The sequence below is a fragment of the Pleurodeles waltl genome, chromosome 1_2, assembly GCF_031143425.1.
Source record: "Pleurodeles waltl isolate 20211129_DDA chromosome 1_2, aPleWal1.hap1.20221129, whole genome shotgun sequence".
Lineage (NCBI taxonomy): Eukaryota > Metazoa > Chordata > Amphibia > Caudata > Salamandridae > Pleurodeles > Pleurodeles waltl.
In genome coordinates, this window is record NC_090437.1 from 476,705,859 (window position 1) to 476,994,216 (window position 288,358).

The window sequence follows — 288,358 nt, forward strand, 5'->3', positions numbered from 1 at the left end:
GAAAAGGAAAAGGATACCAAACAGGAGATATTCCGGTCCAGAATGGGCATATGTAGTCAATGAAGATTGGACCGACGAATTTGTATCTCTTAGCCTCGAGAACGAAGAAGAAGAGATACCAATAGAAAAGAAAAGCTTTATGGACACTGTTGATTGAAAGGGTGATAAATGACATTGCTTGCTATAATCTAACGTGATACAACCAGCTGAGACATTGCTAAACCGGATGAGACATTTGCTAACTTGATAAGACTTTGATAACCTGATTGACTCTTAAAACCCGATTTGAGACAACGTTGCTAACTGAAAAAAAAAAAAAAGGACTGAGTTATTGCCGAATTGAGACAAATGCTGCTAACCGATAAGTGACTGGGCTGCTGAAGAAAACTGTGTGAACATTGCGCTCGTTCAGCTTTGTAACTAATTGCTAAATCGTTTCTTTATAGGTGCTTCTAGCTCTCTGATTCTATACAGATCATGACTACACAAAACAGTAGAGTGAAATATTGTAAATATGCGTGTATAGGCTTGATAACTGCATGTGTACTAATAATAATGGCAATAGTGCTTGCTACACGTGGAAAGGGTGAGAATGAGAAAATTGATGCTTCTACTTCTGCTCCTGTTACTGTCACTGAACTAACCGCATTGAAAAGATTAGAATTAGATGAGAGACACTTGCATGATAAGAAGGAACTTTCGTATAATGTTTTCTATCGCCTACTAACAGAATATGTTGAGACTATGGATGCGAAAGATTGTTATGTGTGTACACAGATACCGACATCGGTAACGGAAGGGGTGACTTATCACCACATGCCTCTTACATATGGGATTACATGTAGTATAGTAACTTCTAGATTTTATGGTCAAACTAACATACAGTATTTTTACTCAAATTATGATGTTACCTTTGCATATGTTCCTATAATAACGCAACTAAGCCAGATTGCTAAAGATTGGGATGCTAAAATAATGAGGGAATTTTTCGAGCCAATGCAACCTTTTGAAACAGCTCACGCACATAGGGAAAACCTTACCTGCTCGCTCTCTGCAGTAGAAATAAGCTTTTTAGATCGCACAGATGATAGAAGGGCACAAATGAATGCGAAATTAGAAAAAGAGCTAAGTAAGAGGACTTCAGTAGATAATTATGCTTTTGCCGCAATAAAAACACAAGGGAGAATAGCTTTAGACGCTTGGCATGTAGGGAAATTTTGTATATATCGTGGTGAATCTTATTATGATAACATTTTCGTGGGAGCGAGTGAATGTAAACATACGTTTATCTTTAAGGCCAAATGGACATTCATGCTGAACGGACTTGACCCTGTCATACCTGGTGTATATTACATTTGTGGGCATAATGCCTATTATCGTCTTCCAAAAGGGTGGTGGGGGAGATGTTATTTGGGTATAGTGTTCCCAAAGGTTTATCAACTGGATGACCTATCGGTGATTCCAAAGACGTCTGGATCTCATCGTATCCAGAAAAGAGAGACCGCAGCTGCTGTGGTAGGAGATATATTTGGAGCCATGATTCCTTCATTGGGAGTTGTGTTGAATTCCATCAAAATAAGAAAGTTGTCTACTATAGTGGATAACATGTTGACAAAGTTTTCAGGTGCTATAATCCTGATGGATGCTGAACTTGCAGCAGAAAGAGCTATGACTCTTCAAAACAGGCTTGCCCTAGACATTCTTTTAGCAAAGGATGGCGGCGTTTGCAAAATGCTTGGTGCGCGTCACTGTTGCACATATATACCAGACAACAGTGTGAAGATTAAAACAATGCTTGCAAATCTAACAAAAGAAAGTGCAGACTTGAAGGAATTGAAAGAACCAGGAGTTTGGGAGAAGGTTGGAAAGGGAATTGCTTCAGTGGGAAATTGGCTTGGTGGCATTTGGAATGGAATATTACTAAAAATAATACAGGGAATACTAATAGTACTAATTTGCATCTTTGGGATTTGGGGAATAAAGAGGGGAATACTAATGATAATGGCAAGAATTAAGAGAAGGAAGGAAGAGAAAATGATGAAAAGAATGGCAGAAGAATACAAGGCAAGAACAAGGGGAACCAAAAGGGGAAGAGAACTGACAGAATTTTAATGGAATAAAATTTGTGGGAATAGTTTTGTGTGATGGCAAGTAGTCATCAGAGGAGGGATTGATGACGCAGAAACGAAGGTTTTACATTTATTAGCGCATAATCGTAGTGCCGCAATAATCAAGTGTGACTTTAACCGTACTAATAAAGATTGTACGGGGACAAATGTGCCCTCAGAGTAGTTTGTCAACATTTATAAGCGTGCTTTATATAACGTGATGTATTAGAATTGTACTAATCTGACATAACCGTAAACGTGTGCCATGATTTGCTTGTTCGAAATGTTTTAACTTAGCATAACTTTAGTGGAGGCTTCGGCCTAGTTGCCTTGTCTCACGGTTTAGATGCTCGTGTTTTTCTAATGTGCTAATAAAACGTGTATTCTTGCTTGAAGCTGTACTTTTCCAGTGAGATCGGTTCACATGCTTATCTTTAAGGTTTCGTGCCAGCCTGGCATCTTCTTCTTTGCTCCAAGGTCAATCTGCAGGTGCAGACAATGGAAGCTCTGAAAGTGAGTTAATTGGTAAAATATGTTGCAACTTACGTTCCCGACTCCAAGGATAATGTATGCCTAGGTAGAAGCTTGTGAATTGTTGTTTTTGATTGGACAATTTGAAGCCAACCTATGAACCCTCCAATGGAAGACCCTACTGGATTTGAACTGTTGTTTATTTAAACCTGGGGCACAAGAAGAAAGCGGCCATTACCCACTGCACCCATGGAGGACATTATTGCCATTGCAGCCATTCTAGCCATTGCAGCCATTTTAGCCATTACCCATTGTACCCATTGAGGACATTAGACATTGCAGGACATTGCAGCCATTATGGCCCATCTTGCCGACTTCGTCATTTTGCCATCTTCTACGATGCCAATTGATGTTCGACGCCATTTTGAATGAGACTTTGATGCTTTCTCTAATCGAGAGAAAGAGACTTTAAGTAATTTCTCGCCCTAGAGACTTTAACTTTGATCTGCCCCTTTGCATGAAGTAGTAGTTTTGTCCTTTTATCTTGCCGCTGTGAGGCAATTGCCCTGTCCACCCCGCCCCTTTGCCCCATCCCATGCTGATCGGGAAACCGGTACCTGTGAGACGAAGACTTCCTTGAATGCTGATTGAATTTGGTAAATATGAAAGGAAATTGTACAATTGCATTGTGTTTCTTTTAGGTAACCAACTGCTGATTTTTGATAAGAGCCCTAGTTAGGAGTTTTTCCAAATCAATGTTGCTAAATTGTTTTTGCATGAAGTCCCACATGCAGATGCTAATTTGAGGTTAGATGAGGATTCATTTGTTGCACGATGCAATTTGAGACCTTGTTATGCTGACTAATGTATGCAATTAGCTCATTACAGATTATAGTTTTAGTGGTTTGCGTTGCTATTATCGAATGCATTGTTATTCAAATGCTGCATAGATTGCATCTTTTCCGCCGTTATGGACAGCTATTAATGTTCATTTACATATATCATTTGGTGTTGAGACACATTTATATTGTGCTAGCTTTGTTAATATAGGGAAATAAATTCATTAACTTTGAATAAACTGGTGTGGTTATTCATGGCCGAAAGGTCATGGTTCGCCGAAATGTTTTCTGGATTAATTGTGAAGTGTTATGTTGATCAGGGTATTGCTTATGTTCGTTATTGATTATTGATTAGATTAAATTGATTGATCTCGGGTGAAGAGAGCCCCACTTGGTCAAAAGATTCATCGACCTAAGAGCGTCCAAATACAGGTAATTTATTAGGAAGGAACGCTCTATCACTGGCAATTTGAGACTGAGCTGCATTTCCACACTGGAGTTCAACTTGAGAGATGCCTTGCAGGGCCTTGCTATCATTAATGCAGGCGGCATAGTGTCAAGGGAGCCTGTGGTGTAAGCAGCCATTTCACGCCAATTATAGGAGTCTTTAGCTACCCAAACGCAGCGGCCGCATAACGCAAGGGTGGGAGGGGGCGGGGGAAACAAAGACAGGGTAAAAACTAAAAACAAAATAAAAATAATTTACCTTGCCTGTGTCCCTGCCGCCTCGCGCTCCTCTTCTTCTCGTGTCCTAGCATTCACAGCTGGGACACCAGCACAGACTCCCCTGCAGTCCTGTTGCTGCTTTCATGCAAAATCTTGCATAAAAACAAACACCAGGGTTGGTCAGAGCGGCAGTGACTTCCGCTCAGTCATAGCCCTGGGGTCTGTGTAGTTTCTCCACCCCGGCTTTGTACACAGCCGGGCTGGAGAAACCTAAGTGTGCATGTGTGTTTGGCCGGCCTCAGACAACAGACCAAACACACGTGCACTTAGGTGCACTCTCCCCTGATCCCCTGTCCCACCTCCCATGAACCAGCCCCGCCCCTCCCTGCACTGCTGGCTGTGCCAGATGCAGACAAATAAAACAACATATTGTTTTATTTTTCTGTTTCTGGCACAGCCAGTGGGGTGACGCTCCTTCACCATAGCAAAGGAGCTGCCCTGGTCTTGACCCTGCTCCAATGGGAACAGTCCAACCCCAAGTGAATTGGAACGCAAGCAACCTAGGATTGGCTTCACTTTCACATGATTAGAGCTCATCAGGCAGCTTTAGCTTGATTCCTCTGGTACAGGGAGCACGGGACCCATGTCTGGGCAAATCCTTCACACTTAGGGCAGCAACTACAACAATAAGGTGATGGACAGAATTTTGAATCAATCTCAGCCACTGGCAATCACTAAGACCACATCCCAGTCCATTGTTATTTGCTCACCATGCCACCTTCATTTGGACCAAGCCATTTACAAATCAGTCTTGACCTTGCTCGAATGGAAACAGTGCAGCCCAAACTGCAAGGCCAGGTCCTCTCTGAATTGGAACACAAGCAAGGTGTAGCTTCACTCCAGTGGCACAGGGAGCATGGGACCATGTCCTGGCCAAATGCCAGATCACTACAACCTAACCTTGAGCCAGTTAGTTTTTCCCAGAAAGTGGTGTTAAGTGACTTAATCAATTTGGCATGCCAGTCATGTTATATACAGACCACTGAAAGACCAAAATCATGTAAATGCACCACGCTGTGACAGCAGGAGCACTCAATGCCCTGAAACAGTCACATGGGTAGTGTTGGTGCTAATGAGGCACAGAAGGAGCAATAAGCAATTTTTAAATTTGGAAGGATTTTAGAGCACGTGTTCACAACATTCTACTGGCACTAGGGGCACGTCAGGCCTTCGTACTATATTGTATGGTTGCATGACTTGGCAAAAACAATAATGGGGGAAAGATAGCTTTTCTCCATAAGAAGACATAGCGATTAGTCAGGGCTTTCAGTTGCATTAGCAGATCATGCACTCTCACCCACTTTTAGCTTTCTTTCTCTCAGTACTTTCAGCAATTCTGTCTAGGATGTGTGTAGGCAGCATATGAGACATATTTGTTCCTTTGCAGAAGTAGGGAACTGATGATGTACCGTACAGAACATCTTACCCTTGATACATTGCTTCATAGACAAACAAGAGAGTCTTTCCTCTTCAGTCTAAAAATCACACAAACTGCTGCATTCTGAATATGTTGCAGATGTTGCAGCAGATATATTTGAAGGCCATGATAGCTTTTGCCTCCACTGTCAGTCTCCAATGCAAGGAGGTAGCAAGCACTGCCTGGACATTTGGTAGAAAAGAGAGAACGGGAAAATTGTCTTCAAGAGTTTCCACTGGAAAAAAGGACAGCACACTGCTAATTTGAGGAATCGGGCTGAGACAAGCATCATAAACCCTCATAGGATTGGCATAGGTGAAACTGGATGTATATTACCCATGTAGTGACAGAGCGTAGCTTAGCCAGTGAGATTCAAGGGATGTGAATCTCAAATTTCCCAACTAAGAAAGCATTGGGTCATAGGATGAATATGTGAGGTGACAGAGGTTTGAATTGAGGTGCAGGATCAATACTTATTTGCAATAATTGGGCATTGGGGCTGATTTAGAATTTGGTGGACAGGTACCTTGTTACTGTGGTGACTGAGTGCCCTGCCTGCCAAACGTTATGCCTGTCCACCTTTTTTTAAGTCAGATGGACCACAAGTTTTATTCTGATAGAGTGTACTTTACCCTGGCAACTAAAACTTCCTTTGACAGCCCAATGGAGTAGATGTCATCTGAAGAAAGCCAAGTAAATATCCTGCGGGTGCGGGACAGTAAAAAAAAGAAAACTCCTGCTTTGGGAATTTGTTTTTGAAAAATAAAAAACTTTGGAAAAGTCATGTTTAATGGAGGCATCCATTACATTTTTCCTGCATTAACAGGAATCTGCCATTGTATAGATATGTCTGCCAGACAGGAGGACTTCTCTAAATTGGCAGATTAAAAGCAGTCAAAAGTCATCTGCCACCCTGACTGCCTTTACTTCATCTCCTAAATCAGGCCCTCTGTCTAGAATGGAACAGTGACTGGAAAACAATGGTTTGGAATGCTACCCCATAGTTAGACAGTTTGCAAGCATTTGGCCCATCACCTTGGGATCCCTGATCACTAGTAGTATGCCTAGGAAGCTGAGACTGGCAGAGTAGCTTTCTAAGGCTACAACTCCCAGTGTTTGTGAATTTTAAAAAGTAGTACATGTGTTTCCATTTATGGAGTACTTCTATGTGTTTTTTGTTAAACCAGCCAGGAGTATACTTATAGCGACACAACGCAGCACATCAAGGAAAGTTGCTGGCCTGATTTGCATCACCAGAAGAGATATCTTCAAAGAGGTGCACGGTTCTGCACTCTTCATGTGCTGGCGCACTTTGAGCTGCCAAACGCCAACACAGGCACCCTTGCGCTATAGTGCAAGGGTGTTACGTTATAGTTTGTGTCCAAGAATGGCAATCTTCCTCTACACAAACCATCCTTGGAGTCTTCTTCCTCTTTATATGTGTGCTGCAGAATGCAGCACAGATGCAAAGACAAAATAAAGAGGTGAAATTAAGATATTTCGCCTTCACAGACCAGCCCCAAGCAGGCACACCATTTTGGCGCAAACCCATTTTACCGTTCTTTGTAAATATGGCTTTGCGTTAGAATCCATGGATGGATGCACTAGAACACCCATGCACCACCCGTGGAATGCCTATCAGGAACAATGTAATGCAAGGCATCACTTACAAAGCCACGCAAATTCACATTTGCATGGCTTTGGAAATACCAAAAAGGATTTTACATCAGGATGTGTCAAAAATGTGACACAAAAATCTTTTTAAATGTGGGCCAACATATATTTAGGTCCCTGATCGAAAAATTAACAAGTTAAAACCAATTAGTGAAATCAGGACGACAAGAAAAAATGACACAGACATAGCAGATGTGACTCTGGGCCTCAGACCCAAATATCAGGCCATTAATTTAAACACCCCATGAAGCTACTTCCTGTAGAGAGATCTTCCCTTGAATGAAAATCTTTGTTTTATAGTTGTTGAGCTAAGAATGTTTGAAGTTAGTCAGTCTCAAAGGTCTGCAAGCATAGTTGAAAGTTACATCTGGAATTTGGACATGGAGTATGCAATGAAACCTACTTGATGAGCTATGTGCCAAATAATTGTAAAACTAACACCTTGTGGCATAGTCATGTGGACCAATTGAGGAAGGTACACACTGAATAGCGAAGGCGATTATGAAGACTCTTGACAATTTCACATTCCACTTGATTAAAGTACAAATAGATAGATAATAAGCAATACAAATCCTTGTGCTTTACCCTCCAGGATTGAACAAACCAAGGCATGGTTTAAGTTGCTGATGCCCACAAATTGAAGTCTTGCCAATAGAAAAATGTAAATAATCATCTTGAAAGTTGCCAACAGGTCTAAAAGCATTAGGGCTTTGACAATCTAGATCAAGTCTAAGATCAACACACAGGCCCAATTAACCAACTCCATAGTCTTGTAAGTCATACATAAGGATTCTAGGAAACTATAACAAGCAAGAAACTTGAACTTCAAGAGAACTAGAGACTGCAAAAGAATCACAGAGAAGAGAACGGAAACTAGGGCAGAATCTAAGACACAAAGGTGAAATTACAGGAGTTAGGAAAGAAGCAAGGGGAATAAGTAAATGGAAAATAGAAGCAGCGACAGAGGGAATAAACTAAGAACTATTAGAAAGGGAGCAGCTCAAGCTCTACACCAAGAGCACATAAAGCCAACCAAAAGAAAAAGCAAAAGGAAGTAGGGATGGGGAAATCTGTAGGAGACTGCACAGGAACAGGGCACAGTGAACAGGGCTGAAGCAAGCAAGCAGGGACGGGGGAATCTGTAGCAGGTTGCACAGGAACAGGGCAAAGCGAACAGGGCTGGAATAAGCAAGAAGGGCTGGGGAAATCTGTAGCAGGCTGCAAAGGAACAGGGCACAGCAAACAGGGCTGAAGAAAGCAGCAACAGGACCGGAAAAAACAAACAAAGGATCCAGTACCCAAAGGAGCAAAACTCTAAAGCACGTACACAGAGCCTCAGTAAATGGCAGCTTATAAGCAGTTCTAGGCAGCAGCAAGCCCAGGGGAGAGTCACATGGCTGGGCTACACAAGACTGATCACAGGTGTGTGTGATTCCAGACACAAGTCCTGGAGGAGAGAATACAGTACAGAGGAGCAGCAGGACTATTCCTATAGAAAGCAATGGACTGGAGATTCTAGGTCTTACTGACTACTATGCAATGCATTATGGGTCTTGAAGTCCATGGAAACGAATGTACATTTTCAGTAGCAAACAATACTGAAATGGGAAGCAAGTAGGAGTTTGGAAGGAACTCTGGATGAGTTGTAATGATGATTCCCGGGCTGCAGATGATCCTTGTACAATGTTTCCCAGAGGTGGAACGACAGAGTCATAACAGCTGCAGCATTGATTGCTGCTCTTAGAGGGGCTAGGTGAATTATTGGTGTTTCAATCAGCAATCCATTCCCATAGTAGAGTTTTGAAAGGACTAGTGATTACACAATAGTTTTGAAATCTTCAGCTGAAATACAGGGTTTGATTTTCTGAAGGAGACTGATTTAGTGATTTGCACATCTTGCTAAGGCATTAATGTGGGTGTGAAGTGTCCTCTGGTAAGGACACTTTCAAATAGAATTGTGTGTTGCCTGCATTAAATGGAATAAGAGCTAAGGGTATATTTCTGACATTCTGGTGTCCTTGGAGACTCCCAAGTAGGTGCCATAGGCTGAGTGATATTGGATGCCCCATCTGCTACATTGTGGCACCTTTCTTTAATACCTTTAGTCTGACCTTCTTGAAGAACTTAGGAGAGCCAAACGTATGTAGAAACCCGTTAGTACTGTTCAAACTATGGGTCATTGCCAAGAACAGCTGTCACACTGTGACATTTGGGGTACCAAAGAGCATTCGAAAGAGTTTCAGCTGGAAGACCCAACAATATAGTTGTATGTCTGATAGCTTTAATCCACACATCTCCAACTTTGGTCTCAGATATTTTCCAGGATATTCTCATCCCTTTTCTGGTCCAGATAAAACTATTGATTTCACTTTGAATCTTTTGGAGGGTGCCTGAGTCAAAATGCAGAGGAATCCAATTGAATAAGAAAGTCAGTTTAGGGAGAAAACACATCTTTACCAAATTGATTCTTCCGAAAATAGTCAAAAGAAGATTCAACCACTCCTTTAAATCACTTTTAATGTCCAATGAAAAAGTATGCAAATTTTGCCTTCAGCCTTCTCCTTAAGCTGTCTAAATGTGAAAGGTGTGTTAACGCAAATATGTTAGGTAGAAATTATTATTGAATGTTCGTAATGAATTATGAAGTAAAATGATTAACATAGTAAAATAATGTGCACGTTTGAAATTGTGACCTCGAAGAGCGATCACCAAGATTCACAAATTATACTAAAGGAGCAACTAACACATGTGAAATATTGAAAATGTATTAGATTAATGTAGTAATATGTCATATTGAGAGACATATCCTATGTTTTGCAGTATATTGTAGGCTTAACTTGACTAAAGTCTTGGCCTAGTTTTGCCAGGCCTCGTGTAGAAGCTGTATTTCTAGTGTGCAATGAAAATGCTGATGAGCTGAACTAACCGTGAACTGCTCATTGTTTAATAAATTTTGCTTAGCTGAAACCTTTGCATGAACCGACGGACAGGAGATGATGGAACAGAAATGTAGCAAATAGTGTGTAAAGTGCTCAGAGTGTACTTTCCCAGGACTTGAACAATGAAGACACTGACTGGAGAAGAAGATGCAACATTTTTGATACCTGACGAGCCGGATGATGAGAACATCATACAGTGAACCAATCAACAACCTGAGAACTGTGTAATATTAGAATTCATAGATTTGAGTTACGAAAATTATTGGTTAGAGTAAAATCGTGTGATTAATTGACCAATTAGGATTTGGGGAGTAGTCTGGGTGACTGATATAAAAACGAGACAAAGGGAGAAAACTTCAGATGGAGATAAGTGTTAGGTGCAGCTGTTAGGGGAGAGACTGCGAGATAGAAGAAAATTTGAGATTCTGTCTTCGGGCTCATGCTCTTGAGAGCCTGATGTGATGCCGATCGTCTGATGACCTGAAGACAAAGTCTGACTTTGTTGCCGATCCATACCGAGGATAGGTAGATATGACAATGTGACTGAATTACCTTTTGTGCCTTTTCTTTCTAGGTAACACCTACGCTGTCTAATAGTTTTTCTCTTATCTAGATGTTTTCCAAATTCATGTTCTAAACTGTTTTCACATGACGTCCCACATGCTGATTCTAATTTGGGTTAGGTGAGGTATCCTACTCTGTGACTCTGACAGAATTTTGAAGACAAATGATTGATGGACTGATTTGCTGAACTCTGCTACTTATGTTGGCACATTTGCCTTTGATTCTATTGATAATTTATGCTAATGCTCTAGAATATATCATGATGCAAGTTTTGACTAGGTTATGCTTTTGGCATTACTAATGAATTAATGAGAGAATTGTTTTGAATTGAATAAAGTTTGAAATAAATTCATGACTTATTGTAACAAATAGGGAAATAAAATTATGAAACATATACTGAGTTGTGGGTATTCGTGGCTGAAAGGTCATGTTGTGAGGATTATTAATTGTTGATTAATGACTAGATTAATGATTGTTGAATTCTGTGTATTGATTAATGAGAAACATTGGTCACATCATAGCTAGGGTACTCCATGCGAATCAAAAGGTTCATCGACCTATGCGTGTCTTCTTGTAAGTTTACTGATTAAGGACTAGGCGCGCAAACAGTTTTTGGTAGCAGCTTGATGGTTAGTCTCCTTGGAGAACTAGTTATGTGGTGATCAAAGGTTATGGTGGTAGTTTGAGTTAAGTTAGTTGTTCATTATTATTATGATTTGGATTTTGTTTTTCAGATGGCAATTGTAGCAAGAATGATGTCCCCTTAAGCCCAGAAATTACTTTCTCAGATCCTGGATCCTGCTAGTAGAGTTGGGTATGTTCTCGGCATTCTAGTGATAGTGTGAGAGTGATAGGTTGCGCTTGCAAAGCTTATGCAAACCGCAGGTGAATTGAGACGTATGTGAGGGAAAGTAGGAAGTCTGCGTATTCCAGATGAGGTTTTAGTAGGAGTGTGCGTACTCCACAGTATGAGAGTAGGGAAGTCATCGAACTTCATACGTGTGTGGCGCTTTGTGCTCAAAAATTGTCCACGTGGTTGTTGTTGATGTACAGACCCTGTGTGATCTAAGACTCCGGAGTATATTGACACGTGTAGGAGACACTTGGTTATATGTTGTAATCTGTCTGGTTTAAGTAGGTTGATCGGGCGTGGTCAACAAGTTGGTGTGCAAATTAAATGAGTAGGAGAAAAAGTTAGACCGAGATTTGGCGAGTCCTATGTGCACCAGGACAGACCCATTGATCAGTTGAGAGTAAAATTTGTGGGTCGAATTTTGCTTGCAAATGTGGGAGACTAAGAAAGAGGAATAGCGAAAGGGCCATCAGTGAAAATCCGTAAGGTCTCTGAAGGAATTGTGTTAGCTTCCTATAGTAAACCAGCAGATTTGTTTTGGTTGTTTGTTTGATTAGTGCTCGCAATAATTTACATTACTTCTGTCTGAATTGGAATTTAGGAGGACGAGCTGCAAGACTTTGTCAGCTGCAGTGTGTGTGAGTGTGACGTCATTTGAGCCGTGCTGTGATAGGTTGGTTAGAGAGAAAATTGGCAGCCATCTGTGAGAGGCAATTGGTTGAGCAAGCAGGTGAAGGCAATCTTGGGAGTAAAAGTAATTTACTGATTTGATTTGAATACACAAAAGATAGAAAAGATGAAGTTTTTCAAAGCATTTAAGAGTGCCTTGAAGGGTGATATATTAAGGCGACAGTGGGGGAGCCTACCCCAACGGAACAATCTCCGGCTTATATTCTGATGGAGAAGCGAGGTGTTGCACCATGTCTTTGGTTAAAGCAGTGGTGCAAATTGACAGAGAAACAGGGAGTTTTCGAGTTTCCAGAACATGGAACGTTTAATTTGAGAATTTTGGATCAGTTGCGGATGGCGCTGTATGATGCAAGGCCCCTTCTGAGACCAGCCTGGTTTGAGGCTTTAGCGGTTTGGGAGCTCATAGCAAGACAGCAGCAAGAGATAAAGTTTCAAAGGAGAATAAGAAAGGTGGAGAAGTCTTTAGCAGAAGTGAGATGGAATCGGGAGCAAAAGAAGTGGAGAACAGTGACATTGCAGGGCATTAAGTTGTTTCCTGCTATCACAGAAGAAAATGAGGCAGAAGGGAAAGAGGAGACTAGCAAAAGTGATAAGAGTTTGTCAGGGAGTACAAAGAAGAAAAAGGCCTACATAGAAGAAGAAGATTCAGATATTGAGGATCTTATTACTCAGGTACTGAGGGACCGACCTCCACTATATGCGGCGCAAGACGGGGGTCCCAGTACTAGTTCTGCTCCAACTGCCCCAGCACAAGTATCGGGGACAGCGGGACCAGCACAAGCAGCTAATGGACAGGTACAAGGGGTAGTGCAGAGTACTCCTAATGCGTTGACTACTTCAGTAGTCCAAGCACAGATGCATCCACCACCAGTACAGAGAATGTATCCAGAAATACCAATTCTTGAGACAACTTTGAAGTTAGTGGTTCCTACGAAGCAAGTGGTTCCGAGACCATTGTTAGTCCAGACAGAGCCGACTCCGATGTTGATGCCTCAGGCACAGCCACAGGGTTTGCCGAAGTTTACACCAATGACAGGGACATAGTCAGATGTGACTCCAGTGATGAATCAGAGCATGGGAGTAGCCCTTCCACAGAATGCGGGTGCCAGAGCAGCTCCAGATGCAATATCGCTGCTGATAACTGTTGGTCCAGGCGTATCATAATTTGCGCAAAAGAAGCCGATCACAGGAGAGCAGGGTGAAATGTCACAGAGCCTCGTGAGGAGGGGGGTAAAATAACATGTTCAAGTAGTTTCGTCCATGGGTCAGACCTATGATGGATCTAGGTCATTAATGGATCTTAGTCCACTTGTTGCACTTCCATATGCCGCAAATGGTCTGAGTGTAAGCTTTTGACACTGCAGACTCCAGGTGCAGTGGTACAACAGGTGCCATTGCCAAATGCAAGTAATATTACATTACAGGGGTTGACAGCACAGCAGCTGAATGAATGGCTAGCCTGTCTGAATAGGCCACAGAATGTATCCAAGGGTGAAAAGCAGATTGATTGCGTAAGGCTGGCTACAGAAATAACTGACCTAGTTGAGGGAGCAATGGGAGTGAATAGGTTAGAATCCTATACTGAGGAAGAGCTGAGATACTTATGGCCGAGAATCACGAGAGAGGTGGGTAAGATACATCAAAGACTGGCAGACTTGGCAGAAAAACATGATACAGAAATTGGGAAAACAAAGCATCTGAAAAGGAGTTACAGGTTAGGTTTTGAGGCGAAGGATTTTGAACACATGAGATCAGCTGGGATGAAGGCACATCTTAAAGAACTATTGCAGAGTGCTCAGATTTGGGGAGCATAAGAGAAGTGGGAAGGCAGATGGGCGAAGAAGAAGGATAAACGAAAACGAGATTTACAAGAAGGGTCTGAAAGCGTTCAGAAAGAGAAAGATCCGGTAAACATTTTACCTATGAGGGAAATTCCAGGAGGGCAGTTTGTTCATGTTCCTTGGCACAGGAGTGATATTCTGTCATTCACAAATGATTATCCGAAGCTGAGGGAGAAACTCGTTGAATGGTATCAGCAAACAGACAGATTTGTAAAGCTTTCAAAATGTCTGTGGAAAGACTTGAATATTCTGTTGGAGTTAGAGGTTCCAGCTGATTTGTGGGTTGAGTGCAAGAGAGCAGTAGATTGCCCATCAAGTGAACCAGAAAGGGATAGAGTTACAGGTGCACCATCACCTGAAGTAATGAAACATTATTAAAAGGTGATTGAGTTCCTGAAGACGAGAATTTCGCCTAAAAATATTGATTGGCAGAGAATTGACAGGACAGTGCAGGAGGTCAAAGAGTCAATACATGCGTACTATGAGAGATTGTTGAAAGCGTTCAAAGAGGTAAGGAAGTGATTGAGCCAAAAGACGTTGCATTTTGTGTTCAGATTCGTGGAAGGACTGAGATCTGAAATAGGTCAGATGATTAAGAGTCATTTGATTTATTGGCATGCGAAGCCGATTGATGAGGTGTTGCAGTATGCGAAAAACTGTAGTGACGAAATCGAGTTGAAGCAGAAGAAGTTGAAGGAGAAGACGATGGTGATGCCAATTAAGCTCAAACAGGAGTGCAGGGAACTTTTGTGCAGCAGATACCTCAGCAGCAGGGAACTGTTATGTTCCAGCCTCAGGTGAGAGGTAGGGGACTTGGAGTCAGTATGATTTGCGGACTGGGTTTGGGTACTGTAGTAGTTCAGAATGATGTGCAAGGGATGAAGAAGATGTTAACGTGTCACATTTGTGGAGCCGTGGGACATTGGAAGCGGGAGTGTCCGACGATGATGCAGGAAGGTATTGTTCAGCAAAGTGGTGACGTCAATATATTTCAAAATGTGAAAGTCCCAAGAATGAGAGGTCTTAATCCAAATTTTCAGAATAACATGGCTCAGGTGCAGAATGTTCAGCCCATGCAGCAGGTGCAAATGCCCTGTACACAAATGTCATTTGCAACCAATGCAGCAGCAGGTTCCTATGGTACCTAGACAGCAAACGCAGATAACTCAAGCCCCAATGGAACAGGAACAGATGATGCTTACTCAGCAGGTCACGGGCCAGAGACAAGATAGAAGTAGTGACACAGTGCACCAATTCCCATTACATAGAGAGAATGAAATAAATGGTGAATGGATGAGTGATAGTTTGGATGAGGAGCCATGTATGCTTGCAGCCTCATTAGAGGTAGATCAGCTAGGACCTTTTGTGAGAGGGAAGGTGATAGGACACAAGGTCTCATTTCTAGTGGACACGGGCGCTACATGCTCTACAGTGAGGAGTGCAGAAGTTCCGAACTTACGTCTTTCTGGAAGAACAGTTCAGGTTGTGGGGGTAGCGAATAAGCATTTGACAAATCCGATTACAGATCCAGTACAGGATGAAATTGGCAACTTTCAGGGACTGCATAAATTTGTAGTCTGTGATTTGAGTCCAGTATCCCCACTGGGAAGGGACTTGTTGTGCAAGACCAAATGCTTGATTACTTGTTCAACTACAGGAATAGAGATTCAGATGAATAGTGATGATGAGGAAGAACTAACTCCAGAAATTGAAAATGAGACTACTAAAGAGGAGTACCCGTTGATTGGGTTTTTCCCGATGTTTACAGTAAAAGAGGTTCATGCAAATTTGCAGGGAACAGTACAGGAAAATATGTGGGACCTGACAGGTAAAAAAGTAGGTCTGATCAAGGAAGTGGAGCCGATTAAGGTTACTTTGAAACCAAATGTAGTGTTTCTGCAGCTTCAACAGTATAACATGGCACAAGATGTTCTAATAAAAGTAGCTCAGATTATTGGAGATTTCATAAAACAAGGGGCTTTGAAAGAAGTGCTGAGTAGCCCATGTAATTCACTGATAATGGGCCTGTAGAAACATTGTGGGAAAGTACGAATTGTACAGGATTTGCGAAAGGTGAATGACATGGTGGTCAAGTGTTGCCCTGTGGTGCCAAATCCAGCAGTAATAATGTTCCAAATTCCATGCTATGCAGAATGGTTCACAGTGGTTGATTTGTCACAAGCTTTCTTTCTGTGCCTCTTCATGAGGATAGTCAGTTTCTCTTTAGTTTAAAATTCCTAGACAGAGTCTACAGCTGGTGCAGGCTTCCTCAAGGGTACACTGAGTCTCCGTCATTGTTTAATCAGATTTTGAAAAATAATTTGGAGTCATTGGAACTACCGTACCAATCGACTCTGGTGCAATACATTGATGACTTACTGATTGCATCCAAAACAAAGGACCAGTGTAAGTACGACTCGATTGCCCTAATGAATCACTTGGGAAAGTTTGGTCATAAAGTGTCACCTTTAAAATTGCAGTATTGTCAAAAGACAGTGAAATATTTGGGACACCAAATTGAGACGGGGTCAAGGAAGATTTCCAGAGAAAGAATTACAATGATATTGCAAAGAAGTCCCCCGACTTTTTAGAGAGATGTCAGAATGTTCCTGGGAATGGTAGGTTATTGTCGTCAGTGGATTCCAAATGTTGCTGAGATTGCCAAACCATTGCAGCAGCAGACACATAAGGATGTTACAGATCCCATTACATTAGACCAGGACCAGATGAAAGCGTTTACTGAGTTGAGAGAGAGTTTGTGCAGAGCTCCAGCATTGGGAATGCCTGATTACACAAAGCCATTCACATTGTTTTGTCATGAACGTGATGTTTGTTCTTTGTCTGTCTTGATACAGGTCCATGGAGGTGCTTATCGCCCAGTAGCCTATTTTTCAGCTACCTTGGACCCAGTTGCAGCAGCCTTACCAAGTTGTTTGCGTGCAGTTGCCACAGTTGGTCAAAGCCTTTCACAGTGTGAGGGAGTAGTGATGGGATACCCTCCGAGGTAATGGTACCTCACTCGGTTGAGTTTTTATTACAAGGACGAAAGCACAATATTTGACTGGTGCCAGACTGACAAGGTATGAGACGAGCATTTTGGGTGCTCCAAAAGTAACATTGAAAAGATGTACAGTGCTAAACCCGGCAACATTACTTCCAAGTGATATGGTTGAAATTGAAAAAGAGGAAGACATTGAGCATGATTGTCTTGAGGTAACAGAGTTGTGCACAAAATCAAGACCTGACATCAGAGGTACACGATTGGAAGAAAATGACCAAATTGTCTTTGTTGATGGTTCATGTCTCAGAGATGGTACAGGAACATTAAGAGCAGGCTATGCCTTGTGCACAATTACATGTACATTAGAAGCTTCTTGGCTTCGAGGTGTATATTCTGTACAAGTAGCAGAATTGGTAGCTCTTACTAGAGCATGCCATGTATCTGCTAGACTGAGAGTCACTATCTACACAGATAGCCAATATGGATTTGGAATTGTTCATGATTTTGGTCAATTGTGGTCACAAAGAGGTTTCCTGACCTCTACTAGTTCACCAGTAAGGAATGGCGACAGGATGAAGGAATTACTGTATGCAATACAATTGCCAGAAGAAATTGCCGTGGTAAAATGCAGTGCACATCTAAAATCACAGGACTACATGTCACTGGGAAATGGATATGCAGATCAAGTTGCAAGGTTTTGCACATTGAACTGTATATCGTTCAAAGACAAGTGGGAGTTGATGTCTGAAGAAGACACTACATGTACAAGTTTTGCATTACAGGGGATTGACAGCATGGAAGAATTGAAAACCTTGCAAAGCAATGTTGACAAGGAAGAAAAGAGATGGTGGTTAAGGATGAAGTGTGTTCAGAGACAGGATGAGCTATGGGTATCAGAAGAGGGTCAGATGGTTTGGCAAAATAGTTTGCTGTCACAAATGGCAAGATACTATCTTGGTCAGGCACACATTGGGAGGGATGCCATGGTTCGTTTGTTCAAAATTGATTGGTTTAATCCCAAGTTTAGACAGGCGGCAGAAGCAGTATGCCATCGCTGCATTATTTGTCAACAACTGAATGCAGGGAAAGGGACAGTGGTGAATTTGAGCCACATTGAAAGAGCAGGAGGTTCATTCAGCAGAATGCAATTGGATTTCATTGAAATGCCTACATGTGGAGGTTTGAAATATGTGGTGATTGTGTGCATTTTCAGTCACTGGATAGAAGCGTACCTCCCAAGAAGAAATGATAGCCTCACAGTAGCAAAGTTGTTACTTAGAGAGTTGATACCACATTTCGGATTTCTGATCTCTTTAGAATCAGATAGGAGAATGCACTTCAATAATGAGGAGATCAAACTTTTGTGTGCAGCACTAAACATTGAGCAGAAGTTGCATTGTAGCTACCGCCCTGAAGCTTCAGGACTAGTGGAGCAGATGAATGAGACCTTGAAATCAAGAATTGCTAAGATGTGTGAAGCTACGAATCTGAAATGGCTAGATGCATTGCCTTTGGTATTGATGTCAATGAGAAATACACCTGACAAGAAGACAGGACTGTCACCCCACGAGATTCTTATGGGCAGAGCAAGGAGATTGCTAGCAGTTCCAGCCAATGCACTTGTAAATATTACAGATGATATGGTGTTGGACTACTGCAAGGGCCTGGCTGATGTGGTTCGCTCTTTCTCTCAGCAGGTGGAAGCCACCACACTGCCACCAATTCACGATCCAGGGCACAACCTGGGAGCCAGCAACTGGGTCCTTGTCTGAAAACATGTTTGCAAGACGTGTTTGGAGCCACGTTGGAGAGGGCCTCACCAGGTGATTCTAACCAATACGACAGCTGTGAAATGTGCAGGACTCCCGAACTGTATTCACGCAAGTCACACAAAGAAAGTGGCATGTCCACTGGATCATGAAGGAGCGTTGTTGAGAGCACCAACAATGGTGAAACAGGTTGCCGTTGAACAAGAGCTTGTGGAAGATGGTTCAATCACCCCTGTAACAGACAAAAGTGAATAATTACAGGAGGGTGCAGAAGAATCAATCTTGACGGATACAGCAGGAGAGCCCAGCACAGTGGGGGTTCTCCCAGAAGCAGACGGTGCTGAGACACAAACAGAGCAAGTGCCAGACCAAGAAGGGGAGGGAGTTGAGACGGATCAAACTCAAAGGGATCCGACTCCTCCTGAGCCTGTTGCAGGTCCATCAAGAGAAAACACCACAGAGAAAGAGAAGGAGAAGAGTCCGATCTTGAAAAGAATATTGACAGAAGGATCGAGAAAAGAAGATGATTGGCCTGAATCGCAAGTGGAGAAAATAAAGGAAGTGGTCATAAATGAAACAATAGAGGAAGAGGTAGATACTACAAGAAAGGAAGAATTAAGTGGTGGTGAATTAAGTGGCGATCGAAAGTTGAAGAGGAAGAGAATAGCAAGTCAAAGATACGCAGGTCCTGAATTGGGCGTATGCAACTGCTAATGAATGCAGCACGAGTTTATGTCCTTTTGTTTTGATAGGGAAATTCTGAGTCAGTATTTTGATGTAACCTGAAGGTGATTTAGGAACTGAACTGTTGAACCAATTTGAAAATATTTTGAGAAAAGAGACTATTGAAAATAAACTGGAAGAGGCATTGATAACCTGATTTGACATTGAAAACCGGATGTGACAAGCTGCTAATCGATTTTGACAAAGGAAAAGGAGTTCCTGGATGTGAAACTGAACTGTTAAAAGAAGAATTTTCAATTTTTGATTTTTTGCTGCACTTTTCTAAAGTTACTTCTGCTTCATGATTCTTTACAGATCATGGCTGAGTTAAATAATCAAGTCAGGGATGCTAGGCGCTGTAAATATATGAGTATTGGATTGGCAATTATGTGTGGAATTTTGTTTATAGTGGTGATTCTGGGAATGTTTGTTCTTGATGTGAAAGGAGCCAATCATACTTCTGCTTCTGAAACTACTACACTAACGGTTTTGGAGAAGTTTAAGCTAGATGAGATATATTTGCATGATTATACTAATGCTCAAGGAGACCTTTCTTCTAACGTCTTCTATTGTTTGTTGAGTGAGTATGTTGAGACAATGGATGCAGGGGATTGTCTTGTGTGTACACAAATTCCTTCGTCAGTTGAGGAAGGAGTTACGTACCATAGTCTTCCACTAACCTACGGAATAAGTTGCAGTCTGCTACTAACGAGGTTCTATGATAAGGAGTACGTCCAGTATTTTTATTATAACCATGATGTGTCAACATCAGGACAGTGCGCGCTCTACGGGTGATGTAATGCAAAAAGCCAATCCTTATGTAATGTAATAATTCATGCATTATGTGTTAATGCACTATGTTAACCTTTTGCATTGCAGAGATTCATCTTGAAACGTCATTAATGCTGTTTGCAATGTATTGCTCATTTTCAAGACTTTGCTGCAGGATTACAGGGTGTGGTCAGGGTGTGGTCCCTATTCTGAACCTTTCTAGAATCCTTTCCTGCAGCCTGGCTAGGTGTGGCATGTGGGTGGGCCTGGGTCTATTTAAAGGACCCAGCCCTGCTCCACGTGCTCACTATTCAGAGGTCCCAGTGCAGAGCAGCAGCATTTTCCTGAGCTCCTGTTCCGGAGGCATACCTAGGATTGCCAGGCCCTGTCCTCATTTCCTTGGTGATCGTCAAGCAGGGCGGTAAGGAGGAGGTCGGGTTAGGCCCCGACTCCGTTTTCAGAAGTACGAGTTTTGGGCCTTTTGGTTAAATCGCGTGTGCGGTGGTTTTCTTGGCATTTAACTCTTGCAGTTCAGATCAGCAGAGTGCGCGATCGTATCTTGGCATTTAAACCTTGATGGTTGAATCGGCAGCAGTGGGCACGATTCATTCTTGGCATTTAACTCTTGCAGATCAGATCGGCAGTGTGCGCGATCGTATCTTGGCATTTAAACCTTGATGTTTGATGGTTGAATCAGCAGCAGTGTGCGCGATTCATTCTTGGCAATTATACCTTGCAGCTCAGATCGGCAGAGTGAGCGATCGTATCTTGACATTTAAATCCTGATGGTTGAATCAGCAGCAGAGTGTGTGATTCATTCTTGGCATTTAACTCTTGTGTTTCAGATCGGCAGAGTTTGCGACCATTTCTAGGCATTGAAATCTTGATGCACAGTTTGATATTAAAGTGTATAATAATTTCTAAGCAATTGAATCTTGAAAGTCAAGACAGAGTGTGTCCTTGCAGTATCATTCATGATAGACGACCACTGTCTGGTGTAGGAGAAAAATAGCGTCCATAAATCTCTGAAAGATGGAGGGACCATTGGTTAGTCCAAAGGGCATCACCCGATATTCATAATGGCCGAAAGGTGTTCTAAAGGCGGTCTTCCATTCATCACCTTCTTTTATCCTTAAAAGATGGTTTGCGCCCCTAAGATCTAACTTGGAGAATTTCTTAGCCCCTCTGACGGCTTTCCTTAATAAGATGCAGAGGGTAGCGGTCCTTAGTAGGGATTTTATTCAATCTGCGAAAGTCTATACAAGGATGTAAGTCTTTTGTCTTCTTTGGTACGAAAAAGAGGGGAGCCCCTGCAGGTGAAGAGAAAGGGGCAATCAGACCACTTTGTACATTTTCCTCTAGATATTCCTTGAGGATCTTTTTCTCAGGCTCGGTTAGAGAATACATTCGCCCAAAAGGAACGACGGCGTCTGATTTCAGAGGAATGGCGCAATCGTATTCCCTATGAGGTTGCAGTACTGGCCTTTCTGGTTTCTGGAATACATCGGCATATTCCAGATAATGTCTGGGTACTCCTTGTAGAACGTTGATGGAACATCCCACTTTAGGTGGTGTTAGTAAGATACTCTTCGGGGACCAATAGGTTCCTGCTAAATAACAATTATGTTGGCAAAAGTGGGAGGAAAGAGAAATGGTTCTAGTTTCCCAATTAATGTAGGGATTATGCCGGGTTAGCCATGGAATCCCCAGAATCATTACGTGATGCGGTGAGGATATCAAGTTGAAGGAAATGTTTTCTTGATGTTTCCCGAAATGCAGACACAACGTAGGAGTGGTATGCCTGACAGGTCCCGAGGCTAGGAGGGAACCATCCACCATGTGGACTTGCTCTGGTACGTCCTTGGGTATCCGAGGAATCTGTCTTTCCATGGCCCATGTTTAGTCTAGATAGATACCACTGTCTCCACAATCCAACAAGGCCAGTGCTCTTTCTTCATGGCCATCTGTTAATTGCAAAGTGACGGGTAAGAGGAAAAGAGCGGTTATTTCTTCTCTGGAGGAACAGATGGAAGGTATCTCGGAATATCCCATCCTCACCCTTCTCACAGAGGACGGGAGCTGGCATTTCCCAAGGGCTTGGCTGGGCGGATGGGACAGGTACGGAGTAGATGACCAGAAGCACCACAGTAAAGGCAAAGTCCTTTTCGTCGCCTGTTTTCATGCTCACTAGTTGATAATGGCCCACGCGCCATATCGATTTGCATAGGCTCCTCATCAGTAGGCCCTTTAGGTTCAGAACGAGTCTCCTCGGAACGATGAGGAATGGCGCGGGAGGTCATTGAGTGTGATGGTATACGATTCTTTTTCTTCCCCACTCTTCGCTCATTTAGACGATATTCTATTGCAAGTGTCAAATCCATTAAACCCTTGAGATTCTCCACTCTGGCGGAGTGCACTAGTTCATCTTTGATGTCATCCCGAAGACCCCTTTGAAACAGGGTCACCAAGGTACGCTCCACCCAAGAAGTCTCAGCTGCCAATTGTCTAAACCGCGTGATGTATTGTAGAACATCCTGACTTCCTTGTTGAATATCGCATAGAGCTTCTTCTGCCGAAGATTCAAGTTCAGGACGCTCAAAAATTTGTTTAAAGGCAGCGATAAAGGCTTAATAGTTAGACAGGCTGGGATCATTGCCTGTCACCAAGGGGGTTGCCCAGGCTAAGGCCGGACCAGATAGAGCGCTGATCAAATATCCGACCTTAGTTTTATCTTGCATGAACTATGAAGGACGGAATGCGAAATAGACTGTCAAGGCATCTAGGAATTCTCGCAATTTGTTAGGATCCCCAGAGAAGCGAGGTGTGGTTGCAGAGATAGTAGGGACATCAGTGGCTCTAGCGGCTAGGGCTTGTCGGAAAGCCGTATTTTCGGTTTGTAGCTGTTGGAGTTCTTGGGCTTGTTGTTGGATAGTCAGGAGCAATGTTTGACTTGTTGGTTCCGTACTCATCACGGGATTCTCCATGGTTTTGGTCAGCGACTGAAGTTTTGGGTGTTGCAATCTGTCACGATTCACCCTGGGCTTACCGTCTGTATCGGAGAGGGATGGTGTGCGGCCCCGGTTCCTGCAAGTCCTGCTCTGACCGAGGTAGGGGCGACCCCTTCCGGTAGCCACGGTGCTGTTGACAATAGTACGCCACCACACTCCGTGCGCTCCAGAAGGAGTCCCAGAGGAAAAACCCAAAGGGGAAAAAACCTCCAACGGGAACTCCCTGGAACAGAAGGAGGACACAAGGAATTAGCACTCAGGAGCCTTGAAATACTGGAAGGCAGAAGAAAAAAAAGCAGGAACAACTGGCGTCCAAGCGTAGACCAGCTGGAGCGTGACCACCACAGCAGAAGTGTTGCAACGAAATGAGAAGACGAAATTATTCCCCTTATATATCCCTACACAGGAAGGGATGGACAGGAAGAAGTAACACCACCATTTTGGATTGGGAAGGGCTATAGCAATAGATAGGAAAATACACCATAGTAAAAAAGGGAACAGATGCATGCAGGGAAAAGGGAGGTGCAAGGTATGCTGGGAAGGAGAAGGCATGGCTCAAGAACCATGCAGGAGGAAAAGGAAGGCCCTGAAAATGGGTACCCGGTAAGTGTGATGCTGGGGGGGGGGGCGCAGACACCCCACGACAACATTCGCGCCACTCGCTGTGCGGGACGAGGACCGATGCCAAATTCTGGGCCTCCGGCCTCGCCGCATCAAGAAAGCAGCGCGCGGCTGGAGAAAAGAGCAGCCGCGGACCCCGCGACCTTTAACACAGCCTGCGGCTTTCACCCGTGGCCCGGCCGGGAAGCGCCGCGGGCCGCCGCGGCGCAACATGGACGTTTTCAGAAGCTCCATATCTACCTTGCCAGCCTTATGATATTGTGCATGAAGGGCTCCTAATTGGTAATTCAGTTTTAAGGTGATGAGGAATTTAACAAACAAATAAGTGGAATAAGATGTTTGACTTACCTGCCAGGTCAGGGGTTCCATATATAAGCTGAATCGTGCAGATCTGCAAACTCACACGGTGTCACTGTGTGACACACGATATTGGCTCCCGTCACACAATCTCCCAGTGAGAAGCCAATAGCACACTGTGGAATGGAAAACGGGGTGAAAAACACTGTATACAGAGGTTTTCAGCTCGTTTTCTGAGGCTTGTAACTGCTGATGTCCATTAATGGATGTGAAAACATCCCAGGACATTGACAACAGCCTCAGCAAGCTTGTTTGTTTTTTTTGAGGAAGGGGATTGGGGCTGGGTGGTGGCAAAAGTGCCTCTTAGGTGTTTCTCAGCACGAGGCCACGCCCCCTCCATGGCTCCGCCCTCTCCTCACACTGAGATTTTTGGTGGAGTTGGCAGGTCTGAGAATGGAGTGCTGTGGGGCTTCAGATAGAATTTGACAGTTTTATGTTTTGTGAATGGTTGATAAGATATGATTCAAACTTTCGAACTGTGCCTGGAAGAGCTACCCATTCTTCCAGGATTCTTTACTAGGAGGCATGGCTGAGTGTGTCAAATGACAACTCAAGAAGTACCAGGAGGCACAATTTGCCTTTGTCTAAAATGCTAAGTGCAACATCGTGTGTGTGATGAAATACCGCTTTTACACAATTATCTGTCCCTCCCCTAGTCTCTGAGAGGGAACTAACGATTGGCCTCCCTTTTTCTGGGTGCACACTGTAGTTCTGACATTTTATTTTTCTTCGAGATATCATGACCCCAAGCATCACCTTATTCCGCTTTTGTGTGTCACAGCAATATTTCATAATTTACTCATTACACCTGAATTCTTCTTCTGGTGCTGTTGTTCAAGGCTTTGATAGTGTTTTTCTTTCCAATAAATAAACATAAAGCATTTTCTCCTACCGTGATTCCAGTGAGCCTGAAAATCTTTCAACTCTTACCTCTGTTTTCTCCTTACCGCAAGGATTCAGCGGTATCCGTCTCTGAGTGCTACAAGATGCTGTTCTCCCTCATGAATCGGCTTCCAGGATGAACTAGGCTCTTGTTCAAGCTCCCCCTCAGGAAACAATAGCCGCCCTCCTCACCACTCAGTAATAACCAGTATCAGGAGGGCTTGGTTTCTTCAATGCTTGAGGTTTTCAAGACGGCAGACGTGATGTGCCTACACTCTTGCAATACTTGTTTTAATCAGGGCGTGATCAAGCCGGTCTGCACAATACAGCTACTCACATTAAAAGGCAATGATTTGTATACAGTTTCTCTGTTCACAAGGCAGTGCTATTCTACAAAATAGGAGGCCTGGAAGCAATGTCTGTTGCACACAGTGCCCTTTCCCTGATGCAAAACATCCTCCTGTATGCTCCCAGGCTATTGCATAGAATAAGCGACTTACCCTACAGTCTTGTCCCATGAGAGCCGCATGCTAAAATGAGAACAAGGTGAACTTTCAACAGATGATCTCTGATAAGGGGTGGGCTTGACGTTGTTCAGATCTTCAGGCTCTACATTATATTTTTTTAGAATAGAGGATCTGCCCAATTTTGAGACAGACAGGTACTATTTCTTGTGACAGAGAGGCGTTGATTTCATTTGTCAAATGGGGGTAATGCGGGAGAAACTTATTTTTTCGTCTTTGACGATTTGGGCCCAGAAAGGTCAGTAACATGTTCAGATGGCTTGAGGCCATCAAATCTAACTACTACATCAGACTGAGTTATTTCTTTAAAAGAGGAGCATTTTACTGTGGTTTGAATGTCAGCGGTTCGGTTAGTAGATTATCAGATTTTTTTAGAGAAAGCTTGACCATTTTAATTTTGTTGTTAAAGAATTTAAAGAATTTTCCGAACGAGTCCTTGTTCTTTGGGATGTCTGGGGCAGCCCATTGGCTGGTTAGATGTTTGGCAAAGCCAAAAAGCATTCTTGAGCAGTTCTTTGTTGAGTCAGTTTCTGATCTGATGAAGGTCGCTTTGGTTTCCATGTTATGTCTTTTGTGCTCTTTATGTTTGTCATGTATACTCAGTGGATCCTGTTTTGAGGATTTTGTTTCTCAATAAGAGGTTAGTTCGTTACAGTTTTTTCAGTTTTTGCAAAGGTTTTTTGTAGAACTACTTTGTAGACTTGCTCTTCATAAGCTTTTTGTGGATTTTTAAGGGTGTGAGTTCATCGCAACCTTCATCATGACTGTGTTCAGGGAGGCCAACAAGGAGTTTCAGGGAGGCCAAGAATGGATAGATCCTCAGCAGTTTGGGGGAAATCTAGTTTTCCAGGATAGAGAATATGATGTTATTAAAATAGCTGAACCATACCTTTGGTTGTTTTGTTTCGCCCAAGACAATGATTTAGGACGAAGGGCATTGGGGAGTGGTCTGATTTCTCGAAGGAATGAGACAGGCAGTCTCCACTAGTCCTTTTTTTGAGATCATGAGGTCAAGTGTATTGCTTTTCATTTGTGCAGGGATTAAAGAGGATTGTTCTAGGTCACAGTCAAGTAGGAAGGCTGCCAGTTGTGAGGCTGCAGCATTCTGATTATCTCCTCAGTGGAGACTGAAGTCACTCTGGAAAATGTTGGTTGCAGTGGAGCTGCTTTTTCCACAATTAATTCTATAATTTGGTTGTTTTTTTACCGACGGCTGGTAGATGATGTGAAGTACTTTCAAATTAATTTCGAATATCTTTACTTTCCCAGGTAAGAATTGGATTGTAGATGATTAGTTGTTTTTAGTCTTTTACATTGTTTGGAAGATCTGTGAATAACTGCCCTCGTCTCCTCGTTTTCCTTCTTTGTCAACAGGAGCAGGTTCTCAACCAGACAAGGCGAGGAGATCTTGAACAGGTTGGAGTGCCTTGTTTAGCCACATTTCAGTGAGGGGCATTACATCCTGATAATGTGATTTTATCACATCTGCAAGTCGAGGCAGCTGACCTGTAGTTGTGAAGCAAGCATTTGAGATAGGGGTTCTCAGTCTTTGTGAAGGTGGTCGTTTGAGTAGCAATCAAAAGAAAGTTCTTAGGGTCGACAGTATTTTTGTTAAATAAGGGGCATATTGTTTATCCCTAATGCCTATCCCTTACATCAAGCAATTAGATCGTTCTTTACTTAGCAGACACAGCACCCGAGGCTTTCAGTGACTGTGCATCCAACTGTAACAGAAAGTGAAAGTGAATGTGACAGAAAATGAAAGTGTTTTTGCTGTACTATGTAAGCATTCCACCCACAATATAATGTGAAAGGGTGTAGGCTGGAAAGCAAACCGCCCACGGCCACCAGTCATAAAATACACACTGCTTGAGAATGCAAAATATGGCGGCTGGGTTTATTAACAAATGGAGGTTGGGGCCGGCGCATCTTTCACCTGTCACACGTTAAAAAGCGCCACAGGCAAACAGTAACTCTTTGAAGTTAATCAGTCAGGTCGGGGGAATTTCCTCGCGCTGTTTATTTTGCAGTCCCGGAAATGCGTGGACAGAAAGCTGCAATCACAGCATACTTTCGTTCCCGGACGTTGTGGCCTATAACACTAACCAGTACGTTTCTCACCAGTCAAATGGGTAGGGCACCGTGACTGTTTTATAGGGAGGAAATGTCTGGTGCTCCAGGGAGAGATACGCAGCTTATTTCTCCCCTTTATCCCTACCTGTCGGATGTAACTCAGTGCTTAATTTGTGCTCGTTGTTTCCGGGGCGGGGCAGCAGCATTTATTTTTGGTGGGCGGGGCTTCTTTTTGTGCCTCAAGCATTTACTGCGAGCAGAAGACACGTGAGAAAAATGGTGGAAGGGAAAAACGAAACAGCGTCACAAGGGGAGAAAGCAGAAAGCTGCAAGAGTGAGTTGAAGGGACAGGGAGTGGAAGTAAATGCATAAAAGATACCCGAGATGGCTTCAGGATTAAGCTGCCTCAGTATTCTGTGCTCTCACATTTAATTGCAGCAGCTGCGTGTTTAAGAGGAGTTCTTTGGGCACGGCACGTTTTTATTTACAAATTAAACACTGATGTAACTCTACATGACACTAAGTGGCTTTTCACCATTTTAATGTGAATTGCAGTTAAGTGGCCACTCTATTGTGTGCTTGTGGTTTACAGTACATCTGATGGATACTGAGTTTATCAGTTGGTCTTCACAAAACATATTATGTACGTGGAACAACGCCTGGTACATCAGAACCAAACTGTCTAGCTCTAATAGGGGCCCAGAAAGCAGCAGTCACTTGACACTTTAAGGGTTGCAGAATGCCTTGTGCTGTAAGGTAACAGGTATTCTGTTAAATGTACTGAGGGATTATTTTTGTCAACGCCTGTATATACTAGTCATTCTATACTCTTCTGTTTAGTAGGCACACCACTTTCCCAGTGATAAATGAACGATAATGTGTCATACATGTACTAAACCCTGTAGTGTTGATTTTCAAGCAAACATATCGACTTTACATGGGGAAAATTTCATTTTACAATAGTTCAAGGCAAAATCTATGCACTTTTTGAAAAACGAAAGAACACAAATCATGCCAGTGGTTGTGCAGATGGACAGACACAAGAGCACAAATTACCCATTTTCTGCATTTACATAAAGAAATGTATTTCTGTGAGAATGATCTGCCTCATGTGCAGTCCATTTCTTATTCTCAATGGCATTAGCTGCTATTACTCACCTCCGCGGGTCACATTCAGTTACACCAAGCCAGATGTGGCACAGCACAAAGGTCATGGTCTTCTCTAGTGTAACATAGCTGCCCTCTTAACTGCATAATATTTATGCTGATCACCTTTAAAGGTAGGGAAATAAATATCCAAAAGACATTCAAATTTTCAAGTTTTGAGATGTGCACTTTTATAAATTCAGTTTCACTCACAGGATATTTCAAATCTCTCACAGTGCTGCAACTATGAGGACCTATTGATAAGCTTGAACCTGTGTGCATGTGGCCCCGGCATATTCATTAGGTGAGTATAGTACAGAGATCATATTCACCAAAACTGGAAAATTGATGGTGGATTAGTCTAGTCTAGTCGTTTTTAGGTCTCACCTGAGACAGTGCCTGCGTGTTGCTTGCAAGACATTTTGTTAACTAAATGGGCTTGGAGCCCGCCCATTACTTACCATTGGTTGGTCTAATTGTCATTCTCATTTTCCTGCTTCTCATTGGTAAGTGTGAGCCGGATTTAGTTTCTCTTTGTATGTTTGCCCTTCCCTGGAGCATGGCCCAATTACTGATGAATTGCTTTATTTTTGTCCTCTGCTGCTTGCGCTCAGATTGAGGTACATTTTTCGCTTCCACAATCATCATTGCTTCCTTGTTGTCTTTGCTTACAGCGTCTTGCATTGTTGCTTGCACCATGCCGTGTCTCATTGTTGTTGTTTGCCCTACTCCCATTATTGTTGCTTGCCTTACTTCCCTGTCCATTGTTGTTGTTTGCCCTCCCACCCTTGTTGCTTGCCTAGCCTCCCTCTCCCCTTGTGTTGTTGTTGCTCGCCCCTCCTCTCAAATCATTTGTGTTTGCTCTCCTCCCTCAATGCAGAAAAAACAGAGCTAAGGCACAGCCAGTGCTGGTCACGTCATAATGCTTATTTTTCATATTCTTAACCATGTTGCACTGCGGCCGTGCTGCTGTACAACATAGCTAAGATACATTGACAGAGCTAAGGACTCTCATATATGGAAGATCTATTGGCTTTGCCAGTGCTTGTTCAGCTACCCTCGTGTACTGCCTTCAGTTGCATTTGTAACACACAGTTTCTAGACTCCCAAAGGAGCTTTGATGGACCCAGTCCGCTAGTCTCTCTGCATTTAGAGAAACCTGCCTGGCTGCCAAGTTTAGTTGATTCTGCACTTTATGAAATAGGGTATACAATGGAACCCTAACGCTGTAGCTGCCGCCTCTCTTTTCGCTTTCAAGACCTGTTCCTTTCACCTTCCACTGCTCTTCCTACTCCTTATGTCACAACTCTCACGCTGCCCTTATCACATTACCCACATTCCTCCCAGTCTTGACTTTTCGCCTTCCTTGACTCTTACTTTCTTCTGGTCAGCTGCCTCCCGTTTCATAGAATCTTCCACTTTGTAGGACAAGCCTAAACCATCTGACATGTTACTTGGTTTGGAGATTTTAAAATAGAAATCTAAATCCATGAATAATGGTAAAAATATTGTCTGCTTAACTCAGAGCGTTGGTAAGCCTTCCTGCACAAAAACAAACAAAAGAGCCCTTTTCCTCTTCCTGTGTGCCGCAGAATGCTGGCCAGAAAGCATGGTGTTATGTAGAGGGAAAATGAAGTGTTTGCACTCTGTGATAAAGGTTTGTTCCGGGTTTTCGGGAGTATAAGGACAATGGCGAGAAGCGTGTACCAGATGAAATGATCCCACTAATCACCACCCCCAAAATACACTGCTATCGCCACAGCAGAATGTGAACGGGTTTTCAGACATATGAACAACACATTAACTCCTATTAGGAACCACTTTACACCACAAGAGTAAGCAACTTGGTGGTCGTGCGGCAATGGCCATTTCCTAACTAAATTCAAACCAGAAAATTACTCCAGGGAGGGCATGGTGCTAATTACATAGCTGGCAAGGCACTGGAACATAAAGATCACAATGATAAGAAATGTAATGTTTGGGATTTCCTGTAAAAAGTCTAATTCGTTTGTTCCATCAACATTCTTGATTTCGTTTCCAACAGATTTTTTTTTTTTTTTTGTTAAGTGAAGTGATGAGGTTTGTAAAATGTGGTAAAGACGAGACAAAATATGCTAGTACAGCTTTAATATTGTCTTTCTAATTGTCAATTTCTTTTGACGCAGAGATTATAATAATCCATATATACTTGCAGACATTAGACGTTAAACTGGCTGCACTGAAAGCACACCTTCTGACTCTGCCTTACCTGACTCCGCCCCCTTGCTGCCTTGCTCCCTGGACCGCCCCCTTTAACGCCACCTACTCAGTTTCCCTATTTGAGGGTTCCCGGAGTTATTGTTTTCCAGTTCCAGCACAGCCCCAGCCATGGCAGAACACGCACAGAATCGGTTATCCGAAGGTAAGTGCGAACCGAGGGCTTATAGTGTTGTCAGCGCTCAGGATTTGATCCCTGTCACCCCCACCAATCTTTGGATCATCCTGAGTAAAGTAAGGTTTTGGAATGTAGCTGTTGGTTAACTTCTGTAAGAAGTGCACCTATCCTCGCTTTACACTTGGTGAGCAACAGCCTGTTGTACGTGGTTGCACAATCTGTGCACAGCACTGTGTGCACGAGTTTATACTGTGAGCCCAAATGCACAGTTTGTCATTTATCAGATATGAAAGCATCCGGGGATCTGAAGAAAGCAGGCCAAGCTTCATACTCAATGGCCAAGATCACACAGTATTGTCAAAAAGTGAAACTAGGATTGTCTCTGGCAGGCAAGGGCGGAGCATGCAGGGAGTCTTTGGGTAAAGGCATGTTTGAGCCTTTTTTTCAAGTGTTTTTCCCTCCTGTCATATTTTAAGCATTCTCCGTTACAAAAGGAGGCAGCATGTTTATTCCTTTAATCTAATTTGTTTGTACTGCAGGCGACTTTGTAGCGCTATGTCAACTATTTTGCAGTGAAAAGTAGTTATTATTTTATCAGTGCTGGAAGAGGGTGTATGACCACCTAGAATTTCGTATGCTGTTTTGTCCATTGCATTTGTATAGCAGTGTCAGCCATTATTAACCCATAGAGGTGGACCATCCGATATATTAAAATGGAGCTGAGCCAAGGGTTTGGCTTGGCTCTTAAGAGCCTGTGCACAAGCCGAGCCATGAAAATGCACTGCATACAAAATAATGCAACAAACATCATGTAATAATAAGATCTCTTCAAAATTCAAAAAGGTAAATTTCTTTAACACATGGAAGCGTCTCCCCTTAGTACACTTGATGGTACCACTGCATTAGAGGCGTTTATTGAAAGTGAAAGTTTTTAAACATTCATGACCCCTCGCTCCGACAACAGTGCCATTAGCGAAGTAAGAGGCAGGTCTCTTGTCCGGTGCATCCTAGGTATGGGCTAGATTCTTATTACATATGAAGCAACATTACAGCCTATTAAATCAACACAAGAGATGTTTTTGTACAGCTCACGTAGCAAATTCACCTACTCTCAAGATGCTCTCATGCGCAGTTATGAAGAAATAGATGGCATGGTAAAATGAGAAAAATGACTTTGATCACAAACCACACACTTTGGTCAAGTGAGGAAGCTGGGATCAATGCCCAGGTTTTCTGGCTTCACAATGTGTAATTCTACCACTAGATAGCTATCACTTTGTTTTACATCAAATATTAATGTTTAACTTTAATTCTTGGCACAGGAGGTTAGAGTGTGGGTGGCAGGCAGAAGCCTCGTGAAAGCTCTCCTAGTTCCAGGGACCTAGAGCTGAGTCAAACCCAGGCATCTGGCATGAGCCTGCAATAGCTCGCCCTGCTTTGTCACTTAGTTGCCTCGTCACCTTACCCTGAAATACACCTCAAAATGGTTATTGTGAGAAAATACTGTTTGCAGTTGTATGACTTACTACTTATGCCAGTATCTTGTTTCTATTGTACTGTTTTGTGCTGAATGTTTATATACACGCACAGCAAACAGAAATGAGTGATCACATTTGGAAGAAGCGTAGCAAGGGACAATACATCCAGTTTTTTGTTCAGGTGGCAATAATTAGGCAATTTTTTGTGTGTTGCCCCCAGCTGTCCTAGAAAGAAAACCCCATGAAAAAACATCTTGGGCCGCACCACTATGGAAGCTGGGCACAGAGTCGTTTTGCTGAATAGAATACTTACAAGAGTTAAGTCACTCAAAGAGGAGTGTTATTAAAATGAGTCAAAAGACTACTTTGTGTTGTAAGTGGTGATCTTAAGAGATACACAGCATATTGTTTCCTGGGAAATACTTTTGATAATGAGCTGGTATTTTCTTTGCCTTTTCAAGAAACACTATGTACACGTCCTTACGTTACAAACAAAAAAAGCTGCAGGTTTAACAACATGTTCTCATGTAAAACAAGTCAATGTGCAAGGGTAATTAGTTACTAGGACAGTTTCTTTTTGATAGGCTAAGGCACCCAAGCAGCAAGCACTTTCCAAAGAAAAAAACACAATAAATCAGCACTTAAAGTGCCACATTAGCAACGGAACTCATCAAAGAACACACACACTGGGTCTTAGAATCTATGAGTCAGGTCAGATCTGCAGTCTAATAAAATGGCTACTTGATGGCCCATTATCAAAACCTAGAGGGAACACAAATGGGATTTTCAAACCATCATTGAAACACCATTGTCTTGGTGGACTCCCCACCCAAGCAATCAAAGCAGGAAAAACGTATTCAAGCCAACAGCTGAAGAGCACAGAGTCAACGCAAACTCTGTAGTTTCTTCTTGTTGTACTCTTTTAAAGAATTGAGAACATGCAGTAGACCTAAAAACATGATATGAGACACCTCTGATGAGAGGTTTATAGTTTTGCACCTGCACAAAGCCTATGTTGCACAAACAGCTCTTGCCTAATGGCAGGGCAGTTTTTCACATGTCTCATTTTGGAAGAGAGAATGAGAGAACCCTTCCCCCTTTAAAGTAGAATGTGGCCATAGTTATGATCAGAACCACAGCTAGGATTGGTGCTGCTGTTGTTAAAGGGACATTTATGACTCCACACTCCACCAGGGAACCCTTTACTACTTGTAGGACTGTTTAGGTGGTCAGGGTCAGGTTTATGATGTTCCCACTATCGTAAAATAGACAGTTTTTTGGCTGCCCTCTCTGGCAATGGGGCCACATTTGCCACTTGGAAGAGTGATGCAATGGCTCCTGTTGGAACACCTGGTCTAGCTTTGCCATGCCCTACAGCCTTTTTAGGTGGCTGTTTGGTCTTGCCTCACCACTGACTCAAACCACCTTGTACCTTTGTTTACCCTGGAGGATAGGAAAAAGGTGGGTGGTCTTCTGATGGGATGGCGGAGATGTTGGCCTCCACTAACCCCGTGGATTGCCTGCCATACTGTAAGTTTAGATCCTCCTCTCAGGGATCTGTTTTATTCAATTAATTTCCATACTTGGGATTCAGCATTTAACTGATCAGAGTGTTCACGGATATCCATCCATATCCACTTTGAATCATTCCTTTTATTCAGCCTGTCCAGCAGTTTATCAGGCTTGTTACTAACCTTACAAATTTCTCTAAAGTTGTATAAATAATTTGAATACTGTTTTATTATCAATATTCATTGTTAACAGTATTTGCTTGTGTCAAGAGAACAGGATCCAATAGGATAAGGAGCCTTTGCGCAGGTGCCAGTAGCCTTCAGTTGCTCTTGGATGCTTCTTCTGCAGGTTTTTAACTTGAATTTAATGAGGGATATTGCATGCCCTGGAACCAACCTTTTAGGCTTCTCACGGCATTTCACTGGCAAACACTGAATGTTCATTCAGTTAAATGTATGCCTTCTTCACCGTACTTTCTTTTTATTGAACCCTGTTAGCTATAATTTAAGAACCCATGTGGCATTATTTTACCAATCCAGCATAGTTTTGTGTGACAAAGTTGGCATTATAATGAAATGCTTGTTAGACTCATGTTAGGAATTGTCCTCCAACACAATATTTGAAACATGCTTGCATCTTTTTGAAACGGATGTTGTCCCCTTTATGGGTGGGAGCTTGGGCCGCAGTAAAGCTCTAGAGATGGGACACATCACTAACAAGTAACGTGATCACCCCCTGTTACCAAGTGGATAGAATGTGCCAAGGACAATGAAACTAAAAATCAGTTTAATCAGTGTCCAACCCCAAAGCATGTGAAATGCAGGATTAAATTAAGCTACTTTAAACATGAGAATACATCACAATCACCTTGAGAGACTTTCCATGGTTAAACACTGTTTCCAAAATACAACTTAAAACTGGTCCTATCATCTACTGAGCTGTAAATGGCCAAGCTACATCAGCTCAATAAAAGCAAATCCTATGAAAAGCTCAATCATTTTATTTCAGCCACTCTCCCTATACTTAATAAGAAACTTAGGAGGACACAGAAAGGCAGACACTGCCAGTAGGCCTGAGTGAAATGTATTTATGCACAGTGAAACTCGCTAAATTCTAAAATTTTGCGTTACATGAAATTTGAAAAAAATGTCAACATTTTGCATTATGAGATTTTACATAATGTTTTGGTAGAGGCAGTTCTGCTCAAACCAGTCTGTTGCTGGTATTGTGCATGTTTTTAAGTGAGGTATGAACTAGATTGAAAAAGTCATAGGACAGACAAGCAAACTAAATTTTGTGCTAAAGCATAATTATGACAAATTATTATGAAATTTTGCAACGTTGCGTGAAAAAAGGCACACTTTCTCACACACCAGGTTCTCAGTGAGCCAATTCTGTAAGAATTTTTGCAGTTTTGCCTTTCTTATATAACACTTTGTACTGCACACCAAAGGATCTTGAGCACTGTAATAAATAGGATTTTATTGCACAATTTCAGAGTACTGAGTTTTGGAAGGGTGAAAGGCTAACTTAGCAGTGGCAGGATTCAAACAAGTGACCTGCAGAGCAGATGTTGGTAGCAAAAGTTAACTTCTTGTGCCATCTTGCTCTAACAAATTGTTGCAATTCTGAAAAATATAGAAAACATGATTTTATTTTCTTTCTTAAAAAATTCACGGTAAGTAGTGCAGTCGCGTTACAGGGGACTTACCTGTATGTCGCACTGCTGCTCCTCTGTCTCCTCAGCAGCAGACAGGCACAGGCTCCCAGCCTGCCCTGTGACCAATCCTGATGCTGCTCAGAGCAGTGCCAGGATTACCTGGGAGCGCCCAGCCAGGGTGCTCCCAGCCAGACTGGGAGCCTGTGCCTGCTCTCTCCAACCCAGCAACACAGTGCCGGGCTGGAGAGAGCACAGTGCCATGTGTGTTTGGCCGGCCCCAGAAGGCTGGCCAAACACACATGCACACTGAGGAAAGTGCACAGTGCACTCCCATCAGTACTCATCATCCCCAATGCCCCGCCCCTTTAACAACAAAAGGATAATAAGCATTGTTTATTATCCTTTCATTGTTAAAGGATTTTCTGTGCTTGCTGCTGTCAGGGGCGACGCTCCTTCCCATAGCAGAGGAGCCGCCACTGCTGGTGTATGTAATGTACTGTGTGATGTTAATATTATTGTTCGTGTTATAATTTCAAAACACTCCTGTAAGTCAAAGTGCATGTGTAGTATATAAAACCACTAAATACATTATAAAAAACAATAAAGGCACTGCCGGTAAACCTGCTGTAAACCTTTAATACAGATGTGTTCTGCTGCCTGAACTACAGTAACACATTTTACTTAGATCTTCCCAAGGGCATGATCTCTACATTCAAGCTGATCAAAATTCTATTTTCTGCTTAACTCAGTTTCAGCTGCCCTATGGCTGAGATATAAAAGTGCCTAGAACCATTCTAACGACACATTAGCAGCATTTTGACGCAACTGTAGCATTAGGTACCCAAAAACGCTGCACCATCTTTACATTGCACCAATTTGTAACCCCTTGCGCCACATTATGGCTGTGCCAGGCATAACGGTATGCAAGGGGGGCATTCCAGCAATACGGAGGCAGAAAAAATGGCACAGAGAAATCGAAGAGATTTCTTTGTGTCATTTTTATCCGCATTTTTAACGCCTGCTAAAAGCAGGCTTTAAAGGGAGGCTCCCATTATTCTCAATGGGCCTCTGGGTGCTTTGCATGATTAGCATCAACATTTTTTACATTAATCCTGCAAAGGACCGGACTGACGTAAAAAAATAATGACACTAGTACCCCTGACTACCGCCATGGTATGCCTTATTTTAAATATAGTGCACACATGCTGGTGTTAAGGGGATGCTAAGGGGCGCAAGAAAAGTGGCGCTGCACTAATGACCTTTCTAATGACCTTGTTAACCTCCATTGACTACAACATGGGCCATGGTTTCTGTAATCTAGTGTTTTATTTAGATATAGCACTACAGGCCATCGCCATTCAGTCTGGCACACACTGCCACTAAACCTGCCTTTTCTTCCCTGGCCACAGGATATGGAATATCCTGATGGAGCATTTACCAGTTATGCTCTAAACGAGCTTGACAAATTTATAAGTACCTTCAAAGGGCTTAACTAGAGGATGAGAACAAACCATTCAACATCAAAAGTTACACAGTGTAACCATCTGGGCCACACATTGAAAACCCAAGTCGGAAATAAAGTTAAACAGTTTTAAATACTCAGGTTACTATAGACAAATCTCAAAATCATACTGTAAAGATACAGATATCAATTGGATGCCTGAAACGCCTGAAGTATTGAAAACAAACTAACATGAGACAGAAAGGGAAATTCAGATATAGCAGTACAAAACATTAATACAAGAAGCTGGTGCTCAGAAAACAAATGGTGCAATCTATTACACATTTGTACTATCTACTGTCATTGTACTAAATAAAGCTGTGGGCAGTCAGGACTCTCCAAAAGAAACCAAGGAATGCATAAGTCCCAATTTAAAGAACAAGAAGGCAAAGAGCAAAAAGCTGAAACAGGGCAAAAATAATTTAGAAAAATGTAATTCGGGGCAAAAGGAAAAAAAACAAATGAAGGTAAAAACTGAGAAAAAAGTGACGTGTGGGCATATCAGAGGTTCAGTCAAGAGGCTTCTCAGTGAACCACATGTTAGCCTAAGCCACACTTAGCAAGCATGGGGAAAGGGAAGCTAAAGGTCTGAACCCCTCAAAGTCCAAGGGAAACTGTCTTAACATTAATTAGTGAAAGTCCTAATTAAAACTGCAAATTCGATTTGGTAATGTCTCCTCTGATAGGACCATACTGGTGTAATCTTCTACCATCTCACAGTGGAACTTTCAAAAAGTCTCTTACTTTCCGAAGTTCATCCTGGGAAGGTAGCCATCCATCGTCTCCTGTACAACTATTGCAACGAGTATGAATAGCGACATTTATATCTTCTCTCGATCTCTCCATGTACATTTTCAAGGTTGCATTCACAGGCTCTCTATGAATAAAACATTACCATATCTGTTTCCAAACTAACATTTCTCCGAACGACATACCTAAAATGAAATAACACATTAGCAGAAAATGGAAAGTAGCTTCTCACGTTTATGAAAAAATATGATTCAGGCCCGGTTCAACTACATTAGAGAAATACATTTATAGCACATTTCATTCATATTATATTAATTTGTGCATGTTAACGTTTCAAATATACTACATTATAGTGAATGCACTCTATTATATGATCCAAATGCACAACTTTACAGTTAACACACTATTAGTTGATTCAGTTAATTTCATAATATGTTCACATATAGGTCATAATTGTGAAGTCAGGATTTATATCAATCTACACTATTCTAGTCCTTTGTCCTAATCTTAGGTGGAAGTAGAATCTTCTCTTTTGACAAGGGACTCGAGGATTGGCTGTTCACTTTTCCAATTTAATTTCCTGTATCCTGTTGTCTCTTTCTAGCTTCAGGATACCTCTTGGGGTTGTTGTTTGCACTTTGCAAATCTATTTTCATTCATTTAGACAACATATATGATGAATGACCTAATGCAGTTAGATTTACACATTAAAAAAAATTCCATACCTACCGCTGGGTAATGGGCTAAGAGATTGAAGATTTCACTTAATACATTTGTGCGGTTAACAGTTATTTGGCACTCTTTTTAATGTTAAGCCATAGGTGGTCCTATTTTATATCTGTAAAAGGGACGAAGAAAGGTCTAAAAGGGGAATTATCTTTCCTATGCTTCTAATAGCAATCTACCAAATAACTAATGTTTAGCCTAGAAGGAAATGGATTTTATGTATAAGAATTACTCTCTAAGGGCACCGAGGAAAGGCATTAATTTTGTGTTTTCTTTACATTTCAGGATCAGTGCAAACCGATAGTCAACGAATTCCAGTGTTAGAAGGTGCAGTATTCAATGTTTGCTAGATTAGGCTACATAACTATGGGGATGATGATCCCTAAAGCCTGAATATATGTATTGTTCTTAAATAATGAACTAATTTGACCCAAAAAATTACCAAATGAGGTGAAAGCATGATTGTCCTGCAAACATTGGTCGGAGTGCTGACTTCAAGGTGGCGCAAACAGTGCCACTGGACTGGGCACCAAGCTTGGGAACTATGGGGCATATTTATAGTGTCCTTGCGCCGCCTTGCGCCACATTAACATCATTGTTTTTTACGTTAATGTGGCCCAACGAGGCCGAAATCCACGCGCCTTATTTACAGGGTGGCGCAATGCACGCATTGCGCCACCCTGTAACCCTTTGCGGTACATTATGCCTGCGCCAGGCATAATGCGTGCAAAGGGGGCGTTCCCCTGTTATGGGAGCCAGAAAAATGGCCTAAGGAAATCTATGAGATTTTGTTACGCGATCTTTTATGGTACTTTTAACGCGTGCTCAAGAGCAGGCGTTAAACAGGGGCTTTCATTCCTTAGAATGGGGCCCTATGTACTCTGCAGTAGTGGCACCAATATTTTGGTGCCACTCCTGCAGCGTACATCACTAGCGTCATAAAAAATTACACTATTGCCCCTACCCTGAGCCATGGTGCACTGTATTTTAAATACGGCGCGCACATGGTGGTAGTAGGGGGGGTACTAAGAGGTGCAGGGAAAGTGGTGCTGCACTCGGTGCAGCGCCACTTTCCATAAATCTGCCCCTATATTTTGAAATATTTTGAGAGCTTAAAAGCACCTGTTGCAGTGTTCCTTGTGTGCCTAGCATACAAAATGGTCAAGATTACTCTGGTGGTTAATCTGCATGGTGGAGGGAGCTAGGATTTGTCCAGTTGCGGTTTTGAGGCATCATAAAGTAGCAAAAAGGGTTAATGGGCCTGCTGCTAAGCATGTGTAACATGCTGAGTACAGAATTGTATTTTAGATAGATAACTCAAGTTTCCTATTGTTTTTGTCACAGAGATCTTTTTATTGCTTTCTGTTCATAAGTTAGAATCCTATTATTGCACAATGATCTCTGGGCCATCCTCATCATACATACTGCAAGGCATACGTTTAGAATAATCTTATATTTTTTCCTGTGTCTTTCGTAATCCCAAGATTGCTAAAACAAGGCTAGTTTTGGGAGAAATACATTCTTAATAGTAACGCCAAACCCAAACCACTTTGCTAAATTTTAACTCCTGACTTTAAGCTCTTCCAGAACAGTAATCTTAAAAAACAATTTCTACCAGTATAGATGACAGGCGACTCCCCATATAGTATTCGTGTAACATTTCCTTTTCCTATACATTTATTTACACAGTTTTATGGTTCATTGTCTCTGTATATGTGTGTAATGTGAAGTGTTCTGGCTTCCTACATTGGTTTGAATAGAGCTCCAAAAGAAATGAAATAAAAGTGAGAGGTGCTAAGAAGAGATTATGGAAACTGTTTGAGGATGGCTGTGTGTATCTGTCGTTAAGCAGCTCATTGTCTTCAGAGAACAATAATTTGGGATTGGTGCTCCCTAGGCCTTATCCCCCAGTTTATTGAAAATTCTGAAATGTCTGGTCTGTGACTGCACTGAAAAGGTTTTTAGGCCCATATTTATACTTTTTTAGCGCTGCATTTGCATCATTTTTTGACGCAAAAGCAGCGCAAACGTACAAAATACAATTGTATTTTGTAAGTTTGCGCCGTTTTGGTGTCAAAAAACGACGCAAATGTGCCGCTAAAAAAGTATAAATATGTGCCTTAGTGTCACCTCTCACAATATCCTGTTTCAGTCAGTCTTTGGACTCTTCACAGAGGCGACTCTTACAAACACCTTCAATGATCACCTCACTGTCAGATCTAAGTTCTTGTAGTATATCTACATTTTGCTGATCCTTTTCTTGGGCTGTTCACATAGGCAACTTCATGGACCTCTTGTCTTTGTGCTGTGGAAATGTACTCTTATGCCACCCCTGCACCTCCTTTGACCAATTTTGTTGAATTCTCAAGATCAATGTTGTACCCTCTCCATTGTCCCATCCATCACATAGAAACAGAGGTCCTCATTTATGAGTTATTTTTGTGTCGAAAGGAAAGGGCATGAATATACATATCTATGAGATACGCACATTCCTGTCCTTTCCCCCTGCACTGTCTCACAGTGGGCTACCATGCACCAATGCAGGCACACTTGCACCGTGGTGCAAGGTTGTCTGCATTGTAGGGAAGATTGTTTTTGTGCAGGAAGGGGCACCTTCCTGCACAAAAACAATCAATCAGAATGGCTCACACATTTAAAGAGGAAAATTAGGAGAAATAAAGTTATTTCTCCGCATTACGTCTCCCCTGGGGAGGCGTTGGCTTTTGACACATCTCTAGGTTTACGAAATCTCAGAATGTGTCAAATGCCATGGGTGTTACCTGGGAACACCCACTGTAAACCCTATGTCACGCCCCCCCCATCAATGTGTGAGGCAAAGCAGCAACTTGCACTGCATTCTCTCACTCCATATCTACAAGGACATGTAAAGCCATGCACCGTGGCTGTACGTGGCCTTGTAGATATGGATTTGCAGTGTGCACCGCTGGACCGTCATAAAAGTGACATTCCGAAGGCACAGAGGCGCTTATAAATAAGCTCCTGAATTTGTTATTGGATGATGATCTCCACAATGTGCAGTAATAATATTACACAGTACTCGTGTCCTGATTTCTCAACCAAAGACCGATTCCCAAAACGCACCTGAGCCTTGTTCTCGTTAATGCTGCCATGTCCCTCTTGCTGCTTCTTCACCTTCTCGCCAGAGCGCTCTGATGGAGAGTCCAGGAGCCCTCTGCATAAGGAATTCAGAGTAAATAGACCGGTGGGTGCCTGTTATGAGTGCATCATAAATAAAGCTGTGATTCACCAATAGTGATTTTGTGGACCCTGAGTCTACTCGCTGCAGTAAAGACACTCTTGTACAATAGAATAAATGCTATTGGATGTCAGTCCTCGGTTTGATGTATGTCACCGCATGGTGCTGAATTTTGTCATGAAAGTTTTGGACCATCAGACTACAGCGCTATAAACTTCTTTATTTTTCATGGTTTCAGGTGGCTGCTTTACTGGAACAGGGCAAGTTGATGCTAGGTAAGAGGCGTATTTGGTAAACTCGAATGCTGGCAATATTTTGTCCAAGTAGTTTGGATTATTGTTAATTATGTAGCTACAAAGTTAGACTTATTAAAAGAATTATAAGGGTCTCATTGCGGATTTAAGTTCTGCATCAGCAGTTCTTAACTTGGTGTCCACTCAGGGACCGCACCTGAAAACAAAATAACGTTAGCAAATTAATAAAGGATGTCTATGTAAAAAGCTGAATTTTAACCTTTGAAACACTCTTTATGTTAAGAGATTGGGAAAAAACTAAGCAGATATCCTTATCTCAGTTCGTGCGAGCGGTGCAACTACAGAAAACAGAATCTGGTAGGAACCGTTGGTGCCTCAATTGAAGCCCTTCCTTCTGTGCCCCGACAAAAACACAAAATGCATTCCGAACAAAAAAGTGATACACAAGAAGTTAGCATATCTCTTTGTCTTTTGGAAATAAACTAAACTTTCAAAACCTCCAAATTTCCCATTGAAATGCTAATGTTTGCACATTTTTTCTTTGTAAATAAAATACAATATTTCGTAATTGGTGCATCTGTTTGATGACTTAATACCTATATCTGTATTTTTGTGTATTGTTTTAAGATTAAAACCATAGAAGTGGGACACTGACTCGTTATAAGTCAGGCCCTTATGTTTATGCAAATTGTAATAGAATGAATGTAATTTTTTTACATCTTTCAATTATTTTCCTCCCAAGATGTGACCGCTTTAATCCTGCAGAAGAGTACAAAATGAACAATAAGAGAAGAGGGGTGGCACTGATCTTCAACCACGAGTGGTTCGATTGGGGCCTACAGTTGCCTGAGAGGCGAGGCACCAATGCTGACAGGGACAACCTCCTGGAAAGGTAAGGCTGAGAAATAAACAAAGAACACAATGAAACCTGTTTGTAAACAGCACTTGTCATCATCTTAATCTGACTTTACAGGGGTGAAAATAAAAGTTGTTCATACAACTGAACTCAGCAAGACTAATTTTATGGCCCTCTGTAAGATGAGAGGATAAAAAGGGCCCTGCTAGAATATATATATGTAACTTGTTAGCCCTTTTTTTAGCATGCCCACTAACCCACTGAGCTACCTCACCAGCTGAAAAAGGAGAACCAAAGAAACAATCGGTCGCTGTCTATATGGCATTTCGTTTCTTAATCGAACATCTACAGGTCGCTATAGGACAAAGGACTCCCTACTCAAGATTCAGAATGAATCGCTGAAGGGTTAAGTGTCCTGCATGGTGCAGAGCACACTGTGCTGAAGTACACATGTTTAGTTGCAGAATTGGAGTGGGGGCAGGTGCGCCCAGCTCCTTGTTTATTGACAAGGTCACCTGACTGGTGACGTCTGTAAGGGATGGGTGTGGGCATAGAGTGGGGCCAACCCTGTTGGAGAAGGGATGTATTGGTTGTGGACAGTACAGATAACATGTCTGAAAGTGGAGAATGTGCAAGGGTTGCCTTATTGAAATTCGAATATATTTGTTCGTTTTGTGAGTCACACACCAGTGATTCTCCAAGTGGTTTAACCCAGTAGTACTATGCCATCAAAGCAACCCCAAAAGTAGGTTCTACCCTTGTGTTACATATGGCCCGAGACGATTGAGGAAAAGTCTAGACAAGGGACTTTATCCCATTAGAAAGGAGTTTCTCCATCCATCTTGGTCGTCAGTCTGGTGAGCTTGTTTTTTTTTCTTTTTTCTCTGAAGTGATGAAAACTCGTACACCGCCCCCAATATCAATAATGGTAAGGTGGGATTCAGGCCCATTTTAATACTTTTTTTGCTCTGCATTTGCATCATTTTTTGACACACACACGGTGCAAACTTACAAAATATAATTGTATTTTGTAAGTTTGCGCCACTTTTGCGTCAAAAAGTGATGCAAATGCGGCACAAAAAAGTATAAATATGGGCCTCAGTTTCATAAATACTCTATCTCAGACTTAGGGGCATATTTTCAAGAAAGTGGTGCATCGATCTCAATGCGCCACTGCTCTTCCGTCGACTCTGCCCCACCTAACAACACCATGGTTGCGCTGTATTTACAATATGGTGCACCATGGCGGTCATTAGGTCAAGAGCGTCAACCTTTTTTACACTACTGTGGTGCTTTGCTGCACTAGCATAAAATATTTTCACGCTAGTGCAGCAAAGCACAGGGAGGCCCATTGATTAAAATGGGTGCGTCATTTTAATGCCTGCTCTCAGCAGGCATAAAAAATGACAGAAAAAATGGCGCAGTGAAATATTGGAAAATTAACTGCGCCATTTTTTCAGACCTCTCTGTGGTGCAACACTCCCTTGCATACATTATGCCTGGCACAGACACAATGTGGCACACTTTGTAAATACAGTGTGGGAGAAAGGTCTCCTTAACACTGGTTTACCCAAATGTTACATTACTAGGATGGAACTTGCTCATACCAGAGTCGAAGAATGTTTTGCAATTATCTCCTTGAGAGGCAAAAGAGGTGGGATTCTCACCAGAGTGCGACAGTCCCCTCCGCGTGCCCTCAATGCCCTGCACTGGAGATCTAGGCATGTAAAACATGCAGACAAGTTGAGGAAGAGGTAACTTCTGTGGAGACAGCCTTCAACAAGGCAACTAAATACTGGGGATGGGGTGCTAGTCAGGTGAGAGAGAGAAATGCCACCTCCAGCACAAAAGCAATTGCACCTTTCAGGGGTTTGAGGCTGAATTTACTAAGATTGGCCATCATAATTGATGGGGAATGACAACAGGAGAGGGGTAGCTGACCAGTCCCTGGGCAGAGGTTACAAAGTGCCAAAGTGCCAGAGCAGCAGCCTGCTGAACAGAGAGGAGTATGGGACATGTTACATAGCATAATTCGTTTGAGTCTAGTTTGTTTCTTGCACGTACGCATATTTTGTAAATTAGCAGCCGGGTGGCCAAGATCACCAGACTGCTCCAAAGTGTCAATAAGGCAGCAGTATTATTCTGTTTTTTCCCAATCTTTTTATTGATTTGAGGTTAAATACAATACAAGAAACATTCAAGTTAAAAAAGCTGTATTATTCTCCACTTCTTATTGCAAACAAATGTGTGCACCATTACCCCATCACAACCTTAGGAATTATTTTAAAAATCTATTTTTACACTAAACCTTTAAGCACAGAAGAATTCAATAAAACTCTCTAAGAGTATTAGGAACTATAATGAAGGGATGCTTCCGCCTTTATCTTATCATACAAAAGGAAAATCACACACAAATGAAATATTCACCCAAATATGTGATGGCATAAAGTTTAAATATGTAGTATGCAAGCCCCTAATGCCATTTTCTCAGACTTCTTACTCTGTTAAAACTGAAAATAACTGACAACAAAACTCCAAAGACTGTTATAAAAACAGGAATCATTTCTTTCATATGCTCTTTTTAGATGAATGCTTTCTTGTTAGACCTGCCAGCCTTAGGATGGTCTACCTCCACAGGTTTTGCCTACTTTCCCCATGTTTTTGCTGATTCTTTTTATTGGCCTTAGGACTCTGAGCACTTTACCACTCCTGACCAGTGGCTAAAGTTGGCTAAAGTGCACGTGCTTCTCCCCTAAACATAGTAACATTGGTGTATATACAATTGGCACATTTAATTTGCTTGTAAGTCCCTTGTAAAGTGGTATACCATATACCTAGGATCTGTAAATTAAATGCTACTAGTGGGCCTGCAACACTGTTTGTGCCACCCACACAAGTAGGACTTTAAACATGTCTCAGGCCTTCCACTGCAGAGCCCGTGGGTGCAGTTTTACTGCCACTTCAAGTTGGCATTTAAAACCCTTTGCCAAGCCTTATACTCCCCTTTCATTACACATAAGTCACACCTAAGGTAGGCCTTAGGTAGGCCATAGGGCAGGGTGCTGTGTAAGTAAAAGGTAGGGCATGTATGTTTAAGTTTTGCATGTCCTAGTAGGGAAAAACGCCTTAATCCATTTTTCACTACTCTGAGGCCTATTTCTCTCATAAGTTAACACTGATAATTCCTTATTACACCTTTAAGCTACAATTATTGCTTGAGAATGAGTGGCTGTATCATATTTCATACAATTGGAATGGTAATAATAAATCCTCTTTACTGGTAAAGTCAGATGTAACATTACTATTTTAAAAGTGCCACTTTTAGAAAGTGGGCAGTTCTCTGTTCTTACAGCTCTGTGTGCCTACAGCCTGTCTCCAATATATGTCTGGAGTGGGTGACAGCTTCACTTTGTGAATTCCCTTTAGACAGCAACAAACACAGGATAGTTAGGTGTGTCTGAGCACTCATCTGCATTCTGGCCCTTCCAGGGCAGGAAGGGAGGAGGGGGGCTGACACTTACACCTGAATAGCCAGTGCATGTCTCCTCATAAATGGCTGATTACCCCCTACTGATAGTCTGGAGCCAGGGCTGGGAAGAAAGGGCCTCAATGCACCTCAAAGTCCCTTCTTTGAAGCCCCCACTTCAAAGGCACAACTGGGTATGAGTACTGGGTCTCTGACCCCACCAGATCAGATACTTATGGACCTAAAACTGGACTCTGTCAGAAGAACTGCTGTCCTGCATCAAGGACTGGTACTCTGCTGGACTGCTGATCTGGAAGGATTACTTTTATGTTGTGCTGTCCTGATGCCTGCTGCTCTCTGATCCCACTGAGGAAGAGTTGGACTCTGCCTTGCACCCCAAGTGATTTCCAAGAGCTTGTTGACTTGCCTCTTGTTGCGTGAAACTCAAGAATATCAAAGTATCTTGTGCCTGGTTCACTGGAAGGGGGCCCAGATACTTGCACTAGAAAAATCAGTGCATCTCCAGCCTGCTTGGAGCAGAACTGATGCATCGACCCTGTTGCAGGAGTAGGACCAGTGTATCGCTCTTGGAACCAACACCTAACCATCAAGAGCCCAACACTTGGAGCTGCAAATCGTCACTGCAGCTGCTCAGAGAGATCGACACATCCCCTCGACTGCACGGAGAAACCTGGCGCATTGCCTTTGGAACCAGCACCTCTCGGCTTAGCGCCTATGTATTGTCCCCACTGTATGAAGAAAATGCACTATTTACCTGGACCTCAGCCCTGGCATTGACTCATCACTCACCCGTGCCCCGCATCTTGCTGTTGCGACGAGGATCAATGTAGTCTTTTCACTGGGCCTGCGTGGCTCTTGTCCCCAACCTGTTATCCATCGTGGTCAGCCTGAACTGTTGACTTTGCCCTGGTCCAGCGCGACCAGATAATCCCCATTGGTGCTTATTGCTTCTCAGCAGTAGAACTCTTTTTATTCTTTAAAAATTCATAACTTGACCTCTACTAATTAGATGTTTGTCGTTCTGGTCTTTAATTATTTATAAAAAATATTGTCTATTTTTCTAACCTGGTATGGGGTCTTTTTCCGGTATTTTCATTGTGTTACAGTGTGTGTGTGTGTGTGTGTGTGTGTGTGTGTGTGTGTGAGTGTGTTGCACAAATACTGTACACATTGTCTCTTTAGATAAGCCTGACTGTTCCGTGCAATGCTACTAGAGAGTGAGCACAAGTATCTCTGTGCATGTATATGACTTACCCTGGCTAGGACTGTGGATCCCACTTGTACAGGGTACCTACTCTCACAACCAGAAACTCAATTTCTAACTTAAGTAAAGTATAATGCAAAACATTAACCTGCCTTGTGGCTCTAAGGTAAGACATCTGGGATAAAGGAAAATAGCTGACTTGTCCAGGATTACATCTTACAGTAAAAAAAGACCATTGATTCAAACCACCCCTATGTTAAACTTTGCATCTTGGCCACTGCATGACATCTCTGCTTCTCATCTCGATCACTTTCCTGTACCTGATTAAATCAAATGGTAGAAGAAATTCCGGTGCATGTTGATTAAACTGGTAGTGAGCAGTTGATCTATGTATAATATACATTAAGCACAGTGCTCTGAGCCCCGTGGTTTTCCTTCCACCACGTTAATATAAAGGACATTTTTAATATGTATTCGTTTTGTTCTTTTGGCCAATTAATATCTCTAACTTGATCATGTAAATGAATCAAATCAAAAAGAGGAGGGACTGTGTACAGTCTCCCAACATAACCTAAATAAATCGTGAAGTACACCGTTCCTATAGAGACAAACCTACATAAAAGACACAGGGGGATCTACTATCAGGAGCAGAGAAAGCCCTCACACATCCATTCGGATGTAAAGCATCATCATTGGGCAAGCTCCTCGTCAGACCGGCGCTGCAATGTCTGATGGGCTCCCCTCCAGATGAAGGGGGGCTCTTAACTGGAGATCTTTAATTCAAATGATGCCGGAGCTGAGTGCAAACAATAATAATAGTGAGGAGAGAAAGAAATACAGGATAAAAATAGCTCTAAACCCAAACCATCATGATTTAATGTGTCTGAAACGGGTTTAGGCTATGATTAAAAGCCGACGGAGTGACTAAAGGAGTAATGTTCCCAAGCACTCCTACTCAAATGTGGTTAGGGGGAGGAAAAGGAACATTGTCCTAACCCCTCTACTCACCGGTCAACATGTTTCGCGTCTTGTTGGTCCTAAAAAGGATCCAGTGACTCTTCCTCAGGACCAAAGTGTAGATATAATTTCTCCTCTAAGTATGTTATGAACCCCTGTAGGGTACAGGTAAGTCAACAATTTTTGGTCACTTACGTCGTTGTCCACTGCACGTCTGGTCATTTTATAGAAAAAAGTCGCCCTGCAAAAAATGTAAGAAGAAGCAGAAACATATGCTATATATGGAGGAACTCCTCAATGGATAAACAACATTGTAGTCCACGTGCTTCAAAAGACAATGGCGGTCATTCTGACCGCGGCGGGCGGCGGTCCCCGCCCGCCATTCGGTTACCGCCGAATGACCGCACCGTGGTCAAAAGACCGTGGCGGCCATTCCAACTTTCCCGCTGGGCCGGCGGGCACCTCCAAAAGAGCGCCCGCCGGCCCAGCGGGAAAGCTCCTGCAACAATGAAGCCGGCTCCGAATGGAGCCGGCGGAGTTGCAGGGGTGCGACGGGCCCAGTGGCACCCGTCGCGATTTACAGTGGTATACAATGTGTGTTAATGACGCGGCTGGTGTAACACTTGATATTAGCCTGAGCTTGCGGTGTGTGTTGTATGTTTTCTACCTACGTGCCAAGTAACCTCTCAAGCCCAGCCTGGTTATGAGGACCTAGGAAGGCCGCACCACAGGATGATAACTCCCAAGTTCTGTTCCATTGCATTCGCGAGACACAGAGGTTTGTTACTTCCCTTTCAAGGTCTGTCTTTTTCTTTCTCATTGGAAGCCAGTTTTAACATCACAAATCGTAATTGTAATTGTATGTGTATAGCGCTTACTACCCCAGACGAGGCGCTGAAGAGCTTTTCGGTGAGTAGCACTCTGCTCCATAGCCCAAAGGATTAGTGGTGGATTAGTATAGGGAAATATAAATTGTCTATTTGAGAGGGGAACATGTGAGTCTGTTGGTTTGATTGAATAGGATAAAGCGGGGAATATAGGAGTGAAGAGTCTAAATAGCATTATTTGGGAGCTCATATTAGTTGGATGAGGTTTGGGGTGAGTCAAAGGAGGGATAAATAAGGGAAGAGTCAAGAAAGTGTTATTAGGGAGATCATAGCAGTAAAATGAGGGAGAGATACAGGAGGGAAGAGTCTAGAAAGTGTTATTTCCGAAATCATGGTAGTAAAATAAGGTATGGGGTGAGTGAAGGAGGGATAGAGGAGGGAAGAGTCAAGAAAGGATCGCAAGAAGAACAAAGTAGAATGAGTCAAATTTTGGAGGTAGAGGATATATTGAGAGAGATATATAGTATGAGACAAAAGAGAGCATTGGAGGAAGTTGGAGGCTTTTTTTTATTTCTACAGTAGGAATAAAGTAATAAATATAGAGATAAATAATTACATAGAAAGGGTAGACATTTATAAGGAAAATTATAAAGAGATATAACATTGTATTGCATAAAGTTCCATATGTGCAAGTATGGATAGATAGTTTAAAATATAGACTTTCTGGTGTTATTGTAAGTAAAAGCTAATTTATTTGTGTGTTTTTATATTTTTTCTAAATAATTTTTTTATTTGTATGTTTTCCTCAATAATTCAATAGTGAAGCTCTTATCGATACAATTGTTATGATCTTATTAACATATTGTGATAGATGAAAGAAATATACAGAGATCCATAAGCATCTAATCAAATAACATATGAAAACTATGCAGTGACCTATTTACATGTTAAGCATTAAATAATGTATAAGTATATATTTATATATTTTTTAACCATAAGTAATATATACATTTGTTAAACAGCCTAAATAATATTTATATATTTCTAAACCATAAGTAGTATTCATATATTTGTACAAAGAAATGCACATATCTAAATTCAAACATATAGTCAAATTAAACATATTTACATGCACAGGCTTACGCCGTACATTTGTGTTTGAGTGAGGTGGTCATGGAGAAAAGAGCCACCTCTTGATTAGTCTTCTGAAACTAAGATAGATAGCTGTGGCTCTTATGTTTGGGGTAACAAATTCTATAGTTTGGTTGTTTGAACAGAGAAAGATGTTCCACTCATGGTTTTTTCCTTGTATCCTGGGGATATGATGCAAGGTGCCAATCTGTATGTGTTTGCTGTATGTGTTTGGTGTTTTAGCCCTGATAAAAACCAGCCCTGTTCCATATATTGCTTTGTGGGTGATGTAAAGCAGCTTGAAAATGGATCTTCTGTCAACCGGTAATCAATGTAGGGCCTCAAGGCAGGGGAAATGTTTGCGGTAGATTGGGGTGGGGTAAAATGGGGTATAGTGGAGAGGGGTATATTGGGATAGAGTGGAGTGGTGTAGATTGGGGTATAGTGGGGTAGATTAGAATGGGGTATATCAGTATAGATTGTAGTGGAGCAAAGTGGGGTAGAAAGGTGTGGGGTAGACTGGGCTAGATTCTATAGGGATAGATTGGTATAGAGTCGAGTGAGGTAGAGTGATGGGTAGAGTGAGGTGGTGTAGATTAGGTACAGAGTGGGTAGATTGTAGTTGATTGGAGTGGCTTAGGTTGGAGTGGCATTGATTTGTGTGGATAGATTGGTGTGGTGTGGGGTCAATTGAGATTGAGTGGAGTGAAGTAGATTGTAGTGGAGTTGGGGTAGCTTGGAGGTGGGGTAGGTTGGGATAGAGTGGAGTGGGGTAGATTAGAGTGGGGTACGTTGAGACAGAGTGGAGTTGGGTTGAGTGAGGTTGATTGGAGTGGGGTAGATTGAGGTGGGGGTAGATTAGGGTAGATTGTGGTGGAGTGGGGTAGATGGGGATGACTGGAGTGGTGTAAATTTGGGTAGGTAGAGTGGGTCAGATCACTTGTAGTCTGCAGGAGGAGGAACCCTGTGAGAAGCTATTACTTCCTTGTCCATTCATTAATAAGCAGCTGCTTATTTGGCTCTGCCTTCGCTTCCAATATGTACCGAGGCATATACGTTTTATTTTCCCCTTAGTCAGAGTGTAACAATGCTAGTAAGCCAGCTAACCCTATAGCTCCTGTACCTTTGCTTGTGTCTAGGAGACTCTGCTGCCATGAGCTGGTCTGTCCCTCCCTCAGCATGTAGCAGTTTTCTCTGCCAGATGACTATTCCAAGTTCCTGCTGTATTCCTCGACGTTTGACAGAGGGTTTAGCACATAAAGCTGCAGGATTCCTGCCTTTCTGCAGCATGACCATTTATGCCACTACTTTACACATACTGGTAGGCGGCCTTGACAGCTTATTTAGGTTTTGCAGTTGGAATTTCCATCCATCAGTTGGGCGCATGTATGTCTTCTGCCTTACTCATTTTTACCTTTTTAACCTCTTAGCTGCTGGGCCTTCTCCCACCCCCCCAGTGCTGAGCCCTTTTTTGTCTATTTGGGGTGATTCACGCTTAGGCCTTTATAACTTTTTGTCCACATAAGCTATCCACGCCAAATTTGCGTCCTTTTTTTCCAACATCCTAGGGATTCTAATGGTACCCAGAGTTTGTGGTTTCCCCTGGAGGAGACAAAGAAATTTGCCAAAATACAGTGAACATTTCGTTTTTTCCCAAAAAATTGGAAAAAATGGCTGCAGAAGAAGGCTTCTGGTTTTTTACCTGAAAATGCCATCAACAAAGGGTTTCTGGTGCTAAAATCACCATCTTCCCACCTTTCAGGAACGGGCAGACTTGAATCAGAAAACCACATTTTTCAACACAAATTTGGCATTTTACTGGGACATACCCCATTTTTTACTATTTTTGGTGCTTTCATCCTCCTTCCAGTTAGTGACAGGAATGGGTGTGAAACCAATGCTGGATCAGGGAAAGCTAAACATTTCTGAAAACTAGACAAAATTCTGAATTCAGCAAGGGGTCATTTGTGTAGATCCGACAAGGTTTTCCTACAGAAAATAACAGCTGAAATACAAAAATATTGAAATTGAGCTGAAAACAACAGCCATTTTTCTTTATGTTTTACTCTGTAACTTTTTCCTGCAATGTCAGATTTTTTAAAGCAATATACCGTTGTGTCTGCTGGACTCTTCTGGTTGCGGGATATAAAGGGCTTGTTCGGTTCATCAAGAACCCTAGGTACCCAGAGCCAATAAATGAGCTGCACCCTGCAGTTGGTTTTCATTCTATACTGGGTATACAGCAATTAATTTGCTGAAATATGAAGAGTGAAAAATAGGTATCAAGAAAACATTTGCATTTCCAAAATGGGCTCAAGATAAGGTTTTGAGGAGCAGTGGTTATTTGCACATCTCTGAATTCCGGGGTGCCCATACTAGCATGTGAATTACAGGGCATTCCTCAAATAGATGTCTTTTTTACACACTCTCTTATATTTGGAAGGAAAAAATGTAGAGAAAGATAAGGGGCAATAACACTTATTTTGCTATTCTATATTCCCCCAAGTTTCCCGATAAAAATGATACCTCTCTTGTGTGGGTAGGCCTAGCGCCCGCGACAGGAAATGCCCCAAAACACAACGTGGACACATCCCATTTTTTGACAGAAAACAGAGCTGTTTTTTGCAAAGTGCCTACCTGTAGATTTTGGCTTCTAGCTCAGCCGGCACATAGGGAAACCTACCAAACCTGTGCATTTCTGACAACTAGAGACCTAGGGGAATCCAGGATGGGGTGACTTGTGGGGCTATGACCAGGTTCTGTTACCCAGAATCCTTTGCAAACCTCAAAACGTGGCTAAAAAAACACGTTTTCCTCACATTTCAGTGACAGAAAGTTCTGGAATCTGAGAGGAGCCACAAATTTCTTTCCACCCAGCGTTCCCCCAAGTCTTCTGATAAAAATGATACCTCACTTGTGTGGGTAGGCCTAGCGCCCGCGACAGGCAATGCCCCAAAACACAACGTGGACACATCCCATTTTTTGACAGAAAACAGAGCTGTTTTTTGCAAAGTGCCTACCTGTAGATTTTGGCTTCTAGCTCAGGGAAACCTACCAAACCTGTGCATTTTTGAAAACTAGAGACCTAGGGGAATCCAAGATGGGGTGACTTGTGGGGCTCTGACCAGGTTCTGTTACCCAGAATCCTTTGCAAACCTCAAAATGTGGCTAAAAAAACACATTTTCCTATCATTTCGGTGACAGAAAGTTCTGGAATCTGAGAAGAGCCACAAATTTCCTTCCACCCAGTGTTCCCCCAAGTCTCCCGATAAAAATGATACCTCACTTGTGTGGGTAGGCCTAGCGCCCGCGACAGGAAATGTCCCAAAACACAACGTGGACACATCACATTTTTTCATAGAAAACAGTGCCTACCTGTGGATTTTGGCCTCTAGCTCAGCCGGCACCTGGGGAAACCTAGCAAACCAGTGCATTTTTGAAAACTAGAATCCCAGGGGAATCCAAGATGGGGTGACTTGCGGGGCTCTGACCAGGTTCTGTTACCCAGAATTCTTTGCAAACATCACAATTTGGCCAAAAAAACACTTTTTCCTCTCATTTCCGTGACAGAAAGTTCTGGAATCTGAGAGGAGCCACAAATTTCCTTCCACCCAGCATTCCAACAAGTCTCCCGATAAAAATTGTACCTCACTTGTGTGGGTAGGCCTGGTGCCTGCGACAGGAATAGATCACACAACGGTCAATGTTGTTCCTTACATGAGGCAGCTGTTGACCCTCGGGTGATCCATTCCTGACGCAGGCACTAGATGTAGGCACTCAAGTGGGGTAGTGTTTTTATCAGGACAGGTGAGGAATCACTGGGTGGTAGGAATTTTGTGGATCCCAGCATATTCCTGTAGTTTGTGTGACAGAAATGTGAGAAAAATAGAGTTTTTATTCAACATTTCAGCTTTGCAGGGTATTCTGGGTAAGAAAACTTTGGGGAATCCACACAAGTCACACCTCTGTGGACTCCCCCGAATGTCTAGTTTCCAGACATGTTTGGGTTTAGTGTGTTTCTCTATATGGCAGCCGAAGCCAGGACCAAAAACACAGGTGCCTGCATTACAAAACCAGTTTGTTTTGCGATAGATAATTTTGATGTCTCCACAATACGATTTGGGCGGTAGAATTTGGGGCTGAACTAAATTGGGGAGCTCCCAAGAGAGCACTCTCTCTCTCTGCTTGCCGCCGCATTCACCTGCTCTCTGGGTTGGGCTAACCCACTATTACCCAGTTGCACAGACTGCTTGCGGAGGGACAGCAGGACTGTCCTCATCACCTCCCTCATAATGTACTGGAAGAGGAGTTATCGAATGGGACTCCTCCGACTGAAAAATCACTCCCAGAGTCTGCGCCATTGTCCTATCCCTCAGATGCTGTCTCAGTATCTGATGTCTCAGTCTCTGATCCTATGTCAGAGCTGTCCTCTATAACCTAAGTGCCGGCAGCAGTCATCCATCAAGATGCCATCTCTGCTATTGGCTAAATTGTTGCTCTAAAACACTAGCCTACGTAGACAGTCACAAAATCGATGATGTGTGTGAGATACGTGCAACAGTAGAGGCCACCTTACCTGCGCTTCTTCCCTCAATCAGCACGTTCTTTCAAGACACTCAAAAAATACCTTGTCACACACCATTCGTCACAGTCTTTAGCACCTCCTGCGCCCAGTCCAACAATCATTATTGGTGATCCCACTCCCTCCTCCTCGGATTCCCTCATTACCACCCAGCAAAAGTGCCATTCATCTCTCCATTGCTGCCCTCCACCCCGCACATACATTTCATTTGTATTATAGCATAGGTAATGGCTGACTTTACTAATGTACTGAGCTATTTACATAAAATACAGATTTGCTCTTTGCAGTAGGCATATAAACCTTCTGCGCTTCTTTATGGCACTAAAACTGCCACTAGACAAGTCTGACCCTTTTGTAGCAGAAACATAATCACAATACTTACTTGACTTTTTTATTGCTGCCTAAAAGCTACAGTTGAAAAGCGTCAGTTGACGTATGTGCATTGCTTTGAAGACGCAAGCTGCAACTGCAAGACAACTGGTGGCAAATCTATATATATATATATATATATATATATATATATATATATATATATACATATATATTTATATATATATATATATATATATATATCACTTTTATATGTGGCCGATCGCAGCCCCCAGGGAAACCACACACATATTGACAAAAGTGATATATATATATATATATATCTACATAGATATATCTATAGATAGATCTATATATATATATATATATATATATATATATATATATATATATACATATATCTATATATATCTATAGATCTATCTATAGATATATCCATGTACATAGATATATCTACATAGATATATCTATATATATATATATAGATCTATATATATATATATATATATATATATATATATATATATATATATATATATATATTTTTTTTTTTAGTTGTTGTAGGGTTTCCTTGGGGGCCAAAATGGCCCCCAGGGAAACCCTACAACAACTAAGAAAAATAGTGCCCCCACAGGGGGTCGCCCTGCCCACGGGCGACCCCCTGTCCATTTTTTTTTTTTATTTATTTAAAAAAAAAGTTGCCCCAGGGGGTACCTACCTTTTTTTTTAAACAAAAATATGCGGCCGGGGGGGGGGGGGGTGTCCCGTTTTCTGAGGGGGCCGACCCCACCAAGTGAAATCCCTGGCATCTAGTGGTGTATCCTGGCCCCCGATCGCAGCACAGCCCTTTCTTACGATGCCTTCCTGAAACTGTTTCCTGGCCCCCGATCGCAGCACAGCTGGAGACTCTCCCCTTTCTTACGAGGCCTTCTGAAACTGTTTCCTGCCCCCCCCGAGGGCCAGGAAACACTTTCGGGAAGGCCTTGTAAGAAAGGGGAAAGTCTCCCCTTTCTTACGAGGCCTTCCTGAAAGTTTTTCCTGGCCCCCGATCACAGCACAGCCCTTTCTTACGAGGCCTTCCCGAACGTGGGGAAGGCCGTTTTCCCCATCGTAGCAGGAAGCGGCCGATTGGGAAATCAACATTGTTACGTCAGCACGCCTCGCGGCGCGCTGATGTCACAAAGGGGCGGGTGGGGGGCAGGGGGAGACACGGAAGAGCTTCCGTGTCTCCCTGGGAGCAAAAAAAATAATAATAAATCCTATTTATTAACACCTCCCTGGTGTCGGCCACTGGTCGTGAACCGCACCAGGGCGGTAGTGTGGGCGTCGGCATTGAAGGGGTTAAGTTCTCCACCAAGGTTTCAGAAATAAACGGACTATCTCCACTATGGAAATAGCCACTTCGCTGGTGAAAATCCCAGGGAAATTCCAACAAATTCAATGGAGGATGTTGTAATTTCCATTACCATATTTGGGAGCTGGGAATGTGCCACTGAATTGAGAGTATTTTTGGAACATCCACATATCCAGTATTCACAATATGCTGCAGGGTGGATTTCCCAGCATATTATAAACTCCATAACACCACTGGATGAACTTTCAAGTCCCCCACAGATAGCATAGTTGCTCTGCCACCGTTTATAGTGGACCTGCCGCTGCACATTGTAGCCAGAAGTGCTCTGCGACTATAAGTCCGCCTTCAGAGCAACACCAAATAGAGCATTTCTGGCACTGACTATGTAGACAGCGGTTCTCTCAATGTTCCGTGGAATAATTGTTACTGCTCTCTCTCACTGCTCTCTCTCAAATCTGGACATTATACTCACTGAAGCAGCTGTCAAGAGCCAAGGACGAAAGAGCCACGGGGAGAAGACTGGGCCCTTGAGGAAACCTCGCCTATTTTCAGAGGGTTAATGCAGTGCTCACTCTCATCATTCACATTTGGCAGCCCCTACATCTCAGCAGCTCACTTCTTAGGGCCATCCCTGGCGTTTGTAGTGGCCCTTCACTCTGCAGCTCTGCTACTTCACGTGTCCTAGGGCCATGCCACATCCATGCCAGCCTCTCGCACTTCCTGGCTGTACCTAGGCTTTTTCTATGTCACACTTCATGGGTCTGGTCTCACAATAAACCTGGGATCTCTCCTGTATCGACATTATTGTACTTGAGGAGTGAGGATAAGAACTAAATCATGCAATTAAGTCACCGTTCCCTTTGGCTGTGTGCAAAGAAGGCAATGAGAGCTCTACGTGGTATCAGTGGCTCGTTCCACTTTTACTCACATACTGATAGCTACCACCTTGCAATTGATCCTGAAATGTGTCCTTTATTCTGTCGGGATTGACTTTGTGTCTTCAAGTCGTATTTTTTTTAAAATCCTTTAAATTATGCATGAAGTGGGATTTGGCTCCACCTAGACTGGTAGTACTTTATCATCTCATACTTTTGGCTGCTTTGTGTATCATTCCACATTCAAGGAAGTGCTTTTTCAGGAATGCATGAGGCACTGTTTTACTTTTGAAAAGTGCACTCGATCGTCATGCTGCTTGTCACATTCAGAGGCAGATTTAATCAGGACTTTCGATGTCCTTGTGTGACACAAATCGCTATAAGGGGATGCAAGTCCTTAAGTGAGATTTACTAAGCCACGCATAGCCACTTTGTGTGGCTTTTGTGTAGTTTATTTAATACATGCAAAGTAGCACAACGCAAAGCACTGCCTTGGGGTACTTTGCATCAGGTAAGCATTACATGGGTGGAGCTTGGGTGTTCCCATGCATCCACTCATGTATTTCGATACAAATCCAGATTTACAAAGACCTGTAATCCTGAGTTTTCGCCAAAATGGTGCGACCACCCGACAGAAGTGTGTAGAGAGAAGGGGTTCCTTCCTGCACAAAAACAATATGGCCCATAACCCAGACACCCATGCACCATGGTGCAAGTGTGCCCACACTGGCTCTGGGCAGCACACAGTGCACCAGTGCAAGTAGAGAGAAGAAATGCTCCATATCTTTGTAAATATGGAGCATTTCTGCAATCTCCCTTTCATGCAACGTTGCGCAGCAGCTTGCCATGCTGCGTTGTGTTGCGTGAAAGAAGGCACATCTGCCCCACAGTTCTTTCACTTCCATGTGTTACATTTTTCCAGCAGTGACAAGCCACTTGGCAGGTGTAATCTCTTTAACTGCATTTGTGGATGTGAAAAACATTTATGAATGGTGTTGGCACAATAAAATCAGATCTGTTGGCTTTGTCCGTGTTTGTTTGTGTTCCCTTATGTCACATTTTTTCAGACAGGCAAAAAAATGTGAAAGGAAAAACTGTAAAAGATATGTCTATGCTCGGGAGAGTGTGTTAGTTCGCGGCTTAGAGTGTCTGAATACAGGCTACCAAACTGGAGAAACTTTTAAAATGCTGCTACCATAGCTTGTGAATGGCTTTGTTAATGAAAACTCTCTCTTGTAAACATTGCTGTAAATGCTGCATAGAGTCACCGCTCTTGTTCATCCCATTGCTCTTTCTCTTCCTTACTTCTTTTTTTATTCAAATCATTTTTGAGTTTTTTTATTTTTGAAAGTGAGAGCAATAGGAAAGGGATAACAAATTAGTGTAACCTATCCAACTATGTTAATTGTTCTACATCTTTTGAGGTGCATCCTAAAGGAGAGACAATTCTGGCCTATCAGGTACCATGGGTTACCAATAACATGATGTTCCTCATGTGCAACTGCGTGAATTTGCAATGGGTGATATGAATCAGCCAGCATCAACAAAATATATTAGTGCCACGTACATCCAATATGCAACAGCATCTTAAGTGAGAAATATTAGGGAGGAAGAGGACAAGCATTGGCCCAACCATCAAGCTGTGAGTTGATGTTAAGTCTGAGAAACAGAAGAGAAGAAAGAGGAGTTAGAAGCAGAGGAAACAGGGCAAAGGGCAAAGTGGCATAGCATACAGACCTATGCTCCTAATCAATATGGATGCTAAATGCATACAAAGGTTCTAGCAAGTCAATTAGAGAAAATAAAGAGCGACCTCATCCATTAATCACATTCAGGTTTTCTCAAGGGCAGACTAGCCAATGACAATATCCACACATTTTGTCATACATTGAGAAGGCTCGCCTCTCCCAATCTCCAGTTGTGGCTATTGAACTGGACACAGAGGCTTTCGACAAATTGGCCTGGTCTTCCCTGGAAGCTGTCCTGCACCACCACTGCACTCTAGGCCTTTGCACTCTGTGCTATACATTACTACAAAAACATGGAGTGGCCTCCCACAACGCATTAGAACCTCCTCCTCACTTGTTGATCTCCACAAGAAGCTGAAGACCTGGCTCTTCGAATTACTCTGAGAGGACATTCATCTACACACCTGCTCAAATCCCTAGATACCCTTATGGGTGATTAGTGTGCTATACAAATAAACATACCATACCACTCTGCACCACTATACTCTATACCGATGCACTCTACACCACAATACTCTACTCCACTGCATTCTGTACCACTCCAGTCTATACCACTACTTAACCCCACTCCACTTTATGCCACTGCACTCTGCTACTCATTTCTACTGTGCATCACTGTAATCTATGCCACTGTACTCTACACCCACTCTACCCTACTCTGCATCCGTCTACTCTACGCATGTACTCTATGCCACTCTACTCTAGGCCACTGTACTCTTTGCCACTCTGTTGTACACCCATCTACTCTACGCCACTGTGCTCTATTCTGCACTGCTCCACTCCACACCATTGCACTCTAAGCCACTCTACTCTGCACCACTCTAGGCTACTGCACTTTACCCCACTCTACTCTATTCTGCACTATTCTACTCCAAGCCACTGCATGCTATGCACCATTCTGCTCTGTGCCACTCTCCTCTTCACCACTCTTCTCCACTAGCTCCCTATTAACAAATGCAGCCAATTCAAACTCTACTCCCCTCTGCACCACTGTAGTCTATGCCACTCTACTCTACTGTGCACCATTCTAATCTACACCACTGCACTCTGTTCCACTCTACTCTACTCTGCACCATTCTACTCTATGCCATGCCCTCTATGCAACTCTAATCTATGCTGCTTCACTCTGTGCCACTCTAATCTGCACCCATTTACATTTTGCCACTGTACTCTTCTTTGCACTACTTTACTCTACTGCGCTCTACTCCACTTCACTCTACACCTTTCTATTTTAGTGTGCACCATTCTACTTGAAGCCATTGCGCTCATACTATACTCTATGGAATTCTGCTCTCTGTAACAGCACTCTACACCACTGCATTGTACACCACAGTACTCTTCACCTCTGCACTCTATGCCACTGCACTCTACACCACTGCACTCTCCACCATCGTACTTTATGCCAGTCTACTCTACTGTCATCACTCTCATCTACACCAGTGCACTGTAAACCACTCTACCATATTCTACACCACTCTAATCTAAGCCATGCACTCTGTGTCCCACTACTCTAAACCACTGCACTCTGTATCACTATACTCTGCACCCATCTACTCTACCCCACTGCACTCTGCTCTGCACCACTCCACTCAATACCAATGGAGTCTACACCACTCTACTCTTCACCACTCTACTGCACTGTATGCCACTCTACTACCCACTCTGCACCACTCTACTGCACTCTACGCCACTCTACTTTACTCAGCACCATTCTACTATAAGCCACTGCCCTCTGTGACACTCTACTCCATTCTACTGCACTCCACACCACTCTACTCTGCACCACTATATTTCCCATTGGCTCTCCATTCACAAAAGAATCCAATTGAAACTCCACACACACATACAAAGTCTTCAACAACACTGGTCCACCATACCTCAACAACCGCATACACTTTCACCAGCCTGACACGCACCTACATTCAACCTCACTCTCACTTGTACACACATGCTCTCTCACACCATAATCACAAGAGCACTACAGGAGGTTGTTAGTTCTCATACACTGCACCAAAAACATGGAACAGCCTCCCACAACACATCAGAGTCTCCTCCTCACTTCTTGAGTTTCACAAGATGCTGAAGACCTGGCTCTTCTAATTACTTGAGAGGACACTCAGCTACGCACTGTCCAAGCACCTGGATACCCTCGCAGATGATTAGCGAGCTATACAAATAAACATAACATGTATCATAACATAAAAATGTTACCGGCCTGACAGACACCCACGCTCCGCCTCGCTCTAACTCACACACACTCCCTACAATGTAAAACAAGCATTTGCATTGCAGTAGGTCTTGCATTTGGGAGAGTTAGACCTATTGGCGATGTAAATGCATAATTGGACTTATACTGCCACATAATGTTGTCCTCTCCTGCCACAGAGTTCCAGTGGCCCTGCATTTAAGTAAAGCACTTCAATTTACCTTCTTCCTCTATCTGCAGCAAAAAACATAAACATTTAACTTAGCATTTGTCATGCTAATTCCAATACAATACCACTTTCACCACCCCACCATCCAAGTTGCTGGCTAACACAAATAAAAAATAAAAAAACTTAGAAAACACCTACACCGTGATGTACACTGGTAAACACAACGAGACATGAGGCATGAAATATGGATAATGAGTGGTGTCAATGGGGTTACACATCCATATAAGTAGCAAGGAAAGGCACAGATATGCAATCCAAGTGCTGTGAAGCCTGTTTGTTCCACAATGGCAGCTCGGCAAAGCAGACCCTAACCTTTTGTGACAGTCAGTAGTAGGGTGTGAGTGGGTAGGTAGCATAAAAGTTGCAGAAAAGCAGAAGGGCCGGAATGTATTCTGAAGAGAAAGATGAATATTGTGATGATGCATGTTGTAAGCTTTTTTCCTCAGAAACATAAGATAGTTTGTTGTCATAAAAAGTGACAAATGCACCTTTCCAAGATGGGTTCTCTCACTTTAAATTCCTTTTTAGAAAGTAAAGCCAAGTAGCAAACAGAGCGAGCAAGTTTACAAACACCATTGCCGATGTTTTGCGATTATATATACATGGGACCGATTGCTATTTAGTTTAAGACAGTTTATTTTTGCTTAAGCGTCAGAGCCACCACAGTTACAGCAAATGTTGCTTGAAATGTACATCAAATAATTTGGGAGGTTGCCAACTCTGTTCCAGTCTCTATGTGAAGTTTTAAAGCCGATGATTCAGGGCAATTCATGCCATGTTTACACAGCAACAAAAAACACATTTGCAAGTGTGAGGAGTGCTACAGATCTTTACAGCTAGGCTCATTTTCTCTTTCATGTAGGGTAGATATGGGCTTTCTAAACAGTTGTGAGTGCAAGGGTATTGGTTTTCATTGTAAAGGTAGCCTAAAGGTATAAAAAAAGAACACATTTGACCTTTAAAGCCATCTGCTGAAAGTTTGTTTTTTTACCCTGAACAACAGTAAATTAGCAACAAGTAGTCTGGCGGGGCGGGAGAGGGTTAAATAGTTTTTAGGGTACCAAAAAATAGAGTGTATTTGAAAGAAAAGGCATCTACACTATTTAACACACCATACAAAGCTTTCCATTTTGTAAAGTTTAAATAAAGAATGCCTCTGTTGTGCTCCTCATGTACGGAGTGCTTAATTTGTCAATAAAAATGTGCTGGTGCCCAAAGCCCTCCTCTTAAACACACGGCTGCTGCAATTAAATGTGTGAACAGGGAATACTGAGGCAGCGTAATCCTGAAGCCATCTCGGGCCTCTTCAATCCATTTAAAGCCACTCCCTGCCCCTTCAGCTCACTCTTGAAGCTCTCTGCTTTCTCCCATTGTGATGCTTTTTCGTTTTTCTTTTTCTTCGTCTTTCCCATGTGTGTCTTTTGCAGTAAATGCTTGAGGCAAAAAAATAAGTGCCAGTGCTCCGCACTGGAAACAACATTAAGCACTGCATATACTAAACAGTATTTTATGTCTTTTGGTTGTTATTCAGTATCGCAGCTAGTATGCTCTGTAATGTATTTTATGAAAGCGGCAATTTTGAAACCCAGCAAAAGGCTGAGGACAACAAAAATAACGGGAAGACACAGAGTAAAGAAACATATCCCCACAAAAAGTGCTATCTAGGCTCGACCTTGAAAATAACGTGGGGTTGCACCTCTAGATGGGAGAAGCAAGATCATCAGAGCCGGAAGACTCCTGAAAGCGTCAGAAAAGTAGAAGTGACCGTATGCCCATAGAAGCGAAAACAATGTACTTTAATGAGAGGCGTTGATGGTTCCTATGTCCAAACCTGAAAAGTAAATTGCGCTCCTTTCCACTCAAAACACGACGCTGTAGTTTGTGACTGTTATTGTTTTAATATGTTGATTCCTTTTCCGAACATGAAAGCACTTTCCAAAACAGCCACAATGCTAAAAGATAAAAGGCTATTCCTGTGAAGCGTTCACCTAGTTTGTGAGATTTCCTTTCTATAGGAAAAAACAACAACGATTTGAAATAACACGGAAAAAAATAAAGGTGAAAATTGAAGTGCTGAAAAGCAATTTATCTAAGCGAAAGCGACTAGTAAAATGTCCTCCCAAAACTGCAATAATACTGCAAGTTGAAATGAAATTAAATGGAAAATAAATGAAGCAACTGCTATGTACGAACCTCAAAAATAAATGTCGCTCCTTTCCACAAGGGACATGATACTGTTTGAGAGTAAGAACACCTCACAAAACTGCCACAATGCTGCCAGGTAAAGAGTGGCGATCGTGAAGCGCGCACCGCATTGACGATGAAAACAAAACACAACCAATTTTTAAAAAATGAAAAGATAAACAGTTTCACATAAGTGGGCCGCGAAGCAAACACACAAAAGGAAACAGAAGTTTGCTTACAGTGAAATGTATCAGCAAAGTGCAATTATCCATGTTACCGGGAAAAGTGCAATTATCCATGTAACTGGCAAAAGTGCAATTATCTATGGAACTGGATTGATGTCATGCAAGCGCGCAACTACTGCCCAGCGAGATCGTGCTACCTACGAAACAAAGAGACAAAGTAGTCCAGAAACCATAGGGAAAACTTGGAGCCTTGTATGTTTTTCAGTAGTTGGCCGGTGCGCTCGAGGAGGGCTAAACACCGGAAAAGGCTTGACGCATACATGCCTTTCACTAATCAAATCAGGTGAATTTTAAAAGGCAAGCCCACGAACTAACCAAAATGATGGGCGTGGTTACAAGCCTGTAAAGAGATAACAACAGGGACAGAGCACATTGCGCGCTGGACCCTAAAAAATGGCTAAAAGTTAAACATGTGTTGCTTTCTAAAAGTCCACAATGGAATAGTAGGCCTTTTGTACCGAAGGGAGCTACTATATGTGTAGATGAGCTACTTGTGAAAGGGTAGAATTGGTCACTCAGTGAAGGTAGGTAGTGACTGAAGTGGGTTTAGCCATTATCCCATGCTGCTTTCTGTACAATGGCCGAAAACCCCTGTAAGTAAGAATAATATTATTATATATAGTTAGTAAAATCGAAAGGTCATGGCTAATGAGAGATCTAATCTCTCTGTCATGTCGCCATTGAAAACCAGATTAGGCAATTGGATGATGAACGTCACGATGCTGCCATAAACTGAAGATGGAGTAATTGTTATTTTTCGTCTGTGTGCGAGTGAAATTGCCCTTAAAATTAATTAAACTGCCTAACTTACTTAGCATACATGTAAAGGCGAAATGGAATGCTCATTTCAAGATGTAAAGCAGTAGTAATAAATTGTGAGCTCTTGTAAACCGTAGTTCTTACCCATGTCCACTTGGACAATGCAGCTGCCATGCATGTCTGAGATATGTGATTTAAAAAAAAGGGAATATGTCATTTTATGACCAGCAGACTCTTTGATGAACCATTTGGGAGGCAGTTGAAGTGTGCAGAAATTTTTTGGGTTAAAGTAAAATGATGAGGAGGCTCAAGGAAAGCAGGAAAAATTGAGATTATGAAATTAGCTCCCCCAATTTAAAAAATGTTCCACTATTTGCTACGTGGACGGCTTTTGGTGGCTTTTCTTTAATTCTGGGAATGAGTGAGAGGGTTTTCCCATAAAGAAGTGAATGCCTGTGCAGCGGATCTCCAAATAGCCGGTGATATCTTTCCTATTGTCATGGAAGAGAACAATCTTTAATCAGCCATTCCTATTTAAAAACTCCAGGTGGTAGAAGTTGTAAGGAAAATGTTTTCACTAGCAAGGGACGTCCATTGCTTTACATTGTGAGGAACCTATGAAAAGCTCTATTAGGGACTTGAAAAAGAGATATTCGAAGATGCTCAATTAATAAAAGTCACCCAGCCGCACTCAGGACTCCTATGCTGCTCTTCTACAGCCTTCAGCAAAGTCTGCTTCTCTTAATGCTGATGCTGGGTGGTTTGCATGCCTTACAGATCACTGGTGAAACTTTGGCCCTTTATTGATTTCCTCCATTTTAAAGAGAAAACTACATGTGCGTGTATTCTTTCCTTTCAGTTGGCATCAGCTGCTGAGATAGAAGGAACCCCAAAAAACACCATTTACCCTTCCCACATGAGCTCAAGGAAAGGCTGTACAACCCAGGCCTAGCACTTAAACTGCGGCTATAAATAAGTAGAAAATTCACACTATCAGAGCATGTCTGTGGTGGCTTAAACTTTTTGTACATCTGTTTTTATAAAAGACAGGGTCATGTGTAACGAGTGTTACTATGTCAGTCATTTTGTTTTTTTGTATATTGAAGAGGTATTCGGAAGATCTTATCTGTAGACTTCACATGTACCTATCTGTGAATGTGAGGAGCGCAAGTTGTTAAGAGGCGCACTGGGTGCGAGGTAGAAAGGGAGTGTGCAGGGTGCACGGGACAGCACAAGGTGCATGGCAGAGCACAGTTTGCATGGGGATTGCACAGGGTGCATAGGGGACACACACGATGCAAAGGGGGAATGGAAGGTACAAAGAACGCAGTGCAGAATACAAATGTGGACAGAGTTCAACAGGGGACTAGAAGGTGCATGGTGGAACACTGGGTGCACGGGGAGTGGGAGGGTAGAATTCAAATCAGCAGGGCGCAAGGAGAGATGGTAAAGTGGTGGCAGGACGGTCAGGGTTGAAAGGAGAGTCATTATTCTCTTGTACATATATTACAGGTACAACACGGGCATCAGCGGTAAAAGCTGTAACACACAATAGCTACCACATGGCCAACTGCAGCGTAAGTTACCCTTACGTCACACCAGCAGCATCCACCAAATTGGTATCAGTAGCACAAGTTAAAATAACACTTTTACCAGCCTTTCACCAGAACATATACAACAGCGGGTGCGAAGCAAGTGTCCTAACTCCACAAATCAGTGGATATCCACTCAACAGGACAGAGTAGCATCCACCAGCACTACTCAATCCATAGGCTGTAAGAACAGAAGGACACTCACCAGGTCAGGTGCTGCAGAGGTGTTCCTGAGCCATCTACCCATAAACCACTGCAGTGGTGGCAAAAGTGGAGACCAGGGCCGGCAGGAAGCAGCAGTGCTTTGGAGCACCTTCAAAAAGAACAGGGACCACAGATGATGGCGCACAGTAATAAGAAGATGGTTGTCACTGAGCCCACCTCCAATAGAAACTGTTCACCTGTTCCAATCACATCCTTTGCCGCAGACCTCGTATTGGCTCTCTGACCCAGATAGACTGAGGTAGGTACACCGGCATGAGAGAACATATCTTGTGCTTTATTCACTGGAGCCTGGATATGATGCAGAGATGGGAGGGTTAGAGGGGAAACAAAGTATAGCCCTCTGAGGGATTGCCTAAGCACGGTCATCAGGAGGGGACCAAGCACAAGGGTTTTGGAAAGGTGCCAATAGCAGGCATCTCTTTCCATTATGGTGATGGGCACCTGTACAGAGACGTTCTAAGGAATGGGCAAAGTGGGCAATTGCTCATAAAGGATAGCTTTTTTCCTAATTTGACATTCAAGCAGGATTACTGAAACTTAGGGCCACATTTACAAAGGGTTTGCTCTAGCACACGAGGCAAAGGAGCACAAACTCTTGCAAGGGTATTTACATTCCAGTGCAAAAGTTATTTTGCGCTGGAAAGATGCAATTTTCTCTATTCAAATAGCTCCTTGTTGCACTTTGCATCAAGAGAGCATTACTTAGGTGTAACCTAGGCAAATTATCACAAGGAAAGTAGCCATAGCCAGACATTGCTTTGCCTCACACATATTGACTCCTAGAAGCAGGTGCTAACGTGAGGAAATGTATTCATCTCTGCCAACATTCCACACATTACATGTGTGCTGTACTGTGAAGCACAGATACTATGTGTGGAATGTTTAAGAATGTGTCTAAGCATAGGAGTTTGTACTGCTACAGTATGCTTCCAGGACAAATCGTATATTAGATAGCACATACACCTCTCCGCCAGGGTGCAAAGATTGTGCATGGAGCTAGGCAGCCTATATGTGTACTAGCTCAGGGGTATTAAGTTAGCAGCAGGCCAGTTTTAATACATATCACTCCGTACTGCTTTCTCCCCCTTCCACAACTCAGCACAGCAACTTTGGTTGCTGAGCTTTGTGCATTATGCTAAAAACATAAATCTGCCCCTTAATGTGCATTCCAGGCTGCCCAGGCTTAACCCTCACATCCCCAGGCAGTTGGTGGCAATTACATAAAAAAAAAAAATCTTTCTGTGTCATTTCTCCGTCCTTAGCCCCCTTATCTCGTCTACCTTAACCCACACTCTTAATCGTTCTGTCTCACGACTTCATGGCCCTGTCCCTTTATCTCTCACTCTGTGACTACGCCTGTTTCCATCACTCTCAAGCCCATCTCTACCTCAGCTTTCTGTCTCATACCTCTCACTGTACCTCGCTGCACGGTTGCATCTGACCTCCCTGTTTGTCTCCTCCATCTACTTTAATTCCCACACAACCTCATCTCTGTTCAGAGTGACAGCGACAGAGAGTGCCTGAGGTGAAACCCAAGCCCAAGCCGACCACTTTTATATACAAAAAACAAATTAACAAGAATATGATGCATTTGCATACAATTTAAAATACATTATTGCCAACAGTCTCAATCTGTGTACAGGAGAGGTGGTGCACACATTAGTCTAGATCGTGGCTCCAAACGTTCAAGTTCACTGGGCCAGGCATTTTAAGCGTGTTCAGAAACCATTTTAATGATTTGGGTACTGTGGCATTCTTAAAAAATAGAGAAGAACTCCCCTCGCTACTTCCTCCGGTGGCACTATATACTGTAAAAAAAAAAAACATACCACGTCTCCTGGTAGAGCATGCCTGCCATGAACGGAAACAGCATTTCTCAAACGTTTCATTGCCGAGCAAGAGATGGAAATTCTGCTGTTTTCGTACATGACAATCACATTTATCACAGTGCGGAGTGACAATACTATCCTCATTATGAGTTTGCCGCAATACTCTGGGGTATTTACCACACTTGGGCCCTGATATGAGTGGCTCGTAATGAGTTGCATGCTATTTAACTCACCCAATAATCCTGGGTGCATGAAACATCTCCCCGTTGGTTACATTTTGACAGACCTAACCTGCTGGAATTTACTAGTAGAAAAGTAAACTTTATTTACTGTACAATGCACATGTGAAACACTATTGTAATTGCATGCTATGTGTGAGAGCTTTGGCTGATTAAACATATGATCGAACAAGTAGGTGACTGCGAAAATGCTGTGTGTGCATGAGGGTTGTGCATGGACAAGTAAGTGGACGGGCAGGTGCAAAGGATGAGACAGTGAGTGAATAAATGAATAAACAAGTATTTTTTTTCTTAAAGCTTACATTGCAATCTGAATTCGGATAGCTGTGGAATCGTTCCATTGTGATAACACAGGTAGTTCCTATATGAATGGTTTCTACGCTACAGGAAGTACTGTCAGAGCATAGTGCACAGGCACTGAGCACATGACTCAAGCAGTACGCCTAACAAGTGAGATCTAGAGCGCATGAATGACATGCATAACCCCATCCCCAAGGAACGGGGTTTGATTTATCAGAGGTCTAAAACTCTTGACAAACACATTTCTACTAATTTATACTTCTCCCTCTTCCTGATGCCACACTGTTCGTTATTTATTGGATATGATAAATGACGCCTAGCACAAGTTTTTGGGGAATAACATGGGGATTGTGGTGCTTACTGCACCAAAATCTGCACCTTCTCTCAATTCTTCATACTTCCTCCATAGATCACCCTTCCCCCTTCTCCACCCACACAACCTCTCCTGTCTTTCCACTTGTGCTCCTTATGCATTTTCCCCATCATTTCCCTCTACCATAATATTCAGATTCTACATCCTCCTTCCAATGTTGTTACGTGCATGTCAAATTATCCCGTCTTAAGCCTTAATATTGACATCTGCCATCTGTCTCTTTCCTGGGCTCACACATCCTTTCTCCCAGTTCTTATTCTGCTCCCGCTCCCTTTCTCTACTGCCAGGATTATACTATAATGTTCCATTGCATTCTTACTTCCATCTTTTTCCTTTCCTCCACATCACATTTCCTTTGATAACCTCAGATTCTACACTTAATTCATATCACGTTTAATGCTCTGTCATCGGCCCCTCTTTATTTCCCCGTTATCCTTGCTCTTCCTACCTTTTATCCCTTTGCTTGCTTCCATCCCTTGCCTCTCTTTTTCCTCATCTCCTCTATCCTATATTCCTTCTCAACCTACCTTTTACTCCCTTTTTCTTTCTACCCATTTCCCTGTTTAATTCTTTCTGTTCTTTTTCTTTCTGATTACTGGCACAAACAAATGACAATAGAGCTTATGTACAAGGGTGAAGTTGCAAATTATCTAGAGTTTGAGAGTAATGAAAAGACTGAAGGGGGTACACGAAATGGGCCATGAACATCAGGTAGAAATAGTATAGGAAAAAAGAATTGTTAAGGCTTGTAAATAAACAAAAAGCAAAAAGCGAGACTGGATGGCGCTTGCATCCTCATCTGCTACTTTGTTTCCATTGTGCACAATGAAATAAATTAATTTTCTCAGGGAGTTTAGCCTAGCCCTCAAATCAAAACTCTTAGTAATGTACTGTTCTCAGAATCAAAGAAAACACCGTTCAAGTTATGTGAAGTATTGTAATCTCCTGTGATCTCATAGTCATGTTAAAGGTCCTGTGATGTCATTGTTATACAAATTAGCATGTTTGAAATCTATAAAATCTATCTCTTTTGGTAATAGAATGTTGCCAAATACACTATTGTCGCATTATGGGCTACTTGATGGTGCTCCATGGTGTGCTTTTTGTGAATCAAAAGAGTCCAAGGCCAGATCAAGAAAAGGAGGGATATTAAAGGGTATAGGTGAGAGTGTGCAGATTTTCTATAAGTAATTGTCTTTCATTTGTCTTCTTTATTTTACGGCTTCTGAAAATTTAATGTACAAATCAATGGGCTTAAATAGGTGAAAATAAAATAGAATTTCAAAGTAGGTGGACACAGGGGCCCCAAAATTTAGTTTGGCCTGAGGCCCCCAAAATCCTTAAGGTGTCCCTGCATGTACACCCAAGGGTATCTTGGTGCTGTGACACACAGGACAGAAAGAAGAGAGGGCTCAGGCTAATCAAAAGCTTCCTTAAACAGCCAGGTCTTCAAAAGCTACCTGCTCAAGAAGTTAGTGTCTTGACTGAGGATAAGAGGGCGTTCTGTAAGATGGGGACCAGGACGGAGAAGCCCATGCTCCTGTTCTCTGTCGTTTGAAAGGTGGGATCTTCAACTGGTTGGTATGGGAGGATCTGGGAGCTCGTGTAGGAATATATCTCCTAATTTAGCTTGCTACAAAGACTGGATCCTTGTCAGGAATAGATTTGTAAATACTAATCATTTTAAAAAGAAACTCTCTGTTTGATGGGGAGCCAGTGAATCTCGATTAATGCAGGAGAGCTATGCCCATTTCTATGCAATTTAGAGATTATCCTTGCTGCTGTATTTTGAATGATTTGTAGGTTGTATAAAGAATCTGTAAGGAGACCCAAATACAGGGAGTTTGCATAGTCTAAGAGTGACACAATTACTGCTGCATTAGCTACTTTTAAAGACTTGGGTGACAGAAGAGGAGTGACCTTCCTAATGGATTTCAATAGGCCAAAGCACTTCGCAATGACTCCAACGATCTGGGGATCATGGACAGTTGATTGTCAACCACAACACCCGATTCTTGGCAGAGGCCTCTGGGATACAAGGGGCACAGAGTTCAGAGGGCCAGTAGGTATTGGCCCAACGGTCCATCCTGTGTTTGAGAATACCCAGCACAGTCTTATCCGTGTTTAGCTTGAGGGAGTTAGTGCTTATCCGGTTCCAAATGAGCTTCGGGGTAGATTCAAATTCCTGATGGGATTGGGCAGTACACTCAAGCTGGAAGATGAACTGAGAGTCGTCAGCATAATCGTAGAATATACAACCATGACTAACCTTGACTAAGATCAATGGGCAGAAGTAAACATTAAACAGTAAAGGAGATAATGCTGAGGCCTGGGAACTCCACAGATGACAAAGGTCTTGGAAGAAGATAACTGGCCTAATTGCACTTCTTGTGTTCGGCCTCTGATAAAAGAAGATATCCAACTCAGAGCCAGACCTGATATACCGGCCACCTTCAGACAATTCAGCAGAATTGAGTAAACAGTATCGAAGGCAGCCAATAGACCTAGGAGAACTAGCATAGACACATTCCGAATCCAGCTCTCGTTGTAGACCATCTAGGACAGAAAGCATCACTGCTTCTCTACAGTGGGAGGGGCGGAAACCAGTCTACAATGGATGAAGAAAGTTGGGTAAATAAAGAAATCTTCCTAACTCTTGAGTAAAAAACCTTACTAAAAAGTTGGCTGCATGGGGGAGAATTGAAATGGGAGATATTTTTTCAGTAGCTTAATATTGTCGGCTAGCTTCTTCAGTAAGGGAATTATCACTGCAGCTTTACACCTGTCAGAGACGATGCCCTGGGCGACTGACCTATTCAAAAGGTGTAACAGAGGGTTGGCCAATAAGAGAGACAGGGATCACATAGTGGTAGGGGGCAAGGAACCAATGGAGAGCAAGATTTCACATTATGTATGAGAAAAATAAGGGCGCCATGCTGGAGCTGGAGCTGGTGAAGCTGAACCTAGGAGTGAGGATTAATGGTGCCACAGTCCACATTCTCCCAGGTGGCAGAAAAGTTGTCCTATTGCTACTCTTAATTGATTGAATTTTCATATGGAAAAATATGGTGTGTGTGTATCTGACTCTGTCCGGTTTCTCTTACTCACCAGGGTTACAGTTAACTATCTAGCCAGGGAAGTGCACACATATAAAGAAGATAAGAGGTGCGAGCAGTGAACTAGTGAAAATCCTCAGAGCATTTCTTTGATTTTCAGCATTGTTTCAACATCTAATTCAATATTGGTTAGGATCATGAGGGCTTGAATGAGCCTAAAAGGGATAATAAATTCGAAGTTTCTCCAAACTGGGACTCCCCAAATATATCTTGCCCAGGGCCACACTGATCTTAACCATATCACAATATTTGCGTAGAGCTGCATTATGTTTCTTAACAATGGTAGGACTAATTTGGAAAGGATGGGCAGGCTAGAGGATAGGAAGTGATTGCAGAAGGATACAGAGATTTGGTTCACTTCCGTGCTTACGACTCCTCACTCGTGGAACAGTTCATCTGTTGACTGTGCTGCGAGAATAAACGAATTTGAGCTAAGAAACTATAACCAGTGCCATTGCAAGGAGCTCTGGCGCCCATGCAAATTCACATTTAATCACCCTCCCTCACTCTGAAATAAGGTTACATTTGACACTGGTACAGCCAGTATGACATTGATCTGCTTTGGTGGCATTCTAGAATTATATTAACATAGGAGTGGCCCTGAAATAAACAAACTGCTCCGGAACTTCACACTTAAATTGTGGGATAGGATCCACAGGGTTCAAACCGTAAAGGTTTGATAGAAAAATATTTAAGGAGACGTTTTCCTTTTATTCTTCTTTCTCCCATTTACAGAGAGCTTTTGCTACAGAAACTACATTCAATAAGAAAGTTTTGCATACATTGCTTCTTAATATTCCACTCCTCATCTCCCCTGCCTTTGATGGTTTCTCTCATCCATTATTCTTGCTGTGTCTGTCTTTTGGTGTGATTATGTTAATTTCTAGGGGTGAAAGGAATGTTTCATTCCGCCGTCAGAATTGGTGGTATTTGTAATGCAGAGTTCCAACCGAGTTTCACCAATCACTGTGTGGTGGATTTTTTTCCCACAATGCTCCAGAAATGGAGCTGGCGAGTGGAAGAGAGCGAGCTTTGGTGTCCCCTAGCTTGATTTTCTAATGCGGGCAGTCGCGAGTGATCGCAGTCAGTGGGCTGCTTCTTGAGTAGATTTGCTGATGCTCAAGTAGATTTTCTACTAAAGCAGCAGCAAAATCAACTTGAATGGCCACATGCTCTTATGCACTGCAAAGTGGCGTTCGTGCTGATTTTTCAATGCTGCTGATGCTACCGATGCTAAATTGCAGTATGAGCAGCACAACATGCATATATTCTGCCCGTTGGTAGAACTCTGCAAAATCTCATGAAGTTTTTATGTAATTCCAAGGAATTCGGCGGAGTGAAACTGCACCCACCTCTATTAATTTCCACCCAGGGAAATGCTGTGAAGCAGTTAAGACTGAGTTTGGACAGATAGAAAAGCAAGTACTTTAATGGCAAATGCGACATGCCTTTATAAGCCGGGATGCAGCTTTTCTAAAATTGCCCCAAAACAAATTTGTGCGCAAGCATAATTGCATTTTACTTTCTTCTTGTAATGGAAATTGCCACTGAAAATCAAATTACATTTGCCATGACCAATCCACCCCCACAACAAGACTGCTTTGAAGTTTTTAAAAATGATTTTATTTCTATTTTCCCATTACAAATAAGGTTGTATCTCGGAACAACGAGTGCTTCAACCACCCATGCCTGAACAACGAGGTTGGAACAACGACCTCATTGTTATCACTAATGCCTTTACCACAAATGCCTTAACAACGATTTTTCGTTGTAAAGACATTCCTGGTAAAGGCATTACTGATCGGCATGCATGGTTCCAGCATGCGTCCCCCAAGCCCCCCACCCTTAAAAATTACTGGGACCCCGCCACCCCCGCAACCACCCAACCCCCGCCCCCAAAATTACCACAACCCCAAACCCCTCCCCTAAAACCTAAAGCACCCCAACCCCCATCCCACCCCTAAAACTTAAACCCGACTCCCCTCCCCTGCCCCTAAACCCCAATCACCCCGAGCCCCCACCCCACCCCCAAAATCTAAAAATACCCGACTCCCCACCCTACCCCTAAAACCTAAACACCCCACCCCTAAAACCTAAACCCTAAACCTTAGTCACCCCAAGCCCCCACCCCCCAAAAAACAGCCCCAGTCCCAGCCCAACTTACCTCTTCCTTGACTGCGTCCACTACCTTCTTCTGTGCCTTAACCACGCATGTACGTTGTTCACACATGCGTGGTTAAAGCCCTGAACAAGGAAGTCATGGAAAACGAAAGCGTTGTTTCACTTTCGTTGTTCAAGACTCGTTGTTCGGGATGCTTCCCTACAAATAAGCCTATCATATGGAGAGTGTCTTATGGAGGGAATAATTTGCTTGGTCAACCCGAAGACACCTTCTTTATCTTTTGGGATTTACAAAAATACATTGATTCTGTTTCACAGAAAGAGTCGGACATTTACTCCCTTGACTCATGAAATTCACAAATGCTTCCAGGAGAACACCTAGAAAGTTTGTTTCAAAAGTAGGCAGCTCTTTAGAATACTCCTGGAATACTTTAGTGAATTTGTAGTATGACCATGCAGTAGCAGTGTAAATGTAGCACAACAGCCTAGTGGTGCCATTGGACTTCAAACACTTTTTTTTCTTTTGTCTCCACAAGGAAAGAAATGTCTTCTCTTACACCCATGCTAATTTTTGGGTGACCCCTATTCCTTCCCCAGGTCATTGACTTATGTCATGCCTGCCCTTCACAAGAGCAAATATCCAGAAGTGCCCAGGTTGCAAAAAGGTTTTTTAGGATATAACAACATTAAGGGACAAATTTATTAAAGGGTTGAGTTGCTTTTGCATCACAATGGGGAAAAAGCAGAAATCCGCAAGAGTGAGCTGAAGGGGCAGGGAGTGCCTGTAAATGGATTGAAGAGGCCTGAGATGGCTTCAGGATTACACTGCCTCTCTATTACGTGTTCACACATTTAATTGCAGCAGCCGCGTGTCTAAGAGGCACCCGCACCTTTTTATTTACAAATTAAGCACTGCCCTATGGGGCATATTTGAAAAAAGTGGTGCTGCAGAGAGTGCTCCGCCACTTTTCCTACACCCCTTTGGCCCCCCCCCTAACACCACCATGTGTGTGTCATATTTAAAATGCAGCGCACCATGGTGTTTTTAGAGGACTAGCTTCAGAATTTTATATGCTAGTCCGGCGCTTTTCAGGATTAGCGTAAAAAATGTTGATGCTAATCCTGCAAAACACCCAGAGGCCCATTGTAACCAACAGACGCCTCCTTTTAACGCCTGCTCTGAGCAGGTGTTAAAAGTGCCAGAAAAAATGACGCAAAGAAATCTGTCAGATTTCTTTGCGCCATTTTTTGGTCCCCCATAACGGGGGAATGCCACCTTTGCATAAATTATGCCTGGCGCAGGCATAATGTAGCGTAAAGGGATACAAAGTGGCGCAATGCGCAACTTTGTAAATATGGCAAGGCGCTTTTGGCCTTATAACGCAACATTAGCGTAAAACAAAATGTCACTAGTGTAGCGTTAGAATGGCGCTAGGGGCTCTTAAATATGCCCCTATATTGTATGTGGCTAGCTCAGTGAAGCCAGTCTTTACAACTGCTTTAAAACGCATGAATGTATGAAAAAGGGGAGCGATGGAGAGATGAGGGGCAGATTTGCCAGTGGTACTGATTGAAACCCCAGAGGAGGTCATGGGGTGGGGGGTGCCACAATAAACTGTCGCACAGGGCGCCACCAGTCCTAAAGCCGCCCCTGCTCGGAGCAATAGCATCTGTTCCTCTGGCATGTCAGCCTTTTAATGCTTTCCCTGTTACCACTGCTTGCTTTTAGCGTCCAGGATCCCATAGTGGTGGCATGCATCGAGATCTGTCCAATTCACTGGCAGCCTGAGCATGCTCCCAGATTTCACATTTTTGTTCATAAAATGCTCTACGCAGAGCTCAAGTTTGTCAGCTCACACTTGTTTAGAAAATCCCAAGCACTGGGGCCCCATGCAGCGTATGTCTGTGTTACCTTCCAGATGAAAAAAGCCATCCTGTTGTGCATACCTTAATATTTAGAAATTATGTTTGCACTCCCGCTTGCAAAATGGTGCGATGAATTGGGAGCACAGATGTCACCTTCATTCAGAAAGAGGTGGGCCTGATGGAAAGAAAACTATGTTTTCTGGCAGTTTCTAAGATGTCATAGCTAGATGTCACCCTGGGAACCGTAAAAGCCTTTAACAAAGTCCCAGCAGGAGTAAGTGGTTGTTTTATTTTTCAATTTCGCTTCAGCTATTTTTGACATATGTGTCAGCTCTGGACAGCACGTTAAAACATCCTCAGTTTCATAAAATCATCTCCAAGTTATCCTTTAATCGCAGCATTTGCTGCACTCATATTTGTTGTGGTTTCGAAGCCATATTTCTTACTTTTCTCCTCTCATTAGCTGGAAGAGCTTGTGCCCCATTCTTGCCATCTTACATTGACCCCATCTATGGTTCACGTTGGCTTGAAATAACGGGGTGTCATCTCTTTCTCCATGCTCTTGGCATGATATCAGCTGGCTTCAACAGTGTCACTCCTCTCGTCACAATTACGCTGCAAAATGTCCCTAGTATCAGAACGCTCCGACTGGATGTCTGCTGTATGTCCCTGCACCCAGAGCACTTCAAACATGTGTATGTCCCCACTGCACCCTGGGAGCAGCGAAGAATGAGTTGCTTGCTTCCAGGCAACTTTACCTACTAAAACCTCCCTCTGATTGGCTTTTGGGAAACACTTGCCTGTTACCTCATAGTAAAAACTGGGAGCCTCTCTATTTCTACCATATCATTCATTGAATGCTTTTCTTCTCGCTGAAAGTCATAGCCCAGTAATCCGAGTGGTCTCTTGTGGCACACTCATTTTAGGTCTGGTGTCCGCTCAAGCCACCATGCTGATTGTCTCAATTCGAAAGCTTCGACCAAGATACCACACCAGGAGTCCCTGAGCAGTAGATCTGCACTTTATTAGTGAATCAGTATTTCACCTGCTGAGGTTCCTCAAACGTATCAGCACTTGCCTGTGCCATGGGCTACTGTATTTGACCTTCAAGAGAAGCTTACAAGCTGAGAATGAGATATCAGCAGCCATCTTGGCTCCCCACCCTTCCATTTTTCTCAGGTTTTTGTTGTCTCTGGGAGAAAATGCACATTTATTATTTCTTTTGGCCAAATAGGGCACAACCCACTTTCTTTTCTTCCTTATGCTCCCATTCGAGGGGGAATTTGAGGAACTCCCTTCACTGCCTAGCCTCACATGCAAAGGCTACAGATCTCCCCTTCAACCAGCAAGAGGTGGGGCTGATGGAAAGAAGATGGAGGGTTGCAATCTTAATGAAGAGAAGATGGAGGTTTCCAACTAGATTTTCTGGCAGTTTCTAAGATATCATAGTTATGTCATCCTGGGGACCTTAAAAACCCGTACCAAAGTCCCAGCAGGAGTAAGTGGTTGTTTTATTTTTAAATTCAGTTCAGCACAACTATTGAGGCAATCATTATTTTCCCATTGGCCTTTAAATCCAAGAGAGATAGGAATTGAATGCAGAAATATCTTCCTCGGTGCTTACTGTTATCTACCCGCAGACCAATTGACTGCCTAGCAAAAATGTCTATAGGGTGGGGACAGTGTAGTGTCTGCCTAGAGCGGGTTTCTTTAAACCCATGATTCTAGATAGGATGGGGTCACCAGGAGCTTCCCTACTCTCGGGAGGACTCACTAGAAGACTCACCATTCTTTATCCTTGTCACTGCCTTATTCTGGGAGGTTTTATCCCTTCCGCCGCCCGGATTGCTATAACAAAAGCTATTACACTGTACATGATGGAAGGGCGTGGACCTGTTTTGTATGTGGAGTGCTCTTATGTACATGAGGTCTCCTAAGGGAGTAGAAATCCCGCCGAGTTGTCTAGCCGCTGAGATTCACCAGCAGCAGAGCAATCTGCCAGAAACCATTGCTTTTAGGTAATGGCTAGCAGCATACCATATGGTGGCAACCATGAATCCAGCCGGATGGTATCCTGCTGCTTTTAGTATAGTGAGCACTGCAACCCATCAAGCAAGTGTGACCTTGGATCTGACACCACTGTAAACGTTTACATTCCTTGAAAAACCGATCAGTTGCTGTGTAAAACCTTTTACAAACCTCTTGCCTGCTGTGTGATGTCTTCCTAGGGACTTACAATGATTGTGCAGTTTTGAAGAATTGTAAATTCACAGGACTATTTTTTGCCCACAGGCTTTCGGAGCTGGGCTTTGAAGTGTCATGCTATTTCAACCTCAAGACTGAAGATATTGATAAGACAATTCTAGATGGTATGTCCTATTTCCTTTTCATCATACATCTCTCCAGTAAGAACTTGCCATGTTCATTGCACACTGTCACTCTACAATGTTTGTTTTTAAAGCTACTCCCTTCATATGCCAACAATGCAAACCTAGTTGAACTAAGGTTACCTTTCAAATTTCCTCCAAAATACCTCTACCTGTTCCATGTACATTTACATTCTAAAAATTGCACTATATTCTTCTCTCAGAAATCACAAATTCAGAATATGACTTGCAACTGGGTTCTGAGCATTGACAGAAGCAATGAATCATAGACACGTTTTCAACTGAAACCAAGGCATGTCCCCTACTCATTTGTTGGGTACTTTGTATTGGGAAATGGAATCAGAAAAGGTTTATGAGCATTTAAAGGCTTACCATGTTCTCATCTATATATTACTTTCACCTTAATGATCAAGGCATGTGCGGTCTGTGCTTCTGGTATGCCATGGTGAGCCCTCTAGTAGAAGAAGCCATTTTACAACTGCATGTGTTCGGGCTGGGTTATGGTAGCACATTTGATCTGGGTGGTCCGGTGCATAGCTAAACACACAACACTATGTTCTTACTCCTTAGCCTCAACTGCTGATCATTCGGATGCTGACTGCTTCCTGTGTGTTTTCCTGAGCCATGGTGAGAAGGACCATGTATTTTCCTATGATGGAAAAATCGAAATTCAGGGCCTGACCAAAATGTTCAAAGGAGACAAATGTCCGAGCCTGGTGGGAAAACCTAAGATATTTATAGTCCAGGTAAGGAAGGAAAGTCTTTTTAATATAAGTATTGCAGCTGATTAGAAGAATGCATTTGTAAATGGACATACTGCACCAAACGCAAACTGATTACCAAAAAGCTTTTGTTACCTAAATACATTAAAAGAAAAGAATGCCAAGGCAGGAGTCCACAGGTTCGAAAGAGCCAGAGGGGCATGCTTAACCAAGTACATAATCCTTAATTTAAATTAGCAACCCCCTATAAGTATTTATTGTACAGATATTAAAATCCATTATAATAAAAAATTCAGAAGTATGGCTTTGACTTTAACATCCAAAACACACAGTCCATAATCAAGCGCAAATCATTAAAACCATTATGACAACTAAAAACAAACAAATCACAAATGCCAGGCAATGTAGTTGACAATTAAAACTTGTATGAATTACTACACAAATTACTTGCTAGTAATAGCAGCATTATTTCCAAAAGTGCTAGTGTGCATAATGCAACAACAGCGATAAACGATGTACGCTTTTGACATTATACAGGGCATCTATGCCTTAGCGTTGCAACCCAACTTTTAGTGCAGTCATATAAACATTACTATGCAAGCTGGTTGCTAACAGGGGCAGCGTTATTCCCTAAAGTGCTGGTGTGCTTGATGTAGCAAATACACCTTAATGTTGCAATCAAGCTTTCAGTGCAATCATTTGCCTCACAAGGTACATCGCGCCGAAGACAATTGTTATTGTTTAGAGAGAGAAAAAGCCATGGAGCAAGAGCAGAAGAGGCCTAATCAGTCAGTCAGCAATTGCAGTGCTCATAGGCGTCAATCAGACAAAGCAAGGTTAAGGAAAGACACAATTATATTTCACAGATTGTAGAGTAAGTCAACCTTTTATATCCAAGGGCACACAGCCAGGGCCCACTATGGGGCCGCCAGGCTGTTAAACCTATTTTATGCAGTAATGAAACATTTTGTCAACAGGACAATAAAAGTTGTGTTACCGGGATTTAGAGACGCAATAATGGCTTGTCGACATGTATGACCTCCCAACTTATTCCACTCTCCCCACAGCCTGGATCTGCCTTCCTTCAGTAAGGCTGGGCAGAGACACACACAACATGTTTGAGGGATTCTTCCCAACAACCGCAGCCCTTGCAGATTGATCCAGCCGTGGGCTGTTGCCAGCTGGGTTGATGTTTCAAAAAACAAACAATCTCCTAGCCTAGGGCCATTGGAATTGCCTTCAGGTGAACTCATGTAAGTACACGCATAACGCGTTGGGGAGGCTGGCTGATACACATTGAGGACTGCCCAGGCGTGCTTCCACTTAGCCAGGAGGGCTCTCTCTGAATGATATGACCGTAAATGAACACTCTTCCTGATGCCTGCTTTGAATGTTGAATGGCTTAGTTTACTGGTCCAAAGTTCTTGCACATTCAATAGCTGTTGGCAGTCTTCGAGTTATTGATAGTGTGATCGCCTAGTCCCACTGGAACTAATTACAGTCCATAATATTGCCTCCAGGTAGCCAGCTTGGGCCCTCCATAGCTTATGGCACAGTTTAAGATAAGCACCAGCTCCTGCTGCCAGCTGATCGGGGAGAGCCAATTCCAGAATAATCTGGGCCGGAGATGAAGTGTTAGTAAATCTTGATGACTAAATTATTCAAAATACAGCTGTCCCTGCCCATCTGAGTTTCCCGGCCATAGGTCAATGAACAAGCAATCTTGACTTTCATATCTTCCAGCAGAGGAGAGAGGTTTGGCCCCCACAGTGACTTACATAATTTCGATAAGTTCACTTAAAGGGCCAAGACTTTTGCTTTGACCTCTTTTTGCAGAATCGCAAAACAGGCCCTGGTGTCAATGTAACCCCTAGGTACTTGTACATTTGATCTTGGGTGATTTTATTGCTATTGTAATACCATCCACTTCCCAAATGCTTTTTCCTACCAAAGGTAACAACTTTTGTTTTCTTCAGGTTAACCACTAAGTTATTAGAGGTCGTATAGGTGAATAGCCGATTGAGTAGTCACTGAAGATCTACTCTGTAAACCTCCAATCCTTGGGGGGGTGACAGTAGGCGACATCAAGTTGCATTTAGAGGTCCTCAATGAACAGGTTACAAAGCAAAGGTGCTAACACACAACGCTGCTTCACACCACAGGATGTAGGAAGTCCACATAGCAGCAGAGCACTATGGAGTGCAATGTTGTTACCTTATCAATCAAAATTGATAGTGCCATTACATTGGTTAGCGTTCCGGACTCCGCAACAAACCCAGTCTGGTGCGTTGGAATTAGCCTCTTCTGCTCAACCCACTACTGCAGGTCCTCTAGAAGCAAGCTAGAATAATATTTGTCTTCATTATGGAGGAGCGCTATTAACCTGTAATTAGTAATCCTCAATTTAAATTAGCTACCCTAATCAAGCAATTGCTAAAATTTTGCCTAAACCCTACAGAATTAGTGTTGAGTATAGATGTTGTGATACATGATTTTTTTTGTTGTGCCCAGTGTTCTGCACTTGATTGTTCCTGACAGCAATCCAACCTGTACCATACGAGATAATATTCAGAAGCAGAAACAGGCATCGCTTAGAAGCCAAACATTTTTCACTTTCAATGCCACATAACTTCGCCAAGGCTCGCCAATGCTTACTGAAACTCACCCATCCTACATCTTTACTGACATGCCTACATCTTTCCTGGGAGTCATCTGTTTTTACTAGGCCTCCTTGATCCTGTATGATCTACCTTCTATCCTTTCTGAGACTACTCGCATCCTAGCTGAGACTACACATTTTTTCTGTATCGCACACACCATCGCTGTTAATCCATTTTTCTCACTGACAATCTCCACCCTCCCTGTGAACTCCAATTTCCATGCTAAGACTCCCTTCATACTGTCACCCACACATTTGGTGTGACTTTCCAAACTACAAGCAGACTCCCTTATCTTCATCAACACCATTTTATTCTCAATATTACTTCTCCATTCTTACTAAGGCTCCCTTAGTATAGATAAGATAGCATTCATTCTCGCTGAGGTAAACCACAACCATTCCAAAACTCCTCTCATCCTCGCTGACAGAACTTACTTCCTAACTGAGAATCCTTGTACCCTCGCTGACAGTCCCCATATCTTAACTGAGAATTCCGACATCATCACTAAGTCTACCCACATCGTCATGGAGACTGCTCACATCCTTGCTGTAACCACCTCCCCTGGATGACACTCCAATCATCATACTAGCAGTCACAATCCCCCCTGGGTCTCAACTATTCATTCTAAGAGTCCTGTATGCCTCATGTGAGTCGCCCATCCAGTAAGACTTGCCTGTGATTGCACACTCATTGACATTTCCTCACTCTCTAAGCAATGCACCTGTTCTTGCTACGACTTCTGCATCCCCAAAGAGACACTCCAGTGCTTCATTGAGAGTCTTCAATTCCCTGTTGTACACCCATGTACTTGCCAGGACTCCTGCATCCACACTGTGACTCCCTACAATGAATGTAGTTCTTGCTGTAACTCGGTCATCTGGAATGACTTGCCACAGACTCCACCATCTTCACTGACACCAATTCTTGATGGAATTCATCTATTGTTGTTATTGTATTGTATTGTATTGTAATCGTATTTATATAGCGCTTACTACCCCTGACGAGGCGTTGAAGCGCTTTTCGGTGAGTAGCACGCTACTCTGGAACCCAACAAGAATTAGTGATGGATTAGTATCGGGAAATAATGAGTACATTTTTAGTATTATTATGAGTTAATTTGAGCCGCGGATATGAGAGTTTGTTAGTTAGATTGACTGGAGTAATGGAGGGGTGTATGAGGAGAGAAATCCAGAAGTGTCAATTGGGAGTATATCCTTCATTTACTCAACCCAAAGGCTTAGGATGAGTAAAGGGGGATGGAGGAGGAAAGTGTACATGAAGGGTTAGGCAGAGCATAGTAGCAGGGTGAGATAAATGCGGGAGAATTTAGTAGGGTTGTGTGGGAGGTCACGGTAGTAGAGTGAGGTTTGGTGAGTTAGATGTGGAAGCAGAGGGAAGAGCTTAGGCAGAGTTATTTATGAGATGAAAGTAGTAGAAAAGATTTGGGATGAGTCAGAGTGGGAATGGAGGATAGTTTGATAGAGACATGACATATGATGTTGGGTAGATAAGTGTGATAAGATGAGAGCAGGAATTCATAGATATCTAGTATAACAACCCACCCAGCAGCCATGCAATGACCCACGAACATGCCAAGCACAGAAACAACATATACACATACATACAAACATATATATATATACATACACACACACACACATATGCATATACAATACATAATTAGAACCATGGGTAAAATATACTTAGTCAAACAGGTTTAAAGAGTGTGTGTGTATTTTATTGTTATAACATAGTAGTGATACATATTTTCTAAAGAACTATACATAACTGGAAATATACACATAATCTGAAAAAATATTTATCAACATAGGCATCTGCAGTCCATAGCTGTTTGAATATGGCGGTTATGAAGGAAAGACCCAACACTTGAGTAGTTTTCTGTAGACAAGAAAGTTATCTGTTACTTACCATTGTTTTTCTTTTCTGTCACTCCCGTTTGCACGCTTCTTATTCGATGGTTGCCTTGTCCATACTATGGGGCTCATTCTGAGCCCGGCGGGCGGCGGGAGCCGCCCGCCTGGAGGGAGCCGCCAAATGACCGCACCGCGGTCAAAAGACCGCGGCGGCCATTCAGACATTTCCTCTGGGCCGGCGGGCGCTCTCCAAAAGAGGAGGAATGGCGAACAGGATGGCGGTAGGGGGTGTCAGAATCCCCCATGGCGGCGCAGGGATTCCAAGGGCAGCGGAAAACCGGCGGGAGACCGCCGGTTTTCCTTGTCTGACCGCGGCCGAACCGCCGCGGTCAGAATGCCCTGCGGGGCACCGCCGGTCTGTCGGCGGTGCTCCCGCCGACCCTGGCCCCGGCGGTCTGAGACCGCCGGGGTCAGAATGAGCCCCTATGTCTGCCCCTACCCTGGAGCATTATCCCTTTATTTGAGTCCTTCCACTGCTGACTTTTAGGGACTTACATTGTTTTCTTTTGCACAAGAGTCAAGCACTTCTCTTATTCCACTTTGTGCAGAGTTGTGCTCTCTCACCATGTGTATCTCCCCTCCCCCCTGTGATGTGCTTGAATGCTTAATGTTTTTATTTTACATTACTGAACGGGTAATGAAAGCTCCGATGTCCCAATGGAAGCTGCAGAAAACAAATCATGCTTATAAAAACACAGTTTACATTTAGTATTGCCAGTTTTGCCACCTCTGAGAGTTACAGAGCAATGCCAGAGGTCTGAAAGGATAATCCAGGAAGGCAGAAGCGATATTTACATTTCTTTATATTGAACAGTTTAAGGGAACAACGCCCACAGCGACCTATGAATTGTTTTGTATCTGCTTTGAGGTGTGTAGCCGTCTTTACAGGCTCAAACCAACATATGTATCAATCTCTTATATTTAGGATCAATTAACTTATTGTTTGTGTGTTTTTGGGCAAGAGAGGTGGTGGTATGTGTCAGACTAGCAACTGGACGACGTCAGAAAATAAGAGTACCTGCAATATACATGTTCCTTTATCCTTCTTGGCCTTCTCTCCTGTCTCTTTATCTTTCTCCCCTTCGCGTGTCTTTGTTAATCTCTCTCCCTTCTCTATCCTTAACCCCTGCTTTCTTATTTCGCCCTCCCTCTTATCTCTCACTGGCACCCCTTGCACTTTATGATCCCTTGGCAGAGGAAAAAGGAGCAAATGAGGAGGGAATCATACCCCACCAGCAGATCTCTCAAAGTGGTGGGGAGCAGGGGCAAAAGGACAGTCTCTTACCCCTTCTCCACATCCTCCGTCTCAGTCTGACTTTATGCTAATCTATCACCTCTCTACTATTCCTGTTTTTTTTTTATTCTTTGAATCTATCTTGGCATTCTCTTAACCCCAGCTTGTTATTTCCTTGTCTTTCCCTCTCTCCAACTCTCCTGCCTCCTTATCAATTCCTCTACTTCTGTCTCTCTAGGCCTAACATTTATCTTAAGTTTATTTTCCTTCTCCTCCCATCTCTTTCTCCTCTGTTTTCTCATCTGTGTCCTTCTTATCATGCATTCTCTCACCCGATGGTCCCTGTCTCTGCTCCCTCAAACTGTCCCTTTGTTACCATTTTTGTGCATTTATATTTGTGTGCATCATGAATAGGGCTGTGCGGAGCACATGGTGGTAAAAAACTCTGTGAAATGCTGCAGGGTTCCGTGTGTGGTGTAGTGCCGCCTGCCTGGCCAAATATGCGCCCGACCTCGGAAGCGCTAAGCGGGGTCGGGCGGCCTGACCCGATCTCGGAAACGCTAAGCAGGGTCGGTGGCCTGACCCTTCTTAGCGCCTCCAAGATCGGGTTCAAGTAAGTACGTGCACACTTCCCTTCACCAACTGCCCATTGCTCACCTGGTCTCCAGTTCTCCCTGCTGGCCTCCACATTTAACTCCCGGGTCTCTGGGGAGACAGGTTCCACTCCATGGAGCTCTGACTGCACGCTTCCCCTTTTCAAGCACAGGCCCCCACTTTGTCACATATGCAACTAATGTCAAGACCCAGTGCCCCTGGGGCTAATGTCCAGTCCCAGTGCCTGGACATTATTGCATATGTTGCAGGGGGTCTCTGTCTGGAAAAAAGAAAACTTTCAATCAGAGCTCCACGGCAAAGAACCTACCTCCCCAGAGTCCCCGAGAAAGTTCAGGGACTCTGGGGAGACAGACTCCCCTCCGTGGAGCTCCGACCACAAGCTTCCTTCTTTTAGTTTTTTCCAAGCACACCCCCCCCTCATATCTAAACAATGTACTGGCCCAGTGCCCTTGTGGCACATAGACACACCGCGACGAGGGTGAAATGCTGCTGTGTCCAGGGTCCCCATCTGCCTCCTTCTGCCCCCCGCTCCCTGGCTGCTGAGGGCAGTAAAAAGGATAGCGGCCTGGAACTGGAGTTTGTGCCAGTGCAGCCCTCAGCAGCTTTCAGCAGCAGCTTGATGCTGACTGGCAGAGAACAAAGCCAGTTAGGCTCTCCACTTTCCGGTGAGCTCCGCTGGAGGGCTAGCTGAGTTTTTTGTCTAACTCCACGCTTCGGCAGAGCGCGGTGTGCGAAAAACTCCATAAACTCCACCAGTGGAGCGGAGCTCACGGGCCACCCCTAATCATGAACAACGTGAAGAATGTAGTTTTACACTAGATTGTACATGTATACACTGATATAGTGCTATTGCCTTTGAAATGAACTTTCTATGACTTATAAAAGTGTGTTTTCCTATCCTTGTTAACTAGGCCTCATTTTAGGTCCTGTCACCATCTTTTTCAAAAAGGATGTTTCCCCTTGCACATTCTACTGTTCATTATTTCTGCAGCACATAGTCAAGCAGAGTCATGTTTGTTTATTTTCACTGACGTTCTTCTTGCTGTTCTGGATTAAATCTTTCAACTTGGTCACAAATAAGGAAAGGTTTCAAGGACCTTTTGGTGCTCACTATTCTCTATTCATATGTTTGGCTTTTGTTCATGTAACTAGTTTCTCCTGCCATCTCCAGTTGACATCAGTAGAGAGTGGGCAGAATTAATATTCATATAATGGGATAATGTTTAGGTGCTAAGATGATATGACGTTTTGCTGGGAATGTAACTCTTTGGATAATACCAGCGTGATTTTTGCAGTTCTAATAATTTAATGTGTAAAAAATAATGTATATATACCCTTCATTTTGGGGGTAAGCCAGAAGACTTTCCTGAATTTTTCAATGCTGAGAGGGATGCTGTCAGTTTTTCAAATTGATTTTGCTAATGACTTGGGAATATTTGTTTGATTTGCACTACTCTGTAAAGCATTATCTGTAGAAAGCATTCATGGTAATTAGTTTATATTAACTCTAAAGTGCATCTAATGAATTTTTTTAATAAATCCGTTAAATGTTTTCTGTGGATCTAGGCCTTAATGGTTGAATGGGCCCTTAGTAAATTGACTGCATTTTTTGTGTGTTAGGAGGTGCTCTCTCTCTATAATGCCCCTCCCTCGCTATCTAGGCTCTCCCTTCTCACCTTTTACTTTTAAGTATATCCCTCTTTCACTCTCTTCTCTCTTTCTCCTCTATCTCATTGCATCCTGCCAATCTTCTCTCCACTCCCCATCCATATCCACTCTCTTTCTCCATATCTTCTCTACGTCCCCATGTCCTATCTTATTATTTTCCTAGTGCTGTGACTGCTTTAAGAATACTTAGTAGGGAAAATGCCTGCAGGAGAGATCCATGTTCACAACCGGGGCTGGATGTTAAGGGTGGCAAAGCCCTGCCCCTCCACCTTTTTCCAATGCATGAAGAGTGTCTCTCAGGCTGACCTTTAGTCCTTGTGTTTGGGTCTGACAGCCAGGGTCTGTACATGCACTAAATGCACAGGTCCTGGCTGTCTAAGCTGGTCTTTGCCAGACTGAATATTTCACATCCTGGGGGGTGTGACCTCATCCAATCAATGTCTTCTGTGAGCCTCCCCTTTCTGACGATGGGAAGCATCACTGATAAACCTGGACCTGGATGCTTCACTTTTAAGCCCCAGAGTACCCAGGGCTGACTGTCCATCAGTGACACTCATCACAAAGTGAGGTGGGGTCAGCAACTCTCACTGACCCCCAACCCTCTTTATGATGAGGTAAGGAACGCCCTCTTGTCATTGGCTGACCCATGATAAAGTCAACCAATGAGAAGAAGTGACAAAATCTTCCATCTACCCCTTCCTTACGCGAAGCCTCCAGGAAACTGATGTGTCTACTTCTCCCTCCCCCCACCTGATGTCACCCCTGTGGCAAGTAAGTCGTTAATGAATGCTGAATGCTGTGTGTTTGCATTAATGTATGTTTATGTGTGCTGGCAATGTGTGTGTGTGTGTGTGTATGTGCTTGTGAGTGGTGGGTGTATGTGTGCGCACTTGTGAATGGTTGTGAGCGTGCATGTGGGTAGGTGTGAGTATGTGTGCATCCACAGTGCTAGAAATGGAAAAATAGAAGTGCAGGTACTCTGTACCAGAGTACCTGCTTAATTCTGAGAAGTGCGGGTATTCTCCATTTAAAAGTATTGTTTATTTCTTGAGAAGTGCAGGTACTCTCCCTCTAAAAATAAAAAAGTGCCGGAGCCGCGTACTGGGTAGTACCGGCCGATTAAAAGCACTGCCTGTGGAAGAGAGTGTGCGTGACTGTGCCTGGCCCACCACTGCTGCACATTACGAGCCACCGCCGCACGTTCAGCTTCGAGGTCTGAGGCTCGAAAACTTGCACGACCCCGGAGTTTTTTCATCCTTGTAAAGTTAATAAAAAGAGTACCTTTCCTAGAGCAATGATAACATGTGAGGCGTATAACCTGTTAATATTATACTTTTCTGGCTCTTTTCTCTCATTGTTTATAGTTCTTTTTTAAATTCCTTTTCTATTTGTTCTGCTACACCATTCTTTATCTCTCTCTATCATCTCTTTCTTGCTTCTGTCCTCTCCTCTTCTGTTTTTATCTTGCTCCTGTTATCGCTATCATTTTTTTCTTTATTTCCCACTCTCTTCTTTCATCCTTGCCTTAATTTCCTTTCGTCCTTTCTCCCCTTTCTTATTTCTTCCTCCTTTACCATGCTTTCATCATCTCTTCTGCTTGTCTCTCCTTCTTCTTCTGCTCTCCCTCACTCTCTTCCTCTTCCGTTTTTTTAAATTTCTCCACTCGTTCTTCCTATACGGTTTTTCAAATTTTGGCTTATTTTTCTTCCTTTCTTGACTTATCATGTATTTATTTTAGGTTTTCTATTGTCCTGTCTATGTCATCAAACATACACAAAAAAACAGTCTTCAATATGTAGAAATATAGAACATTTACTGTACAGTATAATTTCAATATTTGGTATACCTCGGAGTATTTTGTGTCATCATGATTATTGTGAGGGAAGGAGGACTCCCTTTCTTCCCGTCGCTTTGTTCCTTTATTCTCACCTATTTTTTTTAACTCAGTCTTCTTTCTCTCCTCCCTGCATATCCCTAATCTACCCTGATGCTTTCCCTTCTATCCTTTTATCCCCTTTTGTATAAGTCATAACCTTCTTCCATGTATGTCTCATTTTCTTTTTCACGTCTTTAACCTCCTCTCCTGTCAATTATTCTCTTTCTTTCATCTCCCCTCACTCTTCCCATCCATTTTACTCCCCTCCCCTCCTCTTCTCGCCCTCCCTCCCCTCTCTCCTGGCCTCCTCTCCCGGGCTCCTCGTAAGCATTAAAAGGGTTGATAGTGCACCCACCATACACACAAGAGGTGATGACCACGCAGTAACACCTTGCTGATGGTAGGTGAAACCCCCACTGCCCTCTGCTCTGAGGCTCTTCAGAGGGTTTGATGAGCGGGGAAAAATACACGTCTATTCTAATACATGTACAATTTTAGATGGGGTGTCAGGACTAGTCTTCCAACCCTTCGCATATCTATCTGTTCATCCTCCCCAGCTGCCCAGCTTATCCGAGTGTCAGGCGGAGGCTATGTCTACGACAAGCGGGACAAGGCGTCCTGCCTCCGACTCGAGGAGCGCCCCCCGTTAGTACAGTATTCTGAAGTGTTCATTGGGACCCTGGAACCTGCAGACGTGGCTTGTAATCTAGCTTTCAGAGCCTTAAGGTTTCTCAGGGTTTCTGCGAAGCGCTTTCCTGGCTAATTGTACTCATTGCACTCTGCGCAACCTGGTACTGACAGTTTTAATTACCACAATGTGAAGTAAAACCCTGACCGGATGAGCTACTGAATTATTAAACATGGAAACAAAGGGTCCCAATGTATGGGCACGTCACCCAAGCCCAGTGCTTAATTTGAGCCAGTGGGGGCCACCGACACTCATTTTTAGGGGATCGGCACTTATTTTTCTTATCAGACACTTTGGGGGAGCAAGAGAGGGACAAAACACTGAGGGGAAGAAGAAGGAATAGGAGGGCTGAAAACCTTTCACAAACGAAGGAAGCAGGAACCTGACGGGTTGATATAAAGGTGCCGGGGAATCAAGTAGAGGATTTACGAGGCTTGAGGTGGATTTAAAGAGAGCGACCTTGGTATTCGGAGCGCCGACATGCGCGCCGCATGCGGACTTTTCGTTAGAGCTTTGGGACACCGCACTCAGGCCCATATTTATACTTTTTGACGCACAACTGCGCCAATGCAGTTGTGCGTCAACATTTTTACCGCCGGCTAACGCCATTCCAAAGCGCCATGCGGGCGCCTTATTTATTGAATGACGTTAGCCGGCGCTGCGGACTGTTGTGCATCAAAAAAAATGACTCACACCAGGCAGCGCCGGCGTAGGGGAAAATGGAGGTTGGGCGTAAAAAAATGGGGCAAGTCAGGTCTGAGGCAAAATTCAGGCCTCAACCCGATTTGCGTCATTTTTTTTTACGCCCAACCCCCATTGAAATGACTCCTGTCTTAGCAAAGACAGGAGTCATGCCCCCTTGCCCAATGGCCATGCCCAGGGGACTTATGTCCCCTGGGCATGGTCATTGGGCATAGTGGCATGTAGGGGGGGCCCAAATCAGGCCCCCCTATGCCACAAAAAAAATACGAAAAAAATACTTACCCCAACTTACCTCTACTTCCCTGGGATGGGTCCCTCCATCCTTGGGTGTCCTCCTGGGGTGGGCAAGGGTGGCAGGGGGTGTCCCTGAGGGCATGGGAGGGCACCTCTGGGCTCCTTCTGAGCCCACAGGTCCCTTAACGCCTGCCCTGACCCAGGCGTTAAAAAACGGTGCCCATCAGGCTGGGCGCCGTTTTTTAAGGCCTGCTCCCTCCTGTGCGTCAAAATGACGTCACAGTATAAATATGGGGCACAGGCCTTAAAGTCATTTTTTGGAAGGGAACGCCTACCTTGCATATAATTAACGCAAGGCTGGTTCCCCCTTCCAAAAAATGACGCACATGGTGGAACTTTGACGCCCGCGGGGTCGGACGTCAAAGTATAAATATGGAGCAGGGTTTGCGCCGATTGTGCGTAAAAAAAATTGACGCACATTCGGCGCAAACAGAGTATAAATATGCCCCTCATTCTTTTACAAATTAAGCACCGCCAAAACTCGTGTGATTAAAGTTGCATCTCTTCCTGTGCTTCAAAAATATAAGAATGTGTAATGAAACAAAAGGTTAAAATGAAAACTAACCACCTCCCCGGCATTCATGTTGCCAAGAAAGTGGCGTACCTTTCAAAATATGCCCCCAAACCCCCCTTCCCCAACTGACACACCATTCCCAAACAGTCTCCAACCGTCTTTCTGCTAATCTCACCCGCCGACCAGGCAAACTCCCTCCCGCCATTGACTGCATATTTGTAATGGGATGCGCTGAGTAAGACTCGTGCACTCAGCGCTCCCTAACTTAAGGTCTCCCCTGGTATCCACCTCACTCTCCTTTTTAGCTTTATTTTCACCCTCTTGTCTTCTCTCAGCCATTCTGCTCTCCTCTAGCTCTTAATCTTTCTTAGTAGCCTTTGTTTGTTTCGTTCTTTCTCGTCTTTTTTTTATTTCTTCCATGTTTTCGTTCTTTTTCACTTCTTTCATTCCCTCGAACTCTGTTTTTCCTTCCTCTTCTTTTCTCTTTCTCCCTCTCATTTTTTTACTTTCCTCTTTTGTTTTGTTAGCCTGACTTTTCCTGGCCCCTCCTTGTTATGCTTTCTTATTACCCGGTTTGTATCTCTTCTGTCTTCTCGCGCTTCTTACTCTGCCCATTCTCATTTCTCACTTCTCTTCCACACTTTACTCTATCTTCCTACCATATTCTCTCTTCTATCGTATTCTTTCCTGTCTGCTTAGCCCGTCTTTATTGCTACCTTCCTTTAACTGTCTTCTTCCACACTCTTTCTCATTAATCTGCCTTTCTTTCTCCTGCCGTGCACTCTCTTGGCGTCTCTTGCCATCAACTCTCTTCCGCACTCGCTTGTCCCTTTTCCTCGTTTTTCCTTTTTCTCTCTCTCACCTCTCTCTCTCTTCTTCTTTGTTGGCTTGCCTTTTTGTACCTCCCCTGCTTTAGTTTCACCTCGCTGCAGCCGTCGGGCGCTCCCTGAGTGCCCGGACCTACCAGACAAAGTAGAGGAGGATGAGCAGCAGCTGTACGAGCCTGTAGATGGTCCCCAGATTCCGGTTCTTCACCACAATGGCTAAATTGGCCCCAATAAGACTCTTGGGCCCTCATTACAACCCTGGCGGTCAGTGGTAAAGCAGTGGTAATACCGCCAACAGGCCGTTGGTAAAAAAAAAATGGAATCACGACCATGGTGGAAACCGCCAACAGATACAGCCACTTTAACACTCCAACCGCCACGGCGGTAGCAACAAACACCGCAGGGGTAACCGCCAACAGCCAGGCGGAACACAATGTACCGCCCACCCCATTACAACCCACCCATCCATCAGCTTTTCCGGGGCGGTACCAACGGCATCAAAAGCACGGCAGAAAAAGTACTTGAAAAGGAAACCACTCACCTCTCGACACTCAAGGAAGAACCAGGACGCCATGGAGCCCGAGCTGCATGTGCTTTCCATGCTGGTGTATCTTCTCATATATCAGGAGTACCAACGGCGGTGACGACGACCACAGGGAGTACAGCACCTAGTAGACAGGGAGGGAGAGGAAAAAGAGAGTGATGCACACACACAACACCCAACATCCCCACCCGCACCCTCACCCTCAACACCATACACGCAAACACATGCAACAACATTACATATACACCCCGTAACCCTCAGGAATAACGCAAGGACAAAAGGAATGGAGTAAAATTAGTGTAATATGAGAAATACTCAGACATACGTTAATATGTCAAAAACTGATTTTACAAAATATACAATATGTACAAAAAGCGGGACAGTGTCCACCAAAAATATCTGTGGCACACTGGGCCAAAACACATAGTCCAAGCCCACACTTTACTCCTGCCTCAGTACGGAGAGAACACTGCAGGGGCATCAGGTCGAAAACACTCAGGCACCTCTGGGGGACGGGGAAGGAGAGGGTACCTCACCCGGAAGATGGGACAATGCCACTGCTCCTGGAGGGGGCTCCATGCCCACTGCTTAGTCCTGGGGAGTGCAAGGCCACAGTATCTCAAGTGGGTGGTTTGCCCACTGCTTGGTCCTGGGGAGTGCAAAGCCACAGTCTCTCAAGTGGGTGGTTTGCCCACTGCTTGGTCCTGGTGAGTGCAGGGCCACAGTCTCTCAAGTGGGTGGTTTGCCCACTGCTTGGTCCTGGGGAGTGCAAGGCCACAGTCTCTCAAGTGGGTGGCTTCTCCACTGGTTCTGGAGGGGGCTTTGTGCCCAGTCTGCTTCATCCTGCCAAGGATAGGGTGAGTGGATGCCATTCTCCACTGGTTCTGGAGGAGGCTTTGTACCTAGTCTGCTTCATCCTGGCAAGGATAGGGTGAGTGGATGCCTTTCTCTACTGGTTCTGGAGGGGGCTTTGTGCCCAGTCTGCTTCATCCTGCCAAGGATAGGGTGAGTGGATACCTTTCTCCACTGGTTCTGGAGGGGGCTTTGTGCCCAGTGATGAAGCGCTTGAGGGGTGCCAGGTCACAGAACCTCACTGTGGTGTCAGAGCCACGAGATTTGCAGTGGTCAGGATACATAATAGTCCATGGAGGCAGGGCTACAGTCCAACCGCCAACGGCTATGGCTGCACAGTGGTGGTAGTGCCGGTGGTGGGGGTGCTGCCAGTGGTGGGGGGAGGCTCCAGCCCTTCTCCTGCAGCCTCAGACAGCTGCCCACTGGGGCTGCTGCTTCTGGCAGTGGTGCCACTGTCAGCGGTGCAGGTGGCGGTACAGGGGGCAGTGGTGGCAGCGGTGCTTGTGGCAGTGCAGGTGGCAGTGCTGGCCGCAGTGCAGGTGCCGGTGCTGCCAGTAGGGGGGAGGCTCCAGCCCTTCTCCTGTTGCGTCGGACGGCTGCCCACTGGTGCTACTGGCAGCAGTGCAGGTGGCGGTGCCTGTGGTGGTGCATGTGGTAGTGCTGGCCGCAGGGCAGGTGGCGGTTCTGGCCGCGGTGCAGGTGCTGTCGGTTATACTGGTAGCCACCAGGCCTTCAACTGCAGGCTTGGACGGCTGAAGTGCCCTGGCTGGTGTTTTGTTCCCCTTCCTGCCCTTGGCAGATGGTGGTGTCACCTTGGATCTGGCAGCTGGAGTCTTTTAGGTGGCCTTGCTGGGTGGTTGTGCATCCTTCCCCTTGCTGGATTCTGGCCCCCTCTTCACCTTGGCAGGTGGCGGAATGTTCGTTGCCTTGACTGGAGTTGGTAGCACACTGGCTAGGCTGACGGGTGCCCCCTTTGAGCTGCTGCCAGCTGCAGGAACCACAGCAGACGTGGACTTGGTGGCTGAGGTGCTGGGCTGGGTTTTGGCCACCCTGGCCTGAGGGGAAGGACAGGGGAGGGGGAGGGGACATGTCAATGTTGGCTAGGAAAAGCTTCTTAGGGACATTGGGGTGGGAAGAGGATGAAGGTTTGGGAGTGGAGGAAGAGGGAGTGCTTGAAGGAGCTGTCAGTCTGCTGTGTTTGGGTGCAGGTGCATGAGTTGTATGCTGTTGTGAGGTGGATAGCTGTTGGCTGGGTGTGTGCTTGTGTTTGTGTACTTTGGGAGGAGGGGTCACAGACACAGTGGGAGAGGACACAGGGGACGTGTGCATGGATGTGGGGGTGGTACTGCCAGTGAGGGGCGTGTAGTGATAGGTGTGCTGGTGATGGAGGAAGTGGATGAGGATGTAGTGCATGCAGGTGTGAGTGGAGACACTACTGGGAGGGAGGTGGACAATGAGAAGGAGGGGGACACAGTGGAGGCATTGGATGTTGGTGTGTCTGCATGGTGCTTGTGTGAGTGCCTGTGAGATGAAGTGTGGTGCTTGTGTTTGCCTGAGCCACTTCTGTGTGTTGATTTGGGTGAATGCTGGTCTGAAGGTGTGCTTGCGATAGGCTGGGGTTGAGGGGATTGGGACTGGGTAGAGGAAGTTGGAGGGGGAGGCTAGAGGCAGGGACAATGGCTGCCATCAGTGCGGAGGCCAGAACCTGAAATGCTCTCTGTTGGGCCGCCACGCCAGAGTGAATGCCCTCCAGGTATGCATTTGTTTGTTGCAAATGCTTCTCGACACCCTGGATGGCATTCAGAATGGTTGACTGCCCAAACAGTGAGGGCTCTCAGGAGCTCAATAACCTCCTCACTGAGGCTATCCTGACTGGGGCAGAGCCTGAGGTACCTGGGGTGAAGGAGATGCCAACCCTCCTGTGTGAGCGGGCACGGGAAACACGCTGAGGGGCTGCTGGGAGGGTGGTGCTGGTAGGGGTGGTGACGGCTGTACCTGTTGTTGGGGTGGGCACAGAGGTGTCCGCCACCACCAGGGAGCTTCCATCGGAGGAGGAGTCGCTGTCTGTAGTGTCCCCTCCTGTCTTCGTCGTGGTGCTCCCCTCACCCTCCGTCCCACTGGTGCCCTCACCCTCGTGGATTCGGCCTCTGGGCCCATGTGGGATGCTGCTCCCTCCGTCGCCTGTGCCTCTGCTCCTCCGCCAGATTATGCTAATGCACACAACGAGAGGGTGACAAAACAAAAAGGGGGGGGAGAGACAGGGGACACACTTGGTCAATGGCAGCAACAACACTACAGTTGGCGTACACAACACACAGGGAGCTGTCCTATGCACTAGGCCACGCACTACCAGTTACAATGCTAGTCACCAGCCCATAGGGGACATGGCAGAACACCATCAGCTGCATACCTGAAACCCACAGGACCCTGGATGTCCATCAACGCCATTGAGATTGGAGTGCTTCAGAGCCTGCCCAACAATGGACCTACTCTTCCATGTTCCCTCTGGCCTAAGGACACCCACAGCCCACATCACACACCCAGGTAAAACCTTAACGAATGCCATCTCATGAATCTGAATTTGTACTCACCCCCTTGTGGCTGCTGTGATGCCTTTAAGCACCCATCCAACTCCGGATAGGCCACCATCAGGATGCAGAATACCGTCCCCGCTGGTGTACATGGCCATTGGCTCCTGGAACCCATAGGGCCCAATGATAACCAATGCGAAGTGGCACGGTGGTCATCGACCGCCTACCACAACGGTGCACAACCCCAGCGGAATTACCTCTTTTCCACTTGTCCCTCTTCACAGGTCAGGCAGCCCATTTCAGGGGGCACAGACAATGGCACCTAACTGCATCACAGCATACATTAGCACATCAACTGACTCTTGGATTCACATACTGGTTCTGTAAATGAAGAGATGCATCATTATTGCTATAGATGTGTGAATATGATCCTCTGCTCACCGTTTTCCTCCCTAGGCATCAACCGCTGAGAATATTTAGGATATGGAGACATTCTCCAGTGTACAGACCCCTGGTGGACCTTGCGACAATGGAGGACAGACATATTATCCTAACATACAGACATGATCGGGCCACAATCAAAGAACTCTGTGCCCAATTGGAGCCAGATCTGATGTCAGCCATATGCCAGCCCACAGGTATCCCCCCTCTAGTGCCGGTCCTGTCAGTGCTCCATTTTCTGGCAAGTGGTTCCTTTGAAACACCAGTGGCCATGGCATCAGGGATGTCTCAGCCAATGTTCTCCAACGTGCTGACCAGAGTGTTGTCTGCCCTGCTGAAACACATGCGCAGCTACATCGTATTCCCACAGGTGGAGGATTTGGCCACAGTGAACGCTGACCTTTATGCCCCGGGACATATCCCCAACATCATTGGTGCCAGTGATGGTACACATGTAGCATTTGTTCTCCCCCCGGAGAAATGAACAGGTGTTCAGGAATAGAAAAAGCTATCACTCTATGAATGTGCAGATGGTGTGTTTGGCTGACCAGTAAATCTCCCATGTGAATGCCAAGTATCCTGGCTCTCTGCATGACACCTTTATCCTGAGGAATAGCAGCATCCCATATGTGATGGCTCAACTCCAGAGGCACCGGGTGTGGCTAGTAGGTGAGCCCAAGTTCCCCATCCAGTCTATGTTGGACAGTGAGGATGAGGAGGAAGAGGAAGAAGATGTGGGCAACAGAAGTAATATCATACAGCAGTACTTCCAGTGAAACACAGGTAAGACACTAACTTCACTTTACTTTTCAGTTTTCTGTTGGACATTGTACATGCCAGCCTGATTTCCCTATGTCTATGGCCACTTACTGTACCCTTTGGCATCTCTATTTTCAGATCTCTGTGCCCCACTCTGGCTCCTGGTGTGTTTACTGCTGCCCACTACAGGTCATACCAATGGATAAATTTCTGTACATAGGAATTGCAATGTTTTCAGAATGTTGTACTAATGCATCATTCTATCAATGGACAGACTACAGACTTGTATTTGTTCCAAGGGTGTTTATTTAAGTGCTAATAAGTAGAGGGGGATGTGCAATGGGCTGGAGTGATGGTGGAGGAATGTCCAGTTAGAGTCCAGTCTCTTGGTATCTTAGGTGCTTTGTCCAATGGGGCATATGAAGGGGTGCAATGGCAGTTGAAGGTGGACAGGGTGACAGAGTGGGACAGAAGGGTGACAATCAGGAGAGTCTTATTTCCTGGCGGGGGTCTTGGCAATGTTCTCTGGCTTCTGCCTGAATCGCAGGGACTGTTTGCGGGGTGGTTCTCCTTCTTCAGGGGGTGGGGTGCTGGTGCCCTGTTGTTCCAGTGGCGGGGCCTCCTGTCCACTTGTGCCGGCGGAGGTGGAGGGCTGTTCTTCAGTGTGCCTAGTGTCAGGGGCCCGTTGGTGTTGGCCATGTCAGCCAGTACCCCTGCAATGGTGACCAGGATGGTGTGGATGTGTTTGAGGTCCTCCCTGATCCCCAGGTACTGTCCCTCCTGCAGCCGCTGGGTCTCCTGCAACTTGGCCAGTATCTGGCCCATGGTCTCCTGGGAATGGTGGTATGCCCCCAGGATCCCTGCAAGTGCCTCGTGGAGAGTGGGTTCCCTGGGCCTGCCCCCCCTGTCGCACAGCAGTCCTCCCAGCTTCCCTGTTGTCCTGTGCCTCTGTCCCCTAAGCCGTGTGCCCACTGCCACTGACCCCGGGTCCCTGGTTGTCTTGGGTTTGTGGGGTTGCCTGGGGTCCCTGTAGTGGTGGACACATGGCTGATTGATGTGTTCTGGGGACAGTGGTATCGGCTGGCTGGGTGGGTGCTGTGGTGGTGTTTCCTGAGGGGGGAGGCTCTGTGGTGGTATGGGACTGTGACAGGGTAACCGACTGTCCAGAGGCCCCTGATGGGCCAGGTTGGTCATTGTGATCCAGGCGTGCAGAGCTGCTGTCATCAATGTGGGCCTCTTCTGTGGGGGGACTGGATGTGGCTGACACCTCCTCTCCGGTGACAATGAGTGGGGGGGTCCTGTGCTGATGAAAATGCAGTGTTATTGTATCTGCATGTGCTATCTTGTGCATGGGTGTGTTTCCCTGCATGGTTGTGATTGCCCTGTCAGCTTTGCCTTGTGTGCGTGGTGATTTTGTGGGCTAGGTGATTATCTTTACTGGGCATGCTGTGGTGATGGGTGTCCATGCAGGTCTGTGATGGGGGTCCATGCATTGGTGTGGCATACAGGGCTTCATATTGGGATGGGTGGGTTGTGATAGTGGGGTATATGTGAGGTGGTGGAGTGATGGGGGTAAGGGTAGGAGTTTGTGATGGCATGCAGGTAGGGGGTTGAAAGTAGTAAAGATTTAACGTACCAGAGTCCAGTCCTCCTGCTACTCCTGCGAGGCCCTCAGGATGCATGATCGCCAAGGCTTGCTCCTCCGATGTTGTTAGTTGTGGGGGAGGAGGTGGGGGTCCACCGCCAGTCCTCTGTACAGCTATCTGGTGTCTGGATACCACAGAACACACCTTCCCCCGTAGGTCGTTCCACCTCTTCTTGATGTCATCCCTTGTTCTTGGGTTCTGTCCCACGGCATTGACCCTGTCCAGGACGCTTCGCCATAGCTCCATCTTCCTGGCAATGAAAGTCTGCTGCACCTGTGATCCGAATACCTGTGGCTCTACCCAGATGATTTCTTCCACCATGACCCTTAGCTCCTACTCTGAAAACCTGGGGTGTCTATGGGGTGCCATAGATGTGGTGTGAGTGGTAGGTGTGAGGGTGTGGGGGGTGATGTGTGGTGGTGTATGCTGTGAGGTGCGTGGATGGTGTATGAGTGATGGTGTTCTGTGGCTCAGATTGAGTGGGTGCTCCTGGCTTGTCTCTCTCTCTCTTCGCAATCTTTTGTTCATTGAAAGGGTTGCGGGTAAGGTGGGTGTGTATTTTATATTGGGTTGGGTGTGTGGGGGTGGTGTGTGTATGTGTGTCAGGTGTGTGTAGTTTGAATTGTCCAATGTGGTGTAGTTTTGTAAGTATGTGTGTATTTTGAGCGTGGCGGTGTGTACCGCCAATAGTTTACCGCGGTTGAAAGACCATGGCGGTGATTCATGGGTCCTGATACTGTGGGTGTATTTCTATTGGCCTAACGGTGTGGGTTTTGGTACTGCCAGTTTATCACTGATCTTTGGGCTGGCGGACTTGTGTGGGTGTCTATATAATGGCGGATTTCTCTGTGTGGGTCATAATACCCGTAGTGTGTACCGCCGCGGTCACGGTATGTTGGCGGCCATCAGCACTGCGGTAGGTGGCATTTACCGCCAGGGTTGTAATGAGGGCCTTGATCTTTCTTTCTTTCTCCCCATTCTCACTCACAGCCACCCAACCTTGCTGAGTAAGACTTCATTGCTTTTTCTTCTAGTGAGGATATTACAGAACTGTGGATTGAGCTCTTTCTGCCTACATTTAGTCACTCTTGCCTAATGATAAAGGTGTTTCATGCTTAATAGTAGTGTAGTTTAGACGTGAAAAGTCACCTGTAGGTTGAAAACCTTGCAATAGAGGCACCTGTGGTTAAGCCAAGTCAAATATAACTTAATTTTGACACAAGCCATGAGATTGTACAATCCATGAGATAAAATGCAACAGCAAATAAAACCATTAAAAAGATCACAGTTAGAAGTGTAACATTTGCTAAAAAGAATTTCCTTCTGCAGTATTATCTCGCATAAATGTTTCAGCAAATAAAAGGAATTTTTATAAGCCCAAATGACCACCTGTAGCATTACAGCTGACTTTTCTTGTTGCCCACATTAATCCCAAATACTTTGCAACCGCACAAGCATAAAAAGGGCAAGAATCAGTCCTTAGAATCCGCAGGGCGGCACCATGACTGGAGGTACCTAATTGTCTACAAGTGGATCCTAGCCATATAGATCAAAACTGTGCATATTCAGGACATAGAAATAAAACATGCAGGATGCTCTCATTCTAGCCAGTACAAAAACGGGGGATAAGGAAGCTGAACCCGCCCATTTTGCTGTAAATTATTTCAAGGTTAGCGGCCCCACTCTAAAATGATAATATAACTTTCTGTCTAACAGAAGAGTGATCAGGTCCCAATAGCACTCTAAGCCATGGGTGGACTTGAAATCCAGAAATTCCCCATTCAGGGTGGCACCAACAACTTTATGTTCCTCCCATTGTAGAATATACAGCCAGTACTTTTTCTTCAATACTTCCTTAGGAGGAATCTGGGCTGTGAATGGATACATCCAGAGATCATTTAAGCCCAAGGAAATCAAGAGCTTTTTAATTGAAAACAACCATGGAATTTTATTAAAACTATCAACCTTAGTGTTGTCTTTAAGGGCTGCAGCATAATGCACAAACTCAGGAGTAGCCCAAATTCTTCTCCAAAATAACAATGGACCCAGGGTTACTTTGTAGGTTATCTTTTATAAACCCAGAGGCACCTGTATCTTCAACGAGAAATAATCCTTGCAAGTTTCATGTAAATACAAATCCCACACAATTGAAACTGAAGCCCATATTTATACTTTTTTTAGTGCTGCTTTTTGATGCAAAAACGGCGCAAACATACAAAATGCAGTTGTATTTTGCAAGTTTGCACCACTTTTGCGTCAAAAAATGACGCAAATGTGGCACTAAAAAAGTATAAATATGGGCCTGAATGTTTTAAGGCGATCTCTGAACTCACGCTCCTATCCAGGCAAGTTGCCAATCAACAGTCACAATGACCTCTTATATGGGTCCGGCACCCTGTTACCTGATCTTTTACACCTTAATTATTCAACTTCTCCCCTGTCCCATCACCCATTCCCATGTTGCCAAGTAATGGATATTTTTCAACAAAGGGCTTCTTATTTACTTTTGTTTATATTGCAGTGCCAATCTGACAAGACAGCATTTTATTTTCTTCTCTTTTACTGAAAAACATAAGATTAGGATAATAGTTTAAATGATTTAACACAGAAAATACTATGATAAGATATGTTATCCTTATATTGGGATTGTAATCCTATGCCCTGTGTAGTACACAATAGAATGTTTTCCCTATTATGCGATTTTGTAGTATAGCTTTATATCACGCTGCCAAGGACTATACCCGTTGTAAAGACCCAGAATCTATGCTATAGGTCTGACCTGCAGACAAGGGCTTTTAACAATCTGTAAAGCCCGAGGCAGAAGGACTATAAGGCTGTTGGAACATTACACCCACTAAGGGTAAATTGTTCTATATTAAGAAATGAGAAACAGAAAGACAAACATTGGAATGTTGGAGCTCCGGACTTATACCAGCCATTATCAGTCCAGAGCCACTCATTGTCTTCAATGGATCTCTCAACATTCTATTGTTCTAATACTTGTTATATACTTGTTTATTCTCTGTTAAAACGTAATCCATTCACTGCTAGACATATTCCCTAATACTCGTCCTGGTCCAGCTGCCAAATGTAAAGTTTCACATGACTTTTAACCATTGTCATTTCAAATACTATCACCAAACCAGGTGATATTCTCCTTTTACTGTTTGTGTACTAGTCCTAACATTATAATATTTTAGTAATATTTTGATGTCTATAAGAAAAGTATCATGCTTGGCTGGAAGCTCTTTCTAAATTGACTCACTTTCAAATTTATGCGCACAACCATAGTTGAGTGTTGTTTTGCTGATTCTTGATTGTTTGCCAGACTTACAACTACCTATCTATTGGTGTAATCCAAACACCTTCCTTGAAAAATGCTATAATCAAATCTTCTCCCTGCTGGTCCATGTAGGACTCCAGTACTTGGGCAAGTTGTTGAATAGGCATCTCTGGCATCCTCACACTGGCCATCAGGGCCTCTAAATGTAGTTATCGCACATGGCTGTGCCATTAGACACTCGCAACTGGGTGGCAGAAAAAAACATGCTTTTGTGCTCGGATTTATGTTTGAGTCTGGCACATTGCTTGTTTGCTGCTCAGTATGGTAAGCCCAGATTTTGTATCCCATTTCTGGCCTGTTTGAAACCCATTTGATGGATTATCCTTAAAAACTTGAACTTGTAAAGCACTCATTATCAGAGGCGATCCTGAGTCAGCATTTCAGCCTTCTTTGTAGCCATAGGTTCATGTTTTTGTGATAGAGGGCAGTTAGGGCTCCATCCCCATCTGTGTCCTGATCATTTCATGAAAATGGCAGCAGTCTAGCTCTCCTAACCCCAGATGGGCCATCCTGATGATATTCTACTTTTTTTAAAAAGACCACCTTATTCGTATGTATCGAATTACAATGACCCTCACAGTGGAGACAGAGGAGGGGAGGCTCCCCCACCTTGCTAGGTTTAGATGGGGATCTGTACCACCGCCAAGGGCATACCTAGCTGGACCAGGAGTGCTACAGCTAGTTGTTGTAACTGAGCCTCTCTCTGCTTCACTCTACCCTCTGTTGCATTCCCCTTGGGCTAATGACAACCTTATGACCAAGATTAACCAGCCCAATCAGTTGTCCCTAGCAGAGCGGCTTTTGCCACTTTTTTCGGCCATCCTCATTCTGCCCATGATGTCGTTCTCTGTACCTCACTAAGGCTGACATGTGGACACTTGAGGTGAGTGTGGCTCTCTGCACTGGGGAAAGAGATGTACTACAGTCATCTCTGCTCTCTCTGCTAGTCAAAATGAATGTGTCTGCGCTTTACTGGTTGGTGCCCTCATTCCATGTTGTCCTAGCTAAACTGGAACTGAGCAGTCTATTAGTATCTATAGCTTAAATTGCTCTCATCAAATATTATACCACAACTCATGTTAACACAGTGCCATGAGCATCCTTCCACTATTTTCCACTTTATGGGGGATTTGCTCTTAGGGAAACTACTTTTCCAACCCTTCTCAGAGTGACGCAGAGAAGACACAAAAACCAGGCAATGCTCTGGAACAGATTAAATGTTTGTTGAGGTACCAAGGTTTATTTGCAGGCCAAGGCAGAATGCAGAGATACATCCAAGTGTTACAAGCAAGCATCTTCTGCCCTGAGACATTTATGTCAGGCAGTTATATGTCAAAAAGTGCTGTCACTGCAAAATCCCAAAGGGTGACATAGTTCAAACATGGCATGACTAGAATAAGAACGGAGCACAGCTCAGACAATGTACTTATATTAATAGTTGTGTCCATGGATCCTTCAATTCTGCTGGAAAATTCTAAGAATAGATATAATATATTCAAATGTGATATCAGTGGTGTGTGATGGTTCCAAGACTATAATATTCAATTATCAAATGTAATACAAAAAATACCAATATGCCATAAATACATACATGAAAATTACTAAAAAAGAACATAAATCCAGAACAAAATCATATTACAGACATAAGTACCAAATATTTAACACAAATCATCTAGTTCAATCAAAAACAATTTATCTCCAGAATAATCAGAATCAATACACCCTAGTCCAATTAATCCATGGAACGAGTGTGCAATGTCCAATTTGTTGACTTGGGGCCATGAAAGTTCTTGTCATCCAATGCGAAAATTGATTGCAAGATCAAGACCAGATTTAGCAGACACGTGTTTCGTAAAGGCTTATCTTTCTGTATTTGATGTAAACTGTTCAGGCTATGATTTGCCGATTAAGTGCGAGATCACAACACATCTGTACTTATTTGTCTCCAATAGAACAGTTCCAAATTGGATGTACTTATTAAAGTCGCCAAGCGACCTATACCTCCCACCTGTCGTTGTTGGAAGGGCGTTCTTTGCGGTGAGGCCATTACTAACAAGACAAAACATTGTTTGGATTTTTGAGCAACTTCTGGGCATTTCCCCAACAATAGTGTGGCATACTCGTTGGTTTACGTGTGATTTGCATTCTTTTGTGCCCATTGTCTACCACCTGGGAGCATATAAACCTGACCTCCATGCAGCTTTGATTATTAGATTTGTTATTTTTTCAGGTGCTGTGAACTTCATTTTGAATACTGATAATGCCGGATTTTCTGAGATCGGTAAAATCAGTGCAGTTAGATTGTTAACAGTGAACCAGTAATACGAGATGCACCTATTCTCGACTGTGCGTTATTCTGCCATTTACTGTTCTGGTCTAGTACAATTGGTTGAAAAAATAAGTATTTTTTTGGGGGCGCCATATTTAGGTGTGGTCATAAGTCCACAGTGCCTGACTACCATCTTCAGATTTTATTTTCCTACATGTTCTTTACAGCACTTAGAAACAACATCAGTGTGGTACGAAGTAGTATATAAAAACTAATTAATGTGATTATCTCCCATTTGCTCTCTAGCCTAGTGCACTGTTTTCTTCTCCTTACGCTCCAGGAGGATCTTACAGAAAAGGCACTCTTTTAAAGTGTTTTGGAAGAGGCGCCTCATCCTAATACCTTGGTCCTTCAGTTATTTTTGGAAAGGAGGCATTCACACTAACCCCTTGCTTTGCTCTAAATTAATTTGGAAACTGCCTTGTTGTAGAGGGACTGGTACCATCTGTCTTCTCAGTCAGTCATTGCTGCTGCCCAGGACACCCAACACTCCCTCCTACTCCTGCAATGGTCCGATTCAGCAGAGAGTAAGCTAGTCTTGCATCAACACTTGTTGATGTCACCCTCCTGTGTAAACCCCACTCTCTCTAGCCACCAAAGAATAATAATAATGATATATTTGCATCCTTTACTTTGTGTCATAATTCTGCTGTTTCCAACTGCAGTAAAAAAAAAAAGTTTAACTCATTGAACCAGCTACCCATAACACTCTCCTCTCAAGTTCTCATTGTAGGTCAGCACCACTCACTTACAGTCACACCTACACATCTTTCTCTTTGATTGCCCTTTCTTCACTCAAGAAGTCCCTTTAACGAGGAGAATCTCTGTGCCCATACCCCTATAGGGGGCTAGGATGCAAGAGCAGTAGTAAAGTGCCACCCCTCCATGCAGTAGTACAATTCTGCACCTTTTACTTATGTCAACCATCTTTTATGGTGGAACAGGGTTGCAGGTGCAGTCTCCTTGGCACCTCTTGTCCGCCACCCACATGCAGTGCTCCTTTAAAATGTGTGGTGGTGAGGCTGCTTCAAGCTGTCTTGAAAAGGGAGGCCTATTTAACTCCTATCCATCCATTTTCCCTCTTTCAACTGCATGCAGTGATTTCAGAGGTCTGAGCATACTGAAAAGAAACCTGTCAACGTGAGGCCTCAGCTTCTGTATTTTTTTCCTTAAGAATCAGAGGTGTAGCATTGAGGCATTACTCCCAACGTCTCATTGAAAACCAGTCTGCCGCTGACCCCATTATGTTGGAGAGCATGCTTCCCATTTGCTGTCTTGTCAGCATTGCAGGAGCTGCAGTTCTCTCCTTTACAGACAGCCAGGAGAAGTGGAAACCATGCCCATCAAGTTGTTTAGTGTACTATGTGGAAATGGTCATCAACTATACCAGGTGTCTCCAACTGGTCAATCTCGAGCTACCAGTAGTTCGAAGACACCTTAAGAGTAGGTTTCAGTCTAGAGTTCGTTTATAAATTAGCACTGTAACCAAGAAGTGTTGTGTTTTCCTTTTAAAGTTAAGGGAGGCTGTGTTTATTTTACTTTAATATCAGGCTGCAGATAGCAACTCAGATTTATGACCCAGGGTGTGAGGCACAGAGGTGAAGAACTGAAGCACTGAAGTATTTACCTCAAATAAAAGTCCCTGTCAAATCAGTATTCGAGGATGAGAACAAAATTCTATGTCTGAGTGCTTTTAAATGTAAGAAAATTAAAATGAAGATTTGACTCAACAATTAAGCTAACTCTTCAGTTGAATTTTCTTCGATTTTAAAGTGTTACATTTACAAACAACAGGCATCTTGCTCCCAGTGGCCAGTAGTCACCAGTCATGGTTTGTTGGCGGTGGAGGGGCATGGTGGCGCACTGCAGGGGCAGTTGGGGAGGGGAATAACAAAATAAACAAAAATGTAATAAATAGTAAAACAAATTACCTGACTCCAGAGTCCCAGTCGCATTTCCGGTCTTCAGACTGCACTGCAGGCACAGGCTCCCATCCTGCCCTGCAGCCAATCCTAACGCTGCTCTCATGCTGCTGGCAGCATGTGAGCAGTGCTAGGATTGGCCAGAGCTCCCTGTCTTGGTGCTCCCAGGCAGACTGGGAGCCTGTGTCTACTTTCTCTAACCCAGTAACACAGTGCCAGGTTGGAGAGAGCTCAGTGCACATGTGTGTTTAGCCCATCCTGAGGCAGCTGGCGAAACATACATGCACACTGAGGGGAGTGCACACCACTCCCCCTCTATGCTGGTCATCCCCATGGCCCCACCCCTTTAAAAATAAGAGCATAATAAACAACGTCTGTTATCATTTTATTTTTAAAGTTGTGCAGCTGCTGCTGCTGGCGCAGCGGACGCTTCTCCGCCATAGCGGAGGAGCCGCCGCTGGTAGTCACACTGCCATATTTATATAGCCATTTTTTTTAAATGGGAGAAATTTAGTGCAGACAAATGTACTATAGTATGAACATTTTTGCAGAACATTTTTCTGCACTTAAAATGTTTCCCATTTAAAATGGTTGTATGTTTGTGCTATTCATGTATCCATGGCAAAAGGTGTGTCCTGTGCCACAAGTACATATGACACTGGCTCTCAATCACCCATACACATATATCTCATTCATTCACATGTCCATACATCCCCACAGACCACGCTTAGACTGACGCACATGGCAGCCATGTCATAGTGCCCCTAGTAGTCAATGTATTTTGTTCAAACCATAATATGTGGTTCTAAGGACTTTAGGTTTAAAGTCAATGGAACTGGGCATGAGGGTGTCTGGTAACAACGTGTGAGTTGCTTGTCCTTAAATAGTTCATGATGATTTTTACTGATTAGTAGTAGCTTTCATTACAGAAAAGGATGAGACCAATGATTTAGAATAAGGGGGGGAGGCACAAAGGGAGGATCCAGCAGTAATCTAGTAATGCTGGTGCACTCTGGTGGAAAGAAGAGTTTTAGATGACTTGCCACCCCCATCCCATATATATAGCACCCATTTAGACTATGGGCTCTTCCTTCCCTGGCACACTTGTCTTTACTTTCTGCTATGTAGCCTTCCTTATGGCTCAACTTCCTTTGTGGTGGCACAGATATTGGAATTGCCCTGAAATACAGGAACAGAAAACACTCTGCAGCGTAGTATGGTTTCCACCAAGTACTCTTGCCTCTATATGGATGACTTGAGGGACCTCAGTGGTTTCTTTAAGTGGCGTCCTGTTCAGGCCCAGCATGATGCCTCTGGCTGGCTGAAAGTTTGAATTTCATGGGCACTGGCTTGCGACCACTTAGGCAGCATCTTGTTTCTTTTGTGAGGGCCAGGACTGATAACCATAGCCTCTAGAAGAAGTCTCTCTCCCTCGTTCTCTATTTTCTCTCTCACTTTGTATCTTTCCATCTTGCCCTCCCTCTTGCTAACTCCCTCATTTTTTAGGGTCGAGCCTCCAAGTGCAGGCATTAGCGCATGTGTCTCGCTTGCGAGACTCTGTTGTCTACAGTAAAGGGCTAGGAGCCTGCCTGTCACTTACTATTTGCTGGCTTGCATGGCACTCTTCTTTACAGACTCATAATTTGTCACTGAACGTCTGGCATCATTTCCGCTCCTCTCTGTGGAGCAGGGATGAAGCACTGATTGAGTCAATTTAATCAGTGCCCATCTGCTGCTCCCAACGTGATCGAGGTACTATTTTGTTCTTCTTTAACTTCTAGTGCCCTGCTGCGCAGCATGGAGCCGGAGCCCTAGTTTGTTATTCCCTCCTGGCATTGCCGCTGTATGAAGTCCCCCACAAGTAACATAACAATGTTTTTTGTACCTCATGGCCCCTCCTGCTAATCAAATGCAAGGGGGTGACAGATTTACAGTGTGGCGCTGGCAGAAAAGTGTGCCCGTGTTTGAGGTGGCAGTTTTTTCAATGTCACAGCTAAGTATCGGCCGATCTCCCTATCAGATGGAGCTGGGAAGGTCTTAGGGAAAGTTTTACTTATTTGCCTACAGGGGTGGGCTGCCACCTAGGGTGTGATAACAGAGGTACAAGATGGCTTCCGGCCTCGGGTGGGAACTATCGACCAGATTATTTGCCATTTATATGATGTCACATAAATTCACAGTAGTCAGGAGGTACTCTCTGTATTTGGTATTTATAGATCTGAAAAACGCTTTCGACTCAGTAGAAAGGGGCAAATTGTGAAAGTCATTGATGGACTTGGGGGTCAATGCCCCCCTAGTGAAAGCTATAGCGGCATTGCACGTAGATAATACGGCCAGAGTCAGATACGGGATGGGTGGGGAGTGCATAGACCCTTTTCAGGTACAAAAAGGTGTACGGGCAGTGCTGCATCCTGACTCCCTCACTTTTTAGCCTTTTCTTGAACAATGCGGCTGATTATCTTCTAGGGAACCAGTTAGACATCCCCGTGGTTGCTGGTAGGAGTGTCCCAATACTACTCTTCGCAGATGATGCAGTACTTTGGGGCACACACTGAGAACGCGGCCCATAGACTACTAGCCCATTTTGTTAAATATTGTGAGGAAAAATCGCTAACTAATAATTGTGTGAAGACCTTGGGGATGGCCATGCAACCCTCCCCCAGTCTCCGGCGGAAGCTAGCCATCAACCACACACCAATTGAGGCTGCTAAGTACTTTGACTATTTAGGTGTGCGGTTTTCAGAGAATCTGAGCTGGGTTCTCCAAGTTAGAAAGGCAGCTATAGCCCTTAAGCAAGCGGCAGAGGCAATACTAAAGTTGAAGCATAAAACTGGAGCAAGAAATATTAGTATAATCTTGGAAATATATGCCCAGAAAGCAGTTGCTGCAGCACTCTATGGAGCAGATCTCTGGGGATACGTTGATATCAGTGTGCTACAGATACCCCAAAATAATTTTCTGAGATCCTTACTGGGGTTAGGGCCAGGTACTCCCATGAAGGCTCTCTTTGCAGAGGTAAATTGGGTGCTGAAATCAGAATTAGCAGCCTTAAGGCCAACACCATATTGGGTAATGTTAGTCCTCAATCCTAGGACAGTAGTGTACCTTGAAACTCTTGAAGAGGCCACTGCGAGTGGTGGACTAGAAGGGCGCTCATGGGGAACTCATGTTAAAGGTACCCTAGCTAACCTCCGGCTGGAGGCTCTCTGGGAGGACCGTGTGCAATCAGACAGGATACTGCGGGTAAGGTGAAAGAGCGATATCAGGAATTTAGCAAGAGGAGGATGTATCATGGAATTAGGCCTGATTCGATCACAAGCTATTACTTTACTAATGTTTACAAGTCAATCCCCACAGACTACTTGGATCTGTTGTACCCTGAATTGATGCGGTCCCTTTATGTTAAATTTAGACTGCGTGTCTTGCCCCTAAGAGGTTATCTGGTACGCATGTGTAGGCTGGCCGCAGGACTTCAGTACCGTGATTGCTGTCCTGGGGAGGTAGATAATGTGGCCCATTTCACCCTGATTTGTAAAGAAACTTGTTTTAGCAAGGCATAGATGGCTTCACCCTCTTTTTAAGTCTTAGGGAGCAAATTGTACTAAAACTGCACTAGCACTTTTCACAAAACTGGCTAATATTAAAGAACACAACTTGATAGCCTCATATATATGTGACGCTTAGCCCTGGCTGAGGGAGTTACTAACTAAACTAGGGCTGATCGGACCAGTTGGTCCATCCGATTCATTAGATCTAGAAGGTTATAGTTGTTGTTGTGAGATACACGGTCCTTTGTTACATAAATGAGATATATTTATTACCTTTTTAATACATAATACTTTTAATATTATAACCTATTAAAACCACTGTTGCTAATATTAATCATCGTGAGCACTTGCACTTCATTTCTCTTGAGGACCTTTGCATAGAACACTATGACCCACTTCACCCTATTTTGTAAGAAATTTGTTATAGCAAGGCGTAGCTGGCTCCACCCTCTTTTTAAGTATTTTTAAGTCTAAAGGAGTATATTGCACTAAAACTGCACTAGCATTTGCACAAGACCGGCTAATATTAATGAATATGACTTGGTATTAAAACCACTGCTGCTAATATTAATCATTGTGAGCACTCACACTTCATTCTCCTGAGGCCCCATTGTATAGGATGCTATTGCCGGGAAATGTTCCACCCCCCAGATATAATAGGGCGCTCTTAATTTTTAAGCTTTTAAAGAATGAATAATGATCTTATTTAATGAGGTTTTTTATTGATGTATGTACTTTGTTCTCTCATATATATTGTAAGGCATGAAGCTGAAACAATTAAATTAAATATTGGTGCACTGTCATAACCAGTGCCCATTGTTACCTGCGATTTTCAGCTCAAACATTTTTTAAGCCCCTGCGCAAAATAAAGGTACTTTTTTTTTGCCCGGGCCTTTGCTTCGTCCTGCCAACAGAGTCCTTTCTTAAGGCCACTTGTTGCTGAAAGCGGTGGTAGCCAAATGTTAAACGCAATAAACAACAGAGCCATGGGATGGACCAAGGCGCAATCTGCTGCACTCCAATCCAAAACAATCTGCCTCACTACAATCTGCCCCACTGCAATATATAACAATAATAACAATATGTCCCACTTCAGTCCAAAAAAGTATGACCCACTCTCCTCTACCCCACTCCAATCTGCTCCACTCCAATCCAAAACAATCTGCCCCACTTCAATCTCCCCAACCCAAAACAGTATGCCCTCAGTGGGGGCCAGTAATTTTAGGAGGGGGGGTGGGCGGGAAGCACACTCACACTCACACTTATTCATTCACACATGCACGCACATCCATTCACAACACTCATCAACATTCAAACATACACGCACGCACCAAACATTCATTTAAAAAACACACACACACTTACCTTCAGCTCGGAGGTCCCAGGAGGGTTGGGACTGCTGCCTTCCCTCTCTGGCTGACTTAGGTCAGCCAGTGAGGGAACACAGCAGTCTCACCTTTGTCACAGAGTGGGATGCGGTCAGTGAGACTTCTGACCCATCCCGACTCTGTGACGAGGTTTCACTGATTGACACTTGCCCTGGCCGCATCAGGGCTTAAACCAGCGCCCAGGTTGAAATCAATCGGTGACACTTCCCCTCGTCACTGAGGGGAAGGGCCTCAAGGCACCTTTGCTGAGCTGAGGAGGTCACGCCCATTTTAAAAAAAATACAAACAACACATCTTACTAACCCAGTGACAACATGCTGAAGGCTGCTACAGAGAGTATCTGCGAATCAGGTGCTTACTGATCAGGTCTATGCGTTCTTTAAATGCATCTGAAACATTGTCCTACTTATATTTTGTCTGTGGGATTGTTCCTACGAGACTCTTGTTTTTTTAGGTTGAGTGTGCAAGAGCTCTGGCCTGTTGTAATCTATCTGTATGCTTTTAACCACATCCACTGCACGTCCATCACTATCACTCGTTCATGGGCTTGCCTTTCAAAAATCCTCTGTCAACATTGGTAAATGCTTTACGTTTGTCCCTTCTTGGGGCAGTTTTGTTACCGTCTTGGCCATCGACCATGTTACATAGATAATTGCACGTTTGCCAATACGTTTGACTGCGAGCGAACTTCTTTTTCCTTTTGTGTCTCTCCTTTGCTCTCATGCTCATGGTGGCTGTGGCACTTCGAATCGGCTCGCTTATGTCAACTAGTTTACACTTCATTTTCAATTTATATGGCAAGAAAAGTCCGGTTAGGAATTTACAAAATTAATAGCTCTAACTCGAGCAAACGTGAGACCCATTGCAGTGCAAATGCTTGTTTTCTTTGAGATTGTGATTTTTTATGAGAAGCATGAGCTATTTCAGCCCAACCTAGTTTCATCCAAATAAAAGCAGTGTAATAAAAATATATACATACATATAATGGCTTCCAGACAGTCCACTTCGTCCCTTGGTCTGTTCAAGTATCATTCACATTTTGCATCCGCCCATAAATATATAAATTGGGCACTATGGAGATCACTTTGTCCACTGCCTATTTTGCACAAATATTTCCTCAATACCTGTGCACAGCCACCTGAAAGAAGTGCTGCGACTGGTGTGCCTGGTCTGCTGGGCCTCTCCTTTATTTATATATTATTCATAAGTTTGCCATTTTTCTTCAGTATTGCATATGTTTGCAAATAAGTCAATAAAGCATTCTCCATTACTGAGGCCAGACCTATTGGCATTGCCAATGCTTCCTTTCAAAGCTAATGTGTCAGAACTGACTTGTTTCACTTCTATAGAGCAAGGGGATGCACCGTCCTGTAATACAGCTGCTGAAAAAACCTTTGTTCCCTGTCCTTAGGCTTGCCGCGGAAAGCAATGTGACAATGTCATTGCCTGTGACTCAGTTGACAGCATGATGGAGCCAAAGAATGAAATTCAAGTGGATGCGGCCTCCGTGTACACATTGCCAGCTGGAGCAGATTTTCTCATGTGTTACTCTGTGGCTGAAGGTACAAACACCTTAATAATATTTGACATGTCTGCAGGTGGGTATGTATTGATATTTATATAGCACCAACCTAGCTAGGAAACAGCGGAGCTCTGTGTAATACCTGTGGGAATTGGAGAAAAGCCACAGATTGTGTACATCAGGTGAGAATTGCACAAATACAATTCATACATTACATACATATATGTAATTGTAAAAGAACCTCTTGAAGACTTTGGGTCTGATGTAAGAATTTTCCTTTCACATAATGCAGACTTTTGCAAATGGAGAAGTGTTTTGTGAACTGAACTATGTACTAATAAGTCGGTTCACAATTTCCTTGCAATTCACTGCAGATGGCTAAAATTATATGGATGGTCACCTGGTGGTGTCAGCAGACCATCATGTCTGTGATCGCATTTAAATTAAGTAAATTTTTGTTTAATGTAATGAAATACATTACGGTACAAAAATATTGAAAAATTACAGACTTCCGGGTTAGGGGGGGTAACACATTCCCCCTGAGACCCCTTCACCTTTGTGAATATCAAAATGCTGTTGAAAAGTAGGCAGCTGTCCAGGGGTAAACATATCATAACAAATCACAGTTTAGAAAGGATGCTGCAAATAGTACCTTTCCAAGTACTGAATAATTATGCCTTACTAAACCAATGTTTTGCTTGGTTACCTGTTAACAAGTTGCAAATTGGGTTGAGTACATTAAAAAGCCATTCTGCAGACACAAACCCAATGATTTTGCGAATCTGAGGCTTTGGGAACACAAACTGCCCTTGTGCATGATGTTATTGATAACCACAAGCACAACAAAAGTTTTTAGTTGAACGCTGAGTTGCACTCGCTTTTCATGAACGAGTAGTGTCATAATAACCCTACTGAGAATATCACACCATCAGTTCTGCTATTTGTGTTGTTTACTCTCCACACAAATATGAAAAAAATACTTTTGAAAAGTAAATCATTTCATTGTGTACCTGAGCATGAGCAGCACTTTCCATATAGGCAAGTATATCTTTGTACAGACACCCTGAATCTGGGAAGCTGGATTTTCCTTATAGGAGTGGAAAAGATTGTTTGACTGCTGATGAGTGCAAAAATAAGCACATTGGGCCCTTCTTGAGAAAGCCACTAAAGTGCTACATTTTCAGCTCATTAACATCATGACGGTGCTGGGGCAAAGGGTTTAGTGTGCTTCTGATAACCGATGACATCCCAAACTTGTTGTATTCATGTACTTAATCCCTCACTAATGTACATGTCACTCGAGTCTGTGGTCTTTAAAGCAGAAATGGACTCTACCAATTGACACAAAAGTTGTTAAGTAGCTACAACTGACAGAAAAGCGCACAATAAGGAACTTGACTCCAAGTAGCAACACTAATAACATGCACACACGAGCTGAATTCAAAGGCATGCCTAACTTTTCTCTTGCAATGTGTTTTTTACTAATAATACCTTTTTCTCCTCATTGCAGTGATGAGTTAGACATTGTAATGATTAAGTGTTTCCTCGTAGAGTGCTCACATAAGGTGCTGGTCTGGCGCTTGTTGGTGTACGCTTTGTCGCAAGTGTGGTTGTGCTTACCTGTTATAAAATATAATTTTGAGTCCAAAGCAAGAAATGGGGTAAAACAAAGATCAAGTGTTCTACAAAAAAATAGACATTTACATATTTGCTAACATTTCAGACTTGGAGCAGAGGAAATTTCAGGCAGGAGACAGTTAAAATAAAACCTTTTTTGGCTTAAAAAAATCATGAGTCTCCCATCTGAATCGAGTCTCTTGGCATGCATGCATTCACACAAAGCACCTAATCACAGAAACCAACCTCCCTGAAAATCGCATGCCTGTGAAGCAAGGTAGGGACTGGCTAAGTGTTGTGGTGAAAGGGTTCTGGGTGGTGATGATCTCTCGGGATAAAAAAGAGGGTGGCAAAGAGGGTGTAAAATTATCAGTTCTAACACGCATTCTGATCAATACCATTGCCAGCAAAAATGCTGAGAGTTTAGCTGGGAACTCGGTTCACTTTGAAGTTAACACTTTCACCTGAAAAAATGTACTATTTGCGGTGGGAATAAATGAAGATTTAAGAAAACCCAAATAAATCATGAAGCCACACTAGAGGCAACCCCGAAAAGAGAAGAAAAGGTGGGCTAAGGTTTGCACCAAACATCCTATGGGGGAGGGTGCAGGTCTTAAATCATTTGGTCTGAAGTAGAGAGCTGGAAGGGAAGATATGTCTCTAAATACCACAAGAGGACAAATACAGGACAGACAATGAGTATATTCCAGTTGAGTCATTACTTCAGAGCAGTGTATTATGAGACACAGAAAAGTATAAGTAACAAAGACACCACTTCCAGCAGCATTAGACCAGGCACCATGAGTATCCTATCTGGAAAAAGGACTTGGGGAGCTACCATACCTGCCATGTTTTCAGACTGCGAAATGTGTGACAGCGTGACCCTTTCTTGCAAGTAAAGCCATGCAATTAAGTTCACGGAAGGACATAAGTAATAGAAATTAGACCATTTTGAGCAGTGAAGTTCTAAAAGGTTTTTGAGCTCACCCTCCCACACGTTGCTCTTATTGCAGTCACCCTCAGTGAGTGCTCTCTTGGTGGTTAGCATTCATTTTCGATACAAAACTATTTGGCTCATAGTGGGCTGCCCCCCCACCTCCGTTTCCCCCCATTATTGCAGAAGGTGGAAGCAGAGCCCTACAACAGACTGTTGTGGCTATCAGCATTACAATATAATACAATCATGCTTCATTTCGTTTACATTTCTTCTATGTACACTAACAACGCATACAGCTTGTCTGCCATTTAGGGTGCTACGTGCATTAATATTGAATGAGTAATTAGAATGCTGATTAAAAAACTTCCACGAATGTTATGGATTTAACTCGTTTACTCCACCGATCCCCTTCAACCATGCAATGACTGCCGACTTGGCACTTTCACCCCGCATTTTTGTTATATTAGTCATAATGAATGCCCTGCACTTGAAAAATACTACTGTTAACTTGGCACTTTGACCCTGCTTTTTATTTATGTTAGTCATAATGAATGCCCTGCACTTGAAAAATAGTACTATAACGATCAGAAAATGTGGACAGTCAGACGATGAGCTATTAACACCGGAGACCATCAACACAATCTACTGTACTGAAAAACCCACAAACAATAGAAATCACCTCACGCACACGCCCCAACGTTTGATTTGGAAGTAACGTGGGGCACATGCCAAATGCTGAATAAAAGCACAGGTAAAATTATGCGGATCTTTGCACTAACAATGCCTCAATTATGTAAATATACCACAAAACTCAAATCGCCCTTCCAGAGAAGTGGCATAAATGGCAGTTTTATTTTAAGAGCACTCACTGAGAAAAGATTGATATGTCTTCCCTTCATTACTGACTTTTATAATAATAAGTAAGTTAAAAAATATTTGCATAGATTTGCGCAGTGCATGCATATGTGCAAAACATTAGTAAATAAACCCCCATTTGGATGAAATGAGCCCAGACAGACCACTGCCCCATCTTGTGTTTGCAAAAGGCCGCTTTATTGAAACAGGTGTGTATCACAATTCATCCCTTTGCATTTTGCCTTACAAAACTATATACCTCACTATACAGTCAACATCTGCCTACCACCTACCCCCCACTCCTAAAACATCTCCCTCCCCTTTAACCTTGCAAACTACCCCAATGCCCGACTACCTTCTGTTATTCATAACAATTGAACTTCCCCCGCTTAAATTATTTTAACTCGCGCCCATTCCGAAATGCCAACTTCCTGTGTAAATAACCTTAATCCCTGCTCTCTTTCTGTTACTAATTCATTGCCTCCTCTCTTAGGGACTGGTTCCCATCTGTAAACTCCACTGACCTTCTGTAAAGGCCCCTCCAAACTTCTGGGCTTCCACTACCATCAAATGGGCATCCCTGACCTTTTTCTGCTCCTCCCCTCCAACTCACTCTACACTACCCCTTTAAGGATCTTCGCTATAAAATCCCTAATCTCCAACAAGTATAGAATCTCGACAGATGGACCCTGTCCACATGAAAAAATTCTACAGCATCATAGTGTATATCAGAGTGCACTATGATACCTACCTCCTGTTCCCTACAAAACACCTCATCTCCCTGTTAAGCTTCCTACAAGCTCTATATATCGCTGCTGGCTTGTACGCACCCCTCCAACTTTGTTGAGGTATAAACTCCGTCCACACCAGAAAACAACCTGCCCACTGCTGCTTTATCTCCAACAAGTCTTGCTTCATCCATTTTACCAGTACCATACCTTTTTCCTGAACTAAATAATTTCCTCCCAAATGCACGGTCACTATATCTGGGCACGTCACCCCCTTTTTTAACTTATTCAACATTGGCAGCAATTCTTTCCAATTCATGCCCCCTTTCCCATGCCATGCAACCCCACCACACGTTTCACTAAGCCCCAACTTGACTGTATTCAAACTCCTGGCTTCTTGCTCCGCCCATCTGATGAATTAATGCCCCACAATCCGCACGTTCAATTTTGCAGACAGGGTACCTGGCACTGAACCTACAAAAAAAACAAATGTTAATGACAAGTCCTGTCTGTTCATTCACCCTACCTAAAATCGAACACACATCTCTTTGAAGGCACTCAGAAGACCACCTTCCCAACTGCTTTATTCCCTCCCTGGAGCACCCGCGCCTCCCTGCTTCCATTGCTGCCCCTGTCTGAAAAGAATGGGCCCCAAATTCCAGCATTTGCATTCCCATGGCTTTTACTGATTTTCGCAATATGCTCAACAACTGAAAGGATGTCACTCTTTTGCCGTCCATGTGCAAGAAGACTGCCCCTACTTTCTCAGCCTTCAACTTTCCCAACCTCAAACCCCACTGCAGAGGGCAAACCTCACGATGTTCTTGCCCTGGCAATAATACATGCACCCCTTGCACCCTCTGATCCGTTTTGGAAGACCTCAGTAATATTGCCACTCCCTGTGCCTGCATGAAGACGTCCTCCCACAAAAGCCCCTTGTTTTGTTTGGAACCCAGCATTTCTGACACCCGAAATGCTCTAAAAACATCCACACCTTCAATGTTGCAAATCTGTGGTAATTTTGCCAGCACCCCCTCAAAACATCTAAAGTCAAGGGCCTCCTTGTCTGCCTGCCCTGTTCCCTTATCCATCCTTCCAAAAGGCACGCCCCCAGCTCTCCAGCTGATGGCGCGTAGCCCACAATGATTTACCCATGAAAGTTACGCCTTCTAATTTGCCTGCAATAGTCACCTTTAACTGCCCTTTCACTATTAGATCTAAGATGAATTGAACCACATCTTCCACTCTATCCCTACCTCCCTCTCTCCTGACTGCCCCCAACCCAATAAATTCGATCCAGGCCAGCTCGTACACCTTCTTTATTGACCGTGTCAATGACCCTACCACCAGCTGCAGCATCCTTTCTCACCTAAATTCCAAAAGTGGTGTGGCATGCGAATACGTTGCCTGTCTGCTTCCGTGGCTAGCCCATGGAACCTATCCCACTGTAAATGAGACAAAGTATCTGCCATGTCATTGTCCACCCCAGGCATGTGTTTTGTTTTAAACATGATATCATAACTCAGGCACACTAAGACAAAACCTCTCAGTAATGTGAGGACCTGGGGATCCCTGGCTGATTGCCTATTCACCACTTGTACTACTGCCAAATTATCTACATGAAAAAGTACTCTCTTATGCTGCAGTAAGGGGCTCCACAAATAAACTGCCACCACCAACGGGAAGAGCTCCAAAAAGGCAATAATTCATCCTGCCTCTTTCCACTCTGTTGGCCACTCCTCCGCGCACCACCTGCCTTGTCAATAAATACCAAAACCAAATCTGCCTGAGGCATCCAAAAATATCTGTGCCTCCCACTCCATTTCCAGCCGGGAACCCATAGGGATGCCATTGAAGGTATCCAAAAACATGCAACACATGCACAAATCTTCCTTCATTCCACATGCCTTCAAACTGTATACCCACCACTAAAAATCGCCCGGGTATACTGGGAGCAACTGAAAGGCCGACTTGGTATCATATTTTGCCATAAGTGCCCCTTGTCCTGCCTGCTCCACTAAAGCCACAGCTACGTCTAATGAGGAATATGACACACCTGCCTCTTCCCCCAGGATGAAGTCATTGACAGACTGTCCACTGGCCAGGATAAATGTTGTATGAACCTAAACTATCCTTGTTCTTTTTTGGGCACCACCCGAATGGGAGAAATAATGAGACTGTCCATTGGCCACTCCTGAAAAGGTCCTGCCATCCTACCTTTGGCAAATTCCTTTGCTAACTTCGCCCTCACTACATGTGGATATGTCTTGGCAGATTTTAAATTCTCAGCCCAACGCCACTGTCTTGGTCCTTCGTAACCCAACCTGAAACCCAGTGTAAAACCCTCCACCAACTGAGCTGCCTCCTCCTCCTCTTTAGGGTAGAGCTGCAACCAGTAAAGTAGCCTGCTTATCTTAACCAGTGTAAGAGTCCTTTCTTCCAGAGCCCTGGCCTCCTCCCCCCCTAAAGTGCCCTTGACCTCCCTGATGCCAATCTTGTGTTGGTGGCGGTTGTTGTCCCCCGCTATTGTAGTGCCCAGTCTGTGTTGTTCCCTGGTTGCCATAGCACTGTACCAATGCACGCTTGCCCCCGCACCTCAGGCATTCGTATCTTAACTTGCAGTACTCCCTTGATCAGATTACTTTATTAAAGTCCCAGCAACCCCCCTCAAGAACCTTCCTTTTGTTTAGGTTCCTGACCCCAACCCGGATGGGACATTGCTGAAAGGGCTTATACTGTATCGGCAGCCCACTGGCTGTAAACACGGTCTTCCCAAAATTTGCTGGGACCATTGTCTGCTGCCACAAATCCATATCTATTTTCCCCCATTTGGCCTCCAGGTCAGCTGCCATTCTTGTCTGAACTCCTCATCATACTGAGCCCATGCATTCCCATCAAACAAGATCTGTGCCTTTTCAATGACATTTATATATTGTAGAAGAGTAACGCTTCTCTCTGGGTATCATTTGCAATATACACTTTCATACATAAGGAAGGCCGATGTCCAGTTTTATATGGTCACTGGCCCCCTGTGGGCTTTTCACCGGTTCAAATTCCTCTTCCTTTAATCCTTCTTTCATCCTTACTTCTCTATGTAACAATTTTAGCACCTCCACAAGTTCTCCCTTGCAAATCTTATCTTTCGTAGTTGGCATCAAATGAGCCCCGAAGGTTTTGTAACCCCCTTATAAGGGAGCTTTATTTTACTTTGACCTCTTTGCTTTATTTTCCTTCGACTCCCTTCCCATCTGCGTCCTTACCCCCTTCTTCACCCTTGTTGCCCTCTGCAGAATTCACGTCTTCTTTTTGCCCCCCTGTCTTTGCATCAGAATCCTGTACTGATAACGTTTCTTTTCAGCTTTATTATCAGGCCCCACACCTGTGTCCTTGACATATGTACCTTTTCTGAGTTGTATCTCATCAAAACTCCCCCCACAGCCAACCTCAATTCCTTTTTGCTCCCAAATCCCACCCTATTTCTGCGTACCTGGCGACAAGGTCGGTGTCTGCCCCAAAGCCTGCTGCCTTGCCAGTGTCCGTGCGGCTGTGCTCCCTGTGGCTGCCTGCTGTTGCTTTGCCTTGCCCTGCGAAATACTACAAACAAAATTAGCTGCCCCCCCACCCTTGTTCCTCCTCTTTATCACTCTCTCCTTCCACAATCTCACCTTCTTCTGGACTATCCTCCATATAATCCAGCTCCATCTCTTCAAACCTGCACCCTTGGGCCTCTGCACCATATCCACTTTTTGGCACCTCCTTGCCCCTGTCCTTACCCACCGACCTGGTATCACTCATACCAGCCACCTCATGTGACACCCTCACCTCCACCCGGGGGGGTGAAACTCCATTGCTCCTTAAAGACCTTATCAAATTCCTTCAAGTGGCTGCGCTTTGAGCAGAATTCCTGATTCACCAGGCCACCGGAGCAGGCCCGCTCAAGCCCAGCCATTCCCCCTGCGAGGCTGTTCCAACCTACGCGGGTGCTCACCTCCAGATCTCACAATGTTACCTGAATGGCCGCCTCGCGCCAAGCAGACTCTTCATCTTATGGTTGTTGATCCGATCAACGCTCTGCCGACTCTGCCACACCCTGCGTATGTCGTGCCTGTAAGAAAGTCTGGGAGACCGTTGTGTAGCTGTTAGAAATGGGGTCTTTGGTTGGCAGTCAGGATACCCCCTGTCCAAGCAAGGACCCTCACTCTAGTCAGGGTAAGTCACAAATTATCCTGTGCCCACCCTCTGGTAGGTTGGCACAGGGCAGTCAGGCTTAACTTAGAAGGCAATGTGTAAAGTATTTGTGCAATAAATCATACAATAACACAATATAGCACCACAAAAATACACCACACAGTGTTTGGAAAAATATATAATATTTATCAGGATATTTGTAGGTCAAAACAATAAAAGATGCAATAAGAAATTGCAGAGATATCACTGAAAAGTGATATGAAGTGTCTTAAGTCTTTAAAAAGCAAACAAAGGGGGTCATTCTAAGACCGCCAGGGCCACGAATGACGGAAGCACCGCCAACAGGCTGGCGGTGCTTCCTAGCCCATTCTGACCGCGCGGTAAAGCCGCGATCAGAAAACCGGGGCCGGCGGTTTCCCGCCGATTTTGCCCCAGCTGGGCTAATCCGCCATGGCAGCGCTGCAAGCAGCGCTGCCATGGGGATTCTGACCCCCTTCCCGCCAGCCTGTTTCTGGCGGTTGTCACCGCCAGGAAGAGGCTGGCGGGAACAGGTGTCTTGGGGCCCCTGGGGGCCCCTGCACTGCCCATGCCACTGGCATGGGCAGTGCAGGGGCCCCCTAACAGGGCCCCGGCCGACTTTTCACTGTCTGCCTAGCAGACAGTGAAAAGCGCGACCGGTGCAACTGCACCCGTCGCACGGCCGCAACACCGCCGGCTCCATTCGGAGCCGGCTTCTGTGTTGCAGCCCTCCTTCCCGCTGGGCCATCGGGCGCTAACATAGTTAGCGCCCGGGAAGGTCAGAATGCCGGCAGCGGTCTTTTGACCGCATAGCGGCCAAATGGCCGTTCCCACCTGGCGGGCGGCAACCGCCGCCCGCCAGAGTCGGAATGACCACCAAAGTCTCTTTCAAGCACAAAGTACCTGGTTTGGAGTGAAAATCTCCGCAGAGGGCCGAGGAGGAGGAGGTGCGTGGAAAATGGTGTGTGCGTCGGTTTCGCCCCTTCACACACCGACTTGCGTTGTTACTTTTCACGCGGGGAAGATGTTGCATCAATTTCTGGTGGGCGGACAGTCTCCTCTGTGGGTCACGGGGTTTTCAGATGCCCCGGGGTCTGTGCGTGGAATCCTGGTCCTGTTGTCTGGCTGCGCGTCGTTCCGGTGGGCTGTGTGTGGAATTTTCTCCCTCACGGCAAGCGCCGCGTCGATTTCCTCTCTGGAAGTCGGACGGCGTTGTCCAGGCAGGCCGTGCGTCGAAGTTCCGGTCGCACCGCAGGCTCTGCGTCAATCTTTTCCTTGCGAAGTCGAGCGGCGGCGTCCCGGGTCGGCGTACAGTGAATTTTTCACCGCGGAGCAGGCTGTGCGTCAAATGTTTTGCCGCACAAGGAGTCCAGTTGATAGAAAGAAGTCTTTTTGATCCTGAGACTTCAGGGAACAGGAGGCAAGCTTTATCCAAGCCCTTGGAGAGCACTTCTGCAGCAAGGCAAGAGTTCAGCAAGGCAGCAGGGCAACAGCAATTCAGCAGTCCTCTGTAGAAAGCAGTCAGGTGAGTCCTTTTGGGGAGCCAGGCAGTACTTCTTGGCAGGATGCAGGTTCTGGTTCAGGTTTCTTCTCCAGCAAGTGTCTGAGGTGGTAGTGCAGAGGTCCTGTTTTATACCCAAATGTGCCTTTGAAGTGGGGGAGACTTCAAAGAGTGGCTTAGAAGTGCACCAGGTCCCCTTTCAGTTCAATCCTGTCTGCCAGGGTCCCAGTAGGGGGTGTGGCAGTCCTTTGTGTGAGAGCAGGCCCTCCCAGCCCAGGAAGACCCATTCAAAATGCAGATGTATGCAAGTGAGGCTGAGTGCCCTGTGTTTGGGGTGTGTCTGAGTGAATGCACAAGGAGCTGTCAACTAAACCCAGCCAGAAGTGGATTGTAAGGCACAGAAAGATTTAAGTGCAAAGAAATGCTCACTTTCTAAAAGTGGCATTTCTAGAATAGTAATATTAAATCCAACTTCACTAGTCAGCAGGATTTTGTATTACCATTCTGGCCATACTAAATATGACCTTCCTACTCCTTTCAGATCAGCAGCTACCACTTCAATAATGTATGAGAGCAGCCCCAATGTTAGCCTATGAAGGGAGCAGGCCTCACAGTAGTGTAAAAACAAATTTAGGAGTTTTACACTACCAGGACATGTAAACTACACACGTACATGTCCTGCCTTTCACCCACACAGCACCCTGCCCTAGGGGTTACCTAGGGCACCCATTAGAGGTGACTTATATGTAGAAAAAGGGGAGGTTTAGGCTTGGCAAGTACTTTTAAATGCCAAGTCGAGGTGACAGTGAAACTGCACACACAGGCCTTGCAATGGCAGGCCTGAGACAAGGTAAAGGGGATACTTAAGTGGGTGGCACAACCAGTGCTGCAGGCCCACTAGTAGCATTTAATCTACAGGCCCTAGGCACATATAGTGCACATTACTAGGGACTTATAAATAGATTAAATAGTCCAATTGGGTATGATCCAAGGTTACCATGTTTAAAGGGAGAGAGCATATGCACTTTAGCACTGGTTAGCAGTGGTAAAGTACGCAGAGTCTAAAAGCCAGCAAAAACAGTGTCCAAAAAGTGGAGGGAGGCAGGCAAAAAGTTAGGGGTGACCACCCTAAGGCTGTCAGGTCTAACATGTGTCCCCCCCCCATCTGAAAGTGGGGAGAGCTACCCGACCTCCTGGGAGCTCTCATCACTAAGGCGGAAGTATCTGGAGAGACCATCAGCGTTGGCGTGGTCAAACCCTGGGCGATGCTACACCGTGAAGTCCATCCCCTGTAGAGAAATGGACCACCTCAAGAGTTTCGGATTTTCACCCCTCATCTGCATGAGCCATCTGAGGGGCCTGTGGTCTGTCTGAACCCGGAAGTGAGTCCCAAACAGGTAGGGTCTTAGCTTCTTCAGTGCCCAGACCACAGCAAATGCTTCTTTCTCAATAGCACTCCACCTCTGTTCCCGTGGTAATAGCCTTCTGCTAATAAAGACTACTGGTTGGTCTGAGCCCTCCTCGTTTAGCTGTGCTAGAACAGCCCCTATGCCATGCTCTGAAGCATCTGTCTGCACAATAAATTCCTGGGAGTAGTCAGGGGCCTTGAGCACGGGAGCCGTGCACATGGCTTCCTTCAGAGAATCAAAGGCTTTCTGACAAGTCTCTGTCCAATTCACCAACCTAGGTTGTTTCTTGGAAGTGAGTTCTGTCAAGGGTGACACAACGGTACCATAGCCCTTGACGAACCTGCGGTAGTATCCAGTGAGGCCTAAAAAGGCTCTCACCTCAGTCTGTGTTCTAGGTGGTTGCCAGGCCTTGATAGTTTTAATCTTGGCCTGGAGTGGCTGCACCTTGCCACCACCTACTAGGTGTCCCAAGTACACCACGGAACCCTGCCCAATCTGGCACTTACTAGCCTTGATGGTCAGGCCTGTCTGTCTCAGAGCCTGAAGCACCTCCTTGAGGTGGAGCAGGTGTTCCTCCCAGCTGGAACTGTAGACAGCTATGTCGTCCAGGTAGGCTGCACAGTAGGCATCCTTGCCAGCTAGGACCCCGTTAACCAACTGTTGGAAGGTAGCGGGGGCATTTTTCAACCCAAATGGCATCACCCGGAACTGGTAATGGCCATCAGGGGTGGAAAATGCTGATCTATCTTTAGCCCCCTCAGTCAGGGGATGTGCCAGTACCCTGAAGTAAGATCAAACGTACTCAGGAACTTGGCAGCGCTTAGTCTGTCAACGAGCTCATCAGCTCGGGGGATGGGCTGAGCATCAGTCTGTGTGACTGAGTTGAGACCCCGGTAGTCCACACAGAACCTGAGTTCTGGCTTCGCACCTGGGGCAGTAGCCTTAGGAACCAACAGCACGGGCTGGCCCAGGGACTACTGGATTTCTCAATAACCCCTAAAGTCAACATCTTGGAGACCTCCTCCTTGATGCTGTCCTTCACCTTATCCAATAACCTGTAAATTCTGTTCTTCACATGGGGACTCTCACCTGTGTCAATGTCATGAACACAGAGGTGGGTCAGTCCAGGAGTAAGGGAGAACAGGGAGGAGAACTGCTCTAACAGCTCATAGCAGTCTCCTCTCTGGTTTAGAGCCAGGGAGTCAGAGAGAATGACACCCTCCACTGACCCATCACCTTCTTTGGCAGAGAGGAGGTCGGGAGAGGTTCACTCTCTTCTTTCATGCCCTCATCTGTGACCAGGAGCATACTGACCTCAGACCTCTCAAAGTGAGGTTTGAGCCGGTTGTGATGGAGGACCCTTAGGGGGTGCCAAGGGGTCTTGAGGTCCACTCAGTAAGTGGCCTCCCCTTTACGGTCCTTTGTCTCAAAGGGGCCAGTCCAGCGGTCCTGGAGAGCCCTGGGCTGTACTGGCTCCATCACCCAAACTTTGTCTCCCGGTGGGAACTCAACCAGAGTGGTCTTCCGGTCGTACCACTCCTTCATCACCTCTTGACTGGCCTCAAGGTTATTCTTGGCCTGCTTCCAGAAGTGTTAGGTTTGGTTGCGGAGGGCCAGCATGTAGCTGACCATATCCTGGGAGGTGTCTTGGGAGCTTTCTCCAAGCCCTCTTTGACAATGCTTAGGGGTCCCCTGACAGGGTGACCATAGAGAAGCTCAAAGGGGCTGAACCCCACCCCTTTCTGGGGCACCTCTCTGTAAGCAAACAACAGGCATGGTAAGAGGACGTCCCACTTACGCCTCATGGCTTCAGTCAGGCCACTAATCATGCCCTTAAGGGTCTTGTTGAATCTCTCAACAAGCCCATTGGATTGAGGATGATAAGGGGTGGTAAACCGGTAGGTCACCACACACTCATCCCACATTGACTTCATGTATGCAGACATGAAGTTTGTGCCCCTGTCAGACACAACCTCCTTAGGGAATCCCACACGGGTAAATATTCCCAACAGGGCTCTGGTCACCACTGGTGCAGACACTGTTCTCAGAGGGATTGCCTCTGGATAGCGGGTGGCAGGGTCCAACAAAACCAGGATAAACCTGTTGCCCAAGGCAGTTTTGGGGTCCAAGGGACCAACAATGTTGATGCCCACCCTTTCAAAGGGGGTGCCAACGACTGGGAGCAGGGGAGCCTTAAGCTGTTTCCCTGTCATCCCACTAGCCTGGCAGGTGGGGCAAGCTCTGCAGAAGTTATCTGAGTTTATCCTCATTCTGGGCCAATGAAAGTGGGTGACAAGCCTGTTAAAGGTCTTGTCTTGGCCCAGGTGTCCTGCCAGGGAGATGTCGTGAGCCAGACCCAGTAGGAAGGCCCGGTAACACTGGGGCACCACCATCACACGGGCTGCCCCAGGACCTGGAACCTCAGGCTCACTGTAAAGGAGATCATTCTCCCAGTAAATATGGTGAGTGCCAGAGGCGTCACCTGCCACTTGGGTTGTGGCCTGTCGCCTCAGACCCTCAAGGGTGGGGCATTCCTTCTGCGCCTGGCAGAATTCTGCCCTGGTTGGCCCACCCTCTACTTGCCAGCCAGCAAGTTCAGGTAGGTTACCCAGGTCAGCTATGTCTCCCCAAGTTGGCTCAGGGAACTCCTCCTCCTCAGGGGCCCCGTCCACCACTGTGGGAACATTTGAGGCGGGTTTCCTGTGTCTCTTGCCCTTCCTCTTTGCAGCTGCCTGGGCCATTGTTCCAGGCTCTAGATGCCCTTGACTCCCTTCCCGGGTAGCCATGGACCGTGTCATGCAGACCCACTCAGGCAAACCTAACATCTCCAGGTGGGATCTAAACTCTACCTCTTTCCAAGCAGTATGCTCAAGATCATTGCCTAAAAGACAATCTACAGGCATGGCAGGACTCACAGCTACTTTCAGAGTACCAGAGACCCCCCGACTCAAAGGGAACCAGAGCCACCGGTAGGTGACTCTCACGATTGTCAGCGACTATGACCTGGTGGAATGTATTAGGGACTATCTGCTCTGTTGACACCAGCTGACTCTTGATAGTAGTCATACTGGCTCCTGTGGCACGCAGAGCCTCCACCTTTTGCCCATCAATGGTGACCCACTGCCTATACTTTGAAGTATTTTGGGGCATGTGGGCTTTGGGCACCATTTCTCTTTCTCCCAGGGATACTGGGGAAACCTCTGCCTGCTCCCCAAAGCTATCTGGGTCTGTCTCCCCCCGAGCGTTACACTAGTCAACCCAGGTGTCTGTCCGGTAGTGGACAGTGCTCTCTTGGAACACTGGGAGTCGCCCTTAGAGTGACCATACTGGTAGCCCTCTAAGCATTTGGGGGTGAATTTCCCTGATGATTTATCAAAAGTCCCTGGCTTTTACCCAAACCTGGAAGAGGAATAGTTGCCACCCCCTCCCTGGGAATTCTTTTGGGGGCCTTTTGAGAGTTCCTTATCTGTAAGTTTATCTCCCCCCTCTTTCTTCTGTTGCGAACCCTGACCACCTTTGTGGGTGTCACCTCCAGATACCTTTCTAGACACTCTGGTGCTAACCCAGAGGTCCGCCTCCTCAGCAAGCTTCCTGGGATCAGTCAGCTTACTGTCTACCAGGTGCTGGCGCAACTCTGTAAAAGAAATACTGAACATATGCTCTCTTAGAATCAAGTCATATAACCCTTTGTAATCATCTACTTTGCTGCCCCGCACCCAACTGTTTAGTGCCTTATTGGAGAAATCAAAACAATCAACCCAGGTTTGTGTGGAAAATTTGGTACTGTCCCTAAACCTCTGACGGTATCTCTCAGGGGTTAGTCCAAACTTGGCCAGTAAAGCAGTCTTCATGACAGGATAGTTATAGTGACCATGTGGGTCGAGTGTAAGGAGTGTGTCCCTTCCCTCTGGGGGTACATAAAACCACAAGGCTGCCCCCCATTGCCCTTCAGGAACCCCATGAGCCCTTAGAGCAACTTCATAGGCAGCCAGCCACTTGTCAATATCATCTCCCACCACAAAACTGGGCACCACACTTTTGGGTGTACAAACTTTTTTCTCTCCAACAGGTCCTGTATGTATGCTGCCACCATCACTGCTGGACTCAGACTGCCTCGCCTTGAGATCCAGCTCCTTGAGACTCAGTTCATGAGCCAACAAAAGTTTATTTTCAGCCAAGGCTCTCTCAGCTGCAGCTTCAGCTTGCTTGGCTTCTCTCTCTGCTCTCTTTTTTTCTTGTTGAGCCTCAATTTTCAGTCTTGCCATTTGCAATTGGAACTCCCTCCCCTCTCCCCTTTCCTCTGCGGTCAGGCTTTGATCAGAGACACTGCTCCCTGGTCTGGAAGGGGCACAATTGCAGTGGTGACATTACCCACTGATGGCAAAAAAATCCTCTGGGGGCCATCTTCTGGCTCCTCCTCCTCCTCAGCATCCTCTTCTAAATGGGCTTCTGCCCAGGCCCTCAGCGCCATTTGAAAGTCCTCCTTTCTGGAGGCCCCTTGGGTGGGTACACTCATCTCCCTGCAGAACCTTTTTAGCTGTTTAACAGTATATGTCTCCACCAGGGCTAGGTCAAAATCTCCTGCTTGAGACCCAGCCAGAGACATGTTGAGTGAGGATTTAGGTTTTGAAAATTGTCAGGAAAACGAATTTGCAAAAAGAGATAAAAATCAAGTTGACCTTCAGCTGTGGGTAGGTAGTGAAATACTTAGCTACTGTATGTCACTGCACAAATACAAGTCCTATCCTCACTGCTGATCACCAATGTTAGAAATGGGGTCTCTGGTTGGCAGTCAGGTTACCCCCTATCCAAGCAAGGACCCTCACTCTATTCAGGGTAAGTCACACACAGTCCAAATTATCCTGTGCCCACCCTCTGGTAGCTTGGCACTGAGCAGTCAGACTTAACTTAGAAGGCAATGTGTAAAGTATTTGAGCAATAAATCATACAATAACACAATATAGCACCACAAAAATACACCACACAGTGTTTGGAAAAAATATATAATATTTATCTGGATATTTGCAGGTCAAAACGATAAAAGATGCAATAAGAAATTGTACAGATATCACTGAAAAGTGATATGAAGTGTCTTAAGTCTTTAAAAAGCAAACAAAGTCTCTTTCAAGCACAAAGTACCTGGTTTGGAGTGAAAAATCTCAGCAGAGGGCCGCAGAGGAGGAGGTGCGTGGAAAATGGTGTGTTTCGGTTTTGCCCCTTCACACACGGACTTGCGTTGTTATTTTTCACACGGGGAAGACGTTGCGTTGATTTCCGGCGTGCGGACAGTCTTCTCTGTGGGTCACGGGTTTTTCAGACGCCCCGGGGTCTGTGCGTGGAATCCTGGGCTTGTTGTCTGGCTGCGAGTCGTTCCGGTGGGCTGTGCGTGGAATTTTCTCCCTCACGGCAGGCGCCGCGTCAATTTCCTCTCTGGAAGTCGGGCGGCATTGTCCAGGTGGGCCGTGCGTCGAAGTTCCGGTCGCACCGCAAGCGCCGCATCGATCTTTTCCTTGCGAAGTCGAGCGGCGGCGTCCCGGGTTGACGTGCAGTGAATTTTTCACTGCGGAGCAGGCTGTGTGTCAAATGTTTTGCCGCACAAGGAGTCCAGTTGAAAGAAAGAAGTCTTTTTGATCCTAAGACTTCAGGGAACATGAGGCAAGCTCTATCCAAGCCCTTGGAGAGCACTTCTGCAGCAAGGCAAGAGTTCAGCAAGGGAGCAGGGCAACAGCAAGGCAGCAGTCCTCTGTAGAAAGCAGTCAGGTGAGTCCTTTGGGCATCCAGGCAGTTCTTCTTGGCAGGATGCAGGTTCTGGTTCAGGTTTCTTCTCCAGCAAGTGTCTGAGGTGGTAGGGCAGAGGCCCTGTTTTATACCCAAATGTGCCTTTGAAATGGGGGAGACTTCAAAGAGTGGTTTATAAGTGCACAGGGTCCCCTTTAAGTTCAATCCAGTCTGCCAGGGTCCCAGTAGGGGGTGTGGCAGTCCTTTGTGTGAGAGCAGGCCCTCCGCCCTCCCAGCCCAGGAAGACCCATTCAAAATGCAGATGTATGCAAGTGTGGCTGAGTACCCTGTGTTTGGGGTGTGTCTGAGTGAATGCACAAGGAGCTGTCAACTAAACCCAGCCAGACGTGGATTGTAAGGCACAGAAAGATTTAAGTGCAAAGAAGTGCTTTCTAAAAGTGGCATTTCTAGAATAGTAATATTAAATCCAACTTCACCAGTCAGCAGGATTTTGTATTACCATTCTGGCCATACTAAATATGACCTTCCTACTCCTTTCAGATCAGCAGCTACCACTTCAATAATGTATGAGGGCAGCCCCAATGTTAGCCTACGACGGGAGCAGGCCTCACAGTAGTGTAAAAACGAATTTAGGAGTTTTACACTACCAGGACATGTAAACTACACAAGTACATGTCCTGCCTTTCACCCACACAGCACCCTGCCCTAGGGGTTACCTAGGGCACCCATTAGAGGTGACCTATATGTAGAGAAAGGGGAGGCTTAGGCTTGGCAAGTACTTTTAAATGCCAAGTCGAGGTGACAGTGAAACTGCACACACATGCCTTGCAATGGCAGGCCTGAGACAAGGTAAAGGGGCTACTTATGTGGGTTGCACAACCAGTGCTGCAGGCCCACTAGTAGCATTTAATCCACAGGCCCTAGGCACATATAGTGCACATTACTAGGGACTTATAAGTAGATTGAATAGTCCAATTGGGTATGATCCAAGGTTACCATGTTTAAAGGGAGAGAGCATATGCACTTTAGCACTGGTTAGCAGTGGTAAAGTATGCAGAGTCTAAAAGCCAGCAAAAACAGTGTCCAAAAAGTGGAGGGAGGCAGGCAAAAAGTTAGGGGTGACCACCCTAAGGCTGTCAGGTCTAACAGTAGCCCTGTACCCCTTCCACCTGTCTTGGACAACGCTCACCTAGGTCTCCCGCTACCCCCCTTACTCTGCCCCAGAAACCTCCCCTGCCTATATACATATCTAGGAGGACACCTGCTGCCTTCCCTTGCACTCCCTTCTTCCTCATCTTCTCTCCACGGCATTGCTTTCACTTGCACCGCCATGGACGTGCTCGGCCTGCTTCCCTTCCAACTCATGCCACCCTCCCCCAAGTAATCATCTGTGTTTCCCTGCCCCCACTCCTGTTCTTCCCCACCTTCTCCTATATGCCACCCAAGCCTCTGCCCACCCTGTCCTATTTGGGCTCTGCTTCCCCAGGACTAACTCCTCCTCTTGTTCCATCTCTGCCTGACTCCCTTTTGGCTTCGTATAGCACCCCTTATCTGGCCCTGGTGCAGCAGGTCTACCCTGGTCTTCTCGCTCTTCAGGCGCCAGCCTAGCCATGTTATGCCCTGGGCCCTTGCATGGTCCTCACTCCCTGGAGCACCTTTTACCAGCTACCCTAGCTCCTGCTGCAGGGCCTAAATTACTTCCCCCTCCATTGCGGCCCTCGAGGGCTGGATATGCCTTTGCACCCACCCTTCCCTTCCTTGGTACCCTCAGTGATGTCCCGCTGTCCCACCCCCACCCAGATCGCCTGCCGCTTCTACCCTGTGGCCCCTCCCCTTCCCCTTGCCTTTGGCCCTGGTCGCTCCCACACTCGCAGGCGGCCCCCACCACCGCCCCACTTGACATGCACCTCGTTAGATGAGGCCCTGCTGCACCGCTCACTAACAAATCAAGGTGACCGGCCTCCGCCAGCAGCCTCATGACCTCCTTTACTTTGTCATCTGCCGATGACATCCTTGCGCGCTGCACTGCCTCCTTAATATCTTCTTTGCCCTCTCTGTAGCTCACTAGGCCCTGACTGCCTAGCTAAATGTCCGACTGAAATTCCTACCAGACCAACTAACAGGGCTGCTACCGTGTGTTCCCACACAAAATGGTGGCTAGCCCTGTGAAATGGCTGGCTATATAACCCTTGGGCTACATCCTTTACTGGATGTAGCCTAAACACAGCCCAGTCATCTGGACTGTGCTACCTCCCCCCAATGTCTCCGGGGACAGACAGCCAGTGTTGCCAGATTGGGCTATTTCCTGCACAAATGGGCAAAATATTTTCCATTTGTGTGAGAAAATAGTCAACTGGCGGGTGACTATCTTTTGGGCTTGTGTGAACATGTTGTGAGGATTTTTTTTACCTGGGGCGGCGCCTCCACCTCACACCGCTGCCGAGTCCGACTCGTCACTCACAGTCAGTGCAAGTTCATGCATCATCATGGTCCATGATGCATGCATGAACTTGAACTGACAGAGAGGACGACTCCGACTCCGAGTCTGACTCTGACGACACAGACTCAGTGCGCCTGCGCAGCGTGCCGCCGCTGAGTCTGCCTGTGCGGCAGCACAGCTGTGGTGCCTGACGCAGTGAAGTTGTTGGGGTGGTTGGGGTCACGACTCACATGCGGTGCATCACTCCAATGAGTGACTGAGTCGAGTGAGTCGTTGTGTCCTGTGGTGGAAATTGATTTTGACTTGTTGTTGGGGCAGAAGGCGGTCAATCTAGTAGCACGCAAAAGTACTACCAATTGACGGTCCTGTCAAAATTTATTGGCCTGCCCCTGCAGCTGTATTTAAAATGCTGCGTGGGTGGGCGCGAGTGCACACTGACTGCGTATGTGGTGGTGTCTGGTGTGTGTGTGTGTGTTTGGGTGGGCCCTCCTCTTTCTCACTCACTCTTCTCTGCGTGGGCCCCGCCGCAAGCCTCAGCCTGCACATGTGTGGTGGTGTGCCCACCTGGACCAGTCTCTTCGGTTGTGCACTCGGACCCCGAATTAATGCCAGCCCCAGAGTGAGAGATTGGGGCATGGGAGAGTGGAGACACCCCTCTGGCCTCTTCCTGTTGTTTAGGCGCTACCTATGGCCCCTCCCTAAACTGACGTGTGGCCGGTTGGTGCGCAGCTGCAAAAGACAGGGTAAGTGTGCTTCAATTGGTGACTTGCGAGTAGATGTATTCCTTATTTTTAATATTCAGGGGCTAATTGTGGATTGAGAGTGCAGTGGATCTAAAGCATGACAGGATTGAATAAGAGTGAGTGGCATCCAGGGTGGCATTGCCAGTACTTAATTTGTAAATAAAAACGTGCTGGTATCCAAAGCTCTCCTCTTAAACACGTGGCTGCTGCAATTAAATGTGCAAACATGGAATACTAAGGCAGAGTAATCCTGAGGCCATGTCTGGCCTCTTTAATCCATTTTAAGCCAGTCCCTGACATTTCACCACACTCCTGCAGCTTTCTGCTCTCTCCCTTTCTGACACTTTTTTCATTTTTTCCTTCCTTTGTCTATCCTATATGTGTCTTTTGCTCGCAGTAAATGCTTCAGGCAGAAAAAAAGAGTGCCGGACCTCAGAAAACAACAAGCACAAATTAAGCACTGGATGGAATCACATGAAGGTTGATGTTGACAAAGAGTTATTGTTTTTGACTCGTAATGCAAGGGGGTTACCAGCTGAGTTGTGCAGTGTGTGCTTTGCAGGACAGTTAAATAAAAATAAATCATTCCGTTTGGGTATTACTTAAACCATTTTAACTGAAACCTTTTTTCACATTTGGTAGCAGTCCATCTTATACTGCCTGTAATGCAAGTTTAACCTAATGGCTTACATTTGCACAACACATAATTCTCCATTGCACCAATGAAGATTTCTTTCTGTAGCTTTTTGGTTACAGACAGACCTTTCAGTGCATTAACTAATAGAGGTTTCATAATATACAGTGATTAACTTAACTTTTCTATTTTTTCGTTGAAGGCATGAGTTATTATGTATGTAGCTACCTGAAAGAGAATATTTTGTTTTTTTTAGCCACACATTTAACCCTGCCGCATTGCATGTAGCGTCATTGTTCCCATACTTTTTTAATGCACTTTGAGCTGTGTGGTCAGCTGATTTATTCATTTATTTCAATCCGGTTGCATGCAGTGCAAGCACAAATGTGGTCTGATTGGCTGAGCTAAACGAAATGAGGATACATGGTCAGTGCTTAGCCTCACTGAATGGATCTGTTTGTGATCTTAGTGCCTAAATTATTTACATCACTTGTCATGCTGTGCTCAGCATAGCCATTGCTTGTATTGGGCACAAAACACTAGCATTTACCAATAATTTAAGTTCACAGAGTTTTGGTCACTGTATTCTGGCCTCTGGTAGGAATTTGCAAAAGGGTGTCTATCTCCGCACACAAACAGCCTTTTCCACTTCACACAAGGATGTATTTTTCTGCAGGGCCCTGTTGACATCCAGCGTAGAGGTAGCCCGCTAATACAAGTGTAGGGGTTGTGCCTGAGTACGTCTGAAGGAGGCAGGAAATGAGTGAAATGCTGGTCTGCTGCCCATTTAATGAAAAATCCAGAAAGTAGAACAGAATACAGATACACACTGGGAATGCTATATGACCATTTGCATTTCACCTTTAACTACTGGGTGCATCTGAAGAGCAGTGAAAAGAACACAGGTTGTGTTTTGAATCCATTTGGTGGGCCTGTTGATTATCATAGGTTAATGATGGCGCTAGTGTAGCAAATGTTATCTTTGCATGTTGATACTGACATTATATTGGGATTAACAGGACTTGAACTGTAAAATGCAAAGGGAAAACAGGATTGGGTCTGCTTTCCACAAGCTTGAGTTTGGCATGAAAAGTTGAGTAAATATGAGGGGTAGTCCATTACGATATATTACTTTTTGCTGTTATCAGTGAGTTGTTCTTGCTTTATTATAAAATCACCTTGAAAGCTAGAGCATACCTCTTATTTAACTTTGAATACAAGGGAGTAGCCATCCCTTGGCTCATTCTCCATTTCAAAACATGACAAATCCAAAGAGTCATTTGTTTGCCCTGAAACAAATTACTTGCCCCAGCGCAGAGTCAACGCCTCTTTGTATCTCCATTGAATTCACTGGTGTTGTACCCCAAAATAAGTGGGACACCCTTAGACACTTAAAGTAGAGGTCTCCTACAATACCCATTGGCAATTCTAGATAGTATTTTTGATTGCTTTGCACATAATTATCAGTGAACTAGGGCCAATGATTGCAATTTCTTTTGCAGTTTCACATATTTGCTAACAATAGAAATTTGATTTATGCTTTAAAATGTTTGCTTCAGCCTACGATTGCATTATTTCAGTATTATTCAGGCAGATTATCTATTTACTAAAAACGTCAGCTGACATAATTACAGGATTCCTACAACAGAATCTGGGAATATTGATTATTACTTCTTTTGAAACTGGCATTGGTAAAGCATTACACCACTTCTTAGCACCTCTCTGTAACCCTCTTATTTTATGTTTTCTTCCAGGATACTTCGCAGTTCGTAACGCACGTAAAGGCTCTTGGTTCATTCAAGATCTGTGTGACACACTGCAAAAATATGGCTCCTCCCTAGAAATGCTTGAAATACTGACCTTGGTGAACCGGAAGGTGTCTGTCCGTCGAGTGCATGCACCAGATGACATTGAGATAAACGGAAAGAAGCAGATGCCCTGCTTTGCGTCCATGCTCACTAAAAAGCTGTACTTGCGTCCAAAATAAAAGTTAGGATGGGTTCTGTGCCTTGTTGGTACTTGTTGTCCTGCGTGGAAAAACTGAAGAAATATTTTGCTTTTAGTAATAGTTTTCTTTTTCATTACATCCACTTAGTTTGACTTCTCACACTCGACTGGACTAAAGGGCATGATTATTGTATTGAGGGTTCTAGATGCTAGGAATTGTTAAGACCGACAGGGAGTTAGGTAGTCATTTTTGCTAACCAGACTTTTTTGACATGTTGACCAGGGCTGAAATCTGAGAATTCCATAATATTGAAAATTTTATACCATAGAATTTTATACTGTTGGTCTTCCACTATGCCGCTTGCAATGCAGACATTTCCATTACTTCTTTTTTTAAACTTTCTTTAAATGACACCTGTTCTTGTTGACACATATCTGTTTGAGGATGATGCTTTTAAACTTTGGAATCTCTCAAGGAGCTATAACACAAGAATCTGAATATAGCAAATCTCTGTGGCATGATCCTCCGGGGCTAGGAACATTCGCTCTGCTTCAGACCATGTAGCCGATTAGGTTCAGAACAAAAGTATAAACTGAAGTACAATAGACTGAGTTTCTGTACTAATAACAATGCACTGTACAATTTCATTCAATGTCTACGCTGACAAGCTGCCTACTGGTTATTTTCCTTCTCTACCATTTCAGGGAGACTTGTGTAAATTGTTGTATTTTGGTGAAATTATCCATTTTGTATCCTACAACTGACTCCCCTTTAGCGGCTATTTGAGGATTAAGGAAAAATTATATGTAGCCTGTTTTCTAGTCGAAATTTATGTTTTTATAAATGAAATTGTCCTACTAAATATATTTTTATTTTTATGTATGGCATTAGCTAAGATCTTTTGATTTTACTAAAATTCTATGCATAATCTACTTCCTTATAGGGGCTGTCAGCCATACTTTTTCATCCATTGGTGTGTTATTGTGTCATTCATATTTTTCTTCCACCCACTACAATATACAGCATGGTGCAGTGGGTCAGCTGACTTCAGCCATTGGCTAAATGCGCTGTGCGTGACAGCATTCTGCTCTTCATAAGGAGCAGATGCTACGGATCAACACACTAAGTATTCCCTTCGGTGCTAGATAATTGGCACTGGGTGCCTTTTGGAGACTAAAACAATATTTTTGCTTTACCCACTATTTTTTTTAGATTCGAGCTGCCCAGTAGCTTCCTCAAAATAAAGTTTTGCAAAAAACAAGAAAAAACAAACAATCCTTAACAAAGCTAAAAAGGCTGGTAGCCTACACCTGATCTATTGGCTTTTCCAATGCTTGTGTTGAGCATAGCAAATGATTTTATGAATTTTATGAAGAGTAAAACAAGGGGGAAAACCTTTGGCGGTGAAGTCTGCAAGTACAGAAACCCCTCCCATTAGAGTATCCATGCCACACAGCCCTAGTCTGATTGTCGGCTTTATAAGGATATTCACTTGAAATATTTCTTTTCACTTTTATCATGCCAAAAGTCTCATCTTTTTAAAAACACTAACGTCATGTTTTTGCCTAATAATCGTTTTCTCTTTTCTTATTTATTCAGGTTGTCTAACTCTACTTTTACCTTCCCAGAAGAACAAATAAGGTCCCATGAAAATGTATATGCACTCCTTTTAAACATTAATGAATGGGGGTACATTCTGGATGCCACTGACAGGGCCTTAGACAGGTAATTCCCACGTTTCCCTCCCTACACATTATTGTGTTTATCTGATTCCCTGACCCATCCTCTAAAATCTTTGCAGGGCCGGCAAAAGGCTATTGCCCTAGGCGCAGCCCGCCAGGCTATTCTCGCCCAGTGGGGCACAGACAGGGTTCCAAACCACATGCCATGACTACCTAAGCTGTGGCATATACTGGCCATGCAGAAACTGCAGCTACTGATTTCAAACTAGAGAATTACTGTGAACTGTGGGTACTCTTTATAAATATTCTGTCTACAGAGTTCAACAAACTGACTTGCCCCAAATACCTTGTACTAAAGCACCTGATTCCGGATTCCAGGGACACTGCTGTCAATGTAACTGGCCACCCACAGGCAGGTGGGAAACCGTGGGCACAAGAGACCGGCAGAGGTGCTAAGAAAGAACTGCAAAGAGATTGATGTCTAATCTCTATACAGAACGCGTGAACAAAAGGGGAGGGATGGCGACATTTGGGGGTTGGTTTTGTTTTATTCTCATGTCTCATCTAAGAGATTCCAGGCTCCAAGCTATAGGCGGAAAGCTGTGTACTTTATATGTGGCTCTATGTTTATAGGCTAATAAAATAATTGATCCATAATCATTAACGGAAAGCCTGCCACCTGAAAGAAGGGAAGTGGTCTCTTTTGTTTTGTGCCGTAGGATTCTAACGAGAATATATTGTGTTTAAAGATGTGCCTTACAAGCTTTTGTGTACATTATCATAATATTGTGATTAATACGGAATCCACAGGAGTGAGTTACGATTGGGATTGTGGCACCTGGGCACCGGAAAGCCCGATTGCTGTGCTGCTGTTACCATGGCGGAATATTTGTAGTGTTAGAGCCCATCAGTCAAAAACGAGATTGTTGTTTTTTCATTGTTGTGGCTAAATGGGCTTTTGGACTAAGCAACTCTCAGACTATTGACATCCAGATCCACTGACTTTTTAATAAACAGATTTTTTTAGAATACTTTTTCCTATCCGCTAAACGTGATTTATTTCACACCAGTCTCATTTATCGCTTGTGATCATTCATTCCCATTTCTGATAATATATAAGCCCCTATTGTTGATGGGCTCTTTTGTACAATCCCTGTGATATGACATTCTAAGTCCACAGCACTTTCATAACTACTTTGGGAATCAAATTGCATACTGAAAGCAAAAACTGAAACACATATATAGGGTTATATTTATCTTTGAGGTATATCTCTAACCACAGATTCCTCACCTCGTGAATATCACCAGGTGCCAGACTGGGTTCAGAAGATTTGTTTTTAGCATAACCCTGTGCACCACTAGGTGGCGTCATGTGATTCCTCATCAGCTCCACTCCAAACCAGAAGTGATGACTGGAACAATACATAGGTGCCAACCATGCGCGTTGATGTTAGTTCATTTCTTTCCATGGCTTTTTATTGTGGCTCTGGAGCTAGATCCTTTTCATCATCAGTTGACGAGCTTTTTTTAAAAAAAAGAAATGTTTCAGTGTGCAAGGGGATGCCATCTCCCAAGACCAAAAGAATTAAATATTTTAGAGACTGGTGCAAATAAATATCTGTGTCAGTTCCCTAAGAGGTATGTCTCTGGTGTCTAGGATTGGGCCACTACTCAAAGTCATGCAGGGAGTGTGCCCATATCAATGTGAAGGCAACCCAGGATCACATGGTCAAGTTGTACATGACTAAGCATTTCCAGAAGTCACGTAAAGGAAACTTATCCTCGAAGTCCAGGACTAGGATCCAGTCCAATCCCAAGGGTTGGTCCCACAACAGATCTTCCTCATACTCTAAATATTTGGATAAGTCCAGGTCAAAAAAAGCACAAGAAGGCCAAGCACACCTTGTCCCAACCTCACCACTTTCATCTTGGAGAAGCAGAAGGACATCAAAGTTCTCTGCAGTTTCTTTCCCAGTCCACTACTGAGGAACTGATTCCACAACTGTTTCCCATGTAACCTGAGTTTCCGGGTCCATCGGCAATGTCACAACAGATTGCGACATTTAAAGGTGCCCTGGTTCATTTCTTTGGCAACTTACCAGTTCCCTGTAGGGCACTTTCAGGCCCTAGGTATCTATGGTGGCCTCCAGCTGGGATACCAACAGCAGGTCCACCCTCACTAGCAGTTATGCCTTCTGAACCATCTTCAGGTTTAACACCAAAACTAGAGAACATTCCTCACCTCGTCGTACCACAATCCACACTGGTTCCTGCCATATTGACTCCGGAGTAGGACATCAAGTCCATAAATCAGTCTGATAGGAACAAATCCATCTAAACTTTATATAAAGTTACATTTTAGTTCAGTGCCTACACCCCTCTGACGCCAATCCCTTTATGCTCAGATATGATGATTGGTGTTTTCCTGTAAAGTCCGTGTCTTTAGCAATGGTCACTGGAAGGGCGGCTGAGGTGTTATACCTGCAACTTCCTGCAATTGAAGTAATAACAAACATCCTTACTGAAGTGTTGCAATCATGGCAATCCTCATCACTGCCTCTGCTTCCTTTTAATGAGACATTCACTGATAACCTCATGGGCTCTTGGGTGAAACCTTGCTCTCACTCTTAAACCAACAGACAAGTGGCATGTCACCACAGACCGGCTTCAGGCAATCCAGCCTTTTTAACCCACCATTCTATTCCAGAAGGCCAGGTGATCCAGGCCTAAACAAGCAGGATAAGCCCAAACACATTCCCAATGACCCCACCAGATAGGGAGTTCAAGAGTATGAAGGATTCCAGGAAGAGAATATTCTCTTCTGCCATACTTGGCCTGAGGTCTGTCAGTGCTAGCTGTTTGCTGAGGCACTACTCCTAGACCTAATAGGATACTGTGCCCAAAACTGTTCTGGCAGACCCAGAAGAATTGCAGGCAAATATATCATAGACCAGTCAGGATAAATAGAATGTGTAAAAATATGTTTTCACTTTATACTAGACACAACTGACTGCCTAGTGTGGTGCTGACGTATGACACGTGGATGAGATCTACTCAGATGATGTTCAAGCATCACTTATGGATATGTCTTTAAGAGGACTTGCCTCTTTGATGAGAAAGCTCACTCCACCCTGGATCGCTTTAAATATAGTAGAGCAACTACATCCTCCCTCGGCCCTGTTATGCCCGCAAGACAATACCCACAAGAATTTCACCTCTTTCGAGGCATTGCTAGGGGTTTTGTGTTGAGACAATAATAAGATCCCCCACAGCAACACCAGGTACCCCACTCCTTTTGAGGCTGTGGCATAAGGTCCAGCAGGGAATTTCCAGGTCACATCCCCTCCAGCAGGCACCTCAAAGCTGCTTTACTTTGCCAATAGCGGCACACTATGGGAGGCACGATCACTCATTTTCTCCACGGATGGAAAGTAATAATTTCTGACAAGTGGGTCCTACAGTTAGTCCACAAAGATTACACCCTGCCATTCCTTTCCATCCTGATTTCTATTCCATCCTCATCAGAGCAGTTCTTGGACGACCATTTGTGCATTTTGCTGCAGGAAGTCCGTGTTGTTTTAGCTAGAGGAGCCATAGAGAGGATTCCGTCCTTAGAAATCGGAACTGGCTGTTATTCCCCCTATTTCACCCATCTTAAATTTATGCACTCTCAACTTTTTCCTGCAGAAGGACAAATTTAAGATGCTGTCCTGTTCTCTCCATGACTAGTTTCTGCCCTGTACCTAGGAGACTGGATAGGGGTGTTGGACATGCAGAAACACTTATTTCAATGTTCCCTTTCCGCAGACCTCCAGGCCCTGTGTGCAGTTCAATGTGGGCCACAAGCTACATCCATAGTTGCTGCAAGACATCTTCCATCAGTGGGGGGATCTCTTTGCCACCGCCAAGAACTCAGTGTCAAAACCTTGGCACGTTGGAATTCCTGAAACAGCTCCCTCATGGAGACACATTCTGCCAAGAGTGGAGCACTGGCTTCTGGATGAATTTTTGCTGCTGCCTCTTCTGTCCCAAGTCTGAAGAAGGTTGGGAAAAGCCTAGCCCAAGTCACCGTAGTGGCTCCAGATTGGTTTAGAAGCATATGGTACCTGTAAGTTCTGGGCATGAACTCAGATGAAGCTGCTGCTTCAAGCGAATATTTTGCACAGGTGCAGGGCACAGTCTTGCACCAAGGCATGTGCAATCTACATCTCCATGTGTGGAGATTGAGTGTCAGCAGTTGACTGCTTTTAATCTCTCTTCCAAGATAGTGGATGTTATCAAAGCAGCGAGGCATCTTTCCCCTAAATCAGCATACGCAAGACAGTGGGACAAGTTTGTGACCTGGTGTAGTACCCATGATGTAGACCCATTGCAGGGCAAACTGTCAAATCTGCTACATTGTGTTTTGTCTTTGGCCCAGCAAGGACTTGTAGTGGCACCGATAAAGGTTATATGCCACCTCTATTGGCTTTTCTGCCATTGCAAGACCAACAATCCCTCTTAAGTTCACCTATTGTGATGTGTTTTCTTAAAGCTACAGTCCATTTATTTCCCCTGAAACCTTTTCGGATGCTACAGTGTGACCTTAACTTGATCCTTACATTTCTGATGTACACCTATTTGTAACTGCTGAATGGCAGTGGCCTTTGTTTCTGGCCTCAGAAAACCTTTTCTCATTGAAATAATATTAGCCCGTTTTTTGAGAGAGTTTCAGGCTCTGTCTGTTCAGCCGCCTTACTCCACTTTCTTTCCAGACAAGCTGGTGCTCAGGACCAAGGCTGCCTGTCTTCCGAAGGTTGTAACGCTTTTCCACCTCAGCCAATCCAGCACTCTTCCAATGTTCTTTGTCCAATCTATCCCTCAAAAGTGGAAGAGACTCCATATCCTGGACCCTAAGTGAGTGCTTAGCTACTACATAGATCGTACAAAGATCACAGACTAGATGAGTAGCTGTTTGTGGAGTTCTCTGGGGCAATGAAAGGTATAGCAGTGCTGAAGTAGAATTTATCCAGACTGATAGTTCTCTGTATTAAGATTAGCAATGTCATATCAAAGAAACATCCACAGGAAGGGTTGATGGCCCATTTCGTCAAGGCTGCCACCACTGCAATGGCATGTGGAATAACCATCCTGTACATCTGTCAGGCTGCAAAATTGGTATTGTTGTGTAGCCATTTTAGTTATAGCTCCATGCACGTTATTTTAACACACTAGGCCCTGGGCACTTTAACCTAGATATATTTTATTCAGCTTTGTATTATTATTGTTACAATAACCATTTTTACGGTCTTGTTTTATTTCCATCTATCGAACTGTTTTTGCCTAGGTCAGCCCTCTGTTCTCAAACAAGACATTATTGATCACTCTGTGCTTCTTCCAAGGCTACAGCACAGTACATTGCCGGTGAATGTGGTAGAAGTTTAGTCTCCAACATTCGTAGAAAATACACATCCTTATGTAGGGACACTTTCTCAGAATATCAGCTGTGTTATTATAAAACCACTTCCTTGTCTCTTACACATTAGAGGCAGATTCCAACCAGGGAACCTCAACTGTATGCTGATTGCCAAATGCTTCGCTACAGATGCTAACGCAGACCACAGGCCTTTGCTCAGGTATGGGGGTTGATGTCTTCCCAGGGGAACATAAAGGGTAGAATTAGTGCTTAACATGCTGTGCTCTATCCTAGCCATCGAAAATAAGGACAATATGATAGCGTTGTTTTTATGCTTCACTCTTCTCGTCACAATTCTAATGCTGTCATGTTGTGTCGTCCTAGTTATTGCAGCTCACGCTTTGCTATCTAAGATGCAGTTGTTTTATTAAACTCATTATTATTGAAATATATACTGCTTCTGTTTGTCATTTATATATGAGACTGAATTGTAAGTGAGAGAACCAGATGAGACCTGAGTGTCCACGACTTCCCTTAGAAGCCAAGTATGTCATGCACTCTGCTGCCCAATCATCCCCATCCTTTGGTGGGGATGAGGCACTGCTAGTTAGCCGGAGCAAAACCCGGATTGGAGTGACAGGTGTTACCCTCAGTGGGTTAGACTTAGTCTCCCACACCGCAGGTGATTCTGCCGCTCAAAATCCAGTAGTCTCATTAGAATAAATAGGGCCTACGCAACAGTATCAGTGCACATGTTCACCAAGCACTACTGTCCGGATCGGAAGGACAGATTGGCCCTAAAGTACTTTTTGGCCTGAGCCATTCCACAGACACACCACTATGTAAGGTACTGCTTTGGTATTGATTTACAAGGTGAGAAATTTGTGGTTAAAAGTATCCATCAGAAGAAAAAGTTATTTAGTTTTGGTAATGCTTTATGGAAGATATTCTATCTAACCACATCGGTCCCATCGTCCTATTCTCTGGAATGAACTCTTTCCCATCTAAACGGTCCCAATACTAGAGAGCTAAATACTGGTGTAATTCAGTACTACTGAGCTCTGCAACTGAGGGTGTGGACAATATTAAAAAAGAACCTCACTTTAGTGCATGTGTTGCAGAGTCTATGCTAAGTCAATCTTCTGGATTCCGCCCTGTGCCTTGTAATGTTCACAAGGTGTGGAATTGGCAGTTAAATAGAGTATCCAACAGAAAAAGCCTTAAAGCAAGTAAATAAGTTGTTCATATGGTTAGGTTATAGATTTTGTTGAATATCTGTTGCTATGTGTTCTTAACAAGTATGGCATAATTTGATGAATCAGCATGAAATATTTAAAAAATGTTAACCTATCCTGGATCCGGCATTCAAGCTCTGTGCAGATCTGTGAAAGAGGTTGAAAGTAATGGTGGGTGGGATAAAAAAGTGACATTTCACATTTTAACTCTCATAGGATTTATTGCTCTCTTGTAGAAAAAAAATGTGTAAAGTCTTTTGCATATATCATCAAGAGATAGCGCCATAAACATTATATAGAACACTTGGGTAAACCTTCTTATTGAATGTTTTCCAGTGGTTTCAGCTTCACGTATTTCACTGGAATAAGGTCTTAATTGTGTTTTATTCCCCATATTATTTAGTGCTGTATTCACTCGCAGATTTAAAACAAGCATTTTCAAGGAAACGGGTCTCGCATTTGCTCGAGTTGGAGCTATTTGCGTTGTAAACTCCTAACCTAACTTTTCTTGCCACACAAATTAAAAGAAAAAAAACAGCGCGATCGCCCTATGTACAATGCAGCGCGATTGCGCTGAAATTGAAAACGAAAAAACGAAGCACAATTGCACTGTGTAAACCCCAGCGCGATCGCGATGTGGGGAAAATTAACAGACAAAGTAGTCCAGAAACCAGGCTCAAAACATCGAGCCTCGTATGTTTCTAGTAGTTTACCGGTGCTGTGAACGGCGGGCTAAACACCGGAAAAGGCATGACGTATGCATGCCTTTCACAAATGAAAGCAAGCAAATTTTAAAGAGCAAGCCCAGGAGCCAATGAAAGAGTCTGACATGACCTGGGCGTGGTTTGAAGCCCAAAAAGAGATTACTTTATGGATGGAGCACTTTGCGTTCGCCCATAAAAAGAATCAAAACGACAATGGCACTTTCAGAGCATTTACCAGCACCCCTGACAAGCTCACCCTTGCACTCTTGCACCCTTGCAATTCTTGATATAAGCAGCTAAGAAAGAATTCTCCTCAATTGTGTGAAAATAAAAATAAATGCAGAGCCCTGTCAGCAAAAACGTACAAGTTGCACTTAATTTTCTTTCTTTATCCACATTTGGTAAAAACTACTCTATTGTGTCAATGTACTACATACGAAAATCTTATTTCAGAAAACGTTTTTAATTTCCTTACAATGTGCTTTGCATTTAAAATTTGAATGGTGATATTTATAAACCAGGAGGCCCTCTTGCCACTTGCTTTATAAATGTCACCAGAACTCCTCAATGGCAAAAGAGGTTCACGGTACACAGTTACCTATCTTATTCTTCCTATATATTTATGTCGATATGCATAATGTCTTGCATACACCTTAACGGGTGTTGCCATAAATATGGAATCATAGAAACAAACTAAAGACTGCCCAGCCTGACTTAGTGGCATGTGTTCTAATCCTCTCTAAAATGCAAATCCAATGAGATCTCAACCATGATACTTTTCCTCTAATCATTTAGCCTAGTTACTATTGATACGTGTGGCTTGATTTCTAAAATATTAAGCTCCGATCTCTACAAATTTCCCTCCTCCATTAGTAATCTAAACCCAGATCCCACCTCTGCTTGCTGCAGCTTCCCAGAGTTAGAACATCTGGTTGGGGAGGCCGGTCTTTTTCTTATCAGGCCTCCAAACTCTGGAATTCCCTTCCCCGGAAATATACCAGCTGTCCAATCAGCTGATTTTTGGTAGGGCTGTGAAAACCTGGCTTTAAACCTCTTAGTCTCATTGACAAACTGGTACTATGAGGACCTGTCCTAGTGCTTGGAGGTCTCCGGGTAGCTATGTGCTTCATAAGAACTACAGAATAGAATCCCGCCTTCCCGCCACATCACTATTGAAAGTTCCTTCTGAACCCCCGTATGACGATCCAGGATATAATTTTTTTTTCTATCAAAGGGCCAACGGTCTTCTTTAGAAGCTGATTAACGGGATTATTCTTGTATGGAGTTATTATGTTCTGCTTACTCAATCACATTAAACAATTGCAGAGGGTAAACAATTACGAGGTGGACCTTAAAGCTCTGTGTCTTACTATTAAATAGTTGTCATCATTCTGAAAAATTTAATTGTGTGCTATTTCCTGATTTTTAAGTTATTATGTACTGCTAGGTTAAGAATGGTTGTAGTCTTTTCTTACAAGAATAGACTGTTCCCATCACCTCTCCAAAATCCAGGTATTTCAGCTTGTAAGGGAGAGTCTTCTACGGCATTAACTATAAATAAGGGTGATGTGAGGGTGTTAGAGAGTCTTTTCTCAACCAAGCTGTGGTTGACGCCATTTTTTCAGTTTACACGAGTAAAGTCAAAAAGCTTTTATTGATTAAGACCCCAGCAAGGTTCAATGATATAAAATAAAGTTACCACAATCATGCTAGGAATCCAAGTGTACACATACATAAAATATTCAAAACAATTTCAAAAAGTAGTTTACAATTTTGAACACATTATAACACACAAATTTATTCAGTGGACACCTTAAAAAATGTAGCACTTCATCTGTGATTGCTATGTTAAAAGTAAAACATGAAGGAGTTATCTATTGATGACATGCTACTGAGACTGCAGGGCATATATCGAATTTATTAATTAAATCTTGAATCCCTGCCTGGCATAAATCACACTGTCCTGTGGAATTATAGGCATTTAGTGGTAGCACCCTTAACCTGAGTAACAATATAATCCGCATAATGCCATGATCTAGGTTGAAAGATAAATACTTTTATAAATATGTATTATCTCAAACAGCCATCAGAGATTTATATAATTTTAACTTAATGCAATGATTAATGTCACTTAAGTGACTTAGGGCCTGATTTAGATCTTGATGGTCTTACCACGAAGCTGTGTCAATGGCAGACCCAAAAAAACATCTAGTCAACGGTGTTTTGCCCACCGTATGGCGACAGACTGCTGACGGAGGGAGACGGCGGCAGGACCCAATGGACTTTGTTTAATGGCAGGGGCTATGGAATAGAGTTAAGTGACACACATACACAGTGTCCCTTAGCCATATGTGTTCCTCTGCACTACACACTACACAACACACCACATACACACCATCATCCATTACAATCCCAACACAACACAACCCATACATGCCGAAAACACATATTAACATACATCCGTGACACAACATACACGCACCATTGACACTGCACCCACACATGACACAGCCACAACTACCAATACAACAACAAACCCATCTACACAAACAAACACACATACAAGCACAACTACACACATCACAACAACATCTGCCACACAAGTCACAAGTCAACACAAGATACACAACATCGATCTCACAGGTAAGTGACACAGACATAACCACACCACCCACTTCAGCTCCCTCCACCTCAACCAGTCAAACACACGCACATACACATGCACACTCAGATGTACAACAGATGGCACCAACTCACCAGTAAAAGTCCCCTTGCAATGATCACACATGGACACCGTTGACAAGTGTGAATGTCCCGTCATTGTGGTGCATCAATAATTACTTACACCACAATGACATCTGTATACGTATGCAATATGTGTGTTGTGCCAGTGTGTACCAGTGTGACACAATTGTATCCCTGACGTATGTATGTTACAGTAATTCACAATTATTACTGTGACATGTATATTTCTGCAGTGGTCTGGACCCCCGTGCAGTGCCCACCCAACGTGCCCTGGCAATGCGGTGTCCCACCCTCGAGTCCAGTGATGGGGAAGGGGGTCATGTTTTCTCCTTGGGTCGTGGCAGCATCGATGGTAGGTGTTGTCCAGTCAGGTCCAGTCGATCAAAGTAGTGGGATTGGAAAAAAAGGTGAGTTTCACCCTTTTTCTTCCCTAATCCGCCAAAACAGTAGTGGAGGTGGGACCGCCACTTTTTCCTTGGCGGTATGGCGCATCCAAATCTGCACAGCGGAAAGGGTGGCTGGGGTCCTGCTGGCATCCACTTTTCTCTCTCCCACCACAGACTCAGGCGGTGTTTCTTGGCAAAAAGGGCAGTTCGAATGCTGGCTTTTGTCTATGGGAATGTCAACATCTAAATATGGCAGGAGGACTGTCATGATGGCGTACAGGTTTTTAGTTGAAAACTCAATGTCCGAACTGTTATCGGCAATATCTAAATCAGGCCCTCTATCTTGGAATAGAGTGCTTTAGACAAAGCTTAATTTGAGCAGTGTCCAAGTGGATAAATATTCATCCTTACCTTCCAAATCATTTAAAAACAATTTTAGATTTTCATCGAAAGTGTTATTCTTTTTTTGTGTTATAAGGGTTTCCAGCTTGAAAATATCTTTAAATGTGGCTTCTATTGTGCAACATAAGCCATACGCCCAGTGCATTATGTTAGCTATTGTAAGGGCAAATTAACTTGTGAGGTTGTATTCTAGTCGCAGCGCCTGAACCGGGAATGCTTGGCTTACTCCCCTTCATAGTGATTCAAAAAAGACCATTGCCTTATACGCGAATATTATAAAGCATATATGAGGATCAGAGTGATTTTTGCAGTCTATGTTTCTAAGAAATGTTTAAAATGTCTGTTATAAATTGGGTCTCTAGTTGGCAGAGTTATGAGCTCTGTCAAAGTAGGGACCACAATCCTAGTCAGGGTAAGTCAGATACACACTTTAAATTAACCTGTGCTTACCCTCTGGTAGCTTGGCACAAAGCAGGCAGGCTTAAGAGGCAATGAGTAAAGTATTTGTGCAACACACACACCACACACAGAATAAATGAATGAAAACACCACAAAAAGACTCCACACAGGTTTGGAACAATAGAGAACATATTTGTGAGTAAAACAAAACCAGGACAACAAAAATCCAATCATTAGTAGTTGAGATTTGAAATTTTTAAGAATAAACTAAAAATAGTGCTTAGAAGTCAAAAGTGCCAACCGCGGCTATCTGGGCGCTCTGGACTGGATCAAATCCCTGAAGTCAAGCCAAACACAATAGAACGCAGGTCGGACACAGTTCCAGGTAAGTCTTGCTGAGGTTTTGCCTTCTCAGTTTGGTGAGAAGAGTCCGTTTGCGGGCACGAAGAATCCCCAGGCATTCCAGATGAACAGGCTGGAGCCTAGTGATCACGAGTGCACATGTTGCTGCGTGAAGAGAAGAAACTGCGCCAGCTTGCGCTGATCATTTGTGTGAGCAGTGCGGTCCCGGTGCAAACGGGCCTGTTTACGTTTGTGAAGAGTCCAAAGGCTTGATTTGAAGAGCAAACAGCGAAGAAAGAGCACCTCTTGGGGGCTAGGAGCTGATTGGAGTTGAATCCAAGAGCTGTAGCAGGTGAGTTGGAAGACATCTCTTGTATCTCTGAGACTTCAGAAAACAGGAGGCCAGCCAGCAAGCCCTTGGAGTCACTCTGGGTTCAAGTGAGATGGGTCCAGTCCTTGTCCTCAGCAGGAGAGAGATCGGCAGGCAGCAGGGGAAGCTCAGCAAAGCAGTGAAGCAGTTCCTCAGAACAGTCAAGCAAGCAGAGTGGAACAACAGTCCTTCCCCTAGCAAGGTTTTTCTCAGATCCAGTGGTGTACTGATTTGGTTGAGCCAGAGCCCCAGTACTTAAGACCAAATGTACCTTTGAAGTGGGGGTGACTTCAAAGCAGCTCCTTGAAGTGCACAGGCTCCCTTTTCATCCCAGACCTGGTTCCAAACTACCAGTAGGCAGAAAACAGCCCTGTGTGTGGGGCAGACAACACTGCCTATTGGCATGTCCCAGCCCAGGAAGAGCTATCAGAATGCAGATGAATGCAGATGAGATCTCCATCACACCCACCCCTCCTGTATTTGTGGCTGTCTACAATGAATGCACAAAGTGCAGCTGTCACCTACCCCAGACACGTATTGGAGACACAAGACACAGAGCAGTAAGGGCAAAGAAATCCCTACTTTCTAAAAGTGGCATTTCTGAAATAGTAATGTTTAATCTGACTTTATCAGTAAAGAGGATTTATCATTATCAGTCCAAAGATATGAAATGTGACAGAGCTACTTCTTTCTGATCAAGAATTACGCCCAAAAGTAAATTGAGGAATTCCCAATGCTGGTCTAGTAGGCTTCACAAAAGTGAAAAATGCATTTGGGAGGGTTTTTACTACCAGGAAATGACTTAAAAGTACATTTTCTGCCTTTTACTGACATAGCACCCTGTCATATGGGGTACTTAGGACCTACCTTAGGGGTGCCTTATATGTAATAAAAGGGAAGTTTAGGGCTTGACAAGAAGTTTTAAATGCCAAGTCAGACTCGCAGTGAAACTGCACACACAGGCTCTGCAATGACAGGCCTGAGACAGATTTGAAAGTCTACTTGGGTGGGTGGCACAATCAGCGCTGCAGGCCCACTAGTAGCATTTAATTTACAGGCCCTGGGTATGTGGTGTACCACTTTACAAGGGATTTACAAGTCATTAAATATGCCAATTATGGACACCCCAGTGACCTAAAGCCATAAAAAAGAAAGCCAATTTACGGGGTCAACCCAATAACTTTAAGAGCCAGGGTAATGATATTGATCAAATGACTATGACTTGGGATAGCATCAACCACCAAGAGTGATGCTATATAACTAAATTAAAATGCACACACACATATATGTATATATATAAATATATATATATATGTATATATATATATATTTATGTATACACACACACAAACCGTAAGCCCACTGAATAAAAGCAGAAGATAGAAAAAAGAAGAAACAATCATTAAGCCCAATCAATCCCTACAATAATAAAATTTACTATTCCGTTATTCAGTGAGTATTGTACAAATATTGACCGAGAAAAATAATTTTTCTACTTAATAGAAATTGAAGCAAAACAAAAATACTGATATGAAATATACAGTGCAATAGACTTTCATTGGTTCAATGCCCAGAAAACAATCATTTGAAACCGACAGTCAATCAAAATGAGTTACACAATCAAAGAGACATCCAACAGTCCATATTGCATAAATAAATGTAAACGTTTCAGCCCAAGGCTAAATTGACCAAGCCATCATCAGATCAAAGTGTTGCAAAAGGGAATATCTGTACAATTTTAAACATGATGGAAATAGTTTTGATCTCTGTGAGGGAATTTAAAGGAAAAAGCAAGGAGGCCAATCCAGCAGGGGCGCACTTAATGAAAAAAACAAGTTGAGAGGGGTAATTCCATCATGCAAGAAACCCAATCGCCTCAGTTGTGTACAAGGGAATCTCTCCTATGTGCCCGCACTTAGCTTCAGATCTGAAATGAAGCCATCCACCGTAGCCAATAAGGGCAGAAAGAGACAAATATACGAAGCGAGAAAAACCTCAGCCTCCGCACCAGAGGGAAACAAAACACTGGATGATATTAAAGTGGGGAAGCGCAAGTCACCACATTGTATACATCGTTGCTGCCAACAGGAGCAGTTCGGAGTTCAAAGCCAGGGTCCTAAGGCCAACAAAAACTAGGTCAGAAAAAGAGGACAAGGAAGGCAAAAAGTTTGGGGAAACCCTGACAAACATTTTATATGTAAAGGAGTTATATATAATCGATGCGCTACTGAGACTGCGGGGCAAACATCGAGTGAATTATTAAAATCTGGAATCTCTCCCTGGCACTAATCACACAGTCCTATGGAATTATGGGAATTTATTGGAAGCGCCTCTAACCTGACTAACAGTATATTCCACAAAATGCCAGGATCTAGGTTGAAAGATAAATACTTCTGTAAATATGTATCATCTCTTACAGCCAGTAGAGATTTACACAATTTTAACTTCATGCAATGATTAGTGCCACTTAAGTGACTCAGGGCCTGATTACGACCTTGGCTGATAGGATACTCTGTCACAAATAGGATGTAATGGAACTTATAATACAGCGGGCGGGATACGTTTGTGACGGAGTATCGGACCTGCCAAGGTCATAATCAGGCCCTAATCTCAGAACAGAGATTTTAAGAAAAATCTTAATTTGAGCAGGAGTGCAAGTCGCTAAAATTTCTACCTTACATCCCAATACATTGAAAAACAATTTTAGATTTTCATCAAAAGTGTTATTTTTTCATGTTATAAAGTTTTCCTGACTCAAATTATCTTTGAGTGTGCCTTCTGTTGTGTGACATAGGCTATAGGCCCACCTTGAAAGGGCAAATTAACTTGTGAGGTTGAATTCTAGTCCCAGCACCTGTACTGGGAATGCTTGGCTTACTGAAGCTAATTTATGGAGAATCTCCCCTTCATAGTGACCTAAAAATGACCATTGCCTTATAGGTGTATATTAGAACATATATGAGTTTTTGCAATATATATTTCTAATAAATGTTTAAAATGTCTCTTTTCCAAAGATTTATAAAATTGATTCAAGACAGTACTGTGCCCCATGGCCTTATTTCCTAAATGTGTATAATGAACTTTATGATCAAGGTTTTGACAAAATACTTTTCCTAAATAGGTATATGAGTTTACCATTTCCAATGACATTTCTCCTATGTGTCAACTAAATGCACACCAGTGTTTTCTTCCTTTAAGAGCCATTATTTTAGTCATAGAAATATTGATTTGAAGTGTTTTTTCCTGCGTACTCATTACAAATTTTCAAATTACACTGTAGGCCTAATGGAGTAAGAGCAAATAAAACCACATCATCTGCCTACATTAAAATATATCAATTATAAGACAATCACTATGTTATCCATCACAGAGTCCTGCCCGTTCTCGTGGGATAATTCCTTTAGTGAATGCCCAATCCTGTAGATGTTCTACTATGCTGGCTGCAAAAATCTTTTCAGATGAATCCAGACGAGCAACCTTGCTGTTGATGTTTGCAAGCCTTTTTATGGAGTGGTATTATAATACTCCTTCCAAGAAGAGGGGATTTGACCTGTATGGTAACAGTATTCAAAAAGAGGTAGTAGAAATTTGCCCCATCCCATGGGATCCTTTCTCAAAACGTTTATGGGGATTTTATCTGGACGTATTGCTGTGGAGGATCTTGCATTTTTTATGTACTCCTACAAGCACAGACAAAAAAATACTGTTGTGTAGCCATTTTAGTCACAGTTCCATGCACGTTATTTTAGCATACTAGGCCTGCCGCTGTGCACTTTAACCTAGATATATTTTATTCAGCTTCATTCATTATTTTAACAATAGCCACTTTTGCGTCCTTGTTTTATTTCTTTCTATCTAGCTGTTTTTGCTTAGGCCACCACTATGTTCTTAAACAAGACATTATTGTTCACTCTGTGCTTCTTTCAAGGCTGCAATGAGATAGGTTGCCTGTGAACGTGGTACAAGTTTTGTCTCTGACATTCATAGAAAACACACATCCTTATGTAGGGACATTTTCTCAGAACATCAGCTGTTTTATTATAAACACACTTCCTTGTCCCATACACGTTAGAGGGAGATTCCAGCCAGAGAACCACAACCGTATGCTGATTGCTGAACGCTTTACTACAGCTGCTTATGCAGACTTCAGGCATTTGCTCAAGTATGTGGGATGTTGTCTTCCCAGGGGAACCTGAAGGGCTTAACTAGAGCTTAACATGCTGTGCTCTATTATAGCCTAGGTAGGAATTAGTCTATTGACTAGTGACAATATGGTAGTGTTATTCCTATGCTTCACTCTCCTTGTCACAATTCTAATCTTGTCATGCTGTATCATCCTGGTTATTGCAGTACATGCTTTTCTATCTAAGATGTAGTCACCGTGTTAAAACTTTATTGAAACATATACTGCCTCTGTTTGTCATTGTGTATATGAGACTAATGTAACTGAGAGAAGCGGATGAGACCTGAGTGTAGGAGGCTGGCCTGGTTTGTAGTGGGTACCTTAGGTACTTACACCTTACACCAGGTCCAGTTATCCTTTGTTAGTGAATGTAGCGGTGTTCTAGCAGCTTATGTTGATAGAGGTAGCTATAACAGAGCAGCTTAGGCTGTACTAGGAGACATGCAAAGCTCATGCAATGCCACTTATGACACAGTACTTATACACAAGTAAAGACAATACTCACTGTTACCAAAAATATAGGTATTTATTTGGGTGACACAGTCCCAAAAATATCTTACAATACTCCTTCTGGAGGTAAGTATTATACACAATATATACACTAGACACCAAAATTAGACAAGTAAATAGTCATAGAACAATGTAAACAGTGGGAAATCCTATAGAATACAATGGGAGAAAATAGGTCTAGGGGCAACACAAACTATATACTAAAAAAGTGGAATGTGAATCATGAATTGCCCCTAGACAAGTGTAGTGTGTGCAGAATAGCTGGGAGAGTAACAATACAGTAAAGGTAAGTCAATTACCCCACCCTAGAGCCCAGAAAAGCAGGAGTAAATTACTGCAAGTTACTTTAGGACACACTACACCTCATTTTTGGGATTTTGCAGCAGCCAACCAAGTCTGCAAAGAGCAACTGCTGGATTACTGGACCTGAAGACCTTCAAAGGAAGGGGACCAAGTCCAGAAGTTGAAAAAGAAGTTCCAGGAAGGACATGAGTCCCTGCCAACCCAGGAGAGGGTGCAAAAGAAGAGTCCCTGTTAGTAGAAGACTGCAGAAATGCACCCTAGGAAGATGCCAACGGGTTCCTGCTTAATGCAAAAGATGTCCCACGACATGAAGATTGTTGCAGATGAGATTTTATGTTGGAAGGCACCAACAAGCATTGGCTACGGCAAAAGTGCATTTTTCATCAAAATGGCACTGAATGGACCCAGGAGGGACCTGGGGGCCTCTACTCTGTGTGAGTAGGAAGAGGGGGCTCTCAGAACTTTAGAGAGCCCTCAGGATGCCAGCCAGCACCCCCAGAAGCCGCAGGATCCAGGTTCAAAGGAGGTGCAAAATGCAGTTGATGCAGCACAACAAAAGAAGTTTCCACGCTGCAGGAGAACAACTCAGCAAGTTGAGCATTGCAGTGTGGAGTGCTAGGGACCTGGGCCAGGCTTTGCATGAAGACATGTTGCAAAGAGTGCACAGAGGCCTCAGGAGGTGAAGAAGACACAATACACAAGGGTACCATCGTTCTCAGGGAAAGCAAGGTCTTACCTCCTCCAAATTGCATCAGCAGGACCTCAGGACAGTCAATGTTGATGATGTTCACCTTCTGTGTCCTTAGGAGCATGCTCGTTGCCGTGAGAGGAGTCCCAGTGTACCGGTTGTCGCCTTGGAAGGTGCCTGTTGGAGCAGGGGAGTGAATCCGTCACTCCACAGGAGATTTCTTCAGTCCTTCTGGTGCAGGATGAAGACAGGGAGTCCCCAGAGCATGTACACTGTGAAACTGTTGCAGCTGCTGATTTGGAGCTGAGGTTGCTGAAGAAAAATGTCTCTTGTAGACACTTTGTTGCAGGTACAGTGTTTCTTGGAGCAGTCTGTGGTTGATCTGAGGTCAGAAGAGTCTGAAGTTGTTGCAGAGGATTCCTGAAGGAAACTTGCAAGCAGAATCTGAAGAGAACCCACAGGAGAGACTCTAAATAGCCCAAGAAGGGGATTGGCTACCTTATCAGGTATGGACCTATCAGGAGGGGTGTCTGACGTCACCTGCTGGCACTGGCCACTCAGATCCCTCCAGAGTGCCCCCACACCTTGCAAAGCAAGATGGCTGAAGTCTGGGACACACTCGAGGAGCTCTGGGCACCACCCATGGGATGGTGATGGACAGGGCAGTAGTCACTCCTCTTTTCTTTGTCCAGTTTCCCGCCAGAGCAAAGGAGAAGGGGTTCCTGAACCGGTGTAGCCTGGTTTATGCAAGGAGGGCACCATCTGTGCCCTTCAAAGCATTTCCAGAGGCTGGGGGAGGCTTCCTGTAACACCTATTTCCAAAGGGAGAGGGTGTAACACCCTGCTCTCAGAGGAAATGCTTTGTTCTGCCTTCCTGGGACTGAGCTGCCCAGACCCCGGGAGGGCAGAACCCTGTCTGTGAGGTGACAGCAGCTGTAGCTGCAGTGCAAGCCTCAGAGAGCTGGTTTGGCAGTACTGGGGGTCCATGGTGGAGCCCCCAGGATGTATGGAATTGGCTCCCCAATACCAGATTTGGAATGGGGGGACAATTCCATGGTCTTAGACATGTTACATGGCCATATTCGGAGTTACCATTGTGAAGCTATATATAGGTATTGACCTATATGTGGTGCATGCGTGTAATGGCGTCCCCGCACTCAAAAAGTCTGGGGAAATGGCCCTGAACTATGTGGGGACACCTTTGCTAGTGCAAGGGTGCCCTCACACTTAGTCAATTTGCACCCAACCTTCAGCAAGTGAAGGTTAGACATATAGGTGACTTATAAGTTACTTAAGTGCAGTGAAAATGGCTGTGAAATAGTGTGTGCAATATTTCACGCAGGCTGCAATGGCATTCCCGTGTAAGGGTTTGTCTGAGCTCCCTACACGTGGCAAAAGAAATGCTGCAGCCCATATGGATCTCCTGGAACCCTAATGCCCTGGGTACCTAGGTACCATATACTAGGGACTTATAAGGGGGTCCAGTATGCCAACTGAAATTGGTAAATGAAGTCACTGGCCTACAGTGCCAAATTTAAAAGCAGAGAGGAGAGAGCATAAGCACTGAGATTCTGATTAGCAGAGCCTCAGTGAGACAGTTAGGCACTACACAGGCATACACATTAGGCCATAAACTATGAGCACTGGGGTTCTGGCTAGCAGGATCCCAGTGAGACAGGCAAAATACACTGACATATAGGTTTCTATTCATGAGCACTGGGGTCCTGGCTAGCAGGATCCTAGTGACACAGTTAAAACACACTCACACACTCACAAACAGGCCAAAAGTGGGGGTAACCATGCTAGAAAGAGGCTACTTTTCTACACTGAGTGACCATGATTTCCCTGAGAAATTAACTATGTCATGCGCTCGTCCGCCCAACCATCCCTGTCCTCAGGTAGAGATGAGGCACTGCTAGTTAGCCAGACCAAATCCCGGATTGGGGCGACAGGCGTCACCTGTGGTGGGTAAGACTCAGTCTCCCACACCGCAGGCGATTCTGCTGCTCAAAATCCAGTAGTCTCATTAGAATAATGAGAGCCTAAACGACAATACATTTTAGAAGGTTTCCATCAAATGAATGTTTTATATTGTATTACATTTTGTAAATCCTCTTTGAAATTGTTTTAAATATTTCATGTAGGTGTACACTTAGATTCATAACCTGATTGTGGTAACTTTTTTTTATATTGTTGATTCTGTTGAAGTCTTAATCAATTAAAACTTTTGACATGACTTTCAGTTTATACAAAAACAGGAACCACCAGGTGGTGGAAATATGCAGGAGAAAGTAACGTGACACAGCTTGTCATATTCTACACAACCAGTACCAGGTACTAGATTTAAACGTGCTGTGAGTGATTTCAAAGTATGAAAGTGGAAAGGTCGGAATGATACGTTGGTTGATAACACGTGTAGGGTATGGGTCAAAGTTCAGAAGACAAGAGTGTGAAATGTCACCCAAAAGGTTGGTCGGAGGAGCAAGCTGCACTTGTATGCTGTTATGTTACGGCTATTAGGTAAGGTGGTTGTGCAGTCTACAGTATTGCATGGACAACAGCACAGCAGTGCAAAAGGGCTGATGTTGCTGTCGCCTTTGTGTGTACATCCTAGAGAACGCTGGAGCCGAAGCATCGTCTGAGAAGTGATTAGCAAAGCTGCATGACGTTTCTGAAAGCAGCAAGACGTCTGGGTACACAAGCACCGAAACACTGTCAGTAGAGAAGAAAATAATAAAGAAGAGAGTGCTCTGTGTTTTCTATTAAGGAAGGACAGTGAATGTGACGGCCATCTTGGAATATAGGTTTCAGTAATGGGAAGTTTTAGCTGCCTGATCATCAACACTGAGCCCAACAGGTGGGGACGGGAAGGCTCAGCAATGAGCATGGGGGACGCCAGGAGATAATACCAGCTGCTGATGGATTTGAGGGGCAAGTATGCATTGCAGTGCAGATGCACTCACACTATCTTGACTTCACTTACATCATGCATGAGTGGTTCTCTGCACTGGAGTGTCTTCAGGAGCTGCTCAGGTAGCAAGCACCATAAATGCTAACCACAGGTAATATTATGCATTGTGAAGTGATGAATTGTCAACGTCGCTCGTGCAGCGCACAATATAAGCATAAGTAAAAAAAAAAAAGATAAAATGGGCACCGAGGTGCACAAATTGCCCAATGTGCACGTTCAAAGGCAAGTGCCGCTAGTCATAGTGAAGAGAGCCAATGACTGAAGTGGACTTACCCTTCGCCTGTTGCTGTGGAGGGTGGAAACAAAATGAGAATGGCAATTTAACAGACTAATGGATGATGACTGTTGAGCCAAAGCACCGTTTATGCTGTATAGTTTTTCTTTATGAAGATTCTGGAAGCAAATAGACTGATAATCACCTAAAGCTTCACTTGTTTAGTTTTGTAATAAATTGTTTCAGAAACCTCTCATCTGCACTGTTTCATTTAATAAATGACAATGAGACGATGCTTCTACATAATAAATAACATTCTTCATTTTTCTGTCAATAATGTAAAGCTGGCAACGTTATATCAATAATGTAAATAGGTAAATGAAAATGCTTTGTGAATATCAATGCCCATATTTATGGGCTTTTGGCGCAGGGCACTGCGCTGCCCTGCGTCAAAGGGAAAGGCCAGGAAAGTGCTGTATCTGTGGCATACAGTGCATTCCTGTCCTTTCCCACTAGTGCTGTTTTGGAAGCCTAGCGCCAATGCAGGTACCCTTTCTCCATGGTGCAATGGTGTCTGCGTTGTAGGCAGGATTGTCTTTTGTGCAGGAAGTGGCACATTCCTGCACAAAAACAATCCTGGGAGGCCTTTTCCTCTTTCTATGTGTGCTGCAAGATACAGAATACAGCACACATAGCAAGAGGAAAAAACTAGGAAAAATAAAGCTATGGTTTAATAAGGACTGTACTTAAGCAATGTCCAATATAAAGTTAGCTCTTCCAGGGGGAGATCAGGAATGCTAGACTCATGTACAGTGAGGCCCTGAAATCAGCAAAGAAAGATTGGGAACACAATACTTGGCAGAGGATGCTTGTTGCAATTAAGAATCATGATAATAGATCCTTTTGGAGGTTGATGGCCAGTAGATATAGAGGGGGCAATGATACTATTAGTACGCACAATCAGCCAGAAAAATGGGTGGGCCATTTCTCTGAGATCTACGCCCCACCTGTACAACAGGACCCTGTGTGCTATGGGAAATACGATAGTAGAACATCTCCCGATGGCTCTGGGGAGGATATTGTTTTTACTACAGCTGAAACCGCAGCTGCTATTAATTCTCTGAGATCGGCCAAGGCACCCGGGCCAGACAAGATACCGGGGGACATGTTCAAATCGGAACCCGTCATTGGGGCGTGGTATATAAACACATTATCTAATGCCAAAGCATCTGGTGGCCCTATTCCGGATACATGGCTTGGGGCGGAAATGATACCTATACACAAAAAGGTGATGTGGGCTCACCTGTTAATTACAGACCAATCAGTCTTATTGATAACTTGCAAAGATATTTTGCCAAGCAAGTCTTAGATAGGCTTATGGAATGGGTCTAAGATAACCGGGTATTGTCCCCCTCCAGGCCGGTTTTCACCCAAAAACCAGTGCCATGGATCAGGTCTTTAGGCTTTCCCTGTTATTCTGAAAATATGTTACTTTAGCTAATCAGAAATTGTATGTTGCCTTTGGGGATTGAAGATCTGCCTTTGACCTAGTCCCTAGAGGGAAGCTATGGGAAGTCCTGTTTAAAATAGGTGTCCCGGAGAGTCTAGTTAATCTAGTTCAGAGGATGCACAAGAACACTTATGCACGAGTGAGATGGGGCAATCAGTGTGAACTCATCGAATGATTCGATATTAGGCGGGGGTACGTCAGGGCTGTGTCCTCGCCCCCCCCCTTTTTTCCCTGTTTATCAACGAAGTGGTGCAAGTTGTATCTGACAGTCAAAATGATGCCCCTTCTTTGAATGGTCAAAAAATTCAGATCTTACTTTTTGCTGATGACTCCCTCCTGATCTCCAAAACCCCCATGGGTCTTCAAGTTCTAGTGACTAGGTTTAGTGCTTTTTGTGTAGACCATGGACTAGAGCTTAATTTTAGCAAAACCAAATTTATGGTTTTCAGCAGAGGCCCCACCAGAGGATGTAATTTCTTACTCAGTGAGGCTCCTTTAAGTAAGGTCTGCTCTATTGATTACTTGGGGATTAGAATTAACAACAATATGCAATGGGAGGCCCAGATTGATAAGAGTACAGCACTTTTACAGCAAAGATCAGGGGCCATTTTACGTTTTTATAATTTTACTACTGTGAAAGCTGTCTCGCCAGCCATTAGAAATGTTTTAGCAAAGGCTCAGGGTGCGGAGTCTTATGGTGCTGAGATTTGGGGATTTTCTAATGTTAGTAAACTATCTGTAGGGGAAAACAATTTTACAAGATCTCTCCTTGCATGCCCTTGTAATACCCCATTGATTCCAGTGTTCCTGGACCTCGGGTTTTCCCGTATCTCAGATGTAATAGCTTTAAGACCATTATTTTTTTGGGTAGGCATCTGGACCACCCCGGAACTAGTTGAATATAAGGAATCTTTACAAGACATCGTAGATAGACCCAATGAAATTTCTATTTTATGGCTTAAGCATTGTTCGAGATGGTTGCACACCTTGGGACTTCGGGACTTTTGGAGACAACCACTTCTTTTAAGGAGGACCCAGAAGCAACATCTGAAGTCAGTCTATTGGTCCCATGTTAAGAACAAGTATTTGTTATGTACGTCATATGGTCGACTGACATCACAATTTCTGGAGTTCAAGTGGTATCCTAATTTTTAACCCTTTCTGGATTTAATTCCAGACTTACTAAGTAAAAGCTTGTATGTTCACTTTCGGTATGGGGGCTTACCATTGAAATCTCTAACTAGCACCTGGCGACCTGCCCCGACTACAGGTCTATGCCCGAGCTGTCATTGCACCGCAAAAACTATATTACATTTCATGTTTATCTGCTCTGCATATGGGATTGTTCGGAGGAAGTGGATTCGCCCAGTATGTAGGAATATGGTCTTGAGACATTGTAAAGCTGCATTAAGGCTGTTGATGAGAGACACTTCTCCTTTTTTAATTTGTGCGGTCAGCAACTTTCTCGCGGCCGCATGGTTTATACGCACTCGCTTTTAAAAAAATCAAAATGACTCGCCCTTAACTGATCATTGTTCTTAACTTATTATTTATTAATTACTCACTTAAGTTATGACTGCTATGGCCCTTTTCCAGCAGATGGGGGAAAAGTCATATGAGAATCTGCAAGTGTAAATAGGCAGCTGGTGCGAGACAGTTCTGTTTTTTTTAGATAGGTGGCTAGTATATTTGTACGATGGTTGATTTTATTTTCATTTTACTTTTGTATTCATCATGTGTATTTTACTATTTAATTGCTGTGATTTTACTTCGCTTTGATGGTTAAATATGACTGAATAAAGCTTGTGATGGATGAAAGCTACTTCATCTCTGGCTTGTAAATCTGGAGATGTCTCAAAATCCATGGGTGTTCCGTGGGAGGACCCACCACACCGCCCTTAGAACACCTCCCATGCTCAGAGTAAGGCAGTGTAGCTGCGTTGCCTTGCCCTACTCCATATCGATGAGGCCATTTAAAGCTACACAAAGTGGCTTTGCGTGGCCTTATAGATATGATTTCAAGGTTGTCACAAAAAGTAATGCAACAGCGGCTCAAGGGGCTCGTAAATATGCCCCTAAATGTTTTGTTGCTACTAAGGATGATTGGCGGAGTCTAATGGAAATCTTCGTGAAGAGGCTGACATTCGCTCAACATTGATAGCAAGGAGTATTGAATGACATTTGTGAGGTGCAGTCACCTCAAACAGATGCAGACAGTAGCATTACGAGGGTGCTGGTGCCCCTGCCGGTGCCAGCATTGCAGCCAGCTTGATTATGAGGTGGTGACTATGCTGCAGCCACTTTCCCACTGGGCTGACGAACGGAAAGCTTGGTTTCCGCCCATCAGCCCAGCGGGAAAGTCGTAATGGTGCTGGCGGGGAGGTCGCCAGTAAGGCGGCAACCTCTCCGTCAGAAGTTCGGCGGATGAGTCTTCCTGTCTGCCGAATTCGTAATCGGCCCTTTAGTTTGAGACACTTCTTGATCATAGAGTCAATCTGCAATGTTCACATATTATTTGCACTGGTTGAGTTTCTGTTAAAGTGCAAAGAAAGTGCATTCTTTTTCATAAAGCCAGATTTAATAAAGTAAGGGATGGAGGATTTCTGTGAAAATAGGCAACACTGTGTTTTTAGTTTCATACACTTTGAAAATGGGGGGCATGGCCCACGTCCTTGGTGTTTGTTTTTCTTGACATTTTTTGGGCTCTTTACATCTGTTGTTTAATCCTCACATGTCACTTGATGTCTCCCCAGGGAATAAAACTGCAGCTTCAGCACCCATGGTCAGCACATTTTAGATTTGAGGTCTGGACTGAAGTTGCTTCACGTCTTTGTTCTTTCACCACATCTCCGATCCAACTCATTAAAGGCACAGGCCTTGTAGCACCTACAGCTACGTGCGCCTGAGTGTCACTTAAGATCACAGCCTGTTTTGTCAAATGCCCATCCTTTGGGAACTTTAATTTTCTAAGCTTGAAACTCATGAAGGGCTACTTCTGGGGTGTTACATATCAGTTGTATGAACAAGCTACAGTCCAAACTTCCCATGGACAGTTCAAAGTGGCTTCTCTCTAATTTCTCTGGTGTGAAAATAGTGTCAATTTAATCACTCCTGGCATGCCGGGAGGCAGTTACCCTGATCAATGGGGCCCTATGCCTTATACTGTGGCTTTGTACATGACCTAAAAAAAGGACATCAGGAGGAAAATTAGTGCATTCTGTCCTTGAAAATAGAAGGGTGTACATGGATGGTACAACCATCTAGAGCGTGGTGAGCTCTTCATACCTCATTCTCATTGATATCCAAAGTAATTACTTGTAGGAGGCTGGCCTGGTTTGTAGTGGGGACCAAGGGGTACTTACACTCTGTGCCAGGTCCAGTTATCCCTTATTAGTGTAGAAGAGGTGTTTCTAGCAGCTTAGGCTGATAGAAGGTAGCTATAGCAGAGCAGCTTAGGCTGAACTAGGAGACATGCAAAGCTCCTACTATACCACTGGTGTCATATGCACAATATCATAAGAAAACACAATACACAGATATACTAAAAATAAAGGTACTTTATTTTTATGACAATATGCCAAAAGTATCTCAGTGAGTACCCTCAGTATGTGGATGCCAAATACACACATGATATATGTACACAATACCAAAAATATGCAGTAATAGCAAAAGGAAGTAATGCAAGCAATGTAAAGTTACAGTAGATTGCAATAGAAGCATATAGAAATAGGGGCAACGCAAACCATATACTCCAAAAGTGGAATGCGAACCACGAATGGACCCCAAACCTATGTGAGCTTGTAGAGGGTCGCTGGGACTGTAAGAAAACAGTGAGGGTTAGAAAAATAGCCCACCCCAAGACCCTGAAAAGTAGGTGTAAAGTGCACCTACAACCCCCAGAGAGCACAGAAGTTGTGATAGGGGGATTCTGCAAGGAAGACCAACACCAGCAATGCTACAACAGTGGATTTCCGGACCTGAGTACCTGTAAGATAAGGGGACCAAGTCCAAGAGTCGCGATAGTGTCGAGAATGGGCAGATGCCCAGGAAATGCCAGCTGAGGGTGCAAGGAAGATGCCACTGGATGGAAGAAGCTTTGTGTTCTGCAAGAACGAAGAGGACTAGGAACTTCCCCTTTGGAGGATGGATGTCCCACGTCATGAAGAAACTTGCAGATGTGTTCCCACGCAGAAAGACCGCAAACAAGCCTTGCTAGCTGCAAGGGTCACGGTAAGGGTTTTTGAATGCTGCTGTGGCCCAGGAGGGACCAGGATGTCACCACTTGGATGAGGAGACAGAGGGGCGCCCAGCAAGTCAGGGAGCCCTCACAGAAGCAGGTAGCACCCACATAAATACCGGAACAGGCACTTAGAAGAGGAGTGAACCGGAGACCACCCGAAGTCACATAAGTGAGTCCCAAGACGCCGGAGGACAACTCAGAAGGTTGTGCACTGCAGGTCAGAGTGTCGGGCACCCAGGCTTGGCTGTGCACAAAGGAAATCCTGGAAGAGTGCACAGGAGCCGGAGCAGCTGCAAATCACGTGGTACCCAGCAATGTAATCTAGCGTGGGGAGGCAAGGACTTACGTCCACCAAACTTGGACTGAAGAGTCACTGGACTGTGGGAGTCACTTGGACAGAGTTGCTGAGTTCCAGGGACCACGCTCGTTGTGCTGAGAGGAGACCCAGAGGACCGGTGATGCAGTCTTTTGTTGCCTCCGGTTGCAGGGGGAAGATTCCGTCGACCCACTGGAGATTTCTTCAGAGCTCCTGGTGCAAGAAGGAGGCAGGCTACCCGCAGAGCATGCACCACCAGGAAACAGTCGAGAAAGCCGGCAGGATGAAGCGATACAAGGTTGCAGTAGTCGTCTTTGCTACTTTGTTGCGGTTTTGCAGGCGTCCTGAGCAGTCAGCGGTCGATCCTTTGGCAGAAGGTGAAGAGGGAGATGCAGAGGAACTCTGATGAGCTCTTACATTCGGTATCTGAAGAATTCCCCAAAGCAGAGACCCTAAATAGCCAGAAAAGGAGGTTTGGCTACCTAGGAAGGAGGATAGGCTAGTAACACAGGTAAGAGCCTATCAGAAGGAGTCTCTGACGTCACCTGCTGGCCCTGGCCACTCAGAGCAGTCCAGTGTGCCAGCACACCTCTGAATCCAAGATGGCAGAGGTCTGGGGCACGCTGGAGGAGCTCTGGGCACGTCCCCTGGGAGGTGCAGGTCAGGGGAGTGTCACTCCACTTTCCTTTGTCCAGTTTCGTGCCGGAGCAGGGCTGGGGGATCCCTGAACTGGTGTAGACTGCCTTTTGCAGAGATGGGCACCATCTGTGCCCATCAAAGCATTTCCGGAGGCTGGGGGAGGCTACTCCTCCCCAGCCCTGACACCTTGTTCCAAAGGGAGAGGGTGTAACACCCTCTCTCTGAGGAAGTCCTTTGTTCTGCCTTCCTGGGCCTTCCTGGGCCAGGCCTGGCTGGACCCCAGGAGGGCAGAAACCTGTCTGAGGGGTTGGCAGCAGCAGCAGTTGCAGGAAAACCCCGGGAAAGGAAGTTTGGCAGTACCCGGGTCTGTGCTAGAGTATCGGGGGATCATGGAATTGTCTGGCATTGGGGTGACAATCCCATGATCTTAGACATGTTACATGGCCATGTTCGGAGTTACCATTGTGACGCTATACATAGGTAGTGACCTATGTATTGTGCATGCGTGGAATGGTGTCCCCGTGCTCACAAAGTCCGGGGAATTTGCCCTACACGATGTGGGGGCACCTTGACTAGTGCCAGGGTGCCCACACACTAAGTACCTTTGCACCCAACCTTCACCAGGTGAAGGTTAGACATATAGGTGACTTATAAGTTACTTAAGTGCAGTGGTAAATGGCTGTGAAATAACGTGGACGTTATTTCACTCAGGCTGCAGTGGCAGGCCTGTGTAAGAATTGTCAGAGCTCCCTATGGGTGGCAAAAGAAATGCTGCAGCCCATAGGGATCTCCTGGAACCCCAATACCCTGGGTACCTCAGTACCATATACTAAGGAATTATAAGGGTGTTCCAGTATGCCAATGTGAATTGGTGAAATTGGTCACTAGCCTGTTAGTAACAATTTGGAAAGCAGAGAGAGCATAACCACTGAGGTTCTGGTTAGCAGGGTCCCAGTGACACATAGACTAAAACAACATATATACAGTGAAATATGGGGGTAACATGCCAGGCAAGATGGTACTTTCCTACATTACTATATTTAGCCTTTTGTTCCTGAAGTTGACAAAGAAATACAAAAAAGCGTCCTTCATCCTTAGTCTTTTACAAGAAAATAAACCCTATGAACAGAGCTCTGCCTGATGAGGCGCTTTGCATCCCTGCACAATATGTGGTATAGTCCTTGATTATTCTATATCCCTAATTAGGGGCAGAAATCCCACTGAGTTACCTCTGCAAATAGAGAAAAATACATTGCACAACTCGCTGTTCCACCTTCACCAAGTGGGGGCTGAATTTGAGGCAGAATTTATCAACGGAAATCACACAGCTGTCAAGTTCAGCTCTTAGCCTTAGTAGCTATGGCAATAAACCTCAGCATAGAATTTCACAACGGTGTGTCTTTCAACTATTTTGCGAGGGGCAGAAAAGGATCATGAGCAGCCCTTTCACATTCAACTAGGGAAACCTAGCCACCTCAATCATCCATACTTTTCTTAACACCTCCTTGCTCAATGAGAAGGTCCTGAGACAATTCAAACAGAATAGGTCAAAACAATACTTAAAACATCACCAGTGACCCACTTGAGCTCTCCCACTACAGAATCAGAATCAACATTCTCTATTGGATGAATCTCTTTCAATAGCAGTAGTCTGACTCCCAAAATATGTAGCATTCATTCCAGTGAGGAGAACCAAATCAATAGGAGTCATCTTATAGGATGATTTAAAAACAATAACACATGTCAACACAAGAGTTCATCCTTCTGGATGTAATCAGAGGCTTCTACACAGTAAACTACTACACCCGATTCAGTAGGTTGAAAATCCTGGGAATCTGCAGGCCCAGCATCCTTCACCCTGGATAGACCCCAAACAGTTCGCAAATCATTCAGAATGCAGCCTATCACTTTGGTTGTCAAGTAGATGGGTCAGTTGGATGTAGATTACTGTGTCTTCATAGCACATTACAGAGCTCGGATCTGAAATTTCCATTACAGCAAGTTGTAATGATGGGATTTGGGGCTGCAGGATACCGGTCTCCATTTCAATTAAGTACTTTACCCTGATCCCACCCCAAGCAAATTAGCACACTGATTTAAGACAGTCACATGATTAGTTTGACCCCTGCTCTAAATGGGGCGGATTAAACACCTTGACTCTGGCCTGTCTGAAAAACAATTTAATGGGCCAACCAAATAACTTGAGGAGTTTGATCCATCAGCAGACCATCATAATTTGGCCTCTAGCATTGCAGAAACAGAGCAATGACTCTCAGGATCTGAAGACACAATGGCAACAATAAAATGCTAGGCAACAATAAAAGATTCAGATGCAGCACTGTTAGAAAGAACTGTGATGTTGGATCAAAGAGCAGAGACACAGAAGTATGACCGTGGGAGGTGAAACTATTTAAGCTGAGCTTTCCAGCAAGTGGCTGCAGACTAAAACAGTGGAACATTTAACGAAAAACTGTTACGGATGATAATACTAAAATATACTATCAATGTATTTATTTAACAGCTGCATGGCTGCATCGAATAGTATTAGAGTGCTCTACTTCATATCAACATATTACAGTTCTATTTTTATAACATAGGTAAATCAGTTGCAGATTGAGAGGAAACTGCAAATAGAGGGAACACATTGTAAGAAACAAGTTATGGGGGGGGCGTTGCCTGAGGAGCCAACATGGCAGACGTGGATTAGCGGAGCCCGACCACACCACTCATTATCCTGTTGAAATCTCCTATTTTACGGACCATGTGGCTTTATCCTTAGTGTACATGGCAAGCTGACAAGCCAGGCTGGTGCGCAAAGCTTCTGGCGTGCCCTGGAAAGCTGGGACCCAGTGTGGCCTGGCGCACAGGCCAAGTGCTTAACTGTTGACGGGTACGTTGCCACTTCATGCCCTGGGGTTGCTGGCAAACACCAATAACTGACACTCACAGTGATTGCAGGTAAAACTACACTGCCTGTGGGCCGGCAGCAGAGGAATCGTGAGAGGAAAAACTGTGCAACTGTTGGCGCAATGTGGTCGCTGCGAGCCGCTGCCCCCAGGCAACACTGAGGGATTCCATGATGCCCGACCAATGAGTGGAGAGTGACTGCCTCTTGGGACTGTGACCTGCTCCCGATGATATGAACTGCAGTGGGATTTGTAATTTATGCAAGGTGCATGCAGAGGGAGTCTGAGATTGGCATGTTCCACAGTGGAGAACTTTTTCCTTGGCTGCAGGGTACCAGCGTGGTGGAGTGGTGAGGCGCCAGCCCCTCCTTTTTTTGGAGTCCCCTCTCGCTGTCCTTCTTGCTCTCTTGTGGAGCACCACGTGTGGAGGCTGCCTGGAGGTGAAACCACTGCAGAGATCTGTGGACCTGTATTGTAAGTAGACCCCGGGAACTGCGCTGCTGCTGCTAAGCGGGGGCTCCATACATGTGACATTTACTATACAGTTCTGCCAAGTGGGAAACATCCACAAACTGTGACCTCTGACTTTTTGGTGCTGCCCCTTAGGCTTGATTGTAGCCATAACATGATCTGCTGATTGCACAGTGGGTGGTGGCACTTACACAGCAGAGGAAAAGTGCTATGCCGTGACTTATTGCGATGATGACAATCATGGTGAATTAGGTGCCTTCATCTATCTGCAGTACGTTGTGATATCAGTTGTGCAAACTGGTGCACGATTGACTGTGTTTTTGTATGCGGGACATCTGAACTAGCCGTGTGGTGGTGAGAATAACCGCTTGAATGGACATCCAGAGAGTAATATGCTACTATTAACCCTGTGCTTGTCTGCAACACCAGGCAGCATGGCGGATCTAGAAATAGGACGCCAACTTGCTGTGGGACACTTGACTGTTTTCCGATCCTGGACACCCATGCCACAGCCACAACTTGCTGAGACCAATTGAAACAAATCCAACACGCCCCAACATGCTGGAAGACAAACTTGATGCCGTATTGCTGGCAATAGAAATCAGGCAGACATCATTAGAGTCCAAAATAGACATTGCTGCCTCTAATCTCAGCCTTCTCCCTGCAGACCATAGGAAACTTGTGGACAGAGCAAACTATTGCAACACTTCCACTCAGAACACCTAACCCGGAATACTTCCTACAAGTGTTGACAGAACGGGTGCGTATACTAGAGCAAATGGTGGAAGATGCGAAAAGCAGATCCTGCAGAAATAATGTCCGACTGGTGGGACTGCCAGAGGGTACAGGGGTGCAGGACCCAGTGTGGTATCTCGAAAAGTGGCTGCAAACTCTTCTTCCCCTGGGCACATTGACACAATTCTACTCCATTGAAAGGGCGCATAGAGTCCCCTTGCAAAGACCTTCCGCCAGGTGCTAATCTCCACCTGACGGGGATATGCTTTCTGCATCAGAGATATGGTATTGAAGGAAACACTCCTACTCACTAACATACAAGTAGGCAATGACAAAGTTATGTTTTTTTCAGACTATATGATTGCTGTCCAGAGACAATGTGGGTCTTTTCTAGCATTCAATCACCAGCTGCGTGAAGTGGGTCTATATTACTCCCTCCTCTATCCAGCTAAGCTCCGAGTGGTGGCTGATGATACCATACACTTCTTCACCACCCCGAAGAGGTATGGACTTGGCTTGAGGGATTCAACAGCCAAACCAGCTGTACCATGCAAAGGGAGAGGGTGAGGGTCCCCCCTGCAACCCCAGACTTAGAGAAAAGACTTCTGGAGTGTCGTAAAGTCCTACAACAGACGACTGCACTCTCAGACACCCGGCGATACTCCAGCCTGGACATTTTGGACACTCCTTCCATTGGACGGTGAGAGCTACATGGTTACATGGCCCTCTGTGCCAAGCTCAAACATTACACTAGACATAACCCTGCAAACAGCAGAATCCATCATCTAAATATAACCTTCCTCATGATGCCAACACTGCCTCTCACAATACTTTGTATGATCACCCTTTTAAATTGTACAATGCCGCTTGTCAGATGCAGTCTGTATTTATACGCAGAAACACATAGGTGGCCATATATATCTCATGCTTAAAATAAGGTGGTGTGATGTGCTGCTTCCAATGCAATTGCCTTGCCTTTCTTTTACGAACGCTGACCTTCGTCTGAATACCCCACCTTCAAAGCCAGCTCCTTTTCTCTATTTGTTTGCATTGTCTGGTTTAGGTAGCCATGTTTTTTAGTGTGCTACTCTCTTGGCTTTCACTATGTTATTCTTACATTGTACTGTTAAATGCCCCTTGTTGTACAATTCACTCCCTGTTAGGCACTCCATGACATTAACCATTACACCCTTGCATACTCCTCCACATGCACATATGGTATTAAATGACAGGTACAGGCTTCACGCACCGCCCAACATGCCGAATGCTCTCCTCATTGCTTGCATTAATGAACTAACATTGAACATTCGCGGTATGCACACCCCAGCATGCAGATATGCTGTATACTCCTATCTGAAACATCGCAATACCCATATTGCCCTGCTCCAAGAGTATCATCTGACAATATCGAAGGTAGGCATTCTTAGGAAAAGATGGCGGGCCAGGTATATTCCACAACTTTCTCCTCCTATGCACGGGAGTTTTGATATGGATTCCACCAGGGGTTACATTTGAGGTGATGGAAGACGCTATAGATAACAACGGCCATTATGTGTTCCTTAAGGGAAGGTTAAATGGTCGGCATATTCTTATTGGTAGCACATATGCCCCTAACACGGATCAGGCTCCTTTCCTAGTATTCCCTGACTTAGAGAAGGGGATTTTAATTGTGTTTTGGATACACACTTGGATAGGTTCTTCCCACCCTTGGCATGCACTGCAGCCACCTCCAATGCCCACTCACTGACGAATTGGCTGAGCCACTGACATCTAACAGACATTTGGCACCATTACAACGCCGCCTCAAGGGTATACTTATTTTATTCAGCTCTGCACGCATTACATGTCTGCCTTGATCGGCTGCTTTGTACATCCACCCTGATTGCAGTAATAGTGCAGACAGATTATCTAGGGTGGACCCATTCCAATCACAACCCCCAATACCTTCAACTTGATTGAGGCAGAACCACCCTACCCCCCCGTCCCCACATGGCGATTGCAGCCCAGAGCACTGGAAGACCGTAGTTCAACCAGGCAGCATATTAATGACTATTTTGACCTTAATGGGGGCTCTGCCACTTTGCAATCTGTGGAATGGGATGCCTTTAAGGTTCCAATATGCGACCATTGTCTAGAACTCAGCTGGGGCATGCGTAAACAGCTGGATAAAGAGGTGTCTGACGCTGAACAACAGTTATTACACTATGAGTCAGAGGCAGTATGGAATCCTAGCACTTTGTCACATTTACATGCAAAGCATAAAGTTCATTCCAAACTACTTGAAAATTTGAGATGCCTGAATTGTGCTGAAAATCCACCTCACCCGGTCACGACAATTCGCTCGACCTCTGGCTCTCTGCTGCATGCACAAGACGCAATTCATAGGGCACTCCACTCACATTATATGTCATTTTATCAATCTGCCTCGACCTCCTTGCTGGATAACATTGATCTGTTTCTTGCAGATATACCCCTCCCCCGTATCACGGCCAATCAACAATTGGAACTGGAGGGTCCAACAATGCTATCTGAGATTCAAGACACCATCTGCTCTCTGGCTAAAGGCAGGACACCTGGTCCTGATGGATTGCCAGCTGAGTTCTATAAGGCATATTCCATCCAACGTGCACCTCAGCCACATAATCTTTATGAGGAGGCCCTGGACCTGGCGAGGATCCCCACCACGCTCTGAGAGGCCACTCTAATTTCACTTCTCAAACCACATAAATACCCCAGTAGCCTTCATTCTTAGAGGTGTTGGCGCTCCTAAACACTGAATATAAGATACTGGCTAAAATCATAGCGACACAGCTAGCCCTTTTGGTACCTATATTAGTGCACGAAGATCAAAATGGCTTTGTGCCAGGTCCACTACGTCCCTCAATCTGCACTGCTTTTTCCGTATTCTGAGGTACGCCCCCCGCTAGTGTCATCAGACGGGCTGCCTTGAGATAGACCTAGAGAAAGCATTTGATTAGTTGGAATGGCCCTTCCTATTTAAAGTCCTGCCGGGATATGGGTTGGACCCTCACTTTCTCCACCTGATGAGATTATTATATACCCAACTATTGGCCCAAACCAAGATCAGACATATATGATGGGCAGAGTGGCACTTGTTAACATGATACTATTACCTCGCCTCTTACATTAATTTATTAATCTCCCATTATATATCCCAGCCTCTTTTTTTCGATCCTTAGAGCATGAAATATGCTGCTTTATTTGGAATGCCTCCCACTGTGGTGTAGCCCTTTCTAAACTTTACCGACCTACAGATTTGGGTGTATTATCACTACTCAATCTAGAGCACTACTATTTAGCCGCACAGCTACAGTGGGTGGCCCGCTGGTTCTCCTCCCGATACCTCTCGGACACCACTACTAATTTAAGTGAATGGACACATCGCAAATTGTTACATTTATTTCACTGTTGTGCCACACCTCCTACCCCAGAACCCCTGTTACTGAACCTGGCATACCGCTGCTATCATAGATGTTGTTACTTTACTAGAGATCTGATCCCCTATGCACCAGCCATCCCACTGCTAAGGACACCACATGGAACACATGTTTCATCGGCCACTGAATTGGCTTCCTGGCATGCAGTGGGGCTTCATACATTGGGTGACATTTACACTGATGGTAAGCTCTACATCCATGACACCCTGATGGAAGACCTTGGTTTATCTCCGGGAACCTTTTTGTTGTATAGCTCCATCAGGAGTGCGCTACAGCGAGCATGGGGTGATTTGACAAGTGAACCCCAAATGCATCTCACATTACAATATTTACATATATTTGGAGAGGGGAGACACCTGTTGCGTTAGATAGCGGACTCCTTACGGCTCCTCACTTCTGGTCCGTTCACGGCTCTCCATGGACGATGGGAGGGGCATAAAAGGGGACCATTCACTGATAGGGAATGGGTGGCAATACTAGAAGGTCCCACACGTGTTCCGTATAATGTGTAATTTTGATTAATACAATATTATATCACACAAAGGGCCTATCTTACCCCTGATAAGATTAACAGATACTATAACTGTCAGGCGAAGAAGGTGCCGGATGCCAGAGAGTGCTTGCACATCTTCAAAGCGTATGTCAATAGTGAAATCCAAACAAATTCATAAAATTTAAACAATATGGTGTTGGGTGACAGGCTAGCCCTAACACCTGCCACCACAGGTGTCATAGGACCACACACTGAAGAGTGGGTGGTTGCCTAAATATTGAAAGAAGAGTGGCCAGGGCACACCAATAGCATGAATCCTGATAATGTTCAAGAATAAATAGAAAGTTTGTTCTTGGAATATGATGTGTAGATATTTATTATAAGTGCAAGTAGAAAGTAGAAATATCAATCAAAAGACTGCGTTGTACAAAATGACCATGTGCCCAGAGCAGCCGGATGGTGATAAATGGTCAGAGTTACAATAGGATGTTCGAATGTAACAATAAGTCCATACAGCAAAACAGCCAACACGTGTTTCGTCTTCAAGACTTTGTCAAGGCTTCAGATGTATGTAAAACATTATATGTAAACACGAAAGGTACATAGATCAAGCTGCTGGTAGTCATGAGTCCTTGGGAGAAATCAAATAGTGTAGGCAAATGATGGCCATGATAAGCCTCAAGTATTTGTGGAGTGAATAAACCTGTGCCGTGCGCGTTGGGGTTTTGGCAGAGTGTTTGCACGGCACAGGTTTATGCCCTCCACAGATACTTGAGGCTTATCATGGCCATCATTTGCCTATACTATTTTGATACACATGTTGTTGTTGTCGTCTAAGTCTACAACACTATTGGACCGTAATCCTGGACCTTTTGACCCACTGTGTGGGCTGATATGTACCACAAACATGGGAGACTTGTATCCTGGGATTGTTTCAAAGGGGCAAAAAACTAAAATCTATGCCCCATTTCGTAGACTTGAACTTATTGTTGGCCAAACGTCTTATAACTCGCAGAAGGGCTCCTCCAATCTGGTGATTTATGAGGCTTGAACGCAATCACTGAATGTCTAGGTGAGAGCAGAGGAAATGGCTCTCTGTCGCCAGGACACCCTACGTCTACACAAATACCCGCTCACATATCAGTGGGAGGTAATCCTAGCAGATCTATACATGCCCCTTACCATAACACCGGATAGCCAAGAGTCTCTGATGCACAAAGTGGTTATTTGTAATGCATCATCATCTCCTTTGGCCACAACTCTGAACATGGAGTGAAACACTGCAAACTGTAATTATTCCTGTACAATATTAAACTAGTTGAAGCTACTGTTGATAATATGCTTTGGAGATGCTTGTTGCGAGGATTTTGTAACCCAATTACTGTCCTACTGGACTTAATATGAAATGTCATTGATATGCATGCCTATACGATTCCCTCTTTTTTAAAATCATATTGTAATTAGCCTTTTAGAGCACACTGTTATTGTAAGTTTTTGTCTTGTCCCTCCTTATTGATTGTAAGCTAATATATATTGCATACATGTATTATTTAAGTGCTCCTTACTACATTACATGATTATTATATGCATTTCAATATAACTGTAATAAAAAACAAGTTGTGTACTAGCCAGGTGTAGCTTATCAGAAAGAAAATGAGTGTGTAATCAAGAGAGAAAAGGAAAGTCAGTGAACATCTGAATAAGCTTTAGCATTAACTATCAACAATGAGAGTCTGAGTAAGTGACAGATTAGTTTGGATACATTGTCAATACATGTTTTTTTATTCACTTCCTGAAGAACAACAGTGGTTTTATCCTCTGCTGAGTAGAGAGAAGTTGATTTGCCTGAAGGACAGTTTTAAAGCTAAGCAGCACTGATTCTTTTTCCCTAAAGCCTTGCTTTCCTCTGCATATGTTGAGTAAGTTGGTCAGACAGCAAAGATTGATTAGGCGGATGTGAAAGCCAGGCAGCTGATTTTTAATTCAACCTTAGTTTACGGGGGGGAAAATGGAAACTCTTAAGATCTTGGAAAAGTTTTCTCTCGATGGATAGTATTACTTTGATCAGAGTGAGAAGAGAACTTGAAAATTCTAAGAAGTTGGCAATCTCCACAATCAACTTCTTTTGTTGTAGAGAACAATCTGAAGTCCTTATCCTGCAGGCCTCCTGTGGGCATCCTTCTAAGGCTGTTATGAGTAGTGTGTTGAATGTCAAAGGCACAGCCAATATCATTTGAGAAACAAAGGGCAAGGTCTGATGTTGTATGAGGACACTAACATTCTGTTACTCCCATACCATGCCTCGGCAATGCAGGAAGTCTGACTGAGACTGAGATCCGACATGCTAGAAAGATGTTCATGTTTTATTTGACTAAGTTAAAGATGACAGATGAAGGGCAACTAAGATTTTTAAAACCCTCAAAGAATGCATTAGACTGGAAAGGAGCTTGTGTAGCTTACATTATCATTACATTTAATCATTACATTCTGTATATAGGTGATGATGGAAACGTGTAACCAAGACATTATCATATAGAATGTTTAGGTTAGAATCATTGGTCATTTATTCTTAGGAGGAGGCTGTGGATGTGGTCTCTGCATTAAGAGGATCTAATAAATACAATGATTTATCATTCAACTTGTCTTGTGTTGTTGAGATCCTGCAACTTAACATTGGCGATGAGCGACTTCAAGACTTAGGGGCGATTATGAGTCTGGCAGTCTGAGGACTGCCAAACCTGCGGTGGTGGTCGGATAGCCACACTACTGGCTGTTGACTGCCAGATTACGATCCTAGTAGTAAGACCTCCAGGAGACCACTGCCACTGCTAGGATCACAGATCCTGACAGGTTGGCGGCAGTCGGGTCGTGGTCAACCACAGTGGGGCTGAGTTTGGCACATCCATGTGGTTCACAGCTCCACTTTCTGCCAGCCCTTCCATGGCAGTTGCACCACCATGGAAATGCTGATGGAAAGCCAGTGCTGGGCGCCACAGGGTGGCCCCTGCACTGCCCATGACCATGTCGTGGGCAGTGCAAGAGCCCCCCCTGCCAGCAGAGTCGGAATGCACACTTTCTGCTATACAGACAGTGTGCATTCCAAGGGTGTTGGAGTGTGACGACATTGGCCTCAGCTCCCTAAGGGAGCCAAGCCAATGCTGTCCCACTTTTCTGCCAGACAGACCAGCAGAAACATTGTAATATGAAAATTCTGCCAGTCAGCCCGGTGGAAACATTGTAATATGATGGGATGGGAGGGTGAGGCCACAGGTTTGATGGCAGCCTCATCACTGCAGCTTTGGCGGATCGAGGGCCACCCCGCCAAAGTTGTAATTGGGCCCTTAATGAGTATAAACTGCGTGTAAACCAGTGTGTGATGAACCAGTGTGCAAACCGGCATGTGATGATCCTGGAGAGACCCCTATAGTGAATCCTAGTTTGTTTTAATGGGATAACAGGAAGTTAGCTTAGCCTTTGGCTTGCAGACTCGTGTCCCCATCACCTAGTGACTTTTAACCTACTTAGCTTGCTCTGTCTTAGGCCATTTATTTAATTAATTCTTCTAAGATGGCTGCCATGTTTATAGTTAGGCCCTTTTGTTTAGAGTTATGTTATCAGTGTCACCGCGCTAAGGCGTCAACTCATGCAACAAAGACAAAAACTGTAGGTGCTCACATTAGAAATTACCGTCCCAAGCATGCAGTGTTATCTGTTGTTTTGGAACAACCTACGTCAGGGGTCCAAGTAGATCTGTATAAATACATCTCACTTTAGACAGATAATCAGAGATATTCCGACCAGATAACATTGCTGCCATCGATGCTGCACGTCGCCTTGACGCTGACCCGGACTTCGTGTTCTTCCAAAGTATGAGCTCCAGACCTCGTTTCAAGGTAACCAGGGTTGAGGCTCCTTCCAGGGACATGGCATTGGCAGATTAGGTTTAACATACCAAGCTCTCCTTTATGTAGGAGGTTAGGCCTATCACAATAGGGTATTGGGACATATTATACACTTTATGTCTTTCCATGCTAATGCAAGATGGTGGGGGTCTTCGTAATCATGACTCTCATCTTTACAATTCTATTTCTTGCATTGTTCATTATCCTAATCATTGCAGCCCATGCGATTTACTGCATTGTTGAAATAAAAACGATTGAAACATTACTGCATCTTCGTTATTGCTTGTGTTTGGTTGAGACATGATATATCTGTGAGAAAGGGGAAATCTCCGTTTATCCACGACACTCCCTGGTATGTCATACTTATGAGTCCATGCATAACGGCTGCCACAAATCAACTTTAACTGTTTGGGTTATTGGTGAGGTACTGCTAGTGAGCCGGAAGGGTTGGGACTACAGTTGAGACTTGTTGTGGGATAGGCATAGTCGCCTACAAACATAAGTACTGTCATCCTTGAACCAGCAGTCTTCCCCAGAGCAAGAGTCCAAACTATGACATCCCAACACACAATGGTCAGGACTTCATTAACTATATAGATGATATCCTCTATAAGATAATCATCTACAAACCACCAACTGTGGAAAGAAAAGACTTACATGAGGTAAAATGCTTGTTTATTTTATAAGAAGCTGAAGGGTGACGGTTACCTCTGCGTGTGTGTCCCCGCAAATGTGTGTTCCTTGCACTCACCTTGAGTCCCAAGCCATTTGCTTGAGCTCCTTCACTGAACGTCAGCAAGGTGTCCGCTTATTAGAACTGTGAGCCTCTCGCACACCTCAGCCGAGCATCACCAGATTTTTTCTTTGAGCGCACAGCGAATGGAGCTGCTCTCCTTCAGTGTGAGGAGACTAAGACGTGTAGTCATGTGGTTACATTGGCTCACGTACGATGTCGAAGTGCAGCCATTTTAGTGATGTATTGGACGTATTCCTATACCAACCCTGAGGATAGTGTGTCTCACTGTGATGCACACACATGTTTAAAAACATTTGAAAAACAACAGTCTAGTTCTTAACATTGGAAAGGAATGTTACATTTGTCACCTGTGAAACGTACACAAGATTGTTTGTGCATCTCTTCTGACAAATCTGTGATGTGCACACATAACATCTTGCAACTATAGACAGTTATGTTGTTTCCACTGTAATATGCAAACATTACTGCTAGTGATTTCCAGGAAAAGAGTATCACATTTGTCATCTGTGATGCGCACACAAGACTGTTTGTGCATCTTGTCTGACACATCTGTGATGCACACACATAACATTTGGCATCTATAGACAGTTACGATGTCTTCACAGTGATGCGCACAATTACTGCTAGTGCATTGCAGTTGGAAAGTCTGTGATGCACACATATTACATTTGGCAACTATAAACATTTATACGTTTGTGAAAATAGCATTTGGCAACTATAAATAGTTATAGTAATTTCACTGTGATACACACACATTGCTGCTAATGCGTTCCAGTGGGAAAATCTGTAATGCACACACATAACAGCTTCTATAACAAATTGCAATATTGTGAGTTAAGAACACTTTTTACAAAGTACATACTCTAAACATTCTTTGTAGTTTTTGATCTTGAAAGCTGTGTATTGCCATGCAGAACTTTGCCACTCCCCCATTCTTTCTAGTGTCACCAAGGAATCCACCCATACCATGGGTGAAGTAGAAAAAAGTATTTGCTTATTATGCCAAGGTATTTGGAACTTCATTAAGTGCATATAAAAGAATGTCTTTGTTAATGCACTGTCTTGGCCATGAAGGACAAGATGTGTTTCAACATCTTCTTGAACTGACTGATGAGGATTCTAATTGTCTTAATGAGTATGAAATTAGTATCAAGAAACTTGATTCACATTATCTTCAAAAATTAACTACAGTTCTTGAACTATACCATTTTAGAAGGAGAATGCAACATCACTATGAGACAGTGGAACAATACATTACAAGAGTATGCAAGTTGGCTGCCACTTGTGGCTTTTGTGCTTCAAGCAAAGAACGCTTGAGAGATCAATTTATGTTAGGTTGTAGGCTAGAAAAGGCCAAGGAAATAATGAGGCAGAAAGACAATCCCTCATACATGAGATTTTAACAATAGCAAAGACACAAGAACACTCAAAAGCATGTGTTGAGACCATTCACAAAGCCAACCCTGGAAATGTTAAGGAAGAAGATGTATGGAAGTAGTACAAGATAAGTTTAAAAGGGGGAAGATGACTCAAAATAAGGAAGGTCAGAGAAAGGATTTGTATGCCACAAAACAGAGAAAAATAATTTTGGAAGGTATTTTACACGTGGGAATATAGGTCATATAGCAAACTGTGAAGAATGCTCAGGATGGAAAGTTCCATATAAAAATTGAGGAAGGAGGGAACACTTCACAAAGTACTGTAAATCATCTGCTAATCACAAAACGGTGAGAGAAGTTGATTATGGTGATGATGAAGAGTATGTGGTAGAAGAATTGGAAGCATTACAAACAAAAGCAAATTAGTCTGAAGGTCCATAGGAGACTATTCACATTAATAGTGAATCTGTCAAAAAAACTATTTGATTCTCGTACAAAAATTACATTAACACTAAGTAAATTTTATGAACAAAAGCTAAAAGGGAAAGTGGAACTTTTAAAACCTGACATCAGACCGAAAGGGTATAGTGGAGAACCAATTAAACTTTTAGGTTATTTTTGGGGAACAATTGAGTTCAAAGATAGGATTATTCCAGGAAAATTGTATGTGTCTGTTAAGGGAGATTCTCTCAAAAGCTGCTTTCACCAACAGGATCTATTTGTATTTCTAGATCCAAATGAAAACCCTTCAGTCACAGTAAAAGATATGCCTATAGTCATGTAACAATTCAACTGATAGTAAAAAGGTGGTCATAGAGTTTCCTGATGTATTTAAGAAGGAGTTGGGATGTCTCAAAACATATGTACATATGATCAAGCTCAAATCTGATGCCCAATCAAAGATAGCTAAAGTCAGAGACAATGGAATAATTCAAGAAGTAGATGTTTCTGAAATTCTGTCATCAATAGTAATGGCACGAAAGCTAATGGGGACATCAGCCTTTGTGCAGAGCTGAGGGATCTCAATAAGGCTGTGATTGTGGATCATTAGTCACTTCTTACCATCAACAAAATGATCTCATCGGGGCCAAACACTTTGGCGGTCATTACAACATTGGCGGTAAAAGCCGCTTACCGTCGTGCAGAAGACGGCCAACACATCGCCGCGGAATTCCGCCACAGCTATTATGACCCACAGCACGGAATCCGCCAAAATTCAGACACCCACACAAGTCCGCCACACCAAAGGTCAGTGATAAACTGGCGAAAACAAAACCTCCACCGTCACGCCAACAGAAATACGGCCACACTATCACGACACACAAATCCACATGGCGGTCTTTCAACCGCGGTATTCCATTGGCGGTACACACCGCCGCGCTCAAAATACACACACTCTTGCAAAACACAGCCACATTGGACAATTACAAATACACGCACCTGATACACATACACACACACCACTCCCACACACACCCACAACAATATAAAACACACACCCACATCATCCACAAACCCCTACGACCACAATTACCGAGAGAAGGCCAGAGAGAGACACCACAAACTACTACCAAGCATCCACAGGCACAAAATACCATCACCAACAGAACTTCCACGCACCTCACACAACACACCACTACATATCAGCACACTTATCACCACACACACCACCCCACACATCACCCACACCACCCCATGGCACGGCAAAGACACCCCAGGTTCTCGGAGGAGGAGCTCGGGGTCATGGTGGAGGAAATCGTCTGGGTAGAGCCACAGCTATTCGGATCACAGGTGCAGCACACCTCCATAGCTAGGAAGATGGAGCTATGGCGAAGAATAGTGGACAGGGTCAACGCAGTGGGACAGCACCCAAGAAATCGGGATGACATCAGGAAGAGGTGGAACGACCTACGGAGGAAGGTGCGTTCCGTGGTCTCAAGACACCACCTTGCGGTTCAGCGGACTGGCGGCGGACCCCCACCTCCTCCCCCACAACTAACAACATGGGAGGAGCAGGTCTTGGCGATTCTGCATCCTGAGGGCCTTGCAGGAGTAGATGGAGGAATGGACTCTGGTAAGTCAAATCTTAACTATTACATCCCACACCCTACCTGCATGCCATCACATACCCCCACCCTCACCCTCACCCCCCATCGCTCCTACTCCTCACAAATGTCCCAATATCACAAACCACCTATCCCAACACCAAGCCCTGCATGCAACAAAAAAGCATGGACACCCATCACCAAAGCATGCCCACCGCACATACCCATACAACCCCCTAAACCATCATCACACAAGGTCCCACACAGGAATGCAAGCACTGGGGTACACGGTCACCCACCCATTGCACACCATGCTACACACAGATGTAATAAACATTCTTTTATACCCCTGCAGGACCCCTACACAACGTCATTGGACAAGAGGGTCCACACATGTCCACACCACCAACAGAAGAGGCCCACAGTGATGACAGCACCTCTATCCAACTGGATCTAGATGATCAGCCCGGCCCATCAGGGACCTCAGGACAGTCGGTTCCCCTCTCCCAGTCACAGGCCACTACAGAGCTTCCTCCCTCTGGAAACATCAGCACAGCACCCACCCAGCAGGCCCATACCTCTGTCCCCAGGACACGTCAAGCAGCAGTGTGTCCACCACTACAGGGAACCCAGGCTAACCCACCACCCCAACAACTACAGGGACCTGGAGGCAGTGGTAGTGGGCACACGGTCCAGGGGACGGATGCCCAGGAACACAGGGAAACTGGGAGGGCTGCTGTGCGACAGGGGGAGGACAGGCCAAGGGAACCCACTCTCCACGAGGCCCTCTTCTCCATCTTGGGAGCCTACCACCACTCCCAGGAGACGATGGCAACGGTACTGGCCAAGTTTCAGGAGACCCAGTGCCTGCAGGAGGAACCGTATTTGGGCTTCAGGGAGGAACTCAGAACCATCAGTTCCTCCCTGGGCACCATCGTAGGGGTGCTGAAGGAAGTACTCAACACCAGGAGGGACACTGTGGCACAACAAGGGGCCCCTGACACTAGCATGAACGATGAACTGCCCACCACCTTCGCCGGCGCTAGTGGACAGGACGCCCCGCCACAGGGAGAACCACCCCACAAACAGTCCCTGAGATCCAGGACAAAGACAGAGAACGAAGCCAAGACCCCGCCAAGAAATGAGACCACCCTGAATGTCATCTTTCTGTCCCACTTTGTCACCCTGTCCATCCTCAAACTGCCCCAGCTCCACTTCCTATGCCCATTTGGGCAATGCACCTGTGAGACTAATAGACTGGACTGTGCCATGGACATTCCTCCACCATCACCCCTCACCATTTCACAACCCCCTCCAAGATTGAGCACTTCAATAAGCACCCTTGAACCACAAAACAATCTGGAGTCAGTCTGTGATTTCTAAATGGTGTATTAGCAATTACAGTGACAAAATGCTCTTCCAATTGTAATGTAAACATACCTATGTTATACAGCTCTAGTCCTTGAGGAAACAAAGCAGATGTCACACAGTGGGACCCACATCTGTGAAATCGTAAGGGAAAGTGACAACTCAGTAACCATACACTGGGTGAAAACGACAGTAGAGAGGTAGTAGTGTTAAAGTACATGTAGTAGGCAGGTCTGTACTCTTACCTGTGTCTCACTGGAAATATTGCAGGATCACCAAGTTCCTGTTGTCCATGTCCTCTTCTTCTGCTTCCTCGTCTTCACCGTCCACAGGCTCCACAGCTGCAACAACACGGCCATCTGGACCATTCTCCTGCAGAAAAGGCACCTGTTGTCGCAAAGCCAAGTTGTGAAGCATGCAGCAGGCCACGATGATCTGGCACACCTTCTTTGGTGAGTAGAATAGGGATCCACCTGTCATATGGAGGCACCTGAACCTGGCCTTCAGGAGGCCGAAGGTCCGTTCTATAATCTGCTGAGTTCGCCCATGGGCCTCATTGTAGCATTCCTCTGCCCTTGTCCTGGGATTCCTCACTGGGGTCAGTAGCCATGACAGGTTGGGAAACCAGAGTCACCTGCAAATGGCGAGTGACAACTGTTAGACACACACTAACCTGTAGGGATATCGCCAGACCCAGACAACCACTCCCACTGTCTTGCTTCCAGGTGCTCACCTAATAGCCACACACGGTGCCTCTGGAGTTGACCCATCACATAAGGGATGCTGCTATTCCACAGGATGTAGGCATCATGCACTGAGCCAGGAAACTTGGCATTCACATGGGAGATGTACTGGTCGGCCAAACACAGCATCTGTACATTCATGGAATGATAACTCTTCCGGTTTCTGTACACCTGTTCACTCCTGCGGGGGTGACCAAAGCCACGTGTCCCATCAATGGCACCTATGATGTTGGGGATATGTCCCAGGGCATAGAAGTCACCTTTCACTGTGGGCAAATCCTCCACCTGAGTAGCTCCGCATGTGTTTCAGCAGGGCAGACAACACTCTGGACAACACGTTGGAAAACATAGGCTGGGACATCCCTGATGCTATGGCCACTGTTGCTTGAAATGACCCACTTGCCAGGAAATGGAGTACTGACAGCACCTGTACTTGAGGGGGGATTCCTGTGGGATGGCGGATAGCTGACATCAGGTCTGGCTCCAGCTGGGTACACAGTTCATGGATTGTGGCACGGTCAAGCCTGTAGGTGATGATCACATGTCTTTCCTCCATTGTCGACAGGTCCACCAACGGTCTGTACACCGGAGGATGCCGCCATCTCCTCACATGTCCCAGCGGACGGTGCCTATGAAGGACAACAGCGAGCATAAAGTCAGCTAACTCAGAGGTACGTACCCACAGCTTACACAGAGCACGAATCCTAATCCGAAAAGTGGCCTGTCTGTGTGTTGAGGCTAGGCCTAGGTATGTGTGAAGCAGTTCAAAATTAAGCCATGTGGGCCCTTGAAATGGCGGCTGCCTGACTTCTAAAGTGGGACAATGGGATGTGTGGTAACTGCGCTGGCGTTGTACACCGTCGCGGTAGGCAGTCGAAGACCGCGGCGCAATGCTGCATTGGTTAACATTGGACCTTATGGGTCCCAGGAGCCAATGGCGATGTACGCCGGAGGTGACGGTACGCACCGCCACGGACGTGACCGCCATTTTCTATCTGTTCAATCACTCGATACCTGATCTTCGACAGTAGAGGACCTACACTGCAAGTGCTGCTGTGACCTTGGTCTGGAAGAGACAATGGCTTGAGTGTCGGGGAAAGGGCCCCTGCCTTCACATCGGAGGAGTTGGAGAAACTCATGAATGGGGTCCTCCCCCAGTACACGCTACTCTACGGTCCTCCAGACAAACAGGTAAGTACGCTGGGAGCATGCTGTATGGGCTATGCCTGTGTGGAGTGGGGTGGATGAAAGATGGGGAGGGAAGAATGAGGCGTGCATGAAACGACGATGAATGCATGTGCCACATGGCAAGGGTAGGGATGGGGGCCAATGACTGTGACGGTGTAGTTGGTAATAAAATTTCTCTTCCACCTGTACAATTCATGTGGGTCAGCGCCCACCAGAAAAAAGATATTTGGTGTGCCATCGCCAAGGACGTCCAGACCCTGGGGGTCTACCACAAACGGAGCACCCACTGCTGTAAAAGATGGGAGAACATTTGCCGCTGGAGCAAGAAGATGGAGGAGGCCCAGCTGAGGATGGCCTCCCAATGCGGGAGGGGTGCCCGTCGCACCATGACCCCCCTGATGTTCCTGATCCTGGCGGTGGCGTATCCGAAGTTGGATGGGCACCTGAGGGCATCACAGCAGGTACAAGGGGGTGAGTACACTCTCATCCTGCTGATTTTGCGCGCAGTGGAGGTGTCTGGGTGAGGGAGGTGGGTTTGGGTTTCCCTATGCCAGGGCGAGTTTAGTAGGCAAGGTCCAACTGTAGGCCATGTCCCAGGGATTGAACAGTGGAGCCCAAGAGCGGGCGTAGTGCAGGGGGCTTCTGTGTCTGTCGTGTCCGCCAACGGTAGCGGTATTGCATGCACTCAACATGTCTTTCTTCTGTCGCCCCCCGCTTTTTGTGGTCTCCCTGTTCTTGTGTGCATTAGCATCATCAGGCGGAGGAGCAGTGGCACCGGAGCAGGAGGGAGCTGCATCCCACATGGCCCTGGAGGGCGACACTACGGACTCGGAGTTCACCAGTGGGATGGAAGGCGAGGGGAGCTCCACAGCGGCGACAGGAGCTGAGACCAGTGACTCGGACTCGTCCTCTGATGGGAGCTCCATTGTGGTGGTGGCAACATCTATGCCCCCCGCATCTACAGATGCAGCTGTCACCCTCCCATCAGCACCACCCTCCCAGCAGCCCCTCAGCCTTTGACCAGTGCCCGCTCACCCAGGAGGGTGGGCTTCACCTTCGCCCCAGGCACCGCAGGCCCTGCCCCAGTCACCCCTGCTGCCCTCAGTGAGGAGGCCATTGACCTCCTCAGGTCCCTCAATGTTGGGCAGTCTACCATTTTGAATGCCATCCAGGGTGTAGAAAGGCAGTTGCAACAAACAAATGTATTCCTGGAGGGCATTCATTCTGGTCAGGCAACCCTTCAGCGAGCTTTTTAGACTCTGGCCTCAGCACTGATGGCAGCCATTGTCCCCGTCTCTAGCCTCCCCCCTCCAACTTCCTCCACCCAGACCCAATCCCCTGTACCCCAGCCTATCCCAAGCACACCATCAGACCAGCATGCACACACCTCAACACACAAGGGAAGCTCTGGCAAACATAAGCACAACACATCCCACAGGCACTCACGCAAGCATCACACACATGCAGACACACCAACATCCACTGCCTCCACTGTGTCCCCCTCCTCCACATCTCCCTCCTCCCTCCCAGTCTCGTCTCCACTCACACCTGCATGCACTACATCTACAGCCACTACTGCCATCACAGTACACACACCACCACACCCCGCTCACGTGCAGTCACCACCCCCACTACCATTCACACGTCCCCTGTGTCCTCTCCCAGTGTGTCTGTGATGCCACCTCCCAATATACACAAACGCAGGCACACACCCACCCAACAGCCATCCACCTCACGACAGCCTCCAGCACATGCACCTTCACCCAAAGTCACCAAACGAACACCTCCTACAACCACAAACTCTTCCTCCACTCCCAAACCCCCTCCAGCTACCCGTCCCAGTGTCCCCCAAAAACTTTTCCTGTCCAACCTTGACCTCTTTCCCACACCTCCCCCTCCCCATCCGTCTCCTAGGGCTCGTCTCTCCAGGTCCCAACCTAGCACCTCAGCCACAACATCTCCGGGACCAGTGGTGCCTGTAGTCACCGGAATCTGGAGTGCACCGGCCACCAGGGAAGCCAGTGTGGCACGGAGCCACAGCATCGACAGTCCCCCACCTGTCAAACATCAAAGGTTGTCCAGTGCCCGGCGGGAAGACTCAAGCCACCAAACCCGCTCCCAAGGGTTCCGGTGGGAGTGTGGAGTCAGCTGCGACACCTTCCAAGGTGGGGAAGGGCCACAAGAAACCTGTCAAGTCTGGGAAGAGCAGCACAGCGGAGAAGACCGCCATCATCCCCGCTGCCCAGGAGGTCCCAGGAGGTCACCCTCATCATCCCCGCTGCCCAGGAGCCCACCGCCAGCACCTGCCCTTCTGCCTAAGAGGCCACCGCCAGCACCTGCCCTGCTGCCCAAGAGGCCACTGCCAGCATCTTCCCTTCTGCAAAAGAGGCCACAGCCAGCACAAGCCCAGCTGGGCTAGAGAGGACCGCCAGCACAAGCCCCGCTGGGCTAGAGAGGACCGCCAGCACAAGCCCCGCTGGGACAGAGAGGACCACCAGCACAAGCCCCGCTGGGCTAGAGGGGACCACCAGCACAAGACCCGCTGGGCCAGAGAGGACCGCCAGCACAAGCCACGCTGGGCCAGAGAGGACCACCAGCACAAGCCCCGCTGGGCCAGAGAAGACTGCCAGCACAAGCCCCACTGAGCTAGAGAGGATCGCCAGCAGCTGAGTCACTGCAAAGGAGCCCGCCGCCACCACAGCTGAACAGGGTACCGCTGCCTCAAGCACCGCTGAACAGGGCACCGCCGATACAAGCACCGCTGAACAGGGCACCGCTGCTACAAGCACCGCTGAACAGGGCACCACCGCCTCAAGCACTGCTGAACAGGGCACCGCCGCCTCAAGCACAGGGCACCGCCGCCACAAGCACTGCTGAACAGGGCACCGGTGCCTCAAGCACTGCTGAACAGGGCACCGCCACCTCAAGCACGGCTGAACAGGGCACCTCCGCCTCAAGCACCGCTGGCCCATGAGCCCCAAGGGCACTGACGCAACTGAGTCCGTCATGAGCAGGATCCAGAACCAGTGGAGATTCACATCCACTACCTCTGTCCTTAGCAGGGTAAAGCACTCTGGGCACAATGCCCCCTCCAGAACCAGAGGAGATTCACATCCACTACCTCTGTCCTTAGCAGGATGAAGCACTCTTGGCACAATGCCCCCTCCAGAGCCAGTGGAGATTCACATCCACTACCTCTGTCCTTAGTAGGATGAAGCACTCTGGGCACAATGCCCCTTCCAGAACCAGTGGAGATTCACATCCACTACCTCTGTCCTTAGCAGGATGAAGCACTTTGGGCACAATGCCCCCTCCAGAACCAGTGGAGACTGTCATCCTCTACCTCTGTCCTCAGCAGGATGTAGCACTCTGGGCACAATGCCCCCTCCAGAACCAGTGGAGACTGTTATCCACTTGAGAGACTGTGGCTTTGCACTCCCCAGGATTGAACAGTGGCCAACCCACCTACTGGAGAGACTTGAGAGACTGTAGCTTTGCACTGCCCAGGATGGAACAGAGGGCAACCCACCCACTGTAGAGACTTGAGAGTCTATGGCTTTGCACTCGCCAGGATGGAACAGTGGGCATGTGGCCCTCTCGTGGATTTGGTGTCGTGCACTCAACCGGCTGAGGTGACACCCCTTTCCCTCCGTCCCCCTGAGGTGCCTGTTTTCTTGCTCTCTGATGCCCCTGCAGTGTTCTCTCCGTCATGGTCGGGGATTTTGTGTGGGCCTCCCCCATACCGTGTGGGCCCAGTGTTCCACGGACTTCATTGGAGCACTGCCTGGACTACTAAGCTTGGTGTATATGTTGTTTATAGTGTATATATACATTTTTGCATACTTGATTTTAATATATTACAATAGTTACACTCATTTCATTTTGTCTTTGCATTCTTCCGGGGGGTTGGGGGGTGCAACTGTAATGTATCATGCTGTATTGGTGTGTGTTGTTGTGGGTGAGGGTGGGGGTGTTGCGTGTGTGTGTCCCTGTTTTTTCCCTCCCCTGTGTCGTAGGTGCAGTATTCACCATTGTCTTCGCCGCCGACGTTCGTGCTCCTGGTAGAGGAGCAAGAAGATAAGGGCTGGCAGGATCTGCAGCTCTGGTTCCATGGCGTCCGAGTTCCTCGTGGGGTGTGTAGAGGTGAGCGTTTTCCCTTCGAAATCCTGTTTCTGCCGTGTTTTTGTCCGTGGTGAATCTGCCCCGGAAAAGGTGGCCGATTGGTAGGTTGTGACACAGTGGCCGGTACTTTGTCTCCCGCCTGTCTGTTGGCGGTGACCGCCGCGCTGTTTGTTGGTACCGCCGTGGTGGTCGGAGTGTTAAAGTGGCTGTCTTTGTTGGCGGTTTCCGCCACGGTCGTAATTCCAATTTTTTTTACCGCTGGCCTGTTGGTGGTCTTACCGCCGCTTTAACACCGTCCGCCAGGGTTGTAATGACCCCCTTTATCTCTTTGGATCTGAGTTCAGCATATCACCAGATAAAGCTGGACTCTGAGTCACAGGAGTTAACGGCGTTTGTCACTCCATTTGGAACATACACATTTTTAGACTGCCCTTTGAGCTGCTGCCTCTGTATTTCAGAGAGCTAAGGAGAAATTATTAAGGGCGATAAAAGGAGTAAAGGTGTATCAGGACGATGTTCTTGTTTATGGATCTGACCTAGATGAACATAATGCTAAATCACGAGACGTTCTAGAGAAAATGCAGAAAGGAGGGTTAACACTCAGACTGCAAAAGTTCAAATTTAATATATCAGAAATAGAATATTTGGGGCATCTGATCAATGTTCCAGGAATTAGGCTCAAAAGTGGATTAGTAAATAACATAAAAAGATTACCATCCTCTTTCAACAATTAGAGGAATTGGATATACGTTTAGGGATGGCAGAATTCAATAACAAGTTTGATTGCAAATTTGCTGATAGGACTGAGAATATGAGACGTCTGCTGAAAAAGTGGAAAGAATTTGAATGGTGTGTGAAGTGTGAAGATGAATTCAATTACATAAAATCATCAAGACTTAACAAGTTTTGATGCTAAAGATGCAACAGTTGTCATGACTGATGCAAGCTCGAATGGAATTGGAGTTGTGATACTGCAAAAATCAGAAGGTGTATAGAGAACCGTTTTATTTATATCTCATGGTCTGAGAGGAGCAGAAAATAACTATTCTGTCATAGAAAAAGAAAAGAGGCTCTTGAAGGGTTTAGGGCAGTAAGAAAATTATGAAAATTTCTCTCGGGGAGACCATTTGCAATGAAAATAGACCAGAAGCCTCTTAAGAAGGGGTTCATGAGAAAAGAGATTGACCAAATTGTGTATCACATTTGTAAATGAGTGTGTTACAGAAGTTGAATTTGGTCTGTTCTATGTACCTCGAGCAAGTAATCTACAGGCTGATTGTTGCTCTAGGATGTGTTTGGTCGATGGATCGGCAGATCTAGAGATGTATGAATATTTTGGAGAGGAAGAATTTGAGGAAGAAGTGACAGTCTTCCTAACAACGGAAGGGGTGGTACAAGAAGATGAATGGATAAGAGAACTTTAAGAAAATCAGAGTCTGCATAAGGTTACTGAAATGGTGTCAAATGGATAGGTGGACAAAAACAAATGCGATGACGAAATCAAAGGGTTGTGGCAAGTAAAGGATGAGCTGGCAGTCATTAATGGGTTGTCACTAAGAGGATGCAACCTAGTACCACCGCAGAAACTTCATAAGAAGTTACTAATGAATGCTCATGTTAGTCATATGAGAATGTCAAAAACAAAAGAGCATATTAGAGAAAATATTTAGTGGCCAGCTATAGACTTATTGGTAGAAAGAGAGACGAGACATTGTATTGATTGTAGGAGGAGTGACAAGATATTGAAATGCAGAACTCAACCCAAGGTTTTAAGAGAACAAGCTTCAGGTCTGTTGGAGGATATTGCAGTGGATATACTAGGAACTTTAAAAGTGAAAACACGTGACAAATATGCAATAGTGTGCACTGACATGTACTTGCGTTGGCAGGAGATTAAGATTGTCAATTCCATAGAATCTAAAGATGTTATTTTTTTTCTTGAAGAACTGTTTGAGAGGGAATGTTTTCCCTCTACTATACTTACGGACAATAGAGTTCCATTAACTTCTAAGATGGTGGAAGAATATTTAAAAAAGAGAGGCATAGTACACAAGAAAGCAGCACTATATCACCCAGAGACTAATGGAGTAGTGGAATGCTTTATTAAAGTCCTTAAAGAATGCTTACAACTATCCATGGTATGTGGATTTAATTGGGAAGAAAACATGAGAAAGAAAGTGAGAATATATTGTTTACACCACATTCCATCACTCAAGTGTCCCCATTTCACTTGTTTAAAGGGAGAGTCCATAACATTGAAGTGGCACCTGGATGGGTAAATGAGTTCAGAAAGAATGTGGATGAAGGGTTTGGAAAGTAGAAAGTTGGAGAGAAAGAGAAAGAAAGACAAAAAAGAAAGAAAAGGAGGTGTTTGATATGAGAAAGGCAGTTAAACTAGTTGTGATACGTGTAGGGGAGTAGATACAAATCACATCCCCAAGAAAAGAGCAAAAAGTCTCAAACTTTAGTAAGCCTTTCAAAGTAATAAAGGTATTTCAAAATGCAATAAAATCTGATGAACTTAAAATTTGGAATTTGAGCAGAGTGGAGAAATGTACAACACCGCAAACTGGAGATACATCCGAGATACGTCTCCTAAGGAAAGGGAAATGCCCAAGGATTTAAAAATTAGATCTCAGCGAGAGAGAAGAAGACCGTAGTATTTGCAGTAGTATGAGTGAATTACATGTTCAGTCTTGAGAGCAAGAATGTGTAGATTAATTGTGAAAAATGAAATTTCAGGTATTTGCAATGTCTTTAGAAATTGTAAATAGTATTTGACTGGTTGTTTAGTCTTATGTTTGATAGAATAAGTGAAGGAGGTAATGTGTTATCTTATGTTGTCATTGCATACTATCATTACATTCTGTATCTAGGTGATGATACAAGCGTGTAACCAAGACATCATTACCTAGAATGTTATGGTTAAAATTGTTGGTCAGTTATTCCTAGGAAGAGGCTGAGGATGGGTCTCTGTATCAAGAGGATCTAATAAATACAATGGTTCATCATTCAACTTGTCTTGTGTCATAGAGAACCCGCACCTTCACAGAGGTCTTTCAGTGTTGCACATGAAAATGGCACTCAAGTGGAAATACTGAAAGCAAGCACAACTCCAGACCACTATGCAGAAGCAACGATGGGATAAGATGAAGATGCTGCAGACATCCGTTGGCTGCAGTTGGATTTTCAAAGGATTCAGAGTGAGTGCACTGCTCTTTATTAACACGCCTTGTTCTGGTAGTTCAAAATGTTGCCTTCCTATACCTAACCCTTTCGTTTCTAGGCCCCATGACTCACCTACTCCCCCCCAGTGCTTTCAACCTCCATCCAGTTTGTGGTGGAAAAGGGTGTTAAACACATGGTGGTCCCCAAAGAGCTAAACATTTCTGAAAAACAGACCAAATTCTAAATTCAGGAAGAGGTCATTTGTGTAGATCTGTCAAGGTTTTCCTAAAGCAACTAAGGGCCTGATTAAGAGTTTGGCAGACGGGTTACTTTGTCAGGAATGTGACCTTTATCCCGTCCACTGTATTAAGATCTCTATAGGGTATAATGGGTTTATAATGCAGCGGACGGGATATCCATTGCATTTGTGATGGAGTAACCTGTCCGCCAAAATCAAGCCCTAATAACTGAGCTGCACCTTGCAATGTTTTTTCATTGTGCATCGGGTATAGAGCAATTCATATGGTAAAATATATAGAGTGAAAAATAGGTATCAAAGTACCCTATGTAATTCTGAAATGGGCACAAGATATGGAGTTTAGAAGGTGTGGTTATTTACACATCTCTGAACTTGTGGGTCCCCTCACTAGCGTGTGCATTAGAGGGCATTTCTCAAAGGCTTCTTTCTTTACACTGGCTTACATTTGGAAGGCACAAATGCAGAGAAATACAATAGGTAATGACACTTGTTCCACTATTCTGTGTTCCCCTACGTGTCTTGATATAAAATGGCACCACACTTGTGTGGGTAGAGCTAGTACTTGCAACAGGAAAGGCCCCTAAATGCACCATGGACACATCATATTTTTCCACTGAAAACTGACCCTTTTTTTACAATGTGCCTAGCTGTAGATTTCGGGCCCTATCACAGTGGTACCATGGGAAACCTTGCAAACCTGTACATATTTGAAAACTAGACACCTAGATGAATCCAGGATGGAGTGACCTGTGTGGCACTCACCAGGCTGTTTTACCCACAATCCCTTACAAACCTCAAACTTTGATTTAAAAAAACATTTTCCTCATATTTCTTTGATGAAAAGTTCTGCAATCTGTGAGGAGTCACAAACTTCCTTCTACCCTGCATTCCTCTAAGTCTTTTGATAAAAATGGTACATCACTTGTGTGGATAGGCTGAGTGCCCGCAGCAGGAAAGGGTCCAAAACGCAACATGGATACATCACATTTTCTGCTCAAAACTGACCTGTTTTTTAAAAAGTGGGTAGCTGTGGATTGTGGACCCTAGCAAAGCTGACAGATAGGTAAACGTAGCACACCTGTACATGTTAAAAAACTAGACACCTAGGGAAATCCATGATGTTGTGTTTTGTGTGTCTTTCCCCAGGTTGTTTTACCCCGAATCATTTGCAACTCTCAAATTTCGACCAAAAACACATTTTCCTCATATTTCTATAATGGAATCTTCTGGAAACTGCAGACAGCCACAAACTTGCTTCCCTCCAATATTCCGCTAAACCTTCTGCTAAAAATGTACTTCACTTTTGTGGGTAGGCCTAGTGCCCGCGGCAGGAAAAGGCCTAAGGCGCAACATTAATACATCACATTTTTCTACTCAAAGCTGACCAGTTTTTTGCAAACTGGATAGCTGTGTTTTTTTGTCCATAGCTCAGCTGGCACCGAGGGAAACCTAGCAAACCTGTACGTTTTTAAAATCTAGACCCCCAGGGGAGTCCAGGATGGGTTGACTTGCATGGCTCTTACCAGGTTGTTCTTATTTTTTATGAACTCTTTTTATTGATTTTGTATGTACAGAACCAAACAAACATAATGCAGTGCATATCACATGAGACCCCCCAAACATATTTTCTCACATGAAAAATTGCTTACACAGTCAGGAATATATATATATCAACATTTGCTGAGCCAGTAGTTCCACTCATCAGTCCCCAATGCGTGGAAGTTCCATATTGAAACCAATTCAAATACAGTTTATGCATACCAGAGTTTTCACATGACCACAGTTGGTTGTCACCATTATTACCTTCATGAGTGAACCCCCTAAGTTAAGCCTCAGTATCAGTACTCCTCCCGGAACTTGAGCCATCAGTTCCAGTGAAGCGCTCCAGCAAGTTTTCCCATGCTATCAGATCAGTAAAGTGCATCCTCATCCCTTCTTGCCAACCGTATATGTTGTTCCTCTGTCACCCCCCACTCCAATATCCCGCAACCAGAATTCAACCAATTTAGCAGCCCATGCAATACACTTGAGGAGGACTGGGCAGCTGGAAACTCACACCAGATCTCCTGCATTACACTTTCCATCTTGGCATAGTGCAGGAAATTACCTGGACCCAAACCGAACGTATTCTGTGTCTCCTGAAAGGATATGAACACCCTCCTGCAACGATAAAACCTCCCACTCTCCAGCTGTCCATAGATATGTAATTATCAATATCACGGAAGGGAGGTAAGTCCCACACCTTGAGTTCTCTGTCAAATGGGGAAAGGCGGAGCACCTTTTTAATGACTTGCTCCCAAATCCGTGCAGTAAGCTGAACCAGGTAAGGGACAGTGGTCTCAGACCGTCCACCTCTCATCTGGATGTGCACTAACAAATTGGTGCCCAGTAGCCCCTCAAAAAGTTGCTTCTCTCAGCCATCCATTACAATCAGCCATTTCATGGCATGCTGCAAATGCGCAGCATAGTAATACAGCCTAATATTAGGAATCGCCAACCCCCATCGTCCAGATCCCTTTGCAATGTGAACAGGGAAACTCTACTTTGGTGTCCTGCCCGGACCAGCGAAACTAACAAGCTATCTAACCGAGTGAATAACCGAGGGGTTAATGAAAACAATGAATTTTGTACCAGATACAGACAGTGCAGAAGAAACACCATCTTCACAATAGCTGCTCTTCCCATCACAGAGAGTGGCAGGTCTTCCAGAACAACACTGAGGGGCATATTTATACTCCGTTTGCGCCGAATTTGCGTCGTTTTTTTCGACGCAAATTCGACGCAAAACTAACTCCATATTTATACTTTGGCGTTAGACGCGTCTAGCGCCAAAGTTCATGGAGTTAGCGTCATTTTTGGGCGTGAACACCTTCCTTGCGTTAATGATATGCAAGGGAGGCATTCCCGTCTTAAAAAATGACTCCGAGGCATGTGCATGGTATTTATACTCCCTGGCAAAAATGACGCCCGGGAGTGGGCGGGGCAAAAAACCCAGCATTTGCGCCTCTTTTTAACGCCTGGGTCAGGGCAGGCGTTAAGGGACCTGTGGGCTCAGAATGAGCCCAGAGGTGCACTCCCCTGCCCCCAGGGACACCCCCTGCCACCCTTGCCCACCCCAGGAGGACACCCAAGGATGGAGGGACCCATCCCAGGGAAGAAAAGGTAAGTTGTGGTAAGTATTTTTTTTAAAAAAATGTTGTGGCATAGGGGGGCCTGATTTGTGCCCCCCTACATGCCACTATGCCCAATGACCATGCCCAGGGGACATAAGTCCCCTGGGCATGGCCATTGGGCAAGGGGGCATGACTCCTGTCTTTGCTAAGACAGGAGTCATGTTGATGGGGGATGGGCGTCGTAAAACAAATGGCGCAAATCGGGTTAAGACGATTTTTTTGCCTCGACCTGACTTGCCCCATTTTTAGACGCCCATACGCCATTTTCCCCTACGCCGGCGCTGCCTGGTGTACGTGTTTTTTTTTCACGCACACCAGGCAGCGCCGGTCGGCTAACGCCGGCTAACGCCATTCAATAAATACGGCGCCCGCATGGCGCTTCAGAATGGCGTTAGACGGCGCTAAATTTTTTGACGCAAAACTGCGTTAGCGCAGTTTTGCGTCAAAAAGTATAAATATGGCCCTGAGTGCTCCAAACCTGACACCCACTCTTTCCACATTACGTGTCTCATGTGCTGCTGCAGTATGAGTAACCCATATGCCCAAATACCTGAATCTCTCCAACTCCCAGTAGAGTCCAACCACCGGTAGATCCTCCAGCCACCTGCCACCAAGTGTCCCAATATGGTCCCAAACTCCCCCAACAACTGCAGCAATCAAGGAACCGAGATCTCCAATGACCAAGGTACACCAGTGCATCATCCGCATATACAGAAATTATGTGAGTGGCAGGCCCCACCTGAATTCCCCAAGGGGCCATCTCCCTGCGAAGTAACACTGCCAACGGCTCCACTGCAAGGGCAAAGAGGAGCAGCGAAAGAGGACACCCCTGTCTGGTTCCCCTGCCAACCACCCACGATTTCGAGAGCTCCCATCCCACCGGGACTCATACGATAGGTTCAGTATAAATCAAGCAAACCCAAGCACAGAATTTTGAACCAATCCCATTCCCTGCAGTACCGCCATAAGGTAGCTCCATTCCACGGTATTGAACACCAATTCCAGTTCTTCTGCCACATCCATAGTTTTATGCAGCAGATGCGCCAAAGGTCGTAAGTTAAAGGTCGTACTCCTGGCAGGTATAGATCCACATTGATCTTCGTGAACCAACCCCTAAACCACTCCTCGCAATCTAGTAGCTAATATCTTACAGAGGATCTTTACATCACTATTCAACATTGTTAGTGGTCGGTAAGAGGAGGGGTCGCTCGAATCACCCCCAGACTTAAGCATGACAAACAATACCTTTCTGCAGCGAATCCGGCATAATGCCCCGCTCACGGGCTTCCTCAACTACTGCCAATAATTTCTCTCCCTATAGGAAGGAGTATGTCTGGTAAAGCTCAACAGGTAGCCAATTTCTCCCCCTGGGGCCTTAGATTTAGACAAAGCCACCACTGCCACACCCAGCTCCTCCACAGTGATCTCATTATCCAATTCTCTCTACACTCCGGGTCAAACTGTGGCAGCTGTGCGTCCCACAAAACCCCCCTCAGGAATTCATCTGTCACCTGATGACCAGCCCTCGACTCCGTTCACAAATGCTCCGGCAACACACTTAATATATCTCTACAGCTGGTGATCTGTACACCCTCAGCATTCTGGATATGCAAGATAAGGGGTGATTCCATTTAACGCTTTAGGATCCATTCCCCCCTATTTAACCGCTGTCTATGCAACCTAAGTGTCACCTTATCCAGCATTGCCCAACTCCTGCTTACTTCCCTGTGTAACTGAACCTGTTCTCTTTGTGCTTCCTTCGTGAGGTGTTCACAACACTGTATATCCACTAGCTGCTCCACCCAATTCTTGAGATCTCGTTCCAATTGTCTACGCACACCAAAGGTAGTGCATATACATACTCCTCACAGGACGGCCTTCATTGCCTCCCACTCAGTCTCCCTGGTTGCCATGGTGCCCCAATTGATAACCATGTAATTTATCACTGCAGCTGCCATACACCCGCAGCATCTGTCAGGAAGTCAGGAGGCATGGACAAGCTATGAGTCCCCCAGCCATTTGATCCCCATCTCAGCCCCCTCAATACTGGGGCATGATCAGATAAAAACCTTCCCAAGTGCGCTATGCCCAACGCCTGGTTACTATCCAGGCCTCCCAGTGGAAATCGGTCCAATCGGCTAAACGTGTTGTGCGTCTTTGAATAACATGTGTATTCCCTAATTTCTGGGTGCAATAACATTTAACATACATTCATTGGCAAGTAACTTGGCCTTCACCTTCATGAACCCTTCCTCAATGTATGCCCCTTGTTTGTATTGTCAGAATAAATGGAGATTCTATGGTTCTCAAACAGGGCCTTGTTGGTTTCTTGAGCCACTGCAGGATAGAGTCTTGATCCCTATAGTTCAGGATGAGAACAATAATAGCCCACAGAGCGGCTCCAAACAGAGAAGGCACTACCAGCACCCTGAGGGCACGCTCAACTATGAACATGCCTGATAGCCCTGCAAGTTGCAGCACATCCCTGAACCAGTGAACCACAAACACCTCCACACCTCGTCTCTGCCTTCTCCGGGAACCCAAGAAGGCGGATATTGTTCAGTCGCGACCTGCCATCAGACTCCTCCAGCATCGCATCCAAGACTCCCGATCTGGATGTGACTGATGCCATCTGTTTACACAGAGTGTTGATTTCAGTCTGCATCTCAACAATGGATTTCTCTGCCACCTAGACCTTATCCGATAACTTCCAGGGATCTGCTGGGAGAAGATTCAACTCCAGTGCCACTGTCTCACTATTTTTCCCTCAAGTGCAACCCTCGAGCCCGGAATTGCCACGAGCAGTTCAGCACGAGATGGCTCCTCCACAGTTATGTAATATGGTCTTCTCTAGATCCACCCTGCCACGTCTGGTGCTGAGGCATGGGGTAGAAGTGGTGTATTGCTCAATGGTATTTCCCTGAGAGGGACCCGCCTGTCTGTGCCGCCTCATCTCGACGCAAACCAAATGAAGAAGGCCAGACGGGGCTCCCCCACCCCCAACTTGCCCAGGTGCCCCACAACTTTACACCACACAGTCTAAACAGGCCTGAGATGTGTGCCCCACAAGGATGCATCCAGTAGGCAAAGAAGTCAGCACTCTCTGACAATTCCTTGGATCCAGGATGTCACAGTGCTCTCCTCATCTCCCACAGTAGAATGAGACTCTGCGAAGGCACAGTATCCGTCTGCTCCCCGCACACCAGGGCCATTCTCCGCACAGTCCTAGGATGCCAGGTAAACATTTTCAGTGCCACTGCACTCCTCGTGATCCGAAGTGGATCAAGCAGTGGCTGTCAGCTTCCTCCCTGCCTCCAGAGATATGTGTGCCACTGATCAGGCCTTCACACGGCCCCAGGGTCCAAAACCTTGAGTTGCCACACCTCCTCTTCCACTCCACAGGTTTACAGTCCAGCAGCCACAGAGCTCCAGCCAGACGAGCAGCAAGCGATCCAGACTGGGCTGCTGTTCCAGTCAAAGCTCCCCTCGTGACCTCCAAGCCATCAATGTAAAGGGCAGGCGAGCCTGGCACTCACTCGCCGGGGCCCTGTGACCATCTTCCGGGACCCCACGAGGGCCTCCTCAGCACTGTGCCTCTTATTCTTCCAGGCCAGAAGCCCCTAGGCCCCTCTTGTATCAACCGGGCCACGCAGGCGCACCCCCCAATTCGGGGTACACTTCCTCCTTACGCAGCCCCCTAGGAGGCAGGACGAATGGACAAGGCCACATCTGGGTCCACCCTAGGCCTGTCTGCAGCCAAGCACCACGCAGCTGAGGCCGGGCCCACGCTCACCACTGGAACGCACGGCCCCCAAGTCATTGATCGGGGAAATAAAGCTGCCGCCAGGGTCAGAGCCTCATACCACTTCTCCGAGGCTTCCCTGGGCGGCTGGCATGTCAGAATGCTGCACAACCAGGACGGGGGGGAGGAGCCTCCTAGGAGCATGCCCCACCTGCCATCTTGTTTAGCAGCGCCCCCCACCAGGTTGTCTTACCCAGAACCTTGTGCAAACCTCAAACTTTGACTAAAAAACAGATTTTCCTCACATTTTCTGTGATGGAAAGATTTGGAATCTGCAGGGAGCCACAGACTTCATTCCACCCAGCATTCCCCTTAGTCTTCTGATAAAAGTGGTACCTCACTTGTGTTGGTAGGCCTAGTGCCTGCAACAGGAAACAGTCCAAAATGCAACATTTTTCCACATGAAAACAACCGTTTTTTTGCAATGTGCAGAGCTGTGAAGTTTGGGCCCTAGCTCAGCTGGCACCAAGGGAAACCTAGCAAACCTGTAAATTTTTAAAAACTAGACATCTAGTGGAATATAGGATTGGGTGACCTGGATAGATCCCATGAGGTTTTTGTACCCAACATTCCGTGAAAATCTCAAACTGTGCCTGAAATCACACATTCAGCTTGCATTTCTGTGATGGAAACAGTACCCAGCATTGCCCCACCTCGGCCTAGTGCCCGCAACAGAAATGGATCAAACAAAGGTCAGTGGGAGCCCTTGTGTGGATTTCTGCTGTTTCCAGAAGTTTCCATCATAGAAATGTAAGGAAAATGTGTGATTTCAGCTAAACTTTGAGGTTTGCAGGGCATTGAGGTTAAGGAAATCATGGGAATCACTCAAGGCACACCACCCCTGGTTGTGTACTTTTCAACGGGTAGTGGCTGAGCATGGCCCCAAATACTGCAGCTACCCCTGTCGCTGATCTCGCCACGTCGCACTTTAGGGCCTTTTGTGTCAAGGTCTCTTGGCCCACCCACACAAGTGAGATACCATTTCTATAAGGAGACTTGAGGGAATGCTGTGTAATAGGAAATGTGTGGCTCTCCACAGATTTCAAAGGTTTTCCTCATAGAAATGTGAGGAAAATGTGTTTTTTGGATAACATTTGAGGTTTGCAGGGCATTGTGGCTCCCCCAGATGTCTATTTTTCAGAACTGTCTGGGTCTGGTTTTTCCAGGTGGCAGCCTACCCAAGCCTAAAAAGTGGAGCCTTTCACCATTGGAAGTGGGAAGATGTTGGGAGTTAGCCAAACTCTCCTGGTCCATTTGTAAAAACAACACTCAAAAGAATCAAATGTCCTCTTGCCTGCCATTGCAATGGAATGCTTTATTTCGCAGGTTAGCAGAAAGACTGTTTGGGTTTTAGGGGTGAGGGTGGGGCCGGATGTATGTATGAAATACCCATTCCAATATTTTATTAAAACCATATCTTGATTTCATAGAGTGGGGTTTCTGCCCTCTGGGTAATCACCCCATTAGCTCCTAGGAGGGCAGAGAGACTGTTGCCCCATTTACATATGGTGAGGGCCTAGCGATGACCATGCTGGGTAGCCCCCACCCCTATATTAAACAAAAAGTGTCCCACCAGGGGCAGATGGTTGTAACTGCCCCATCCCCCCCTCAGGAGGGGCTGAAAGACTGTTTTCCCATTTCAATGGGGGTGGTGGTGGGGGCATGGGCATGCCCATGGTGAGCACCTCCCACCTCTACAATTAAAAAGAAAAGTCATCCCTGGTGTCTAGTGGACTTTCTCCTACCTGTCTGCCTGGGGCAGAAAGGTGATTTCCCCAATGTTATGGGGGTGGGTGCTTGGCCATGCCGATGCTGGTGTCTAGTGGGCTTTCTGCACCCCCCAGGCAGATGGAGGTAATTGCCCCCACCTGCCTCTCCAGGGGGCAGAAACACTGTTAGCTCATTTGTATGGGGGTGGGGGACATCGACATGTTGGACAACCCCCCAACCCTACAATTACAAACAAAGTATTCCCTAGTGTCTAGTGGGCTTTCTACCCCCCGCATGGGGGCAGATGGGGGTAATTTCCCACATCTGCTCTTCACCGGAGGCAGAAAGACTGTTTTCAACTTATTATGGGGTGGGGGCATTGTCATGTCCAGGCTGAGCAGCCCCCACCCCTACAAATATATAAATAAAAATGATCCCTGGTGTTTGTGTCTCCTGGGTGGCAAATTTGAGAAACTACCCCATCCACCCTGCAGGGGCAGAGAGACTAAAGCTTTCCTTCTGGTGGAGGAGCACATTCCCTTGCCTAAGGGACCACTGCCCATGTCCGTGGGGCTTGTTTGGTGTTCCGTGCTTGGTGATCACCCTCCTGAGGCAATCTCCAAGCAGGTATCCTCTGGCTAATGGTACCATTGGAAAGGGGAGATTCTTCCCTTTCCAATGTTACCTCTTCTGTCTGAGTCAGGCCTCGGAACTGAGATAGCTCCTGGAGCACCAATGATAAGCCGACCAGTTTATTTTACTGTCATTTTCATTGTAATGACATCAGCGCACCATGTGCACTAATCATCATTTCAATGAATAAACTGAAATAGCCTTGGGTGCTGAGGAAGGTCCTGAGACCATTTTTAGTAAACAGGTACCAGAAGGATTTCCCGCCTCAGGTGCAAGGACGGCACAGATCCGTCCTCAGCACATGAGGACTTGTGAGGGTACAGCAGAAAGCCATCCTCCACACACAAGGAGTTAACTAAACTACAACTGTCGAGAACACAAATATCTACATTAAAAATATTGTTTTTTACCTATATCAAAAACAAAAATATCAGAACCAAAGATATTGTTACTTTTGAAGAAACATATGATCAGAAATGTTGCCTTGCAGAATCTCATCTACAATAATATTGGCAATTTTTTTTTATAATTAATAAACATAAAAGCAACTACTTTTAACATCAAACAAAACATTAAAATGAACATTAAATGATATATATATATATATATATATATATATGTATATATATATATATATATATATATAAATACATACACTTTTTGTACAAAAAATGTACAATGCATCACCAAAAATAATTATAAATTGCCCTAAATAAACATATAATTAAATAACATTAGTTTAAAAATATTTACATAAACTACAAACATTTGTACAATTTAAATGTTAATCAATATATAGAAATGAAATAAAATTAAAAAGTATTGAATTACATATTAAACATAATATATAAAACATAAGTAGCTGATAAAAAATTTCAAACTAAGACAAAACTAACCAATAAAATTAAACTATAAGAAACATACTCAATAAAATCACACAAACAATTAAATCATCAATATAAAAAGGCACACAACTCTCATCCACTAAATGCTTCAAAAACAACAAAAGCTGCATGAAGAGGAAACTGTCAGATTCTCTGACCAGAACCTGAAAACAGAAATATATGTATCTTGACAACTATCTTGCCAAGTAAACTAGAACTTACTGTTAATTAAAACTAAAATTGTAAAAGAATAAATAATTAAAAACACTTTACAACTTCTGTCTCCCTACATGTACTTACTAAAAGAAAATACTACAACATCAAAAAAGTGTTAAGCTGCAGAGAAACACAAACCAGAAAAAGATATATAAAAAAAGCAGGTATAGGTAAATTATTTTAAAACAGAAACTCACCCTAAAACTGAAAAAAAGAAACACTCAACCTCTACAGCAAATGAACATTTAAAATGAAAAAAATGCTCTTTTTTTCTACCAACAGGAAAGAAAGCACTTACTTTCCATTACAACACCCCCAACGGAAAATGTGCAAAAAGTATGAAACATCTAAGAACATTCATGTAAGTATAAAGACGAAGAGTCATTGCATGATTTTACATGTAAATAACAAACATGTAAATGTTTTAAAATTGGTGTTCTTTTTACAATTACAGTATTTTCAGACATAGGGCCTCATTGTGAGGCTGGCGGTCTTGAGATCACCAGGCTCGCGGTGGCGGTCATGGCCGCTGCTGCTGTGGCAGACTGGCAGACTGGCTGCCACATTAAGACCCTGGTCAGACCTCCATTATTCCGCTGTCTCTGCCGGGATCGGTGATCCTGAAGGGTTGAGGGCGGGTAGAGGTCGCATTCAGCCAGGGAGGTCCTGCATGACCTTGTTCTCCACCAGCTTTTCATGGAAGTTTTACCACCATGAAAAGGATGGTGGAGAACAGCAGTGCAGGTGTCCCCCTGCCCAGTACCATCACATTGTTCACTGTCTGCTATGTTCAGACAGTAAACAGTGCGAAGGTGCTGGTGCACCCTGCAGGCGACAGCATTGCTGTGGGCTCAATTTCGAGCCACAGACAATGCTGCCGCCAGTTTCCTGCTAGGCTGACAGGTGAAAATCTGTTTCCGTCTGTCAGTTTAGTGAGAAACTCGCAATAGGGCCGGTGGGGTGTTCGCCACTACGGTGGCAACCACCCTGTAGGAAGTTTGGCGGACAGGTGTTCCTTCCGCCGAACTCAGAATTAGGTCCAAAATGACAGAAAGAGAAAGATATATAACATTAATAATAATATTACAGAAAGGAAAGCAAATATTAAGTCATAGCTCTATATCTCCAACTAATAAAGCACATCGTTGGAAACTGTGAATTAAAAAAGTACTAAATATTACTCTAACGCCCACTATGGGAGGGCCACTACAAAAGATGATGTTGTAGTTAATGTAAGGAAGCATAACCACCCCCCAAATGTAACAGAAATAAAGGCAAGGGAGGTATTGCAGGATATATGAGAGGCAAGCACTAGCTCCCAGGAACTGACAAAAAAATTCCAAAAAGATGTACTCCCTAAAGTCCCCGAACACATCACAGGCCAAGTATCCTATTTAACTGCATGAACTTAAAAGGCCGCCTGTACTAACCCTCCTGTCCCAAAACATACCAAGATATAGAAACAGCAGAACGCTTAAAAATAAGATGAGGAACCCTTCCAGTTATATGATAACCTAAACAATGATAAACAAATCCTAATATTTTCTACAACAGATAACATACTAAAACCAAGACATGGTCTAATCTGGATTATGGCTGGGGCCTTCAAAATGTGCTCCAAACCATTCACTCAAATATACACCATACATGGTGAGTGTCACAACTCAAACTTATTTTTTATTTATGTCCTACTACCAAATAAACAAACTAGCACTTACTACAAACCCTTAAACCACTTTAAACATAAAATGAAATAACTACTTGTTTGGTTTGAGCAGCTTTGGAAAAGCTTCAGTCTTGCAGGCTTCAGGGGTAAAAACACATGATGGCTGTGCTTTGGGAAACACTGTGATTGACTGGATTAAAGACACTGTGGTTTTATTCTGGAAGTTGACAGAAATAAATCTTACATATATCTGCATGATTCTTGCATTTTGGACTTTTCAGTTGATGGGACTACCCCTTAAACAAATGAAAATTAGCTCATCTTTTTCCTACACCCCTTAAATGTTCCAATGCTTGAATAGGATAGGGGATATTCCTATTCCTAATGACATCTGATTTCTGAATCATACCCATTGTTAGAAGGATGTGAATCCCCTGGGACACTAACCCCTTGCGTATATATAAATATAAAGCAAATACACTACAAAATAGAAGGTAGTGATGAATAAGAAAATGGTCAGTAAATGAAACTAAAAAAGGCTATCTCCCCATTTACATAAATGGGAAAATATGTTTAAAATATTTGAAAAATGTTCTCAAAATTGTAAAAAATATTAAACATGTAAAACGGGTTAAAAATGTTAAAAATGTAAAATAACTCATTAAGGCCCTTATTGCAAACCTGGTGGTCGTGTTAAAGTGGTGGTAATACCGGCAACAGGCCGGCAGAAAATAAATGGAGGGCAAAAGTACCGCCCACCGTATCACAACAGGCCTATCTGCCACTTTTTCTGGGGTGGAACCAACGCTACCAAAAGCATGGCGGAAACAGTACACAGAAGGGAAACCACTCACCTCTGGACACCCAACGAGGAACCAGGACGCCATGGAGCCCAAACTACACGTACTGCCCATGCTGGTCTTCCTCCTGCTCTATCAGGAGCCGGACAGACGCCATAGATGACCACGGTGAGTACTGCACCTACAACACAGGGGAGGTGGGAGAGAAAAGAGAGTGACACACACACGCAACATGCAATACCCCCACCCTCACTCACAACAACGTACACACAAATACATGCAGCAACATTACATATACTGTACATCCCTCCACCCCCTGTAAGAACGCAAGGACAAAATGAAATGATTGTAACGATTGTAATCCTGAAAAATCTGATAGTGAAAGTTCAAAATTCAGTATATACAAATATGTACATCAACCACAAAAGTCTGGATAGTGTACCAATCATTGTCCGTGGACCAGTGGTCCCAAAATGCATGGGCGAAGCCCACACAAGATACCTGACTCGAAATGGAGAGAACACTGCAGGGGCATCAGATCGAAAATAAACAGGCACCTCAGGGGGAAGGGAAGTGGGGGCACCTCAGCCGGATGAACGCATGACGCCACTGCTGCATGAGGGGGATCCATGCCTATTGATGTAACCTGGGGAGTGCAAAGCCACAGTCTCTCAAGTCTTTACAGTGGGTGGTTTGCCCACTGCTTTATCCTGGGGAGTGCAAAGCCACAGTCTCTCAAGTCTTTCCAGTGGGTGGTTTACCCACTGCTGTATCCTGGGGAGTGCAAAGCCACAGTCTCTCAAGTGGATAACAGTCTCCACTGGTTCTGGAAGGGGCCTGGTGTCCAGAGAGCTTCGTCCTGCCAAGGACTGAGCTAGTGGATGGGATTCTCCACTGGTTCTGGAGGGGGCCTGGTGCCCAGAGTGCTTCATCCTGCCAAGGACTGAGGTAGTAGATGTGATTCTCCACTGGTTCTGAAGGGGGCCTGGTGCCCAGAGTGCTTCATCCTGTCAAGGACTGAGGTAGTGGATGTGATTCTCCACTGGTTCTAGAGGGGGCATGGTGCCCAGAGTGCCCCACATGCAGTGTGGCCGGTCCCATTCCCTCACCTGGGTGTATGTGCCACAAGATTGCCTAGGAACAGGTAGCCTGATCTGCCATGGAGGCAGAAACATACCCCACACTGCTGCAGCTTTGTCTTCCACCTGCAGGTGCAAACAGTGATGGAAGTCATGCCTAATGGAAGCTTGGCAGGGTCCAGGAAGTCTCCTCCAGCCTCGGACGACTGACCACTGGGGATGGTAGCCATGTCAGCGGTGGTGCCACTGTCCGAGCACGTCATGGGGCTGGTGGCGGTGCTTGCGGTGGTGTCTGTGGCAGCGGTGCTGGTGGTGGTACATGGGTCAGCACCTGTGGAGGGACACAGCAGGAGGTCTCCTGCAGCCTCGGACGGCTGCCCACTGGGGAAGATGCTGGGGACTGTTGCTGAGGCTGCAGATGTGCAGGTGGCAGTGCAGGTGGCTGTGCAGGTGGCGGTGATAGTGGCGGTGCAGGTGGCCATGCTGGTGGCAGGCAGGTTGCGGTGTTCGCCGCCGTACAGGTTGGTGTAGTCGTGGACAGAAGGGGTGACACTAGTCCCTCAGTCGGTGCCACTGTGCCCTGTCCTGACCTGCTCTTCTCCTTTTGTCCCTTCCCCACCTTTCATGGTGCCGCAGGTGTCTTGCCACTGTCCCCTTTTGTTTTGGCGGAGCCCTTGGTGGCTGGTAGGTGCGGCTCTCCGTCCGGGACGTGGGCACCTTCTTCACCTTGGCAGGTGGTGGAATGTCCTTGCCCTCGCTACGTGGCACACTGGCAGCCCTGATGGATGGCGCACTCAATGACCCCACAGTTGCTGGCACCACTGTGCCTAGGGATTTGGTGGCTGAGGTGCTGGGCTGGGACCTGGAAAGCCTGGCCCTAGGGGAAGGATGGGGCGGGAGGTGAAGGGAAGAGGTCAACGTTTGCCAGGAAAAGTTTTTTAGACACACTGGGACGGGAAGATGGATGGGGGTTTGGGAGTGGAGGAAGAGGTAGTGGTTGTAGGAGGTGTACCTTTGCTGAATTTGGGTGAAGGTGCATGGGCCGGAGGCTGTTGTGAGGTGGATGGCTGTTGGGTGGGTGTGTGCCTGCGTTTGTGTACTTTGGGAGGAGGCCTCACAGACACACTGGGAGAGGACACTGGGGATGTGTACATGGTAGAGGGGGTGGTGATTGCACGTGACCGGTGTGTGGTGATGGGCATGCTGGTGATGGAGGTAGTGGCTGAGGATGTAGTGCATGCAGGTGTGAGTGGAGACGAGACAGGGAGGGAGGAGGAGGACGTGGAGTGCTTGTGGGATGTGTGGTGCTTATGTTTGCCATGTCCACTCTTGTGTGTTGATGAGTGTGCATGCTGGTCTGATGGTGTGCTTGGGATAGGCTGAGGTACATGGGATTGGGTCGGGTGGAGGAAGTTGGAGGGGGGAGGCTGGACACAGGGACAATGGCTGCCATCAGTGCTGAGGCCAGAGCCTGAAATGTTCTCTGTTGGGCCGCCTGCCCAGAATGAATGCACTCATGGTATGCATTTGTTTGTTGCAAATGCCTCTCAATACCCTGGATGGCATTCAAAATGGTAGATTGCCCAACAGTGAGGGATCTCAGTAGGTCAATAGCCTCCTCACTGAGGGCAGAAGGGCTGACTGGGGCAGGGGCCTGAGGTGCCTGGGGCAAAGGAGATGCCCACCCTCCTGGGTGAGCGGGCACAGGACACACGCTGAGGGGCTGCTGGGAGGGCGGTGCTGGTAGAGGGGGTGATGGCTGTACCTGTTGATGTGGTGGTCACAGAGGTGCCCACCGCTGCAAGGTAGCTCCCATCAGAGGAGGAGTCGCTGTCACTGGTGTATGCTCCTGTCCCCGTCATGGAGCTCCCCTCGCCCTCTGTCCCACTGGTGGCTTCAGACTCTGTTGCTTCACCCTCCAGGGCCAAGTGGGTTGCAGCTCCCTCCTTCTCCGGTACCACTGCTCCTCCACCAGTGATGCTATTGCACACAAGAACAGGGAGACAAAACAAAAAGTGGGGGGAAAGACAGAAGAAAAACATGTTCAGTACATTCAACACCACTAACGTTGGCGGACACAACACACAAGGAGCAGCCCTCTGCACTACGCCATGCACTAACAGTTCCTAGCAAATTCACATGCCCATGGGGTACGAGGCCTAAGCCCAATTGCTGCACACCTGGAAGTCACAGGAGCCTGACTAGGTGTAGATGGCTATTACCAATAGTGGGGTTGGGGTGCCACAGAGCCTGCCTAACAAGGGACCTTGCCTACCAAGTTCGCCCTGGCCTAGGGGAACCCACTGCCCACCTCCCCCACCCAGACACCTCGTAATGCACGCAGATTCAGCTGAATGAGAGTGTACTCACCCCCTTGTGGCTGCTGAGATGCCCTCAAGTGCCCATCCAACTCAGGATAGGCCACCGCCACGATCCGGTACATCGGGGGGTCATGGTGCGACGTGCACCCCTTCCACGTCGGGAGGCCATCCGCAGCTGGGCCTTCGCCATCTTCTTGCTCCAGCAGCGCAGGTCCTCCCATCTTTTACGGCAGTGGGTGCTCCGTCTGTGGTAGACCCCCAGGATCCGGACGTCCTTGGTGATGACACGCCAAATACCCTTCTTCTGGTGGGCGCTGACTTAGAGGAAAGGTACAAGAGGAAAGGAAATTACTCACCCGTCCGGACTGTCATAGTCATTGCCCACCAGTTCCCACCCATGCCCTGACGCACAAACACTCGCCATCCGCATATGCAGGTCTCAGCCCCCCCCATGTATCTTCCATCCACACCACTCAAAACAGGCATTGCCCACACAGCATGCTCACAGTGTACCCACCTGTTTGTCTGGAGGACCGTACAGTTGCGTGTACTGGGGGAGGAACCCATCCACTAGTTTCTCCAACTCCTCCGAAGTGAAGGCAGGGGCCCTTTCCCCAGACGCTGTGGTCATTGTCGCTTCCAGACACAGGTCACAGGAGCACTTGTAGTGTAGGTCCTCTCCTGTTGAAGGTCAGGTATCAAGTGAGTGAACAGATTGAAAATGGTGGTCACGTCCGCGGCAGTGCATACCGTCACTGCCGGCGTACATCGTAATTGGCTCCTGGGACCCATAGGGCCCAATGTTAACAATGCTGAATTGCGCAGCGGTCTTCTTCCGCCCACCACGATGGTGTACAATGCCAGCGCAGTTACCTCATTTCCCCTTGTCCCACCTTACAGGTCAGGCAGTCGCCATTTCAGGGGGCCACATGGGGTGGATAAAAACTGCACCACAACTCACTAGGCCAGGAATACAGACAGGTACCGGCACATAGCGAATTACCAATGTTTCAGCAAATAACACATTGTGATACCTCAGTTTTGGATGACCCTCTACTCGCTGTTCTCCTCCATAGTGCATGTCTGCTGGGGCAGGTGATGAGAGGGCGGCATGCTCCGGTGTACAGACCCCTGGTGGACCTTTCGACAATGGAAGAGAGACACATCATAATCACATACAAACTTGATCGTGCAACAATCCTGGAAGTGTGTGCCCAGTTGGAGCCAGACCTGATTTCAGCTATCTGCCATCCCACAGGAATCCCCCCTCTAGTGCAGGTTCTGTCTGTACTCCATCTCCTGGCCAGTGGGTCTTTTCAAACAACAGTGGCCATGGCATCAGGGATGTCCCAGCCAATGTTCTCTAACGTGTTGTCCAGAGTGTTATCTGCCCTGCTGAAACATATGCTGACCTGCTGAAACACATGCGCAGCTACATCGTTTTCCCTTAGGTGGAGGATTTGCCCACAGCGAAAGGTGACTTCTATGCCCTGGGACATATCCCCAACATCATTGGTGCCATTGATGGTACACATCGGAAAAGCTACCATTCAATGAATGTGCAGATGGTGTGTTTGGCAGACCAGTACATCTCCCATGTGAATGCCAAGTATCCTGGCTCAGTGCATGACACTTACATCTTGAGGAATAGCAGCATCCCTTATGTGATGGGGCAACTCCTAAGGCACCGTGTGTGGCTAAGAGGTGAGGTCAAGGTCCCAACACAGCGGACATAGGTGTCTGGGTATGGGGTTGTCCCTAAGGGTTAGTGTGTGTCTAACAGTTGTCCCTCGATATTTGCAGGTGACTCTGGTTACCCCAACCTGTCATGGCTACTGACCCCAGTGAGGAATCCCAGGACAAGGGGAGAGGAATGCTACATTGAGGTACATGGGCGAACTAGGAGGATTATAGACCTCCTGAAGGCCAGATTCCGGTGCCTCCATCTGACAGGTGGCTCCCTATACTACTCCCCGAAGAAGGTGTGCCAGATAATCGTGGCCTGCTGTATGCTGCACAACCTGGCTTTGCGACACCAGGTGCCTTTTCTGCAGGAGGATGGGCCAGATGGTGGTCTTGTGGCAGCTGTGGAGCCTGTGAACAGTGAAGAAGAGAAGGCAGAAGAAAAAGATGTCGACAACTGAAACAACATCATCATGCAATACTTCTAGGGAGACACAGGTAAGAAGATGTAACTGCTTCCCACATCTCATACTATTGTTGGAGCTAGCATAAGTCTGTCATTTTCACTCAGTGTATTGACCTGACTTGTTATTTTGCATTTCCATTTCACAGACCTGGGTCCCACTTTGTGCCCTATGCTATGTTTACTGCTGGCCTACAGCTGTGTTACATTGGTATGTGAACAAGTACATTGACATTGCTATATTCTAGAGATTTTGCAATTACACATTTGTGAAAGCACAGACTGACTCCAGATTGTTTTGTGATTCAAGTGTGTTTATTTATGTACAAATAAGTGGAGGGGGTTGTGAAATGGGCTTGGGTGATGGTGGAGGAATGTCCATGGCACAGTCCAGTCTATTTGTTTCACAGGTGCATTGTCCAATGGAGCATAGGAAGTGGAGCAATGGCAATTTTAGGTGGACAGGGTGTCAAAGTGGGACAGAAGGGTGACATTCAGGGCGGTCTTATTTCCTGGCAGGGGTCTTGGCAATGTTCTCTGTCTTGTTTCTGGATCTCAGGGACCGTTTGCGGGGTGGTTGTCCATCTGCAGGGGGTGGGGTACTGGTGGCATGTTGTTCCTGTGGTGGTGCCTCCTGTCCACTAGCGCCGGCGGAGGTGGAGGGATGTTCATTGTCCACGCTAGTGTCAGGGGCCCGTTGGTGTGCCACTGTGTCCCTCCTGGTGTTGAGAAGGTCTGCCGGCACTTCTGCAATGGTGACCAGGGTGGTGTTGATGGACTTCAAGTCCTCCCTGATCCCCAGGTAGTGTTCCTCCTGCAGCCGCTGGGTCTCCTGAAACTTGGCCAGTACTGTGCCCATGGTCTGCTGGGAATGGTGGTAAGCTCCCATGATGTTGGAGACTGCCTCGTGGAGTGTCGGTTCCCTGGGCCTGTCTTCCCCTGTCGCACAGCAGTCCTCCCAGCTTCCCTGTTATCCTGTGCCTCTGTCACCTGAACCTTGTGCCCACTGCCACTGATCCCAGGTCCCTGATTGTCCTGTGTTAGGTGGGGTTGCCTGGGTTCCCTGTAGTGGTGAACACACTGCTGATTGACGTGTCCTGGGGACAGAGGGATGGGCCCGCTGGGTGGGTGCAGTGGTGGTGTTTTCTGAGGGGGGAGGTTCAGTGGTGGTTTGTGACTGTGTCCGGGGAACCGACTGTCCCGAGGTCCCTGATGGGCAGGGATGGTCATCTTGATCCAGGCGTGCAGAGCTGCTGTCGTCACTGTGGGCCTCTTCCGTGGGGGGACTGGCTATGTCTGGCACCTCTTGTCCGGTGACATTGGGTAGGGGTCCTGTTGGGGTGTAAATGCATGGTTATTGTATATGTGTGTGCCATCTTGTGCAATGGGTGAGTTACCCTCTACTCCTGTGCTTGCATTAATGGCTTGGCCCTTGTGTGATTGGTGATTTTGGGGCATGAGTGAGTCTCTCTACTGCTTGGGTGATGGGTGACCATGCATTGGTGTTACAATGCAGGGCTTGGTTTTGGGATGTGTGGGTTGTGTCAGTGGGGTATCTGTGGGTTGTTGGGGTGATGGGTGTGGGTGTGAGGGTGAGGGTGGGAGTATGTGATGGCATGCAGGTGGGGTGGGGGGGATACAGTAGTAAAGATTTGCCTTACCAGAGTCCAGTCCTCCTGCTACTCCTGCGAGGCCCGCAGGATGCATGATCACCAAGACTTGCTCCTCCTATGTTGTTAGTTGTGGGGGAGGAGGTGGGGGCCCACCGCCAGTCCTCTGTACAGCAATCTGGTGTCTGGATACCACGGAACGTACCATCCCCCATAGGTCGTTCCACCTCTTCCTGATGTCATCCCTTGTTTTTGGATGCTGTCCCACTGCGTTGACCCTGTCGACAGTTCTGCACCACAGCTCCATCTTCCTTGCAATGGATGTCTATTGCACCTGTGAATAGCCGAATAGCTGTAGCTCTACCTGGATGATTTCCTCCACCATGACCCTGAGCTCCTCCTCAGAGAACCTGGGGTGTCTTTGAGGTGCCATGATGTGGTGTGGGTGATGTGTGAGGTGCTGTCTGTTGTGATGTGTGAGGGGATGTGTTGGTGTGTGTTGTTTGAGGTGCATGGATGTTGTATGAGTGATGGTGTTGTGTGTCTGTGGATGCTGGTGTTGTGTTAGGCAGTCTCTCTCTCTGGCCTTCTTTCAAATTTTTGGTTGTAAGGGTTTGTGGGTGATGTGGGTGTGTGCTTTATATTGGATTGGTTGTGTGGGTGTGGTGTGTGTATGTGTATCAGATGTGTGTATTTTGAATTGTCCAATGTGGTTGTGTTTTGTTAGTGTGTGTGTATTTTGAGCGCAGCAGTGTGTATTGCCAATGGATTACCGTGGTTGAAAGACCGTTGATTCGTGGGTCATGATACTGTGGGCATATTCCTGTTGGCGTGACGGTGTAGGTTTTGGTATCGCCAGATTATCACTGTCCTTTGGTGTGGCGGACTTGTGTGGGTGTATGTATTGAGGTAAATTCCGAGCTGTGGGTCGTTATACCTGTAGTGGAATTCCGCTGCCGCAACGTTATCTTGGCGGTTTTCTGCATGGCGGAAAGATGGATTTACCGTCAGGGTTGTAATGAGGGCCTAAGTATAAATTACTGGCCTCATTATGTGGTGGCATTCGGACCGCTGCAGCTGTAGTGGTCTGAGAGCCAAATTACAACTTTGGCAGGCGGACCCACCTGAAGACCGCCATTCCCACCAGGGTCATAGATTTGGACAGGGTGATGGCAGTCGAGATTGTAACCAGCTATGGCAGCGCTGAACTCAGCAGCGCCTGGCTGATTACAACCCAACTTTCCACCAGCCTTTTCATGGTGGGGACCGCGCCATGAAAGGTCTGCCGGAAACCAAGGCTGGGGGCCACAAGGAGGCCCCTGAACTGCCCAGCCTGGGCAGTTCAGGGCCCCCCCTGCCCGGCACCATCGGCATGCACACTATCTGCTTTGCATACAGTGAGCATTTCGAGAGTGCTGGGTGGCACCCTCTGTGCTATGATATATAGGACTCAGCTCCCTTAGGGGAGCTGACTCCTATATTGTAGCATGGTTCCTGCCGGACTGACCAGTGGGCATGCTTATCACATTGTAATATGCATGGTGGGGATGTCACCGCCATGACAGTGGCGCCCTCCCCGTGAGTTTGGCGGTCCCACGGTGGGACCTCCAAACGAGGCCCTAAGTCATAGTATAAAAATATATAATTATTTAATAGATAGTAAAAAGTTATGCGGACATTATTTTAATATGTATATGAAACAACTGCATTAATCTTCGAAAATGTTAAACAATGGAAAAAAACATACAATACTTTTTAAATATAATTTACATTGTTAATTTCATAATAAAAATTTATTAAATTGTTTTACTTATTAATGTGTAAATGCTTTAGAACTATACTAAACTAAACTGTACTCTCTATGCTCAAGAATGTAAAAATTACATTAAATAAATATTGTGTAAATAAAGAAAAAAGAAAAAATGTGTTACATATCTTCTATGTAAATATGTAATTAATGATGTTATGTATTGCAAATATACAACCAACTACTAAGGTTATATTTCTAAACATCAACAATATTAATTAAACAACAAACTACTACTACATAGAAATACAATTTAACAAAGGAATTTGCCACTGAAATGGTTAAATAAAATATTTCCACTCCAGCGTAAACCACTTTGAAGAAAGTGTTAGCCACTAAAGTGGCAACATTCACTATTCCCACTCCAATCTAAGTCATTTAGGCAAGGTGTTGGACACTAAAGGGGCAACTTTAACTATTCCAACTCCAATCTAAACCATTTTGGGGAAGGTGTTGAACACGAAAGGTTCAAATGTACTATTCCCATTCCAATCTAAATAGATATGGAGAAGGTGCTGGACACTAAAGGGGTGACATTTACTATTCCTATTCCAATCTAAACCATTTTAGAGAAGGTGTTGGACACTCAAATGTTCTTATACACAATCAATCCTCCATAGCCAAACATAACTATTTATGTACAATTAAAATAAAAAAGTACTTAGAAGACATAATATCCCAAACTAAAACCCCATATATTTAAAAATAACATTAACATAAGCAATAAGATGTTAATCACTATTTATAAATGATAAATGTTTATTGATATGCATTACTAGTTCTAAATTTTGGACAATACTATAAAAAAGAAATTTAGAATCCAAATTTAAAAGTCGTACAACTAATATTCTACATATAATAAATATTAATTATATTTTGTTTAAGTTAATACATTTTAGAATATAAATATTCCCAACAACAGAATGTATTCCAATAACAGAAATATTAAAAATGTTTTTATGAAGTTGTAAATAACTTTTAAATAAAATGTAAATAAATACCGCAAATACATATAAATATACATAAAAGTCTTGAATAATATATCATAAATAAAACATATTTATTCTATTTGCATAATTCTAGAAAATGTTTAAAAATTAAAAAAATTATTTTCCAACAATTTATTTACAATGACATTATCATTTTCAACATTACAAAAATAAAATATTATACAATTTCCAATAAATATTTAATGGTAAAAAATATATTAAATTAAAAATATGAGCTAAAAATACATTTACAAAAATTTACATAATTCAATTTTAATGTAATAAACCTTAACATTTCACAAAAAGTTCTATAAGTAAAATGAATATTTTTCGATATTTACAATAAAATACAAGGTATTTTCAAATTTCATATAATTTAGCAATATGTTAAAAATAAAATAAATATGAAATATTATATATAAAAATTAATAATTTCACAAAATAAATGTATTCATCTGTCTATGTTCATTTGCATAGCATTAAAAAATTAACACTACAAATAAATTAAAATATTTGCTTTTTTAAAATGTCCCCACCCTTCAAAAATTTCATAAGTAAATTATCTTACTAAAGATCCAAATTAAACAAAATGATTAAACACATAAGATCAAACAAACTACACTAAAATACATATAACATAACAGAAACAATAATAAATACAACAATATTTTTGAAAACAATAATTTTTAAAGCAAAATTAAAAACAATGTGGGGTGTGGCTGAATCTCGACCAAGGTGGCCGCTTCTTAGCTGTGCTCCGTGAAACTTTCCCAACAATCCTGCTCATCTGCCCCAAAATCCACACATACCGAGCCATCCCATCAGCAGAGCCATGCATAACCACTGAAGTGGCACGGGGAAGCACCCGAAGAGATCTGTCGCCCCTTGGAAGCTGGCTGGAGGTGGTAAACCCACGAGTCGGGAGGAGCCGCGTGGCGTAGGGATGATGCCATCCCTGTCAACATGACGTGGTGCGGAGGGATGCCAACCAAGACAGTGCCCCCTTTCTCCCTCTTCAACCGGCCCCTTGGGGTTGAATGCGGATGTGCTGGGGGACGCGAGGGCCTTAAAGAGAATGCCTGCAACGCGGGGTGGGGGCCTAGAGCAAAGGGCCCTCCTCACTGATTATATGCAATGTGGATGCCCTGTGGCAGGGGCGGAAGGGCCTCTGGGAGCTGCGAGACGTTGCCCGCTTGGTAATCTGGGAGTGCCCTGGGTGCGGTGGGAGCCTGTCTTAGCCTCTGGATGTGGAGGTGAGACACAGGAGGCCTGCGTCAAGGCGCTACCAGAAGGGAGGGAGGTCAGAAGAAACCGAACAGAGGCAGGAAATAAATCACATTGCCAAACAAAATAGTGACCAACTAAAGGAGGGAGACCTGACTTTTGAGGCAAAGAAAATTCCGCTTCCTGCTGCCTGCGGTCCCCGTGCCGCACCTATATGAGAGACAAGATACTTTGCCCCGTCAGGGCTGATGATGAGGCGGGAGTGAAGGTTTGGGGGAGGCTCCCCCGAGCCGCAAGGAAGTGTCCTGAACAACAATATTCCTGTACATCAGAGACTGAGCTTTCGCTATACAAGATGACAGGAGGGCCACTAGAGGGACTATAGCAGCTATACGAGATCTCAATGGCACTATGGAGCCGAAATTGGACACTGTGGTTATTGATGTTACTCTCCTGAGGGCAGACTTCAAGAAACTCTCAGATAAGGTTGCCATTGCAGAGATACAGGTTACCGCTCTGCAATACTTCAACAAGCGATTGAAGGAACAAGTGCAATATCTGACAAAACAGACAAATGTGGTAACAGTCAAACAAGAAGATCAAGAAGGAAGGGCATGCAGAAATAACATCAGTGTTGTCGGGGTTCCTGAGGGGCTGAGAGCCCTAGCGCTGAATTCTTCCTGGAATACTTTGTCCTTCACACTCTTAAACTCAAGCCTCTGTCCAACTTTTTCACCATGAAGCGGGCATATAGAGCACCAGTGCCGCAGCCTCACCCGGGGCCCTCCCCCATACAATTATAGCCAGAGTCTTCAGCTACAGAGAAAGAGATGCCATCCTACAGGCAGCACGAATGGCTGGTGACCTCAACTATGAAAACTCAGCAGTGAGAATATTTCCTGATTTCACCTTGCAGGTACAAAAAAAGTGCTGCAGCTTTAATGAGGTGAGAAAGGTTCTATGAACGAAAGGACTAAAATATATGATGCTCTACCTGGCAAACCTGCGAGTTGTGGCAGAAGGAAAATCCTGGTACTTTACTTCCTCAGAGGCATGGTCTGGTTGGAAGGCTGGCATCTTCGTAGCTGGTGGTACACACGGGGACCTTGCCAAGACCTGCCACGGAGGCCCTCTCCACACACGTTGCCCACCGAACAAGGCTCCAACACAGAAGATGGACTATAGAGGGGCATGTGAGGGGGTGGCAGTGATGCTGTGTGGTTACTGATTCCTCACACTGGCCTGAGGGACTCTCACTTCTTTTCTCTCTCATGGGGGAGGGGTAAGAAGAGACCTAGGTCTCAAAAATAGAAGGGACCAGGATGATTGATAAGTTTAATGGTTGACAAGTAGGGAACAATACACTGAAATTAAAATATGGCTGTCATGAGTGGGTTGAGCAGTTCTACCCTTATGTTCATATTGTAATGGTGGGATGACAGGCACTCTGCAGATTGGGGAAGTGGGCAGGTTTGAGCCTACATTGCGGGGTAGCAGGGTAGGGGGAATTTAGGGGGTAGTATTGACATGTTTTTCTAAGAGTTACCAGTTTGCGACAGACCTGTTCAGGTTCTGTTACATACCCTGCTCACTCGGTATTACTAGACAGGTTCAATGGTGGGTCTCCTATATCCACTATACACTAATCTGGCAGAAGGCTCCGGGGGGGCCTTGTCATGCCTGGAGGGCAACATGGCAGGCATTGATCCCACAATAAAAATCCTATCTTCGAATGTCAATAGACTGTGTAGCGAAATAAAAAGGACAATGGTAATGCAGTATCTTCGTAGACATGCCCCTGACCTTGTGCTCCTTAAGGAGATACATCTTAAAGGACACTGTTGTAAAGCCCTAAATCAGATGGGATACAGTTTAATGGTATTTGTTGGGTTCACTGCTAGTTCAAGGGGTTTGGAATCCTGCTTAAAAACTCCATTACCCCTTATCCCACACAATATGTGGCATAAACCCCTACGGAGATTCGAGGCCCACACAGGCACTTGGGAGGGAGTTACCCTCAATGTATGCTCCATATTTATGCCACATATCTACATAGCAAAACCCTCCTTGCCCTAAGTGCCACACTGTTGCAGATGCCACCTGGAATAATAGTTTTGGGGGCGACTAGAACGCACATGCGGACCCACGGTTGGATAGGGAACCAGCACAGGTCTCTGGGGAGAACCCAGCCCATTTAGAACCTTTGTGGGCACCATGGGACTAGTTGACCTCTGGTGAGCTCACAATCATGCAGACAGACAGTTTATGCCTATCTCTGCAGCCCATGGAGATCCCAGCCCTTTTAGAATCTTTGTGGACTCCATGGGACTACTCGAACTCTGGCGAGCCCACAATCATGCAGAGAGACAGCATACGCCTATCTCCACAGCCCATGGTAGTAGATTCCAAATAGGTTATGGGCCTAATTACAAGTGTGGTGATCAGAGGACTGCCACACTCGTGTTGATAGTCGGACCACTGCACTCCAGGTGGTCGACCACCCAATTACAACCTCGTGGGCAGACCAGCCAGGGGACCACCATCCCTGCTGGGAACATGGTTCTCAATGGCATAACGATGGTCAGATTTGTACTCAGCCAGGGCAGCACTGAACTCAGGGCCGCCTGGCTGAATGCAACTCCTCTCACTGCCAGCCTTTCCATGACAGTCTGACCGATGAGTGCTATCTCGTATCACTGTTCCTGCCGGTCTGACCAGTGAGATCGTTCTATTGAAATGTCCTCACCAGTTAGACCTGCAGGAACATTGATACGAGACTCCAAGAGGTGGAGCTGGAGCATGAGATTCCAGCTCTGGAGACCTTAGTTGGGGAAGGAGTGACAGATGACCCCAGGCTGTGTCTCTAGCTTTGACTTAAACAGAGTGAATTAAGGGATGCAGCAGAGCAGAGAGCCCGTGCCCACGCATGGTTTATTCAACGTGGGGGACAAGGCAGGTCGAAACTGTGTGTCAGAAATCCGGGACACTAACGGGGCACTGTACACAAATGGGGCTAATATCACCAGTGCATTTGCAACCCACTATGAAAAACTGTACACTTCCTTGTGGTCAGATCTGGGGATGAATGTGCAGACCTATTAAACGATATCTCCCTCCCTATCCTGACAGACGAAGTTACACAAATGCTCGAACAAGATATCATGGCAGATGAAATCCTATGAGCCGTTAGAAAATGACAGTTGGGAAAGGCGGCAGGACCAAATGATATACAGGTGGAACTTTATAAATGCATCACCAACAAAATAGCGGGCCCTATGTTAGACATGTTCCAGGCAGCGAAGGAGGAGGGGAGGCTGCTAAAGGACATACGACTGGTTACAATAGTAGTGATCCCAAAAATAAACTTCTGGATGACAGCAGGTCATACCATCCAAAGTCGATCCTCAATATAGATGCAAAGGTGCTGACTAAGACACTTGCATCCTACCTGCAGAAAGTGATAACTTCTATTGTCCACTCCGATCAATCCGGCTTTATGCCTCATTGTAGTTCACAACTGAATCTCCGGTGCTTGAACTCCACTTAACAGCCGATTGAGAGGATGAGTAAGCGGTGTTGCTCTTGTTAGATGCCAAAATGGCATTTGACAGTGTGGCGTGGCCTTACCTTTTTGCAACTTTGACAACACTGGAGTTTGCCCATAAATTTTGCAGCTGGGTTAGACTGATATATCAAGATCCACTTGCCAGAGTTACGCTTAACAAGTTCTGGTCCCAGCCATTTGTTTTGCATCGGGGTACCAAACAGGGCTGCCTGCTGTGGCCGATGGTCTTTGCCTGGCACTGGAGCCTCTTGTGACATGGTTCCACCAAGATCCACTAGTCAAGGGGATCAACGGGGTGGAGAGTAAGAAAAATGCATTTCGCTTTACGTGGATGACATTCTCCTAGATACTATGAAACCTGGACTCACAGTGGACAGCAGGTCATACCATCCAAATCGTCCACATCTTTGGGGACTATGCGGGGTACAGTATAAACTGGGATAAATCTCTCATATTCCCACTATCAGGTGGCACTCCCCACTTACCATCACGCTGTGAAGGGCCAATGATACGAGACAACTTCCAATATCTGGGTATCAATATCACATGAGATCCAGCAGACTTCCTCAGTAGAAATCTCAATCCCCACTTAGATCACCTACGAGCAGATGTGATGCATTGGCAAACACTCCCACTATCCCTCGTGGGCAGGGTTGTCCTATTGAAAATGATGACCCTGCGACGGCTACTATATGTTCTGCCAAACACCCCATACAAAATACCCCCTGAATTATTTTGCAAAGTTCACCATGAAAGGCGCCCTCTACCCTGGGATAGAGTAACTCTAGAATCCCATGCCACAAACTGCATCAGGGGATTTATAATGGGGAACTGGCAGTCCTGGATGTGCTCAAATACTATTGAGCATCCAGATTAATAGTGGTTAAATACTTTGGGCTTTGCAGGCAGAACTGAACCCACCTACAGGGTAGATAGGGCCTCCATGGGAAACCAAGATTACCTTCCCCTGCAATATAGATGGGTGTCTGAAAGGACCTTCCCAACCAACACGCAAAGGAAGGTTCGACTTTGACGAGAGGCCAACAAGTTCCTGGGCTGGTTTAGAAAGCTGACGGAATATACTCCCCAGAGGGACAGTGACCTTTTGCAGGAAGTAGGCAGGCTACCAGGGTTTACTAAATGGGGTCAGATAGGGATTGACTGTCTGGGAGACATCTGAAAAGACAGCTCTTACATTACTTTCAAGAATTTACATATTGCATATGGTGTGGAGAAGACGGAACAATATAGTCATCTACAGTTGGGGCATGCGTTGATACAGCATGTCCTGGCAGGAGAACAACTGCTGGAGCCCTCACCCCTGGAAGTACGCCTCCTTCTAGCCCCAATGCCACAAAAAGCAGTTGCCCTAACTTATTAAACGTTACTGAACAACTCCCTGGATCCACTCGGCATGCTGCGACAGGCCTGGAAGGGAGGGAGATTTAGGCCAGCTTGAGGATGGCGACTTGGTAGAAGTAGTGCAGAGCCCCCAGGGAAATCGTCATTTGATGGAGATTTTGTCTCATTCAATTAAGGATACTCCATAGGTCATACTATCCTAGGACTTTGCTTTACCAACTGGGGAGGTGTGAGTTGGATCAATGAGGTAGGGGAGGTGAACTGATGGGGACCTTCTACTAGATACTTTGGGAGTGCCGTTGCATCCAGCATTATTGGCGGGCAGTGACACAAATAATGACCTCAGTGACTGGCGTCATGGTCCCCGTTAGACGCATGATAGCTCCTACTTTAAATCAAAGGGAAGGAGGGGTGGCCGAGATACTTGAAAATCTGGTTGACTTAGGCATCGGTGTGGCCAAGCGGAATACTGCTAAAACTTGGGGGCCAGAGAACACCCAAACTTGAAGACTGGGAGGCTGGCCTGGATTGGTGCCAATAGGATGAGCAAGTGATATATCAAAGTATGGGTTGTACCGAAAAATGGAAAGAGGTTTGAGATAAGTGGCTCCAATACAGGATGGGGGCTAATAGAAGATTGCATGCTGCCATCACGAGGGGATTCAGATACAAACGCTGCACTGTATGTTTGTGAATAGTGATCTCCTGTAATTGTATTGTTTAGATCTGCAGATCCATTTCTGTTGACACTGTTACTAACAATGCCACATTCTGTGCGATGTACTGAGCAGGTGTTTAATAAAAAGACGTAATTTAAAAAAAACACTTATTCTTACCTTCGATACTCCTGTCCACAATATTTCTGACATCCTAATATCCTTGACACACTATTTTTGTATCAAAATATTTTTCATTTAATACTTTGCCCAAACACTCTTCTGGCTGATCAGACTTAGGTGAGTTGGTATGATTGCCTACCAGAGTATAAGTGAGGAAGGAAGAGGCGATGTGGATTGTGGTACATCAGAGTGAACAAAAGTCTGATTCCTGGTTGCTGCAAATCACAAATGTGGACTGGTTGAGAGGAGGGCCGTAGTCTAAATCTGAAAGATTACGACATCATCAGTGCTTGGAGGGTTAGGGATCCCGAAAGGAGGCAGTTTACCAGCAAGTCCTCCTCAGTTCATACACTGCTACTGTACTATCCGGGGTCTATTGTATCCCCCAGTACTTATGTTTATTGTATCTCTATGAATAAAACTATCACCCACCCCAACATGGAAACTGAGTGTTGCACTTTTGGAGGGTGGGCCTGCACACAGCCAACTATACAAATCAGTAGGCACATTATTACTCCACTAATGTTTATGGCCATCTCCTAACACCACAAAGTGTGGGGGTGACATCAGAAGGGTGAATATAGTCTGACTAGATTAGATTTGTAGAAAACAGAACATCTTTCAGTCCACATTTCCTAAAAATTGGCTAAAATCCTGTAGGATTTAGAGGCCATGTTTAACAGGCCTATCATATTTAAAACTTTTTGTTTTGTTTGCACAGAGATTTCAGCTGCTAAAAGCAGCCAACATTTCTGAATAGAAAACAGGGACACTACATTCAGGTATTGGCATGAAAAACACCAATTCCTGCTTGTTTTTCCAAATAATCTTCCAATTCTCGTTATTTACCCACCTCAGGATTTCTTGGGATCACCTGCAAAGGTAATTCCAGGCTAGGGAAATAAAGGATGTTAATCCAGGGCACTCAAAATTAAGGCCTCAATATAACCCTATTCTTGGATTCACACACAGAAGTCACAGTTAGACACCAGACGGCAGAAATGGCCACCACTATCCCAGGAATGGTTTACATAACAACAAGGATGTTACATCTTATTGCAGGATCACAATTACACCAGGTATGGCTACCATGCTGCATGTAATGCTCACTTGCTCCACAATATGACCAAATGTCCACATTATGCTATGGCTACCATATTCCGTTGAATATTCACAGTATTCAAAGGAGGGCAATCACAAAATCTAGAATGCCCATAATACCCATATCCACAGGGAAGGACACATACACTGCATTCATTATTTGGCATGGATTCAGACAATGATTATGATGTGGGTGCGAAACTGGTAAGCCATGCCATGATAAAAATCGGTATGATGACCTACAGGAGGCCAGTGGCCTTGATACTTCTTCTGAAATGGGACACTTCTCCTCCCCTGGTCCTGACACTGGAGAGAGCACTTCTTACGCCATGGTCATGTGCAGGACAGCCACAGTTGTTGGCATTCCATATTCCCACATTAGAGGTCAAAATATCTTTACAGAAGCGCTCCAACTGGAGCAAACATCACTTCAGCCCCTCTTGCCTTCAAAGAGACACTTACAGATACCCTTTGAGGGGTGACAACCCTTGCTCTAGGTCCCCAGTCAATTGCCAGATTGTGGGATGCCACTGCCCTGCCCAGGTCACCCTGTATTTTTGTCACAGCATCCCTCCCTTGAGAGCTTGATGGTACAGGCCTCACCAAGTTGGATGAACCTGATTACCCCTGTGAGTACTCCCCCAATAGGGAGTCTAAATTAGCAGAGTCCTTTGGGAAGAGGGTATTTTTCCCCACCAGCTTGGCAGTCAGATCTGTGGATGCCAGCTGCTTTTGAAATGCCATTCCCATGCTCTCTGGGATTCAGTAGCTCAAGTCCTGTAAGTTGTCTCAGATGACCTCCAACCTGTCCTGAGCCAAGCCATACAGATGGGTGAGATGGGGCCAAGTTTACAATTCATTGTGGCTTGGACACCACCGATTACACTGGGCATGCCTTTGTTACCAGTTCTGCTATTCCCTGACACACCTGGCTGCAATCAAGTTGTTTTTCAGGCAATGTTTAATTGTCCCTTAAGGACGTGCCCATTGATCTGATTAGCCTGTTTGGTGACAAGTCAGATTGTGCTGTGGAGTGGTTCAAGGAGAACAGGTACACAACATAACCCTTTGGATTATCTGCTCAACCTCATCAGCAGCATCAGCCCTCCCATTCTTTTCACAGTTTAGGTAGACGTGCTGCATATGTTCAGTAAATTCAAACCCAGCAAGGTGCCAGTAGTTTCAGATCTGTGGCCATGGTACCCACTGACCCCGCAGTCATGATCTGCTTGCCTCTAAGTTCACTGTTCCCCAGAACACAGCCCCACAAGCCAAACCCCTTTAGCGTACCCTTTGTGGAGCACAACCCCCGGGTGGAGACAGGATCCAATGATTTTTGCTGGGGAGGCGGACCATCTCTTCAGGCAGGTGGGTCCTGTAGGTAGTTCGTAAGGGGTACACCTTTCCTTTCAATTGCTAACCTGCCACACTTTACACCATCTCCAGAGCAACTAATCGAGGACCATCTGTCTGACTTACGAGAGGTAATGCAAGCCTTTTTGGTCATAGGAGCTATTTGGTGGGGTATGCACCAAAAGTGGGCTGTGGTTGTTATCCCATGTACTTTCCAGTGTCAAAGAAGAATGGAGGTCTTCAGCCTATTTTAGACTTGCGCCCTCTCAATGCCTCTTCTGGAAAGAGAAATTCAAGTTGCTCACACTGTCTTTGCTGTCCCTGCCCCTGGAGACTGGATGTTGGTGCTTAACTTGCAAGATGCCTATTTTCCTATACCTGTCCTGCAGGTCCATCAGTGCTACCTGTGGTTCATGATAGGACAGGAGCATTTTCAGTTTGCTGTGCTCCCTTTTGGTCTCACCAGTGCTCCTCAGGTGCTCACGAAAGTGACGGCGGTAGTAGAAGCACACCTCTGGTGGTCAGGGGTCCCAGTGTTTTCCTATCTCGATGACTGGCTGTTGAAAGAAGGCTCACCCCAGGGAGTCGTCAACCACCTACAGACTACTGTGAACTTCATGTCATCTTTGGGGTTCACTTTCAACATGTTGAAGTCACACCTCATTCTTTCTCAGACGCTCCCCTTCATCGGAGCTATTCTGGACACAGTTAAGTTTCATGCCTTTCCCAGGGAAAGGAGTATGCAGCGCATTCAGGCCATGATCTTGAACTTTCAGCCTCTGTCCTGGCTGAGGCTACTGGCACTGATGACCTCCTGCATCTTGCTGGTGCAGCACGCCGGGTGGCATATGCGGGATCCACAGTGGGCTTTAATCTCTCAGTAGGTCTACCATAAGGGGACCTCACCGACCACATGCAGATCTCAGAGGAGACTGCGAAATATGTGCAGTAGTGGTCACTGGGCTCAGATTAATTCAGCAGCAGAGCCCTCTCTTTACCCCATCCAGAGTTGACAGTGGAGACCAAAGCATCTCTTCTGTGTTGAGGTTGCCATCTGGAAGAGGTGGAGATCAGAGGCCTCTGGTCTCTGGTGGAGGCCCTGCTCCATACTAACCTTCTGGAGCTAAGGTCTATCCGCTAGGCTTTGAAAGCCTTTCTTCAGTCCATCAAAGGAAGACTGTGCAGGTGCTTGAGGATAACACCACCACCATGAAACCTGTGGACCTGTGCTAGAAGTCACTATGGCCCTCATTATGACATTGGCGGCAAGTGCCGCTTACCGCCATGCTGACTGCGGCCAACATACCGCGACCGCAGCAGTATACCGCTACCCGTATTATGACCCACATAAAGAAATCCGCCACTATACAGACTCACACACAAGTCCGCCAGACCAAAGGTCAGTGATAAACTGGCGGTACCAAAACCCACACCGTTACGCCAACAGAACTACGCCCACAGCATTATGACCCACGAATCACTGTGGCGGACATTCAACCGCGGTAAACTATCAGCGGTACATACCGTTGCGCTCAAAATACACACACACTAACAAAACAACACCACATTGGACAATTCAAACTACACACACCTGCCACACATACAGACACCACACCCACATACCCACATCATTATGTAACACACACCCACATTACCCACAACCCTTTACCACTACAAACAATTTACAACAGAGAAAGAGACACACCAGAGCACCCACAGAACCAGAGCCACAGAACACCACCACCCATACACCGTCCACGCACCTCACAGCACACACCCCAACACATCACCCCACACACCCTCACACAAACCACTCACACTACACCCATGGCACTACAAAGACACCTCAGGTTCTCAGAGGAGGAGCTAAGGGTCATGGTGGAGGAAATCATCTGGGTAGAGCCACAGCTATCTGGATCACAGGTGCAGCAGACATCCATTGCAAGGAAGATAGAGCTATGGCGGAGAATCGTGGACAGGGTCAACGCTGTGGGACAGCACCCCAGAACAAGGGATGACATCAGGAAGAGGTGGAACGACCTACGGGGGAAGGTGCATTCAGTTGTTGCAAGACACCAGATAGCTGTACAGAGGACTGGCGGTGGACCCCCACCTCCTCCCCCACAACTAACAACATAGGAGGAGCAAGTCTTGGCAGTCATGCATCCTGAGGATCTGGCTGGAGTAGCAGGAGCACTGGACTCTGGTAAGTCAAATATTTACTACTTTCACCCCCTACCTGCATGCCATCACATACCCCCAACCCCACCCCTTCCCTCATCCCTATCACCCCACCACCTCTCACTCACACCACCATCACAACCCATCCATCCCAGTACCCAGTACCCAGCACTGCATGCAACAACAATGCATGGACACCACTCACAGCCCTGCATGGACACCCATCACCCAGCGACCTTCGACCCTGCTTTAAGCAGGTAGGTCGCTTCCCTTGCTGCTGTCAGCCGCCTGTTTTTCCTGGTAGTATTCTCCTACTTTGGTCTCTCCAAAAGCCAATACTTTCCTCATTGGTTCCCCGTAGCCGCTTCGTCCCCGCCCCCCTCCCTCCACGTATTCCTGCCTTTCCCGCCCTTGCTCCTCTTCTGGCCTGCCCCCCCCGCCCTACCATTGGTTCACCGCCACCCTCCTCCCAGCTGACACACCCTCCCTCCTCCCCTCTTATGCCGGCTGCAGCGCGGCAAGGACAGCGACCTTCGACCCTGCTTTAAGCAGGTAGGTCGCTTCCCTCCCTCCTCGCTGTTGCCAGCCACCTGCTTTTCCTGGTAGTATTCTCCTACTTTGGTCTCTCCAAAAGCCGGTACTTTCCTCATTGGTACCCCGTAGCCGCTTCGTCCCCGTGGCCCCGTCCCCTCCCTCCACGTAATCCGGCCTTTCCGGCCCTTGCTCCTCTTCTGGCCCACCCCCACCATACCATTGGTTCACCGCCACCCTCCTCCCAGCTGACACACCCTCCCTCCTCCCCTCTTATGCCGGCTGCAGCGCGGCAAGGACAGCGACCTTTGACCCTGCTTTAAGCAGGTAGGCCGCTTCCCTCGCTCTTCGCTGCTGCCAGCCGCCTGCTTTTCCTGGTAGTATTCTCCTACTTTGGTCTCTCCAAATGCTGGTACTTTCCTCATTGGTTCCCCGTAGCCGCTTCGTCCCCGCGGCCCTGCCCCCCTCCCTCCATGTATTCTGGCCTTTCCCGCCCTTGCTCCTCTTCTGGCCTGCCCCCCCACCCTACCATTGGTTCACCGCCACCCTACTCCCAGCTGACACACCCTTCCTCCTCCCCTTTTATGCCAGCCGCAGCGCGGCAAGGACAGCGACCTTCGACCCTGTTTTAAGCAGGTAGGTCTCTTACCTCGCTCCTCGCTGCTGCCAGCCGCCTGCTTTTCCTGGTAGTATTCACCTACTTTGGTCTCTCCAAAAGCCGGTACTTTCCTCATTGGTTCCCCGTAGCTGCTTCGTCCCTGCGGCCCCGCCCCCTCCCTCCACGTATTCTGGCCTTTCCCGCCCTTGCCCCTCTTCTGGCCCGCCCCCGCCCTACCATTTGTTCACCGCCACCCTCCTCCCAGCTGACACACCCTCCCTCCTCCCCTCTTATGCCGGCCGCAGTGCGGATGCGCCGCTGGTGCGCCAAAGGCAAGCCCGTCTGCGCCAAGACCGCGCCTAGCGCCAGTCCCCCTGGCCAACACGCCCCGCACTACCTCTAAACAGTAAACCTCTGACGAACTCCACGCCCTAAACCCAGGTCATTCCCACACCTGCTGCCAGGTCACGCCAAAGCGCACCAGAGGACCTTTCTCTTGCAGTGCCTGCAACTTCACCTGCAAGCCAAACCCCGAACACCACACAAAAACAGACTGCCACCTAAATTGCATCCTGCTGAACACCCGCTCCGTCCACAAACATGCAATTGAACTATGGGACCTACTGACCACTCACTCGCCAGACATCGCATTCCTCACCGAAACATGGATGAACCCAGCCTCGGAACCAGACATAGCATTAGCTATAAAGGATAACTACAAAATCACCAGAAGAGACCGCAACAACGAACCAGGAGGAGGAATCGCCATAGTCCACAAAAACACCATAAGAATCTCCACCAACTCCAACGACATCATTAAGTCCGCCGAGCACCTCCACTTCGTAATCTATGTAAACGCCAACAACACTGGTCTACAGACCCCCCTGGCCCGAGACCACAGTTCTGTGACGATATCACCGACACCATCAGCTCCCAAGCCCTTGCCTCAACAGACTACATCCTCCTAGGGGACCTGAACTTCCACCTGGAAAATAACAACAATACTAACACCACCAACCTTATCGCCAACCTCGGCCTCAAGCAACTTGTCTCCTCACTGACCCACTCCGCAGGCCACACTCTCGATCCTATCTTCACAACCAGCAAAAACGTGGCCTTCAGCCACACCACCGAACTCTACTGGACAGACCACAGATGCATCCACTTTTTCTACCATAAACCAGTCACTCACCACCAGCGCACACAGCCACCCGACGTAACTGGAGCAGAATATCCTCGGACCAACTGATCTCCACCCTTACCCAGACCCCCCCCCCGGGTCCTCAGACCTCAACACTGCCACCACCAACCTGCACTACTGGTTGGAAGACTGTGTCAACACGCTCGCACCACTCAAAAAAACACCCTAACACCCCGCACAGAATCAAGGCCAGCTGGTTCACCCCAGATTTACAGGAATTCAAACGACGTTGCTGCAGAATGGAAAAAAACTGGCACCGTGACCCCACCGCCTCCAATCGCTGCACCTTCTAGGAGGCCCTACGCATACATCACCAATTGATACACACCGCCAAAAGGACCCACTTCAAAAACCGCATCGACACCAACGCTCGCAACACCAAAGAACTCTTCAGCATCATCCAAGATCTAACCACCCCGAAGGCATGCTCCAACAAACCCCCGCCATCACAGGAGCTCTGCAACTCACTCGCATCCCACTTCCGTCGAAAGATAGAAAAAATCCACAAGAGCTTCAACTCCAAATCCTACCAGCTAACTAGAAGCACCCTCGAACCCCACGCTCCAAGCAACACCCACCTCCTCCACACCTGGAGCCCGGTCAACACAGAAGACACCGCGAACACCATGGCCACCATCCACTCTGGATCTCCATCGGACCCCTGTCCACACCACATCTTCAACAAAGCCAAGACCATCATCGCCCCCCATCTCTGCCACACCATCAACAGCTCCTTCGAATCAGCCACCTTCCCAGAGAGCTGGAAGCACACAGAAATCAACGCCCTGCTAAAGAAATCTAAGGCAGACCCTGATGACCCCAAGAACTACCGAACAATCTCCCTCCTCCCCTACCCAGCCAAGGTCATCAAAATAATCATGAATAATCAACTATCCCGGTTCCTGGAAGGCAACAAAGCACATGACACCTCCCAATCCGGATTCTGCAAAAACCACAGCACAGAGACCGCACTCATTGCTGCAACAGACGACATCAGGGCCATGCTAGACAAAGGAGAAACAGCAGCACTCATTCTCCTGACCTCACCGCAGCTTTCGACACAGTATGCCATCACACTCTCCCCACATGCCTCCACAATGCTGGAATCCGCGACAAAGCCCTGGACTAGATCTCGTCATTTCTCAATGACATAACCCCAAGAGTTTGCCTCCCGCCGTTCCTATCAGAAGCCTCCAATATCACCTGTGGCGTCCCTCAAGGATCTTCACTCAGACCCACACTTTTCAATGTATACATTGCCAAGACCCCCACCAGGAAATAAGACTCTCCTGATTGTCACCCTTCTGTCCCACTCTATCACCCTGTCCACCTTCAACTGACATTGCTCCCCTTCCTATGCCCCCTTGGACAATGCACCTGTGAAACTAATAAACTGGACTCTATCCTGGACTTTCCTCCACCATCACCCAAGCCCATTGCACATCCCCATTTACTTCTCAGCACTGAAATAAACACCCTTGCAAAAAACAAGTACGAGTATGTCAAATGATTTAAGGATGTAGTTGTTTAACAATCTGTAAACATTGTAAATAGACTGTACAGTGATGTATACATAGTTATGACCTGTAATGTGCTACAGTCAATACTCCAAGAGCCACAGAAGGTCACAAATATCTGCAAATAGACATGTTAAAGGGTACAATAAGTGGCCATAGTAGTGGGAACAGCAGCCAGCCAAAGTTCACTTCACAAAACAGCAATGGAAGGTGAGGTTACAGTGTCTTACCTGTGTGTCACTGGAAGTACTGTTGTATTATAGTTGTTCTGTTATCCACATCCTCTTACTCTGCCTCCTCTTTGTCACTGTCCATAGGCTCCACCGCTGCCACTCGACACTCTCCAGCCTCATCCTCCTGCAGAAAAGGCACCTGGCCTCTCAAGGCTAGGTTGTGCAACATGCAACATGCAACAATGATCTGGCAGACCTTATTGGGTGAGTAGCACAGGGATCCACCTGTCAGATGGAGGCACCTGAACCTGGCCTTCAGGAGGCCAAAGGTGCACTCAATGATCCTCCTTAATCGCCCATGTGCCTCATTGCAACGTTCCTCTGCCCTTATCGTGGCATTCCTCACTGGCGTCAGTAGCCATGAGAGGATGGGATAACCAGAGTCACCTGCAAATATCGAGGGATACCTGTTAGCCAGACACTCACCCTTAGGGCCAACCCCACACCCATATACCAACATACACTGGGTGGGGACCATGGACTCACCTATTAGCCACACTAGGTGCCTCTGGAGTTGAGCCATCACATATGGGATGCTGCTATTCCTCAGGATATAGGCATAATGCACAGAGCCAGGATACTTTGCATTCACATGGGAGATGTACTGGTCAGCCAGGCACACTATCTGCACATTCACAGAGTGAAAGCTCTTTCGATTTCTGTACACCTGTTCATTTCTCCGGGGGGTGGACAAAGGCAATATGTCTATCATCAATAGCACCAATGATGTTGGGGATATGTCCCATTGCATAGAAGTCAGACTTCACTGTGGCCAAATCCTCCACCTGTGGGAAAAGGATGTAGCTGTGCATGTGTTTAATCAGGGCAGACAACACTCTGGTCAGCACGTTTGAGAACAAAGGCTTTGACATCCCTGCTGCCATTGCCACTGTCGCTTGGAAGGAGCCACTTGACAAGAAATGGAGCACTGATAGGACTTGCACAAGAGGGGGGATCCCAGTGGGGTGACGTATAGCTGAGATCAGGTCTGGCTCCAATTGGGCACACAGCTCTTGGATTGTGGCCCTATCAAGTCTGTAGGTACGGATAATGTACCTGTCCTCCATTGTTGCCAGGTCCACTAGGCGTCTGTACACGGGGTATGTCTCCATCTCCTACTCATCCTCAGCGGTTGACCTCTAGGGTGAAAAATGGTGTGCAGATGGTCATATTCAAACATGTCCTATGAGTAAAATGCCTTGCATGTTATGACAGAAACAGTATGTTAACATGTAGTCCCGTAAATGTGCATATCTCTGCTGTGACGCAGTTAGGTGCCATGGCCTGTTCCCCCCTGAAATGGTGGCTGCCTGACATGTGTGGAGGGACAAGTGGGAATTAGGTAATTCCGCTGACGTTGTGCACCGTTGCAGGAGGCTGTTGGCGACTGCTGTGCAACACCTCATTGGTTATCATTCGGCCCTATGAGTTCCAGTAGCCAATGGCGATGTATGCCGGCGGTGAAGGTACGCCCCGCCGCGGACGTGACCGCTATTTTCTATCTGTTCACTCACTTGCTACCTGACCTTCAACAGGAGAGGACTGCAAGTGCTGCTGTGACCTGTGTCTGGAAGCGACCATGGCTCGAGTAACTGGGGAAAGGGCCCCTGCCTTCACTTCGGAGGAGTTGGAGACTAGTGGATGGGGTCCTACCCCAGTACCGTTTACTTTATGGTCCTCCAGACCAACAGGTGAGTACACTGTGAGCACGATGCATGGGGCATGGATGCATGGAGTGCTGTGTGTGTAAGCCTTGTGTAAGGGGGGGTGGCTGAGGGGTCCTGTGCAGAGTGCTGCATGTATGGTGGTCAATGTATGTGCGGAAGGGGATGGGAGGGATATGGTGGGCTGAGTGTAACAGGCCGGACGGTATGGCTGATCCCATTTCTTATGTATCATTGTCTGCAGGTCAGCGCCCATCAGAAAAAGGGTATTTGGCATGCTATCACCTGGGGGGGCTGCAAAACAGACATATAACATACTTGTATGTAATTACACCCTTGACTTAAACATCACATCAGTGCAATCAGTCAACAAGATGTGAGGTGATAGACGCAAAGTGAAATTGCATCACCTGAAATATATAACCAGCGTGAGTGAAGAGAAGAAAGAGACAAAAGAGAGGGTAGTGTGGACATGGCAAAAACATATTGAGAGACCATGCCGATGGAATTGAATTAAAGACAGACACCCTTAGTGCAAATAATTCTTTTACAAAAGAGAGCACACAGAAACGGTCAGAGCCGAAGAAATAATCTTGTTAAAGAATACGTCCAAGCCTGATGAGACGGACCCGAGAAGACAGATAATATTAGTATGCCAACTAATGGTGATCAAATCGGTGTATCTAACGTATAGTGTATTGAGAGCAGTTAGTAAGGTGATTGAGGAAATAAAAAGAAGAAAAAGACTCTACCTAGACCTCCTGGTCTGGTAAATACGACTGTCAAGCCTCCATAAAAGTATTGGGTTAGGATCTGTAAAGCAAACCGGGGGTCACTACACATGTCAAAACTCCTTAAAAAAGAGAGTTAAACAATAAGTAGTTTGAGTAGTCAAGCAAATGCGTAATAGGCTACCTGTAAAGTAGACTGTAATAGAGAGCGTATCTCATCCTTGTAACGTGTAAAAAGTTGAAATAAGAGCGCGACAGAACTCTGGGCCCTGATAAGCCCAAAGAACCACTTCCTAACAGAGGGGAGAAAAACAGACAGCGGAATTAACCTGTTGAGCCAAAATCCATAGATGTTACTTATGTAACAGTAACAAAGGTCTACAGCCCAAAAATAGCCCAAACTGCACCATTTGAGGCACTCAGTGAGAACTGTACAGCGTGCCAATTAAATGCTCCCAAAAAGGAGTGGGGCCCAACCCACAATGAAATAACATAAAAATAACAATAGTAGCCGACCCGGTCTTACGTGTTAAAAAAACAAAGCATGTAACTGGTAGTGCATGGCCTAGTACATAGGGCTGTTCCCTGTGTGTTATGTGCACCAACGGTGGTATTGTTGCTGGCATTGACCAAGTGTATCCATCCTCTGTCTCTTCCCACCCCTTTTTGTTTTGTCACCCTGTCCTTGTATGCATTAGCATCATCTGGTGGAGGAGTAGAGGCACCGGTGACGGAAGGAGCTGCATCCCACATGGCCCATGAGGCCGAATCTACAGACGGTGAGGGCACCAGTGGGACGGAGGGTGAGGGGAGCACCACGGCAGGGACTGGAGGGGACAGTTCTGACAGCGACACTTCCTCCCATTGAAGCTCCCTAGTGGTGTCGGACACCTCTGTGGCAACCCCAACTACAGGTACAACCGCCACACCCCTTACCAGCACCGCCCTCCCAGCAGCCCCTCAGTGTGTTTCCTGTGCCCGCTCACCCAGGAGGGTGGGCATCTCCTTTGCCCCAGGCACATCAGGCCCTGCCCCAGTCAGCCCTGCTGCCCTCAGTGAGGAGTCTATTGACCTCCTGCAATCCATCTCTGTTGGGCAGTCAACCATAGTGAATGCCATCCAGGGTCTGGCAGGGCATTTGCAACAAACAAATGCATTTCTGTTGGGCATTCACTCTGGCGTGGCGGCCCAACAGAGATCATTCCAGGCTCTGGCCAACTCCCTGATGGCAGCCATTGTCCATGTCTCTAGACTACCCTCTCCAACTTCCTCTACTCAGTCCTATTCCCCTCAACCCCAGCCTATCTCAAGCACATTATCTGACCACCATACACCCAAATCAACACACAGAAGGGGCTTAGGCAAACACAAGCACCACACTTCATCCCACAGGCACTCACACAAGCACCATCCAGATGCAGAGACACCAACATCCACTGCCGCCACGTGTCCCCCTCCTCCTCGTCTTCCACCTCCCTCCCAGTAGAGTCTCCACTCATACCTGCATGCACTACATCCTCATCCACTACCCCATCACCATCACGCCTATCACTACACGCGCCTCACTGGCAGTCACCACCCCCACACCCATGCACACATCCCCTGTGTTCTCTCCCAGTGTGTCTATGCCCCCTCCACCCAAGGAACACAAATGCAAGCACTCACCCAACAGCCATCCACCTCACAACAGCATCCAGCCCATGCACCTGCCCCCAAACACAGCAGACAGACACCTCCTACCACCACTCCCTTTTCCTCCACTCCCAAACCTTCATCCTCTTCTAGCCCCAGTATCCTTAAAACGCTTTTCCTCTCCACCCAGGACCTATTCCCTGTCCCTCCCTATTCTCTGTCCCTCCCCCTCGTCCTTCACTTCGGGCCAGGGTGGTCAGGACCCAGGCTAGCACCTCAGCCACCCAGTCCACGGCCACTGTCGTTTCTGCAGCTACTGCAGTTGTGAGAGGCTCCGAGAAGACACCCATCCACACAGCCAGTGTGACAGCACCAGCTGCCAAGGGTAAACAAAGGGAGCACCAGCTGCCAAGGGCAAAAAGGGAGTACCAGCTGGCAAAGGCAAGGAGGCACCATCAGCTGCCAAAAGCAAGGAGGCACCACCAGCTGGCAAAGGCAAGGAGGCACCACCAGCTGGCAAAAGCAAGGAGGCACCACCAGCTGGCAAAGGCAAGAAGGGGCCACCAGCTGCCAAAGGGCAGGAAGGAACCACCAGCTGCCAAGGGCAATGACAAAGCCAAAGACGCCGCAGGCAGGAGGGATCTGGAGCCTGGTGCTGGAGCAGCATCTGAGCAAACAACACCAGCCAGTGTGTAGTCGTGCCTCCATGGACTGTAGTGCATCCTGGCCCCTGCAAGAACTGTTGGTGTGACACCCAGGTGAGAGACTGTGACCTTGCACTCCCCAAGATCTTCATCACAGGGCACAAAGCCCCCTCCAGAACCAGTGGAAGAAGGCATCCACTCAACCGTCTTTGCCAGGACGAAGCACACTGGGCACAAAGCCCCCTCCAGAACCAGTGGAGAAGCCACTGAGACTGTGGCCTTACACTCCCCAGGACCAGGCAGTGGGCAGACCACCCACTAGAGAGATTGTGGCTTTGCACTCCCCAGGACCAAGCAGAGGGCAGACCACCCACTAGAGAGACTTGGCTTTGAACTCCCCTGGACCAAGCAGTGGGCAGACCACCCACTAGAGAGACTGTGGCTTTGCACTCCCCTGGACCGAGTGATGGGCATGTGGCCCCCTCCAGGAGCAGTGGCATTGTACCATCTTCCGACTGAGGTGCCCCCCTTTCCCTTCCCCCTGAGATGCCTGTGTATTTTCAATGTGATGCCCCAGCAGTATTCTCTCCGTATTGAGGCATGAGTCAAGTGGGGCCTTGGCCTATGTGATATGGCCCTGTGGCCCACAGACATTATGGTCTGGGCAGTGTCCCTCCATTTGTATATATTGTAGATACTGTTTTGTGCTTCTAGGACGTATTTCTTGAACTTCATATTATTACACTGACTCTACTCACTTCCTTTTATCCTTGCGTTATTCCTGAGCGATACGGAGTGGATATGTAATGTTGTTGGATCTGTTTGTGTGTATGTTGTTGGGGGTGGGGGTGTTGTGTGTTGCGTGTGTGTGTCACTCTCTTTTTCCTCCCCCCTCCCTTGTGTGCTAGTGCGGTACTCACTGTGGTTGTCTTCACTGCCTTTGGTATTCCTGGTGTAGGATGAGGTAAAGCAGCATGGGGCACACCTGTAGTTCAGGCTCATGGCGTTGTGGTTCTTCCTTGAATGTCCAGAGGTGAGTTGTTTCAATTCTGTGTACTGTTTCTGCAATGCTTTTGATGGCGTTGGTACCACCCCAGAAAGTCTGACGGATTGGCTTGTTGTAATAGGGTGGGCGGTACATTGTCTTCTGCCTGGCTGTTGGCAGTTTCCGCTGCGGTGCTTGTTTGTACCGCTGTGACGGTCCGTGTGTTAAAGTGTCTGTCTGTGTTGGCGGTTTACGTCGTGGTCATAATTCCATTTTTTTAACACTGGCCTGTTGCCGGTGTTACCGCCGCTTTATCACCGACCGCCAGAGTTGTAATGAGGGTCTATGTCTCTGGAAATGGCTGAATCATCAAGGGATCTTCCTGGTGGTGAAACACCTGGCAGAATCTTTCAATGCCAGGGTGGACGAGCTCTGCCTTTGATGCCTAGTGGATCATGAGTGGCTGTTACACCCAGAGGTAGTGCAAGGTTTCTTCTGCTAATAGGGAGAACCTTGACTCAATCTATTCACTACTGCAGAGAACACGCAGTGTCAGAAGTTCTGCATATTGGAGTTTCCATCTCTTCACTTGCTAGGACATGCATCTTGTCCAGAGTGCAACTCAGGACTCCTGTACGCTTTTACGTTGATACTACTCATGCTTTGATTCTGAGGAACATCAAAAGTGACTTTGGATTGAGCATGGAGATTATGGTATCAGGAACTCTTAGGCATGAGCATCTTTCCCCCTATCAAGCTGGTTCAATCCCTCATCCACACCCGCCATCGCCACAAATATCACATCTGGATAAAAATTCTGCCTCCAGAACAGGGCCAACATGCCAGGATGAGTCCTCACCATCATCCACAAGGACTCCATCACTTGCACTGCCTCCAACAGCAAGAACATGCCGTTCAGGGAGCAGATGCACTTTCGACTACAAGCTGGCAACCACACCACCATCAAGTGTACTCTTGCATACCGACCGCCATACTACATGCCACATTCAGCAACCAACTTTAACGTCCCCTTCACCATCAGCTCAAATTATTTCATGCTACTCGACGACCCCACAGATCCCAACTCTGCTGCCGTACTCAAGAGCTTCAGGAACCTTAGACTCACCAAACACATCCAGAGCCCTACCCACAACGCAGGACACATCCTGGACCCCATCTTCACAGTCAGCAACAAAGCTAAATTCAGTCACATCACCCCACTCACATGGACTGACCACTTCACTGTTCACTTCTACATCAACGCACCCCAAATCCCCAAACCGAATCTCACCGGACTGCAGATCAACATATGAACCTTCAACAACTGGATCACAGGCTGCCAAACAACTTTGTCCCCTGAAGGACGTCAGACATTTAAGAACCAACGTGTGAGCCAGCTGCTAAACTGAAGACCTGAGAGACAGCCACCAACACCATCACCCCATCACAAACCTCTGTTACAACCTCCCCAGCTTCTTTCACAACAAAATTCTCAGCTCTATAGCAACTTCAACACAAGACACAAGACTTCATCATCCAGATGCCCACCACCACAAAGTGTGACCACCAGAAAACAAACTGGAGCACCTTCACCCCAGAAGACACTGCCAAAATCATGAAAACAATCCAAACAGTTGCCCCCACTGAACCCTGCTCCCACCACTTCTACAATCTAGGAGGAACCTTGATCACTTAAGACAAAGGAAGGTGGCTGGGAGGTGTGGTGCACACACTCTGAGTAGACACAAATACAGAAGACACAATTAAACAGATGCAATTTGTAATGGGTACTCAAAAGGGAGAAGAGCCACCACGTATTCTGTAGAAACAAGCTCAAAGCAAACTAAATATTTCAAGCACTCTAAAATTAATACATAGTAGTGTTCGGTTGTAAACCAATAGTCTTTATTTCTATACAGAATCTTGGAAGTCTTTGCCACCAACAGTCTTTATTTCCATACAGCCTTTAGAGGTCACGTGTTTCCTCTATGCTGTCAGTACACCAGCAGACTTCATCAGGGCTAGAACCAAATCCTCAGTATGTAGAAAAGACCCAAAGAAATTAACTACATAGTAATCTACAATCTAAAATCCAGAAAAATGAAATGTATGTTGTGAGAAAAGGCCACTTTTGTCATGGTTAGCCCCCACTAATTGCCTGGTATTTGATGTAGTCTCAAAGTTGTTAGTGTCCAGGGCACCTTGGCCCCTGCTAGCCAGGTTCCCTGGGCCAGATCTCCTTCCCTAAAACAGTTGTGATTCATTGGCACAAATGGCAACACCTTTAGCTGCCACTATAAGTTCCTCGTAAATGGTACTTAGATACCCAGAGCATGGGGTACTAAGGGTAGGCCCCTGAGGGCAGCAGCACAGATTGTGCCACCCTCAAGGGCCATGCCTCCAGATACCTGAGATAGGCTGAGTGGCCTGGGGCAATCCTAAAAAGCCCTGCCCACTATCCACTGCATACAATATGGGTACGTCACCCCTCTGGCAGGCCTACCAGCCCTAAGGCAGGGTGCACTATACTGTATGTGTGGGCATAGCTGCATGAGCAATATGCCCCTGCTGTGTCCCTGCCAAACCTGTGACACAGTAAGTGAGCAGAGCAGGTATTTTAATGCATGTACTGGACACTGGTCAGTACGAGTTTCACATCTACATGATGGCTACTCTGAACCCTGGGTTATTTGGTATCAAACACCTCAGAATAATAAATCCAATCTGGTAGCAGCACTAGATTTATCCCAAATGTACTGCGCTGTGCCAGTTTGCTATAAATCTGACCCTAAATTTCTTTACTTGCAGGCATGTTGCACAGCAGCTGTGGTGCTTTACAACATGGTGAAAAAACAATGACACAGCTAATACATCTCGTACAGGTTAAACCTATTGGCTTTGGCAATAATTGTTAAAAGTGCCTAGAGTTGATCTGAGTTCCCATTCACATATGCAGATAACTCTCCCCCCATAGTCTCAAACACAGACAGCATCATGCTGTGATGGTAAGTTATGCAGCAAAAAGCTACCATTATTCATTGCTGCTCATTTATTAAATCATCAAATCTCTCCAGTGCACATGATCCGTGGCAATAAAGGGAAAGAGTGCATAACTTATCTTTTGGCAGGAAAATTAACAAAATTTCAATTTAGTTTTTTCTGGAAATCGTCAAGACTGTGCCATTTGTGTGGCATGTGCAGCCACGACCTGCAACATTACTGTAAGCTGTGTAAAGTCATGGCAGACACTTCCATAAATATAAATAAAGCAGCACTCTAAAGGTCCTAAATACTAGTAGCAAATTACTACAAAAAGCCAAACCTGCTATGCTGCAAAATTATTTAAAAATGCATTATGATGAGTCCAGCACTGACCGCGTCACAGCGCTTTTATTTTTTTTACTTTGGCCATGTTGCACACCGACCACGCTACTATGCAACACGGCAAAAAACTTTAACAAAGAAAATAGATCTCAAAATGGTGCGACCTATTGACTTTGCCAATGCTTGTTTTTAATGCTGTGGCTAGGAGCAGTGCAGCTTCCCTCTGCCCCTCCTTCTCCCCTCCTCGAAGGATTGGAATTGATGTTACTGCCAGAGCTGCAGACGTGGGAACCGGAGAGCCAGGTTCGAGTCTCAGCATCAGTTCAACATTCTTGTGATTCTAGGTACATAACTTGCAACAGTTTCTGGAATATAACTGGTGCTCATGTAAAGACCGCCAATATCTCTGGGTCGAGTTTGCACTGTATAAAACTGCAGCAATGACTGGCCATTCGATGTAGGTGAGAGTCTTTCATTCAAAATTATAATACAATTATTTAAACCAGTGGTTCCCAACATTTTGACTTCTGAGGACCCCCACTTTGTCAATACTGGAACCTGAGGACCCCCACTGAATCATTATTGGAATCCGGGGACCCCCCAACTGAGTCATTACTGAAAGCTGGGGACCTAATCTGTTAAAGTAATTACATTTTCTAAATAGTCGCGGACCACTTGGGGAAGCTTTGCGGACCCCCAGGGGTCCCCGGACCACAGGTTGGGAACAACTGGTTTAAACCATAAAACTGCAACAAACAACTGTTCAATGTGAAATTGAAAATCAGTACCTGCATGATAACCTGGCCAGATACCTCTGTAAATAGAAAACAACATAATTGCGCCTAATGCATAATAGAGCAAAAACAATTTACCCTCATCCATAAAGATCCAGCATTGAAAATTTCTCCTCAAATTGTTCATGGAGGACACATCCTGCAGGCTGCCTCGACCAGATCAATGGATAGAATCACACAGCCTGCTGCTATTGGGATTTTTACGGCAAAGATAGAGGGTTAAACTGCTTAAGTAAATCAATAATTTCAGCACTTTTTTTCTAACTTTAGCAGTTAGAAATCCAAGCCAGCAATGAGGCAACAAGTAACAATAACAAGCATTTGCAATGCAAGAGGTCTCACATTTGCCCGAGTTAGAGCTATTAGCATTGTAAATTCTTAACTGGACTTTTCTTGCCACATAAATTGAAAATGAAAAGTAAAATAGTCAACATAATCAAGCCGATTCAAAGCGCCACAGCCGTCAGGAGCATGAGCGTGACAGAGAGACACAAAAAGAAAAAGAAGTTTGCTTGCAGTCAAACGTATCAGCAAATGTGCAATTATTCATGTAACAGGGTCGATGGCCAAGGCAGTAACAAAACTGCCCCAAGGAGAGACAAACGTAAAGCATTTACCAATGATAACATTTTTGAAAGGCAGGCCCGTGAACGAGTGATAGTGATGGGCGTGTGATAGGTGTGTTTAAAAGCCTACAGATAATTCACAACAGGCCAGAGAGCTTGCGTGCTCCACCTAAAAACATACCACAGTCTGCAGGCAAGCAGTGGAGGGACACTAATCAAACAATAAATTAGTACTTGGTCCATGCTCCTTCCAAGCGAAGAAGGCACGAAGAAGGAGAAAGCGTAATCAATGCACGGACCAATGAGAATCCGGGAAATGAGAGTGACGATGGGGCCAACCAATAGAAATTAGTGGGCAGGTGAAAAGACCCTCTTTAGAGGTTTCTTTTAAGAAACAATAGTGTTGTAATGACAGCGCTGTCTCAGGTGAAACCTAAACATGGCTTGCTGCTTGCTCACTACCCCTTTGCTGGCACAAATAGGCTGCCTAGCACCACCACATCCTTTGCACCCTGGTACAAGAGATGTGTGTGCATGGTGTCTAACATAAGACTTGTGCTGGAAGCATACTCTTCAGAAACAAAATCCTACGCTTAGATAAATGTTTAAACATTTAACCCATGGTATATGTGCTATACAGTGCAGGACACGTACAATGTGTGGACTGCAGAAAAAAAAAAAAAAAACGTGTTAGCACCTGCTTCAAAGAGGCAATATTTTTCGATGCAAAGCCCAGTCTGGTAATGGCTGCATTTCCTTGCACTAATCCGCTCAAGTTACATCCAACTAACGCTCCCTTGACACAAAGTGGCACACAGAGCTATATGCGCTCAGGAAAGGGCGCCTTCCTAGCAAAATGAAATTACTTTTGTGCTGGAATGTAAATACCCTTGAAAGAGTTTGACCTGCTTTGCTTCTTGCCCCAAACAAACCATTAGCAGATATTCCCCTATGGTTTTGTTAAACATGCTCCACTCAAATTACAAAAAGACGCTGTTATGTGGGCAACGTTATTATGTATGGAAGTTTGATTGTCCCACTCTCTTTACCAGGGTGCCCCTGCCGAATTGCCAACTTTTCCTATTCCTTAGAATGTCTCTGTGCACACTTCCATGCTGGACAGGGATGCCCATTGCTGGTACCTCTTCAAAACCCTTATGCTCAGCCCCTTCCCGATGACTGTGCGGTGTTCATCCCCCAGTGGACTATGTTTTGTTTGTCCTTCTAAGCCCCCGGTCCCTTGTATCCTGTCCAAGCTCCAGAGAAAAAAGCAAACGTGATATCACCTCATTATTGGGTGCTCACCTCAGTCTGCCCGTGTTAGTGAGCCAATTGCTGGTGAATGGTGCTGGAGAACAGTTTCTATAAAAAAGAGTGCTCAATGACGATGGTTATTGCTTCAAAAGTGTCATCTGTTTTTTTTTTTTTTTTTTTTGCAGCTGCTCCCATGCATTGCTGCTTTCTACCCTGGCCCTTTGTGTCTACCTGTGTCACCACCACAGTGGTTCTTGTGTATATGGCTCAGGAAGACCTCTGTAGCACCTGCCCTGGTGAGTGTCCTCCTGGTCTTACAGCTTATAAATGTGAGAAGTGCGGTGGATGCTACTCTGTCATGTTGAGCGTGGCTACCACTGCTTAGTGGAGTTGGGACACTAGTTTCGCACCCACTGTTGTATATATTGTGTGTTACAGCTTTCTCTGTGGATGCCTGTGTTCTAACTGTTCTGTAGTTACAGCAAAAAAGACTCTCCTGTCACCCTCCCCACCCTATGTCCATCTCACCTTGCACCAGGCCAATTTGAATCCGACTCCTGCTCCCTCATGCACCCAGCTTTCCGCCTTTCACCCGGTGGCCCCCCTTTTGCACTCTGTCCCCATTTGTGTTCTGCACTCCACTCTTTGTACCCTCAATTCCCCCATTGCATCTGGTGTTCCCCCTATGCACCCTGTGCTCACCCATTCACTTCCCCTCTGCACCCTGTGCTGTCTCTTAGAGCCTGCACATTTCCTTGCACCCTGTGCCCCCCTTGCGGCCTGCGTTCGCCCCATTCACAGACAAGTACATCTGCAGCAGCAGTGGAGGATTCTCTGCAAGTGGGAAATATGCGTCCCTAATATAGGGTGACCAGATTTTGAGGAGCAAAAAACAGGGACAGGTCAGACATAAAAGAAGGACTAAAGTCTTTACTCTCACTTTTATATCTGGCCTGTCCCGTTTTTTGCGTAGCTTTGTGAATGTGCGTTTATACATGTGTGTGTGTGTATGTATATACACACACACACACATATATATACACACACATTTACAAGACTACATACATAAAATTAGCTGTGGCTTGACCTCACACCCTGCAACCCCAGCCCGCCCCCACCCACCTCTCTCTGCTCCCCACTCCGTCCTTCTGTTGGGAGCAGACAGAGAACTGTGTTGCCTGAAAGTAAAACAGATAAATTACTTTAACTATCTCATACTTTGTAGGCATCTGTTAAAGGAGAGCATACCTTTAATGTATGCTTCCCTACATGATCTGACCTTTGTCCCAAAAAACGAGACATTTATTTAATAACCTGACCTTTGTCCCAAAAACCGGACATTTATTTAAAATTAAGAGAAGCGTCAAGACACCGGGACAGACCTCTAAAAACCGAGACGGGGAAATCCGGGACGTCTGGCCACCCTACCCTAATGGTAATGTTCTAGTTCTTCTAAGTACAAAATCTTCTGAATATCTTTTCTATATACAAAAACCGAAATACCTGGCATTGTAACACATGTGGCAAATGGCCTTGTCTTTTATAAAAGTAGATGTCGCAAAAGGTTTCAGGTACACTGAGTCTGCGCAGGCACGCCATGTTAGTGTGAATTCCCTAATTCCTTACATCAATGAATGGGACTGGATTGCATAGCCTTTCCTTGAGCTCAGGTAGGAACGGTAAGTTGTGGGTTTTTGGGGTTCCTTCCATCTCAACAGCAGATGCTAACTGAAAGCACATAATGCATACAAACAAATTTAGTTCTCGCTTTCCCACAAAATAAATCAATAAAGGGCCAAAGCTGCACCAGTGATCAATAAAGCATGCAAACTACCCAGCATCAACATTATGAGAAGCAGACTTTGCTGAATGCTCTAGGAGAGCAGCATAGGAGTCCTGAGTGAGGCAGATCAAGGGCAGTTTGTGTGCTTTCCCCTTAACTATATTTCTCTAACCAGGTCACCAACAAAGTGGAGGAACTGCAAGAAAATCCCAGAACTCGCCGTTTTCTCAGATTTCCTTGTGGTGCAAATGTTGGTGTTTTTTTTTAGCTTACTTTCACTCCACAGTTGAGAAAAAGTGTATGCTTTACCTGTTTCGCAAATATTTTCATCCATCACTATTTCTGATTTCACTCTCTACAAGCATGTGATTGTAAGCAGATGTCCCACGAGACAGAAGGACCTACACTGTTTGTGCAGTCCTGAGCTCAATGGCGGTCTCTCAGTAAATAAGAACATATAGGGAGTCATTACGACCCCAGCGGTCGGCAATAATATGGCGGGAAGCTGCCATTGTGCCGCCTACGGGATTATGACCCCGCCTACCGCCATGGTTTTTGTGGCGTTCGTAACGCCACGAAAACCATGGAGGTAGATCATATCAGTGACAGTGAATTCCTTCCCTGTCACTGATAGGGGTCCCCCCCCTTCCACTCCAGTTACCCCACCCCACCCCTCCTACTTCTTCGAACCCCCCTCCCCTACATTCACGCCCGCTTAACACACACACACACACGCATACACACACTCATTCACAAATGCCTACACGCATGCATACGTCCATTCACACACATATCCGCACACACTTTCAAACATACATACATGCAGACACATTCACATTACACAACATACACGCACTCACACGTCTGTACATGCACACATGCATTCAACACTCAACACACACCCGCATTCACACGCACACATACATTCACACACACCCACACACACACACACAACCCCCCCACCCCTCTACCCTGTCGGAGACCTGACTTACCTGGATTCAGAGGGCCCTCCGGTAGAAGACGGGACGGGGCGCTGCTACCACCAGAAGCGCCCTCCAGCAGAACACCGCCAGGCCGTAGTATGCAGCGCCACCTTACCGCCATCCGCCGGCATGGCCACAGCCACATTTCTGCCATGCTTGTGGCGGAAATCCGGCTGTGGTCATAATACGGTGGATGGCTGGTAGCCGCAGCAACAGTCTTTGGCGGCCGTCGCTGCGGCGGTAGGCAGTGTTTACCGCTGCGGTTATAATGAGGGCCAGCTGCTATCAAATAGTTCCCAATGGGATAAATTCCAGCTCGCACAATCGCTGATATTGCCACTTATCAAATTATGATGCTAACGGTTATTATTTTTGGTTCAAGCACTTCATTTGATGGTCCCAATTACATGTGTGTTGAAAGAACAATCATCTTGGAATAATTGTATCTGGGAGAACTAATGTCACACATTATCTAGTAAAGGTTCTGTCGACAGAAGTTTCTGAAAGGGCTGGCGCTACTAACTAGCTAACTAACAGTGGATTTTTTTTGCTGCTACTTTGAAGATATATTTTTAAGCGCCACTCCCCCCTCTAAGGGAGCCTTCTACAGGCTTCTCAGCATATAAAGTAATTAATTTTCCCTCTCACACATTCCCAGAATTAAAGAAAAGGCACTAAAGGGCGTCCAAGATGCAAATAGTGGAATATATTGTCAATTGAAGAAGCTAATTTCATAATTTACTTCTTTTTTGCTTACCTGCAGCCTTCTTATCTTCCTACAGTATTTCAACCTAAACTTTTTTCTGCCTCCTAAGCGGTTTAATAAAGAGCATGTTGGTCATAGGATATGATATTCCCTTTTTTCGAAAATGACTCATTTTCTAGAAAATGAACTAAGCAGTGACAGTAGGAAAATATAACTTTTCATAACAAGGTAAGAGTGATACTTGGGTCCAACTTTCAACCCACTAAAACATTTCATCTTGACAAATCTCACATTAATTTTTCAGCGATCAACCGTATGTGGAAGAATAGATTTTGATATGGGAAAGTTGTGAGCCTACTGGTTAAACAGGGCTAATGCTATAAGCAGTCAAGCAAAGAGCCTTTCGCTGGAAAATTACATTAAAACACAATAGTCAATACTGCCAACACTGTGATACATTCATCACAAAGCATAGCTGGCATGCACGTCAGTCGTCTTGTCCTAATGGATATTAGTAAGGGCTCTGGCCTACAATAACTCAGCATTCAATACTACTTTACATATCATATTGAATTGTGCATTCCTTATCACATTTGCATGTATACTTAGGTTAGGTAGTTTAATTAATTATAATAACAATGTTGCTGGCACACAGGCCTAAAATAATAATTATGTCCATCTTTCTTTCATTGGCCAATAGATAGCAGAATCACATCATTTATCATACAATTGTCTCTCTGGTTTTTAAATGCCACATGTGACAGAGATGAAAATGTACAGTACCGAGGCAGGATTCTTTGATTAGGTCTCTCATTAGTCAAGACCTTTTGACTTTACTAAAAACAATGTGTATAATATACTCACTTATAGGGACTCTCATCCAACTCTCTTAACTCGTTGGTCTGCTATTGTGTCATTCACATGTTTATTCAAACCACTACAAAATACAGCATGGGGTCATGGGTCATCCCACTTCATCCATTGGCTTACTTCAGTGTGAGTGACGGAATATTGCCCTTTCATAAAAAGCACATCTACACACAAAGCAGCTCCTTTAAATGCCAAGGATTACTATTCCAGTGTGTGCTAGGTGAAATCAAAACATAGTTTTATTTTTTGTCATTTTTCTTAGATTGATTAATTCCCAGGAGCTTTACCAACAGTACCGTTTTAAACATCATGACAAAAATAGCACTGACAAAACCAAAATGTTGGCAGCCAAAAGCCAGACCTATTGCCACTGCTTGTTTGGAAAATAGCAGTCTTATTCACTGTGTTAGATTGTAAGTGCAAATCACATACAAAATACTTCAAAACTGGTATAGATACAAAATTAGAATGTATACATAATGTGTACATTGTTTGGTAACAGAAGAAATATCATGCGTAAGAAAAACAAAAGAAGAGAAAGCGCAATGAGACGAGAGAGGCAAATAAGTCTAGAGAAAAAACTCCTGCTCTATCATGATGATCCTGTACTGTATTGCAGACGTTTTCACAAGATGGACAAGATGGAGTTTTATTAGCGAAGCCATTCTCGTGCTGTGTTAGCAGCATTTTCAAAGTTCTTCTAAAATGGTAGTCTGATTTCAGCCACTCTCAGGCTTGAGGTATCACATTCTCCCCAGTGTAGACATACAGCGTTTAACACTATATAATAATCTCAGTTAAATGTGGCTAATTGGCGACTTTTTTTCTGTAATCTAAATGTTTTACGGGACACATATGTTTTGCCTATCACAGTTTCTTTGCCTGTCTGAATTAAAAGTGAAATAAGAAAACACAAACGAGCATGTCAAAGCCAATAGGGCAGGCTTTAATGTGCAGTGCATACAGACACAGACGTTCACAATTGCGGTGTTACATGCACAGATTCTGTTTATGAGATTACACCTTTCCAGAGGTTTGCCACTTCTGGGAAAATGTAGCAAGAAAGAATTGTTTTCTTTACAGAACACATGTGGGAGATAAAGAATTGAATTAACAAGCAGTATGATGATCGAGTGGACTTCACAGAAGTAAAATAGTCCTTCATTCATTCCAACACGAGTACTTCCGTGGAGGTGGAATGATACACGAAATCGGAAAAAAAGCGTGAGATAAAGAGGTTCTTCTTCTTCTCTGGGTGGAGGAGGTCAGAAAATACTCCCCTGGGTGGAGCAACAAGCCACTCTATACATGATTTAAAGAATCCGTAACAAATACCACATGGAGACACACTGTGAAACAAGACAGAGGAAGGGCACATTTCAGGCCGGTAGCTAAGAGCGGAACGAGCCACTGATACCATGTAAAGCTCTGCTTGCCCTCTTTGCACACAACCAAAGGGAAAGGTGAAATGATTGCATGATATAATTCTTAACATCATTCCTCAAGGAGGAAACTGTTGATATAGGAGTGATCCCAGTGTCACAATGTGACCACATCAATAAATTGTGACAAGGAAAAAGCCTAGGAACAGCCACCAAGTGCAGCGGGCCGGTGCGGTATGGCACTGGGAAGCTGAGCCCGCAGACTTGTCAATGAAGAGTGGCTCTATGGAAGCCAGAGTTGGCCCTAAGACGTGATGTGCTGAGATATGGTACGAACACGTGAATGATGACAGTTAAGGCTGCATTGTGCCTTTGAGATAAGGAGAGGTTTGCTCAAGGGCCTGGTAGTTTCTCCCTGGCTCTTAACAGCTGCTTCAGGGAGTTTTATGTCCATATTTGAGGGAGGGTGGTAACAATTATACCACTGAACGTTGAGAGATACACACTGCCAGTGGCAAAAACACTCTTTTTGGTGGTCTTCTTCAGTCCGACTTACAGGCAGCAGAGCCCTTCTGGCTAAACAGTTTGGTCTGTAATGTGTTGTCGCAACTCTGCTGGAAAAGGTTGTGTAGCAGCTGTGCAGACTATGGGTGGCTAGTCAAAGACTGCCATGGAAAGTTCCTCCAATGAATGCTATAGTATCTCTAATATGCTGGGAAATCCACCCTACAAAATATTAAGGTTCTAGATACAAGGAGTGTAGCCAAGCAGTTCAAGATGGTAATCACACAGTAACCAAACTCCCGGATCTCCTCTTCAATCCTGCATCATCCTCCACCAAATTCATGCCTGGGACCCCCTCGTCATTTCAGTTGTCCCAAGGCGGTATGAACCTCCACCTCAGTCCCTCTGGAATAAACGAGACAGCCTCCCAGCGGAGGGTAGACTTCGATCTGATAGGCCAAATCTAACACACACCCAATAATTGGTCATTCTGGAGGCTCCTCTGAGTCTTCTGATGCTGACAACAACCGCCCATGTGTTGATCCCAAGGACAACTGAATGTCGACCCAGACGGGGATGACTGGGGCGAACAGATGCCCTCAGAAAGCAGGGCACGGTGCCCATACAAGAAGGGACCCAGTGGCATACAAATAGTCAGACTGGGGTTAAACTTTACGGCACTCCCACCCTGGTGTTGAGGCAGGGAGGAGTCTTCATCCATAAGCGGTGGCTACAGGAGAAATGTGAAACACTTCTCTAGTGATTGCATCTTGAATTTGGAGGAGGTCCAAGGCTGTCCTACTATTCTTGTTGCTTGAGTTTGTCTTGCTGATTATTGGTATTTTTATACTTGTCGACCCATGTTGTGGGTGTATACTGAAACAGGGATAGAGAGGGAAATAGGTGAGTGACAGACCTTTCCGAAGTTGGGGAAGTGGGTAGTTTTGAACTCACCTATAGAAAATGTGTGGGGGGGTGACCATTCGGGGATATTATTTTCAAACTATAGCGGCATTATCATTTGCACAATAGCTGAACACCATACACAGAATCAGGAAACAGCTGAAAACAAAGTAGTGGCACACACATGGCCCAATGGCGGCACATGATCAGATCCCACCACATTGAGAATCCTCTCTTGAAATGTCAGTGGCCTAGCCAATAGAATTACAGGAGATTGGCCCATTATATCCAATGACAAACACCAGACCTAGTGTTGCTACAGGACACCCTTCTTCTGGGATCGCACTGCAAGTGCCTTCAGAGGATACCTTTCTCTCTGAATAGCAAATCTGATGTTGACCAGAGAGCACAGAGCAGTCCTAGAAAAATAACTCTCTCTTGCCAAGCTCACCAAGGCCCTTACAGGCATGCCAAATGGGAAATCATCAGGGCCTAACAGCTTCCCACCCAAATAGTATAAAATGTTCTCCTTGATTATCTTTCCCCATCTGCTGGATATGCATAGAGGATCATAAGAGGAAGAGATTCTTCCAGTGGCTCTCAACCACGCCACTATAGAGGTGATATAAAAACCAAACAAATAAAGAAACCTCTGTAGTACTACTGGCTCATCTCTCTCCTTCATTTGAGGTTACGATACTGGCAAAAATAATAGCTAATCGCTTGATGGGGTAATTACTAAACTGATACCCACAGACCAAACTGGGTTCATGCTAAGGAGGACGACCCAACAAAATCAACAAAGACTGCATAACTGGCTGGATGTGGTGAGCCACACAGATAAACCGCTTGTCAGTCTGTTTTTAGACGCAGAAAAGGCATTTGACTCCATAGACTGGGTGTACTTCCATCAGATGGGAGGGACCTTTGGATTCAGCCCCAGGTTCCATAAATGGGTGGCTCTCCTATGCAAAGTGCCCACTGCAGCAGTCAGAGTCAATAGTGTGTATCCATCCCCATTGCCCTTCGGTCGAGGTACTAAGCACTGTTCCATGCTCTCACTCCTCCTCTTCTCCCTTTGCATAGAACCCATTGCATGCTGCTTGAGGGTGAGGGCAGACATTACAAAGTCACCTGATGTGACAGGACAGAAGGAAAAAATCTCACTCTACGCAGATGAAATACAGCCTTACCTCTCTGATCCGCAGCTAAACATTCCAATGGCTCTCTTAGTGTTCTCAGCCTTTGAGAGGTATTCAGGGTACAGGATAAAATGGGGGAAATCATCATTATATGGCCTCGACCCTTGGAATGCACTGGTTGACTCTTTAAGTAACCTAAAGGGAAAGAAGAATCGGTTTGGGTACCTGGGAATCAAGATAACAATGGATAATATGCTGTTAGAAAGCTTGTGGTAGCCCTGCGGAGCTACCAGACAGATGAGGGATGTTGGTGACAGCTGCCACTGTCACTGATGGGGAGGGCCTTTGTTTTCAAAATGGTCACGCTTCCCAAGTTGCTATATGTCCTGCAAAACATCCCATATATTATTCCTGAGTCATATTTGGATAGAATAGATAAACTAAAAAAAATATTGCCCCCACAGGGGGTCGCCCTGCCCTGTCCATTTATTTTTCTTTTTTTTTTTTTTAAATATGCCCCCAGGGGGTGGGGGATGGCCCGTTTTCCGAGGGGGCCGGCCCCCCAAAGTGAAATCCCTGGTGTCTAGTGGTGTTTCCTGGCACCCGATCGCAGCTGTGCTGCGATCGGGGGCCAGAAAACACTTTCAGGAAGGCCTCGTAAGAAAGGGCAGACTCTATCCTTTCTTATGAGGCCTTCCTGAAACTGTTTCCTGGCCCCCGATTGCAGCTGTGCCAGGGGGGCGGATGGAGACACGGAAGAGCTTCTGTGTCTCCCAGGGAACAAAAAAAATAAAAAAATCCTCGGGTGCGATTTATTAACCCCCTCCCTGGTGTCAGCCACTGGTCATGACCCGCACCAGGGAGGTAGTGCGGGCGTCGGACAGTGGCCGACTCCCGCATTTAAAGGGTTAATGAATTCATCAGGATTTGTTGACTTGAATAAAGTTTGAACTAATTCTCATGACTTAGGGGGTCATTACAACATTGGCGGTAAAAGTCGCTTACCGCCGTGCAGAAGACCGCCAATACACCGCCGCGGCCGCTGTAGACCGCCACAGCTATTATGACACACATCTCGGAATCCGCCGAAATTCAGACACCCACACAACACCGCCACACCAAAGGTCAGTGCTAAACATGCGGAAACAAATCCTCCACCTCCACGCCAACAGAAACACGCCCATGCTATTACGACCCACGAATCCACGCGGCGGTCTTTCAGCCGCGGTATTCCATTGGCGGTACATACCGCCGCGCTCAAAATACACACACATCTACAAAACACCACCACATTGGACAATTTGAAATATACACACCTGATACACATACAAACAACACTCCCACACACCCAATACTATATAAAACACACACCCACATCACCCACAAACCCCTACGACCACAAATTCTGAAAGAAGGCCAGAGAGACAGCACAGCAGTTGACAACCCCATCACACAGAGGCACACAACAAAATCACCCACACAACTTCCACGCACAAAACACCACACACCACTACACTCACCACACTCATCAACACATACACCACTCCACACATCACACACACCACCCCATGGCACTCCAAAGACACCCCCGCTTCTCCGAGGAGGAGCTCAGGGTCATGGTGGAGGAAATCATACGGGTAGAGCCACAGCTATTTGGCTCACAGGTACAGCACACATCATTAGCCAGGAAGATGGAGTTATGGCGCAGAAAAGTTGACAGGGTCAACGCTGTGGGACAGCACCCAAGAAATCGGGAGGACATCAGGAAGAGGTGGAACGACCTTCGGGGGAAGGTGCGTTCCACAGTCTCCAGGCACAACATCGCGGTACAGCGGACTGGCGGCGGACCCCCACCTCCTCCCCCACAACTAACAACATGGGAGGAGCAAGTCTTGACCATCCTGCATCCTGAGGGCCTCGGAGGAGTCGGTGGAGTATGGGACACTGGTAAGTCAAATCTCAAATATCAGATCCCCCACCCTACCTGCATGCTATCACATACCCCCAACCTCACCCCCTCCCCTATCACTACAACTCATCACTAATGTACCCATAACACAAACCACACATCCCAACACCAAGCCCTGCATGACACAACTAAGCATGGTCCCCCCTCACCAAAGCATGCTCACTGCACATACCCAGAACACCCCCCCAACCATCATCACACAAGCCCCCACACAGGAATGCTTGCACTGGGGTTCACGCACAGCCACCCATTGCACACCATTACACACACACATGCAATAATCATGCTCTTATGCCCCTGCAGGAACACAAAGGACCGTCACCACACCAGAGGGTCCAGACAACACCACTCCACCCCCAGAAGAGGCCCACAGTGACGAGAGCAGCTCTGCCCTACTGGATCTTGATGACCAGCCTGGACCATCGTGGGCCTCAGGACAGTCGGTTCCCCTTGCACAGGCACAGCCCAACACCGACCTTCCACCCTCTGGTAACACCAGCACAGCACCCACCCAGCGGGCCCAAACCTCCCTACCCAGGACAGGTCAATCAGCGGTGTGTCCACCACTACAGGGCACCCAGGGTAACCCACCCTCCCAACAACAACAGGGACCTGGGGGCAGTGGTAGTGGGCACACGGTCCAGGGGGCGGAGGCACAGGAACATAGGGGAACTGGGAGGGCTGCTGTGCGACAGAAGGAGGACAGGAAAAGGGAACCAACTCTCCACGAGGCCCTCTCCTTCATCATGGGAGCATACCACCACTCACAGGAGACGATGGCGACGGTCCTGGACAAGTTGCAGGAGACCCTGCGGCTTCAGGAGGAGCAGTATTTGGGGTTCATGGAGGAGCTCAGAACCATCAGCTCTGCCCTGTGCACCATCGTAGGGGTGCTGAAGGACATACAGCAGACCTTGAGGGACACCGTGGCACTCCAAGGGGCCCCTGACACTAGCCAGGACGATGAACTGCCCACCACCTCTGCCGGCGCTAGTGGACAGGACGCCCCGCCACAGGACCACCACACCAGCACCCCACCCCTTGCAGACGGACAACCACCACGCAAGCGGTCCCTGATATCCAGGAACAGGACAGAGCAAGATGGCAAGACCCCCCCAGGAAATGAGACCACCCTGATTGTCCTCCCAGTGTCCCACTTTGTTACCCTGTCCATATTCAAACTGCCCCAGCTCCACTTCCTATGCCCAGATGGGCAGTGTACCTGTGAGACTAATAGACTGGACTCTGCCATGGACATTCCTCCACCATCCCCCCTCTCCATTTTACCACCCCCTCCAATAATTAGCACTTAAATAAACACCCTTGAAACACAAAACAATCTGGAGTCAGTCTATGATTTTGTACTTTGTATTATCAATGACAGTGTCATAATGGCTGTACCATTGCAAGGCTAACATACCTATGTCACACATCACAAGCCCTTGAAGGATGCAAACAATTGACACGTAGGTTACCACACCTGTGAAACCGTAATGTAAGGGTACATCTCAGTTAACAAATTATGATTGAAATAGACAAACAGGATAGAGGTAGACGTGTGTCAGTGAATGTAATGTAAAATCTGAAAATGTTCTCACCTGTGTGTTACTGGAAATATTGCTGTATGACTGACTCCCTGTTGTCGTTTTCTTCTTCCTCAGCTTCATCCTCATCACTGTCCACAGGCTCCACAGACTCCACAGCTGCTACAACACCGTCATCTGGATCATCCTCCTGCAGAAAAGGCACCTGGCGTCGCAAAGCCAAATTATGGAGCATGGAGCAGGCGATGATGATGTCGCACACCTTCTTCGGTGAGTAGAATAGGGATCCACCTGTCATATGGAGGCACCTGAACCTGGCCTTCAGGAGTCCGAAGGTGCGTTCGATCACCCTCCTAGTCCGCCCATGGGCATCATTGTACCGTTCCTTTGCCCTGGTCCTGGGATTCCTCACTGGGGTCAATAGCCAGGACAGGTTGGGGTAACCAGAGTCCCCCAATAGCTATACCCGGTGCCTCTGGAGTTGACCCACTATATCAGGGATGCTACTATTCCGCAGGATGTAGGCGTCATGCACTGAGCCAGGGAACATAGCATTTACCTGCGAGATGTACTGGTCTGCCAAACAGACCATCTGGACATTCATGGAATGATAACTCTTCCTGTTCCTGTACACCTGTTCACACCTGTGGGGGGAGACCAGAGCTACATGGGTCCCATCAATGGCACCTATGACGTTGGGGATATGTCCAAGGGCATAGAAGTCACCCTTCACTGTAGGAAAATCCTCCACCTGAGGGAAAATGATGTATCTCCTTATGTGTTTCAGCAGGGCAGATAACACTCTGGACAGCACGTTGGAAAACATAGGCTGGGACATCCCTGATGACATGGCCACTGTTGTCTGAAAAGACCCACTTGCAAGGAAACGGAGCACTGACAGCACCTGCACATCAGTGGGGATTCCAGTCGGATGGCGGATCGGTGACATCAGGTCTGGCTCCAACTGGGTACATAGTTCCTGGATAGTGGCACGATCAAACCGGTAGGTGATAATGATATGTCTTTCTTCCATTGTCAACAGGTCCACCAGCGATCTGTACACCAGAGGATTCCGCCATCTTCTCATATGTCCCAGCTGACGGTGCCTACGAAGGACAACAGCGAAGAACCAGTCACTATTCCTCCAGGTATGTACCCACAGTTACACACAAGACTACACCACTCACAAAACCCTTCCTGTATGTGTGTTGAGTGTAGGCCCAGCTATGTGTGACGCAGTAGTAAATGAAGGCATGTGGGCCCCTGAAATGGCAGCTGCCTGACCTCTAAACTGGGACAATGGGATTGTGGGGTAACTGCGCTGGCGTTGCACACCATCGCGGTAGGCGGTCGTAGACCGCGACGCAATGCTGCATTGGTTAACAGTGGACCCTATGGGTCCCAGGAGCCAATGAACAGGTGCGCCGTCGGTGATGATGCGCACCGCCGCGGACGTCACCGCCATTTTCTATCTGTTCAATCACTAGATACCTGACCTTCGACAGGAGAGGACCTACACTGCTAGTGCTGCTGTGACCTCGGTCTGGAAGCGACGATGGGTGCTGCGTCTGGGGAAAGGGCCCCTGCCTTCACTGCACAGGAGTTGGAGAAACTTGTGGATGGGGTCCTCCCCCAGTACACGCTACTCTACGGTCCTCCAGACCAACAGGTTAGAACACAGGGAGCACGTTGTATGGGCTAGGCCTGGGTGGAGAGGGCTGGGTGGAAGAGGGAAGTGGGCAGAGTTGATTGAACATTAATACATGTGAATGAATGGGCCATATGGCCAGAGTAGGGAGGGGGCCACTCACAATGACGGTGCAGTTGGTAATGACTGTTCCTCTTCCCTTGTGCATGTCATGTAGGTCAGCGCCCACCAGAAGAGGGACATCTGGCGTGCCATCGCCAAGGAGGTCCGGACCCTGGGGGCCCCCCACAGACGGGGCACCCACTGCCGGAAGAGATGGGAGGACATTCGCCGCTGCAGCAAGAAGACGGTGGAGGCTCAGCTGAGGATGGCCTCCCAACGTGGGAGGGGTGCCCGTCGTACCATGACCCCCCTGATGTTCCGGATCCTGGTGGTGGCCTACCCGGAGTTGGATGGGCGCTTGAGGACATCACAGCAGACACAAGGGCGTGAGTACAACCTCATTCTGCGGACTTTGCGTGCAGTGGAGGTGTCTGGGTGGGGGAGGTGGGCTATGGGTGTCCCTAGGCCAGGGCGAGTTAGGTAGGCAAGGACCCTCCGTAATGTAGGCCATGTGGCACTCAACCCTACCTCAGCAGAGTGCCAAGTCGAGGTATATTTGCCCCGGTGGCATCCATGTGCGCAGATGTCCACCATTGCCATGTAGGCCATAACCCAGAAATTGCGTGTACAGAGTGCAGGAGCACGGCGTAATACAGGGGGCTGCTGCGTCTGTCTTGTCCACCAACGGTAGCGGAATACCATGCACTAAAACTCTCGTTCTTCTGTCTCCCCCCCTTTTCCTGCTCTCCCTGTCCTTTTGTACATCAGCATCAACAGGCGGAGGTACAGTGGCACCGGAGCACGAGGGAGCTGCATCCCACATGGCCATGGAGGGCCACACCACGGACTCTGAATGCACCAGTGGGACGGAGGGCGAGGGGAGCTTCACTTCGGCCACCGGATCACCAACCAGCGACACGGACTCGTCCGCCGATGGGAGCTCCCCTGTAGTGGTGGCACCATCTGTGTGCACCACTTCTACAGGTACAGCCGCCACCTCCCCTACCAGCACCGCCCTCCCAGCAGCCCCTCAATGTTCTCCCCGTGCCCGCTCACCCAGGAGGGTGGGCATCACCTTCGCCCCAGGCACCTCAGGCCCTGCCCCAGTCACCCCTGCTCCCCTCAGTGAGGAGGCCATTGACCTCCTCAGGTCACTCACTGTTGGGCAGTTTACCATTGTGAATGACATCCATGGTGTAGAACGAGAGTTACAACACGGTAATGCATTCCTGGAGGGCATTCATTCTGGTCAGGCTCTCCTTCAGCGAACCCTGCAATCTCTGGCCTCAGCACTGATGGCAGCCATTGTCCCTGTGCCGAGCCTCCCCCCTCCAACTTCCTCCACCCAGACCCAATCCCCTGTACCCCAGCCCATCCCAAGCACACCTACAGGCCAGCATGCACACAAGTCAACACCCAAAAGTAGCTCAAGCAAACATAGGCACAACACATCCCACAGGCACTCACACAAGCATCACACCCATACAGACACAGCAACATCCACTGTCTCCACTGTGTCCCCCTCCTCCTCTTCTCCCTCCTCCCTTCCAGTCTCGTCTACGCACACACCTGCATGCACCACATCTACAGGCACCAGGAATCGCACCAGGACACCCAGCACCACAAGCCACTCACCTGCACTCACCACCTCCACTGCCATTTACACGTCTCCTGTGTCCTCTCCCAGTGTGTCTGTGACACCCACTCCCAAAGTACACAAACGCCGGCAATCACTCACCCAACATCCATCCACCTCACGACAGCCTCCTGTACCTGCACCCAAAACAGCTAAAGTAACACCTTCTACAACCACCTCCTCTTCCTCCACTCCCAGACCCCCTCCAGCTACCCATCCCAGTGTTCGTCAGAAACTGTCCCTGTGTAAAATTGACCTTTTTGCCCCCGCCCCTCCCCTCCAATTCATCAATCCCGTCGTAGCGCCTCAGCCAAAAAGCCTCCAATACCAGTGGTGCTTGTTCAGGGATTGTGGAGTGCACCGGCCACTAGGGCAGGCAGTAGGACCTGGAGCCAAGGCACTGGCAGCCCACCCCCTGTAAAGGCTCTAAAATTGGAGAGTGGACGACAGGACCATGTTAAGACTCCTGGTGGGACAACAACTGACCTGGGTTCGAAGGGGATTGGAGAGTCAGCTGTGACTCCACCAAAGGTGGGGAAGGTCCAGAGGAAGTCTTGCCAGCCTTTTCTGAGTGTCACGGCGGAGAAGTGCGCCATCATTTCCGGCGGTCCAGACACAACCGCCAGCACCGTCATCACTGGTCCAGAGTCCACCGCCGGAGTCACAGCCCAGGAGGGCCCAAGTATCGTCACTGGTCCAGAGACCACCGCCAGAGTCACAGCCCAGGAGGGCCCAAGTATCGTCACTGGTCCTGAGTCCACCGCCGGAGTCACAGCCCAGGAGGGCCCAAGTATCGTCACTGGTCCAGAGACCACCGCCAGAGTCACAGCCCAGGAGGGCTCAAGTATCGTCACTGGTCCTGAGTCCACCGCCGGAGTCACAGCCCAGGAGTGCCCAAGTATCGTCACTGGTCCAGAGTCCACTGCCGGAGTCACAGCCCAGGAGGGCCCAAGTATCATCACTGGTCCTGAGTCCACCGCCGGAGTCACAGCCCAGGAGGGCCCAAGTATTGTCACTGGTCCTGAGTCCACCGCCAGAGTCACAGCCCAGGAGGGCCCAAGTATCGTCACTGGTCCTGAGTCCACCGCCAGAGTCACAGCCAAGGAGGGCCCCAGCTGCCACAGCCCCGCTGGGCAATGATGGAACGCCATGCCACACACCAATGCCCAGTGTAGAGATCGTCATGCCACACACCAATGCCCAGTGTAGGGAAAGTCATGCCACACACCAATGTCCATACCAGAACCGCCATGGCAAAGCACCGCTGAACAGGGCAAAGACCACCATGGTGAAGACCGCTGAACAGGGCAAAGACCACCATGGTGAAGACCGCTGAACAGGGCAAAGACCGCCATGGCAAAGCACCGCTGAACAGGGCAAAGACCGCCATGGCAAAGCACCGCTGAACAGGTCAAAGACCGCCATGGTGAAGACCGCTGAACAGGGCAGGCACCGTGTAGGAATGAATGGACCGCCACATCAGGCATCCTTATCCCATGTGCAGCTGGGACAGTGACAAGACAGGAACTTTCACATGGAGACTCATCCAGTATGGGCACCAGTCCCACCCAGTACCAGTAGAGAACTGCATCTACTTGAGAGACTGTAGCTTTGCACTCCCCAGGATGGCACAGTGGGCAAGCCCCCCACTGTATAGACTTGAGAGACTGTGGCTTTGCACTCCCCAGGATGGCACAGTGGGCAAACCACCCACTGTAGAGACTTGAGAGACTGTGGCTTTGCACTCCCCAGGATACATCAATGGGCATGGTGCCCCGTCGTGGATCTGGCTTTGCATTCATCTGGCTGAGGTGCCCCCCTTCCTTTCCCCTTGAGGTGCCTGTAGTATTTCTATCTGATGCCCCGGCAGTGTTCTCTCCGATTGTGGTCAGGTGTCGTTTGTGGACCTCGCCCATGCATTTTTGGACTGTTGGTGCACGGACATTGTTGTGTACATATCTGCACTACTTCTCGTATTGTATATAATTATGAGTGATTTTCTAATATATATCAGTATATTTTTGTATGACATGTATATTGGCACATTATAATGTTTGACCGAATTTCGCATTGTGTTTTCATTCTTCTGGGGGGATTGTGGGTTGTTCTTGTGATTTTTGTGAATGCATTGGTGTGTATGTTGTGATATGCGAGGGTGGGGGTGTTTGGTGGGTGTCCCCCTAACTTTTGCCTCCCCCGTGTCGTAGGTGCAGTACTCACTGGTGTCTTCTGCGCCTATGTAGCTGTTGTTCGTAGAGGAGCAGAAAGACAAGGGCAGGGAGTATTTGTAATTCCGGGTCCATGGAGTCGTCGTTCCTCGTGGGATGTGTTCAGGTGAGCGTTTTCCCATAGGAAAAGCTGTTTCCGCCGTGTTTTTATCCACGGTGAATCCACCCCGGAAAAGGTGGCGGATTGGCGGGTTGTATTAGTTTGGGCGGTACATTGTCTCCCGCCTGTCTGTTGGCGGTAACCGCCGCGCTGTTTGTCTGTACCGCCGTGGCGGTCGGAGTGTTAAAGTGGCTGTCTTTGTTGGCGGTTTCCGCCAGGGCCATAATTCCCTTTTTTTGTCCGCCGGCCTGTTTGCAGTATTTCCGCAGCTTTAACACCGTCCGCCAGGGTTGTAATGACCCCCTTAGTATAACCAATAGGGAATAAAAAGTACTAAAACGTATCTTGAGTTGTGATTATTCATGGCCGAAGGGTCACTGTGTGATGTTTATTAACTGCTGATTAATGATTAGCCTAAAGGTTATTGATTTTTCTGCATTAATCATTAGTGTACCAGCCATTAGCCTAGCTAGGATACTCCATGCGAATCAAAAGGTTCATTGACTTATAAGTGTCCCCTTGTAAGTTTACTTACTAAGGACCAGGTGCGCTAACACACGGAACTAGAAGTAATTCTAGATGTGGACATTCCAACAACACTATAATTTCTCCTCTTGGAGATCCCATGCGATATTGACCTCACACGAGTCCAGCTGCTGTTCTGTAACTTTGGCTTCATGCTGGCAAAAAAGACATCACCATGCATTGGGGTAGGTGACAACTGGCAAGGAAACGACAATGGATTTCAGGCATAGGCTGGTATATAGAGGCAGAAAGAGGTGTTTACAGCATTAGGGGCTGCACTAAAAAGTTTGACAGAATATGGGGCGGTTGGACAGAACACTATTGCTTGGACTGTGAAAGACGGGATATGCAGCCACAAAGCCTGATATCCTTCGTTAGTAAAGACAAAATGGACTCTACACCTAGTCGGTCAGGATGGATGAAAAAAGTGGGAGTGCTAGATTCCCATGCAGGGGCATCAAATCAAATGGATTGGATTAGCCAATAAATGTGATGTTACTGATTCTAATGCTATGCTACTGTGGCTGTTGACTATGTTAAATTTGTAAACGCTTCAGTAAAAATAATGATATACAAAAAAGAATGCTAGATACGTGAGTACTGCCAAAATACTCTCACTATAGTGATGCCTTCCCAGCTCCTGAATATGATAATTAAAATTTCAACATCCTTCATTGCAAATGGTGGAATTTCCACTGAGACTTTCACATAGCTCTTCACATAGAGGAGACAGCCAATTATTTAAGAGCCCCTAGTATCATTCCAACGCCACATTAGCGACATTTTCTGATGCTAATGTAGCATTAGAAGGCCAAAAACACTGTGCCATATTTACAAAGGGGCAGGCATAAAGTATGCAAAGGGGGCGTTTCTCCGTTAGAGGGGCCCAAAAAATTATGCAGGGAAATTTAAGAGATTGCTAAAAAGTTTTGATGCTAATCCTGCAAAGCACTGGACTAGCGTAAAAAATGTTGTTGCTAGTCTCCTAACTAGCGCCATGGTTTGCCATATTTTAAATACAGCCCACACATGGTGGCTTTAGGGGGGGCGCAAAGGGGTGCAAGAAAAGTGGCGCTGCACTGTGTGCAGCGCCACTTTTCTTAAATATGTTCCCAAGTGCAAAACATTGGCACCACAGCGGCGAACTTCAAAAGAAAAAAAAATGCAGTGGAATTTCCATGACCAGTAAGGCAGAAGATGTGTGTGTGCGCCCGTCTTACAGCTGGCAATTCCAACAGAAAAAGCTAAATAAACTTGTTAGGACGCCTACGATTCTGTGTGAAGCAGTGAGATCCATGGCCATGCTTCAAACAGCAGGAACACCTGCTGCCTTATTGGCTAAATGCTCTGCCAAACACGGAGCAAGACAGCAGGACCTCCACTTGGTAGCAGTCCTCTGGCGGAGAAAGCTGCTATAAAGTGAGGGAGGGACAGACCCACCCAAGGCAGCAAAGTCTCGTACTCATAAGCATAGGGACAGGAGTTGTAGCGTTAGCTGACATACTAGTCTGGTTACACACACCCAGGGGAGCGCAAACTCTATGTGTCTCGGCACATACAGTAAACAGTGGCAGAGCCTAAAAAAACAGATTTGTAATAATGAACGCAACCTAGAAAAAACGGCAGCTTCAGCAGGGCTTTTCCTCCTACAGACTACAATTGATTTGTGATGTCAACACTCACTTGTAAGAAGACAGTAGCGACAGACCCTTAAAGGGAATTAACAGGCCTCTGTGTATTGTAATGAAATGGAATAGAACCTGGGAGTTATCCTGCAGTGCTGTACTAATTAATTGGTAAACAAATACGTGCAAGGCCTCAAATCAAATCAATCAAAGGTTTGCAGGGCGAATACCAAGGTTAGTAGCCTTGATCCCACCTCATGCCTTTCAGCCACTACTAGACCCTCCCTGCCCCTTTTTCCTGGGTGTTTGTATCCCTGCTTTTCTCTTTCTCATTGCGTTCGTCTTCCTCTTCCTGCTTCTTACCCCCAATTGTGTTTTTCTCTCTCTTGCTCAGGGCAAAAGTCTAAAGGGAAAATAAATGCCGGTAGGCCCCACCTGCAAACATCTGCTCAAATAAAGCACTGGCTGCATTCCTCCAGCTTCCCTGAAGCAGACTGGTCGTGAAAATTAACTTGGCACATGCGTAAAAAACACATAACACACTGCTCACGCAAATACCAAGGGGCACATTTACAAGCCCTTAGGGGCATATTTATACTCCGTTTGCACCGATTGTGCGTCAAAAATGTTGACGCACAATCAGCGCAAACGTTGCCCCGTATTTAAACTTTGACGCCCGAGCCCGCGCCGACAAAATGCCGCCGTGTGCGTCATTTTTTGGATGCGGCAACCCACCCTGCGTTAATGATATGCAGGGTAGGCGTTCCCGTCCAAAAAATTACGCAAACGGCCGTGCGTCGTATTTATGCTTTAGGGCAAAAATGACGCACGGCCGGGAGGCGGAGCCAGAAAATGACGCACAGCCCGGTTTGCATCAAAATTTAACGCCTGGGTCAGGGCAGGCGTTAAAATGGGGCAAACAAACCTGTATTTAATCAGAACACACAGAACAAACAGCAGAGCAGCAGAGCAGCAAAAGGGAGACATGGAGGTGATTCTTATCCAGCGTGCATGCAGAGCCCAGCTGCAACAACAGCAGCTACAACAACACCAGCAGGGACCCCAAAGGCAGCGCAGAAGGCAGGAGAGGATATTCCGCCCAAGAACAACCCTTCAGGGCCTCAGGAAACACGACATCATACAGAGGTACCGGTTGAACTGGCAGGCCATTCAGCAGCTGCTGCGAAACATTGAACAGCAGTTGGCCCCCACTTTGGTGACACCCCGCACCATCCCAACAGAAACAAAGCTGCTTGCCGTACTTCATATGCTGGCAAGTGGCTCTTTCCAAACAACTGGTGCCCTGGTTGGCGGAATATCACAACAATCATTCTCCGCCTTTTCGCCTAAAGTACTGGATGCCATCATTTGACTGACACCCCGCCACATCTGCTTCCCTAACACACTGCAGAAGCAGCAGGAAACTAAACAGGGGTTCTACGCAATCAGTGGCTTCCCACACGTCCTTGGTGCAATCGACTGCACACATGTACATCTTGTGCCACCTGCTGCAACTGAACACCTTTACCGCAACAGAAAGCGCACACATTCAATCAACGTGCAGGCCATAGTCGATCACCAGGGATTGATCACCAACATCGTGGCTAAATATCCTGGGAGTGTCCATGACTCATTCATCTTCCGTCACTGCACCATCAACCAACACTTCCAGGATGGACGGTATGGCAATGGACTTCTTGTTGGTAAGTACAAAAACCTACTTATATACATACTGCACAGCAACCCTCTAGGACACACAACACATACACCACAACAGCAACATCTAGACAGGAACACACTGAGGTCCTGACATCACTAGCCATGTATCTTAAGTCACCATTGAACCTGTCACACATCGAAATTTACTGTACAGCCTAATGTGAAGACATTAATGAGTGTGGTAGCCGAAATGTCACCTTGCAAATTGCAAGTGTCACAATGACCTTTACATTAATACACTGCCTAAGTCTAAAGGTGTGGGATGTCCAGGGTACTTTCACATGAACATGCTAACAACACTTATAAATTAAACTCTACATTGAACTATCTACTCACCACAAGTGAAGACACAAGGACACCTGTATCACAAATCACAATGCTAGGGAGGGCACACTGCACTGAAAATCACAAAACATACTGATGACTAACTGTTAGCAGACAAACATGTGCTCAGCCAAGGAAACAAAAGCAGATGGTATACTGTAGCCTACAAGTATAGGATGTCACATTACTACACTAAATAGTCACAGACAACACAAGACAACTACTGCTATTGAAGGTCTTTTCAATAGTGAAAGCTACATCAACATGATCCCATTCTTTTTCTGTTTCAGCTGATCAGGGGTATGGCATCCAGCCATGGCTAATTTCACCATTTGGCAACCTGAGTACTGCTGCAGAGCGAGCATTCAACGACGCCCATAAGAGGACACGCAGCATTGTCGAGCGGACCTTCGGCATCCTCAAGTCAAGGTTCCGCTGCCTCGACATCACTGGTGGTAACCTACTATATTCCCCCTAGATGGTCTGTAGGATCATCCTCACATGTGCAATATTGCACAACATTTGTGTCAAAAGGAACATTCCCCTCCTCGAACCAGACTCATACATGCCTGAAGACGAGGAACAGGAGGATGCTGCCCTTCAACAGGAGGGGGAACAACCAAACACAGCTGCTGGAGTGCGTAGGCGCCAACACATTGTGAACAATTTCTTTTCATAATTATCACCATCACCACTTAATGAACTATTGTAAATAAACACTGATAACAAACACCACATCATGGTCTGGCCTATTCATTTCTTCACACTTTTAGCTCTAACTATCAGAAGAAGAATGTCGTCTCATGGAGCAATAATGATATAACAATCAGGACACAGAAAAATACACGACAAATGTAATGCCTATCATACAACGGTCACATACACACACAATGTAAATGACTGACATCCTGTACAGTTCACCTTTGAAGGGCAATAGCTGAGGACAACACCTATTACACACATACATGTTGGAAACATGGTTCATCGCAGCAGATAGCACACAACTAAAACACCATCACTCAACTCGGGGAAAACAGGCCTCATACATCAGGCAGTTGACATGCTTTTGCTTCAGGAACAGGAATGTATGACCAGACCCTTGACAGCAGTAATTCCAACTACTTACAATCTTTGCAATGATTATCTGTCACTAGAGTTACACATAAGCAGAACATACACAGCACAAGTGCCACACATATGACAAGCATCCAGCACATCACATCCCATCTACATGTCATCCCTTTTCTAAAAACCTTACACACCCATGCGGCTGGTCACACCCCACCTGTCTGAAGAGGTCCCTGGAATGCTGATATGTGTACCCTGAGATTCCCTCATCTACATACACACACTCACAAGAGTCATCCAGTGTGCCACACCCTTTCCTATGCCTACCATTGTCATAGTACCGTCTCACTGCATGGAACTCAGCTCATATAATACACTGGCTTGGAGTTTTGAAGGCCTGGTATCACCTGTAGATTGATTCTCGTGTGAAAGGTACTGTAGGCCATTTTAAAGCAAATCTCATCCGACAGGACTTGTGAGACACTGATGGAGGCCACACCAGTGATCCCCTCCATGCACACCACCCAAATTTACATGCCCCGTCCCTGCTGATGCCTCCTACAGCATAGATGTAGACATGTGGGCAATCACACCATTAAGCATTGCTACTAATGTTGCCGTGTAACACTTTATCAGGGTTCATGTGTCACCTTCAAGACAACACAGGACATACACAGTGTAACATGTCAACTGTCTACTCCTCCCTCTGACCAGTCCTAGTCAGACCAGTGATCATGTAATTAGTGAAAGAGCTGGCTCCTGATTGACCCAGCATCCTGTCAGCCTGACTGGCACCTGTCCGTGGGTCACCCTAAAGATACCCGGTGGCCACCTATGGACCACACTTGCTGTCCAAAACCTCTCGTACCTCAGAGGCTAATTTGTGATTTGCCTCATCAATGTATACTCAAATACATTGTATTGCATCATCTGACTGTTATTTGTATCATATTTTTGACAGTGCCCTTGAATAGCTAAATCATGGCCCTTCCGTTGTCTGGGCCTCATTAATGCCTAAACTACAAAGTGTGACAGTGTACCTGGCCCATAGCGTTTGATGGTGTACGTGGCCTCCAGAAGAACCAGCAACCTCAGATAATGTCCATGAAAAGTCAACACAGATGAGGAGCCTGACAGTTCACACGCTGAGTAACATTGTTCAAATAATAGAGATGAGTCGTGTGTGCTGAATATCAGCCATTTACTTCTGCACAGAGGCTATGATGTTTCCTGATGCATTTCCATCCACAGAGTCCAACTTCAGTACAAATGTTGCAATGACACATGCTGGATCCAGACACCTGAGACATTCTCTCACTCAGCACACCACGGTTGCCCAGTTGAAAGTCTCATTACACATCTTCAGTGACAGGGTGGGACCATCCACGTGTAGGTTACCATGTCCTCAATGACTTTTGTCACATTTAGCTACAAACGATACTCATTAGATACACGATTAGCTGCCAATAACTCATGATGAGACGTGGACGTTACAGTGACAACATACTCCTTAACAGTTGATACTGGATCAACAATGGACCACACACATGTACATGTACCATCCAATCAACAAAATGGTTGCAAGCAGCCTATCACAGTGTTGTCCCAGTTGTAACCTAGCAGGAAGAATGAAACATACCACTAAACCAGATAATGCATAAAGGGCCACATACATCAACAACCAATTTGCTATCATGACATAAGGAACGTTGAGATTTTGCTATTAAATGAATGCTAAATGGTATGTCAGAATTCTCCAAAGAATCAATAGGGCAAACGTCAAATGGGCAAATGGGATTACAGATTAGCAAACAGAGAATCATACTCAATTTGCTTCCATGGGCCTGCTGCCAATGGTTTAGCATTACTGAATTTGGGAAAACTTTGGATAAATTTGCAATCCAGGAACAGCAAACCCCAGGGTGCTGGGGGCCTAAGTCCCCCTCTGCTGCACGAACAAATATAAATGTTTTATGCACATGTGAAGCACACACATGCATAAGGCGCATGTGTGCCCTACATGTCAATAGTGAAACACATTTTAGATACATTAACTCGTAATTAGGACATGGTTACCCCCAAAAAAGGTTTAGGTGACAATTGCATTACCTAATTGGCCTTTATGCAATTTGGAATAGCTTGATACATGTGCTCACAATTTTGCTAAGGAATACATCCTGGTATCTCTTTCATATTTAGAAATTTACAATCTGCAATTACCTACATATGTGCACAATTATGAGTAATATCCATTCTGGCCAATCATTACTATTGCACTGTGAATACCTTCTATACATCCTATAAGGGACATTTGCTATAGCTAACCCCAAAATTTATCACTTAGCACCATTTTTCATGCAAAATTCCATTACTCATTTGGACAAAGGAAATACATATTTGTCATAATGTGTCATATTTTCACGCATACAGCTTGTGTGTCATAATTTTTGACGCACAGGCGTGCAAATAATGCAGAGTAATTTTTTTTGTCATAAATAGATATCATATTTGGCTGTGGCTTAATTTTCAGCTCTAGAACTGTAAATTATGCCGCAAACAAATAGTGATTACCAAATATGAAAAATATTTTGACTCTGCATTTTCTGCACTCCTGTGCGTCAAAAAATATGACGCACAACCTGTATGCATGAAAATATGACGAATAATGTAAAAAAAGGCGGCCATTTTATGCAGGATGTGATGTAATAGGATATCCTGTTTACAGATTCTGTACAGTGGGTGTACTTTCACTTTCACTTTGCAGTCTCTGATTATTCTAGACTGTGTGGCTGTGTGCAAAGTGTTTTCCTGTGTATTAGTGCTTTTGTGTCCAGTGTGCCATCTTACTTGTTGTTTTGTCATCAATATATTGTTGTAGAATACTGTCTGAGTCTGTGTTGTATAAATTTGTCCAGTCCAGTGTTGTATATAATGTCTGTGGGAGACTGTTGTGGGTACTGTGATATAGGGGATAGTTGGGCTCTTCTATTTGTTAAGTTTTCTTTGTATTTCCTCACTCTAACTTTCCCTATTTCCCCCTTTTCTTTTTTTCTACTACTTTTTCACCATTTTCAGTGCTAAAATGTCTGGTAGGCCACAGCTTTCCAGGATGGGTGAGGAGGAATTGGGGGAGTTTATATGGCTTGTTTGCCATTTCCTCCCACTTATGCTGGAGGCTGGGGGTAGGGTGATACAGGGGTATCACACGGAGGCCCGAAAAGTCCTGTGGGGGAAGGTGTGCCATCACTTGGTGCGTCTGTATGGGAGCCAACGGAATCACCATCAATTGAAGCACCGCTGGGCTGATCTGATCTCCAGGGAGCAAGATCTGCTGGACCACGTGGGAATCAGGATTGGTGGCCATGTTGGTGAGTACAGATCATGTAAATGTGCACAATTTAAAGCTGTGTAGTGACATGTGATGATTGTTATACAATCTGCCAGATAAGTAGCTGACTGTGTGTAATGCTAGGGAAACATACAGGGTAATTGATGCACTATGTGAAGGATGACAAATGCTAGCAGTCAGGCAGCTCAGGTTTTCCACACATACAGGTTGCTTGTAGCAGAATGTAATGTAGTGCTGCCTTTGTGTCAGACAAGCGACACATTAATGACGCAATCAGGACTCTACAGGTCATAATTGCCAGTGAAGTATGGATGTAGTAACATCATACCTACATATGTTGACGCTATAGCTAGACTGAAAGTTGAAACCCTACATGATGCTGAAAATTAGTGCTGCCTTCACGTCAATTGAAGTTAGCAATGTGGCCCACACATATGCCACATGTGTGTCTGGTTAGTGTGTAGGGAAAGTGTTCACGGAAGTGCCATGCCTGCTCGTCATAAATGTGCTCCTTCACATTTTATTGATACATGCCAGATCTGAGCATGAACCATATTTGTAAAGGACTCAGGTGCCCTCAGCTAACATGTTAGACAAGTATTTATTGTCACTTGTGCCAAAATCAGAATAGGGATGGCAGTCCAAAGGTATGGACTAGGGTACAAACATCTATGTTTGGTGCCAATCACCATTGTTTGGACACATCAATTTATGAAACTGTAACAACATGAGGTATTGCCAAAATGTACCATGTACCTATCTGTCACAAATGTGTCATGACCACATAGGCTGTTTGACAGGTCATGCAGTCCTCAAGTAACCAGCTTTTGGATGTCTCTCTCGGATGCACATGATGAGATGAATACACACCTATATTGTTGCTGCATACTAATGGAGGTGCCTGTTTGCCACCACATGACAGTCTGGGCCACTGCATGTGTGTAGAAGTGTGTGTAACTGTAGCAGGAGACCCATCCTATGTAAATGTTGCACATGAATTATTCCATGCAGTATGAGCATATGTGAAAGTGTTTCATTACTCATGTCATATTATCACATTGTGTTTGTATTTGAAATTGTTTGTCAGTGCACGGATTCTGAGTATATTCTTCCTTCCATGCTTTACAGGTGGACCTGCACCATACACAGTGGGAGAGGTGGCTTGTTTTGAGGACCCCGACACCTACAGTGAGTGTTAACATGTGTGGTATGTTTTGTGTTTGCTGGTGATGTGTGATGGACTACTGTGTGTTGAACACATTGCAAGGTTTGATGCGCTGCCCAATCATTAGTCTTGTTCCATTAGTGGGATTTCAGTTATCACTTTATTGTGAGTTGACCTATGCTTATTCATTTGTCTGATCTTGTGTCTGTAGGCCATTCCTGTAGGGCCCGCAATGGGAAATGGGGTGAGTCATGTGGAATACACTAGTTAATTTAAGAGTTGCACTGGGACTCGTCTCGGACTGAGTCTGCATGTCAGACTGACATTCTCCCAGATAGCTTCTGCAAATGGCTTGTCTGAAATCTGATGCTTCCATAGTAACCGATGTACTGAGTACACTGTAGGTTGGATCTTCCGGGAGCATGTACTTCCACAAGTTGTACTAGAAGTGTGTGGGACTAGAGTGCAACGGCCTAGGTGTGCATGCTATTCATGATCATGGGTGTTCTTGCTCCTCTGTGTCTGTAGAAAAATATGCCTCACTGGAAGTATGTGATGTTGGCCTAGGTCAGTACATTTTGACATGTGTGGACCTTGGATAGGACAAGGTTTAGCTGACTCCAATTTGTTGATAGCCCTTACTGGTGGTGTGTGTGTGGAGGCAAAAACATGTTGAGCTTTCTATACACTCCTGGGTGTGCATCTATTTTGGGATTGTTTGTTGTTCTTCCCACCCCCCCCCCTCAAAGACAGGCATGGGTTTGTGAATAGGGTACCTAGGACTGAAGCAACCAGTATGTTACACATACTTGTGATTATATGAAATATGTTTTTGAACCTAGTGTACACCCTCAGTTATGGCACATGAGTTCTATACTAGCAAATCCCATTACAAATTGCAGATCTTGAGGTTTGTGATTATTATCACATACACTGACATATGTAGTCCAGGCAATAGGCGGAGGAGGTGCAGCATGATTGTTAGCTGCAACTGTAAGTACTTTGATGACAAGTTATTGGCAGTTGTTACCCATCATGTAGATTATTGCATATGCTATGTGTGAGATGACCTTTGTATGCAGGCTTCCCATGTACTTCCTCTGAGACTTTCAATGATCTATATGGTGATATGAGCTGTTACAAGTACAGTAAATGTCTTGTCAGATTGACCACTTGTGCTATTCCACACAATGCAGTTCCTATGGTAAATAGTTGCCCTTTGTCTTCACAGCTGCAAACATGAGTGCCGCACAGAGGCATGAATTTGAGAGGCGGCCCATGAGGTACCGACACATCCTGCAGGTGCAGTCGGGGTTCCAACGGATGGCCCGTAAATACCAGTCGGATCGGGCCTCCGGAGCATGGTGGGCTTCACCACAGGTTGGCCCAACGTTGCCTACTACAGCCACCACCACCACAACCACTGGTTCTCCCCAAGTGGCACCAGCCACAGCAGGGACAGTTGTCCCTGCCTCTGCAGCACAACCAGGACCCAGCATTATGACAGCTGCAGGACAGTCCAGTGGGCTAGGCTCAACACCCACACAGAGCACCTCTGCTGGGACCCAAACAGCAGCAGCACCTCCAATTGACCCTGCGGCATTCCAGGCTTTGGAACACAAAATGGACAAATTTATGAGGAAGGTGGACAAGCTGAGCCAGGATGTGGCCTACATCAAGAAGCGGGTCAGGTCTATCAGGCGGACCCTCCGGAGGGCCAACCTCTAGGACTGATATGGTCAATGTACATAATTCCCTCCCCTCCCTCCTCTTTCCTTGTTATCATGATTAGTGGGCTTGGGGGATTAGTGTTAGGTTAGTATAGGTTGTTAGCTTAGTTAGTGTTAGGGAGTAGGGTGGGGGGTCCTGATTCTTTCTACTTTTCATTATTAAGTGTGTGGGTGGGTGTCAATGTTGGGGTTCCTGTGTGTTTAAAAATAAAATAAAAAATAAAAATAAAAAAAAGAAATTCAAAAAAATAACAAAAACATATATGATTGTTTAGGATAGTATAGTATGTGTGTAGGTGAGTATGTGTTGTCCTGCATGTGTCCTGTCTTATAATGGTGGGTGGGGGGTTGATGTTTAGATCGATTCGTTATATGTGTAGAGTAAGTTTAGCTTAGGTTAGTTAGGGACAGTTGTGGGTAATGAGTAGTCAGATTAGATTAGTCTAGGTATGACTTTTCCCTTAGTTGCCTCTGGTGTGATTAGTTATGAATAAATATATAGATAACCCTTTGCATTATGTGTTAACTGCTACTTGATCATGGCCTTGCCATCAGTGTAGGTGATTGTTGTTCTATGACATTTGTGTCCTATGCTACAAACCAAAAAAAAAATAGGTTTAAAATGGCAGCTACCCCTGTGCTACCTTGGTAAGTATCCACCATTTGTTAGAACCACCAATTGGAGTTTACATGGATCCCAAAGGATTTGTGTCGATGAGTATGTTTTCTAAGTCACAAAGTGTGCTTCCAGACTTGGTATTGTGGGAAAGAATTTAGGTCGGACTGCAGTGTGATGTTCAGGGACATCTTTGAAGATGAGGTCTTGTTAACACTCTTGTCTTCTTGTCTTCATAACTGACATTGATCATTTGTGCTAAAATTCAGCATGATTACCTATTTGGATGTTTACTCAGAAAGGTTGATTGATGCTGTGTTTTTTAGTGTTTGCTTAGATTAGACTGCATAATTCAATGTGTTAGTATTGCATGGTGACAACATTTATCAGCCACTATTAGTTGACTTTGATATCTCTTGATGAAGCATTATTCTGTCCAACACAGCATGATTGTGTGTGGTTTTTCACTTCATCAGTTATTCTCCTCAGGATGGGCAGGCTATGATGCAATCGTGGCCACTGCACAGATGTATCTGACTACATGATGTCAGGACAGTTGTATTGACAAGCTACATGGTTGTCACACAGGCAGATTTGTGTTATCTACTGCACAGTTGATGTGTCAAATCACACAGAGACATATTTGGTGTGCAAGTGCAATTTATTGATAGGTGCTGTAGTGCAATATGTACATTGTCCATGTTAGCTGAGTCCGTTCTAGTTCAATCTTACATGGTGATCCTACAGAAGGGGTGTGGATAATGCTCCTGACATGCTGGGGTGATGTTACAGACAGTGCAGAGGGACAGGATTTGCAGATTAGTAGGAGAGAGACATTCACTGGCAATGCTGACAAGTTATACAGTGGTTAGCAGAACAGTCATTGAGTATAGTTGTAGTGAGACTGGCATTTGACAAAACGTAGGACCTTGGTCAAAGTAGGCCATGGTGCAGGGACTAGTGCTTCCGGGTACTCTTCCTTGTGAATGTGATCTGTTCCATGTCTTCTTCTTCTGATGTGTGTGTTGCCTGGTTTGTCCTTGTTGTTGTTGGTTGTGAAGGGGCAACACACACCTCAGTGTTAGAAGAAGTGGAGTCAGACATCCCGGTCGCTGTTCCCTGTGAAGGTCTTAAGGGCAGTACTGCAGCAAGGAGGGTCTGCTGGTTTTTGAGAATAGCAGCCACATCACGATGGTAGGCAGCCAGGTCGGCCCTGAGGGAGTCATGATTGCATTCGTGCATGCAGTGGAATGTTTGGGGTGCGAGGTGTTGTGGCAACTCCCTTACTGCAGTGGTGAATTCCTTGACAGTTTCTTGTAGTCCTTGCAGTATGGATGTTAGGGCTTGCATAGCTGCTGCCTGATCTGCAGATGACATCATGCACGAGCGCATCCCCTCAAGGCTGGCTGCCATAGATTGCATCCCCACCCGCACCTCCTTGGCCAGCTCCCGCTGTACTCCAACTACAGTTCTTTCAAAGCTGGTGCCAGTATCGTCAGAGTCCTCAGCTGTATTGGAGCTGGCAGGTCTTGCAATTAGGGTGGTGGGTGGTTCTTCTGTGATGGCTGCTTGTTCTGTGCTCCTCCTTATGACTGAAGGTGGGGTCTGGAGGGTTTCAAGGACCTTTTGGATGGTCTCCTGGGGAATGTTTATGGGCTCGTCATCCATGTCATCAGGGAAATCTGGGACAGGCATATCGGCAGGTGATCCATCTTCCTCTGCAATGAAACAGGGTACAATTAGTGTGTCTGTGTTGTGACAATTTTGACGTGACGTGCCTGCCTTTTGATCAATTCACTTTGTGATCTTGTTTGGTATTGGTATCTGCTGTCCTTCAGATGGGCATTGTTGTAGGCCTATGGCCCACCTGTGTGTCACATGTATGATATTGAGTTATCAGACTTGTCTGCCTAATCGCCTCTAGGTGTTGCTTTATACCAACTAGAGAATAGCCACCTTTTTGTCCTACTAGACCCTCCGTGTATATCCATTCTCATGGTGAGACCTTTCACTGGCTGTGGGTGTTCTGATGGTCCTGGTAGCACACTTGACTCTCAGGACCTGCCCCAATCCCTGATCGTTCACATTGACTTAAATGTAATTGACATGTAGCATATCCTATGCATGGCAATGTTATGATGTGATATGGATGTTGATATTGTTAATCTGTCCTGCTGATGTTGGGTAATGTGTGTTACATTGGATTGCCCTGATTATGGTATCAGTGTCCTATTTCCCCCTCTGACTGTGCAGGTGTATTTCAGTGACCAGTTCCATGTGTCCCCTCCTCAATGCTATTGTCTGAGCAGTATGACTTTTGGGATGTTGCCTTGTTTGCCAGGCATGGGAAGGACCCTGACATATGCAGCATGGGTGTGTCCTTAGTGCTGTGTCACTCCTATTGTTGTTTACATTGGCTGATGTTTGTGACACCTATGGGCATTGACATTTGCGTGTACTGGGGCCTTTGTCTTGTTTCAGGAGATTGTTGCAGATGTCACACTCACCCCCTAATTTAGGTATGTATGTTCCATGGGGAGGTTACTGCCATTGGCTACTTGAGCTGCACACAGATCAGAGGTGGTAGTGTCAACTGTTGTTGCAGTTACATTGCAGTTGTTGGTTTGGCTAGAGGATTGCTAATAGGGGCCCTAGTTAATGTAGGAGATATGTTGGCTGACGAGTGCCAGGATGTAAGTTTGACATAGTGGCCTTCCCTCCTATCGAGGCTTTCCCTTTGCTCCATTGTTGGCATGACAGCATGCCCCCAAAGGACTGTTGTTGGTGTAGTGCAATGTTGTGCCCCAGCTTCTGTCTGTGCAGGCCATGCCCCCCTGCTGTGCCCCTTTACCCATGCCACTCCATGTATGTGATGACTTACATGAAATGTGTAGTAGGTATTTCCCCCCCTGCTTACAGTCAACATTATTGTATTATAATTCCCCATACGACTTACCCTGCATGTGCGTTGTCTTGTGGTAGTCTGCGCTGTCCTGTCCTTGAATCCCTGTGACGATCTCCTCAGGGATGACGTCCGTGACCATCTCCTCCATGTGGTCCAGGGCCTCCTGGTGTGCTGGACTCCCACCTCCAGTCTGCAGTGCTGCCTTCCTGTTCCTGGCCATTTTTTCCTTTGTCCTACGTTTGCAGTCATGCCAGCGTTTCTTACACTTGGTGACTGTCCTGCGTACTTCAGCCACACTGTTAATCTTGTCAACAATTTGTTGCCATATGGCTTCTCTCCTACTGATTGGCAACTTAGAGGTGATAAATAGTTGGTGCTGGTGTTCCGTCACCTCTTTAACCAGGATTTCCTGCTCCTCTGCACTGAAGCGACACTTTCTTTTCTTTCTATATATGTCCTGGTTCTTGTATGGATCGTCCTGGCTGGTTCCTGGTCTGCTGTCATCTTCCTGGGATCTGTGGTGGCATCTGGGATCCATTTTGGCTCTCCTCTGCTGAAATGGCAGTGTTCGTGGGTATTTTTGACGCTATTGCGTAAAAAAAAGGGCGCATATCCGGTTTGCGGTGTTGTAAATCGACCCACAGTCGTTTCTGCTGCGTTAACGTCGTTTTCCTTCATGACTTGACGCCGCGATGTGCGTCAAAAATAATGACTCCCACCTGTTGATTGTGCCGCCGTGCGTCAAACTATAAATTTGACGCCCGCACGGCGCTACGAAATGGCGTTAGCCGGCGGTAAATTTTTTGACATAAAACTGCGGCGGCGCAGTTTTGCGTCAAAAAGTATAAATAAGGGCCTAAGTGTGCCTGCACATATTTACAAGGTCAAGCAAAGACAACTTTTGTAGTTTTTCAGGGCCTTGTAATTATGCCCCCTATTCAAGTATTACTCTGCGTGAAAGGGGCATTTCATGGGTGTTGCTTTGTGTGTTCCCAAGCAACCAATGGAATCTGATGCATTCCCAGATTTACAAGCCTGGGATTGCGTCAGATTTCTACGTCACTCCAGGGGTGGCGTAAAGGTGGCACAACAAGGAGAAATATCTTTATTTCTCCTTGTTTTTTCCTCTTTCTAGAAGGAGGAAAACACCATTAATGATTATTTCTGTGCAGGATGGTGTAACTTCCTGCACATAAACAATCATCTCTACAACGCAGACACCCTTGCACCATAGTGCAAGGCTGCCTGTGTTGGCGCTAGGCTGCCAAATGTGCACCAGCACTGAGGAAAGTACAGGGATGCGTCGTATGGCTCTAAATATGCCGCATTCCTGCATTTTCCTAATGGTGCAGCTCAGCGCTGCAAGATGGCCGGGCTGCTGAATTATTTTGTCAATATGCCTCCAAGTTTTATGCCACCCACATTGTCAACAGATATTTTATTGACTTCAGAAAAAAGATTTGTCCATCACTTGGATTTGTGACATTACCAAAGCAATGAGCAGGACTGTGTTGTCTTAGTGTGCCTGGTGTGGCAGGGGGCGAAAGTGGTAAGCCCTTACCATTGTTCTAGGCTAGTCCAGAATTGTATATTTTAAGAACAAGATTTATCAAATGTTTTGAAGCCTCCCTGTTTTTTTTTTTTAGGCAGCAGCAAGACATAATACAAATTTACATTTGGCAAAACAGATCTTGGGTTGCTTCTGTTCTGGTTTAGGGAGGACCTGGCTCGGCAGGTCAAGCTGGACTGTTCCTATTGGAACAGGTTTAAGACTGATTTGCATTTGGCTGGGACCTGGGACCAAACTGAGGTGACAAAACTATATAAAAGATTTTGTGTTAAAAAATATGTGGGATGGAGAAGCGCAAGTGGAAATGCTAACAAAATAGTTGCACATATGTCATTCCATTAAAAAAAATATATATATGCTGCCACTTTTTGTTTATTATAATAAAACATGGTTTTATTTGTGTATAACATTGGTATAAGCTCCTTTTCATTTTCACAAAAGTTCATAGCACTTGCACAGACCAAGTAGCTGATTTTGCAAATGAATGCAAAGTTCTAATTTGTAAAGCACAGATATGAAATGGAGTTCATAACTGCCACTGCAAATCTCAATGCACACCTTACAGACCATTTGCTAGATAAATGATAAGGGGAGAGGCCATTTGGCCACTGTATGACTCCTAATAAATGGAAAGCATCAATGCTTTGCAAAAGGGACTGTATTTACCAGTTGCTGAGCTTAATTCAAGCATCCCATCCATTATGTTTTTTGTATACCTCAGTGTGGCGCCTTAACTGCAAAGGGTATTCCCAGATGTGGGTCCCATGCTCACTGTGCCACTGGAACCAAGCTACACCTGACTGAGGAGCCCTAACCAGTGCACAACCACTCTTGGGTTGCTTGTGTTCCGGTTCAGGGAGGATCTGGCCTGGTCGTTCAGGCTGGACTTTTTGTATTGGGCAGGGCCAAGACTGATTTTCATTTTTCAAACTGAGGTGGCACGGTAGCAAAAGAATGATGGACTGGGATGCAGTCCAGAATAGTTACTAGTGGCTGAGATTAATTAAGCATTCCATTCATCACTTTTTTGTAGTATACTTTTGTGACAGGTACTGTGGCTGCAAAGCATTAAATGGCTACTGCCTGCTGAGTACATGCATTAACAATTTGCACAGCAGAAGTTGCCTATTGCAGACAGATCCCTCTGCAGTGCAGAGAGCAGTTCAGGTTCCTTTAGTGATAAAGGTCACAATAGAGCTCTTTTCAACTGAAAAATGAGGGTGACATTTTTGCGATGCTGTAAATACCCCCAGTGAATTGTGGAGATGCAGGGTTGTTCTCATGGTGGGACATCTAGAACTTTGGTGCATTTTCATTCTTCAGTACTGATACAGCTTAAAGATCACTTTACATGGGGGTTTGAGTACCACCCTTCAAAAGGTTTTGGGAATGCAGCATGTCAAACTCCATGGGGCCAATAGCGTGCATAACAAGTCAGCATATTGTCAAGATTTAGGAAGATTTCATGTTTCAGACAGGTGCACAAACATTGAGGAGGATGGTGGCAACACAGGCAATGCAGGGCATCACTTTTTGTGAAAGTGAATAATCTGTGTTAATGGTGGACCATGGGCATCTGAGTGGTTTAGAATGGGTTATAGGATGGTCTAGTCTGGAAATCAGAAGGGCTGGGTCACATTCTCCTAATATACTATATGTTAACCTGGAAAATCTGGTAGGACATCACTCTCAGTATCAGTGAGTCAGTGAGTGCTGCATGAAAAGATGCCCCTTTGAGGGGTACTTCCAGGATCTTCTTAAATTAATGTTTAAATTGAAATAAGCTGCAATAGTGAACTTTAAAAGCACTTTACTGCTTGGGGCAGTAAATAAAAAGATTAATCAGCCAAAAAACAAAAGGGATACATAGGAAACAAACTTTATACACAAACGTTGTGATAGAAAAAGGTCAGCCAAAAGAATGAATTCACGAATGTACAACTGGATAGGTATTGTTAAAACAACAGGTTGCAAATTCCTTTTCCCAGTCATTTGCTGCAAAATATGTCAATTCAGGTGCTGCACACTTTTGACAAGGAACTCTCCTTCCCTTTAATCTCCGAGCTACTGGTCTCATTGCTGCTTTGACCAGATTCTTCAGTTTCTTCTGAAATAGGTGGGGGTTCTAGCACTACTGGCACAGTTTTCTCATTTGGCCATTTGTCTCCAGGTACGTCAGCATCTGTGCTTTTCAGAGCCAACTGTTTCTGTCTCGACCCTTCTGTACTAACCACTGCTGTTGACTCACTCAGACCTCCCTCAGATGGCAATTGTGCCTAATCAGTTACTTGTGCATACCCAACAGCTTGACTTAGCTGTTCTCTCCGTCTCACTGTAACCCACCCTTCAGGGACAGGTACTGCTTCATCAAGGGAACCTGGAACTATAAGTTACATGTACCCGATTTGGGAGACCAGCACACTTCACAGCTGTTGTTATGACCACTAAGCAATACTTCCGCACATGTTTTTTCACTGTGACATAGCTACCTGGACAAAAGTCATGGCACAGCTCCTGCTGTGGCTGGACGGTAGTTTCTCCAACCTGATGAGGCACAGAATGAACCACATCAGCTAGTCCTTTGCAATAATCCAGCACCATGTCATCTGTAATGTTTACAAGCACATTTTTAGGTACAGCTGGCAATCTCATAGCATGCCCCATGATAATCTCATGTGAGGACAAGCCAGTTCTTCTGTTTGGGGTACTGCACATACTCATCAAATCAAGAGGCACTGCATCAAGCCATTTCAGAAAGGTGGGGGCTCACACTTTCACCAATCTGGACTTCAAAGTTCCAGTAACCTGCTCCGCCAATCTAGAAGCCTCAGGCCTGCAACTACAATGTAGTTTTTACTCAACTTCTAATGCTTCACACAGTAATTTCAGGACCTCACTGATGAAGTGTATTCCTTGGTTTAACTCCAGAGAAGTTGGGAAGCCAAACCTCAGAATCACTCTCTAATTAACAGTTTGGCAACTGTGAGGGTAAGCCTCAACCCAACGAGAGAAAGTGCTAACAATGACCAAGATGTATCTCAGTCCATAACAAACAGGTAGCTCAATAAAATTGAGCTGCATCCTGTTGAAAGGTTCTCCTGATCTGCCAATGTGACTCAGTGTAACTGCTGTACGTTTGCCTACATGCATCTGCTGCCATCTAATACATCTATGACAAGGAGCTTCTGCCATCAATGTGAATCTGGGGTTAAACCAAGTTTGCTTGAATGTCCTAACCATAGCATCATGGCCAACATGGGCTGGGCCATGGTAATGCCTAGCCATAGGTAGTAAAAAATTATTCGTCATCACAACTCTTCCATCACTTGAAACCCAAACATCATCTTCACTTCTTTTGACACAACTTGCTTTAACCCAACTCTGCTGTTCTTCCCCTGACAGCTCCTCTTGCAACCTCCTAACTTCCTCCCAGGTCTCTGTAGCAGTTAACAGAAGACTGTCACATGTCTCATCATTGACTCATTGGAGTACTTACAGTGAAGGCAGTACAATTGAGCACAAAGGATATTGCCAACTCATTGGAATAGTTGTTGCATAGAGTTACATGATCAGTGGCTTTGCGGTGCGGAGAGCACTTCACAACCGCAATCTGGGCAGGCAACTTTACAGTAATGCCTTCAATAAATTATACACTTTGTCTCTGTTTCAGATCCAGAAGAGGTCATAACACCTCTCTGGGACCACAACTGTCCAAATCATGAACAATACCAAAGCCATATTGACTGTCAGTGAAAATGGTCACCTTCTGCTGTTCAGAAAAACAGCATGCTCAGTTGTCTGAGCAACTAATTCTGCTACTTGGGCAGAAAAGTTTCCTTGAAGCCAGAAGGCATTCGCTGAACATGAGATCATACAGACTGCATAAGCAGTCCCCAGGGTACCATCATTGTCTCTTATACAGGAGCCATCAACAAACATCACATAATCAGATTTGAAAAGTGGAATATCTTGAATATCAGGTCTAGGCTTGGTGCATAGTTCAGTGACATCTATACAGTCATACTCAATTTCATGAACACGACCATTTACATCTTTATCATTCAATCAATCAATCAATCAAGGATTTATAGAGCGCACTAATCACCTGTTAGGGTCTCAAGGCGCTGGGGGGGGGGGAGCTACTGGTTGTAGAGCCATGTCTTGGGGCGTTTCCTGAATGTCAAGAGGTCTTGGATCTGGCGAAGGTGGAGCGGTAGGGAGTTCCAGGTCTTGGCGGCTAGGTGAGAGAAGGATCTTCCTCCGGCGGTGGTGTGGCGGATGCAGAGGATGGAGGCGAGGGCAAGGCTGGCGGAGCGAAGATTGCGGGTGGGGGTGTGGAAGGTGAGTCTGTCGTTGAGGTAGGCTGGGCCTGTGCCGTGGAGGGTCTTGTGTGCGTGGGTGAGGAGTTTGAAGGTGATCCTCTTTGATACTGGTAGCCAGTGAAGGTCTCTGAGGTGGGGGGAAATGTGGTCGCAGCGTGGGATGTCCACAATGAGGCTGGCGGATGCGTTCTGGATTCTTTGCAGCTTTGTTAGAAGTTTGGTTATTATTCCTGCATATAGGGCGTTTCCGTAGTCCAATCGGCTGCTGACCAGGGCGTGGGTGACAGTTTTCCTGGTTTCAACAGGAATCCACTTGAAGATTTTGTGGAGCATGCAGAGAGTGTTGTAGCAGGAAGAGGAGACGGCATTGACCTGCTGAGTCATGCTGAGTGTGGAGTCCAAGATGAAGCCTAGGTTGCTTGCGTGGGTGGTGGGTGAGGGCGCGGTTCCTAGTGAGGTGGGCTACCAGGAGTCATTCCAAGTTGAGGGGTTGTTGCCAAAGATGAGGATTTCTGTCTTGTCTGTGTTTAACTTGAGGTGGCTTGATTCCATCCAGCTGGCGATGGCGTGAAGTCCGTTGTGGAGGTTGTTCTTTGCAGTTGTAGGGTCTTTCGTGAGGGAGAGGATGAGCTGAGTGTCGTCTGCGTAGGAAACTATGTTGATGTGGTGGGTTTGTGCGATGTTGGCGAGGGGGGCCATGTAAACATTGAAGAGCGTGGGGCTGAGCAAAGATCCTTGGGGAACGCCACAGATGATTCTGGAGGCTTCTGACAGGAACGGTAGGAGGCAGACGCTCTGCGTTCTGCCTGAGAGAAATGACGAGATCCAGTTGGGGGGAAGGAAGGGGAGAAGATTTGCAAGGTTTAAAGTATTTTAGCACTTACGAGAAATCTTCTGTGCCTCCAATATTACCTGCTCATAGCATGTAAGATGTGCACTAGTCAAATGCTGCATTTTGGTGTGGGTTAACAAATGTTCCATATAGTGGGGCACAAAAATATTCAAAGGATGACCCATAGCAATGCTTTTGCACTGTTCAGTGCTGATGCTTACAGCTGCAAAAGCTTTAAGGCAACAGGGCAAGGCCGAAGCAACAGGATCAAGAGTCACAGAAAAATATGCCACTAGTTTGTTGGCATTTCCATGCATTTGAGTCAAAACTAAAAGAGGGCATCCCTCATTCTCACATCATTACAAAGTAAAACATTCATTGTAATCAGGCATTCCCAGAGCAGGGGCATAACAGAGATTTTCTCTCAGCTCTGTGAAGGTAGGTTTGCAGTTGTCAGCCAACGGTACTGGATCAGACACATCTTTGTGTGTCAACCTCTGTAAAGGCTTGGCCAAAAGGGAAAGTTTGGAATCCCCTGATGACAGTAGCCAATCATTCCCAAAAACATCTTGACTTCTGTGTATTTGGAGGATTCATTTTCAGATTCTTTCTTGTGACACCTTCCTTGCACCTTTCTCATTATGGTGTCCTAAGTACAAGACTTCTTTCTTACAGTACTGCAATTTAGTCAGGAAATCTTTATGTCCATTCTCAGCTAAGTGGTTCAACAGAGAAATTGTATCTCTCCGGCATGCTTCCTAAGGCATTTTAAGTGACTCCAGATTCTTTTTCAAGATCTGGTTTAAAAATGAAGGGCTCTCAGTACACCCTTGTGGGACTCGGCACTATGCCAAAACATGACTGTTAAACTGAAACATGAAGAGAAACTGGGTCTCCTCAAGCAATGGTATGGAGAAAAACACTTGGCACGAGTCAATCACGGTGAACCACTCTGCTTCACATGGAATTTGGAATAAAATCACTGCTGAATTAGTACCATGGGACAGCATGGAACAACAATTTCATTTGCCTTTCTAAGGTCCTGGACCATGCATTGTTTTCCACTGGGTTTCCGGAGTCCCATAATGGGAGAGTGACATGGACTTCCAATTAACTCTCTTAGAATTCCCTGTTCTATCAAGGACTCAATCATCGGTGTAGTTCCTGAAGTTGTTTCAGGTGTCACAGTAGATGGAGGAACTCTTGATACACAGCAATGGGGTTCACAGTAATCTTCATAGGCTCAACTCCTTTAATGAGTCCTTTCTCCTTTACTTAAAAATCCCAAACTTCAGGGGACACAGTATCTTTTAAATCTCCAGGTAAGTCATTACAAATTAACATTGGGTACAATGTGATACTCGGGGTTTGATTCACAATTTTAAATGGTGAATCTTCATCATTCGAGTGTATCTCACTACCACATGGGGTACAACTGATGGAAGATTTCCACTTGCATAGCAATTTGCGTCCAAGCAGACTTACAGGACTTGAATCTCATATCACAAATTGATGCTCATCTGTGAATGATCCTATCTTTACCGGAACAGTTACTGTTACTGGGTTGGACAATTGTTTATTTGCAACTCCTACAATCTGAATTCTCTTTCCTGAAAGTGGTAGGCTAGGTACTTCAGCTGTTGTGACAGTAGAGGTTGTAGCTCCTCTGTTGACTAGAAATGGCACATGGTGATAATTCACATCACCATCCACATATGGACCATACTGATCCATATCTAAGGAAGCGCCAAGCATTTACTCCTCTTCTTCTTTGGGGCATCTTAACTGAAAAATGTCTGAAAAATCATCACACTTAGATCAATTAAAGGAAACTGCTGCCATCTGATTCGCAAAAAATTGTAACCTGATTTAAATTCTGTCAGGAAACATGTGTCTGTTGTTGGGACATTTGCACTTGTGGAACTAGCATTTGCTGTCTCTGGAACACATTTGAATTTTGCATTCGGGGTCTCAGCACTCTTTTCATTTGAACCTGATTATTACCTTGCACTTGTATAATTCCATCATTCTGCAACTGATTATTATTTGCTTCAAGGAGATACTCCCTCTTCCAATGGCCCAACTTGCTGCATGTTTGACAAGGATTAGTTCTTTTCAAAGTTGGCAAATCCACCATTCCACTCTGATCTGAAGGATCACCACATCCTCTACCTTGCTGCTGGAAATTATTACCTCCCTGTTGTTGCACTCCTTGTATATCACCAGTATTCCCTCCAAACATTTGATTCTGACTTGTTTTCTGTGCAGCTTTCAATTGTATCACCATCAGCTCCTCCTTCAACTTTTTCAGCTTTACTTCCAGTTCATTGCTGCAGTATTTTGCATACCGCAGGATCTCATCAATCGGTTTATTTTGCCAACAAATCAAATGCTGCTGAATCATGTTATTTATGTCTGGCGTCAATCCCTTTACAAAGTTGAACACAAAAAGACTCAAGTCTTTAGCCTCTTTCGTCTCAGTACCACTAAAATGCTTAAAAGCCTGCAACAATCTCTCATAAAAGGAATGTATTGACTCCTTAAATTTCTGAATCATCCTGTTAATGCTCAGCCAATCAAGATCTTTTGGGGACCCCTTGTTTTTTCAAAAAGCCAATTACCTTCTGATTCTTTTTCATTACCTCTTCAGATGGCACATTTGTCACTGAATCTCTTGGAAGGTTCACTGCCAGGCCAATCAAGTGCAATCTTACACTCAGTCCACACATCACTCAGAACCACAATGTAAAACAATGTATTCAAATCTTCCCACATGCATTTTGAAAGTTTCACAAATCACTCTGTCTGCTTATGCCACTCCACTGGTTTCTCTCTCAACTCCAGGTAATCATTTGTGAACGACAAAATATCACTCCTACTCCAAGGTACATGAACATATCCCTCACCAGGAATTTCTCTCAGGGGAAGCATCTTCACATTTCTCTCCTCTTGTCTTGCTCCTGCCAGAGCCAAATATGTTTTCATTTTCTTGTGATCTCTTTCCTTTGCCCATATTTCTTCCAACTTATTTAAAACTCCCCATTTCTGAATGTAACAAATTAATTCTCTAGACTGCAATCCCATTTCGGGAGGTCTCATGTTCGATATATCCTTGTCACTGAATTCTAATCTGTAACTTCTCTTCAGGGCTTTTGATTTCTCCAAATCCACATCATATCTCTCAACTACTGCAGCTACTCTCTCATAAGCTTGTCATGCACGTTTCATAATGTCTTCACATACAAACCACAGTTTGTCCACACTGTAAACATTTAACTGAGCTGTGTCTAGATTTCATAAAATATCATCACATTTAATTCAATTTCAATCTGGGTATATCCAATGATCCATCTCTTTCTGGGGTGTGTTCTGCTCTTGCACTGCAATTTGTTCCTCCAGATTGCACCCGCAGGACTCAAATTATTAAGCCAACCATTTAATTGCTTGGCAGCAAAACCTTGCAAATGTATTGGAGCCTTCAACAATGCTTCTGTTCTTTAAGGACCTGTAACTACTAGATCTGGGGTATTTATAATAGACATGTCTTCTGGAGTGTTAAAGGGTAACCTCCTATGCAGAGTACCACAACCAATATTCAGTGTGTTGTGTTGACTCTCATTATACTAATGAGGCTGCTGGATTCAGGTGGCAGCACCACAGGTTTGTGGGGAGCTGAGTCCAATTCCACACAGTATAACAACCATCAGCCGAACTCTTCCAGCTAGCTAGCAGTACCTCACCAGCACCTGAAAGTGGCGGTGATTTCTGTCAGTTGTGCGCATGACATTCTGATTTCTCAGGGAAATCGTGGTGCAACAGATCTCAGCATTTTCTCTCAGTTACATTTATTTCACACCTGCAAAGACAAACAGAAGTAGAAATTGATTCAGTGTGTTTTAATGAATCAACTTTGTTCTAGATACAATAGCATGTATTCCAATGATTAGGATGATAAAATATAATAATAGTAATGCAGTAACAAGGAAAGTGAAACATAGGAAAAGTCCCACCATAGTGTCAGAATGCAATGGGTTAAAATTCCTGCCTACGCCACCAAGGTACTACTAGAGCACAGCAGTTTTAGCCCTAATATGCCCTTCAGGTTCTAGGAAGACACCATCCCCCATACATGTATATGGTAGTAGCGAAGGGGGCTGTTGGTTTCTCATGTAGGTGGAAAAGACATTAAGGGGGTCATTCCGACCCCGGCGGGCGGCGGGCGACGCACGCCGGGCGGAAACCGCCCAAAGACCGCACCGCGGTTAAATGACCGCAGGGGTCATTTTAACTTTCCCGCTGGGCCGGCGGGCGATCTCCAGAAGATCGCCCGCCGGCCCAGCAGGAAAGCCCCTGCAAAGAGGAAGCCGGCTCCGAATGGAGCCGGCGGATTTGCAGGGGTGCGACGGGTGCAGTAGCACCCGTCGCGATTTTCACTGTCTGCTAAGCAGACAGTGAAAATCTTTGTGGGGCCCTGTTAGGCGGCCCCTGCACAGCCCATGCCAGTGGCATGGGCAGTGCAGGGGCCCCCAGGGGCCCCACAACACCCGTTCCCGCCAGCCTCTTCCTGGCGGTGTAAACCGCCAGGAACAGGCTGGGGGGAAGGGGGTCGGAATCCCCATGGCGGCTCTGCAAGCAGCGCCGCCATGGAGGATTCCCTGGGCCAGGGGAAAACCGGCAGGAAACCGCCGGTTCCCCTTTTCTGACCGCGGCGGTCAGAATAGCCCAGGAAGCACCGCCAGCCTGTTGGCGGTGCTTCCGTTGCCCTCCACCCTGGCGGTTTGAAACCGCCAGGGTCGGAATGAGGGCCTAAGTCTCAGCCGACAGCTGAAGTGACAGCATATAGTGGCAATTTTCTGGCTGGAACTCTCCCTCTAACGTATAGGAAAAGAGGGATGTTATATAATAAACCAGCTGGTGTTCTGAGAAAACTGCCCTAACATAAGAACACTGTAATTAGTCACAAGGAAGACACAAAACCGTGGGTATATAGTATATGTATAGTCTTTATTGTCAGACCACAGGCCACTATTTGTTCTCTGTTTTTTTTTTTCTGGAGGATGCGTTCTTTGGTCACTCTTTCTCTAGCGTTAATTTCTGGTCTTATTTGTTTCCAGGGCGACTCCCAGGTGGCACATGTGAAAAGAAAAGAAACGGTAAGTGGCCTAAATGTGTTTCCCTTTTTTTACTTTGTTTCTGTTTTTCTATTGCTCTCTCTCTCTCCCTGTTTCCTTATTCCTTTCTTCCTATTCTCCTCTCTGCACTGTTCTTCTGTCTCTCTCTTCTTTCTTTTCTTTTCTTCTACTGGCGGTTCTTTGTCTCTCACTTCTATTGTCTTTTTCTTCTTCTGCCCCTTGGTCGAGGCTATACCTGACCTTCCTGTATTTTTGGGCTGCAGTGGGGAGGGGTACTCTGAGCTACTCCTGGGGGTTTTGTCATTTCCCCTCTCCTTGCCTGCTAGTCCCCACCCAAGACCCCACAGTGTAAGCACTACCAAAAAAATAAATAAAGCAAACCACAAACAAATTAAAAAAAAAATACAGTAGCCAAAAGGAACGCGCCACCAAACAAAACAAAGGGATAACAAACCAACCAAAACCCAGTTGTCCCTCCCTACATTTTACCTTCCCTCCTTGCTTCCCGCCCCCCCCTTTGATCTTGTTTACCCCTGCCCACACACCTGCGGAGGCCACACTCTTCCCAAAGCATGGCCGTGGTCGTGAAGTATTGCCTCCTGGTCCTCCCTTCCTTCAGATGGCGACTGGTGGCCCCGATGTCTTCCTGCTCTTGCGCAGTCTGCGGGTCCATCCTCGTCTTTTCCTCCGTTCCCGATGTTGCTGTCCTCTCCTTCGGTGTTCCATTCTTCCCTGGCTTCTCCACCTGCTTCCCCGGGTCTGAGCGAAGAGTCCCTTTTCTGCCCGTCTTAACCCAGAAGTTCTTG

At 45.4% G+C, this 288,358-nt stretch overlaps 1 protein-coding gene across 1 annotated transcript; it reads left to right on the forward strand.

Annotated features, from left to right (window-relative positions):
• Positions 1–31,281: 31,281 nt before the first annotated feature.
• LOC138301046 (caspase-6-like) lies at positions 31,282–139,530 on the forward strand. Its single transcript, XM_069241087.1, has 8 exons — positions 31,282–31,398; positions 39,284–39,325; positions 42,454–42,490; positions 43,212–43,361; positions 79,397–79,473; positions 80,062–80,237; positions 113,940–114,090; positions 136,614–139,530. The coding sequence occupies exons 1-8, from the start codon at positions 31,365–31,367 to the stop codon at positions 136,844–136,846; spliced, it is 900 nt and encodes a 299-aa protein (XP_069097188.1). The 5' UTR covers positions 31,282–31,364; the 3' UTR covers positions 136,847–139,530.
• Positions 139,531–288,358: the final 148,828 nt, after the last annotated feature.

Coding starts and splice junctions, on each gene's coding strand:
- LOC138301046 (XM_069241087.1), top strand. CDS start 31,365: ATGGCAGAACACGCACAGAATCGGTTATCCGAAG. Junction 80,238..113,939: donor CTAAGATATTTATAGTCCAG/GTAAGGAAGGAA, acceptor CCCTGTCCTTAG/GCTTGCCGCGGAAAGCAATG. Junction 114,091..136,613: donor GTGTTACTCTGTGGCTGAAG/GTACAAACACCT, acceptor GTTTTCTTCCAG/GATACTTCGCAGTTCGTAAC.